The sequence below is a fragment of the Aptenodytes patagonicus genome, chromosome 10 (genome assembly GCF_965638725.1).
Source record: "Aptenodytes patagonicus chromosome 10, bAptPat1.pri.cur, whole genome shotgun sequence".
Lineage (NCBI taxonomy): Eukaryota > Metazoa > Chordata > Aves > Sphenisciformes > Spheniscidae > Aptenodytes > Aptenodytes patagonicus.
Window position 1 is genome coordinate 1,716,426 of NC_134958.1, and position 266,230 is coordinate 1,982,655.

General features: G+C 41.6%; 7 protein-coding genes across 15 annotated transcripts; 3 read left to right on the forward strand and 4 right to left on the reverse strand.

Moving 5' to 3' along the window:
- Window positions 1-1,110: 1,110 nt before the first annotated feature.
- LEO1 (LEO1 component of Paf1/RNA polymerase II complex) lies at window positions 1,111-13,347 on the reverse strand. 3 transcript variants are annotated; one of them, XM_076347766.1, is made up of 12 exons: window positions 13,258-13,347; window positions 11,300-12,025; window positions 10,932-11,036; window positions 10,085-10,179; window positions 9,264-9,409; window positions 7,758-7,842; window positions 7,313-7,407; window positions 6,905-7,039; window positions 6,162-6,297; window positions 5,674-5,860; window positions 5,296-5,393; window positions 1,111-1,383 (listed from the first exon to the last, which is right to left on the reverse strand). In XM_076347766.1, exons 1-12 carry the CDS (start codon window positions 13,313-13,315, stop codon window positions 1,315-1,317), a joined length of 1,935 nt encoding a protein of 644 aa, XP_076203881.1. In that variant the 5' UTR covers window positions 13,316-13,347; the 3' UTR covers window positions 1,111-1,314. The 3 variants fall into 3 exon arrangements, with proteins under 3 accessions (XP_076203881.1, XP_076203880.1, XP_076203879.1); XM_076347765.1 differs by having other exon boundaries at window positions 1,111-1,387; XM_076347764.1 differs by having other exon boundaries at window positions 1,111-1,387; window positions 10,932-11,039.
- Window positions 13,348-14,605: 1,258 nt separating this feature from the next.
- LOC143164805 (tropomodulin-3) lies at window positions 14,606-41,467 on the reverse strand. Of its 3 annotated transcripts, none has more exons than XR_012996144.1 (11): window positions 41,422-41,467; window positions 34,642-34,828; window positions 33,067-33,223; window positions 24,737-24,859; window positions 24,043-24,132; window positions 23,376-23,506; window positions 22,086-22,193; window positions 20,751-20,894; window positions 20,265-20,409; window positions 18,971-19,110; window positions 14,606-17,789 (listed from the first exon to the last, which is right to left on the reverse strand). XR_012996144.1 is itself a non-coding variant. In XM_076347767.1 (10 exons), exons 2-10 carry the CDS (start codon window positions 34,765-34,767, stop codon window positions 17,758-17,760), a joined length of 1,056 nt encoding a protein of 351 aa, XP_076203882.1. In that variant the 5' UTR covers window positions 34,768-34,828; window positions 41,422-41,467; the 3' UTR covers window positions 14,606-17,757. The 3 variants fall into 3 exon arrangements, 1 of the variants encoding a protein (XP_076203882.1); XR_012996145.1 differs by lacking the exon at window positions 41,422-41,467 and adding an exon at window positions 41,143-41,165; XM_076347767.1 differs by lacking the exon at window positions 18,971-19,110.
- An 8,612-nt stretch (window positions 41,468-50,079) lies between these two features.
- Window positions 50,080-87,117, forward strand: LOC143164806 (tropomodulin-2). The gene is made up of 10 exons (XM_076347768.1): window positions 50,080-50,134; window positions 60,502-60,710; window positions 62,487-62,643; window positions 74,200-74,322; window positions 76,564-76,650; window positions 79,392-79,522; window positions 80,154-80,261; window positions 80,530-80,673; window positions 81,002-81,146; window positions 83,549-87,117. Exons 2-10 carry the CDS (start codon window positions 60,585-60,587, stop codon window positions 83,581-83,583), a joined length of 1,056 nt encoding a protein of 351 aa, XP_076203883.1. The 5' UTR covers window positions 50,080-50,134; window positions 60,502-60,584; the 3' UTR covers window positions 83,584-87,117.
- A 23,824-nt stretch (window positions 87,118-110,941) lies between these two features.
- Window positions 110,942-124,697, forward strand: LYSMD2 (LysM domain containing 2). Its single transcript, XM_076347769.1, is given in 5 exon segments — window positions 110,942-110,957; window positions 110,960-111,030; window positions 111,032-111,298; window positions 116,611-116,948; window positions 123,919-124,697. Coding segments are annotated over 5 exon segments (744 nt in total). The 3' UTR covers window positions 123,971-124,697.
- A 2,899-nt stretch (window positions 124,698-127,596) lies between these two features.
- Window positions 127,597-157,225, reverse strand: SCG3 (secretogranin III). Of its 2 annotated transcripts, none has more exons than XM_076347771.1 (12): window positions 157,081-157,225; window positions 156,330-156,382; window positions 155,724-155,769; window positions 155,414-155,629; window positions 154,210-154,352; window positions 152,879-153,040; window positions 152,373-152,550; window positions 150,314-150,430; window positions 138,591-138,674; window positions 137,811-137,939; window positions 135,177-135,245; window positions 127,597-130,922 (listed from the first exon to the last, which is right to left on the reverse strand). In XM_076347771.1, exons 1-12 carry the CDS (start codon window positions 157,163-157,165, stop codon window positions 130,804-130,806), a joined length of 1,401 nt encoding a protein of 466 aa, XP_076203886.1. In that variant the 5' UTR covers window positions 157,166-157,225; the 3' UTR covers window positions 127,597-130,803. The 2 variants fall into 2 exon arrangements, with proteins under 2 accessions (XP_076203886.1, XP_076203885.1); XM_076347770.1 differs by having other exon boundaries at window positions 135,165-135,245.
- Window positions 157,226-163,053: 5,828 nt separating this feature from the next.
- On the forward strand, window positions 163,054-206,643 carry AP4E1 (adaptor related protein complex 4 subunit epsilon 1). Of its 3 annotated transcripts, none has more exons than XM_076347773.1 (21): window positions 163,054-163,217; window positions 163,671-163,742; window positions 164,600-164,723; window positions 166,976-167,049; window positions 168,471-168,592; window positions 169,450-169,609; window positions 170,151-170,317; window positions 170,934-171,007; window positions 173,095-173,217; window positions 173,307-173,416; window positions 173,701-173,840; window positions 175,276-175,388; window positions 175,528-175,646; window positions 176,371-176,673; window positions 177,432-177,546; window positions 179,613-179,748; window positions 180,908-181,163; window positions 181,953-182,528; window positions 183,996-184,180; window positions 185,019-185,176; window positions 206,280-206,643. In XM_076347773.1, exons 1-21 carry the CDS (start codon window positions 163,056-163,058, stop codon window positions 206,420-206,422), a joined length of 3,432 nt encoding a protein of 1,143 aa, XP_076203888.1. In that variant the 5' UTR covers window positions 163,054-163,055; the 3' UTR covers window positions 206,423-206,643. The 3 variants fall into 3 exon arrangements, with proteins under 3 accessions (XP_076203888.1, XP_076203887.1, XP_076203889.1); XM_076347772.1 differs by lacking the exon at window positions 206,280-206,643 and adding an exon at window positions 185,638-187,228; XM_076347774.1 differs by lacking the exons at window positions 163,054-163,217; window positions 206,280-206,643 and adding an exon at window positions 185,638-187,228 and having other exon boundaries at window positions 163,737-163,788.
- TNFAIP8L3 (TNF alpha induced protein 8 like 3) lies at window positions 190,545-240,552 on the reverse strand. Of its 2 annotated transcripts, none has more exons than XM_076347777.1 (2): window positions 240,332-240,552; window positions 190,545-193,647 (listed from the first exon to the last, which is right to left on the reverse strand). In XM_076347777.1, exons 1-2 carry the CDS (start codon window positions 240,381-240,383, stop codon window positions 193,085-193,087), a joined length of 615 nt encoding a protein of 204 aa, XP_076203892.1. In that variant the 5' UTR covers window positions 240,384-240,552; the 3' UTR covers window positions 190,545-193,084. The 2 variants fall into 2 exon arrangements, with proteins under 2 accessions (XP_076203892.1, XP_076203891.1); XM_076347776.1 differs by lacking the exon at window positions 240,332-240,552 and adding an exon at window positions 202,894-203,149.
- Between the last annotated feature and the right edge of the window lie 25,678 nt (window positions 240,553-266,230).

Sequence of the window (266,230 nt, forward strand, 5' to 3'; positions counted from 1 at the left end):
CTGTCAGCTACTTTATTTCATCTTACGCAACACAAATCCACATAATAAACTTTTCACAGCATCAGTCAATGGTTTTGATTAAAGAGGCGTTAAGCTAATTCTGTTTTCTTCCCGTTACCTCTTTCAAGTCGCACCCAAGCTCTGTAGGACTGTGTGAAGTCAGTTAAAAAAGCAACACAGACAACATCTGAATGCTCTCTCACCACCGAGAGAAACTACGTATTGTGTATTTCATCTTGGAAAGAAAGCGTGGAAAAGTTCGGATATTTCTTGTAGCTTTTCCCCACTTTACAACTGGTATTGCATCATCAAATAAGGTGTTTAGAAATAGCGTAAAAGCAGCAATGATTCCGTCCAGAACATTCTCCTTCAGTGACTTCCGAGCTAAACAAACCTATTTATAAAACTCACCAGGAACAATAGGAAATAGCACCATAAGGATTAGATGAAATTATGAGACACTACTGTTAGGATATATTTTTGCACTGTGGTTCACTTCACCTTTTAAAGGAGACTTTCATCTCTGCTTACAGAAATTGCTTAGTTTTGTTTAAATAAGTGCTTTTACTCTGACATTTACATCATGAGCATGTGCCAATTATTATTATTGTTGTTGTTATTATTATTATTAATGCTCAGGCAAGATGCGGATTTTCATTCTGGGCTTCAATGCATGAAAAATAAATGTCTTATATGATCAGTTAACTATTCTAACGGCAGGAACTTCACAGTTTACTCAAACATGCTAAGAAATATTTTCAGTCATCAAAATATACCAGCATAGTAATGTACTGTCCACAGTCAACAGGAAACAAGGAATATCTAGGAAAAAACCAGAATTGTACTGTACCACTCATATGTTCTTCCAACCCTTCCATGCAAACGGTAAGCTAAATCGCCATACCCTTGTCAGGCAAACTTATCATTTAAGCATTCTATAGAGATTAGAATGGTTTCTCCTAATGAACTCAGTAAAAATCACTGATTAATTCACTTGGATAACTAGTTACTACAATTCTCAAAACTGAAATGTACTGCGCAAGATAAGAAACGGCACTGTGATGATCCCTGGTGCAACAGTTGCTACAATAAGAGAAAAATCTTAAAAGATAAAAGGAAGTCAAAAAACTTTATTCACACCAGAAACAGACTTCAATGGAATTTTCCTTTATCAAAATAACCTCATTATGGTTACTTACATCTTTGCTGTAAGAGAACTGTACAATATATATATAAATATATATAATTAAAAAAAAAAATCAACTTTTGTGCTTCCTTAATATTAATCGTCATCTTCTTCCTCTTCATCGCTGATCACGTATTTCTTATGCTTCTTACTTGCTTTGTCATCATCCTCTGCTTTTCTCTTTCCAGAAGGTTCACCTTCCTAAAGGCAAAAAAGGACAAAAATAAACCAACACACCTCAAGCTAAAATAAAAAACTCAGAAGAAGAACAAAAAGACCAAAATTTTGCTTTCTTGTAAGAAAAGCAAAATTATTAGGTTCTAGTTTTTCCATTTTGTGCTACTGTGATGCAGGACTGCTTATGTATCGGTAAGTTCAGTCAACGTTGCTACCAGTCTCAAACCCCGACCTGAGAGGGTCCACAATACAGCTGCAGCTCCATTTACCTCAACGGACATGCAACCATCTCTGCTTCAAACTGAACTACGGCATGGAAGTAATTTGTGTCATAATCTGGATTTACGGCATGTGCAGTATCATTCTCAGCAAGTCTTACGAGCATGGGCAATTCCTAGAATTTGTAGTGACTTTTTCAACATGCAGAAGCTCTCCCTTCGGGCAGCCTGGGTAGCTTTGCTAAGTTTTCAGATTATTGACACTTGTATGCCCTAAATTACAGCTACTGAAGCAAAGAAATTCATTAAGTGGGTAGGCATTTTGTTTGTTCATTAAACAAAACAAAACAGTAAACCACTCTGGCATAAAGGAAAAAGACTGATGAGAAACCACTAGTGCTGAGGATCACCACCAGTTTACAGTCCAAGAAATAGAGTAGTTCAAGAGGCTTCAAAGCTGGTCAAAGGAACTCAAATCATTGAGTTAATTATGGTATTGCTTGCAAACGGGTAATGACTTTTATAGGCTGGATGCCCAATTGTTAGCACCTAAACATAGAGGCAACAGGTTGATTTTTATTCCATGTGCATTTACACCAGTTCAGTTTAAATCATCCTTCCAAACAGCATTCTGATTTAAAATGTTACGAAAATGTTTAATCAAACTACAAATCACTAGTTGTTAATGCAAAACTCATCAATTTTGACATGAAGAACAAGTGGTAACTCAATTATTGTTTAAAAAGAAGACTATCTTTAAAAATACCCTCAGGTCTAAGTAACCTCATCCCTTTTTCCATTTGTTGGTTTTGGGGTTTTTTTTTAAAAGCAACACATATTACCTGCATTTTAAGAAGCAGCAAAGATTGAGTTTAATGTTTAGTTAACTTTAATGAATTATTAGAGTCCCAGAACTCTAATGAATATTTTTTTATTCAAAGCGTTTTATTCTATATTAACAATATTAAGTTAGTACAGTGAGAATCTCAGTTAGGAATGAATTTTAAGCATGGAAAACAGACGTTAGTAGGGGTGGGAATCTCAATGATGGCTTCTTCCTCAGAACAAGCATTCTCTTGTAATCTAGCTAGGGTATTGTTAAATGATTCATCTTCCTGTTTAGCAGAATTACCATAATTAATGGGGATAAAGTAAAACTACTTGCCGTGTGGTGATCAAGTGTATTAATAATAGATTGATGTTTTCAGTAATGGTAACAAATTATTACCCGGACAAAGATTTGCGCTGTGTTGCTGACTGACAGCACATAAAAGCACGTCTGCGTACAAGGAAGTCCGTGTTTCACGTATGCGGATACGTATTACAAATACCGTACTTCCTACGTGGTGGCTGAAAGTAAGTAGTGGTGCATCACTGGTTTTTTGTTCGTAATACTGTAGCACCCCTCCGTGGCCCTGATGGGAATATTACCTTTAAGTCACGTAATTTTAAAATGGAGGCTATTGTTCCTCAAGCAGCAGAGAAATGCTGCTGACTAGACCTTTTCTTCCGTGAGACTGGAATTGCAAAGTCCTGACGTTGCTATGTCATAAACCAACAACTAGTAGTGTCTTACAAATAAACAATTCAATCTCCACTAACACACACTAGCAGAGCTCACAAAATTACAGTTTTGTCTACATGCCTCGCTATGGCTGTCTCCAGGATTACTGTCATATTTTCCGAAATATTAATTTTTCCTCACTGTATAATAAAAGGCCAGAATCTATGTCTTTAAAAGAAAAACTAATTTTTACTTCTGCTTCGTATTACAATGCCTGTTAGTGCAAATACTCAGCTGACAGTAGAAGAGGAGTAGTGTCACGGCAGCAAGAACATGCATTCAGAATGTAGCCAACATCCAACAGGCTGGGAAACGAGACATGCCTCCCAGGAAGCTTACAGGAAGCACAGTACAGAAATGCAAATGAGAACAAGCTTGCTCCTTCAAAAATTAAGATTTCTTACATTATAGAGGTATGTGTCATACCAAAAACTATGTCATACGTCGGTCATTTTTAAACACAACTTTGGAATTCAGGAGCTGTGATTACAGAAGTCTGACATGCATTCATTCACTAGAAGGACACATAGCAAACTACGCTGCAAAATTACTCTGTTAAGAAGAAAAGGATGTTTTATTATGGAAGCCTCTAAAATTCAAGAATAAGGTTCTAGCCACTTCAGCAGCTATTAGAGTAGCACACTAGGTATGACTGTAGGAAATCAACTGAAAGAAATCTTAGGGCAATAGTTAAAATAATTTAAACATTTAAAAATAATCTCTTAAAGGAAATGGTGATATAAAGCATTAAAAAAATATTCCATAAGCTTACACTGACCGACTCAAACTTCCTTTTTTTAAACTTCTGCATGATATTCTATGCATAAACATTTAAATAAAATATAATTTACAGTAAAACAGGACAGGGAGATTAATCAAACTAGCATGCCAGTGTAAAAACATCTCTTTCAACCTACAAGGCAGTAATAAGAACCTATGAAGCTAAGTTAATTTGTATTTATTGTTCTGCCACGTAAGTGAAGGTGACTATTGGCAGAGCTCCGGTGTGTCCAAACTACCGCTCCTAAACCACGCTTGGCTTGAGAGAAATGCAAGCACGGCTGCAACTTGGGGCTGCACTGTATTGATCAACAGCAAGATTACAGTAATACAGAGCTGGCGATGTCTAAAAGAAAGCAAACTAATGGGCTACTAAAACCAAGCAGGCCAAACACCTGACCCAACCCAAATCCCTCTTGAACAGGGCAGTGGGAAGCCTGGGAGCCAGAGTCAATTGCCCTTTGTCATGAATTCCAAAGTCCCCTCTTCTTTCAGCTTCCCAAGGTACACAGTAAATGTCCTGTGGCTCTTTGCCACGGAAGCATTTTACAATGAGGAGCAAGGGTCAGGAAAATAGACTACACAGGTATAGCTGATACAGGCCAGAGTCCATATGCTTCCTGGCTCCACTTCTACCACTGGATGGAAATAGTTGTTTTAATCTCAGGAACGGTATCTGTCAATTTTGAAAAGTGTTACACTGCAGTGCTGTATCAGAAGTGACATTACTTGAAATGAACTAAACCTCAAGACGTGATATACACAAAGATTCATTTGCTTATACCCAGCAGTGGTAAATTACAAACCAATAAAACACAATTTCAGAAGACAAAACAGCATCACTGCTGTAGCTAACAGTTAACTCGATCACGGCCTCATGTTTAGGATGATACTTGGGTGATGCATAACGTCTATTTAGCAATGGACATTTACTCTTTTTAATTGAGTTTTTTAACTCTTCTATTTAAAAAGAGCAGAATTACTATGTGAAAATGCTTCCGCTATTTCCATAATAAACAGGAGAGGACCATGTAGCTTAGGAGACAACACTGCACTAAGATTCCAATATTAAGTCTTCTCACTCATTGCATAATTTTGGTAAGTCATTTTACATAACTCTGCATAAATTTTTCCGTCTTTAAATCAGCAGTAACAACAGTGACCTCCTTTGGGAATCACTCAGGTCTATGAACTAATGCAGCGTATAAGAAATTGGTGATTAATTACCATGGAAAGCATGCCAAGTCAAATAATACATTCATCACAGCATAAGTGAAACTACAAAAGTCTCAGCTTTAAAAAATTAGATTTAGTGCAGGAAATGTTCCTGACTGAAAATGAGTAGCTTAAGAACAAAATCCTTTTCTTACCTCATCACTAGTAAGTTTCTTTGCCTTGAGTAGTCTTTGTGTTTTATCTTCATCTGAGCCCTCATCACTGTCAGAAGAGTAGATTCTAGCACGTTCCTCTACAGAGAAAAATGAAAAGACAAATATTTATCTGAAATTGGTGAGGAAGAGAAACTATTAAAAATAATTCTCTTACATTTAGTCCCACAAAAAGCTGGCAGAATCTAACCCCAGAGCAAACAAAATAAACTTATACGAACTGAATTCATGTCTCCTCATGTATCAAATGAACTGGCAAAATACCATCTTACCAGGACTCTCCTGTGAAATTAATCCATCTGAATCACACAGGCCCTACTTACGTGCTTAGTTTAAACCTTAGTTAAGGTTTATTATTACCTCTGATGCCACCTTTGTATCTGTTTTTGATAGCTGCTAGACTGATTGCATCATCTCCCTCATCCTCTTCATCATAGCGATCAGGTTCTAAATAATTTGCACTCAGACCACGCTGATGCTGCTTCTCCCGCATTCTTCGCTGCTGAGATTCTCTACGAATGGAAGCTCTTAATCTCTCCTCTTCTTTCTGTCCAAAGAAAGAAGCAATATATAAAGACTGAGGGGAAAAAAAAAAATACTGAAGAGCACCTTGTATTCTACTGTAGCTTTTGAAATAATTTCACAGCAGTGTAAAGACTGTACATAGTCTGATTTTTTTGTAATCTGTAAGGTTAAGCAAACTGCACCCATGGCTAACAACTCGTCTGTAACTCCAAAATACACTCGGTTTTTCATGAAGTCATAAAACGTTCAGAAATGTTCAGCTGTATTACAGTTGTGATTCTTTAGATTAAATCAGCAGATAGGAGAGTTCCGTGCCACAATACCTTAATCATTTCTGTGCGCTGAGACTCTGGATCGCGACCTGCCATTGGCAAAATACGAATTTTCTGGGTCTTTGAACATCTATCTGCCAGAGACAGAGTCATCTTCCTGTGAGTGGCACTGTCCGTAGAGTGTGGCCTGTGAAAAAATTGCTAGGGGTTAAATACTTCGTAAAGGAATGTATCCATTTTTAAAGGACAACGGTAAGGCCAGCATACTTAACATTTCAAAGATTCATCTGCACAGAAGTAAAAGCATCGTCCTTTTATTTATTTATTTATTCATGTGCATTGTAACGGCTACTGGAGACACCAATTCCTCTCTCAGCAAACCATCTGCAGTCCATTACCAGCCTAAATCATCATCCTCACATTTCACATCAATATCCCAAGACATAATCATCATCTCGATAGCAACTGTGCATCAGAAGAAAGGTTAATTTCAGGGAATATTAATATTCTTTCTGATTCAGATGAGGACTTGCACTTAAAAATGCAAATTAAAATATATATAAGAAAATACATGTAGCCTACATATTGCAGCGAATAGCGTATTAACCTTTCAAACTGGGACACCTAATTTAGGAAAAACCTTATCGAAATACTGACTTTGGAAAATAGCACATCCTTATTAAACAGTTAAGCTCTGAAGGTTTACGAACTAGTATCTCTAAGTTTTACATACTAGCTACCAACACTTAATTGCAAAAGTAGTATCCACATTTGATATAGAATAGCATGTTTACCTGAAGGTTAACTTTGTCTTGAAAACAGCCTGTCCTTGTAGACCTGTCCCTTGTCTGATAAACAAATGGTTGTGATCTCCCTGTAGCGGCGCCTTGTACACGTCAAAGACCTCATTGCCCAAGTGGAGAGACATGCTTAAAAGAGATTCATGTATCAGTTACTTGAGAAAGCCACTACAATCTATTTTTTGCCTCATTTAATAAATGGAGAAAGCCTTCATGTTTCCTTTTCATATACAGCCAATAATTAGATCTCAATCCGAACTAAGCAGAGCATAAAATTTTCAAAGCACTAAAATAATTTCTGCTGTGGAGAACTGACAAAGTTTGTTGACCTTCCAATTTTGCACACCACGGCACTTCACTGTAAGAACTGTATTCCTTCAGTAGCAAAAAGTCCAAGCTAACCTTCCATCCGACCATTTGACTATCCGTGCATTACTTTCTCTGATCTCATTCCCTTCCTCATCTCGTCGCATCCGCCATCGTATTGTGTTTTCTACCTGTGGGGAAAAAAAAACCCAAAACACTTTTTCTAACTCATAGTAAGGAATACTGTGGTAAAATGTGGTAAAATATACTCTATATAGGTCAAGAATTACAGTTAGAAAGGCTAGATAATTTGCTGCACGATGCAAAGAAATGACGGTGAAAGGTATTGCTTTTATAGGTGAAAAGCAGCCGTCAAGCCTTTTTTTAATTTATTACTAAAATGGACCAATTTTTCCCAGCACTGAACTGCTCCACACTTTCATAATCTGAACCGTAACTCAAAACACCATTTTGAAATACCTGAAACAGACTTTGAAGACATGCGGCTAGATAAGTTCAAAAAAGAAAATTAACATTATACCTTGAGTTTTAACCTAGTTCTACCCTCTTCATCAAGCATCTCCTCATCTTCAAATTCATCTTCGTAATACTGGGGATCAAAAGGTCTGCAATAAATTATATAATAGAGTCTTTACTCTTCTAAAAATTAATCCAGATTATTCTAGAGTTGTGCAAAATAACAGGTGCTTGAAAGGTTGAATTATACACTGCACACAACAGTAGGCACTGCAGCTGCAAGACGGCCATTTCTGCAGTACCGTAATTTACTGCATTGATTCTCCACCACGGGAGGCCTACCCAAGTGTCTCCCCTACCATCAATTACAGCCACTTTAACATTCAGACCCTCTGAATGGCTCTAGCTAAAGAAAGCAAGTCTGCCTCAGAAAATACTGTTTCCTTAGTATCAGGATGATGAGGTCAGGGTTCAGTCTGGAACAAAATATATACAATATTATACAGAGAAAATAAAAAGAAAAATTATCATCTTATAAATGTGGTGAATTAGGGATTTTCTAAGAGCACAAGCTTTGTCATTTTTTTATTTGAATCTCAAAACCAAGGAAAGGGAAAGGAAGATGAGATTGTTTTTCCCCTCTTCCCTCAAAAAACCTGAGGACAGGGGTGGGAGTGAGTGGGGGAAGGCCATTCCCTAGCCTCCTTCCTAATAGTTTCCAGGCTGCTGCAAGGGGAAGAAGTGATAAAGAGACTCTGCTACTGTGCAATTCTATTTTCAGTCCTGTCTGACCCCCAGAGATCCTCAGGACTTCTCTCACTGATTACAGCCACTACCCGGATTCTTAACAGTTCTCTCCTGAAAGAGTCTATAGCACGAAAGCCAGGAAGAATGATTTAACTAACGTATGACAAAACCAATGCTACACTGCCAGCTAACACGACTCCTATTAAACGATGCAATAAAGTTGCTTAACAAAACACTTGAAGAGACGGATTTAAGAGCAGTTTACCAGAAGTGCTGAAGGTGGGCTTTAGGGCCAAACCTATCACAAACAACTCTAATAATTTATTTTGTTTCTCCTTATCAATTCCAGAAAATTTCTTTAGCTTGGGTTAGGTAAATAGGAAAATGAGTAATCAGCCTCTTCACAGTCAAATAGCACATTTAGCACACACAAATAAAAAAGGGCTTATTCTAAAATTCAAAATGATGTTTTTATCACTCCAAAGTGCATAAAGATCCCGTGCATTTGGCTTTCACATCTCAGAGTCTGAGCCCATGTTTAAAATTCAAGTGATAGCATGTGCTTTCAATTAAATCATATTTTTGTTTTTTAAAGACAAAAAGTTATTCAATCAAGCTGAAACCCAAGCTCATAAGAAAATTACTCAGCACTTGATCAGACAACAACAATAGATACTACTATTGACTGGTAACAACCAAAAGCGTGCAACTTAATGTCAACTACTTTAAATATGGCCAACATATTTAATTGTGTTACTAAAACAAAAGCAATACAGGGAAACACTAAAAAACCTCATCAATCATGTATTTAATGTGCAATTACCTGGGCTCCACGCTAAGGAAGTTGGGCAGCTTCACAAAATACAAATCATTACCCAAGTCCGTGTTTACTTTTGGTATTTCTACCTCTATTCTAGTCTCTGGAATAGGCTCTTCTTCCTGCTGTTCTTGACTCAGTCCATTCTCATCCTAATGAAAAAAAGGCGAATAGGAGCGTAAGTGAAAAAAGTCTATCTGGCTACTGGTGCTCTAATAAGCTCTTACATTTTGCTTGAAGAAAAGTCATCCATATGCACAGCGAGAGATGGGGAAGCTTTGGGTGAAGGAGCTCGCACGTTTTCAGTGAAAGCAATCCAATTCAGCATTTTCATGTGCCACTTAAAGTGATTTCAAATACCAGTGCAAACTCAAGAGACCAAAGACAGTAAGGAGACAGCAAAGGAGCCGACATACAGTTTTCAGCTACGCACTGGAGAGTAAATGGGGGACAACTTTTCCCAGATAAAAAAATATTTTTATGTATTATCTTCAAGACCCAAAATGAAAATATTTCTCAAATAGCTGTACTAAGGTACCAAAGACAGCTATGACTTTGCATTTCCCTTGATGGCAATCAAAACTACTCAGTATATTTCTTTCAAGTACAAAAAGTGGAGCAGGAATGGGGGAAGGCAGATAAATGAATCCATCTGATATCGCAGTGTATAAAACTTCAATACTTCTTTTTGCTAGGGCAAAATTATCTGTAATGCTTACTTAATGCCGTTAGTCTTTTTTTCACTAAAATATTATCAAACTCAATCAGTGTTCTGCACTTCAGAGTGGGATGGCATGTTAATTATTTAAAAAGTCAAGTCTACTCACAATGGGCTGTCCTGGAGTTGGTGGCTTGTCTTCTCCATCACTCCCTGAGGAGATGTCATCTGCACCTCCGAACAGATCCATGACATCTGCATGCTCTTGAGCAGAAAAATTACTATTTTAAAATACATACATAAGTGCGCACACCCCCCTACATGTAAGCACACTCACAGAAAAAAAGATTAACACATCCTTCACTTTTATTACCACTTAAAATTACCTACAAAGGTTAAAAATTGCGAATGTTTATGAAGACGCGTTGTTCCCTTATCCTGAAAAACAGTTTTCCCTTGTATTTTTAAGTTAAGGATTCAAGGTATGTTTTTCTGAAAAGGCTCTATCAAATAAGAGAATCTAGCTGAAAAATGGCAACAGAAGAATCAAGAGTATAAGACCGTCCTTTACTCAAGTAAACAACTTAAATATATGTAAACAGCAACTTCATTACGCGTTTTGGAGTTTTACTTCTCAGAAGACTCAACACCTCTTTCTCAGCCAGCTAAACATCACAAAAGCCAGTACAGCTTCTCTGGGCTGCTCTGATTAGAGGCACCATTTCTTAACACCCTTCAGTAAAAATGTGCGAAACATGACATTCGCAAAAGAAAAGCTCTGTCTCTCATGAAGGAAAATGAAAAACTGATAGAGCTAACTAGAGATAATCAGCAGAAACACAGCGTGTACTTCCCCACACAGAATTCTTGCTGTGCTGTTTTGTTATTTCCATGGCACTATAGTTACACCGTATAGCAAGCGCTATCAACTTTATCAAGTTCTGTAGCAGATGAATGGCGCGCTTAAGATGAGGATTAAATGAACCAAAACCCCACAAAACAACGCCACCATTTACCTTTCTGTCCTTCTGTATCGCTGTCCACTTCTGAATCCGATGCAATCGGTTTCTTTCGCTTCATTCGCAGAACTTCATCTTCGCTATCGCTGCCCCTTGCAGACTCTACTAAGGAGCATAATTAGTCTCAGCAAATGAAAAATTTTGTTCCACGTTATTTTAAAATTCCTTTGTACTAATAAGTTGAGTCAGATGAAAAGGAATTTAAAAGTGCTGCATAAAAAAAAACATTACCAAGATGACCATAGTTGAAAGCTACGTGATTAATGCCTTTACATTGAAGTCTGAATCTTTTCAGGCCAATATAAATGAAACAATAAAGAGAGATCAAACCAGAAGCAAATTATTACCACTGCATTCGGTCCTACCAGATTTATGCTCTTGGTCCTCCTCATCGGAGTGCTGGGGCCTTTCGTCATCGTCAGAGTTCTGCATCTTCTCCTCGTCAGAATGCTGGGCCCTTTCGTCATCATCCGAGTTCTGCATCTTCTCCTCGTCTGAGACCTGCGGCCTCTCCTCATCATCGGAGTTCTGCATTTTCTCCTCGTCCGAGTTCTGGAGTCTCTCCTCATCGTCAGACATCTGCGGCCTCTCATCTTCATCAGAGTTCTGCACCTTCTCCTCATCGTCAGAGTTCTGCTGCCTCTCCTCGTCGTCAGAGTTCTGCTGCCTCTCCTCGTCGTCTGACTGATCGCTTTTGTCCTCCTTGCCCCACTTCTCATCCTCTGAATGTGCTTTTTCAGAACCATCACCCTCTGAATGATGACTGCCTTCATCCGACCCATGCCCGCGATCATCCTCTTCATCATCGTGAGCAGCTTCTGAAACGCTGTGCTGGTCCACGTCTGACTGATCGTTATCTTCATGCTCAGAATGTCCCGAAGCTTCAGATCGATTGTAGGATCTTTCCGAGTGGTTGTCACTCCCTGTGTGATGGGATGCCCCTTCATCCTCACTATCATCTCCAAATAACTCCTTATTACTCGGTTTTATTGCCTCCCTGTCATCATCCTGGTCACTGTCGCTTCCAGAAGCATTGCTACCAGAGCCAGCATTCTCCTGATCGGAATCAGATTCAGAGCCAGAATCGGAATCTGCAAAACAAACATCACCCTTTCAAGGGTTAAAATGTCCCTACAAGGATGCACGTAAGATGACGGGCATTCATTTAAAAAAAAAAAACCACCACCACCACCCCCCCAAAAACTCAGAGAGAGAACTTACAGAGAGCTGTAAGGAAGAACTATAAAAGTTACCTAGAACAATAAAATAAAATGCCTACTAATAAAGGCACAGCCAATGAAGGACACAACGAAAAATAACGGATGCCACATAAAGTTTCAAACCACCAGCTGCTGTCTAAGATTCTGAAGTTGTAGGAAGAATAAGCAATTATACAACGGTAAAGAAAATAAAATTCGAAATAGCGAGGGCTTAAAATAAGCGAATACATACACAGGGCTTATGAGATCCTACAAATCTAAAACCGTCAGCGTTTCTTTAGTCCAAGTTGGCCTGTGTACCCTGACACGTTTGTTACAACGGAGCTACTCTTGAATGCGGAGCTTGTTGGACGCAGTTTCAAGCAGGGAAAGAAAAAGGAGCATCTGCCTTGACAAATAATTGACAGAAACTGAGCCAAGCGCTTTAAAAACATACAAATGACTTAAATCGGGAGGCGTCCCAGCGTGTTTCCTTAGACGCTGACGACAGCTGAAACCTTCCCAGGTAAGACGGGGCAAAGGGGCCACACGCCCGGTTCTCGCCCTCTCAAACCCCAAGGGCTCCAAGCGCGCGCGCGGCTCGAGGTCACCCCGCTCAGAAGCGCCCTCCGCCCTTGTCCCGACCGCGAGGCTCCCGCGGCGGCGGGAGACGCTCGCCGCACGACACGCTCGCCGCACGCTGCTTCCTCCCCGCTGGGAGACCGGGGTCTTCCCTTCAGAGCGCAAAAGGGGAGCGCTGGAGGAACCAGCGCGCCCTCGCCGCAGCGAGGCGTTTTCACGCGGGGGACAGCCGCGCGGACGCGCTTTTCTTCGCTTTTTTTTTTTTTTGGCCAGAAAAGCCGGTGCGCGGCGGGGGCCCGCGGCAAGGCCCGCTGCCCGAGCGGTGCCGCCGGGAGGAGGTACGGCAACCCCTCGGCCCGCGGGTGGGCACCACCCGCCCGCCTCGCTCCATCTCCCGCGGGCCCCGCTCCCTCCCCGCCCGCCGCCCCTCCCTCCCCCCCCGCGCCTGAGGGGCTGCGGGAGGGGACGAGGCAAGGCAGGGCGGCGCGGCCCGCCCCAGGCCCGCCTGCGGGGAGGGAAGGGGGAGCGCGGCGCCCCCGCACCTTTCTGCTCAGCCTCCGAGTCGGCGTCGCTGCCGAAGAGGTCCTCCATGTCGGCCATGGCCAGAGCACGGCCCCGCCGCCGCCGCCGCGCAACGGCCGCGCGCCCACGGCCGCACCGCCGGCGCCGCTCGATGACGTGGCTACAGAGCGCCGCACGGCGCCACCGGCTACGCCCGGGAAGGAGGAGGAGGAAGAGGAGGAGGCTGCTCTTAAAGGGGCCGCGCCCCGCGATAAACGCCGGGCGGTCCCCGCGGCCCCCCCGCCCGGAACCGGGAACCGTTTATTAAGGCAGGGAGCGGCCTCGTAAGGAAACCGTGAGGGAGGGCCGGGCCGCGGGCAGGCGCGCGCGGCCTGCCAGCGCCCCGAGGCCCCGAGCAGGCTGGAAGGGGGCAGGCGGTGGGCAAACGCGAACGGAGGGTTAACGGGTGCGACCCCGCCGGGCCCTCACCCCGCCGCACACGGTGCTACCGCACGGATACTCCCAACTAAGGGGCCAGCTCCTGCTGCCCAGCACAGGTGGCCCTGCTCCACCGACGCCGGGTTTAAACGCAAGCTCTCCCTGGGTTCCGCGCTTGCAGCCAGACCTGGCTCCCGCTTCTTTGACCTCCGTGTTGAGGGGGGCCCCGTGTCTCCATCGGCGAGACAGGTGGAAGGCCCTTGCCCACCGCGGCTGAGAAGGGGATCCTCGGCCGTTTGTCGTTTTAGCCTGGAGAAAAGGAGGCTGAGGGGAGACCTCATCGCTCTCTACAACTCCCTGAAAGGAGGTTGTAGCGAGGTGGGGGTCGGTCTCTTCTCCCAAGTAACAAGCGATAGGACGAGAGGAAACGGCCTCAAGTTGCGCCAGGGGAGGTTTAGATTGGACATGAGGAAAAATGTCTTTACTGAAAGAGTGGTGAAACATTGGAACAGGCTGCGCAGGGAAGTGGTGGAGTCCCCATCCCTGGAGGTATTTAAAAGACGTGTAGATGAGGCGCTTAGGGACATGGTTTAGTGGGCATGGTGGTGTTGGGTTGACGGCTGGACTCGATGATCTTAGAGGTCTTTTCCAACCTCAATGATTCTGTGATTCTATGATTCTTTACGCCCGCCCGTTGCCAACTGTGGCTGAACTAACGCTGCACAAAGCGGCCGCGCGTCCCACCCCATTTCTTCTTTTCTTGCACGGATGGAACAGGCATGACAATAAGCTGTCACTCCGTTTATGGGCTCTTGCACACCCTCCTGCTGCCTGCTGTGTGAAAATCGAGCTCCACGGCAGCAGCCCTTGACTTCCAGAGGTGCCGTGTGGTCACTCACTTCCCTACCAGAGAAGAAAAAGCAATGGTTTGACATAAACACACGCGTCAACTTTAAGCAAGTCAGTGTACTATTTAAAAAATAAACAAACCAACCCCCAAACCCACAAGAATACAGTACTTTAATCATCCAAAACTTTTACCGGTTTACAATCTGACAGCATATAGTGCCGATGTGCTAAAACGCTCAATTCATGTTTCCTCAGTGGAAATCTAAATTGAACACTTCCTCGTTTGTAGCTTACAAACAGTATTACTCAAGCTGTAGAGAGAACAAGGCTATTTCTCTAAAATACAACAGTAAAAAGATAATTGCTTTGGAATATACGCTATGTTTCCATGCCTAGCTTGGAACCAACAGAATCAACATACATGGTCATTTGACTTCTGCATTAAGCCTGAAAAATAATCAAGAAGAACAAAGCATCACCTCTTTTGGAATGAAAGACCTTGTGTTTATGGTAGCTGGTTATCAAAGTAATACCACTTTTGCACTCAAAAATAATGAGGTCATACACAAGATGTCACTACACTTGATAGCATTACATCAGAGTGTTCACTTTGCTTGTTGAGACTGCTTACGATTCCTGGCTACAGACTGAATTCCTTCATTTATTTCAAAAAGGACACACTTTGCAGGCACAAAAGCGATTGCTGTAACTGTTCCGTGCACCATGCCAAGTGTCTTGCAACAATTTGGAAGGCCAAACCCTTCTGGTTGAAAAAACCCACTAGTTTTTTTTCATATGCCCAAGGATATCTGTCCTGAAAGTGCCAGTAAGTAGTCGAATACTTAGCTGCTGTCTACGGAGCTAAACCAATTACTATAAGGTCCACTACCATGATCTGTGACAGGACACCTGAGAGTTGCAGCTTAAAAGCCCCTGCCTTTGATTGGAATATAAATCATTAAGCAGCTAAACTTGATTTAATAAAGTAGGGAGGGGATTTAGCAGGGATTTAGGCTATCATTTCCATATTCCAGCCTTTCATTTTTCTCCTTCAAGTAGGAGGTAACTGCCTAATCTTGTTAGATAACGATAAAATAAATCATCATAGAATCACAATACATGAACAGATTCCATGACCGCGCAGCCCTTCAACAAATGGAGGAAGACATTGCAGCCTGTTTTTTGACACAAAATGATTATGGTGCCTAGCAAATAAAAAGTAAAGTACAGCTTTAGGCAACTCAGCATATGACATGCTTTGGCCATGTTTATACAGCACTGCCTGTAAAAAGACACTTAACTTGTCACTTTATGCATACCATATAAGAACTTAAATTTCAAAATCTAAAAAGTTCTTTAAAGCTTACAAAAGCCAAAACCAAAAGCAGCCCTTTTTGTTACTAGTCAGATCACTTCTAGTTGTTTCGAATCATAGTATGTATAAGCCTTTGGTTTTAACAGAATTAATCCCGACTTGCTTTTCAGAGCACACATTTATTTGTAGTTATAATAAAAGGCCGATTTTGAAATAGGAAAAAAAAGTGTTCTTCCACAAGTATAAACCAGTTATATACATCCTCACTGAAGGCACTATAGTTTAAAATTCTCTGTACAGTTGCAGTAAAATTCAAAGTCACCTCCGGAATAAAGTCTGTCTTTAAAGATCCAATACAAGATTTGCAGCAAATTACAACATGGGCACAGTGTCAGAGAGTTGCTCTGGTAGATTTTTATAGTATATACAACCTGATGCGAAAATCTCAGTCCAGTATGTTTTCTATACATAAAATGCTCATCATACTATGATCCTTTGATGAAAACAGTTGTCAGCTGAATTCTCTGTTGCTATAAATATAGCCGAGCAGTCCTTTCGAACATTTTTGTGAGTTTATGATCTCATGACAACACTGAGCAAACTAGTACAGTCCAGTCCAAACAGACCTACACCAACAAGCCTCCAGATTTTCATATTGTTTCAAAAGAAGCATACTGTGATTAGGTACAGAAGTTGAAGTGATTCTTGCTGCCTTATTAGTTTGCCTAGATATAGAACTTTAAATACTTTAATAATCACTACGCCATACAGATTTGACACTGCATACTGATTAACCTCCGCATGTCTTATGTAGTGTTTCAACGTCAAGACGTAAGTAGAACAGAAAAATCCTTTCCTAAAAGTGTTACCTCATTGCTTTATTAAAAAATGATAGATTGAGAGGAAGTACTAATAGCTTAATACAACAGCTTGAAAAAAAGGATTTTTCCATTTGCCAGCAACTTAGGACAGTGGTTTTACAGTTAAGGCTGCTTTTCCTGTACAGAATTACGCAGAATTTAACAACTGCATGTCCACTACTTCTAGAGAAATTGATACCTATGAATGTAGATAAGGATTTTTAAACAAAGAATATAAACTAAATAATGCTGATGAAAACATGAAATCAGTCTAAAAACATATCCAGTTTAGATACAGAGCAAGATACAGTTATGGGACCTTTTGAAAAAGACTTTAAGGATTTAGGTGTAATAGAAAAACTGTCATTTTGCAAGGCTCCTACTTTTTTTTTTTTTGCAAGGCTTCCACCTTTTTATTAGTCCCTCAAATCTCTTGGGAGAAGTCCTTAGCCAATTTATTTTTGTTTGGTTTAAAGGGATGTCTTTAAACTTAATCACAGTATCAAGAACTAATAAAAAACTAAAAAAGTAGAATTACAAATAAGACAGCGGTGAAAGATTTCTCTTCAGTGCATATGAACAAGGCTGAACAGCTCTACACCATGAGCCCAACTGTTGTGTGAAGAATCCCTTATCACGAACGCATTGTTTTCAAGAATATACACACCCCTCCACGTAAATAAGCACCTACAGATTTTCTAGCAAACATTTCAATTGGGTCATTATCTGCCCAGTGATCTCGAATGTCCCATTCTTTGACTACAGACAATTATACCATTGATTTGCAATTACATTTTAGTAGAAAGCACAGCCGAAGTCTTGAAATACAAAAAGTTCTTTAAAAAAAAAAAACAATCAAAAACTATGGTACAGAGACCGGTGGAGTTACTGTGTCTCAATCTGAAAAACGTGATGCATACCAGCAGATTATTAATATAGCTTTGCTTTAAAAGGAATGGGGTTTCCAGTCTTTTCCCTTCTAACCCAGGTAAATGTAGTCCAAGATTGCCAAAGCCCACGGTGATGAGCGTGCCTTGACGACCCTTGAAATCTCCACACAGTTTTGACAACAAGATCTGCTAGTTGTCTCCTTCAACCCTTCTCTTGCGAACTGTAACGAGAGAGGAGGAAAAAAAAAATGTTTTACTACTTTATCATTGTAACTACTTTTCATATTTCTACAACATCAACAGTTACTTTGCCACAAAGTTTCACATAGTACAACTTAAGGTAATTAACACTTAGTATTATCCATCATTTTAAGCTTAGGCTTTAGCAGTGCTTATTGCGTTATTCATGAACAGCTTCAAATATTTGTGAGGAGAGACTTGTGGGAAACATTGATCACTCATGTTTGGTAAGCAGATTTAGCCAGTAGTATTTTTTACATTGCAGTTTTCTAGTGGTGGAGAATTACATTTACATGGCTTCAAAAGAAACAGTACAAGAGTTTCACAGGATATCTAATAAGATTAATACACTTTGCAAAAAAAAAAGATGTTACATTCAGTAGTCTAAAACATTCCATTTATTAACAAAAATATTAAATTGTCAGAAGATGCAAGACCAACAAAAATTTGTGAATAAAATCACTAAAAGCTCACATGCTGTTTAGACTTAAGAATATGCAAGATTGACTGAATGACTGGAGTTTTGCTCAATATTTGTAGTATTTTTAATTGATATTCTCTTTTTCCCCTGTCAAATTGCGTTTTCCTTTTCTGTGCAGACATAACAAATGAGGCTAAGGGTCTCAGAAATTATATAGGACATCTCCATTTTGTTTAAAAAAAGTGGAGCAAGCATATCTATATAAGAAGAAAGTGATTCTGTTCTCAAATCCACTCCTTGGAAATTATGTAGTTTTAAAGATATTTGCAATTTGAATTGATCTTCTTTACCTTCAGATCAAAAAAACAGAGGGAAAGCTGTTTTCTTTCCCCTCCCTCTTCCTGTCTCAAGAAATGCTTTAGATAGTCTAAAGAAACAATCAGAATAGAATCACACCAGAATTTTACTCTTTACAAAGCCAATGTATTGCTCGCTTTGAGAGTAACCCACAGACTTATCTCCATTTGAATCCAAATCGTTTTCATCAGTGACAGAAGTTATGCATACCTGCTTTCATCAAATCGCAAGAACAGATGGAAGAGTTGCCAACCTTACACTTCTCCAATCATGCAGTTAAAAGCAACACGTACACAGTTTCAGACAAAGAAAAGGGAAGTAGTACAACACAGTGTAAAGAAGGGAGAAAGAAGATGTAGACTATTTTTTTTAGAAGAAACGTACAAAGACAAATGAGAGGATTTGAACATCTCAGTTTTCAGTGCTCAATACCCAACTGGGTATTCAGAGTGACCCGTCTCTGTAGCTTCAGGGCTGGAGAGATGAAAAGGTATTTGCAGAAACTTTTACTCGCATACTCCAGACTAAGAAAGCAAAGAAAAAAAAGGCAAGATATCAATAGAAACGTAGATTTCCAACGGTCAAACACTAAAATGAGAACTAGAGAAAAGAGAAAACTTGAAAGAGAGACACCTGAAGCGTTACGATGAAAAGATAAGAATAACTGGTTTAGAATCTATTTTGAGAAACAGTTACGCAGTGTCTGAGGGCCCTTCTTCTCTCTCTATGCTCTACTCTGTTACTCCTCCTCCATCGCTTTCAGAGCTGTTCTCCTCCACTTTAAACTTTACTCAGAGGGGAAGCAGATCTTTAAACCAAATTCCAATGTCCTATGTCAGTCCCTCTAATGTATTCCTGAACTACTACTACTACCAAACTGCCTGGCCCGTTTTCACACCGATGAGATGTAATCCTTACCACAAAGCATCTAAAGCCAAAAAGTTTCATTAAATGGAGTTTTAAAATGTAATTCTATTTAAATAGATGGACCACATTATGTCACTGTAGTTGAGAGCTTCAAGTATTTGACATTATTATACAAGCGATTTCCATTCACATGCTATATTATTAACCAATTTTCTGCTGGTCCATTTAGTTAGGACTCTAACAGATGAGCGCCAACAAAACTTACTGCAGCAAATAAAGATGCCACTGCTACCAGCTGCCTTTAAGCGATGCAGGGAAGGTACCTGCACATGAACGGAACCATAAGGGAAGAGACGACCCGGTGCCAGCCTCTGCACATGGCAGTACGTTCAGTTTCACTGCTCAAGCAATGCAAACGAGACTGGGTGTACTGGCATTGAAGAGGGCATCCTGCACTATTAATTTCAAGTACTGCTTTTAAAGAAACGATGAACCTTATCTGAATAAAACTGAACAATCAAAACTATTATTTTCCCTCCCTTTGCCGCAACTCACGTGGAATTTGAATGTTCTTGTTCTAGACTATGCCAAAAATCCTGAACTCATACACCTTAACACTCCGCACCAAAATAATAGGACAACATCAAGCAGCAAGAGAAGAGTAGGAGTAAAGCACAGGAGAAATCTGAAACCGATCTACTCATATTTTGCTATCCTGGTTATGTCAACAGGAAAGCAGAAAAGAGACACCTTTAAAACCTGTGCCACACACACATTCATTTAATAGCCACTCTCTACTGACGGGTCTTACCCAAATCATTATTTTTTGTGATAGCTGCAGCTGCCCTGGCTCGAGGTCCCTGTTGTGTGAAATGGTATCCAAATTTGAGGATCTTGGTGTTTTCTTCAAGCATCTTGGCAATTTCTACTTCTGCGACTGTGCCCAGCTGCTGCCTCTGTTAAAATAAAAGGTACACAAAGACAACAGCGCTTATGTGTATTCACCCTAAAAGAGATCAGAATACTTTCATCATATTAGTCAATAACACGTAGCTTCATCTAAAAGGCAGAAGGTCATAAAACACGTTTGTGCACTTTAAAGCACAAGCAAGCACAAAAGTGACTAGGAATCAACTTCAACCAGATGCTTCTGGGAATCTTAAGGACAATCATTCATGGGGTTAAGACATTTAAAAGTAAAATATTTTGGAAAGTTTATCACAAGCTGCCTTCTAAAAATATTCAGTCAACTAGGATAGACTGATTTTAATTATCATATTATCATCACCTCACTTACCTGATTATCAATTTTGATCTCTGTCAATGTTTCGTTGTCTTTCAGTGCATCGACCAGTGCCAAAATTCCAACTCCAGTGATGAAGTTTGATTCTATGTTTAAACTTTTTAATTTTGTGTTTACTCTCAGCATATCTGCAAGAGCCTTTGAATGCAAGAAAGCATCATTAAACTTTTGAATTTTGCTACAGTACATCATAGGGGACAGTGATAACCATTTCCACTAACTAGTTCAATAGGAGCAACAAGTTCACAGATGCATGGCGTAACTTTGCAAGTTTTCACTTATTATTTGAGGCTGAAGCGAGTCCTCAACCAGGCATTATCTACATTCCCTTTTTAAATAGTATTTAGTCAAGAAAAGGCCTGTCTTTCTCTTGTTACAAACTAAAAAGCTACACAGAATATAAATTGTCTGAAATTAGCATATTGGACCAATTCCATTTTGTAAGCCTTCACAGCCTACAATGAGTAATGCAAGCTGCTAAGTAAAGGCCAAAGAAAGGGCGTTAGTCAACTGAAAGGAGAATTAGATACGGTTAATTTGTAAACAGGAGATCTGACTTTCAAAATGCTTGTGGTAGGAAGAGGTAAAATTCAAAGCTCTAAGCACAGTACCAGCACGTAGTTAAAAGCACTCTTATGGAAATGGCATATACATGATAGTATTTCTGAGAAAATAAGAGAACAAGAATAGGTAACTGCTGAGGTTTACTGTCATAAAAATCATAACCTTCAAATTTTTTTGTATCCAGTCACAATGCAAAAAAACCCCAACAAAACCACACCCGAGAAAACAAGCCTTTATAGATTTTTATTACAAATGTTTCAGTTCTACTGAAAAGGAACTTTTTAATTGACCCAAAACAAAGCTTTCAAATGTTCATTTGTTCATTTAATGGAGTCTTTCAAACTAGTTTTCTTTCTAATTTGTAATTAAAACAAATGCAAAGGATTGTCCTGGCAAAACAGTTAGTGCTGTTTTCTTACCTCTTTATTAGCAAATAAATAAGGTACTGCTTTTGATTCAACATAAGAAAAACCAGGACCAGATGAGAAGTACTTAAGTTTCAATTGTGTCAGACTAGATACCTTGACTAATATTATGCTTTATATGCCAATGCTTTAAGCCAATCTTTGTCTAATGTCAACTAGTAATCATTTACCAACTTTGATACAACAAAGGTTTGTTAATGAAAACATACTCTACAGTATAACCGAATTTAATCATTTTCATCCCTAATATTTAAACAGGATTCAATTCAATCCCTTACCATTGTCTTTCCATCCTAACTTCCCTTGCACCCCACTTAAGCACATTAGAAAAAGTACTTACAACAGCAACAGGATCATTGCTTCTGGTGGCTGCAAGGCTAAAATTCTTCACATGCGTGTTGGTTTCTAAGGCTTTTGCAAATTCTTTCAGCGTTGGAATCGGTATGTTCTTGAATTAAAAATAGCATTTCACTCTCTTGAGATACGCAAGTTTAACCCGTCCCCCCAACTTCTTCCATTATCTTATTCTCTTTACAGCAAAATGTACTATAATATTAACTAAGACTGGTCTCCAGCAGTCAAAGTAAAGGCCTACATGTGTAGCAAAGCTGTATGTAAGATGCAATGGCTATTAGAGTCACCAATTCTATAAAGCAAAGTCATCTTTACTACATTGATGCCATTGCCACAATAGAAGTGTTAAAAAATACTTAGCTGACTTGACAAAATTTACATGAACTGAACATTCTGCTAACTATCAGCATCAAATAAACCTCTCACAAATATAAAAAGATTTAGAGCTTTAAACTGGTGAAACCATTAGCATTTCATTCTCTGTGTTCTATTAAGAGTAATTCCAGAATTCGCCAATTTATAGTTTGATAATTTTTACAGTGTAAAAGGAATAATTTTAGATAATTAGGGTAGCAAATTTCTTAGTTTATTATATCAGAAATTTTGTTCTGTTGCCTTTTTAGGCATTTATTTTGGCTAGCATTTCTCTATTATACAATATTCTTAAACCATGCACGTTATTTTCTTCCTTTAGTAAGGGCAACAAATAGCCCAGGCTGTTAGCAAGGCTGCAGCTAGCAGCCTGTCACTGCTGTCTGCACTGTGAGTCAGCAGTGCTACAGTTCTGTTTTCTTTCACGCAAGTATACGAAAGTTTTAGTCACGTTTAAAAACACAACTGTTACACTTATGAGCAGAAGCTGCCCTAATTGCCGCCAGCTCTTTTGTACAAGAATCAGAAGGATGTCAGGTACAAATATCACTTTGTTTGCAATAGCAGTGACTGAGAGCACATTGCCTCATCAAGGACAAAGGATTCAAAGCAGTAGCTAACTCCACCATGGTGACCTGCTGGAACTGTCGCCAACTTGGCAGCAACAGAAATCTGGGCTGGCAGTAAGAAGATCTAAGGCTTTTAAAATACACGTTTGGCAAAAGAAACCAAGATGGCTTATCAGTTTAGCTCCAGGTTTCTGAGATTACACACATTGCAACATTTAGCAGAAAGGCTGCTGTACTTAAAATAAGCTTATCATGCTCTCTTGTAGAGTTTTACAGCTTAAAGTGTCTTCTACTGAGAAAAAGCAGCATATTTACTGCAGACGTCAGGTAATTACCTTAATGTTATTTAGATTAACTTCAACAAGACGGGAATCATTATCTTTAATCCTTTGCAGTGTCTCCTCCACATTTGTGGGATTTGGCGGTTCATCAAAAACAGGCAACATTTTTTCACCTTTTACTATATCTGAAAAGGCATTTAATTGTAATCAAACAGGTCACATACACTCACAGTGAATACGTGATACACGTACTAAATATTTACTGTATTTAAAGATCATTTCATCAGTCTCTACATCTCTCCCCCACCCAAAAACCATACCATCCTCTCCTGACCATATTCTCATAAAGTTCAATTCTTTTCCAAAGGTCCTCACAGCCTTTCTGCTTTTCTTGCACACCAGCTTTTTTCAGAAAGCACACAGGAGTTGAATGACAAACACAAACATGAAACCTAAAACCCAACACACACAAATGCATGTTTATGCCTACTTTTATCCCCCCAAAAGTCAATTAACTGCAGAATAGATTTTAGTGTGTACCTAGATAGATTTTAATTCCACTCTTGCCAGAACTCAATCAGCAATGTTATAGACATGCGTATTTCCAATTCAAGACTGAATAGTCTATAAAGAATGCTAGGGCAACAGAAAACAGTTAATGCTATAGGAATTACGTGCAGTACAAAGAACTCATTTATCTAGCACTTGCGTACACACTTACTTGAGAAGCTGTCTTTGTCAATCCCATTACTGCTTCCTACTACATCACAGAACTGATTGTTTGTTATCAAGTTGGACATTCCCAGTATAGCTGTAAAAGGAGAAAAAGCAAAAAAACAATTTTACTGTTCCTGAATCATTCAGCTCAGATGCAGAGTTCCTTTAAATAATAACAACTGGTGTTTGTAAAACACCCAGTTATCAGCACAATAAGCCATTCTATCTCTTAACAATTTAAAGAAAAGTAGAAAAAAAAAATTACAGACTTTTTAGTTGGCTTTCACATCTTAAAGATTTGACCTCACCAGGTTCAAGCATCAAAGTTAAAAGTGCAGTTCAGTCACAAAATTCCTGACTGAAGCTTTAAGAATACAGGCACATAGCAACGCATACTTACACGCAAGAAAAAGCAATAGTGTACACAACAAAAATCAGCCAGTCTGAGGAATGAACTTAAAGGTTTTGAGTTTGAAAATCAGACATCTTATGCAGGCCAAAATAATCTACCTTCCTATAAATTATCACAAATCAACAAAGATGATGCGCTACAACCAAACTGGCACGTAACATGTTCTAGTTTCCATCACAACTACAACTTCACATAGTCACATTTCATATAACAAATACACTACCACGTTAATTATAGATCTTTGTCTACATACGCACCAGCCCATTCATACTTCAGAAAAACTAACCTGCAAGGTCACCTAATTCCGTGTCTGTGGCACTGGTCAAGGCTTCCTCCAGTTCTGGATCCAGAGAGAATTTTTCTTCCGTATAAGATTGTACAGGCTTTTGCTTGGGGATAAATATTTTCCCTGGAGTAAAGAAAAGTCTGATGTTACTTTGTATTGTACAGCTACTTATCTTTAAACTTTTCTGTACTTAAGGAATACGTATTACATTTAGTAAATCCTGAGAGAACACCAAGGACAACATAAAGGAATGAGGTTTCTTCTGTTTGTTCTTGAAAGTCAGAGGTGAGGAAAGAGCATAAGCAGGAATATAACATTACTTATTCCAAATTTTCAGGAGTCTGTACCATGACTCCAATCTTACTTGTTTCTCCTAAGTATTAGAAAGTAAAATATAAGCCTCCATTATACTTTTTAAACAGCCTAGAAAAAGTGCCTGTAAGGAAAATTTAGTATCGCTAGAGAACGATGACCAATATCCTCTCAAGGGAGAAAGGGACCCAGGCAGAACTGTAATCTGAACGTGTCAGAGAAATAGAATATCAAGAATCATCTGAAATCACGGATCTGAGTATTCACTGCAGTTTTACAGCATACACGGTATTTCTGATTTCAGATGTTAACTCAATTTTGAAGTAAGAAAGGGGATGCCTGAGCTGCTTGAGAAAACCACGGTTTGCGAACAGCACAAAACAAGATAATAGATATCTCTGCCAATGACACTATTTTCTAAAATGACACTTAGAAAGGTCACAGAAGATTCAATGGGAAAAGGAGCAGTAGTAATATCACATTCTGCACTAACTTTTTAGTCATTACAGATGGGTAGTGGGAAAAGTTATTTTAGGAGACATGAATGATAAATAGAGGTCTGTGTGGTTAGCATAATTCCTGCACATATCTTCAGCTGAAAAGTTAGGGTAAGAAATCAGAATATGAGAAAGCTATTCTAACAGTTATTCTGAAAACAGTTCAGATTTTAATGATTTAGAATTTGCCTTTCAGAACAAAGAAGTCTACCACTGGGTAAGAACCCAGGAGAGGTAAGGGGTGCTTCGGTTCCGGACAAATTAACGTGGTAAATAAAAGCTCCGGTACCGTATGAGAGAACAAAACTGATGCATTTGATAGAAGTAATTCACAATTAGAAAACTGCGAATCTAATCTTAACAGTTATTCAAAGTTTTTCAAACTTTCCAAGTTGCCTGAGCTACCAGCAGACAGAGCTGTGGGAAAGGGGTTCCAACTTCCTTCAGCTATTTACCGGGGTAGGAAGCGGTGTCGATAATCTTCCTATGAAGACTCAGTGCTAATTCAGGAACCCACCCTCTTCCATATTCATAGCTAAAAAACATTTACACAAATCGTACTAGCCCATCCCAATTACACGATGACAACCCACCACGCACCAGAATCAGACCAGCTGGGCAGAAGCCAGAAGCCTAGGATTTTTTTCCCTCATACTGCATACAAGTGTATCTTGTTACATGTTTGGACTAAGACTAAGTTTAGCATTTTTAAATACCTCCCAGTGACAAGAAGCTTTATAGGGGTGTTTCAGTTTTATTTCTGGGACATTCCAACAAAGCAAGATTTTGGGTTCACCACTTGTGGGAAGCAATGCCTGAAGTCAGCTCCTGCGTCCCACAGCAGACACGGGCATAACAAAATCCATCCACCTTTTCTCTCTCTCCAAATTCCCATCCTAGATTACAACAGTTTGTGGTTAATTTTCTTTTTAAAGGAACTTAATGCATTACCACTAGCACAGATTACAAAGAAGTGTATCAGGTTTTTCTCTGACAACAGTCTGATGACCAAGATCTGTTGCTAGCAACACAGTATTTTTGTTCCTGGGTTGCTATCTCTTTAGAAAGTTGTATAAATGGTCATTACCCATATTTAGAAGCAGAAAATAAATCTCCTTACATAACTGTACTGACTACAAACAGTAGCTGAAAGCAGCTGACATGCACTACCACCCATACCTCAGGTTTGATGGACAGTGCAAAAGAAACCACGTTTGTGGTGATTCAGGATTAAAAGAAAACCTTCATAAAGTGAAGGCTTAGGTAGTAAATGTTTAAGATTATGTTGACATAATTGATACCGTACATTTCTGCCCCCGTTTTATTTTACCAGCATCACCTACTGGGGAGAGAATAACTTTAAACTTAAATTGTAATTTTCAGAAGAGATACGAGAATGTTTGACGAGGTTTTCATTAACCCATGGAACACTCTGAACAGCATACACGTGATCTGCATGCAGTGCACGGCCACACTGAACAGACCTGATTTCTGCAAGATTTTCACTCCCACCTTAGATACTGTGAGCCTGTGTGTGAAATGTCTAGGGCGCTTCCACAGACATCATTCAGTGTTTTGCCTTTTGAGCAATGCGATTGTGTGGATCTTGGAATTGAAAGTTCATTCTGTAGCAAAGAAAGCCCGTGAATTAATCCTGGGATGTGCATCATGTAACATGTTAGCTAAAGGCACAGAAGACCTGAATATATAATTATTACAGAAATGATATGAACCTCTCTGAAGTCTGCCTCTTCATGTTGTATTGCTTAATCTTTGCAGTATCCTTGTTGGCTGAAATGAAGGATGTCATGTTCCTTCATGTGATCAAATCCCTGCTATTTGGAAACGTTCTGCTTGAGGGCCAAGAAAGTTATTCATCTCATGGGCTGCACAGATGTGTAGTCTTTTTTTTTTTTAAAGCTTACATTTGGGTGTAAGGGAGGAAGGGGATTGCCAAACTGTCTTGGCAGCAGGCCTTGAGTGTCAGATCATTGTCCCCAGAGACACAGGGGTCTTATCCTTTTTGAAGTAAGCTCGTTACTAGAAGTGGGGAGTGGGGAAGGACCTGCTTTCGTATGTGCTTTGTAAACCTCTGAACTCTGGGCTAGGATGAGATGAAGCCAATGAATGAGAGATTATATGCACAAGGGTGTGACCTGTTTCATAACAAAAACTGCTCCTGACCCTGTTCATGTGACTGGAGTTGGCTGCAATGAACATTTCTGGAGGGGAGTGGCTTTTAACATTTTTGCTTTAATAAAAACTGAATATATATATTTTTTTTTTAGGTTATCTTAAGAGTCAGGCATGTATGGATAAATTTAGTCTTACTCTTAGGAAGCAAATGTTTAGAACCAGAAGTTTCTAACCTATGAATTTAAGCATTATTTAAAGTAACATCAGGAAAAGCAGTTCTTTTTTGTGGGTACCATGTGATGAACCAGACAGGAGGCTGATCTAGGTCGGAATACATTTTTTTACGAAGTTGCTTTTAATTGAGATTGCTGCCTGCTGCACTGATACTGCAAGTAAGATGACATGAATGACGGCTCAGGTGCTCAAATCGCACTTTCCTTCTCTTCTCCTTCCTTGTACTCTGAAATCCTTACTTTTTTTTTTACTAGTCTGTATTACTGAGGGAAAGCAACCCAAACCTAGGTAATGAAAGGCTTTAGATCACGTGTATGCTGTTCAGAGTGTTCCATGGGTTAATGAAAACCTTGTCAAACATTCTCGTATCTCTTCTGAAAATTACAATTTAAGTTTAAAGTTATTCTCTCCCCAGTAGGTGATGCTGGTAAAATAAAACGGGGGCAGAAATGTACGGTATCAATTATGTCAACATAATCTTAAACATTTACTACCTAAGCCTTCACTTTATGAAGTTTTTCTTTTAATCCTGAATCACCACAAACGTGGTTTCTTTTGCACTGTCCATCAAACCTGAGGTATGGGTGGTAGTGCATGTCAGCTGCTTTCAGCTACTGTTTGCCGAAATTGCTGGCATTATTCTCATATATCCCGCAGCCCTATCCCCATGCTAGCAGGCAGCAAGCGGCCACAACTTGCAGATCAAAGGGAAGTCTAAAATCCACCTTGCAGTACTCTGTTTGCAGAAAAGGAATCTAACGTCACCTGAGGACAACTGAATACAAGCTCATCTCATCAGCGACTTCATGAAGAGCAAGCAACATCTGATATATTCCTTACATCTTATGCTCCTTAAAGCTTCATCAATCCAGAAATTGATACAATCCATAATTCATCACCAATTCTTACCATGTGACAGACTTAGGTTCATCAATTCACTTGTAAGCACAATTTAATACTATTTTTTTTAATTCAACTTACAAGTGACTTCCTCAATGTCTTACTGTAGAAACAGTACTGTTATTCATTATCTGATTACAGAGCACATACCAGCGAGTTAGAAAACTGTTTTACATTAAGGCTAGAGCATCACATGCTATTTTGTTCTAGTGGTCTTGTATGGAGAATGTCAATTCAACAAGTTGTTTCTCCAAAGCTCCTACAGGATATCAGCTTCATTTTACAACACGTAACACACTTCCTTTAAAGACCAGCATCCCAAATCCTGCTGCAACAGAAGCAAATGGTGATCTAGAGCAACAACTGAGCAGGGCAGCACCAAAAGAGCTCTAGCCAGGTGACTACAGTTTCAGCCTAACAATATTTTCTGGGTGATAGAACAGGGGAAAAAAAAAAAGAAACCAAACCCAAAACACCACCACCCCCCCAAAAAAAAACCCAACCAAAAAACCAAACAACATTAAAGCAGAAGTTACATGAAATGCAAATCTACACAGAACAAACATACCCCGGCAGGAATGCAGAGGGAGAGTTGGAAGAGAAAGCCATAATTAGGAGAGTGCAAAGGCTAGAAATGCAAAGCTTAGTTTACATAATAATTTGCTAAGGCCTTACACTATACAGCACAAAGTACATTACTGATGTTAGATATGTTTTTATCTCAGGTGCAATAATTCTCATCTTTTGCTGTTCCAAGAGAAGTGAGGAGCATTGGTCAGACTTGGTCAGATGCGTGGAACACACTTGAGGGCAACAGACTCCAGCGCTGAAGCCTCGCTTCACTGTTTAGATGAGAGATCCTTCTCCTTGCAGTATGCCTTGTAAAATCTTTATGACATACTTACGTACACAGACTGAGACAAAGCTAGTTTTGTGGTAATTATTACCACGTTGCTCTCATGAATCTCTTGAACAATGGTTCACTGTATGGTTCAACATTGAATTGGAACAGAATGTGACTTAAGTCATTAAACCGTGTTTAAAAACAAAGTATGTTTTTAAGGATGCTTTTAGAAACAAAATCAGGCACTGGAAAAATGCAACAGAATACAATTTAGGGATTAAGCTTCACATTTCTTTAGCACTGTTCATCTCACTACATCAGGACACTTTACATGATTTCGGATCTTCCACATTTCATAGCACAAAGCAAAAAAAGGTTCCAGAGATCTGGCAGAATCACGTCATCTATCAGTGAAAGAGATGCAACACTGTTTTAATAACGTTACCCCAAACTGGGGTACTTGGGACAACTGGAAGAAAGTATTTTCCTTTACACTGTAGTAGGGAAACAAGGTTACCAGAATCAGTAGCAAGCCAGGATGTTTAAAATTAACCCAGGGTAAGCTTCTTTGATGAACCTGCAGGCCAAATCGCCACGCAGGACACCAGTTCTACTAAAACAAGAAAAGGAAAGAGAAAGAGGAGGATAGATTTTCCTCTTCTTACTCCATGAAATGAATAATTAGACCAAGTTAGAGCAATGGGACCAGACAGGCACACAGAAATATTTTAGCAAAGCCTGACCCACAAAAATGGCACCAAGAAAATAGCTGCAAGTCCAATCCATCTCTTTCCCCCCAAAAACCTCTAGATCTGATGGTGACGATTGTCAGTTTTCTTCTGAGTGAACAGGATAATCAAGCAAGATTTTCACCTACCCCTATTCCACAATTTGTTAGCATTTCTCCATAATACATTTATCTAGCCAAAGAGAAAAATTACAAGCCAGCTCAGTCATTTGGTTTTTTAATATTAAAGAGCACATTAGGATAAGAGCTCCCTCTAGATAAAAAACATCATACACAAGTATTAAGTTTTGCTCCACTCCCTTTCCAAGTTTTACATCGAGACAAAGATCATGATTTCTTGATTTAAAAGATTAAGTTGCATAGGCTTGCCATTTTTATGTAAAATGGCCACAAACATGGCAGCAAGTCAAAGCTGAACCATAACATTTTCATGAGGGGAAAAGAAAAGGTTACCCCTCACCTACTACAAAATGAGGTTAGCCTTCTTGCCTCCTCCTGCCCATTTAACAGAGCATGAATTTCCATACTGAACATTTGTTTCCACATTTTTAGTTCTAATGAAAGTAAGCTACATTTCATTTTCATATTATTTTCTCTTCTTCTATGGTACTAAAATAAATGGTAGAAAAAGTTATTAAATAGCAACTCTTTTTTTTTTTTTTAAGAGATATGGGAAATTTTACTAACTAAACTGGTGTGACACATTGCAACATCCAGACAGACTGCTATTTAGTAATACTTTATTACATAAAGGAAATGACATTTGATCTTTCTTAACCAAGATCTGTGTTACAGCTGGGCCCTTCTGTTTTTCTACATGATTCTCACAGATTTTATCTACCCAAACAAATAGTTTTGCCGTGTGCATGTATATATAAGCTGACTTTAAAGAACCACCTATCTGAATGAAGCACTAGTACTCAGTAGAAAAAGAAGTACTAACTAGAGCAAAACCTCCATGCCCAGCCTCACATCCTGGAGGAGCGGTGAACAAGCTAACCGGGCTGCAAGGGATTCCTCAAACCGGCTACACGGCCCGAATATACTTGAACTCAATCACGTTAAACCATTAGGCTGTCTCCAACATACACTAGCAAACATGTCAGGCAACAAGCAGAACAGGGGAGGAAGAAGCAGCACTCTACACAGCCGACCACGGGATCAACAGGTACTTGCCAGCAGCGGAGGTACCATGAGGGTACTGCTGCTATAGGTACCTTTGACTGCCTTCTACATTCAATACATGGCGTTATCCTTAACTCTGTTACTCTCACAGATTCAGTCAGCAAACTCCCGTTCTCGTGTCAGCAAAGGAGCGTCACTGTTACCTCTCAAAAAAAGTGGTGTTAAACCACACAAATAAGGCAAAACACGGTGTATTAAGGAAGTAGTACATCATATACAGTGCAACACATTATAAAGTCACAATCTATTACTTCAAGGAAAAGAGAAACCAACATTGACAAGTAACAGGTATCTGGTACAGGCAGAGAAAATGCAAATACCCCCAACAAAATTTTCACCGAATACAGACCACAATTACAATCACATACACAAACTCAGTAGATGAATGAAGACTCAAGTCTGAAATAAGCAATGATTCACACCAGAGAATTAAGTAGAATTAAAAGGTTTCAAACCCTTAAGAAGAGAGGAGCCTGTTCATCTTGGGCAGTTGGAACACAACTTATAAAACAATTTACTGAAGTTAAGGGCAGATCTGCCCTGCTGCTGGGGAAGGTTCAGACAAACAAGGACTCGCAAGCAGTACACAAACACTGTGGCGACAGCTAAAAGCCTCCTCCTATGCATACGTGCCCAGCACAGGACTGGGAGTTTCTGTCCCTACCAATAGTGCTTAGTAAGGCACAACAAATTTGGGAATTCTTGTTTTGTGGGGGGAAAAAAATAAATACATCTAGTCTTACAATATTTAAGATGCACATTCTTTTTTAATTTTCTCCTGAAAAGGAAAACGCTTCCCATCGAGTCAATGAGAAGACTAGATCAAAAACAAAGATTTAAAATCCCAGGCTTTAGTAACGTGTTCACTCATTGGGTCAATGTTTCCATGGGTTTTAGACCACAAACCACTGCCAGATTTCAAAGCCTGTTGCGATGTTAACTATGTAATTATTTAATAATAACTATGCAATCTTATTAAACCTCTCAGTAAGGATACCAGAAAGACAACATGATTGCATATGCCACTTGCCTGGCCTTGTCAGCCTACAGTGTCTTTGAACATTACTATCTACCAGGACATCATTCTACTGCTATTTTTTAAATTCAACGTAGTATTACAAATGTTACTGTCTGTACTCAGCACCACAGGCCAAAAGCCACAGGCACAACGACAGCATCTGTTATTACTGACACAAATCAGGGGTAGCTCTTACTTTGAGGATACCACCCTCATCAGAACTTTGCAGTCTTTGAGTCTCACTTCCTTCCTGCGCTACATGCAAACAGCACACCAGCGCCACAAAATGCCTGAACAGGAAACATCCCGCCTCTGCACAGTAGCACTCATTTGGAAACGCCGTGAGTTAAAAAGCATTAGAGCTGCCAGTGCTTCAATAAACTTTGGTTCACAGTAGTTCTGGCTAGTCCACTTCAGAGATTTCATAACCACCTACACCGGAAAGGGTGGTGTTACCTTTCTTTTCTCTTGTAAAAGGCACATAGTCTTCCCTGTCTTTATGCTCAAGAGCCTGCTTCTCCAAATACGCAAGGAGTCGTTCCCTGTCGAAGGGACCTGAAGCCTTTTTAGCAGTCTGGTCTTTCTGTCGGAAGCCTGCAGGCAGAAGTGCATTCTGCAAAACAAAACGGAGCAAACAAGTACGGCTCAGAAGGTCTGAGTGAACACCTGTTTAGTTTCATGTCCCTCTTCCTTCCCCCTCTCCCCAAGATTCAAACCCAACACACCATCCTTTTTAGGCAATCTCTGATCCCTTGCCAACTTCCTTTTTTTGGGGGCAGGGGAGGACACAAGGTAATCTATTCTTTAGATACCAAGAATATAACTAAAAGAAGAGCACACTGCACTCTGAATAGGACTGAAGCAATTCTTTAAGTACAATAGCTCCCAGCACTAGACTTGGTAGTTACTTGGCATTTCTTTTCTAGAATGAACACTGTTTAAATGAGTACTAGTAAATAAAACTCAGCTATTTACAGTTTAGACATTCAGCAAGAAGACTGTTTCCTCCATCACTTACATCCACGTGTTTTAAGTCTCTAAGACAACTGCCTATACTATTGTCTGGCATTTAACACAGAGCATTTCTACTTTTGACCTGACTCAAGGTGGGGTGTGTTTTTGCTATCATCAACGTATTTCAGCTAAAGAAAAAGAAAACAAAACAGAAAAAAAATAGAGGATATTAGTATGGAAAGAACAGAACGTATAGGAATTCAGACTATCATAAAAGACAACCAACCACTTTTGCTAGTTCTCCTCTGTTAAAGTGTCCATAAAGCCAAAGCCAATTAAAATATCAAGAATATCTTGCAGTGCAACAAAATAGGTGATCATAATATTCTTAAGCGATCCCTGAACATTAAGATCAAACTTAATCCTGGTCCTGTTAAAGCAGGAACAGAGAATTAGGAGGTGAAAACACAAGCCTTGGACTCTGACATTAGCTGCAGTATCAGCAGAGAACATAACTCAGCTCTTTACAACAGAAAGCTAAAATATCCCTTATTCAATACCCCATGCTGACATAACCATTCAGGAGCTGAGTAATTATTTGCCTCCTCTTTGCAAAGCCAGCACGAGGACAGGAATAGATATAGGCTACCAGATACAGGACCAGGAATCTTTAGAAGAGGTTAGCACCCTCCCTCTCCCATCAAACTCCAATGGTAGAAGCAACAAAATAAAAACGGATGCAAAAAGGCTGTTTACCAGACATCATTGGAAACAGGAAGGTTAAACAGGCCTTTTTAAATAAACTTTCTTTTCAAGAACATGACTAAGAGCAATTTTTATTTATAAATAAATCCCAGAAAGTTCCTCCTGACAATCCCTTCTTCCGTTTTCCTCTACTGCAGTTGCATTCATGCTGCAAACAGGAAATAAACAGTTGAAACATTATATACATGTATGTATCTGTAAATAAGATCATTAGCAGACTAGGAAAAAGCTCTGTCCAAAAGTATATTGTTCAAGTTTCAGACTAGTTTCTGAACAAATGAAAAAATAAAACTTCTCTTGGCTAATACCTACCTCAGGGTCAAGATCATCCAAAACAGTTTCCAGTTGTTTCAGTTCTTCTTCCGAAAGCTTCCCAAGAATTTCATCCTCATCGAGATCTTTGTACTTGTCCAAGTCCTTTCGAAATGGGAGCGTCATGACTCGGGCAGTAGCAAGTTGCTCAAACACGTCAAAACCCAAGTCTTATTCTTCACCAGATCTATAAAAAAAAGTTTTAAAAAGAAATAACCATAGGTGAGGTAAATATCCCAACTACGAAGCATCTTCAACCTCCAAATACATCTCTGAAAGGAAAGCTTTTTCATCCAGTATTCATACCTATCTGTTATTCAACGACAGACAGAGTGCTTGGAAGCTGTCTACACCTTACTTCTTCGCTGACAAGAATCCCATCCTGCCATGCCCTTTTCCATCAATAACTAAGCTCTATATATTTTCAGATGAATGCCAGTACCCAGTTTTCTCGACGAGAACCCAAGGCCATAATTCCCACAGAGCAGAGCAGGCTGCGGAGTGGGAGGGAGGAGATACCAATTATACCTAGTATTTATGAGCCCAGCGTAACGCCATCGGTTTTTAGAGATACTGCAGTCAAAAGAAGAGTTAAGATGCTTTACATTTATTGTTGCTGCTGCTGTTCGAGGTCAGTAAAGGAGAGTTAATTGGTTATTACTGACTCATATCCCTGTGTGTTACCTACAGAGGGAACAAAGGAAGCTTGCCTCCGAGTTAATTATAGAACTACCATTGAAGTAACATTCTGTTCTGTCTGAGGAAAATCAAAATACCTTGATGAAAGGCTTAGGGAACACAGCTCCAAAGTAGCAGCACTCCAGTCAGTCCTACTACCAAAAAAAAAATAATAATACAGAACAGACTGCATAACTGCTCACTAAATATTATACTTAGAGGAAACTGGGGTCCTTCAAAAGATATACAGTCTATATAGTACTTCTCACAGACAAGGAGAGCACAGGGAACCTTTTTTCTAACAGTCACAATTTTTGAGCATTTGGCTTGGGAAAAAAAAAAAACCAACAGTTAGTCACGACATTGTTGAAGCAGACAAGTTAGTTTCTCTCATTTTTCTGGAAGAAGTTCTGGGATTCTCCTTTTGTTTAGCCAAATTCTTGCTTCAAGTTGAGCACCACACACAAAAAAAGTAACTTGAATGACTCTCTAAGTGAGCAAGAGTGTCCGTAATGTATTTGGGGACTAAAAGCTAGATCCATACATTCAGGCTCATTAGCCTCCCTAACCCCTTTCTCAGCTCTATAGAAATATTCAACACAGAGATCAGACATACAGCAAACGTTGTTTGTTCTCTAATAGCCCACGTTCCAGTTCAGATGCTCACACCACATATACTAACTGCATTACTTCAAACCCGCACTTACACTGTACTTCAAAAACAGATCAATTTAAAGTTATTGCCTCTTAAGTAAAAGGAAGAAAAGAGCCGTACATACATACTATACCATGGAATCCTGCTTACAGGATTCCTTCACCTCAGTTGTTTACATCAAGAAAGGTCTCCCTGGCCATCACAGTTACATACAGTGCTATTTTAATTCAGAGACACTGAACAGACAGACACGAGCACATGAAGGTTCATCCATGCCTTTCAGTCAAGTTTACCTGTAAAGTAAATCTGGTTTTAACAACTGCCTTTGCAAGAACGGTAAATTTTCAGTTCCTCCCAACATCTACACCTGAATGAGGAATATATTTACAGCTATTTTCAGGATGTCTGCTTTTAAAAAATATTACCGATATAAACACTAGAGCTTACTTGTAAACCACAGCTGACATTGATAGGACATAATTCCAAAGCTGAACTACCAACTTGGGTACAGTTCTCTCAAACGTAAGAAAAAACAGGAGGAATTCTCAATTTCATGGTAAATTACATCAAAAGAATGGTGTTTGGCTTCCTCTGAACTAAACCCAATCATGTTGGAAGGGCTTGGACCTTTTGCAAGAGGCCACAGAGCTGAGAACATCAGAGTTTAATGGCTGCAGAAAATGCAGAGGGTAGCACACCTATGTTTGTCAAAGCCGTGTTCCAAAAGTAACCGAAGGAGTGTCTCTATGGTCCAGCCTGCCACCTCCTACAGTTCTCACAGTCTCGTGGCATTTGTTTCTCCAGGTGCGTAACAGCTGAAGGACAATTAGCCGATAGCTCCAGCTGATGCCGCACAATCTGCATGCAAACTTCTCATTCCTAGAGCCTTAATGTTTTCCCCTTCCTTACAGTTTAAGCCATTACACACTATCATAAGAGAAAAACATTTCCTGCAGCCAATTACACAGCATTGTCTGTGACCAGGCCGCACCTTCTGAATCCTACATCAACACGCTGCTATTTCCCACACTTCTGCATGTCCATTTGTATTCAAATATTAAAAGGTGTAGTTTTAACAGGTAATTATAAGGAGCCGAATAGTTAGCATACTGCAGAATAATGCTCCCCTTACTCTGATGGAGAGTAGCACTGCATAACCATACATTACATTCATGTAGGCTGTATTTCCTCTTCATGAATCGCTGTAAAATGCTGTCACCCAGAATTAATTACCTTTTATTTACTGCATGGGTATGTTTTACATTGGAAAACTACTCATCCTTTATAATACATTAATGGTCAGGTCACAGCCCTTAGCCTGACTTGTTTTTATAATATGATCAAAGCAGCCATTTCAAATCCTGAGCTACAGTGTTCACACACCAAAAAAAGTAAAAAAAACCAGCAGAGCAAATAAACCCACTATTTCTGTAACTGAGTCTTCAGCAAGAGGAAGAGAATCACATGTGGCCTGGCAAATTTAAATTTAAAGAGTTTTGGACATGTTTTCTAATACCCGTCAATCAAAAGTATTATTTAAATACGAAAGCATACTTAACTTGAGACACCTTTAAAAAGTTACGATGGTAGCACCAATTAGCATGTCTGTACTACATAGAGACTGCCTGGTAACAACTTTCAGAAACATTCTCTACAAGAAAAACAGCAGCATATGACACTTGTATATAATGTGCTAAAAATCAGCATGTTTTAAAACATGGTGTCAGGAATTCTCACTGCCTAAAAAGGGCATAAAGGCCAGCTGAAGGCCTAATCTAATCAAACAAGCCCCTTCACCTCCCATTAAACACATTTGGTACTCTGCTTGCTTTCCATAACTCGCTGTAGCAGCACAGCTTAGAGAAAAACACATGCTTAACAAATTAAAAGTTTTTAGAAGAAGCAGTTATTTAGACTGGTAAATATTTGCGACACATCTTACTGCAAAATCATAGGCAAAACTGTAACCATCAATTTTGGCTTTGCAAATACTTTGCACTTTTTTGATAAGCAGAGCTAGTTTTCTTCTAACTATCCTTCTTAGCTTTACCGTGAAAACATTACATACATTAAAAGTCAAAGGGGCTAGTATTCTTTTTTCAGATATAAAACTATAAGGTAAGTTAAATTCTTCACTCTAGCAACTTTGTGGTTGCATAAGAAACATTTGGGGAAATGGAAACAAAGCCATCACTTCCAATCAAATTTCAATTTTCTGTTTATTAAGCAGAAGAGGAGTTGAAAAATCAGAAGTGAAGATATTCAGCTGGACATCACAAAGACAAAAATCTTGCCATTATTCCTTCACCTGAGAAATCAATGAACAACTAAAGAAATTAGAAGATAGCAGTAACTTTACTTTAGGCGATTTTACAGTTACCTGAATCATCCCCTGAAAGACTGTCAAGCAGCTTTCACACACATCTTAACTACAAGTTAAAATATTTTTGTTTTCTCCTATCTTAAAGTGTATTTTTAAAAAACACAAGATTCTACAAATAGCTAGCTTCCAATTTTCTGTCAAAAATGCACCCTCCAGAAGTTTCTATTATACTTAAGAGCAATTTCTTGGGACCCTAACAGGAGTAACTCTTTAGAAGTATCTCACCCACAGAAAACTACAGTCTTGTTAAAGTCCACTGTAAATGGTTTCCGTAACTTGGATTTTAAAATAGAAGTGACATCATGAAAAACAAACCAAGCCAGTTTTGGCCAGCACGTTTGCAGAGTTCACTTTAATCTCATTTTTTCCTTCAGAGCCTCCTTCCACCCAGCCTCTGGGTGAACCCGACCCAGAGCAGAGGGGTCCGGAGCAGGGGGGTCCGCAGGGCTGTCGGCATTCCTGCACCAGTCAGGGCCCCAGACCATCCCAGCTGCTTGGAGGAGCCTAATCTGAGCGTTTCCCCAGGGAAGCCCTCTGATGGCAACAATTCTATTTTCCAGTGTGCAAGATTATACAGAACTGTTCATGAAAAACGTGCTGCACTTGCAAGAGCTATCTTTCTTTACCGAAGCTAGGAGAAAAATGAGTAAATATAAATATTACCATAATCCCAGCAAGTTCCTTAGGATGCTTTTGTAACGCCTCACGATACCTCTGCTGAACAGCCCAATGCTGCTTTTCTTAGCAGAAAGCTCTCAAGAGCCCACCCGAGCCTTCCAAATCTCCAGCCTGGGGTAGGGTATACAAACCGGGTTCTCCTGCCCAGGGAACCAGCAGACATTCCCTAGCCCAAAGCTTTACGGAGCCAGCAGGTGCCAGCTCATCTTTGCCTACGCTTTTTGTCAGGGTAAGTTCTGTTTTCCAGGCAGTAAGGAATAGTTATTCTGGGCTAAAAACAAGCCCAAGGCTTCATTCTGTCCAAAAAAACAGTTTACTAAGTTTTATAGATGGCAAGCAGGGCTTCCCCAACTTCACATTTGTCCATACAGCGACCTGGGGAGTGGAGTGGGACAGACAGCTACTGCTGAGTAACTACCCGGACCACGAAGATTCTTCCATGATGAAGGAAATCAGAAAACACTTGTATTTCCAGTTCCTGCCAGCTCCTCCTCCGTACTGGAGGGCACCTGGAACCAGAGAAAGCCCACTTGGCTCTTTTATATGTCCTGCATACAACTACGCAGAGCTAGGACCCAGCTATCTTGCAGGCAGGGTACTCCGAGTGACGGCTAAGCTGCCAAGTTGGCATTGTCCCATAAAAACTTACTCCTGTGTGCCTGTTCTTGAAAACCGGTCACCCACACTGCAGGGCTGTATGGATGTACCCGTCCAGGCCGGGCAATAGCAGAGGCGACAGAGCCAAGAGCCCCGAAGCGTGCATTCAGCAAGCTGCGTGGGGCACAGAAGCAGCAGCCTTGGCAGCACAGGAGGTGGCATTTCAGCACATCTCTCTCCACGACACTTCCAGGCGCGCTCATCAAACTAGCTGCAGGGCAGCTGATATGATCACAAATAAATACAAGGCTGGGATAAGCTAAAAATCCCAGTTACCACAGGTACTGCCTGCCCAGAGATGCTCTTCCACCGCTCCAGCTGTCCATTCTCTCTCCCAACACACAGGGCAGCACCACTGCATCAGGAGTTACTGACCGGCCAGGATGAGGGGACGTTTTGACATCTTTTTTTATTCAGACAGTACCTGGATTTTCTTCAATAGAGATGTACCGCCCATAGACGTTGATACACACAGTATCTCCTCCTGGAGGAACTGCCTACAGGCGTTTTGGTCAAAAAGAAACATCAGACACAAGCTATCGAACGTTTACAGAAACATTCAGATATGTGCAGCCATTACAGAAAAGCGGTGAAACTTCCAATCCTAGAACGGGACAGCAGAAGAAATTCGCTTTATTCACATTACGTTGCTTGGGGAAAACTTCCGAGTACCAGCCCAATTCGGGTTCTCCCCTACACCACAGGCTGTCTTTCAAGCTCTGTACACCTGACACGGCAGCAAAACACTAGTCTTGCGGATACATTCAACGTACCGTAGCAAATTTAAAGCACACAGCAACCTCTCTAGAAGAGCGCATATTTCCAACACGACTTGCGCCTACCCGCAAAGAGACAGGCAGATGGCTTTCAAAGGCTTATACTGAGAGCTTAGGTGCAAAATCCTCAGGAAACACAGGAAACCGGGCGTGCAGACGCGCTCGGGAGCCGCCCGGGCCCCGGCCCGTTCCCCGTGCACGCACAGCTCGCTCGGGGCCGGCTCCCCGCCGCGGTGCAGCCCCGCCAGGCGCTCCCAGCAGCGGGAGGCCGGGCAGACCCTCCGCCAGCCACGGGTGCACCGGAAAAGCATTCTTCCGTAATTAAGTGCCATTAACGTGCATGCTTTACAGGTTGTCGAAGACGCGTACGGCAAGTGGAAAGAATTACGCTGACCGGATCTACAGGCAAAGTTTTTAAAGTTACAGTTTTCGGATTTCAGAGCGGGGCTGGGCGCTGGCTAAAAAACTGACCAGGACCCGCTACCTGAGGGCCCCCCAGCAGACGCCCACCCGGCTCCTCCCAGCCCCTGAGCCCACGAACCCCCGTAACAGCCAGCGGCGGGAAAGCCCCACCGCCGGAGAGCCCGCTTCCCGAGGCAAATACGAAAACCCCGCCCTGCGCCCTTCAGCTCCGCACCAACGAAGCCCTGACCTTCCCGCTCCGGAAAACCAACCGAGGTTTCGGGCCGCCCCCGGTGAGCCGCTGGGGTCCGGGGCGGGCGGGCGGGCGGCGACCCAGCCCCTTCTTCTTCCTCCTCCCGCCGCCGCGGCCCCTCCCGCCGGGCTCCCGCCGCGCTGTGGCAGCGGGCGGAGGGCTGCGCCCGCCGCCGCCCACCCCCCCATGCCCTCCCCGGCACCCCCGCGAGAACTGCCCGGCGCACCCCGAGCGGCCGCGGCCGCTCTCCGGCCCCCGGTCCCCGGTTCCCCGCCCGCGGCAGCCGCTCCCTACTCACCCGGGCGGCGGCAGCGACTCAGCTCTCTCAGCCGCGACCAGCAGCCCCGCGCCCCGCCCGCGCCTGCGCGCCGCCCCCGAGCATGACGGGAGCTGTAGTCCGGCCGCGGCGCACCGCGCCTGCGCCGGCGGGGCGGCCCGGCTCCCGCTGTCTCCTAAAACACCGGGCGGCCTCGGGCCCTGAGCGACCCACACGCAGCCCCGGAGGGAGCGAAGCGTGTCCCCTAGGCCGCGCTGCGCCCTTCTGCTTCCCGCCCGGCCCTGCTCCGCGGCCGCCCTGGCCAGGGGCAGCCTTCGTGGTGCGGTGCCTCGAAGCCTCCCGGCCTCGTGGCTCCTGCCCCCCAGCACCCCCGAAATTGTGTCTGGTTGAGGGAGAGCTGGCGTTTACGCACATTAACAGGGTGCCTCTGGGGAGCCACGGTGGATGTTCGACAGGGCGGGGAGGCTGGCGGGTCCCAGCTGGAGGACGGGTGAATGCAGTAAAAGAAGAGGATTTGCGCTCGGGCCGAGATGCGTCCGTGCCGGCTCCCCCCAGACAGGCGTGATGTGTGTGCCGCCGGTGGGGTCAAAGGGGCCAGGCCCTGCTGGCCCTGCCAGCCCAGGGGTGTCCCTGAAACCCCTGTGTGCCTTTACAGCTCTCTGCGTCCTTGCAGATCGCTCTGGTGGCTTCTTCCTTCTCTCCCGTGGCCTCCCCAGGCTCCTCGCCTTCACCTCTGCCTACGTTTTGTTTTCTCTGTATTCAAAACGTGCAGCTTCCTCATCCGGGCTGTGGGGCAGTGCACCAGGGAGATGAGTCCCTTGTGGTTGGGTTCAATGCCCCGTCCCTCCCTGACCCAACAAAAGGCACAATTACGGGGAAATGGTGGCTTCTCCTGCAAAGCTCTGGGCCAAGAGCACCCTCAGCGCTCCCTCCCGTTGGCATGAGGCAGGAGGAGTCCAAATGCCAACGTGTCCTGTTGTGATTTAACCGCAGCCGGCAACTTGGCACCACCCAGCCGCTTGCTCACTCTCCCCCGGTGGGATGGGGGAGAGAATCGGAAGGGTAAAAGTGAGAAAACTCGTGGGTTGAGATAAAGACAGTTTAATAGCAGTAAAGCAAAAGCCACACACACAAGCAAAGCAAAACAGGGAATTCATTCACTCCTTCCCATGGGCAGGCAGGTGTTCAGCCATCCCCAGGAAAGCAGGGCTCCATCACGCCTAACGGTGACTTGGGAAGACAAACGCCATCACTCCGAACATCCCCCCTTCCTCCTTCTTCTTCCCCCAGCTTTATGTGCTGAGCGTGACGTCATATGGTGTGGGATATCCCTTGGGTCAGTGGGGGTCAGCTGTCCCGGCCGTGTCCCCTCCCAGCTTCTCGTGCCCCCCCAGCCTGCTCGCTGGTGGGGTGGGGTGAGAGGCAGAAAAGGCCTTGACTCTGTGTCAGCACTGCTCAGCAATAACGGAAACATCCCTGGGTTATCAACACTGTCTTCAGCACAAATCCAAAACACAGCCCCGTACCAGCTGCTGGGAAGAAAATTAACTCTGTCCCAGCCAAAACACAGCACACCTGTTAAGGGCTGGCATGCGCTTAATGAGCATGAATTTTTGGATGTTTCAGCTACCCAGCCTCATGTGCTAGTAAACACTGTGTGCTAGTAAACATTAGCTATGTACAGGTTTTTTAAAGCTTTATAATGTGAAAGCAATCTGGACAAATTGTCTTGAAAACAGTAAAAGATCTTACCTGATTTAGTCTGTGCTCTATCAAATTTCAGGGTACGTGAAAGCTGGAGACGCCCAAAGACAGCAGTCTTCAGAGGTTTGGTTTTTTTACCATGGGTTTACTTTCTTCTTATCTCGATGTTGGAAACTTAGACTTTCTACACCTTAAAATAAAAAAAAACAATTAAAGTTAAGGCAGTTGTCTGGCATGTGCCATTTAATTTGAATGGCTAAGTTTCGGCAACATAAAATAATGGAAAATACGGTTTTACAACAGAAACTGTGAGTAACCTTCCTAGCAGACATTGCCATTCCCGCTTTGAGGAGAAGGCATGTGTAGCAGGAAAATAATAACCAGTAATCGTTAGTACAGCTATAGCCATTTGAACCTCAAAGCATTTTCCAGCTATCAAGGGCCCTACAATACCGCTGTGACCTAGAGAAAAATGATTCCGAGCTTACACGGTGGGTAATACTGAGACGCTGGTTTGTTCAGTCGCTGGAAACTCTTGGTAGATTTGGGAAAAGAAATGGGGTGAAATGTTGGCCCCACTGGCGTCAGTGTAAGCTCTGCCGTCTGCTTCAGTAGTGCCAAGATTTCATTTCCGTAAGATACATAGAGTGTAAGGCAACATACATCATCCATCTTATTTAATGTGGAGTTTATTTAAAATATGTAAAATTCTAGTAACTTGTGACTAATATGTTAATTGAAGATATTTTGCAAAGTCCTGGCTGTGCTGAAGTCATTAGTGAGGCTCTTATTAACTTTAATAGAGACAGAAATTAATCTGATAAATTATATTAAAATCGAAATTGTGCAAACTTAAAATGGAACAGTCCAACGTGTTGGGCTGAACCGTCTAAGAGCGCTTCGCTTCGAAGAAAGAAGCTCCCAGGGCGTGCTAAGGAGGAGGCTGGGAGCGGTCAGCGGGGGATGGAGCTGGGCTTTTGACCGCTGCGAGATTCTCCCCTGTTTGGCGCCGGAGGCAAGAGACCCACAAAGCCACGCTGAGCCCGTCTGGCACCGAGCCCGTGGGTGAATGAAGAGACGCTTCTATAACCACAAGAGCATGCAAACGCTCAGCAATAGACTCATAATCCTTCAGTCATTAGAAAGCTGGCGTTTTCCAAGCTGACAGACCAATGCGTGTATATCAGAGGGCAAACATAATGTCCTCAGAAGGATTAGTAGAGGGATTTCTCTTTCAAAGGCTGCGATATAATTTAAGACAATCATACGTGGGTGAGGGAAGTGTTGCGAATACGAAACCTCAAAGGACGCGGAAGACCTGGGCAGCAGCGGCACTTCCACTGGTGCTGAAACGATGCACGTGCAAAGCAAGAGCAGATACAGCATGAAGCACCCTCACTGCTGTTCACTGAGCCGAGCTGCGCCCGGCAGGAAAGGAACATCCAAAACCTCAGACATAATCCTAAACTGGTTAAATCATAATATATTTACTTTCTACAGTGCTGATGTGGTACAAGTGAAGAACATGGGTTCAATGGATATGGCCCGAGACAGAAATATCTTCCTGGCTGGGGAATTCACACAGGATATAGACAGGAAGGATATTGTCAGTGATATCATAGTAATATCATCAGTAAGTAGATGATAATAAAAAGTGATGCCGGGACCCTCTATCCTATATAATTTTTTTATGAGAGTGGCCAAACTTTGAATTGAAACAAATTATGAGTGAGGAAATCATATTCCTTCCAGTGGCAGCGAAGAAGGGCATGGTTCAGTCCTGGTTCTCTTGAGACACGACCCTCATGCCTTGAGAATTTTACGTTCTGACGTGAAGGGTTGAGAGGAGCTCGTTCCCGCGAGCGGGCTGGCTTACACAGCCTTTGGTAGGAGGCCACAGGGGTAGCTACCTATACGTGTTTTGGAATTTTTCCCTCTTCTTGCAGATGGCTGCCTTGCGGCCAGCCCGGGGCCAGCCTGCCGAGGCACGTCTGGAAGACAAGCTCAAGCACCGACCGTCAGACTCGCAGCATTCTAAGCCCTATCTGCAGGAGCCCACACCCTGTCTAACGCGCTCTCTGCTCAGCATCTGGGACCACGCTGCACGGGGTTTTGTTTCTCGAGTGTGCCGTTAAGACAGTTTAGACGTACCCAAAATGATCCAATTCACTGTGAACTGGCTGTGTAAAAGAAACACGTGCTAAGAGAAACATCCCCAGTGCATATCGGTCCGCTGCAGAGGGCCTTTGTCTGACCTTGGGCCTCAGGCTCTATAGGTAAAGAAGGAAATCCAACACTGAACAAGCTGTCCTGCAGATCCGTTCATGGAGAAAGAGGTGGCGCAGAAAGATCTTCACCATTAGCAGGCCCTGTAAAGAGAGGAGGACAGTATCTGTTAGCTCCTGCTCCCTTCTGAGGAGCAAACCGCTTTAAACGGAACAGTTTAAAGGCGGTGGAGAGTTGGCCTGTGCCTCCAAAGCCGCCTCCTTCTCATAGCAGCACAGACAGCAGAGCTGGGGCGGCTGGAGGAGCAACCGTACCTCAGTGGATGGAGCAGAAGTCATGTCGCCTGTACTCCGGGGTGGCAGTGGGGAAGTGTGAGCCAACCCAAGGCACGCTTTTGGACACGCTGCCTGGAGCGGAGAGCGGTGCTGCGTAGCTCTGTAAGCGGGGCGTAGAGGGTGGTGAGCTGACGGGGTCTGGTCCCAGGGTCAGCAGTGGTCTTCTTCTGTCCTTGGGCAATTCCTTCCACCTTTCAGCTTTGTGGAGTCCCAAAGCATGAGACCCGCGTTCCTGTCCCCGGTGGCATGCCCACCGAGTGGGCCCCAGACTTAAAATAACCATCTGTTCTGTGTCTCGCTTTCCACGCCTGCAAAATGGAAGTGGTGTTTCAATTTGAGGTCTACTGCTGCAAATTAGTTGGTACAGGTGAGGTTTTTATGATTACTGTTACTACCATGGCAAGTGCAGTGTCCAAATCTTAAACGCATTTCTTCAGGATTTAGTGTACTATGGATACAGAAGCGTTCACAGAAATCGAGTTTGGACGAACTAGCAGACGACTTGAAGTTGTATTACTGTAGTCTGCCTTATAAAACAGTCCAAGAAGATCTTGTTATCTGTCAAACCAATGCAATTAAAAAACCCCCAGCCTAAATATAGTTGCTGTCTGACCAGTTGAGATGCTGCTGGCCAGCGTTTTAAGGCCTGAACCACCAGGCTCTTCGGAACTGGGGCTGACTGCATACGCTGGTTCTCTCTCAAAGCCATTTCAGAAGTGTCACCACAACGCAGTAATTTTGCATGTGAACAAGAGTCAAATTTTATCTCTACCCTAGGTCCAAGATTTGCTGATCAGGCATTGAACCAAGGGTTTTTATATACAGGTCACTGAATTTGATCAACAGCTGGTCTTTAAGGGAGGAGATCAAAACATGCACAACACAGTAATCGAGTCCAGATGTTTGTCTAAGAGACATACTCCAGCTCAAGCAGGAATTAATTAAGCAAAGGCTTACAAGCTGTGTTGTAAGGAAAACAGATGAAAAGATCACCACAGCCCCTCTGCTTTTTTATTAAAAAAATACAAGAAACGATTTAAAACAACTGACCGCATTTTCATTTTGGCTACAAATAGTTCAGTGAAATAAAACTTGCTTTTGGGTGCCCCAGTCAAAGATTTTCTGGTGCAGCCTGCTGGTAGTAAGCTCAGTTTAGGCAGCGCTGGAAAAACGCCAAACCTCTACACTGCATTCACCACGCAGCGGCTCCGAACCAAAGTGTCACCGGTCAAAGGGAAGGCAGAGCCAGGAAATAACGTCGTTTTGGGATCCACAGGACTGCTCGCTCTTGAAGGTGCCCCCCCCTAGGGGGGAGCAAAATTTTTTCTCGAGTAGCTGTCCCCATGCACGTTGTATCCTTAGGCTGTTAACTCTGCCACTGTGCCTCTTTCAACAAGTCAAATACATAAATATATAAAAAGCCTAGATGGGCAAAATGTTATGCAGAGACTCCCAGCAGGGAAAAAGGACTGTTTTGGAGCCTTACCCTGCACTTCCACCCATGCTTCCAGGGTGCTGGCCTGTGAAGTCCCACACGTGGGAAATAGTCACAGCCATTTGATGTGAATGTGTCGTAGCGGGCATGGCCCATACGTGGGATGTAGCTCAGATGTGTGAGCTGTACTGAGTATTTCTGTCTTTCAATTTTGCAGTTTGGGAAGAATGAAAAATTGTTTAGAACACACTGTGTACATGAGACTGAAGTGTGATACGGTTTGCTTTGTGCGCTGTGGTTTCAGAGAGAATGTTACTCCTATACATGCGAGTATACTGTTGTGTACATCTGCATTTAATATATTTACTGCGCATATTTTTGTCTGTATGTCTCGTGAATGCAGGCGACCTGTATCTTTTCTTAGGCAAAGACCGATCATGTTTCTATTTTTTTGATTGCAAATTCTATGTATGAGGTAAAAGGAGGAAAGAAACATGAAACCGCAGCCCAAGAAGAGAAGGACCTTGACTCCAGCCAAACTCTGCACTCCCTGCAGAGGTCTTAGATCGTTACATTTCTAACAGAAACTAATGTGAAGTGAATTTGTCAGCAGACACAAGGCAACTGCAAATGGAAAAGTCAGCATGGGAAGGGTTCTTCCCATTCATATCAACTGAGAAAGTTTCAGCTTAACAAATATATTTTAAGGCGTGACAGGAAAATCTGAGTGAAAAACTTGCAGAGGCTTATCAAAAACCAAACATCCCAAAGTTAACTTTCGCTCTGTGTTGATAGCGTACGTTTCCCTTTCCCAGTATTTGTATAATTGTAATTTGAGTAACTCATCCAACCCCTGATCCTACTGACCAAGATTAAACCCCAAAAGAGGGTTTAATCCATGTTAAGAATCAAATCCACATTTCTCCATCTCATGTCCGAGTTCAGCCCTCTTTGCAGTGAAGCTTCAACCCCAACGCCAAACCAGGAGATTCGTCTTCAGCCTGAGCCACCAAGTTACAGAGCGGCAGATTTCAAAGCAATTCAATTCAGCTTCCCTGCCAGGTCTGGTATGGGTGAGAGACAAGCAAAACCACGGAGGCAAACCCTGTTTTCTCCAAACACTTCAAGGCAGAGAAAAAGAGGGGAAGATTGTGGAGCAAACGGGTCTGTTTCTTTTCCATTTCTGTTGATCTGATAACACTCTGGATGTTTGGCAAAAGCTTTGTCAACTTACGGCTGAACATCCCATTTCATACGAAGTTTGGGGCAGGGAGGCTCCAAGCAGACAGCTGCAGTTTTGGAGCGTCTTTGTGCATTCTGCACATTGTTGTGGATACAGGTGCTTTCCTGAGCAGCAGTGGCAAAATGCCGCAGGTAACCCTTCAGTCCCTGGTACTGGTCTGAGTTTTCTGCTGTAAGTCTTGCTACAGATGCCCGAGGTGTTCGGCAGGGCATGGAGTGAAGCCGAAGGCATTGTATTTCCTAGTTGCACTTTTTTTTCCATAGGAGAACTCGTCTCTGGTGCAGCGTCTGCTTCTTAACAAGGCAATGTCTTGCTTTCCTGCCAACATGTCATGAAACTTAGACATTTTAATCACATGAATAGCTTTTCTGCTGCTGGTGGCTCATCACTTAGCCCTCAGAACCACGGGCCTCAGTTCAGCTAAAAGACAGTACCCAGTGAAGGCAATCTGATAAATTAAATTATGGACATACTTGATTACAGGGGGTACGTTCAAATCGTATTACATATTACATACAATTTCAACCAACGGTTAACTTTAGTATAGAATAAAAGCACAAATATAAATTGAATCGTCAAAACTAATCAAAAGAAGAGAGGAACAGCATCAAAACGGTCTCTTCCTATATCCTCTGTTAAGATCAACATGTTCTTCCGAGAGGTTTTGACCCCGCTGTAGCACCGTAACCTCACTGCACTGTGATACAGCCAGCAGCCTCCTTGAAAAGATCCACCAAGCTTTTGGGAAGTGCCAGGGTAGTGACTTGCCATTCTCGAATGGAGAGGGGCACCCTGAGGTGCTCCTGTCCTTTAGGCCTACAGATGAGACCCACGGAGATCCCTCTGAATCCTTATGGAGATGGAGGACCAGTTACTAAAGAGTCCTTCTCCTCCAGCCTGCGTCCTGCAGCCCAGGCAGGCTGGCTTTGGGCAGAGGCCAGCACCCTCCACTCCAGAACCGGCTCCCTGGAGCGACACATCTTGGCGCAGGCTGAGGGCCGGCCAGCTTCTGCTGCGGGACCTGTTTGGCTGGTTCAGCTGCCGGGCCAGTTTGCAGAGGGTGTGTGAGAGGAGCAGGCCGTGCTCTTTAGGGTCAGCTGCCTCCAGGTGCACCCAGAACTGTCCAGCACCTCTGCCGAGGCCGCGCATCCGCATGCGGCGAGCGCGTGCTCAGCTGCTTAGAGACGTGCACAGGGCAGGGGCGACGGCTGCAGCTGGCAGAGCATCCGAGCCACAGCGTAGTCTATTTTCACAGTTTCCGTGTAGGGGGGCCACACAGGGGAGGGGTAAGGCTGAGGCTACGTCGTGCCGAGTCAAAGGCGAGGGGGAATAGACATGGTCTGGGTGTGGGTTAGGTGGGCCTTCACCTGCAGGCTTGGGGCAGAAAGAAAGGGAAAGGGGTGAGGGAGGATGGGGGGGCCGCGGGGGTGACCCGGGCAGGTGAGGGTGGGAGGGATGCTGCTGGTGGAGCCGGTGCCGGAGCGGCTGGCAGTGCTTGCTGGCGGGGGCGGGGGGGGGGGGGGGGCGCTGGCTGGGGCTGGCGGCGCTGCCGGTGCTGCCGCTGCCGGTGCCCGCGGACCCCGCGGCGGCTGCGGGCGGCCGCCGGACTACGAGTCCCAGCGTGCCCGGCAGGGCAGGGGCCGCGGTGCGCAGCCGCCGCGCCGGGCACCCACCTGCCGCCGCCGGCGCCGAGCTCGGGGCGCGGAGGGGCGCGCGGCCGCGGACGGCGCCGAGCTCGGGGCGCGGAGGGGCGCGCGGGCGGCTGGCGGCGAGGGCCGGCCCCGCGGCGGGGTAAGGCGGCGGGCCGGGGCCGGGGCCGGGGCCGGGGCGGGGGCCGGGCGGGGGCCGGGCGGGACGCCGGGGCGTCGCCCGCGGGGCCGGGGCGGGCGGCGGCTCCGCGGGGCTCCGCGCGGCTCCGCGCCCTGCGGGGCGGGGCGGGGCGGCGGCTGGCTCTGGCTCCGGCTCCGGCTCCGGCTCCGGCTCCGTCCCCGGCCCCGGCCCGGCGGCCGGGCAGGAAAGCCGCTAGAAATCATCCTCGGCGTGTGAAAACCGGCGGGGCTCGCCCGGGCGGGAGCCGACAGGTCCGGGGCTCCCGCGGGGCGCGGGGCGCCTGTCCCCGCTCTGCCTCTTTTTGTTCTTAATAGGGCGTTTTGCGAGGGAGCGCGCGTGTATTTGTTTCGATGAGCTCGCATCCTTTATGTCAGGCGTTAAATGGCAAAAAATAGATGAAGCAATTTAATAAAATACGGAAAGAAGGTATTTTTGTAAACGAAGGTGAGCCGCCTCGCCTTAGAGCTCTCAGGCCTTTTGTATGTCGGAAATACGGCAGGGCTGATGGAGGGTGGTTACGCTCCGCTGCTGTCAGAATAAACGTCGCAGTGACAGGTCCAGGAGCAGGGTGCGGATTTAGTAACATCTGGTAACGTTTCCAAGCTCTTGAGGAGCACAACGCGTCCTCAAAACCTGCACGTCGACATTAGATGTCACACGGGCTCTATTTTGCCGTCTTCCGATCACAAAATTACCGGGGTGGCCCTCTGCTAGTTCAGGGGGTTTGGCTTGGATGGAAGCTTTGGGGGAATTTCTTTTGCCAGAGCAAAAGTCCACAGTTTATCAATGAGAATCATGTAGAGAAATCTGAGGACTATAACACCGAAAAATAAAGGAAAACCGGTTAGATTCACGTGACCACCCTGAGCTTAGGCGTTAACATAAACTTATGAAAAAAATGTTGTCACATCATTAATGGTGAAACAAATTCAGAATCGTACCAATGTCAAATATCAATTTAAAAATAATTGGGCGAAGTGATAATATTTTTATACCATGAATGATACACTGTGTAGGTCTATGCTTTTGAAAACATTTAGTAGAGGAAGTCTTCAGTAAGTTATTGAGTTGCGTGTTTGTAGTAAATAGGTGTGGCCTTTCAATTTCTTACCGTATGAAAGCTTTTCTTTAACTGAGTGTTCCCAGAAATCTTCCTTGACCTTCCTCTGTTCTGCCCTCCACTTCTGGAGATCGGAACATGTCATGGGAAAGGAACACCTGGGACCAACTGGCCTCGTACTGCAGGCATCGCATCTTCTAATTCCTTGCAAGGGGTACAATTATTAGAAAAATGAACTCAAGCTCAGGGATGTATGGAGGTGTCTCACTGAGTTATACTAACGATACTACAATCTTTTCCGCGTTATTCTGCACCCATTTGCTAACTAATAGACTGTCTGCCTTTGCCGTGGTGCTGAATGCTGTGCAGCTCTTTACTGGCTTCTGCTATATAAATAGATACATATTTAAATTTTTACCACAATGTAAAAAATGAAGAAGGTTATGCGAGTCGTTTTAGTGACTTTGCCAACCTAGTTTCCATATATATCTTTTCTCCCATTCATCTAGCTCGGTTGGATTTGTCTGAACTTAGCCCGTAGCCTCTCTCATCTTGACAGTGTAAATAATTTTGTTCAAAATGGTGTGCTTTGCTCTCTCGTTGCATAACGTTTCTTCCTTCCCCAAATTGTTATTATTTCCACTATTTTACAACTTCTGGCAAGCAATGTTTATGCATGTCTGCTGTTATTAATCTGCTCTAGGGGTTTTTTTGTAGCATTCCTAAGTTATTGAATCTCGTAGTTTGATGTCTTCCTGTGATTGAGTATCCTTTTGGCCGAGGCTGTGGCAGCTGCGCGGGGTTTTGCACTGAGAGGCGCCAGGCAGCATCCTGTAGCCACGTGTATTTGCACACGGTAGGTTAATACCGGGGAGAGTGCATACGTTCTGTTCACTGACCGTAAAGTGTAGCAGTGGCTTCTGTTTAACAGCGGAGTCTGGTCGTCATTATTTGGTGCCACAGAAATCTGTAACCTGACTTTTTAAATCCTTCTTTATTAGGATTATTTCAAGGAACAGCTGGGTCTGAAGGTCCAGCTGCCGTTCTAAAATAGGGAAATCTGAGAACAGCAGCGACAAAAAGGTAGCAGGCCGTTTGCCATCTGTTGGCAGCACAGGTGGAACAGTGCTTTTGTTAATACTGTCCTTTTTTCCTATTGATGTTTCCGACGTGAAAAACAAACACTAGTGTTGTCTTTTCCAGGGCTGGTCTGATCTATTTTGTTGTAAAAATAAAAAGTCTATTTCCAGGTACAATTCCTTCTCCTATTTACTGTTTCAGCTATCAGGATGTGCACATCACGGATGGTTTCTGGCTTTGGTTTACAGCTAAAATGCAAAAAACGTAGGTAGTTACGATGTCTCTGTACATCGTAAGGAGAAAAATCAGCTTAGGAAAGGTGCAAAAAGAGGGTTTTTTAGAAGTTATCTAACAGCAATCATTATTAATGATCAGAGTTCTGCCATCAGTAGTACATGGTCTTAACCCAGCCCCTGGTCCTCTCTCTGCTGTGTTTTCACTTGGTGTATATTGTTCATTTAAAGATCCACTTAAATGAACGAGACCGTCCATGGAAGAAGGGACCCATAGCCAAAGGAAAAGCTGTCCAACGCTCGATACTTGGAAGATGGCTCAATTCCTTGTCTTGCCACAGACTTTCTGTTTGACCTCAAACAAGGCACTTCTTTCCTCTGACAGGACAGTGCAGTGGAGAGGCTCTCGTGCGGTTGACGGTGTTTAAGGCACCACAACAGTTGGTTCCATGTAAACGTGATCGATCAGTGAGGATACCAGAACCTGGCCTTTGGCTTCCTGAGGATGCCTGTTTACAAAGCTGCAGATAATTCATACCCCAATGTATGCTTTGCTTTGCATTCATCGTAGATCTTGTCTGATGACAAGAACTACAATTCTTTACACAACACAAAATCTGGGAGATTTTGAGAACTGGATGAAGACACCATCTTGTAAACGTCACAGCTATTACTGTAACGTGCACGATGTAGGAACTGATTCATCCATGTTCATCTGGGGACCACAGAGCAATGGGCTGCTGTGTCCCAAGGCTGGGAGCATGTACGCTCCGGGGCGGTGCTCACCAGGGGAGGTACAGCCTCTTGTTCCAAGGTAAATCAGCACCTGTCCACTGCAGAATCAAGCCTGCAGAGCCTGATAGTTATCGAAAGAGGTTAAAAATATCATTGGTGCCCCACAGAAAATAACGAGGCTGTTTTCTTCCAGTTGCTATCAAATGGGCACTTACACTGTCACTTGTAACACTGGTCAGCAGCATTACTGATAGTCTCAGTCAATCGTGATATTAAGTCTTATCCGAGGGACCGTCAGTCAACCACCACTGGTACAGCTCAGCAGCAGGGTGTTTCTGTTCACGTCGGGGCTGAAGCTCGCAGATGACGAATTGTGGGTGGAGTTGCCGTTTCACTGTCCGTTTTGTCTGTATAAAAAGACTCTGCTCTCCAGGATTTTCAGCCTAGCGCTTCACACCGCCCTCCATTTCAGACAGTAACTATGTTATGTTTTTATTTTAGAAAAGCTAATTAACCTTGCATGGATTTTCAAATAATCACTTAAGTTCTAAAGATGGAAGAAACCTACCTTCCAGTTCCACAAAGTTACCAGTTGCAATGAGCAGAAATAGAGGATGGTTGCTTCATTATTTTATAACTAAACCTTACCGCTCTAAAAGCAAGGGGGAGTCTCTCCCTGCAGGAGACACGACAGACGGACAGGTCTCTCCGGACTTCGCTATTTTCTATACTTGACGCATCACTGGAGCGTCAGAGCACCATACACAATCCCACCAATATCTGTAACGCTTAGGTTTGTTCTGTCATCTTCATCTTCTTCCTGTAGGTAGGAATTGAGTGATTTAAAGGTTGCTTTTTTTAAGTAAGACTGGCTTAAATCATCATTTGATCACTGTATAATTAGTCACAATTTTTGTACGGAAACAAGTCTAGTGGTTATGATCTAAAAATATGACGATACCCAGAAACAGGTTATAAATTCATCAGGCATTGTGAAGAAATCTACTTCCTCCCCAGGACTTAGCTTCATGTTTTGAATGGTTCTGAATAATACCACTAATGCTATTTTAGAAACAATCAGAAATTAGTTCTTATATAACTTTATTCTGCATCAGTGGGAGAAGCATTAATGTTTCATCTATCTTTAATCGCCAGTGAAAAACCTGTCATGTTATTTGAATCAAAGGGATTACATCCCTTTATATCTCCTATAAATAGCAGTACATTCATATGGATAATTTTGCAATATACATGATGATTATTTTCTTATAAAGGGCATGATTGAACTCCCATTGAAGTGAATTGATGTCTCGCGTTTTATTTGCATAGGAGTTGTCAGTCCCTCAGTAAAGAAGCCGACTGTAATATAAACTACGGAGTGGCATAAGCGGTACCAAGGTTCAGGAGGGCTCATCCAGTTTTGAAGTGGAGTTTCTGATCGCCGAATGATTATCCTAGAGGTTCAGGCCTAGTCTAATATTAGGACAACATAATTGTTAATTATTTACCAGTCTCCATATGGGACTAAACCAGTTGCTAGGAACAGAACATGAAATAACCCTACATTAGCCCTGGAGAAAAACAGCATTTTAAATACACGGGGATTTTTAGAGATTCTTTGCTACAGTATGACAAAAGATGGCAAACTGGGCTGGGAAGAGAAGAGGTTTGGCGACGTCATTACTCGCCCAGAGCCAGCCCTGAGCTCAGTGCCATGTGCAGCTGAGAGCGCTCCCCACCAGACCCAGAGACACCCTCTCGAAGGACCCCGTTCTGTAAACCCTTAAACGGGTTACTCGCTTTGATTCACCAAGTGATCATGCTGTGTCCTGGATGGACGGGGTTAGAAAAGGTGACTAAACCGGAGCAGTTCAGTGCTCCTTATGTCGTGAATTCTCCAGAAGTTTTTTGGGGAAAACGGACAGAAAAGTTGGGGGATTCTAGAAGACCAAATCCTTTTCTACAGATCTCTTCCATTTTCTACCTATGTGAGTTTCTTTCACTGTCTACTGTCTCTATCGACATCAGGACCTGTGGCTAATACCATTTTTATCATACACACAAAAAAATCGGTTCCATAATGCTTCGCTGTATGTTCCTGTCATACTTCTGTGCTGTGCTGGCCCTAATGCATCCTTTCTAGCTTTTCTGAGATTTCCAAACCTCCTAGTTCAAAACCAAGAAGAAATTTTGTACCACAAAACATGATCTCTGAGTATACATCTCCCATATGTTCATGGTTAGAAAGTACATATTGCTTTTTAAGCATAAAAATGAAAAAAAGGAACCTTATTTGTATGTCAAATAATGGAGTATTTCTCAATTTATTTTTTTTTTTTAAAGTTTGAGCTTTCGACAGCCCAGCCTTATTTTTCACAGCAGTTCCTGGACAGCAGAGAGGTCCCCTGCCTGGCATTGGATTAAGTGTATTGGTGGGAGCACTCCATTGCCTGGACGGCGCGGGACGATCACCCTCCCTCTACTGAGCATCTGCTTGTGTTGCACAAACACGGCTCTTAATCGTAATGGCCCCAATCCTATTTATTTGGTCCAGTATCAATTAACTTGGGATTTATTCCACCTGTTTCTTATTTTTATGTTTAGCTACTTGAGCCTGTTTAAAGAAAGGGAAGAATTTTTCCACATTTACAGATCAGTTTCTCAGCTGTTTTTCAAAACACAAATATCCACCACTGTGGATATGGAGATCGTGCATCAGGATTTCCTTTCTAAACATCAGTTGCCATGATTTGGAAAGGAAGAGAACAATTTCTCAAATCTGATTATAAAAAAGAGATCTTTTTTTCTATAAAAATGCAAAGAACTCTATTGGATTATTTCCCATTCAGCACATCTCTTTTTACGTAATAAACGCACATTGCCATGCAGCTTCATTCTTAGCTTGAACACACTATCAAAAGCCAGAAATTCACATTGTCTGTATCACAGTATTCTCACCTCTACAGGACGCCAGAGACATGATGTTTTTCTAGGCGTGTAGCCTGTGTTTTAGACAGCATGAGTGACCTGATGTGCCTTTGTAGCTGCTGGTCCATAGAAGGTTCTACAGTTCAGGTTGTTCCAACACTTCTCAAGGGATCCAAGCAAATGTGAGTGGGACCTCTCTGACATCTGACATTAATTCAGCAGAGGACTGATTCCATCTCGGAAAGAAATACCTGTATCAGCAGTAGAAAAGTACGACAGTATTATGGTATCAGCAGAAACTACAGCCGAGCTACTCTAGAAGACCCTTTCAGTAGTGTATAAGGATTATAATCAAAAAGTACTTATGGAACACAGCAAAGTATAGAGGAGTTATAGCACAGCAGGTGTTGACTACCTAGAGTAATAATGATTTTATGCAGGCTGACTAATGGCACCCTTTTTGTCTTTGAAAACATATTTTTAATCCTGATGTTGACAGGCATAGGTGAAAAAGCTGCCCCAAGTAAAACAGAAGTATGTATTTCTTTCTTTAGAAGGAATCAAAGGTAAAAATATAGCAACGGAGTCTTTGAAGCTTACTGCAAAACATCTGTGTTCCACAAAGATTTAAACGTAGCGCATGGTTAGCAGAAACGCTACCTCTTCCAGTTCAGCACTATCCTGAATCAGCACAGATCTCGCCCGTTGGGCATCGAACAGCACGCTTTGCTGTGTAACAGCGGGTATGCGAGCCCATGGTAAACTGTGGTGCTCCGTACTGAAACTAAATGGAAAAAAACAAATGGGATTTGTGCTCCTCCATTCCTTACTCTCCTTGTTCACTCTTCCCAGTAAGTTTGATGGGAAACTCCGTGGTCTTATCCATGGTCCCTCATTCCGCTTCCCTCGGTGTCCCTAATGCAGCGTAACATTCCTCAGCGTATCACCTCTGCAATTAGACTGAACATCTCCTTTCTACTGTGTGACACCTGATCTGCTTTTGTATGCTCAAAATAACAGTAGCTAGGAGCTGTTGGTTAGTGACGATTGCTTTTTTGACTGATTAAAGTTTGGAGTACGTTTGTTGCATACAGTAATCATAACAAAGGAAATCCAGTGGATATAATCTGTAAAAAGTAAACAGTATGTGCACGCTCAGAAAAGTCAAACCACAATGAGAAGCAGCACAGACAGCATATGGCCCTGTTACATACACAAAATTAACAGTATGAAATCCAATTAGGAAGGTGGAGATCATAATCATCACATTAGACAGCAATTTCCAGAGTATGTGAACTCAAGACTTCAGCATTTCCTTCCCAGACTGAATCATGCCGAATTGTTAGATTTATCTCGTTCCCATGGTTTCCGATAACGTGATTGTGGTGAAACGTCAGTAGAGAGCATAAAGCCGGAACATGAACGACAGGCGTTTCAGCGGAGCTTTCACTAGCCTGAACAGCAGGGTGCAAGCTCCAGAGAAGCTTGACTACTTACAGGGATTGTGGACAAAGAAATTCCCTAAGCAGCGTCTTTTGCTTTTGTTCAGCCACTGAAGAGTAAGATTCAGTTGTGAAAGGGGAAATATCAAGGGAATTTCTCTTGCAAATGTATGCATGCAAGAAAAGCGTGATTTCCAGCTCTTCCGTGCACCGCTAATCTAACGAGGGTTATCCAACATAGTGCTTCATGCCATGAGAGAAGTCAGACTGATACATCTTTAATATCTGGGTTTATACTTCTCTTCGGGTATCCTTGCTGCACACAGTCAAATATCTTATCTTCCTAATAATTAAAAGGAAACCGTTACAATAATGAGAACTGTCATGTGTTGAAAAGTGTGTCCTGGCGTGTCTTCCCTTTATGGCTAAGCACTTAAGTAATTCGCAAAGAAATCAAAAACGTCTGGTACGCACAAATCATACTCTGCAGTAAGTACCCATTAGCACCTGGATTCAACTTCGCAAACCTTTTCACAAAAGCCTCTACATACGTGGTCTTGCCGATATCGGTAAAACAATTCTTAGCTGTGTTCCCTGATGGGAATCCGTGCAACGCCGTACAACCGAGGGAGAGGTGCTGGTGCCAGGCATCCTGCGCAACAGAAATGCTGCACCTCAGCCAGGGAAACTGTTACGTACTCTTACCAGTTATTCTTCCAACAGTATTTAATTAACCTAACCTTGGGATTACATGTCTGTCTTTTCCAGGGATGCAATTAAACTCTAATAAAATAACCATTTAAACTGTTAAATAGAGTTTTAAAAAGCTCTAATCCCCTCAAAGAAATTTTTCAGCTCAGTTAATGACTGCTAGCTGAAATGTTAAGTTTTTAATGAGTTTATCCAAAGAAACTTAGAGAAGGTGCCTGATGCCTCAGTACAGAAATGTTGTACTGCAGCTGAATTTGTTTTTACAGTTTAAACAAATATCACTTTTAAATAAAATGCTTTCATTATTTACCAAGTAGTTTTGGTAACAAATTGTATCAATTAAACGTATGTAGAACTAGTGTTCTCTTTAAGCACCAAGTACACAAAAACATTAGCTCTTTTGGACTTTTTTTGCCAAGATGTCTCTCACACTCATCACATGTAATAGAATTTTGGTAATAGAAGAATTTTTCACAACTGCTGTAACTTTGTGAAAGGTCAGATGCTGACTAACTTCCTAAAAGAAAATCGCAATTCAAAGAACAGTTGAATTCCACCATGACATTTGGAATGGCTTGACAATGACGTCACGCTATGAAAACAGGGACAACAAACAGAGCAGTAATAAGGAAAAAAATGAGAGTGTATAGGGGAAATAATGCTTTTTCTTGGAATAGGATGTTTAAGTTTTTCAAGTCACGGCTTATCATGCCTTGCAGTATCCATAGAACTCCAGATTTTTCAAATTTGTAATTCTACTCATTGTTCTCTTCCCTTTCTATAGGTTGCTGATTTCTAGTCTTTTCGATAAATAGAAAAATTAGATATGTTTTAATATTTAGTATTTTAATAGTGAAACTCTAAGTAAATGTAACATTTTCATTTGGTTTTGAATAAAGGAAAAATAAAGATCAGGCTTGCAGCTCATGTGAAGAGCGACAGAACCCGCATGGATTTTGTTAGCTTATGAGGAGGACCTGGCCAAAGGCAATCAGAGTTTGGGTTGATACATAAGCCAGATGTAGGTGCCAGTTGGCTGGTTTCCATATCAACCATAACTTTGAAATTTGCCAGTGCAAAAACTCAGCTGTAGAACCGCACAGCTAGCTGTGTAATTCGGAGGGCTCTGGTGCTGGTGTGGGAAACTGGGCAGACTTGGGAGGGCCTGGAGCCCAATTAAAGTCCCCAGCTAATGCTGTTTCTGATCAAACATTAATTCTCTTTCACTCCATCCATTTACAGGCAGAGTCTGGCTCTAGAATTGGTTCTGGACAGGAGAAAAAGAGCAAGTAAAGACAGAGAGTCCTTTGTCATATGACAAATTGTATGACAGTGACTATTTGGGCCATGCAGATGACGCTTTCTTGTTACTTATCAGTTGGGATCATCTAACAAGGAACCACATTTAAGTTTTAAAACTTAAAGAGTTTGTGAAATACTAAGTCCATATTTTTTTCATGACCGTGTTTTGAATGCCTGCAGGTGCCCCACGCAGCAGACTAATTTACAGATAATCTTTTGAGCTGTAAGTAGCATATCCCCACTGCAAGAATTATTTTGATGATAAGTGCTATCATTTGTAGCCAAAAATCTTGAAATAAGACTACCAACCAGCGTACTTTAAAGCTGCTTAGGTAACCAGAATGTACCAAAAAAGCCAGCCAAGACGGTGCGGGTAAGCTTTCAGCCATCAGCAAAGCTGGGGTAAGATAGAAATACCTCAAGGCATAACATTTTGTTTCTTGTTTGTTGGCATTGGACTGTTTTCTGTGACTTTGCCACTTTCCTCTGCCTTTAGCCAAAAGAACAAGCAGATGCTGCTGTTTCTAAGCAAATTAAATAAACCAGATTTATCTCTATGGAAAAGGATAAGTTCCCAATGTTTTTTCTTATCTATGTCTCAAAGCTTCCCTTTGCTGCTGCACCCAGGAGGCTCTGAAGCGTACCGTACCCTTCCTTGCTATTCCTTGGCTACTGCTGCACAGGCAGCCCCAGCGCTTCCCACACCCCCTCCGCTGAGCCAGGGCATCTTGCTGCTTTGTTTTCGTTAATAAAGTGTAAATGTGACTCTCGGCACGCAGGCTCTTCAGGACTCTTATCAGCTAAATGGAGATACTCATAATGCTTTATTGTCAACAGTGAGTGAAGCCGCAAGAAGCTCAGTACTCCTGGATGGTTGAAATCTTGAAGAGCAGCATCAGTCAGGCAGTGCAGCAGGAGCCATGTCTCTGCCCTTCCGGAAAGAGCTGGAGAAATACAAGAATATCAATGAAGATGAAATACTCAGCAAACTCTCGGAGGATGAACTGAAACAGCTAGAGCATGTTCTTGATGACCTGGATCCTGAGGTTAGTAACGGGGGCCGGGGGGGTCATAGTTCAGAAGCTGTCTATTATAAATGCCACGTACAGCACCTTTTTTTATTTGTATTCTGTTACAGTAGGGGCAGTGTGCCCTAAAGGATGAGCAGCTCGGCTAGGGACATTTTGGTTTTATTCCTGCTGTGATGCGCTACTTGCTTTTGTACAAGTGTGCTCTTTCTCTATCCCTTGTCTATTTAGACACTAGCTTGCCTGCAATCTAAATCTTTAATCATGTTTGTACGCTGCAGCACGATGAGAAGCTTTTTATGGCTGCTATTTCTGAGCACAGCAATAAACAAACAAACATAATGTGTGTTTGTGAAGATCAGATCTTTTGAGCTTCTGAAATCTGTCGACCATGTCATTCGGCACAGATATTTTTAGCTGAAGAGAATATATTTAGGCATGATTAAGAGAAATAAGATTCAGCTACACAACTATCATTTTCTAGAGAGCAAGGATAATTTGGGTATTTGAAGATGCTCTCACAAAGAACTTAAAGATCTCTGGCCTGGGAACCGCTCAGTCCTACAATAACGAGGTTACAGTCACAAGCATGCTGGTTGGGAATTCTGACTGTACCTACCCCAAAGCCTTCCAAACGGGTGTAGGAGTTTGAAAACTGGCAGGTAAACTGGCAGATAAAACCTATTCACTCTGGAGACAAAATAAATTTGAAAAAACACAATAGGTTTACAGCTTCTAGTTCTTTAGCACAAATTTACCTGGAAATTAAGGGTGGGCTTTACTCTTCTCTCCCTCCACGTTGCCACTTCCCTCACTACTACCACTTCCACAGTGCATTTTCTGGTATTTTCAAGTATCTGGCATCTCAAATGGAGATACAGAACATTCAACAACAACAACAAAAAAGCCACGGTGCATTTGTAGTCAAGCTACATACATGCAGTAAATTTGTAGCACTCTGGGCACGTTTGTGCATGCACAGATAAAATGTCTGGTGACTTGAGTTCACTGGGTGCGCTCAGGATTCACTGGATATTTGCCATGTATCAGATTTACCGTGCGTGTTCTGGCCAACGATGAAGTGTTTCTGCAGCACTCTGGGGCACCTTCAACGTGTTGGCTTTACTGCACATGCCCTGCAAAGTCCACGTACCTGTATTCCTTTCTGGGATTTCCTGGGCTGAAATGTGGGAGCCTTACACGTCTTCCTATATTATGGGATGCAGCCGCAATCACATGGTCACACAGCTACGTGTTTAAAGTGGGGCTTCATCTGCTTGCTTCCTGCATACTCTAAATAGCTGAAGTCCGCATAATTCACCAATTACTTTCTGTGTGTGGCATTCATTTCTGAAGTCCAAGAGACATCTGCATTAGAATGAAAGGAATTTTTGAAAAAATGAAAAGAGAGAGAGAAAAATGGGGAGGAAAAAGAGTAAATGAAGAGAAGAAAATATATAGAAAACTTATCCTGGTCTATTTACCTGGACTGTAAACTCTGTGGTTATAATATGTGTAACACAAAGGGCTCTGATCTTGCTCAGTTCTTTAGTGCTGTGACTGTAGATATGGTTAATAAAAATATTAATAGGTGGTACAATCAAGAAGCCTGGAAGATACACTGGTTTTAGTGGTTACAGTTAGGTAATGTGCGTTACTGCTGTCACCAAAGAGCATTATGTGAAGTAACATGCAAAGACTGGTTTCATTTAAAAAACAACAACATTGAGATGAGATTTGGAACACTACATGAAATTGCCTCACCTCCTTTACATGCCTCCCTCTCTTTCACAGAACGCCTTGCTTCCAGCAGGATTTCGGCAAAAGGACCAGACCACTAAACCTGCCACGGGCCCCTTCGACAGAGAACGCCTGCTCTCGTACTTGGAGAAGCAAGCGCTTGAGCACAAAGACAGAGAAGACTTTGTACCGTTTACAGGGGAAAAGAAAGGTACCATCCGTCTTCGTGTCGGTGTTGAGTAACGGACTGTCACTGTGCAGGGTGAAGCTCAGGTGTCAGATCTAGAGCTGTCGTAGCAGGAGACGTAGTGGTGGTTTTATCCGCCGCGCAGTGGTCTGCCTTGCTACTCTGGAGTTGTAATTGCATGTTTAATCAGGGCTGTTGGTGGGTGTGGGAGCACACGAACACCAGTCCAGCAAAGGGCTCAGTCAGCAGCTCCCAGATCAGCAAATGGCTCTGTTTGCAGTCAAGGATGGACAAAGGTGGCCTCGCTAACCTTGCTGGGACTATTCCCACGTTAAGCATTAGGCCCATGCAAGGGTGCTGTAGTGGGGGAGGTGTTTAGGAGGAAACGTATTAAATGCCTTTCTAAGTAAGTATTGCCTATAATTGCTGTAAGTAATAGCTTAGGGAATACGCTTACAAAAAATAAGTATTTTTCCACTTGTTTACTAGCACATCTGGCAACGCTATTCATGCAGACAGTTCCTCTGCTTCCCCTTGTCCTACAGCTACAGGGAAAAAAGGGAAAAACAGGAAAACCTAATTCTTCTAATCATTCAAACATTGGTAGGATAACCTTAGGGCAGGAACAGTCATATTTTTAAGTGAGCAATGTTCCTTTAGCACCATTATCTCCTTTTCCTCATTTATATACGGTGGATAAAAAAGCCTACCTCAGGCCATCTCTTCATTCAAGAAGGAACTTGTTATGTCTGGGTCCATTTGTGACCGTCTGATGAATTTGCCATTATTTCAATGGGACCTGCTTAAGGGAAAGCAGATATTTCAAGAAAGTCAAGTGCAACATTTTTTACTTTATGTATCATTATCAGAGATATAAAATGTTATTTGCAGGCCGAGAGTTGTTGCTGTCATTACATTGTGTTCTCACTCTGTGAAACAGTGGTTTTAGACAAACAGGACAGTTTTCAGCTCGATCTGATTGATGCATTATTTTATCATGCATAAAGGTGTATTCTTTAACCTTCTGTTTTCCTCCGTCATATCTTGTGCTCAGTGCTATTCACAGGGTTGACGCCGAGCCCACTGAAATGCAGTGACACTGCAGTGATCCTGCCGGTGGCAGGAGTGATCAAGCACATACCGTACGGGAAAGAAGAGAGTTTATTGTATTATGGATTTATTATCAATTGTTTCCCTTTTCCAGTCTCCTACACGCTGCGGTGTTACCAGTACAAGTTACCGCTTGCAGGTCTCTGTGTATTTATGCCGACACCTTCAGTCAGGTCTCATCTTACTGATATTTACTGACTTAGGGCTAAGACTTTGCATTTTGCACTGTAGTCGTGCCCGAGATCTCCAAACATGCCTGAAATGTAAGTACACAAAAAACCAGCAGTGCATGGAATTGCATATACCCACAGGACCGGCAGTTGATCTGTACAAAACTAATCCCTGTATTGTCCGTGACAGTGTTATTGCACGCACTGGCCTGTTTATTCTATTTCAGTTTTCTTTTGATGAGGCTAAAGCAGTATTATTCCTACATTTGCTTCCAGGTGCCCTTAAAGTGCTTATGAGCACTGCTTATTAATTCTTGGTGTCTCTGCTGTGGAAATACCACTGCTTTACAAACACAAATAACCACACGTGTCACTTTTCCCTCAGCACAGAGTGAATTCAGCCATGCTAGCATTCCAAGCTATTCTTATTTTGGTTTTTGATTCACTGTAACCATTTACTTCAAAATTACAATTTTAAGAATTATCACAATTACAGGGTTATGACAGCATTTTAGGCTGAGGGAATTATTCCCTTAATTTCTCCTGTTCCTTGTACAACAGCAGTTCCTGACAAAATCTTCAGTATCGGCTTTAGCAGATTAAGTCAAATGAGAACAACCACATGTTCTGTGATTTCTGCAGTCATTTTACGATTATAATCTAAACACAAAGAAGTCTACTAATTTTTCTTTGAAGTCAAAGGCCGAATACCATGAAAATACCCTTTGTTTCTTTGTTTATATTAGAAATAACTGAATTAATCTGGTATCTGTACACCTGATGAGGTCCAGTACCTTGACAATTGGAGAGCTGGATGAACAGCACAGCGTCATTTTTGTGCTGCTTTAAGGGAACTGGCTTTGGGAAAGAATCTGTTTATTTTGAGCTTGATCCCATATTGGTACTTGCGTCTTTCTTCTGCCCCCGACTTGGCAGGAGGTGTCCTACAGAAAGACGACCAGACTTCGAGCACTGGGCTTCTCCGTCTCCTTTTCTTGTTCTCCTTCACCCTTGCTCCACACTGCAAAGAATTCATGCAGAATCTGAGCCGCATAAAACATACGATTGAAATCTCCCATCTGCCAAACGTACTGAAATCTTCCTGTGGATTGTATGGTAATTCTGCTAATTGGGTGAATCTGGTGAAACATGATGAATGTCACGTAAAGGCCATGCGTGGCTGGCTCTGGATCTTAGAATCCATGCCTGTAACTGCAGCATTACTTATTTTGGCAAATTCGATTGAAGAGACAATAACAGAATGACTGTATTAAAATATTAATGACTTGATTTTCATTTATATTTTCTGTGCAAGGAAATAAAGCAATCCTGCAAAGACATTTCCAAGCTATGATACTACATGCTAGATTTAAAGTCACTTCAATTAGAGAATGATTAGTATTCTTCCAAAGCTTAGTAATTAGTTCAGGATAAATAATTTACATTTCTAAAATGTGTCCTCAAAAGAAACTGAAGAAGAGTATCCCTTGAGGAAAAGCTTATTCTTCACCTTCTGTGCGTTGATGGTCTCTAAGGTGTATTTACAGACTGGTAAAAATTTATATGATTATATGATGCCTGTTAAATGATTTCTTTACATTATAGCAGCGCTATAGTGTAGCCATACTGTAAATAGTCCCCAATTAATTTTACACTAATTCTGCTAGTTAAAAATCCAGTTCTGAGGCAGCTCCAAAATGCTTCCAGTTGTGTGTAATTAGAAACGGGAGGTGTTGATGTCAATGTACCATTTGGCACTATTTACCTCCTGAGAATATTTGTGTGTCAGTAGGATTAGAATATGTCAAGTGTTGTTTAAGCTTTTGTCACTGTTTTATACGTCGATATTTTTCTGCCACTGGGAAAGCATTTATTTTTTTCAAATTTAGGAAGTGGGATGCTTCTACCAGATGTTGTGACATTTCTACCAGTTCCTATGTTTATCATGCAAAGCTGATGCTGACTTGAAAATTAAGCGATGAGCAGAAAAGAAGGCGGCATTTAAAATTCCTCCTCGCAGAGCAGTCTGTGATACATCATTATTGTTTATCTAGTGTCTCTGCCTCTCTTTTTTTTGTGTTAATGTTTTATTGGAGAGTTCTTGACCAAAAAGCAATACCAAACAGCTGCTGAAGGACAAAATTCAGTTGCCTGCGTTGGTGTCTATATGCTGAACACAACCATCAGGTTTTGATTGTGCTAGAAAACAGGCCAAAACAAATTCCAGAGCTGGCGGGGATATTCAGAGTGGTTAAAACAAAGGAAGTGTTAAATACGAGCTCAAGGTGGGGGGCTGGTCATGCAGGGAATTGCCTTGTTTTCGATTGTAACCGTGGTTTCGAGAGGTTGGAAATGTTTGGCAAAACCAATCAAACGTATAGCATGCGTTAGGGTTTTGGCCCTCTGCCATACTTCAGCTTGTTAACGTACTACATTAATTGCTGTACAAAAAGAAGGTTTTAAGCCTGTATGGGATAGCTCTCAAATTTCAGTGAAAACCCAAGTTTTGCGCTGAACCAGGGCCAGAACAGTCACAGCCTGACAGGTGCACCCCCAAACTGGCCACCAAGCAATTTTTTCAGACCGCTTGACCCCACAACCTCCCTAACACAAGTCAGGGGCGGGTACTTTGTTCGAATGTCCCCATGGCGAGTGTCTGCTCCCACTGTGGTATGAGAACGATCTGGTGGCTTTCAGGGACCGTTGTGCAACACAGCTGTTAAGCAGCCATTCCCACAACAGAGGGTTCGTTATTAATGAGCCATGGAGGTATAGGGAATTAGGGCTGATAACTGTAACCATAGTGATTGGCAGTTTATAAGTTTATTTTACGTATTTTTGGATTGGTTCCTACTTAGGATAGATATTCTAGAAGTCCTTACATAGAACCTGATGAACTACAGAAGTTACTTAGACTGACCCACTGCACTTAACACATATAGCTGGAACAGCCAGTTATCACACTTAGATCACTGTGAAGCCTTTTCTGTGTCATTTTCAAGTTCATGAAAGGTCCAGCAGTAAAAAGAAAAGGTGGAGAAAGTAAGGGGCAATGCAGGCACAAAATATTAGAGAGCAGTGTCAATGCTGCATGTTTTCCCTTACTGAAGGCAGTATGTACATCTGATCTCAGTTAAGATCTGAGTACTACTGTAATACAAACATAAACTATCAACAGCATTTCTGTTTCTGCTTTGTTGCAGTGGTTCTCTTAACTACATGATACTAATGAAACATAATTGAAAAAAATTCTGTTGTGAAATACCGTTAGATATGAAAAGTTGGCCATGCCATTTTTAATGGCCATAAGGATTGCTGTTTCAACCCTTCACCACTGTCCCTGTTTTCTACAGGGTCTTCCGTTCCTTGCCAAACCATTTCATTTTGGATCCGATCCAGTTCTCATCAGTGTCATGGAAAAACTCCAGTGGATTGGGCTATTATTATTTGTGGCTGGACAGGGAAGGGGAACATGCTTGTATGTGATTAAATGGTAACATTTTTAGCCAACTGATAAAAGGCAAAAGGAAGAAAATAAGGATGATTAAAGCAGAGAACTTACGGCCAAACCCCTGTTTTCAGATGCTCTGGTAGAGACCATCTATCTTGCATGTTGTGCTGTGCCAAGCAGAGTATCAATACGCAGCACTAGTAATAATGACAGTCATTTTCAGAAGGTCAAAGTATTAGAGTAGATGCTAATGAGTTCCAATTCCAGTTTCTCTAACAGTCTCTACATAAAAAAATTAGGGTTTAGTTTAGAGACACGGTATCTTTCTTGGATTGACAAAGGCAGCCTTTTCACCCCCAACGCTGAAATGGTTTGTTTAAATTTTTGCCACCTTCTTCCTGTTCTTCAAGGCTCAAATTTGGAACCGATGTTTGTCTCCTAAAGCATTGAAAGTGCTGCAGTTGCTGACAGTAATGCCTCTAGCCAGTGCCTTTCACTGCTTGCTTTTGTAAGACCCTGTTTTAATTGCTCATGACTTTGCCAAACTCACACAGTTCACACTGAAATTTCCCATGCTGAGAGTCTGCCTCGGGCTGAATTTTTGGAAAGTGTTAGCAAAAAGGCCTCAGCTGTTTCCAAGAACAAGATTAGGAGAAAACACATTGTTTTAGCCATCTGAAGTAAATTTTTCCAGCTGTTTTTTTATAAGCTGCAGTGCCTCCATGCTTTGAAAAGGGGACTTGAAATGTATGCCCTTTGCAATCCCCAGGGAAATACACTTTAATTTGGCATCTTCAAAATGTTGTACTTTCTTGTACATCCAGTTTGTTGTCGTGTTCTCCAGATATTCCCCCTGCAGTGAGTATTAGTCATGTCCTCAGAGCCTCTGCCTGCATGTGCAGACAGCACACGTGACAGCACAGCAGCGCCCGGAGAGACCTGGCGTGGCCGGCTGGAGGGTGCGTGGGCTGCACTGGATGCTCTGTGAAATTGCTCATCTGAGAGGCCACTGTCACACCAGAACCAGGGCAGGGAGACTCTCCTGCTCTGACAGTGTTCCCCTCGCTTTGTAAGGGCACTGTAAAGGAGAAAAAAAGAGTAAACAGCCAGCAGAGAGGTGGAGGGATTGGTTTTCGAGGAGCTGTATGAATCTGTTCAGGATGAAGGACTAGATGTGGCAGCTCTGGGGAAGGGAGCTGTAGTAGAAGAGAGCAGCGGTAAGGAAGACAGGGCAGAGGGAATGGAGGTGGTGGGAAGGGTCGGGATTCAAAGATGAACAGGACCAGGAGACACAGGCGATGGGGAAGGCACGGCGGGCAATGAGGAAAGGAACAGAGGAGAAGGATATGCGAGATGGGAGAAAAGAGGCCGGAGACGAACGTAACTAGTGTAGCATCTAGCTTTGCCTAAGTTTCAGGGTTCTTTGATGTCCCTGAGAACCTGAAGCCCAGCAGCGCAGCTTGACTCTCTTCCTCCTCTGCTGCCATTCCACATCAGACATGAGCTTTCTGCTACTGTTGGTGAAGCAGGTTAATCCAGGTGGTAATCCAGAGGACTGCTGTAGGACTACGGGGATCCTGACTGTTGTGATAATCCATGTGAGGGTCTGATGAAATTCTGGGCTTCCCTCTGTTTTGAAGATTATAGGTTGGCTTTTGTTTATTTTTATTTGAGAAGGTATACTTTTCAGAAGAATTCTTTAAAGGGTAGCGCTAAGGTGGCAGAATCACAGCACGCTGATCAAAGTCAAAGATGCTGCTGCAATTTAACTTTGGTTTTTGTGTGTATGCCCAATAGATTTAATAACTTTGGAAAGCTTAACTTTGCAACCTTCCTATGCCATTATCATAATTTTTAAGGCATAGAATATGCAGACACTAATCCAAGAGTAACAGTACAGCAGCAATTATGACACTGCATTTTAATTACTACTGACTTTCAGCTTCACGCTTATTTGAACCTGGCCTGTTTTCTTCTTCATAATACAAATTTATTCCTGGTAAGAACTAATTTAGCTCCATTTTCATAAAACTCCATAGAGGAGTTTAAGTAAGCTTCAAAAGAAAAGAATAGTGCAAAATGGAAAAAGTGAATCAGGTGCCTGTGATTTATGCAAGGCAGATTTCCGAGATTATTGAATTTCACTTCTAAGGTCAATGTAACATTCTGTAATTGAGAATAAACAGGCACTCGCTGTAGTCAGTGATTCATTGAAAAGTAAGAAGTAATAAGCGTAACCAGATATTTTCTTGAAAGTACAATAATCTGAACTACAGTTTATAGGAAAAGAAACTAAGTTATTGTTTTACAATTATGGCAGAAAGTGCATTTGTATTATAAAATTAAGTAACTATCCTTAGTAAAACTGATTTTAAATAAAAGGACATTTTTACAGCTAGTATAAGTGGGCTTGTTTCCCATTGCTCTGTGCTTTGTTGAGTTTTGGCTCGTACAAGGTGGGAATAAATACTAAGTATTTATACTAAATAAAAATGGTGGCAGTTTATATTTATTCACAAAAGTCTAATGACATAAGAAGGAAGGCAGAGAGCAGACATACCAGAAATGATGTTCCAAATGCTGTAAACTATAAATGAAGATGAAATCCTCAAAATGTTTTTTAGATTGGATACACTAGTAAAATCCTACCAACTATGCTATTAAAATTCCTTTTTTTCCCCTTGTATAACAATAAAGAAATAAACTTACTGTGGGAAAATACATTTGAAGTAGTTCCCTGCTCAATTAATACATTTTCCTATAGATGTGCATATGTGGTTATGTAGTTAACTATTATTGTATAAGGAGATGAAGTGAGGGATACATCCCATCTCCTTGCTTTACTTCGACATTGCTTTAATGGGGGCATTTGCATAATGCAGGAAAATCAGAGCTTGCTGAAACCAAGAGGCAAAATTACGTCTATGGTTTTAGGACTGTACCCAGTGTATTTCTTTTTTTCATAGAATTTGTCTTCCTTTTATCTCACTGCATTTCTATGTCTCTCTGTAGTCCTTTTTACTGAATCCTTCTCTGTGGTTTTCAATGGATTTTTTCCCCGAGCCTCTCTTGAGTCAAACGTGAACCATATCGTATTTCACTTTGAATAGAAGTTGTGCAGTGTGTGAAAAGGAATAGGTCTGCTCTTAGACTGAGCCAGGACAAATCTCTACTCACTGCACTCACAGTCAGAAAGTCCCCTGGGTTATAATAAGCTGCCTCAGTCGTCATCCAGGTCACCCCAGGCACTTACCCCAGTTTGACAGAAGGAAGGGGAGAATTGCATTGATTTACGCTGAAAATTTCACGTTGAAAAAAAGCACTTTGGATTCCAGACATTTGGGTTTCTATGCTTGTGTAAAAATAAAATGATATTTTAATGCTTACTATTTTTTTTACCGGAATTGAATTTTGTTTTGCAGTTAAACACAAGAATATATTATTTTTGTACACACATGTGGTTATCTTAGTGTTGTTAACACTGAAGTAGTTCAAGTATGATGTGCATAAACATAACTTTCGTCATTGTGTTTTTCACTGATAGGAAGATAAGCTATTACTATTAAGACTTAGCGCAGAACATTAGTATATTCTGGAGGCAAAATGTAACACAGCCAACATTAATTATACCACATGGAATGTTATAATAAAGTACCTTCTAAAGTGCAGTGTGAATATAAAGAGCACCAAGAGCAGCAGCCTTTCTTCATAAATCTCACTTTAAAATAATAAAATGTCACTATTCTTCCGAGGTTTCTTCCAAATAATAAATTTTAAATTTAAGCTGGACCATTGAAACAAGCAAGCCACAATCCATGTTTTATTTTGTCACTGAATTCCATGATGGCACTGTATAATGAATTTACAATGTACGGATGTGGGACTAGGAGGGACCTCCTGGATCTTTAAACTCTGTCCTTAAAATAGTGAAGGAAAACTGGTTGACAGCCATCTATAAACACAGACACACAGTTTTGCTGGTGGTGGACAGGTAACGAATTCCTAATAACGTGCTAAATGCATAAGCTCTTCTAACCTCTGTCTGCTATGCTACAGCATCTCTACACAGTGGGATAATGCAAAAGAATGTTCTTATCTAGATAGCAGAAAAAAGAGTATTTTTAAAACGCCACTGGACGCCAGCAAGGCCCACATATATTAAAAATATATATTACCATCTTTGACATGACCTTGCCCCTTTAAATATTTCATAAAACCAGTAATAGAATTTTTTTCTAAAACATTTGCCAAGAATGCTTTAAATGAAACTATCAGTGGGAGTCATATACACATTTAAAAAGATTTGGGCTGCCATCCAAGAATTACATATGCCTGAAACAAATGCTTAAAAATTGTATTCCTATATATGTGAACTGCACGGAAAAAGTATAAGCCTGTACTGGTTTCCATTACCCCTGGATTTCTTGCTACACAAGATACTTGGCCTACCCACATCCAAACTCCATAGAGAAGGACCAACTGTAACACGTATCACGTCCACATTACACAAGGCTCGCAGTCCTGTGTCCCTTTATAATGTTATGTGTGAAAGTATAGACTTCCGTCAGTATTTATTAACAGTCGGGCTGGGGTTTGGGTCTGTGAAGAATCACTTACTGCCTGATGGAGGCGTTTCATGCAAGCCATGGCTCTGGAGTATAGCTGTTAGGGGACAGTATTATCAGTCAGGATAAAGATAATAGGATTCCCTCAAGATCTCAGACGACCTACTGATTACTTGAAACTCATGTGGAATCACCAGTGATCTGAAAGGAAAATACTATACGGACAGTACTCCTCACTATTGATTGTTTACTCGGATATTCTGATTAATTTTGGCCTTTGAGCTTCCAACATAGTCATGAATTTTTTTCCTTATGTGTTATCCTTACCACTCAAGCTGACATCAAGTTAAGTCTTGGTCAGTGGTGTCTGGAAGCTGCCACGCAACACTTCAGATTAGGTGGTAGTACAGAGGGAGTCTGAAATCCTAGCACCTGTGCTGTTATGAAATCTGGGGAGCGTGACTAATCTATCTTCACAGAATATTTCTCACCCCAGATTTCCACTCGACTTTTGTTTGATGCTGCTGGGATGGCTATCTCTGATTCATATCACCCAGTGCATGGTGAAAGTGAAAATGATTCTTACCTTTGGCCCACAAAGGCTTTTATCTTCTCGAAGCCTCTTCTTAAAAAATTACTCACTTAAAATATCGCGTGAAAAATGAATCATAATATGATACTACTTTGTCTTTCTACTTAATCTTCTGTCCAGTTTTGTACTCAGAAATTATTTAGCCTTGGTATAAATATCTCTAAGGTTAATAATTCGAATCCTGCGTCAGTACACCTTGCCAGAATTTCAGAAATTTCCATTAAAGTTTTTTTCTGAACTCATTCAGTTACCTCAGTCATGGAAGCTGACAGTATAGAAATTGCTGTAGACAAACTTGTATGAAAGAGATGAATGAATTGGGTATTATCTACATGAAAATGATACTTTGGACCATAATGGGGAAAAATTAAGCCAGAAAAGGATGACAGTGTTGAAAAACCAGAGGCAAAGCGTCTGTAATTCAACACTAAATATCAGAACTGCATCGATTAATGGTAACAAAATAATACCACTAATACAGTTAAAATTAAACTATTTTAGAGACATTTCAGAAAGCCACAGGATATGCTTCAAGCATTACATCTAGAGTGTACGAAGCTGCACAAAAAGACAATTTAAAGTTGACAGTGGGCCAAAGGCACCTGCATCCAAGGGTCATCACAGCTTCATTACAATGGGATTAACTAAAGCCTGCTTGAGAAGTAGTTGTTAGGGACAAGGTGAGGGGAACTACTCCGCAGTGGACAGCAGAATTATCGGAGCAATGCACCGTCTGTTGCACGTGGCATCATCTAATGTATTACCGACTGTATGGGTTTGGTACAGGAAAGTGTTGAGTGGGAGAAAAGCCCCAGCAGCGCTGGTGACTGAAGTGCAGCCCTAGCTCTGATTTAAAGGGCCTCGCTCCAAGCGTTTGCAGTTACATCACCACACTACTGAGGTTAACTGTAATAGCAGGGTAAAGGAGTAGTCTGACTTCTTGTGTTGTTTCTGGATTTATCCTACAGTTTTCTCATTTCAGCAGAAGGGCTGATGATCTCAGTCTTGGGGGAATATCGCATGGAAACACACACCTGCTAACCCCAGTGTAACAGCAGTATACAAAGAGAGACAAATAGGTCAGGAGTTTTTCTTGGGGAACACGTGGTTCAGTTCAGTTCAGTTCAGACTTTTCAGGCCTGTACGGATGATCAGGTTAAGGCTATTTCTGTGAATGATCATCAGGAGACACAGAGGGGAAATACTCACGGAGAGGCTGGGAATTAAACTGAGTCACCGGAAGAGAACAGGTTTCCTGAGCTTTCAGGCTCTTGTATGGAATTTGGTAAACTGAAAGGTTCTTGCAGTAAGATGGTTTTAACCACTTCTGGTGCCTCATTTAAATATAAGGATGAAATTTCTGCAAGCTTTTTGCGTAGACCTGATTCTGCCTATTTAAGGCCACAGGAACTTCAGAAAAATCCCAGCTGTGACTGCTCCTGGGGATTTATTTTAGGAAATTTGCTTCCACATTAACAATCACCAACACAGAGCAGAAGTCTGCACTTTTTACTTCTAGACTCTTATTAAGATCCTGGTGTGGAGGATAGCATCAAGTAAGAAAGAGGTAAACATGCACTTGGATAATATTTCCAAGCAGTTCCACTGTCACAGACCTATTCCCCCACTGCCAGGAAGCAGAGGATTTGTTCTAATAATTCATTACTCACTCTGGCTTTTTTCTTCTCTTAGGGAAAATATTTATCCCTAAAGAAAAGCCCATAGAAACCCGTACAGAAGAGAAAGTGACCCTGGATCCGGAACTAGAAGAAGCCCTGGCCAGCGCTTCAGATACGGAGCTCTATGACCTCGCAGGTTAGATAATACATAGGTATGATCCCCCTACACATCCAGTTCTTCTCTGCCTAGACCTGCCACCAGGAGTGTCTCATGATCATCTCTCAAGTACCTGCTGTTTCACTATACAGACAGGTGGCCAACCCGTGGGCCACACATTGCCCATGAGGACTTCAAGCGTGACTCGATAATTGCCGCATTTTAAACTTCTCTCATCTACTTATAATTGACGTGGCAGGCAAGGGGAGAAGATGAACCAGCTAACATGATTTGGGGAAAGGAAGGGTAGACGGTAGACTGCAGGCTGGGGTGTTTGCATTGTAGTGGAGACCATTGATCTTACTGCATCCGCATTGTTTGTAGCCTATTATTGCTACCTCCTCTCATCTCTGACATCCCAAATGGCAGGATGAACTTGTTAGAGGATGCAGTGGATAAAGATCCTGCATCCATGAGGAAATTTGGAATCTAACCCCTTGAATCAGAAAATTGGTTGCCAGCTGATGACCTGGGTATCTTCACCACTTTTAATTCTTTTCCTTTAATCCAGAGTATAACCTCATGTTCTAGATTGTGCACAAAGGAGATAATTTTGAAGTGTATCCACTTGCATAAGTAACATCTGAACCTGCAGTATAACAAAGGCCAACCTGTAGTTCCTGGGCCGCCTGTGACTTCCAAGCAGTTTGTGTCATGGGTGTGTCATATGTTTATGCTAGTAGAAGATCACCATCTGAATGCCTAATTTGGGAAGAAGCACACCAGCCAGGGCTGGCGAGATTAAAGTCAACGGGTCATCCTATAACCCTGCTCAACCTAGTGTTGAGACCTCCCTATGGAACCATTGACATCTCCTGCCTTGTCCACCCAGTTCAGAGTGGATCCTATCCTTCCCTGGGCTTTCTGAGGTCCAGGGTCTACCTTTTTGGGCCTAGTCTATACAAAAATTTTGGTGGGAGAATTGCAACTGTAATGACAAGTTTTTTGTTTTCCTTAGGAAAATGTAAATGAAATATCTCAGCATATTAGATTAATCTGAATCTGGGTTAGATCAACTTTAAACTCAACACTCTTGTAGCTACTATATTGTCCTATTGAAGGATGTGATCTTGCCATTATCTTCTGTAATTCTTGGCTACACCACCCATTTCTGGATGCATTAGTCTTGGCTCTGACCGAAATGTGGTGTATCACAGGAATCACAGGATTATAATGCAGCTGGCACTTCTCAGGAAGTCTGAAATTCCAAGTTTTGCTCAGCTCTGGTCAGTATCCAGCCATTCATGACAGAATTTGTAGGTATCGAAGTCTAGTGAAAAACAGCGAGTAGCACACCGACTGCCCAGAGTTCTGAGAATAGTCTGTAACAGCAGCTGAAGAGTCATTTGCTTACAGAACAGAGTCTTTTCCATAAGAAAAAACTGATGATAAAAGTAAAAATCTACATCAAGTTAGTAACTTTTAATTAATGCATGATCCTATAGAATAAAGACCAATTAGATAATTTATGGGAGAAGTATCAGCAAACACAGCACAATTTATTCTCTGACACTATGGAAGTTCATTTGCACAAAAGGTAACTTTGCAGCTTCTTTTATGGAGTTTTGGTTTCTCTTGTCATTTCTCTCATAATAGTTCATATCCTCACTATTTATTTTAAAGTCCCAGAATACATTAATTGTTTTTTCCAAGCACGTTAGCATCCATATGAAACCCCGGTGTGAATGCCAATTCATTAAGCTAACCACATGTACAGTCAAATTCTTCTCAGATATGCCAAACAATACAACAAAGAGCAATAAGGGGCTCAGGCTGTATATTAGGGGAAAAAAAAATGATTAGGAGTGTAGCACTGAAACAAGTTACCCAAAGAGATTGTGGGATTTCCATCCCTGGCTGTTTTCAGGATCCAGCTAGACAAAGCCATGGCTGACCTGGTTAATGTTGGCAACACTCCTGCTTGAAGGGGGAGGCTGCACAAGATGACCTTCCAGTGGTTCCTTCCAGCTGGCATTTCTGTGAGATGCATACTACATTGATTCAGTTGATCAAAAACTTTTATTAAAAATGTCTGTATCTATCTCCAGTATTTAGACCCCTAAAGACTCTCCCTACAAGCAAGCATGACTCAAGAGAGTTAACATTTTATAAAGGAGGTTTTGTTTGGGGAACTAAACTAGAATTTGTAGCAGACATTTTTCTGCAGTCTTTGTTCTGCCATTAACATTGTATCCTGTTGCTGGCATTTACACATTTTAGCTGTTCTTGGAGTGCACAACATGGTCAACAACCCAAAATTTGATGAAGGAGGAGCCCGCAGTAAGGATGGAAAAGGAACCGTGAGAAGTAAGCAAGCAGATTTCTCTTGTGGGCTATAAGCCATCTTTAGGGACTTGTACACCTATAGGTTGGGTGTATTGGTCTAATTTAGTGTAACGTAACTGGGCCTTACTTTGTTTGATCTAATTAATCATGAGGGGGAGCTCTTCAAAGTAAATACAATCTTAACATTCATTATCTATAATGACAACAGTACTATGCAAATAAATCATTCCTAAGGAGCTTTGTTTTCCTAGAGAGCAATATCTGGCTCTGCAGAGGTGCTTGAAAGGATGCTAGTATTTAAGAAGCCAAGACATACGTATTTTTGTTCCGCTTCAGTTTAGGCAGCGGAGAGAAAACAGTGAGCTGTAGCTAAGAGGTGGCCACAGCGCAGGCCAGGCCATCTCGCCCCGAGTACCTACGTTTATGCAACTGAAGAACGACTTGTAACCACGGGGTTCGAACGTGGCAGAATCCCTGGCAGAGTCACATCTGTGACCAGAGTCACATCAAGCTGCGTTCACAGGGAGGCAAAGACCGCATGGATGTGCTCCCGCCCCGGCTACTCTCTCTGATCTACTACCTCCACGTCAGTCCTGTGGCAGCGTGTTTAAACGTTGTCTGTTAGGTACACGGGTGCTCCTTAGGTACACGGGAAGTGTAATCGTTCAGGAAATCCCCCAGCAGAAACAGCTGTAGTTACTAAAAACAAATCCAGAAATGTTTGCGCTAAATAAACAGACCTTTGGTGAATCAGATCTTAGCTCAGCAACCAACAGGAGGCTGGATGGGGGGAGAAATGGGTACATCTGAATTCCAAATTTTTCTTGAGAGCTGCCAAGCCTCCATCCAGAGCTCATCACCTCCAAGCTCGGGGACATCAAGTGGGTTTATATCTGGGATATAAACTTTGCTTTTTAAGACAAAATTGTGGAATGCCCTTTTCTAGAGAAGCAGTACTCAAAAAATGTTTTCTTCTTGTAGGGCCATGAGAACAGCAGCTATCTTTACCAAGGACTTCCATTTCCATCCTTCTTTACTAAAGGGGAGGTGGGAAAGTAGACAGGACACCATGTCACTTCATTTTTCTCAGGATTAAGACTGCTCTGCAAGCCTCCCCAGTGGGGCCCTGTGCAAGCTGCCATCTATCTCATAAGAGGCAACTGCATGCATTACTAATCCACATAGATTTCAGATTATTTTTGTTGTACTGAGTCAAAATGTCAGCTATGTGAGTCAGCTAAACTATGCTCCAATCACAGACTTAAGGACCAGAAAATCACCGTCACATCACTTTATTCCTTGGTCCAAAAGCAATACCTTTCCTTAGCCAAGTGAAATGCTTCAGTAAAAGAGGGAGACATCTCAAAAGTTGCCCATCAATGTGGCAAAACAGCACCATTATTAAAGAAACAAGAGAAAACTCGTGGGAAGCAACAAGAAGTAGAAAGTGAAAAATACGGCTAACTCTAGGCTGAGTATACTGTGATGTCTAACCTGAGGACAGGGTGCAAGTCTCTCCCCAGCTCCCAGCTTGGCAGGGTGTTGCCACAAGTGCAAAAAAATGCTTTGCTGGTTTTTTTTTACTTTCCATCCTTGCCTTCCAGATAGATAGGGTGAATTCTCTATGTGCGTTTTACCAGTAGTTTTCCATTTCCTACTCCCTAGGAAGGCTGGAGTGTTATTCAGGCATATGTGAGGTCAGTCAGGGAATTAGTAAAAAAAAAAAGTTCAGGGTGAAAGGGAGCAGAGTGACAACCAGCTCAAGGTTTGTGTATGACTTCATCTCTAGTAAGAGTATGAGTTCTAAAAAGTATTTTTCTTTTGGCCCATGATACGGCATGTACTTTACCCATTGCACTGAACAGAAATGCGCAGTACATTGAGACTTGGGCACAAGTCTTCAAAGTAACTCGCTGTCTGCAACATAAAATAAAAGGGTTTAAACATACTTGTGGTCAGTAACATATTCCTTCCTTGCCTCTAGTGGCTTGGGTGGTCAGGGCTTATAAATTAATCTCCACAACTGTATGCGTGGGAATTAGAAATACTAACTGTGTTCTAAGCTATGATTTTTATGCATCTCTAAGAATATTTATAGCTCATAGCTGCCAACATTAAAAACTGTGTCTCTGTGGAGCATGAATACTCAAAGACTTCATAAATCTTGGTGCTGGCAGACGGACTTGCTTTTCATGCTTTGATAGCTTTATTATTTAGAAAGTGCAGATGTTGCAATTTTACAAGAGCTAATTGAATTTATAGTAAGGCTGATAGCATCAGCCTAGAGAAGGAAACTGAGGGGCCTCCTGATCACGTTCCTTTATGTTCGCAAAGTCTATACATAGGTGCAGGGACATTTTCTCACTAACATGATGGACAAGTTCTGAACACACCTTCCTTTACAGGTGTTAGACAAAGAACAAGGCAGCCTTTGCAGCATATTGCATCCTATACAAGTCTTTAAAGCTGCTTTGGCTCAAATTAATTGTACTGGGACTTCTGTACAGAAAAGAGGAATTTGCCTGTGAGGATACTGCCCAGCCGCTGTGAACGCAGCCTCCAGTGACATGCTTCTGGATGCACAGAAGGTGCAAAGGGCATGGCAGGGATAACGGGGCTAATTCTCCTATTTCCAAGTTTTGTGGTTCATATAAACACTTTTTTGAATGCTACAGTACAAACCTAAATGGGAATTGAGAAGCCAGACTGTTCTGATGATGCCTGTTCCTCACATCAACATTTCATGAGATCTTGTGTTGCAGATGTGGTGAAAGGTGAAAAGGTCAAGCCCATCTTCGAGGAGCCACCTAATCCGACCAATGTGGAAGGAAGTTTACAAAGGATAAAAGCAAATGACCCTAGTCTCATAGAAATTAATCTCAACAACATAAAGGTAGATGCTGTAGTTTCATTTATGTCATCATAGGAGGGTTTATTAAAATATTTCCAAAGCCCTTGCCTTTTATCTTCAAATTTTGTCTGTCTCTACTGTTCAGGAAAAGCAGGACACACAGGAAAGGGGTGTGGAGGGAACTGTTGTAGAGGCTCCAAGGTCGTCAATGCCTGATAGTGAATCAGATGCCAATTAAAAGTCCAAGGGGACACTCCCTCTGGCTGCCTTTCTTTAGCAGATTGTAAAGCGAGATGTCTCATGGGCACTATATAATCATCACCGACCAAATTCAATTAGCCCACACATGCAATTGGAGGAGGAGCTGGCATGTGGAGACTGAACAGCCAGCAGCAAAATAGGAAACTAGCTCAGAGATCGGCCACGTGCTTGCGTTGGCCTGACCCAATTAAAGGCAGTGCTGACATCGCATCCTAGCGCAGGCCTCCACGCGTCTCTGAAGGCCGCTATAAGCAGAGGACGCTTTCTCCATTCTGAGATACTCTTAAAAGCATCGGGGATATTTAAATTGCGTAGACTGTGGCTATTAATCAATCAGTTAGATAATAATTAAAATCAGTGTCTGGCAATGTGACTGGCTTTCCTAATTACTGGATTTATCTTCTTAATGTAGAATATTCCTATTCCAACACTGAAAGAATTTGCAAAAGCTTTGGAAAGCAACACGCATGTGAAGACATTCAGCCTTGCAGCTACTCGAAGCAATGACCCTGTAGCTATTGTAAGTTTAAACACTGCTTGGAAAAAAAACACAACAATTTTTAAGTAGGTCTGTGTCTGCTTTAGGATGCATTCTTCATTTTCCCTCACAGAATTTCCCTGTGACTATGCAAAGTAGAAGTGTAATCTCTTCTGATCCACCTCTATGTTCTTCTAAGCCTATTTACGTTTTATTTCTGTGTAGGTACTAAGGTATGTTTTGCAGATTCCCTGTTATTCTCTGAAACTCTCAAGACATTATCTCATATTCCCTTTTTTTGACCCCTCAGGCATTTGCAGATATGTTGAAAGTGAACAAAACACTGAAGAGTCTGAATGTAGAATCCAACTTCATCACTGGGACGGGTATTTTGGCACTGATTGATGCACTGAAAGAGAATGAATCCCTGACAGAGATTAAAATTGACAACCAGGTAAAGAGAGAGCATTGAGTGAGTCCACTTTTGTTTCCCTTCTATACGGATTCCCAGAGGGTTCTCATAGAGGGCTCTGGCAAAGTCAAGGCAGCCTCTCTGGCTCAGTCATTCTGCAGCTCATGTCCCAGGCGCATGCAACCAAACAGTGGAAAACTTCTAAATAAAACTGGTCAAAGCCAAATATAAAACCCAGAGCAAAATCTCCAGGGACGGGATTCTCTTTGTAGTTTGCAGCACAGTACTGAAATGTAACCACTTATTTCTCTCTCATATGAAAACAAATATTTTCTTTTCTTCTGGGGACATTTCACCACATCACCAACAGAGGCAGCAGCTGGGGACAGCTGTAGAGATGGAGATTGCCAAGATGCTAGAGGAGAACTCCAAGATTCTCAAGTTTGGATACCAGTTCACAAAGCAAGGTCCAAGAACCAGGGTAGCAGCAGCTATCACTAAAAACAACGATCTGGGTAAGATGCTACTACATCTACTCATCATTTGTTTATGTGAGCCAAGCCCTGACCTTCCTAGGCACAACTCTTCCTGTCTAGACATGAGATTGAATTTTAACTCTACAACATTCAATCTGCTGTATGTGAGGGGTGATGCACAGCTCCACGGACTCTAGAGTAGACAACAGCAAAGATCTTACTGTGATTAGAATCATAGAATCATAGAATCACAGAATCATTGAGGTTGGAAAAGACCTCTAAGATCATCGAGTCCAACCGTCGACCCAACACCACCATGCCCACTAAACCATGTCCCTAAGCGCCTCATCTACACGTCTTTTAAATACCTCCAGGGATGGGGACTCCACCACTTCCCTGGGCAGCCTGTTCCAATGTTTAACCACTCTTTCAGTAAAGAAATTTTTCCTCACGTCCAATCTAAACCTCCCCTGGCGCAACTTGAGGCCATTTCCTCTTGTCCTATCGAGCCACTATTCTTCTCCTTCTCCCACTCCTTCTGGGAAGGGGAGTTACTTCAGCCTTTTCCGTGGACCACCCTGGATTTCCAGCTGCCCTGTCAGCTGTTCTGGCCAGTAAGAAAAGAGCCAAACCCATCCTGTTTGTTCAGTGAACACAGAAGTCCTCATTTCTTTGCCCTGCCCATGACAGACCAAGCCTGCCCAACCAAGGGAACAAAAAAGACTTTCCTGCCTGCGTGACCAAGTACAGGCAAAGACAACAAAGCTTTGCAAGTTTTACCAGAGTGTGATATGCTCTACCCTGTGTGCTCAACACACAGAATAAGAAGGAGATGGCTAGGCAGGAGTAGTTTACAGTGGGGGGGGGGGGGGAGATTAACTATGTGTTTTTAATCAATTCTACTTCAAAGTGGGGTGTCAAACCATGATGCCTTTGCTGGCTTCAGCTTGGGTTTCTCTCTGTGAGAACTAAGATGAAAGTTGAGCTAGAACCTATTTCTTTCACACGTACTTTTATTTTTTTGCAGTTTTAATTTTTAGCAGTACTTAAGCATTCCAATGTTATACTATTGGTCCTGAAACCGTTAGTGTCCTGGAATGGTATTTGAAACATCCCACCAGCAAAGAGAGAAAGACCTTTTTTTCCACTATTTAACCAGTTGCCATTAGACATATGTCCTGTACCTAATCTTGTTTTTCCCGCTTTTTTATTGTATAGTTTTGCTCAAGATTTAGTAGGACAGAACAGCTAAAAGAATTCAATAAAATAAGTGAAGCAACAAAACACTGAAAGGAGACACAAATGACTGATGTTACACTGTAGGCTTTGGAATAATGCAGTCTATTTGCCAGGAAAGCACTATGAAATAAACCTCCTGATAGTAAAGTGATGGGATGTTTGTAGTAATATATTGTTGTTATTGAATTTCTGTAGTGAAAAGCGTTCATTCATCCAGTTTTACTGCTATTGTTCTGTACGTCAGCAGTTCAATATCAGAAGCAGGACATGACAGTTTGATGTAACACCAAATTTTGTGTCACATGAACAGGAGAACCTCACTAATCTTATCTGGCAAAGTCAGAGAAAACTCAATATGTTTTTATTAGGGTATGGAGTAGCAAATGCTGCCCAACTAGACCTGCTCTATACCAGCTGTAATGTATCCTAAGTAAGTGCTGTAAAAATTCACATGGGGCTGCTTGTCAGAATAATCCTGCCCATAACACAAAGCTCATCACTCTCTGCTTTGCTAAATGGCAACTTCAACCTACTTGGTTTCTAGTGAGAATCCAGACTTAATTAACTTACTATCAGATGGTTGATGCAATCAGAGCATGTGAAGTTTAAACAGATAATTTAAGGTCCAATATGATGTTTTCCTTGTTGCCAATACTCACTGATATCAGTACTGAAGAGTACTTCAAATTATTTTCTAAAAGGATATGATTATTGCTTACCTATAGTATACACTTGTGCAATTACAAAAGTTATTAATTTTTGATGCCTAATGCTTAAATAATGCCATGCAGATTAGAGCAGACCAGTATCAACTTAGCTGGAACACAGTGACTTTTAAAAGAACAATAAAACTGTAACAAAAATCTAAATGGAGCCATTGGGAGGAAGCACTGGAAATGGTGATTTCTTCATCATCTAAAACCTTTAGCTCAAAGTCTGATTTTTATAGAAAATGTATTGATATGAACACTTGGTGAAATTCTGCAGTCTGTGATATAGAAAAGTGCAGTTTAGATACAATTGTTTTGTTTAGCATTAAGATCTGTTAATTACAGCATTTATGGACATCATCCTGCTGGGTATTTCTTAGAAGCTCCTTCCTTCCTATTCATGTTCCTGGGAAGGGAGTGTGTCAGTGAGAAAAGTCCTTGGGCTCTCAGGAAAGCAATTATGACTGCTCTTTTCTTGTTTTATTGGTCTAGTTCGTAAAAAGCGGGTGGAAGGAGAGCGGCAGTAGCCACGCCATGGAGGATGCAAGGCAAGATTGGAGGCCACCAACAACTGCAATCTCACTGGTCAGAAGGGAAGGCACTGGAAAACCATTACAATGGGAGTTGCTCATTTCTGTTAATGTCTCCTTTTAACCTTGAAAACACAGCCTGTTCATTTTTAACTTTCGTGGTTAATTTAATTTTTATGAGAAAGATTCATAGTTGGTTTGATTTTAATGAAAAAAGTGTTTTGCAATATCTGAAGCCAACACGCAGAATCTTAACTGTGTTACTGAGCATAACATGTAGTGACTCTGACCCTTATTTTAGACACTTTTTGATACGTTAAAAAATGATCTTGTGTATGGATAAGGGATTCTCTGCTAAAAATAGAAATTTTAGGGCCAAGTTCTGCAATGCCTTATGTTTGTGAATAATCCTTACTTGTATGTGTATAGTCCTGCCGAAAGGAATCCTGCAATGGGATGCTCCCAGGTGTAGAGGTAGTAATGCCAGTACAGGTTTGCAGGATCACACCCTTGAGCCTCTCTCCTGCAGCGGGATGTGGGCAGCTGGAACCACATTGGAACAGCACCCTTCTACCTTCTTGGGTCTCCACCTGTCCAGGTCCAAGTGCAGGATCACGCCTAGACGTATAAACAATGTCAAAGCCTACTTGTTTACATAAGCTTAGGTTAGCTGGATCATTCCGCAATGTTACACTGATACTTGCTATCCTTACTCCACATTGTAAAGTAATATTAGCGCTGCCAATCCTATAGACTTCGAATGTTTTGGTTTTTTTCCTAGGCCAACAGGTTTTTATTTGCTACTAGAATGCACAGTTTACAGCTATTAATCTTAATCTAAACAAGTATTCTGAGCAATATTTGTTTTGCTTTGAGCCATGCGTTTGACTTTTTTTAGTTCTGGTATTTATGTACATTTGTTAGTATTACAGAACTGTTCTCAGGACCTTTTAGATGAAGATTAATTAAATAGTTAATCCAGGAGAGCAGCTGTGCTACCAGGAAAAAACATTAAAAGGGTAGTTGTGACAGCTACATAACCTACATTTATAGGCTCCAGTTCAGGTTTGTCCCTGTATCACAAGGCACTTAGGTATTCGCATCAGTGCTTAGCTGAATAAGGGCAGATTTAAGCATATGCACAAATGCTTTGCTAAGTCAGGGCCTTAACTCAGATGCGGGATGTAATCTTAAACCAGTGGAAAACACTCGTGAAGCAGCAGCTGACCCCAGTGCTCAACAGCATCAAAATTTTAGTAAGAATTCAGTCTGATGTTTCATTTTGTGTGTTTTACAATCTAAAACTATTCTCTACCACTGTTTTATCACTGCCAACAGTTGTCTCTGGCTAACAGCCAGAGGTTCATTTTGGTTACATGTACGCATGCTGTAAGAGCTAAGGGAGACTTGGGTTAGGTGTGTCACACGTATCAATGCTTTCAGAAAGCTGCAGAAACACACCTGGGGCTAGTGCTGCTACCTGGGAAACACTAGCCTCTCCTCCGAGAGCTCTTTGGGGACAACAGGGATGAAGCACTGCTTCCTTCGCCCGGGTGACGGGACAATGCTGGAGGTCACGGTCACTGCAGCGTACTCCTGACCCGGGGGGGGGGGAGAGCTGTGAGCCACTGTGCAGCTGGGCATCCCGGGATTAGAAACCGGGGGAGCCCCAGGAGCAGTCGGTACATGTCTGACATACTTCCCTGAGTGATGTTTTCATGACCAGAGCTGGGGTGCAAGCTAACAGGATGAACCCTCCCTCCGTGCCTTTTGTAATGGAAATGAGTAGGTCCAAGGCAATGCTCTTCCTGTTGGATACTGGTCTTCATACTGGGATCCAAACTGAATAACGTACACTTAAATCCCACTAATAGTTTGCTAAAGTGGTCTGCTGAGCTGGGATGTAAAGTGCAGTATCCACAGTTTACCTCCCTGGAGAGCTCCCAGTCTTTACAGTTTCCAGCTCCCCTTCTCTTCCTCAGAATATGGCTGAAACCTTTGCTTTGCAAGTGAAAAAACATAACACACGGGGGAGTCTTGCTGAGATTTTCCCTGGATCCATGCAGGATTTGCTGTGAAAAACTTTGATATCCCATTGAAAAAAAAAGACAAGTTCTGTAACACAGTCATAACTCTGCATGGGCTTAAATAAACAGTCCTTAAAAAGCATGCGGATTACCAGGGGAATACTGGGCTTTGCAGCATCAAGTCTCACGGGTAGGAAGAGTCCTGATCCCCAAAACCAAAAGATTATGGTTACTGACAAACTTCAGCGATTAGAAACACGCTTCCCCTATTTTCTTCTTCTTTTCCTTTGATCCAACCAAGGGAATCCCAACTATCAATCAATTTTTTTAATGTGTTTTGAAGATTTTTTTTTTTAATGGTTATTTTTTTTTTTAAAGGGTGGTACATATATGTGTTTAAGGGAAACAAGTGCAATCCATTTCTAGTCTTAATTGCCATTTAAAGTGTTGGTATTTGCATGCAGCAGTTTTACAAGGATGGATTGGTCTGACTGCTTCCTGATGTCTGCAGCATGTCATCCTGTATAGCTTTGCTCAGAGCCACACAAGTGGTGATATAATCAGGTGGCTCCATCCATGTCAGCTACAGTTTGCATCATGGACCAAGGTACCTGGCTGGGGAAGGCCCTGTGGGCTCTCTGTCCCTTCATCTGCCATGCTCTTTGCACAGGCATGTTTCCTCTGAAGGGAGGATTCCTCAGGCACTCGAGAGTATCATCTCAAACACCAGCCCCACCATGCACTAGCAGACAGTGCCTGGAGCTGTGCACCCCATGGCAGGGGACCTGGGAGGTCTGGCTCCTTCCAGCACGCGTGAGGAGAACTCCTAATCCCTGGCCATTTTCTCCAGGCAGCTGCTGCCAGCCCCTGCCGGGGGCTCGGTGACCAGGGACTTCTCTGTCCTGCCTCTTCTGTGTGCTCCACACAAGGGCCTGGTTGTCACCTGGCCTTGAGCATCACAAATCAAGCGTTGCAACGATATGAAGATCTGTTCAATACAACAACAACACACGATGGTGATGCTTGAAGGCAGATTTTCATATTAATATAGGATTATTTAGCTGGTTAAAAATCTCTGCAACTAACATGAAAGGGGTCAGGATGTGACTAGTTATTTTACATAAGCAACATCTGGCATACTCAATGCTGAATGGGGAACAGGGACAGAAGAGTCCTTTTTTCTTAAGCAAACATTCAGGAGTAACTTTGTCTATTTTTGCACATTGCTTCTTGTGTTGACAGCTTCGGTTTGGTTTGTATTTTTTATACAGTTTTTTCATGAAAAGCTCAACTTTGTGTGTGTCCTAACATATATGTGAACCATAGCGTGCACTAAGGAACGTATGTGTACACGTATAACTCTAGATGAAGATGTTATCTCTGGAACAAAAGTAATTGCATGCGCACAGTGTGGTGCATATTACTCAAGAGGAAGAGAATTACCACGCTATGTAACAGTGACTCCCCAGCATTGTGGTTTTTCTAAATAAATCTTCATAAAGGATTTGGCTTTTGCAATTTCTCATGGGTTTGTGCCTTGAATCAAGCCTCCCTTGGTGCTCTGAGATCAGATTAAGTGGCTTTCTCCACTGTGGCTCTTGCAGCTTTCACTCGTCTGGATTATCTGCCAGGTTTCTCCTTCTCTTCCCCCATTACATGCACTGGGCTGAAGCTTTGTGAATGATGGTCGGGTGCTCAGAACCAGGATTGGGAGCAGAGAAACCTGGATTCTCCTCCCAGGTTTAACACACCTCCCAGATTTAAAGCAAGTTCATCATACCTGCCCACGCCTCGGCTTGCACACTCTAACATCAACCTAATACTTTCCTGTCTCCCAACTCTGTGAACGCTTGTGAAACTGAGCTTCTCAGAGGAAGATGCAGCAAGAGATGCACTTTTCTCTAAAGGAAATAAATGGAAAATTAAAACCTCCCATTTTCAGAATGTGTCACTATCTGAGATACTTTGGATCAGATTTCTGTGATGCATCTAGACAACTAAAGCTGCACATGAAAACCCATGATATTTTCAGGAGAGACTAGGTACCAGCTCTCAGCAGCTGCAATGCAAGTTCAGATACATAAAACACTGGTTCCTGTCCTTAGACAGCTACATACCCTAAGAATCTGGCCCAGGTGCCCAACCTGCTTTTGGGAACTTAGATGCTTTTGAAAATTATGCCCTGTAACACAAGACTAGATTGTATTACTAGCGTTCTTTTATATTTTTTTAAATACATGCCATAGCTCTAAAAATAAGTACACAGTGAAAAATAAAGACAACTGAAAAGCAGGACCCCTGTTCTACAATACTTAATATTTTCTTTAGCTCTGGTTTCAATTTTTACAGCTCTGAAATTATGTGACAAAGCAATAATAGATCTCTGCAGGCCGCTGATCTTTTTTGAAGTAAAAAATGAGTGCAATTTATAAAAGACTGCTGCCATTAGAGCTGCAAAGACTGGATTTCATGTTTTCCTCATCACTAACTCAGGGAAGATAGAGATTTCACTGTTTTGCAAAATTTAGAATCCAATTCAACTGTGTGCAGTTATGTGCATAAAATCCCTATTGTCTGATCAGGATCTTGCATCCAAAACATAGCAGAAGCACTGTATCAAATTACCCCTCCTCAGCTAGCTTCTACTCAGAAAGCCTGCAAAATGGGCTTTCTATGAGCATCAGGTAGAGACACATGTACTCCCCGCCCTCTCATCTCCGCACAGTGCCTCAGCAATTTTCCATATGGCGCCTCATTAGAATTTGACGCTGAGAACATATACTGATTTCTTCCAGGCTATACACAGCTCTAAGCTTCAAGGGAATCAAGTGCGTTGTAGAGCACCTAAAGGCATAGACTGCGTTAATGAAATGGTTAAGCTGACCCTTAGAGCCTACGCTGTACATTAAAACACTGTGCAAAATACACATAACTACACATGCGTAAGGACAGTTAAAAAAGAAACCTCAGAACATCTCTCCACAGACAACGTGCTCTCTGCAATCCCAGGGAAGTTCACAGTTTACCCACAGAGAAACAAAACATCTTCCCTACCCATTTAAAGACTGCCTTTACTTATGTCAATACTTTAACTCCGAAATCTCACAGTCTCTTTCTACTTTTCCTCTCTTGCATGCCAAAAAATGGATGAGACTCTTCAAGAAAATGAGGAAATCTCAGTGAAAGAAGAGGAGGTATCTGTGTCCCAGTATGTGGTTCTGCTGGGATGTGCAGAGCCTAACATCAGAGGGAGTGTTCACGGGAACTATGCAGCACAATTCCCAGATCCTCAGTTGTAAGGGAATCAGAGAATACAGCTGCAGAGAAGCTCATGAGGTCATACACTTCATTTCCTATCTCCAAGATAGGATTTTATTTGTACATACTTCATAGCTTTTGCAAAAAAACTGGTTTTCGTCCTGCATCCCTTTCATTCCAGGGGTTGCGTGAAGTCCCTTGGGATTTTGACTATAAATGCAATATATGCCAAGCAACACAGATAGAGTATCCCACCTTCTCACTCTGAACCTTTATTTTAGGAATCAGCTTCATCCCTTGCACCCGTTTCTTTTCAGAATGAAAATTTCGTGTACGAACAGTTGAAAAATAACTCATTTACAAAAAGAGGATCAATACCATTCTTACAGTCTCTGAGCATGCATCTTCATATCTTTCCTATTCCAATCTGTTCAATCCTCTCTCAAGCCTGAGCAACAGCAGTGCAAACCCCAGGTGCTTCATTTTCTACAAGGAATGCCGGGTCAGTCTCCCCACGAATGTGATACGGAGCAACAGCCTGAACTGCAACAAGCTGCATTTACCACTGGCCATCCATCTCCTGCTGCTGCCATGCAGAAGGCCCCTGCTTGTGTTCTTCTGATGCAAAAGTAAAATCTTCTCAATTTTGACTGGTACAGAGACTCTAGGGAGTTTTAATACAGTATCAAAGAGGTGCAAGCTGACCAAATCTTCTGTCATATTGCAGTAGCTCTGATCTGTCTGTCTTTCTCTAGCCACAGCCAGGAGCTCTGCACTCTGTGCCCAATGTCAAGCTGCTGCCAAACCTGCAGAAGGCTGGCATCCAAACGCAGCTCGTGGAGAGCACTGACTGCTGGAGAGAGAAACCACAGGGTGAGTACTCTGCTGGGTGTGAGGATATTGGACAGCAACCACTAAACCATGCAGCTCTCAAATCAACTTTTTAGCTATTTTAATAAAGGACAGCACTTGCACATTAAAACCAACAACCACCAAGGAATCTCTGTCATTCTAATCTGTTTCAGCTACAGCAAATGTTCGTCTATGTCTGAATGAGGCATAATGGTCAATGGCATTTGAGGTTTCCTTTTTGAGGAAGAGGAGGAAGGGAAAAAACCGAGCAGAATTGTGTTCAGCTGGTTGCCAGCCACAGCAAAGTGCTTTAAATATTCATGCTTTTCTTGTCCATTCCAGTAAAGCAGATGAGCACAAACAAAAGCAGCAGGAGGGGCCTCCCTTAATGAGGGTCTGTTTGTTTCTTATAGCAAGCTGCCTGACTTTATTGAGTCTGACATTAGGTAGACTCGTTCAATCAGCAAGGGAGGAAAAAACAAGGCTGTCAGATAAAGCAACTGCAGGTATGGTTTCTCTCTCCATCTTTTCTGATAATGACTGCATTGATAATGTATTGAACAGAATCTGGAAGCACCATTTCGTACTTGCAAATTGTTTGTTTCCCAGCTGTCACCACAGGTGCAGGTCACCTAAAAGCTGCCTGGACTCTCAATCTATGTTGGTGAACACTACATATAAAGAGCTCCCCAAACCTGAGAATCTTGCATTAATTCTGCCACTTGTCCATGAAAAGGTTGTACACTCATCATCTGTCTAAGTCAGCATTAAGAGCTTTCAGATGATGGTAGAGAATGAGGTCCCTGTGTACAAGTGTCTGGTGAACTGGGCTGTTGGCATTCTTGGTTAGTTTGTACTCCAGCAGCGTTGGCACACTGCACACACTGGTCTTCATCATCCACATTAACTAGGTTGCTTAGAGGTCGAATCTGTTTTCTTGTCATTATAACAGTTCACTTAACTCTGCGTTCAGGAGCAGAAAAAATAAAGACATCAGCAGGAGCTGCTAGCCAGGCTTCCCCCGCAGCCTCCCCCCGCGGCTGCCTGGCCCCGCTAGGCGGCACAGTCACTCTGTTCCATTCCTGTGTTTCTTCCTGCATGCTTTTAGGCTGCTTGGGACGGGGAGAAAGTGTTATTAAATGTGTCAAGCTCACTAGAAAATAAGGCTATCCCCTCAAAATAATCTCCTTTAAATTTTGGTCTTCAGAACTGATTGCTCTGTGGCACCTGATTAAAGCTCCAGTTAAACTCTCCCCGCCTTTACACTCCAAATGTGCTGGTTGATCCAGGTTAACTACTGTGACATCTGCTTAAATGCACCGCAGGGAAGTTTATGGCATCTCTTCTGAGCCTGGAATAAGGTCAAGAGCACTTCTTATGAAGCTGGACCTGGTTACCTCACATCTAAGTTGCTCCCCTTACCGTGTTTTTTTGCAGAGCACTGATCTCATATGCATTTGTGGAAAAAAACCAGAGTGCCTGACAGAAGGGGAATGGAAGTTTGATGGTCATAAGCAGACAGAAGTGCTCAGCAGCTGTGCTGAGCCAGCAGGGACATAAGCAGTTATGCCACCTGCCAAGAGCTGGAGTCTCTTCCAACATTAGAGATTCATAGAGTTCGAAAGATCATTTCCACGATGAGAAAGACTGAAGGTTTAAACAAAGATATGTGATGACATTTAAATAAAAATGCATTTGCTTCCATTTGGTATACATTTTTCATTAAAATGAGACAGTTGTACTTAATATCTTCTAGTTATTTCCTATTCTATTTTTGTACTAATGAGAAAATCCAATTAAAAATATGACTTCTCTTCAGTCTTCTGAAGCTTTCAAACTGACTCCATAATTAAATGAACAAGTCAGAACAAGTTACTTTTAATATTTGTACAATGGAAAACACACTGTTTCCAAGGAGAAGGGGCAGGATCCTGCACGCCCTGAAGTCAGCCGGGACTCAAACCTGCACGCAGCCACTGCTGAGAAGAGCAGCAATCCCCAGAGACACTGGCTGAAGTGTCTGCTGGTCCTGTGAAGGACTCACTGGGCTGTCTTGCTAGCTTGGAGTCGGAATGACTCACTGCAAGAACATCCAAGGAGGAGATCTGGGTGCTGAGGAGGAGACTTGCAAAAGGTTTTGCTTACTGTTTTTCCACCGATGCACACAGACGTTGTAGCGTCCAGCTATGCCACTCATATCAGCGTCGGATAAGTTATTGCAAAGGCCACGTGTGTACTTAATCACCCCGGTGGTACAGGTCATGGCTTTGCCCATGAGTTACTGTCAGCTCCTGCTGCTTTGAAACTGCTTGTTGCTTTATAATAATGATCCTATTGGGTCTCATTTTTCCATAAGAGGGACTATGGGGCCACCTAGTCTGGCCTCTTGTGTATCTGATATCCTTAAATTGCATGCCAGTACCCAGCCTATAATTTAATCAGGTCAAATACTTGCATCATTTAGAACAAAAGAAAAAAGTTGACACTAGAACTGTGTTCCAGAGAATAAGTGATGCAATGGCGGGAATGAATGAGGTATGATATATGCAGATATTTCCATGTGCTGAAAGTAAAATCCGCCTGCTACAGAGGAAGTGAAAAGCCTAAGGTCTCTGTCAGCTCAGCTGGGGTGGAGGGATATCAGCTCAGAGCTGGTGATTAAGTTTACCTCTGGACACATGAGCAGTTTGGCACACAAGATCTGCCAGAGATACTAAAAAAGCATTGGCACCAGCCTTCTGGATCCTTTTCCGGATGTTCACATCGAGCCCAATCGTTCGCTCTGCTTGGAACTTAACAAAGGAGACCTCAGCAGGCTAATTTACTTGAAAATGTTTAAACCAGTGCCAAGCTAATCAGCCCTCTGGATGACCCTTTGAATCTCCTCCCCTGAATAAAGCTGCTCTGAACTTAAAGAGAAATTTACCCCCAAAAGGATTTAGATACCACAAAGGGTACACACAGTTAAACTCTGTCGTGGTTTAACCTTGTGGTTTAACTCTATCCCAGCCGAAACCAGGACAAACTCTCATCCCAGCTCTGAGGAATCTGGCACTGCACAACCGGAGTTTAACGTCATCACCATTGAAGTTAGCAAGCACCTTTTAACTGCTTTCACTTAGACCATGCCCAGCACCTGTGGTAATCGTCAGTGTGCTGATGGTGCCTGAGCAGACTGCATCTACCTTGTAGGAGTTTAGAATAAACACTGCTGCTAGGCCGAGCTATATTTGGAAATCCTCTCTTATCTGCTGCACAGGGCACAAACAGTATTCCTACACTGTGAAGGAAAGCCCAAGCAAGCAGCAAATTACTGCTCATCCTTCCCTGCTCATTGTCACAAAATAGGGTTTAGTTCACTGGGTTTTAACAGGGAACGCACATGTACTGTGTTGGAAACGCCACAGCCATTAATTAACATCAAATTATTGCCAAGGCAAATGACGACATTACCCTCAGCAAGTTTTACAAGCAGCAGCAATGAGAAAGCGAGCTTTGAAACAAGTGCTGGCATTCAGTGGGGTGCCCTGCATGGCACAGCTCTCCCACTGTGGCTTTGGGTAGGTTAGTACTGGCGGCTGGTTTGCCAGGGACACACAGTACGGAAGGTTTGCCTCCAGTAACAGAGAAGTCACAGGATGACAAACAAGTTAGTTATGGGTAACTGAAGAGGGAGGGGAGGCAGGAAGAGATTTGGGCTGAATGTGTGGGCCTCACTGTAAATGCACTGAGATTTTCGCAAAGCTGAGGAATACATGAAGCACATAAAAAATAAATACTTTTGGGGTGATGCATCTTTATACATTTCTCTAAACTGGGCATTAATGGCTACCTCTCAGGTTACTGATCCTCAGAACATCCCCTCCAATGTCAACTTTACACTTACTTAGAAAACAAGCCCTTTTTAATACCTCCTTTAGAAGGGGTGGCTATCAATTGCACTCCCCCTTTGACTGGTACAGGTGACATTTCGATTTTTGGACCATCTTCAAGTCATTAATAAATCATAGTTTGCTGCATTTTGCCAAACAGGTTCGGTGCAAACATTTAAAATTACTCAAACAGCAAGTACTGTACACATCCTTCACACACTACAGAGGTGGAAACTGAGGCACAGATACATTCAATACTTTTTTCCCATTCACCAAACAAAATGTTAAAAATAGAAGTCCCCTTGATGTTTCCTGTAGCAGCTCCTACAGAGCCTAATGTACTACCCTGCCAAAGAAGATTTATCTACAAGTCATGCATTCATTTTCCAGTGGAGCTCACTGGGGCTGCAGTAATAGTTCTCCTTCCCCTCTGATCTCTGCTGTGAGTCACTGAAGCCTTTGCTCACTGTCTGGGTAGGAGTGAGAGCAGCGTCACCCTCTCTGCACGCACGCAGCAGCTGGGCACCCGGGCACAGCAGAGGAGAGCAGGAGGCAGGAGGAGCGTGACTCAGGCTGGAGCATCCAGGGGCAGTGCTGTCACGGCAACTGTGCTTTAACCATTCCATTACTCAGACTAGGCAGCTTTTAATCAATGGCTTGAGTCTCACTCCTTCCTTTCTCCCACAGTCAGAATATTTACTGCACTCCCCAGGCAAGCCACTGAAAGACTTCAAACAGACAGCAAACAGCAGGTACTACAGCCGGTCCAAATAGCATATGGGAAAAAGCCCTGAGCTTCAAGGAGCGCTGATGAAGCGGGGCTGGGTACAGCTGCTGGTGTGACCACTGCCTCAAGGAAGGGCAGTGCCAAGGTGATGGACACCAAGTAGATCTGCCTAGAGCCAGTGTGCTCATCACTAAAAGACCTGAGATTCACTGCCAGCATCTGTCAGCCTGTAACATTCATAAAGTCCCTTCAGCATCAGAGCAAGGAAGAGAGACGCTTGGAATCAGAAGCTCCCAAGCATGCCCTCGGTTGCATTGTTGACCGTGAGAGGAAGAGGTCAGGCTTTGTCCACTCTCCTCCCAGTGGGATGACTGAGACCTACCACGAATAAGTTTACATCTTCTGGTAGATGGATGGTAGGCCACTAACCTTCAGGAATCCAAAGATCATAGGCTAGAAATCACTATAGTACAGAGTTCAAAACTGAACACACAGTTGGAAATGTTGGGGTTTTTTGCTGTTTCAGTATTAGGTGAAAGTCTATACAAGCAATCATTCAGGAAAAAGAGATGCAAAATCATATACAACAAGCAAGGCTAACCCTCTACATGAGTCATTTTTTAATTAAGAAAAATCAACTTGGGACCAGGTATACAACAGGTAATGTAAAGATCCACTTTTAATGATAAGGAACTGAAATTCACAGCCTGGAGTAACAGAGCAGCCTGTAAGTTCTATAGACTAAATAAATAAGTGTGAAAGGAAGACAAGAAAATGCTCAGAAAAAAAATAAAATTAAAACATGAAGCAATTTGCTTTTTCAGATGTGAAAACCTGCATTCTCACAGGCCTGATTTAAGCATTTTTAAACTCATCGCTAAATCATTGCATAGCCAGAATAGCACATACCCATCGTAAGTATTCAGAACTGTTCAGCTGTACCCTGTTCTTCCAGTAGAGCTGAATGGAGTGACACCGCCATTCCCTGAGTACGTGGCCTTTGCACAGTTACCATTACAGGTTTTTAGGATTGGCTCCTCAGTGATGACTATTTCTAACAGTTGAAAGATGGATTCATCTGTTCTTAATCACAAGGTCATTACATATACCACAACTATATGCATGTGGTCACTGATGCTCATCCCACCTTCAGATATATCACCAAAAGAAGTCTCTAGTCATATTACAGAGCCCAGATCTCCTCACTAACTCTTTGCACTACCTGTCCAGGCAATACCTGCTGCTCCCAACCATTTTTATGCTGCTAGGGAAAGGGCTGCAGATCTGCTAGCAGCAGTAAATGGCACTGCATTGAGAATCTCCATTTTCTCTTTAACTAAAAGCACTCAAGTTGATCTCTGCTTTACCCATATAAAATAGCTTTAAAAATAAATGGTACTGCTAATACATACAAGGTATGCAATAGGAAGCAGGAGAATGAGACCAGCATTGTCCCCCTAATTGCCTGATGTCCACAGCAAGAAAGGATCTGCAGTGTGGGGGATACAACCACAGCTCTATTCTTTCAAGACTTCACAATTTGACTTCAAGGTTCAAAGCCTGAAGTGCTTTTCCCTTAATGTAGAGAGCACAAAAGACTTCTCCAGATAAAGCCAAGCCTTTAGCTAAAAGCTCTGGCTTGTGAAGAGCTCCCTATTTTAATCTGAGCCCTGAGGGATGTAAATCAGCATCTGGACTTCCCCCTGTACCCCACTCCTCAGATGCCATTGACTCTGTCTCCCAGAAAACACTCACTCAAGGTTCAGGGCTCCTGCTGAACTTTCCTTACTAAGGCCAAATGACTGAACTGCCCAGAAGAAATTCCTGAGGATAGTCTAAAGAGCTGAGGACTTATTTTGGCTCAGGGAGGAGCAGAGACGCATTCTTTCTCCAGAACATCACTTTCTCTTGAAGTTACAGAGTTACAGAGAAAAACCTGTCTGGATGCAGATGAAAAACATGACTAACAAAATGTTCTCTCCAATGAGAGGACATTTTCTTGTCCTGCACTTCATACCTGAGACACAGTGTGCTTTGATGTTAACAAGGTAGAACTAACCTATTTACAGGTATTGTTGCCAGGATGACACAGGGAAGATCAAACTTATTTTTCAGAATGACCAGTCCAGTTGTAATAAAGAACATCGAGCTTTTGTTGTTTTGATCTCATCTCATTTACATATGTAAGTTGGGAGAAGAATCATGATTTTAATTTGAACCCTGGTCAGACTGACTTGAAAGATTTGTTGTATGTCACACCATGGACCAATCAGAATTCATGCTCTTGTTAGGAGACAAAATATAAAAATAGGTAGAAACTGATGCCATTCATGGGGATAGACTGGCCTGAGTGTCCTGAAATTCAGCGTAAGCAGTAACTGCCATCCAGCTACAAGGAGCAACTAAGCTGCTCTGTGTAATGGCACAGCTGAAACAATAGCAGCCTCATCCCCAAACCAGATGTAACCACCCAAAACAAAGCCACATGCAGGGAAGGCTGAGGGAGACAGAGCTCACTATAAGGAAATGCTGCTACTCTGCCAAGATCTGGGTTTATGAGAAGGGCTAGAGAGACAACACAGAAGACCGACATGGATATACTAATGTAACAGCTGACCTTAAAATGAAACTTTACGGACTGTCACTGAAGCTAAGGTAGATTTTGTGCACAGATGATAAGTTGGCAATAGAGATCATCAGCAGAAATCCTTGCAAGCAAAAACATTTGCTAAGACAATTCCTGATTAGTGCGTGTAGTTAGAAAAGTGACTGTATTACCGATATGGCATGATGTTGTCCACTGCAGAGAAATATGTTTTAGTGTAATCACTTTCGGAAAAATAAATTCAAATCCTAGTCTAATCCTCATAGGCTTCACCTTTGAAATGTCAGCTCTGAATACACATTCTACTTGATTTACTCGTTTGCCAGATTTAACATTCAACAACAGAAGCCTGCCTGTTTACAGAGCCAGGTCAGGAGTTGGTGATAAAGAACTACAGGATGCTACAAAATGGACCTAGGGATATAGTCCAAGTGAGGATGAGTAATGGTACCATATACTTCTTCAGATGTGCATCAAAACCAACCATCATTAAGAGGTTTGGACTGTTAAGATTTGCAATGCTGTTAGGTTTTAAGTTATTCAAGGACAGAAAGAGTTATGATTCATAAAGAGGCTTTTAAGAAGATGAATCTAAGCCCTGCACTGGGACAGCTCAGGTAAGTGCTCTCACTGTAGCTTAGATAATCACTCAGGTAAATTAAAAGCTACAAAATTAGCTCTAAAGAGTGCATGTGCATTTGTAACAGCTATTTATATTTTACAGAGCCTAGCAGCCTCAGCTGAATGGGAGGCCCCAGTGTGCCATGCAGAACCCAAATATCTAGCAAAAGCATAGTTACCATTGCAAAGAGATTAGAAACTAAACCAGCAGTTTTATTATATCTGGTTTAGAGTTCAAAATTACAAATGCATGTCTGGCTCCGTTTCACCTAATGCACAGAAGCCCAGCTGCATTTACCTTCATGTATTCTGCTCTCTCCGGTGACCTCAAGCCCAGGTACCTCTTAAAGCACCTGCAGTCAGACAGGACCAGCCCAGGCATGACTGACTGCCCAGGGACCTCACTCAGCCTTTGCAGCAGAGCAAGGACCCCTCACCTCCTGGTCCTCACCCACTGCTCTCCACAGAAACCCTTCTTTGTTTGCAGGTGCCTTCCCCACAGAAACCCCATACAGGTGACCAGTACCATCACAGCCACCGAACTACAAGTCATAAGCAGCTGCAGTCCTGCTGGGGAGAAAGATCTGCCTGAAAGAACTTGGGTTTCTTGTTTCCACTTTCAGATTTAATGTAAACACCAAACCAAAACATCAAGTCCTTTTAATCAAGGAAAAAAGGAAAAGAAATTTACAAGTTTATAAACAAAAGCTGAAAACTGCTGGTTTCTTCAGGACACTGAGGCACTGGAGAACATCATGTGCGTTCATGATGTAGATTATACAAAGAATTAAAAAATCAGTAACTGGAAAGTAGCATTTCTTTAATTCAATCATTATTTTTTGGACAGAAACATTTAAACTATTTCCAAAAGGTCCACTACTGAAAGTGCTTTCCGACTCCTACTTTGAAGCAAGCCTAATAGCTGCAAACACCATAGATTTGAAAGGTCACTGCATAATCCAATCTCAGTGATTAACATTTTCCTTTGTAGTTACGACTATACTAAAATAATAATCCCAATTCACAGGACGATTAAACACTTCTATTAATTTTACTTCAGTAAAACAGGCTGAAGAATCTTTGTATAACCAAGATAGCTGAAGCGCAGTTCACACCTTTTCCTTCAAGGAAGTTAATTTTGCCAGTTAAAACAAAAAGCCTAGTTCTTGTTCAAACCCAGCTTCTTCCTTTTCAAAGCTGTGAAGTAAGGTTCCAATTTTAGTACCTAATTCAGAGCCAGCATCTCAGACCTACTGCTGAACATTATCCTTCTGCCTGCTAATTTTAAGGCACTCATTATTGCCCTAGGAGGCATATAATTGTTTACTATAAGAGTTCCCATGCTGTTTGAGCCATTTGTACAAATATTCGCCGAGATGAGTAAGTGCACTTGGTAGGAGGTGAAAACCCCTGCAACTTCAGAAAAATTATGCCCTTAGAGCCACTTGATATCCACAGTCATATCTTCGTGAGAAACATGATTTTAACAGACTTCTCTTGATTTTTCTTAGATTTCATGTATTTCTCAGCACTAACTTGGACTGATTACATGAACAGACCTCTCCCTCAACCAGAAGAGCAATTAATATGTAATATTCTGCTTTAAAAAAGTTTGTTCGTTCTTGCATATTTTGTACTCAATTTACATTTTGTACTAATCAGTCATATGAGTGAGCAGAAATATACTGAGAGTATGAAATGCTACTTTTAATGAAGGAAAATTAATCCCGACAAACAATTAAAACAGTAATTAATGAAAGCAGATGGCAACTAGGTCACAACACTTAAGAGATTAATATATTCAGTACTTCTTGTTTCTCAATTCATGCATTAAATACCGGCGGTCAGCTTGCCAAGTTTAATCTATACGACTAAATACATGGAAGTGGGGTGAGGAGAAAAAAGGTCTTAGTTGGCTCTTTTTGCAGAGTCACATTATCTCACATCATGCTGCAGAAGAGGCAACAAAAGGGTCTGAATGCCCATCCCACAATGCCATCCTAATCCCTCAGGATCCATGCAAGATGAGGACCAAATCATGACAATAACCGTTTGTTTGGGTTTTTTTTTCCTTACACAAAGTCGTTGGAGAGGCACAGACACAGCTTTACAGAGGCTCTGGCTCCAGAGGGCTGCTCTGCCTCTACTCCCGACATCTGCTTGAAGCCTTTGAGCTTTTGTTCCCAGCTATGGAGCTGCAGAGTTAAGCTTCGTGTTTTGTACGTGCGAGGTCACGACACAGCTCCTGACCACTCTGCTATTCTGATGGATTCCTTTACCCCTTGCTCCACCTCCTTCACCTTCCCTTTCCTTTTTTATGTGGCATGCTCTTCTAGAAGCAAGATACCAAACAATACATATAGTGAACAAAGGCATCGCTTAGTGGTGCTATGTTCGTGATCAAGCTGCATTTTTTGATGGAAAAAAGCATCCTGGCAGCCGTAAACAGTGTAACAAACAGGTAGGCCTCAAGGGTTTTACATAATTTTACAAGAAAGTCAACCTTGATACTAAATGCTAATTAATTCCATGATTACTTCCAAATGAAACAAACCTGCCAGGGATGCTCACCAGTAAACAGCAGAAGCCTGATTCTGAGAAACTGAAGATACCTTTTCAGGCTCTTCATGTGACATGGATTTAGGAAATGATTCAGAGCAGCTTGAAAGAACTGCTGAACAGGAAAGAAGATGTGAGGCAAGTTCCAGCAAACTCGCATGACTAAGAACAGCACAGGTGTTTGCATAAAATGTTTGGGGTCTTTCAGGTAATTCCTCCCATCAGCTCACTTGCCATCTTGAAAATACTTGTTCAGCTGCTGTGAATGACAGGACACTCACGGGACAAGGTAGGTCTCACACACTGCTCTGTTCAGGTGAATTAGCTGATGGCAGCAGTTTGTTCTGCAGTTCTTCCACTCCATCAGGTTGGATGGCCAGCAGTGGAGTTCATCTCAGGAAAATGAAAATCCCTGGTGCCAAAGAATAAAGTGACAGATTGGAACAGTCTATTTTAGAAAAGAGCTGCCACATCTAGTTAGTATCATACACAGATTCGCTGCACACTAACAAATGGATGCTGGACTGAGCTTGGAAACTAAAGGCAAAAGTATATTGAGGATTTCAGCCAGGAAAGGGAAGGACAAACGCTTTTCTGCATTGAACTGCAGGGAGCAAGCATTCCTATTTTACTCATGTTCTCCATTTTTCTCCCTTCATTTCCTTTCAAGTTATCTTTTTAAGGACACAAGACACTAGCATAGACGATGCTATACATGATCAAATTTGAAACTCAAGGGAAGCAAAGATTATTTGATGTAAGCAGCAAGCAAATCAACGGGTCCCTATTCCACTTCAGGTTTCACCATCTCACATAATCTTCTGCCACCATACTGCAATTAAACTCTGTAGAAAAGAGTAATCACTATAGAAAGCTTTCATACAAAAATCCCCAAGTCACCCCACCCACCAAGCAAAACATTTTATTTTCTTTGATCTCATTTGTTTTACAGGAGAACCAGGCGATTTAAATATGAATCCTAACAACGAAACTACTAATTGTCTGTTTCTTTCCAATGGATCATATTAATCTATTGTTCCTATTTATTACTCTATCCCACTGTATATTTTACTGCTCATGTTTGCGCCCATTGTTTCAGTGTAAAAAACCCAATTTGATATACTCATGGGTGTTTGGGTATAAATCCAGCATTGTTATACTGTAAGGTTATCATGGCATTATATAGATTACCTGCCCACCAAAACACATTTGTGAGCAGATATAACTGAAAGCTGTAGGGTGACAGCATGCTATTACAGCTTCTGACAGAAACAAGCTGGGATTCTTTTCATTGTCACATAGTGACAGCAAATTATTTTCCTTAAATTTTTTTGTTTCATACATTGGCTTTCCATTTTGATACATTTAATTCATTCACATTTATTGTAAATTGTTAATGTACCAAAATTAAATGCATCAAATTAAGTAATGGATTAAAGGTATCAAAATGTATTCACATTTATTATAAATAAATGTGAAATCTAATGTAACTAGTACAGTCTAGCTGAAAGAGAGAATCTGCCTCCTCTCATTGCAGCTCTGGCCAGCTAAGTACTTTCAGTTGCAAGTCCAGTGAAAATTAACTGCTTCCAGGAACCACCACTGTCCAAACATCTTTACCCCGTCACAGAAAAACACTCTTCTACAAAGTTACAGTTTCTACGTTAAAACCATGAACTATAGTCCAGAAACAGTGCAACGGATGGAGTTACTGGAAGAAGCATTCATATAAATGAAGTTTAGAGGGCTTGTGGTCAGAGTAGCAACTCAAATCATTACATTTCCTTCGGAATTACAGTTCTCCATTTTCTTGTAAAAGCCAAGGACGCTGTTGCTGCCAGGCAGTTCAAGCTGCTGTGCTGTAACGTTGCTTGGGAACTTCTCAGCAGTTACTGCACAGAGCAAGCTGACCAGCTGGCTTCAGCTGAACGCCGACTCCGGAGCCTCGCTGCGCTGGGGGGCTACCTGGGCGCCAAGAACATTTGCCCCCCAAAGGCGCACACAGAGCACCGGCCAGGCTGGAGTAACAACTCAGAGATCGCCAGTCGGGATCAATCAGCTGGTCGCCACTCGAGGGCAGCATTTCAGTAAAAAAAAAAAATAGGGAACAAAAATGAAGGACACCAAACTGCCGGAGCGTTTCAGCTCACCATGAAGATTTTGTTTGCAGGTTGATCTCACAGCTTTCTGTAGCTATATAAACAGGGTGGCAATATAAGCAGAGTACTGAAGTGTAAGCAATGAAGCAGTAAGAGGTCAATACCAGACAAGTAAGTGCAGAGACTGTATGGCCACTTCAGTTTGCATATGTCTTGGACACCAGAAGGAAAGGCAGATGCACCCACACCCTAGTCTCCCACCCTCCTCCCCAGTGGAAACAATTTACCTGAGGCGGGGGGGAGAAAGTTAGTTTTCACTCAGATCAGCCAACTGTCTTCTACCAGATCACAGAAAGTTGTTGTACAATTGAGACTTTAAAAGCTAAGGAACAGCACCCAGAAACTGTCAGGATACAAAACAATGACCCACTTGGTCCATCATCACCTTCTCACTTCTGATAATGCCATTATAATACTTCTAAGGCAAACTCCTCAGTGCCCAAAGCGAGACGCCTGTAATAAAAAGCACGAATGCTCCTGGTTTAGTGCCCTATTTACATCAGCTAAAAACAGTCACAGGCCGAAAACACACTCCAGTTTTGGACACTGAATGACAACATGAGCTACAAGGCCAATTAGACCAAATTAAAATATTCCCACAGGAAGAAAATATACACTAGTAAACATCCTGGAAGGCAAAGAGAGCTCTTGGAATAGAAACTTGCTACGCAGCTTCAATGCACCCTTGTCACTGTTTTGTCTTCTTATCCAAAGAGTAGGTTTCCTTCTTACCAGTCTCAGAGGAGCATCACAAGGGCCACCTTCAGGCCCAGGGAAGCTGTATCTGAGGCATCCTCTGCACTCAATGAAGACAGGTAATTTCAGAAGTGACTCACAGCAAAAACCTAATTTGAGTTGCTCTTTCCAAGCCAAGAGTTAAACTTTGTTTTTCCTTGAAGGAAAATATTCACCAACAGAACCCCCTCCCCCTTATTTTCAACTGCTGCTCTTTCTAAGCTCTTTTTCCTCCAGGCACATGTATACCCTGCAAGCATACATCACAAGAGCAAGTATCTGTATGTTTCTCCTGGCTCTTCTTTCAAGCAGGCAGGAGGCTGTTGGGATATCTGCAGGCAGCTGAAGATTTACATCTTAAATTTCAAAGTTACACCCTTAATCACCTAAGTGACTCCATAGATTGAAGCAAACTGGAGTCTAGAGGACAGACCGAGTCTACTGGCAGTTCAGATTCTGTCTTAGACTACTTCAACTCCATAGCTGAAGCCAGATCCAACCTGAAGAAGGACAAAGGGCAACAAAAAGATGGAAATGTAGGATGAGGATGGACAGTTCAGAGAAATAGGGTCAATGAGCAGGCATAAGGAAGAAAAAGTATAGTTTAGTAGGTAGCACACGGAGATGAAAAGCTTGATATTCTGATTCGGATTTTTGCATGTCTGCTGACTTCATTCATGTTCTTGGGGAATTTCTGGACAGCTTCTTTGGATTCCCTGATGAAACAGTTTGAGGTACTCTTTGATAAAGGACAGACCTCTTTCAAATCACTTGCTGATTGCTGTTGTACTGAACCCTAAGATTGAGGGAAGGGTTAAAAGGGCTGTTTGATTTTTTTTTCTTTTTAAGTCTTCCTGAGCTAAAACAAATCTAAAAGCACGTATAAAATAAACAAGTTGCTCTTGACCTGTTAGAGCAGGTTATACAAAACTGCTGGTAAAAATAAGCCTTAAAAAAGGAATTGTAATAACATATACAAGTAAAGCAGTCTTTTCCTCTGTGGTTCTTCACTTAATTAAGAAAGTTCCCCTTGGCTCTAGACAGAGCTGTGACTGGAACTACTTTGGCAAAGCAAGGTGCATAATGATACTTTAAAGAAAAAACACCCACTGACAAATGAATATTGAGGTGTTTGGGTTTTTTTTAATATCTGTATGAATAAACCATTTCTAGTGGTGAATCACCTGTTTACAGATTTTCCGGTAAACTATTCTCCAACCGAAAACGTTGAGAGTGAAAAAGCCACTCACAGAGAAGTAGTGGGGTGAAGACAAGACACTTCCTTACTACCATCCCTCTGGCTATTTTGCACAGCTCTCCCACATGACAGAGCTGTCTTTCTTATGCTCATTGTTGGGTTTACACATCAGTGGAGGTGCCATTAACTATCATATTACATCCAGATTTATTGTATTCGTTGCTTTTTAATTAAAAGAGGCTAAAGCAGGGGTTAATTGCACTGAATTTGAATTCAGCAGGGAAAGGAAGACATGATTGTTAACTTGGCACCAGAAGGCTCAGCAGTGATGGCAGAGTGGGATAATGGTGAGGATCCTGCATTTAGAGGCCTTAGCTGGGGTGCCGGTGCGTGTGAACAGAGGAAGCTCATGGGGAGCAGCAGTTAGCATGGACAGGTGAGGCAGTGTGAACAGAAACATACAGAAGCTAAATTACAAACGTTTAAATTCAGAAGTATTCTGCAATGACTAATATTCTAATGCAATACGCAAGAACTGATTTTGACGTTAATTTCACTTTGTAAATGGAAATCAAATATGGTGTCATGAGGTCCAATGATACACAGTCAGCTGTCCAGGAGTCACTCAAAAAGTTATCTGCTCTTCACACAATTCTACCTCCATGTTTTCAACACTATTTTTGGTGTCCCTCTCTGCACTCCTCCCTTTCCAAAATGAGCATGATGTGCTGCCATTGTCTTGCAGCAGGGTTTACATGGACAACAACAGATAAGCAACACAAGGCAACACCACCTGCAAATCTATAAGCCATCCTGGGAGGTAAAAGGTACGTTGCCAATATCTCCTGTCACTAACAACACTGACTACACAGTGTAAAAAGGGACCATGCTATTGACACATTATGAAGTTAGTCAACATGTATCCATCTGCTACACATAATTGGAGGTTGCATACATCATCAGCAAGGCATGAATTTAAGGAAGGCTATAGCCTGACATTTTAGTTGTAAATCGGATACATGTAACCCAAAAGTCATTGAAGGACAGCAGATACTGTCCCAGGGCGCCTGCCTAACAATTGCTTCTTAGTGTAGGGCAGCATTTTATGTAGTTTATGATGCTAATGGATATATATGCTGCTGCTCCAACTGTTTCTTCCTTCTGTACTGTTGACTTCACTGCCCAGTAACTTATTAACCAGACAGAGCTGTAAACAGTTTGATTTCAAGGATTTTATGACTTAAAAGGAAAAGTTAACAAACAATAACAAGGCTAAAAAAAGACCTAAGCAAAAAGAGAGCCTGAAGGCCAGAGGCTGTCCCTGAAGAGCCACTGGACAGCTTGTCCCACACTCCTCCAAAGCAGCGTCAGCAGCAACTCCCTGCCTGCCAAGTCCCCTGTGCTGTGCTGGGTACTGCCTGCTGGCCCCATGACCCAAGGTCTAATACAGCCATGGATGGTCCCCTCTCAGATGCAGATGTGAAAACATGGTGATTCCATCTTGCATGTTCAGCCCACCTATTTTCAGTGGAAAGAACTACGAATTGCCCAAGAACTGCCTGCCCTTTCAGCATGCAAAGGTAGAAAACAAGTATCAGTCAAAAGACGTAGTTAGGAAGAAGAGGCTGACTGGCATCATCGTTCTCCAGCAGCTCACACCGAAAGCCACACAGTTGGAGGAAACAGAACACATCTGTGACAGCACAAGCCAGCCCTCGCCATGGGACCCAAACCACTTGCATCCTTTCCTGTGCAAGATTGCTCCTACCAGCATGGGACTTGCAACGCTCACATAACTAAGCAGCAGGTGATGTATAAGTAAAGCTAGAGGCAATGAAGAATGGATAATCATGCACTACAATGCAGCTTACAATGCAGCTTACAAAGATACTCACCCTCTGCAAATGGTAGGGCAGGGGAATAAACAAAACTTCACTGGCACTTGATACAAAGCCAAAAAAGCTCTGAGAATGCAAACCCACAGCACATGATATTGCAACACTGTCTTGTAACCTTATTACAGACACCCATAGTAACCCCTGCTAAGAGCATTAAATATGAATAATGGCTCACAGCTGCTACTGCTTCGTAACTTGCTTATTTTGATGAGGAATATGTGCACAGCTTAAGTAATGTGCATCAGTTCAGACAAACCTACTTTCCTTTTGAAATTCATGCAGGGCCCTCTCTCCTTGCTGCAATTAATTGCAGAACCCAAGGCTATTATTCTTAAAAGGCAGGATTTTTCTCTGATCTTTGTCCTACGTTACTTTTTTTTCTTATCAGAAGTTGCAACATGAGCAGAGGTGGACGGCATAGCTTGATACAGCACTCATTACCAGGGGGCAGCCTTCTTTCTGTCTATTCTGTCCTAATTACTGTGAATCTGCCCACACATATAGCCCACAAGGATAGTTTTGTTTATTGTTCCTGAAATTAAAACATCCCTGTCCTACATCAGTACAACTATTATAAATGGTAATGTCCCTGGCTTGCATCATAAACATCAAAGTTAGGAAATGCTCGCTGTTTCATTCAACCCTTGACTAAGCAAATTTGGGTTTCTTTACTGACAAAGTAGCTGGTGAATATCTGATCATTAACAGAATGATTATCTAGCTAGAAGGCATTCTCTTCTCTGCTTACTTTGCCATTAAATCATATGGGCCGCCTTAATTAGACTCAGTTGATACTGATCTCTATTTTAGAAGATTGCTGACTTTAGTCTGTTGACCTATATAATATTTAAAATAAATCAAGACCACTGTGCACTTACTGATCTAGATATGGATGATTTTCAGTGATAAAATGGCAGCTAAGTATCCAATACTAACTGGAAGTCAACGGACTGCATAGACTTAAATACTGTTGGTTATTCAGAAAATTAATCATGAAGCTCTACTGAAAAGGAAACTCTTATCCTTGGAACAAATTCAGAAAGACAGAAGAGGCAGTGAGAGTTCCTAAACTGAATGATTCATTAGAGTTACCTTTACCTATTGCTTCATGAGTAAATATTGTAATATTAGCTCCCATACATCTTTTCTGTCCTTAGCCAGTTCCTGTACAAGGGTTTTATGTAAGAATGCAAAGCTAGCGTTATCTAGGTCTGAACATGTCCCTGAGAAAAAAAAATGCAGAAAGGGGTTTCCCCTTCTTCAGACTCCGCTCTAAGGAGCCCTTAGGTCAGGCAGGCACTCCACAATGCTTAGTTGAGGTCTCTGAAATTAAAGCTTTCATTTTTAAAAGTATGTTTCTAGCCGCTATAGTTGCAGCAATAACCTCCCAAACACGAAACGAGTAATAGATGTAATGATGTCTGCAGCCAGCCTTGGAACAGTGACTCAGACGAGCGAACTTCTCTGTTCCGTGTAAGTCTGATGAGAGTGTCAAGTCCAATCCCCAGTTACGTGACCTCAATGCTAGCATTACCTAAAGAATTACTGATTTTAATGCAAGAAACAGGTTTGGGCAAGTACAGCTCCTTGGAACTGGAAGCAACTGTGGGGAAAGAAATCCCAGAAGCAGTAACAGGGAAACAGGAAGGACAGAAGAGAACAGGGAGGAAAGAAGTGGAGTCAGTAGCGCCAAGAGACTCCCTTGCTGAAGAGAGAACGTCATGATCAGGCAGAAAACCAATAAATTAAAACTAATTGCCATATAGCCCCTGCCCATCAGGAAATACCCATGTATGTCAACAAGCTGCGGATTCAGAGATCAGGAGGGAGAACACTGCTATGGGGAAGTGAGAATCCCAAAGCTATAGCAGGGACTCTTTCTAATGTGGCAAGTTTGACGTCCCTACATTGAACACTCGCACCTTTAGGGGTGGGTGACCAGCGCAAACCGTTCCTTCCTGCAGCCCGCCAGAGGAGCTTGTCAGCTTGTCTGGAGTCAGACATGGGGCAACCCAACAAGCAGGCAGTGCAGGCACCATGCCAATTTGCACTGCAGTGCCGACTCAAGCCCCGGTTGGTAGGACGTTGTGAAGCAAGTGAGCTCCAACTTCTACCAAGGTCAGACAGGGGTCTGACAACTAACAACCTCTCAGAGCCTCTCATCTTAAACTTAAATCCAAGAAGCCCTAGGCAAGCTAGTATTTCCCTTAGCTTTCACAAGGCCATAGACCACTCCATGAAGATACTTCAGTAGCGTGGACACCACATTCTCCCTCCTAACACAATTTTCTTCCTGAAAAATGAAGTCTCATTAGCAAGACACTTCTAGTTTCTTCTGTAACTCATTTTGAATGCATAATAAAAATACAGGTAAAAATGGGTTACCTAATTTAAGCACTGGCTCAAATTTTTAACTCAATTTTTGGTTTAGAGGGTATTCACTTTTTGTAGAGAAAAGGCAGACAGCTAATCAGGTCAGGTACCTTGGCAACATCCCAGATCCAAATGTTCCTCTGGCTATAATACGGATTTTGGGGTAAGAAACAAACATCTCCACAAATTGCTGATGCAAAGAAAAGACAGTCCAGCAACTCCAGAAGAAAAAACTCATACATATCCTTGAAAAGATTGATTATTAAAGCAAAGCTTTCAACATTAAAATATCTGTGGTACCTTTATACTAATGCAAGGGACGCTGCTGCTGTTCTCAGAGTTGTGACAGCCGATTTAAAGTGTATTGCACACACTTCGCATATAAATAGAGTTTAAGATAGCGTTAGAAGGAATAATACTGTCTAATATTAGTGCTGCCAAACTACTGTCAAACACATTTTCAAACTAATTGATACTGCATGTTCAGCTCATCATATCAGTAACGTTCAACAACGCTTCCATTTTGTTGAACTGCAGCTCCCCTTCACTAAAAGCCACTTTAGCTGAAGTAACTAGTCTGAGTAATTCCAGCTCTAGGCAGGCATCCAGATGTCTGCAATGTCCATTGATCAGCCTTAAGAGGCTGAAGCTGAGCCATGACTCCACACTGCACGCACAGTAGACATTTTTAATAAATGCTGACCTGCAGTTCAGCTCTTTTGCTGGGTGGGTCACGGCTGAATTGCTGATGCAGCCCAGCAGATCGAGGAGTTTCACAAGGAATTCAAAGCGCAGAGATGTCACAGTTTGATGCTATCTTTCTACAGCTGGTATAACCTCAGTTGGACATCCCCAGGGGAGCCTCCAACTTCCCAAATATACTGTAGAACTACAGAATAATTAAAGTGAACCTTTTCTTGCCATCAATTTATATAATCTCTTGTACTGTTCTGATCTATCTGCTCATTGCCTCCAGTTCCTCTGTTGGGACACTCTAGGATTGTCACATTGACTTCTCTCATGTGATGATGGGGTGCTGATGTGTCATTCCTTATCAGCAACTCGTGCATCTTGCAGGGCACCTTTTACATTTTCCTAACCTATGTCTGGAAACTTGTAGCCAAATTAACAACCTTTGTCGCATCTGCCTTGATTTGTGTACTGTATTCCTTGGAGACACTCCATGATCCTCCCACTGAACATAACTAACCTAAAAACCACAACTAGGTATTATGTCAGGTGATGCATTTTGTTTTTCCAAATAATTATGCGACTATGGGCTGAGGAATGCCAAGGTTACCACATAAACCAATTAAGATCTCTTGCATGTCTTGCTTAAGTTTCAGCCAGAGGTCTATCTTTCTACACCTTCTCAGAAAAAAAATAGAATTATACCAAACTAGGTGTTCATTACACGTACACCACCTCCCAGAATCGCAGCGTGGTTGAGGTTGGAAGTGACTTCTGAAGGGCATCTTGTCCAAGACCCCTGCTCAGGCACAGCCACCTAGAGCAGGCTGCCCCGGACACTTCGTGGTGCTTTGGTACACGTTCTGCCTGTACAGGATGCACACGTGTGCACCGTATATATCTAACAGTTTTTGTTACAAAGCCCCAGTTAAGTGATAATGGTTCAGCTTTCAAAGAAAGCCTATACACAGGTTTCTTGGTAAGCACTCACCTAAAACACTCTGTTATGACATTCATTTTAAAGTAGCATGGATATTCTAAACCCTAAGTTATTAGTCGTGACATCTACTAGTTTTTCCTCAAAGGAATTTCCCACTTACTTACTGTTATTCCAATAAATCTGGCATAATTGCTACACTTTTATGTTTGTGCACTTTTTTCTTTTAAACTCTCTGCTTCTCGGTCTCGGTGACAAAGCGTGCATCGCCAAGGCTCCCAGCTGACAAACGGGCTGATGTCTCAACAGCCACCAGTACTCCGTGCTTGCTCCTTTCTAACTGGTGAGAGAAATCACAAGTCTCTACTGGAGCGATACAGATTTCCGGACCCGGCACGAAGAAACGTATCCCTTTCTCTTGGCAAGTGACCAGTAAAGCCCCACGGACAGGCGAGACTCGGGTGTTTAGGGTCTCCCCCCGGCTCTGTCCTCTCAACCCCGCCGCGAGGGCCTCGGGGCGCCAGGCGCACGGTCGAGGCGGGGGTGGTTTGGGGGAAGCAGAGGCCCACGGCCTGCAGGTAGGCCACCTCACAGAGCGAGGGGCGCGGGGAGAGAGAACACCTTCGCTTGGTAACTTTTTCTGGGAGAAGGTGGACTCTTTATCAGCCCGAGCAGCAGCCACACGCCTTCAAAGCCCGCTCGGGCCCGCCGGCGCCGCTTCGCTCCCGGCGCCCCTCCAGGCGCGCAGGCTCGCTGCATTGCGCAGCCGCGGCGGCAGGCCGCCAGCGGGCATGCGCGCTGCCCCCCCCGCGCATGCGGCCTCTCCCGCTGCCGGCGGCGGCGCATGCGCGGCGGGCCCGCCCCAGCCGAGCCGCAGCCGTTGCCGTTGCCGCCGCCGTTGCCGGACGGGCGGTGCCTGAGGGGGCGGGGGCGGGTGCGCCATGCCCGGGAGGGCGGCTGCGGAGCCGGCGCGGAGCCGCGGTCGCTGAGGCGCGGCGGGAGCATGGCCGAGTCGCTGCGGGAGGAGCCGCCGGGCGGGCCGGAGTCGGAGGCCGAGCTGTCGCAGCGGCTGGCCCGCACCAAGGCCCGCTCGTACGGCAGCACGGCGAGCGTGGCGGCGCCGCTGGCCGAGCGCTACGTGGAGCACCGGCTCAGCGCCGGGGACACGCTGCAGGGCATCGCCCTCAAGTACGGCGTCACGGTAAGGCGAGCGCCGCCGGGGCGGCCTGCCGGCCCGGGGAGCCAGAAGGGCGGCGGGGCGAGCCGGGGAGGGGCTCGGCCCCGGGGGCGGCGGGGCCGATAGCGGCCGTTGGCTCCCTAACGGCGGCGCGCGGTTGTTAGGCCCGGAAGGTCAGGGAGCCGAAAGGGGAAGATGCGCTGGACGTGGAAAAACAGCGGAGAGATGACGGGATGAAGCTGTCCCGTAGGGCATTGCCCACCCGTAGTGGGCAGGAGATTCGGTTCGTACCGCGGATACGGCGCTGGCTTTAGTTTCAGTATTTAAAATGCCGACATCTGAATCTTAGGACCTGCTTGGAGGGGTCGGCGGCCCGTTCTGGTGGTAAGTGGCTGAAGCTCGCGCTGCCCGGGACAGGGCACAGGCCCTTCTCCAGCACGGGCTGACAAGCGCTGGGGCTGCGGAACCGGCCGGTGGCCTCTTCGAAGGGAGATGCGCTTCCTCCCGCAGAGTAAACCTGTGCTCACGTGACAGTTCACCACTACGCTCGCTTCAGATTTAAAAAAAAACCCGTGTAATTAAACTTACCTTGAAAAGAATAATTATTTTGAGGTTGACACATAGGCTCTGACAAGAAGAAAGAATTTCTTCCAGTAGTTTCAGGGCTAAAAATTCTTCCGTTGTCACCTAGAGGTGATTTACAGCTGATTTGAAAGTGTTGCTGCTTTTCTGCTCTCTTCCTATAGAGAAGAAAGCTTACTTCTGTGGAAGACGTTGAAAGGGTTGTGCCAGCCCAAGATATGCAGAGTCCAACAGGGTCTACCAGCAGGCCCTAACACGCTGCCATTTCCCAGAGGGCAGAGCTCACCTACCCTGCCTTCGTTCCAGCTTATTTGGGGCCCCCTGAGCTACCAACTGACGTATCTATGTGCAGCTTCGGTAGTCCCAACATGCGACATTGCTTGGGGCCAAGCAGCTGATGAGCATAGCTAACAGCGTGGTATTAGCACACAGTCAATGTCGCTTTCACACCAGCTGCAAAGAGCACCTTCCAGTTGGGCTCTTTCTGGAAGAGGTACAATGCAGTCCCAAATTGATAGGTTCTGACTGGAATGGGTTTCCTTTCCTTCTCTGGTTCTGAAAGATCTGCTAAAGCCTTCCAGCAACTTCAACAGCATTCAGCCTTTGTTATGAAAAGGGTTAAAAGTCTGTTTCTCTTCCCTTAAGAAAGATTAAGCCACTTTTTACCAAATCTTGTTGACAACAGGACTAATGGCATTTTGGATTTACATTGGTCCACATTAAAACAAAGTTTTGCTCAATGTGGGTGCAAAGCAAAGTGACCTAGCTGCTCACTGGGTTGGGTTGATTTTTTTTTTATTTATTTTTGACAGCGTTTTCCATAATGGATAAAGTCTCTGGCCAAAATGATTTAGCTATGTTCTTCATTCAGAAGTGTATTTGCTCACTGCAATAAGTGAAAAAATATAAACAGGTTACTAAAATAGTAGTTTTCTAGAGAAAAGGCATTTCTATGCACTTTACAACTTCCTTTCAGCTAAAGTGAAGTTGTGGATCAGACCTGTACAGTCTGAAAAAATAGGTTTAACTTATGAACCATAAACTTTGTTCATAGCATGAGTTTAATAAGCTTTTGCTGTGCTAATGATGCATTTAAAATATAAATGCTGGGTTTTTTTAAACATCTCATCTGTTATTTGATTTAATGTTGCTAGTATTCTGCTTAAGAAACCAGAGCTGCATCATTATAGACTTCGATTGAGAAAGGTTAAACTGACATGAAATGTCCCTGAGAGCAACGACAAGTTAGCTGAAATCAGCCATTGTGTTTCTGCTTTAATGGGTTTCAGCCCAGGATAGGAATGTATGCAAACATGTTTGCTTTTAGCAAAATGAAGAATCTTACGTCTTCACGCAATGACAAGGACTGACTTCCTCTGAAGAGTCATTACGTTTGCTTCCTGCATCCTGTATACTTGGCTGGCAGTGAGAGCTGCTGTAGTGGGAACATCAGAATTATCTATGGCGGCCATTGCCTCCAGTATTACTGTTTTTTAGAAGTTTCCCCTTGTGGTTTTCCTCACTGGGAGTTACTTTGCAGCAAGAGGCATCCTGTCCAGTGCCTGCCTTGGCATGACATAGCATAGGCAGTTTAAGATGGATGAAAATGTTGGGGGGAGGGGAGAGAGAGAGATATCAATGTGCTTTGTTTGGCCTCATCCTCTGCCCTTCGCCCCTCTCCCCCAGATACCGTCTATTAATCTTGTATGGCTTGTGTTCATTAGATCTTCCTTTGAACACCATTGGGTAAATTAACACCGGCAATTAATCTTTAGTATCATATTTATGGTTCAGTTGGAGCGCTGTTTTCCATCATACAAAGGTATCCCTTTTGAGGGGAGAAGGAAGAGGACTGTTTGTTTCATTGTCAGTAGAAGCAGTTGTGATGGGTTAGTTCAGCACCGGTTTATGCATTAGTGCAGCTTCAGTTAAAGTATTAAGAGCAAAGGCTTTAGCACGTGCTTTCACTATTATAGGTCCGTAGCTAACAGAAATTAGTTCATTTTTCGTAGCACTAAGAAAACTAGTGTTAAATCCTGTTCTCCATATACCTATGAACGTATGGAGTCATACTGAGTTGTAGGAGCAGTATATATTACACATATCAAGTAACCTGCTCAAGGCTGAGGGATGTTCTTTTTAGAACCAAGTATTTCCCATATCGTTGTTACTCAGTGCAGAGGTGCACAGTCTTCCAAATGCCACAAGATGTTATTTAAATGGTATTTTAGGAAGAAATAACCAGAGGTAGAGTTACAGTGAAGTAAGAGAGAGAACAGCAGTACGGTGCATTATTTATCAGCTATTGAAGCATCACCTTCCAACTCCCCTGTAGTAGAGATCTCAGTTTTCAGCTTGTGTGTTGTATTTTTAGAGAAAAGCTCCAGCTAGCATTTTAAACATTTTTTTGATACCCATCAACACAAGACAACTTTTAGATATTTTTACAATTGACATTTAAACTAGCATCTGATGGCCGTTATAGGTCTCATTACTAAGTCAAGTGAAGCTTCCTTTATGCCCTTCAGATGGTACTCAGCTTGGGAGAGAACTTAGAGATACACCGCATACTGTGTAACTAAAAATAGTTTCCAGGCTTCAGGAACTGGAAGAGTAATGAGCTTCTCTTGCTTGAAGTAGTGGCTTACTATCTGACACTGGATATTAGTTATTCAGCTTTTGAAAGTGATTATTAAATCTAATCATTCCATCACTTAGCCATCTGCAGCAACAGGTTGGGGTTGTCTTTAAGTAGAGAATACCATTTTTGTATATTTAATGGATAGAAATAACTTACTGCCGACTTTACTGCACCGTTTTCACTACTCTCACTCTCCCAGACACCTAGCCTTTCTAGAGAGAATCTCCTATTTATTTTTACGGAGAAAGATTTCATCAGGCTTCCAGGACCCAAGCAAATGCATCCATACATGACACCAGATCTATAATGGCATTGCAGCAGATACTCTTACCACACAGTTCAGGTCTACATTGCGTGCAGGAGTTTGTTCCACTTCTGCAAGTGGCCACAGTCTCACATCTACACAGAGAAGACAGACTAACATCTCTGTGGTTTTCCCTTGGTTTTAGACAGCTTCCCCTGCTAGTATGTTCAGTGTGAGAAATGCACAGGCATGTTAACCCAGTTATTATCTGTTAACAATGGTCTTTTCTTTTGCAATTGGGAAGGACTCCAAATAGCGTCAGAGCAAAGTTTAAAGAGTTTAAGACTGGCAAGCATAAGATGGTAGAGCAATTTTTTCATCATCTGAGTGCTGAACTGAAGATACTTCAGACTTTGAAGTAGTGAGTGGCTAGTGCTTAGAGTGTCTAGCTTTTTCTGGGTGATTATACTAGCAGTAAGACTCCTATTATTACAAGACTTAAAGTTTTTATTCTTACTCAGTTTAGCTCTATTTAGTTTAATAGAAATCAGTAACACTTTTAATGCAGGCAAGAGGTGTTTTCAGTTCTCTTTATACTTGTTTTCAAGCAGGTTTTATTTAGAGTGCATTTATCATTGCAGTACTGTAGTGATTAGGAATTTCTGCTTATTGCAGTCACCAGGGGACCAGAATGGTCATTTTTCTTTCTTTCACTTAGGACTTTTCCTAATGAAATCATGAGTTCAAGTTATAACTAAAGCTTACAGTCACATAATCATGAATACTGATTTCTGTGCCTTTTTAAACTTGCAATTGAGAGATAGGAAGATAGTTTAACTGTTACTGACTTGGAAGGGAAATTTTGATGAATAAGAACTTAAACAACATTCGTAGTAGTAGGGAGATAGTATAAACATTTACTGGGAGCTTTTCTTCACCTGTAAAGCAATGGAATTTATGATAGCTTCTCAGGTTAAGTATAGAACAAGTGGGGCTTTATGCATTAGTATGCTGAGAAAGATGGAGTAGTCTTCTTGCTTCTGTCATGAGATCATCTGTACTGATGAGTAGGTTGTAAGAAGTACTTTGGGTAAAAGTTGCATAAAAAGTATTTAACAGTTATGTGGTAGCTGTTACCCTGCATTATTACATACATGAGGTTACTGTTGATCAAGCTGTAAGTTCAGTTTACTGGACAAATGCAGCCACTAGTCTATGCAGCTGCATTACAGAGTGTTTAAGAGTCCCCCATTCTTTTCACTGCCTGACTTCTCACTGAAAATCAGGACTTCATCTGAAGTCTGAATTTTACATCAGCTAGGGGGGAAAATACTATGTATGAGGCATATACTGCTCTTCAAAGACTTTTGGTGCTCACTGTTCATAACTAGCATGTCCTAGAATGCTCAAGGTAACTTTATCACCCCTCTTTGTATTACGCATGCTTTTTACCAGAGAGTTCACCTACAGCAGCTGCTAGCAGTTCTGAGCCTTACTCTAATATAAATCCAAATTAGCAGCACTTTTGCGATAGGATATTTATTCTTTGGCAAGTTGTTCATGTGAGCCTGTAGAGAGATTGGAAGACTGTTCAAGAAAAGCCTCTTTAGGTAGTGCAAGACTTTAGAAAGACCAATATTTTGGAGTCAAGTCTGCATAAAAGGAAGAAGCTCGGGTGTTGAGTTAACAAGGCTAAGACAGAACATACACTCTGAAATCAGTTTGAATGCAAAAAAATCCTTACCTGAAGTCATTGCAGCTGCAAAGGAGGTATAGATTTATTGTAACTAAAGATTACTGTACTACTTAAAGTTAGTACTTTATACTTTGCCAAAACCTAATAACTTACATTTTTCTTATCTTTTTCAGATGGAACAAATAAAGAGGGCAAATAAACTGTTCACTAATGACTGTATATTTCTGAGGAAAACCCTGAATATTCCTGTTATATCAGAGAAACCATTACTGTTCAATGGACTTAATTCACTGGAGTCTCCCGAGAATGAAACTGTTGACAGCTCCCCTTCTTGTGATGAAGGACTAGTGACAGTTCAGGAAGAAAGCAGTTCTTCTCCCAGTCCTCAAGAGCCTGACAATCAGCCCACTGCACCAGAAGAACTATCTGCCAGAGATTTCCTACAGAGATTGGACTTGCAGATTAAGTTATCCAAACAAGCAGCCAGAAAACTAAAAGATGACAATGTCAGGTAAATGCCTTTTTTAGTATTAAGCGTCTTAATCTCATCCTGAAGGCTTTTTAGTCTAAGCCTAACCCTCTTTGTGTGGTATCTCAGACAGCAGCTGTAGTTTTAATTTGTCAACAGTAAGTCTATGCTATTATCATGCACCAGATACATTCAGAGCACACCGTTAGCAGATGCCTTGATACGGCAGTGATAAAGGGTGCCTCACAATACGTTGTTTGTAGAATAGCAGTAATATTCCATGAAAGCTAGAAGGCCAGTATTCTCCAAGATGTCTTGCTATGTAAGTGGGCAACTATTTAAGCAAACCCATAGTTTTCAGTAGAGTACTAAGCCAAGGCCTATGAGGAAGCTGACTGTGTACAGCAAGGCATGATTGTGTTTTTCTTCTGTCCCAAATTGCCTCATAATTGTGTAAATATTCTCCATGTTGCAGTTTCAGTTAAGCTATCTAATCTCCTTTCCCTATGCAGTCCCTCCCGTTGTGGATCCACCTACGTAGACTTCTGTCTTTTCTTCAGATTTCTTCTGCAGCCAGGAGCTCCCACACACTTTACTCCTAGAAAAAGCAGTACCTTTTGACCTCTGCCACAGTGATTATCCCCTCACATATGTAGGCATCCCATGGAGAGTACAGAAAGACTTAGAGCAAGAATGGACTTCAGTAGTGTTTGTTTTCCCATGTCCTCGGGACGAAGCTTCCTCAGCTTGTTCACAAGCAGTCTCTTGGGCTGGTTGTCTGGCCTGTTTATTCTCTGCAGAAATTGCCTCAGTGGGTGATGCCGAGGTGGCCTTTCTCATGACAACAAAAGGTATGGCTGCAGGGGACTGGTATCGCTTCTCTTACCAGAGAGCTGGAGAGAGGTTATGCCTGCAGATACATACTTTGCTTTGGCAAATTTGTTTAATGCAAAACTTCTTCCATCATCCTGGCTCACTTCACATACTCTGATTTTGGGTGCAAGCAATATACTTTCCATGTTAAGAAATCCAAATCTATTGAGCATGAGTCCCATCATTTCTTCAATAAGTTAAGGGATTGTTTCAGCAACTTAAAATCTTTGTTCAATAGACAAAAATTTGAGGGGGAGCAGTATATTGCATTTAGCAATTGGACAAGCCTCATTTGGAGAGATAGCCCATAAGACAGCTTAAGGTAATTCATTACCTATTGCACTCCACATACAACTCTCCGTTGCCAGAAGGACACTGGTTCAGAGTTACAGTCTCAGGGAAGGCCGGAACGCTTTCACATCTTGTTAACACACTTGTCCATTATTTTCTTTTGAATTGATTACATGAAAGAGAAAAAACAGCTGTTGGAACTCAGATCCTTCTCTCTTCAAACTCATTCACTTGCATTGTTATATTTGAAACCACGTAGCATCTATCAAAATGTGCCGCTGCTGACTCTCAGATCATTAGACATATGTATCTAAGACAGATTAGAGTAGGTGTTGACCCAGCAGTTAAGCTGGGTGACAGGAAACCACAGTCCCTGCAAGAGGAAGACAATTATTTTAACATCCTTTCAACAAAATAACATGCTAATTTACAGAAGGAAATTCACTTAGACCTTGCTGCACTGTGAGCAGAGCCAGTACAGTGAGAGTGACACTGCACAAATAGTACACTGCTACTACTAATATCCATTTCCTATATTGCTTAAGTTACAACTTGGGAAATGAGGGCCTGGTACCAAATTTCCTCACAAGGAATAATGGATACAGGAGGATGAGTAACTTTCCCACCTCCTGTTCAGATTTAGAGGGTAATTTTGTTAATTATGCATGGAGCACAGATTTTTATTGGTCATGATGCTACAGAAAGCATGAAGTACAGAGCTGCAGGCTATCTGCTGAGCAGGATGTTATCTAAAGCTTCTGAAGAGAAAAGCTTCCTATATGTCTGATAAAGTCTTCATAATGTCACCTTCCACCCCACCACCTCTGGCTTTCAGCCATGGCTCACGAAAGCCGTCCTTGCCTTATCTTCTCCAACTGTGTTCACCCCTTTACAGCCTGAGAGGAAGTGCCAGAGGACCAAAGTGAATGTTTACTCCTTGCAGAGAGCAGGAGTAGAGGGAGACTGTTGCCGAAAGCCCTGGAGATACTTCTCAGCTACGTACCATCAATGGTATTTCTGGGCCCGCACTGGAAGGTGGCAACATTCCTTACTCAGCTCCAGCAGCTCCCCAGGAGGCACCTGTTCTCCCTCCTGCCTATACCTTTCTTGTCCCTTGCTTGGAGCAGGAGGCCCTGAAAATTGGACAGCCATCATGATAGTAAACCAGCCTCATGAATATGCAAATTTTCAATTTTAGAGTGAAAGCTATTTATGAAATTAAGAGCGCTGTTTCCAGCTACTCTGGCCTTCTGTATTCAGATTGCCTTGTCAAGGCCTGTTTAGAGTGACATGCACCAGCACTGCAGTTTACTTAAGTGCCTGTTTGAGAGTAAGAAAGGAGCACCTAGAGTTACATCTACTACCACCAAAAGGGACATTGGAACTAAGAAAACTGCAAGCAGAAGCAGACTATCAGTTCCAGAACTTGAAGAGTCATAACTTCTCACCATACCCGTGAGCCTGATTTGACAGATGGAGAGAATCACGACATCTCTTAAGTTGCTCTTTACTTTGGTCTCCCTTAAAGTTGCCAAGAATGCGTGCATATACATGCACTGATTCTGATCAAACTGTACAGGCAGTTTCATAGTCAGAAACTGCCTTGTGCTACAAAGACAGCTTAAGGTGAATTACAGTGTTTAATTGTAACTCTTGAAGTCACCCCTTTAAGTGCTCTCAAAGGAATAAAGTATATTAATCTCTAAAGCCAGCTTCTTCCCAGCTAAAGCCTCTTGTTGTTAGGTAGAAAAATTGAGCACATAGGTGCAGATTTAGACTAGTTATTAAACTTTAATAGCCATGCAAGTAGATGAGCATTAGATTATAGAATGTGATCCACTCGGTTTGTGCCGGCTGCCTTTCACTATTAGAGTTTATGTAAGCATATGGCTAGATCTGCATGTAATACTACTTTTACTAGAGAGTTTCACTGAGGAAGACATCATTGGTTAATGAGTCCCCCAGTCAGGCATATTTACCCAGGATGCAGCTCTAGGTGAGCAGCTTAAGGCAATAAGACCTGTTTTTCTTTTTGAGCAATATTTTTATAATAGGCCAAAAGGAACGCGAAAGTATTAGTATAGTTGTTTGCAGCATATGTCGCTAACTCACATTTTTGCATGTTAGGGAAGAATACCCAGTATTAGTTTTATCCACACATGGAAGAAAAGCAACTTGTAATAGTTTGAGAAAATACAGTAGTGCTTCATCTTGCCCAAAATGCTGTTATGCACGTTTCAGGATGCCGAAATGGAAATTAAGTTTAGTGATGCTTTTTGTATCAGACAGTTGAACACCAGAGGTCTAATGCAAGGTCTTTATAGAGTCCTTAATATTTTAGGGTGGTACTGTGGGAAGGTAGGCTAGAACACTAGGGCCATACACTGTGCTTCTGGGACAGGTCACATCTTTCTGCATTTGCCTTTTAGTGACTCACTTTGAAAACCTTGTAATTGAATAGAGCCACTCTAATCATTGTTGCTTATACGAGCCAATATAATTAACTGGTGTGCAGCACTGGAACAGAACCATAGAATCATTTAGGTTGGAAAAGGCCTTTAAGATCATCAGTTTACCAACCGTAAACCTAACACTGCCAAGTCCACCACTAAGCCATATATTGTCATCTGCTCAGTTGCCTCGACCTGAACCTAGGACAGAGTAGGGTGTTGAAGCATTTGAAACTGATAACTAATTGAGTTAATTTGCCCAATAATTGCTCACCATCATTGGCTGTCAGCTAAGAAAACAGATACCTCAATAAAGGAGGCTGCCTGTGGAGAATCCTGTTTTCAGACTTCCAAAAGCTATTAACTCAGACTGCTGCCTGGTTTAATTGTGGATTCTAGAAGCATCCAAGCATCGGATTCGCGTTTACTTGTTCACACTCAGGTGTGCTTGGTCTTACAGAAGTGGTTATTAGCATTTTTTATTGAGGCCTGATGCATATGATAGCTTGCAGTAGATGTCTTTCAGCTCCTGTAACCTGCTGGGCAAAGTGGCAACAGCAAACGGGAAGAGACAGCACTACGAAGCATTGTAATGCTGTGCTGTTCCTTTCCCTTTGCCGGAAGGAGAATGTTGCACTGACTTACCACTTTGCTATTTTAAGCATCTTGAAAGTGAAGAAAATTGTTTGGTCATTAAACATACACGCACTGTCGTGTTGCTTGTGGGCCACGGGCTGGAGCTACTACTGTGTAATTTTGTTTTGTATAAACCTTGGCTTGTTTTTAAGCCATCAGAACAGACTTGTACTTGCTACGTACACTTCTGAAGATCTACATTAGTAACATTTCCTGGCCGTTACCTTGGTTTGGAGTAATGTGTTGTAGACCTTATCACATAGCCTAGTACCGCAGCCTGGGACAGAAGGTTTAGGAGCTGTTCTTGCCAGCCCTTACTGCCAGCTACAGCATGCCTCAGCCGTGGTCAGAAATTTGTTTTGCACATTACAGGCAGTCACTGCTTTGCTTAGGTTCAAGCGTAATGACCTACTACGTGGCTCTTACGTCCCTGCCACGAACAGAAACCCCTCAAAGCTGGCTGTGACTCAAGTGCCAGTCTTCTGCCCTCTGCTGACAACTGCCACGTAAGAGCCCATAGCCCAAATGCGTATTTCGCAAGGGAATTGGAGACGAACAGCTTAGACTAGCTGTTTTGTTACTTTGATGTCCGAAGATCTGCTGATACAACATCACTATTGCAACTCTTCCATTTTCCATATTCACCCCTACTATCCACCATAATCAACCGCAGCTAATTTCAGTCTGGTGGTTGGCTGTTGCCATGTCATGATGGATGTCATTCCTATATTAAGGCTTTCAAGAAAAAAGAGTGAAAGGCCAATTCTGACAGCCTCTGATTAGAAGGAAGGTCTTTTTGCTGTAACTCTGCCGCGTTTTATTCTCCTAAAAGGGGAAACATAACAAAACTAAGAAGTACAAAGTAGTTTTCAGAGTACAGCATAGAAAGTAAGCTTCTCCCCTACCGGACAGTCTAAGCTCTGAAAACAGAAGTTCTCCTCCATCCTCACAAACTAGCAGGAGATTGCTATTTGCAGCTGTGTTCTGGGCATATGTGGCTAGAAACCCATTGCCCCAGAAGGGCATATATCAGAGCTTCAGAATATACTTTTTGAAATACTTAGCTTCAGCCAAGTAGTTATGGTTGAATTTTACAGTCCTGCAGTCCAATCTTACAAGCTTGGTATGTTGATAGGTTTCAATTCTGAAAAAAGTTTTAAAATGTATTGTCTTGAGACTATAGATCAAAAGTGCTCTAGTGCTTATTCAACTAAACGTGAATTGTTTGCTCCCTTACTTTACTGTCATGCCAGGTATTAGGAACAGCATCTGCAAATTATAGTATTCTGTGGCAGTTTTGCAATGCAGGATTGATGATCTAAGGAAAGACACTACTTAAATATGCACAGATCATCCGTATCTTAAGAATCATGCTTGGCACTGGGTCTGTAGCATCACTAATGTAAATAGATGTAGTACTTGTAAGAAAGGCTAAAAGCTGTTTTCAGTACTACTGTAACCACACGTCCCTGCAATAACTACCAGTTTCATCCAAAACCTGTTTTTTTGAGGTTTCATTTTTTTGACAAGATTGTTTCAAGGCAAAAGCAATATCACGTCTTTGGCTTAAGGAGATAATTTTGCTGGACTACCCAAGAACAGGGAAGGGCTGGGAAAATGAGTGCAAGTTACTCAGCTGCTTGGTTAGTTTGTAGGGTTCTTTCCTCTGATTCTGTTCTGGGGGGGTTACATGAAATTTAAATTATAGATAAATAATCATGTTTAGAAGTTAGCAGGGAAAAGTCTGCATGATTGGGGTTTGGAATAGTATTGAAATACATAGTTTTTACCTTATACCACTATTAGACTATTGGAATAACTGTACCTTTGTATGGAGGCACATACAGTATTAAAAATAACTGGAAATCCTTTGAAGCTCAGAGTGTAGCAACTGTTAAGTCTCTGTTCTCACCAAAACACTAACATTGGAAGCAGCTTTAAGAATAAGCTCTCAGGAACATAATTTTGAAGCTGCAGTAGTAGAAAACAATGATCTTTGGAGAACTTAGCATGCTTGAATTAGTACTGGATGCTTGAATTAGTACTGGATGCTGCACTGCAACAGGTTTACGTAACCCCTTTTTTTATAAAGGCAATATTGTCAAGCAAAGAGTAGGCAGACTGATTTTTCCGGAGGATTTTTTAATAGCAACACTACTTCAGTTTATCCAGTCATTGCAATAACAACAGCACTTGTGGGCAGCCATTTTCTCCTAAGAAAATCCAAGTGATCAGTCTCAATGCTGATTGATGCACCCGAAGTACACCTCAAGGAGTATCCTTGCAGCGTCAAGACACAGATCCAGCTACAGCTATGATGGACTGCTCCTGTTCTCGCCTCATTTGGTCCATCTGCACCCCCTGCCTTTTCAAAAGGCTGAAACAAACCTACGACTAAGCTTGCTTTTTTAAAAGAAGGAGTTGAAAGCAACGGTCCTGGAACTCCAGCATGCCTTCCACTTGTTTGTCCTTTGCAGTATTTCTTATTGATTTGGCACTGTAGTGTCAGGAATAGTTCATTAAACTCGAAATACGTTCTGATGTTGTTGAACTTACACAGCGTTCTGTTCTTGAAACCACATAACGAGAACTCCAGAGATGTATAATGAACAGTAACGTACTGCAGGTAGTATTCCTGTTAGGCAATGCCAGTCTTAGCTATTTTGATCCATTAGGAAAACTTTATCAGCATTTGCATTGCAGTTTTACTGTTGAGACATGGCGTGTGCCTGATCTGATGATTATGATCATTTTCTTTTTAGAGAGGAGGAGAATGAGGAAGGTCCCTATGCAGCTTCTTCATATCACCAGTAGAAGACAGATGTGATGGCCTGAAAACTTTCCGTGAAATCAGTTCTTAAAGAACTAAATGGTCAATAATTCAAAAAACCAAGTCTTTTGGACTCATCGTCTCGATGTACTTAAAACAAGTCATGAATGGGTAATTGCACTGAAATTATGACCTCTTCTGCCTTCCGTAGGCTAATGTCCTTATGCTATATCAACAAAGGGTTTAAGCCTTCCAAAACTAGCAATGGCCTTTAATACCCCTTCTGTGCAAACTGTAGCATGGTAGCAACAATATATCCTTGAGGTCACCTTTATGCAGGATGTTGATCTTTAGTAAAGATTTTGTAAATACTTGTTAAAGTGAAATTTGTTTTAAGTATTTAAAAATATTACATAAGTTTGCTTGTAAATGACAAACTGTGAAAATAATAGAAATTTACTTATTCTGCAAACACAGGTGAGTTTGCTGTGGAAGTTTTGTCTACTTCAGGGCTGTGGAACTTGCCCCGGGCTCTGTGTGCGTGTCTGTGCGTGGTTATGATGTATTCCTAGAAAGGGGAATTCGACTTGTTTTGGTTAGTTAAAGCCTTTATGGTTAAACAACTGTTTGCAAACTGGATTTCTGCTAATAAAAACGAAGAGTTACAGCAAGAGATTTTTCTTTGTGAGATACGACATTGGAATATCAGATGTGTGTTCTTGTGTGCAGTTATATTTTGTGTGGTTTTAATTTAATAAATACAAAAATACCGATGTGTCTGTTCATAATGAAGTCAGCTCGGTTCTAGTCTGGTTTTTGCGAAGAATGCTTTGTCTAGTTACATGAGCTATTAAATGCTAATTTCAGGGCAAATAATGTCCTTTACCTTTACCATCTAGCTCACTCTCCTCAATGAGACCTGTAAGAACTATTTGATCTAGTTGTGCGGTCAAGGAAACAGTATTAGGATTGATAAGAGCCACGCTGGTAAGCCTTCGCTGTTCTGAGAAGAGATGCCAGTACTCAAGCCTGCACGTGGAGCCCACCTGAAGCTCGGGAAGGCCGAGTGCAGCCTGCATTCCCTCTTTGCCCTGAAGTTCACGTATTAGCAAATTCTTGTTAAGCATCCTACAATTTTTCCTCAAGTGTTCAATAAGATGCTTTTTCCTATGTATCAGCTCATTTATAGAGTTTATTGCTCCCGCAAAGCAAAAACTTTCTGCAGTTTGTTAAGATGGAAGCAATATAGAAAGTTACACTAATTTACTAAAACTAGAAATAAAAATTCAAAGCTAGACAGGAATTGGTATTTCCCTAGAGCTTGCAGGAACTCAGACCAGGCAGGCTCTTTCAAATCATCTCTAGCTCTGGTCCTAAAGAGGAGGTCTGCGGTGGCACACAAATTAACAATAACAGGGAAAACTTAGAGTGAACAGAAGGAAGCATTGATTTTTCTTGACGAGGCCGGTGAATTGGTTTTAGGTCTTGCATCTTTCTTAAATTGGGATTTGTATCTATTCCTTACAGGATAGTTAATTTCAGTAGGACATTACCAGAGCCAGAATAAACTACGCTGCCAAAGGTGACCCTAGCTTCAAGCCCAGTTATATTTTATAATACTACAGAAAAATTTAATCCTTTTCTACCGAAGACCTGCTATTGTAATACCCTCACCTATCCAGCACACGCAGGACCAGGGTGCTTTGCTGAGCAGGCGAGCAGCGCAGCTTTCCTTGCACAGCGGGCACACCTCCTGGCAGCCACACGACGCTGACCAAGCTGCTGGCAGAGCCGCATTTCACTCCATCCTTCCCAAGAGCGCTGCCGTGCCTGTGGGCTGGAGGACCTTCAGGACAAGCAACGGAAGATGGGTGACACCGTTTACATCTACTTTTCCTGACTGAGAAAGCCGTACAGAAGTGCAAGGGAAGAAGCAGCTGTGCCAGCCTGGAGACGTGGTTGGGCAGAGACCTACCGCCGCACGCCCTTCCCCTCAGACACGGGCAGATTTCAGCCCAGCCCCACAGCTCGGGCCAGCAGCACCCCGATCGACCCACAGCATCTCTGGAAACCCCACCGCACCAGTGCTCAACGTGGCATCCGTTGCAAAACCGTGAGTGTAACCCTGCAGAGACACCTAACCCATCTGTTCCACACAAGCGTCTTCCCACGGGGAGGGTTCCAACGTGGCCGTTAACCGCAACGCAGGCTGCCTGCAAGAGGCCCTGCCTTGCTGGCCGCGGCCCCAGAGCAGGTCTCCACTCCTTGCCTGCTACGCAGACGCTCGTCACAGCGCCCCAAGGGCACACTCCGCAGCACCAGGGCAGAGGGGGCCTTCGCTTTTGCTTCCACTCCATCTTCCCTGGCTCTCCCAGCCCTATTCACCAAAACCTGCAGCAACCACTCTCCCCCGGCCCTGGGGGGAGGCTGCTCTTTACGGCCGCAGGGCCTCCCAGGCGGCCCTGGGGGCTGGCGAGCCCCCGGGCACAGCTCGGCCCTGGCAGAGCCCCTGGGGGCGGCTGGGTCTCCTCAGCGGGGCGGCAGCTGCGGGCAACCTGGCTTTTGCCTGAGCTCCGATTAAAGGGGGTTCTCTGTCCCGGCAGCCTATTGCAACGTGGGCGAACAGTTACGTTTCGTTCTGTTTAATTCATGCCTGTTCCTGGTTTTCGGGTAGACAGATGCGGTGTTTCGTAATCCCTGGGGCAAATACAGGGACCGAACACCCATTTTTTTAGGTACAGGTGAAATATTTTTAGAAACCGCTTTAGCGTGCCTCTGCAAGTTTCTCGCACCCCTTCGTTGGCGTGAGGTCCTGTGACCCTGCGCCGCTGCTGCGCGGCTGGGCTGCACCCCTGAGCGGGGCGGCTGGCCGCACATGCCTCCCAGCAGCCGCCCGATGTACCCCGGGTCTGCTCAACCCCGAGGAAAACTGCGCACATGAGAGAAAATGGTGCCTGGAAATAGTCTATCTGTAACATACACGGAGTAATTAAAGACGGAGTTTTCCTACTCTGTAAAAAAGGGGTTTTTGGGACTCTGAAATAACTAATGTTTTCATATCTTCATCCACATTGTCGTATTATTACTCAGTAAAATGACAGTTTTTCCTGTGTATTTTATATATTGTTTATACATTATCCTGTATATTTTGCTTCTCGCTCTGCCTTTAGCCTTCCTACACTTGTAACTTCACTCTTTGTTTATATATTTATACTGGTCCTACAAGGTGTGGTTTAGGGTTGGAGTGGGGCAATTTCAGGCAGAAGTGAAACTGCAGGTAAAATTCCATGTTTTGCAGCTATTCTGTGGTGGGAAACCTGCACGTCTGTAGTTTTGTTTTTACATGCTACTTCAGTCAAAGCTTGAAAAGTCAAAACCGGGGCAGGACTTGGGCTAGGATCTTGCTATATGAAATGCAGGACGCAGCCGATAGGAAGTTTTCATTTGGGACTCATTCCAACGCGCCTGGAGGCTGCTAAACCCCTGTGAATCCAGCTCACGCAGCCAGCAGGTGCTGTAGTTGCGTCCGACGTTCTCAGAGGGGCATCCCCCTTCCTGCAGCCATCGCGGTGAACTCCTGTTGCTCCGCGGGGCAGGACGTCCTCAAAAAGCTGGGCAGTGGATAGAAAAGAGGCGTTGCCTTTAACACACAAAAGCAGCCTGGTACTACTGTAGCTTGTAGTAAAGTGTTTAATAAAGTACAGTATCAGAAACAAGAGCCTAATAGAAAAGCTGAAAAGGTGAATACCGTATCGATTGTACTTGTTACATTTTCAGGGGTCATTTAGGGAGTGAAGGGTTTCCGAAGGGTCCAGCAGAGATAGATACAAACAACATAGAAACCGATTATTGTCAGTTTAGAAGCAGAGATGCGGAGGTGTTGAAAATACCTTTGTCGCCGGGAAAAAGGAAAGCACTGACAGGATATGCTTTACGAAGTATGTACTAAACACGCTAGCAGCGGATGTCCAGTGCTAATGTGCCCCAAGTGCTCCCTTCAAAATAAGGACTGATCTGTGGTGCAGGCTGACGCTCACGTCACTCGGTTTGATTTTATTTAGTGTACGTAACAGCCTTTTAGAAATGCAGGGTGATTCATCCGGCTGGCTGTGTTTTTACTCTCTAGTTCTGAAGGGGACGATGTTCATTTGACGGACCAGCAATGGAACCAGTATTTGAAGCCTTCAGATGACAAGTTTAATGGGCTTGGGCAGGGTGGGAGGTGAACCTAGTTTGGCGAAAGCAGCTGAGATTGCTCATCTGCCCGTCAGAGGGCTTGCTCTGTTCTCGGCTAGCCCTCAGGTTGGTCTAATCGCTCTACGTATGTACCCCAAGTGATGCACAGCAGCAGGGTAAGCACGAACAGGTCCAAGAACATGCGTACTCTGAACTAGAATCGGGTCATACCCATTGTTTGGACTTTTTTTTTCTAAATGATGTCATCTATGCTTTGTTGAAGTTATAAACTTTGCAAAACTGAGAGGTTAAAAAATATTGTACTAGCCTTTTTGTGGACACAAACTGTTCATAATCACGGGTCGCTAGATGATGACAGCTCTCCATGAGTATCAGACTCCTGCACAGACTCCCGAGAGGCCAAAGTAAGAACCTAACTTCCAGTGAAAAGTAAAAATATTATTGTACTACTCATTATGTTGACGGGAGAAGAAAGTTTGCTTTTTTTTTTGAAGTAGCCCTTGGGGAAGGAAAGTTTGTCCTTTCATTTTGTAAGTGCAGATCCTAGATCGCTACCACTTCCCCAGCTGTAGAGCTCTATGGTTCGTTACCGCTCTCCTGGTTTCTTTCATAAATCCAAAAGCACACTCTTCCAGTGCGACATTCACATAAGAAAGTACGTCACAAGCCGTTGCAGAAAACAACCGAGATCTACAGGGACAAGAAGAAACTCTGTTCTTTGGGAACATTAGCAAATCATCATCATAAAAAAGCTAAGGGGGTTTAGATGAGAACAAACACACTGATTCAAAGTAACAGGAATTCTTTTTTTCCTAATTGCTTTCTGCAGCCTTTCTAAGGGACCATTTTTCAAACGGGAAGGTTACATTGACTACATTTCTGGATACGGTTTTTATCTTAAAATAAATACCAGCACTAGTGACTGGTACTGCAATGCAACGATCCCTATCAGGATGTCTACGAGCAGGCTGCAACACACTTTTTGTCTGCTAGAAAGCATTCGTTGGCTTATGTACCATCAGTTTTCAAATAGATACGCTGTTACACCTCATTGCTATCACAGCCATTTAATATTTGTTACCAGTAATGTTCTGTTGATAATTTATGTTTTGCAGGGGTTCCAAAGTTGACTTCAGTTGGCTGAGAAACATTGCTTCTCCTCCTCCTCATCTCCCAGCTGGGCTGAGAAAATAAGGAAGGAAACGATCTGCCCGTTTAACGTTTACAGAACGTTGTGCTGCGCAGGCAGCGCTGCAAGTCAGCATCTGCCTTCGCTGGCCGGCAGATGCCAACCTCTGCATCAGCTAACATTTTTTGACCCTATCAATCTCAGAAGTATCACGAGTTTTTTAAAAAACATCAGAGCAGGGATAACCTCAATTATCGATGAAGAACCTGTAGGTAAAGAGAACAGGGCTTTCCTGGAGTTCATTTAGACAAACGACTGCCGCCGGGGCTAAGTCTCAGGACTTACATCTTCTGGAACTTGGTTTAAAATTTACTTTTCTAAAAACTTCTTTACCTTATCTTGCTTCATGAGTTCTTGATACATAAAATTATCCATTCACTTAAATAAAAAAGATCTCATAAACCATTCTTTGAAAACTGTCAGTTGAGGAAGAAGGAGGGCAACATTTTTGTTTTCTTTTTTCATTCCCTAGGAGGTACCAAATTCTTGGCTAATGATAGCATATATATGCCCAAAAAATAGTTTTCCAAAACAATACTGCTCAACACTGATCAGAAGTCAGTAAACACACCACAGCCTTGATACTTGGAGATGCTGATATGCTAGGCTGTTTAAGTCTCTCTGAAAAGCAGGACCCATGTTCCTAAAACCATCTCTCCTCGCAAACTCCCCTTCCCATGCAAAATGACTTGAGTTGCTTTCCTTTTTTTTTTTCTTTAAAGAAAGTAATGGCTATTTACACGTTATCAGGCTACTCACATCAGGAATTCAACTAGTGATGCATGCACAATCATCGAATGGTGCACCAAAGAGAGTGTTTACACATGCTGAATGAAGCAACGATGGGGAGGATACAGCTCTGTAATATGAAAGGCAGCTGTAGTGCCAAAGACGGATCAGTTAGCTCAGGACGCTGTAGTCCAGGTTACAGAATACTACGTAAAGGAATAAAAAAGGGTCAAGAAAAAGAAAAAGGCATTAGGATTTAAAAACAAGATTTCTGGATATAAATTCATATTATGATTAATGAAAACTTTAATAGGTAAATTATTTTCAAATATTTTATTTAGAGAACTATGAACTATTTTCTAATAATGCCCTTTACATAGTTGCATCTATAGAAAGCTAGTGGAGTGAGAGCAAAAAGATGTAGCATTAAAAGAACTTTCCATCAGAAATGACTGGTTTATCTACAGAAGGAAACCGAATACAAATAATAAATGGAAGAGAACATTACATCAATATTTACCCTGTCAAATAGAGATTCAGTGTCAGAATTTGGCGTTCGGGGTTGATTTGCGAGTGTAGGAACACACAGTATGCAGTCGGTGTACGGAGCACTACAGCTCTTCATTTCTGCCTAGAAAGTTGTCAGTACAACGTAAACAGAGCATTTCTAATGATACCCTCAAAATAACAGATCATAAGTCATTGAGCCAGGAGTGGGGGAAGCTATACGAGTTTTCTACACGTTTGGCAGCCACGAGCTTTTTACAGGCTGCCATATATGCGTTTAATTACATCAGCCTCTTCCTTGTCCAGGATGCCCTTGTCCACATAAGCATCAGCTTGCTGATCAATGAAATCCCTCAGCTTTGACAGATCGTAGTCTGAAAAATAAGAATTCATTTGCACAATGAGTCATTGCCATTGTACCGCTTCACCTAAGAAACAATGTCATTGTGAAGTTTATCCAACAAACGCAATTTACCCAACATGAAGGGAAGTCACTACAAGTGCAACCTGCGAAAACGATTTAAAAAATCCCAAACACCCGCGCAAAGTCTTTTTACATGTCACGGTGCTTTTACTATTCAAGAGGAAGAATCATCTCTTGCTGCTGATTGCCTGCTGGCAAACGCTAAAGTAAGAATATTTTCCGGTCCAGAGAGTTGATGGTCCAGTCTGCGTGCAAAAGCTGTTGTTAAAACCCTATTATTTTCACAACTGTCACGGATTCAAAAGAAAATATTGAATTGACTGTTTCCTACTGAAATCCCAGTAAAATTCCCACTTACTCCAAACACCTGTAGTGAAAATTCAAGAAAGCACCTTCCTGAAAATAAATTGAAATAATACAATTATTTACCTTGATACAGGACGTAATATTCTGACATGAAAAATACGGCAGTGAGTAGTCTTTCTGACAGCGTTAGTGTCAAAGTAGTCTTTGACAATCTTTGTACGTCAATCTGCGGTACAGTGCTGAAAGACACGTTCTCCTTCTCCCACGGACGGCTGCATCTGAGCAGCGTGATTCACACCACATACATGAAACAGACTTTTCCTATGCTGGAAAACATCACTGTTTTCCATGAAAAGAATTCTACTTTCAGGTAACATAAAGAGGTAACCTGTTGTGTAGTCGTAACTCTGGCAACAGATCCAGTGTATTCACACACAAACACAATACACGTTTCGGTGATGTAATTTACTGCATAAAATGTAAAGCTGAATTTGTTAGAATCACAAGTTAGTAGTCTGGAAAACGTCAGCGTCTTAAGGGTTCCTACTGAGTTAAAGGAATTAATATCTTTCACAAAAACAGACGCATCCTGAATTTTTCAGTATAAATTACTTATCCCACAGACAGAACCTTCAGAATATATTAATACTGATTTTGTAATGTACTCCAATGATTATCACCATACAGCAACAAGTGGAAGGACCTTCTCTCAAACTGTACATTCTTAACAAAAGAGACAATAATGACTTTCGTCTTTTTATGGTTGAGTGACCAAAATTGGATAGAAATAGAAAGACATTAAGAAGCAAATTAATGCTTGCAATCATTTTTGTAACAGTATAAGGCCATTTCAAGTGAGTAATACAGAAAACTGACGTTCAAAACTCCCCACTCCTCTCCATATCTGAGTTAATAGGAATTTTTCTATTTCCTGTACTGAGTCCGGGATTTCACGTCTGGTCTGTTACCAGCATTACTTAAGAGAATGTAACCTGCTTGTCTCTCCATCCTAGCTGAGTAATAGGGACAAACAGTACCTAGCAATTTAATAATAAGGTTGTGAGATTTCATTCATGTCGAGAGAATGAGAGTCTCCAGTGAAAAATACCACGGAATGGAAATGAATGGCACAACAAACACCAAAATAATATAATATCCACATTATTCACATTAAAATTCCTGAGCTTATTTTTCTTCTAGAATAGTATTTACAACCCTAAGATCATTACGTGGAGATGTGAAGGTTTAATTACTAAACATTCTGAATGAGTTTACAGCCATTAAGATACTATCCAATTCTGGCTAATTTGTATATCTCATGGCAATTTAATTTGATTTTTTTCCTAGAAATTGATAACTGTTAATTTCTAATACTTACTTACAACCTATTAATTTGGGCAAGTAATTAGAAAAATCAGCTTTGGCTTATATTCACCGCGCCAGCTGCAGCATTACATTGAGCTGTGAAACTGCTACAGTAAATGAAGTGAGGTCTTAGTTGCATATTCAAATCAAGCCATTTGCCATTGCAATTAATTATAGAATTTACTTCCATTCCTAAATGGCCACTGGTAGTGTTACGAAACTATAAACTACCTAAGTATTTTGTGAAAAATCTGAACAGGCTATTTGCGTGTATTAGTTGAACGACTCAGGGTTATGTTCTCTGGAGACTAAACGCAATAGAATACCCGGCAGCCGACATCTACTGCTGGGAGCGACACGGGAGAGGAGCTGGTCTTAAAGAGCGTTGGTTTCAAAGATCAAGCCAGGTCTGGGAGAGACTCGGGATAGGCCCACAGAGCCTATATATTGTGTGTATGCAAAACAAACTTCGGACACAAAAGCCAATCAGGCCAAAATCTAGGCTTTTGACATGTTTCTCTTTAAATCACCCAGACCGCTCAAGTTTTCTTGCCTCTTTAATAGGCAATTGATATTTTTAAACTGGGAGAATGCAATTAACATTTCCAGGGTCATTAGTCACTGAATGAATAATAATTTCTACTGAAATTCATACAAAGTTAACGATCTACAAACATTTGCCTGAAGAAAACCTAAACCTCTTCAAGTATATTCGGTGAGTAAACCACTCCATGAATAGGGGTGGAAAAGACTGGCCATTTTAATACACAAATTACTTTGTGAATCACTTTTCTGCTAGCTCCCGGGTGCTGGCTGGAAGTGGAGAAAGGACTGATGAGCACATCACTATCGCCTAATCTTGTACTGAAGAAACACAGCGCAATGCATTCACGGTTAGATAAGCTTACCCCGACTGCACTTGCTTTAACATCATCCCAGGAGACCTGAATTAGCATTTTACAAAAATAAAAAGTATGGAAAGGCACGATAAAGATAATGTATCAGAAGAGCAAGAACACTATTCTAATTTTGTCGTAACTTACACTCACTTCAAGGCCCATTTCCATTGCCAGAGGACAATAAAGATATTTTAGTGCAAATGAGAATTCATCTACACAGAAAGCGTACATCTTAATGCATCCACGGGCAGATAAAATGCTATTGATCTGCAGTCACAGCCATTTTCAGACTGCAGTAGTGCGGAGGAAAGGTTCCTATGAGGAGGAGCAAGGGGCTGCCCAGTCAGTATGTGTGAGACAGAGAAATAATCACACATGACTGTGGTCTAATTGCTATAACACTGATAAACAGAAAAAATTATTAGAATTGGCAGGAAAACTCCTGAGCAAATATGTATGTCTGTTGCTAGCTGCCATCGCTGCCAGTGTGCGGAAACGATTTTAAGAGGGGAAAAAATGAAAAAAAAAAAGTCCTTCCTATTACGGAGTTTCTATATAGGAAAATGAATGTGTTGGGCTGTAGGCATGCACTCATCTCTGAAATGTAATTCATATACACTTCAACTCACAGAGAGGGTGGCTAGATTACCCAGGGCTAATCTCATCTCAGATCCCCCCTCTGCTTGGCTGGTGCAAGAAGGAACCTTCTCGCCAGGCGCCAGTCATACCCCAGGGATGGATCTCTCGGCTAGGAACCTTCACTTACAGAGCGGATGACGGCAGGAGACCCAGCAATGGCAGAGAGAAGGGCTAGGAGGCTGGTTTTATGTAAGATCTCGAGGGCAAACATGATATGGATAAATAAAGATCCGTGAAAAATAAGCTAGAAATCCTGCTGCTGTTAGCTCCCTCCCTCCAGCTCTCAGACAGCCCTGCCTCCGAGGACGAGTCAAACGGTGGGGCAGCTGGTGAGCATACCCTGTGCAGCTGCTTCAGTCGCTGCTCCCCTTCTACACAGCTTTGCGTGAGAGCTACAAGTCATTAGAGTTGATTTGGGCTGTAATCCAATATATCACAGTGCTAGTGACATAAGTTTGTATCTTAACTATTTATGGTTATGAAACAAAACTCACTGCTATTTGTGATGGCACACACAGTGCTAGCCAGATGCACGGAGCTTTTCTAGACACTTCCAGACATTCAAAATACATTTACCTCACGTATAAAATCATAATTAAAAGGTATGTTGAACTAAGAAATGAAGCACTAGACAAAACTGACATACTGTTACCTGGTGACGCGCAGACCACCGTGACTATCTGGACAGCACATGACTAACTTCTACCTGGTTAGTCACTGTGTGTTTTGTGGCCAACGGCTGTGTGAGCCAGTTTACGTGCATTTGCCTTAGTTTACTATTTTCATTCATTGATTTAACTTTTACATGACCTGTATTATTTAACTCTAACATCACTAATTATCACTATAATCTAGACAAGCACAGTTTCGCATTACTATTACTTAACTTATAACTTAATGCTAAGTTATACCACACAATTTAAATTACATGCTTTGTAATATATGTGGTGCCCACCCCAATGTCAAGGCTTTTTACTTCATACCTTCTTTGTTACCTTGTTTGTTGTGGTTTTTTAGCCATTCTATGTTCTTCCTGATTGCTTCCAAATATGCCTCAGCTTTCCCTAGAGGAAAGGATGAGGGAGAAATCAGGCACGCACTTACATCAATGATTGATGCAGCTTGCTTAACTGAGTGAAGTTGGTCATAGCGAAGGCAGATTAAAACTATTCTTAGTTTCTGTTTAAAAGCTGAGTCCTGTCAACTTTAGTCAGGCAAAATTCCCACAGATGGCTAGCAGGTTTTGTCTGTGCAAGATTAGTCATCCACAAACTTAGGACCATGGCTTTTTTGATCTGTATACGTAACTTTTGATGGTATCTGCAGATACTGCATACGTGGATTAAAGGCAACCTGTAGCTTTTTGATCATAATAATTGTTCAGCAAAGATGAAGCTGTTAAGACAGCAAGGAATGCTTTAAATAAGACTGAGAGCTTTGAGTATCTCATATACAAAGTGTGGGAAAACCCCTCCATTCAGTAGTACTAACAGCATACAGCAAATCTAAGATCGTGATATTTTGGAAATACAAGCTGAAATACAGCTACTTACATTTACTGAGAAAAAGGATGTATTAAAACCACCACGATAACCCTTTGTAATAGCTGAAATTTTAAAGTGATGGCTGGTTTTGGACCAGAAAGCACACGGGACAGAATTAGTTCAAAGATTACCTAATAAGGCCCCTAAGGAAATATTGCAGCTAATGGATTTTGAATTCTTAACTTGGCTGGAGCTTTATTGATGTAATGTTCTTACATTTGTCAGGAAAAAAACCCCTAGTGTGATTAGCATGTAGAAGGCTACTACTGCCAACTATGCATGTCTGGTCCCATTAGTAAGTGGATACTGTAATTTTTGAGCTGAGAGTGCAGAGTTAGCTTTATAGTAAGCTACTCTGTGAAAGAGCAAAGGGCATTGCATGATGAGACAAAGGACTAAATACTGATCCAATTTAAATTTCTAAAAAGCTATTGGGCTGAACATTTTTCTGAAGGTAAAGGAAAATAACCTGAACCAAACTGAACAGACAGATCTTCAATAGACAAGCAAAATATGTTATTTATCACTTCCCACAGGTATTGAGACAGTTTTTCTTTACTGTGAAATTAGACGGCCATCTTGAGCTATTTTCCTCTTCTATGCTCAAATAACCACTGCTGGAAAAAATGCCACCTTCTATCCGTGAGTGGCTGATAGTTTACACGCCTGCGCTGCCCACAGGACTGAAGCAGGTGACCAATGAATTACAATCTACCGTAGCCTCGATTACTGCAATTCCTTACCAAGCATTTTGCAGGGAAAACACATGCATCCAAAAAAAGTACGAGCATAAAACAGCATCAGTGCAAAATAGATTATAAGCAATTTTTTTAAACCAACCGACTACAGAACATAGGTGCTTATGCTGAATCCTTAGCAGTAAGAACCCACTGAAAGGTTTCTGCCCCAACAAACATCCTCCTTCAAAAGTTCAGCATCCATACCTGACAAATCTCCTGCCTATACATCACTTCCTAAGAAAGTCCATCAAGTCTTGTCAATAAACTGCTGATGAAGAAGGAGGTTTTTGTGTGCAGGAGGGAGAACTTACTCTGGAGATGCAGCTAGACTATGGAACTCGCTCTACCAAAAGATGTGGCTGAGCCTGAAGCACTATATTGTAACCGTCACTTGCCAAACTAATTTCTCCAACTTTCCTTTCCCTCAGTAAGTTCTTCACCCACACACAGACCTAGAATGAACCCACTCTTGTCTTATAAGTTTACACACCAGCCACTTCTAAGATTTACTTCTAGTACAAGCTGAGAGAGGCAAAAAGTTGTATTTAAATATCTGAGGGCTGTGCTGGACACCCCAGAAATGCTTGGTTATACAAGATTAGTTAAAAGTATAGCGGCGCTTGTCTTTGGTCTTTGGGACGCAGGCTCTGAAGTGCAGTGTAAGGAGGCACAGTGTCCTCTGCAGATTTGTTTTGAGATGTACCAGCTGATTTGCACCCCGTGGACAGAGCGACTTCAGCCAGTACAGGCTAATGTGGCACAGCACGTGGCATTATGTGTCGTGCTGAGGCAGCTAGGACAATAAAGCTACTACTGTGCTAAGTTTGCTTGTTGAGACACTAACTTACTGTAATAGGTTTTCCAAGTTGTGTAAAACAGATTAATTGCTGATGACCCTTAACCTCTGGCAGTGAGTAATGCAAATTGTTTCACTTTGCGGAACTTTTCAGTACCTTTCAGTACCAGCTTGTTCTAACGCAAACTAGAGAAATCAATGGGCTCACTCAGAATATCGAATATCCTGATGATCTGATTTCACTGAAAAGCCACAGATGCAAAGAAGCAAAATGTCTCTGCACTACTGTATCAAAACGCATTTCATGTTGCTCTCAAAAGGGGCTATGAATTCTGTGAAAGATTATGGCCTTACTCAGCAAGGGATGTAGTTTCATATATTTAAAAGTAAGCGAGTACATTTCCGAATCAAGCTGTTGCGTGCTGACTCCCAGTAACTATAAACTGAAGATATTTATGCTAACACAATGGAAAAACAATACCAAAGATAGGAAAAGATTCCAATCACTTGGAGCGTACATATGTAGCAAAAGCAATGGCTATTTTGTACCTCTGGGCTCTTCACTGTTCCCTGCTGCATTTTGTTCTTCATTTTTTGTAGAATCCTTTGAGATTTCGTATTCCTTTTCCATTCTAGCTGCTTCTTCCTTCGTACTGTCTGCTTCTTCACTACTCTTGTCTAAAGAAATAACAATAAGAGCAATTTCGTATCAAATGTACCAAAAGCACTTCTAAATCACATCAATACGATCTTCAGGAAGTAAAACATTTTGACTGATGATTGAGGAAGAACCTCACTGGAGTCTGGCTCAAAGTGGTTTCTAAAGGTCATCTCCACCCCAGACCTCTGGAAACAGGAATGCCCGTTTCTGCTCTTACAAACAGTAGCTGAATACAGGTGACTAAAATGCAATAATATGTAGTTCATAAAGGCACATTCCTTTGTGCAGAGAAAAATGATAGGAAATTTGCATTCACTAGATCCAAAGTTGACAAAGAATGATTTTTTATTATTATTTAAGTCTTAAAAAGCACTGATACAGCTTGCTTTGGTATATGTGTAATGTCTGGACTCTACTGAAGAAAATGACAGTGAATATACTTCTCAAAGATTGGACAATTAAGTAAAAATTCCTCTCGTTGTGTGTCTAGACATCCAAGCCGTGGCTACTGGTCCCCGAGGGACTGCATCTTTAACTAGCAGTCTGGCTTCTAAAGCAATTAGCATGCTTTTAACTGAATAGGTTAAAAAATATGTTATTCCAGAAATATTGGAATTGGAGATTTCTGTTTATTCCAGAAATATTGGAGAAAATTGTAGAATAGGTACCTGCTGGTAGCTTTGTTCTGGTTTTAGTGGAAGGGTTCTCAAGCTTCTTCTTTGTCTGCTCAGCTATCATTGCATCTAAGTTTTCTAGAAATCGAGGCAAAACAAAACCAAACCCCAGTTATTCTTCAACAGATATGATGCAGAATCTATACTATATTCTCCGCAACACCAGTTTGAATGGTAAGTAGAAATCTAAAAGAACAGCCTTCATCCTTGCCTCTGAAGAATTAATGCAGAGCCACCACTTAAAGAACAAACACATAGCTATATGGAACTTTGATTAATCTTATTAAAAAAAAATGAACAACTAAATCATGACGACAGGTGTACCAAACAGAGCCAATATTCATAAAGACAGTAAATGTGTGCATATATATTCTAATTATTTAAGTTACATAAGTCACAAAATATAGATAGCCATCTGTAGCAATTTATTCTGATGAAAGCAATGAAAGGGTTTAATTAACTTCACAAAGCATACAAGACTATGAAATATGTGCTTCATCCTGGTGGGAAAATATTATCCCAAACTGCTTATCTGTCTGGATTTTATATGGTTTCACCGGAAAAGAAGTCTAATAAAAGGTTTTAAATTATATTTAGATGAAGTAAATATGTAAATTGAACTGCTTAAACCAAATATTTTTTAAAGTTGCTGAGGTCAAGCATTTACCTGAAAACCCAGTAGACAGCCGTGGCCATATATACAGCTCTAGAAGTCTAGAAAATGTTTTTCTATGCAAATTTCAGGGCTGAACTCGTCTAATTTGAAAGTAAAAGCACCTTTTCATCAAGATGGACGTTTCAGATATAAAGTGTATGCTTATGTGGGAAAAAACCCAACACTTAATAGATATTCACAAATACAGATCATCATACAATGCGCCGTATTTCCTCAGTCATATTATGGACATGGCGTAGAATTTTCTTTCCCTTTATCAGCTTTTTTTAAAGGTTCAGTTAAACATGGACCCAAAATTTGATACATGTCAGCTAGTTGGTGGGGTATTTTTGAGAGATTTCGTTTTGAATTGTCAATATTCCCTTTATATAAACAGCTAAAATATTCAGTATGAGATGTGGTAACTGTGGCAGAATAGGTATTACAGGGCTAGCAAATATTTTAGATCATATCTTCTGTGTAAGGCCAACATTTTACTCATCAGCTGGGAGCATCTTTTTCCATCAGAAAGATACTCAGCACTGAAACCTAAAGATCAGTGTTTTAGCAAGCACATTTCTCTTCATGGCAGATCACCATAAGCAATTCTGCCTGCCATCTGATGCGAAATCACGTAATCCTGTCTGCCTGAGTCCTCTATATTTTGTTATTTGCGTAAAATTAAAATGTAAGCAGTTTTTGTTGGCACCCTGCCTGATTGCACCCTGTCAATTCTACATCACATTAGGGTTTTTTTGTGAAAACTATTTTCATTTGGTACATATCCTTTTAATGTGATTTCTGACCTTGCCGTATGCCCTAAACTAAACAGGTCTGGGCTGGGTTACAAGCTGGATCAGACATACTGAAGAAGAAAAAAACAAGCTAGAATTATAGTGGTGGTATTGAAGCCTCACTAATCACTTGATCCAAAGCTTATTGAAAGGACCGTAAACATCCCTTTCAGCTGAGCTTAAGATACTATTTTTTATCCTGAATCAGTACCATACTAGTATTCCAGCAGGAATATACGATTTCTCTGTTGCAAGAGGCACAGTTTTTAGGATAAGATTATACAGCTAAGAACTTAAAAGCCTTTGTAAATTCAAATTAATATTCTCCTTCACTAATTCATGCAAATGCAAGAATGTCGCTGATTTTAGACCTTAATCCAGCAAAATCTATTAAATTAGGCTTAATTTTAAGTGTAAACATAGTATTTTAAAATAAATGGGAGTATTTAAATGTTTAAAATGCCACACATATGTAAGTGCATTGATTCATAAGTGCCTTTCATGTTCTGTCTTAAAAGTGTCTGCATTTTGGCACTGCTGCACTAAGCTTGTATTAGCAGAAAACAAGACTCCACAAGACCGATTTGTAACCCGCTTAGACATCTTTAGATTTAAATGTCTGCATACTGATAATATTTCCAAATGTTTTTGTTATGTTGACAGACTGCAGTGTTTAAAAGTTGTACACGTATCCACAGGCAGCACGTGCTACTGAAGGCAATAGGATTTATACTCCCCCATTATTCAGTTACTTCTAGAAATCCCATCAGGAATTCCACAGTTTCTCTGAGTCTTTCTATTTGGCTAACAATTTCATTTGAGTTCAATATATGAGCAATAAACAATATTTATTACTACTTTGTCAAGTACAGTCACATGCTAATATGCATTGTTTTCCAGCCATATGCATTGAACAGCTACATGTGTATATGAAGTATAACATGGCGATGTTGACCACTAATGATCCAAGCTTTGCCACTAAAGCCAGACTGAGTATGGTAACAACTATATTCCATTTTCAAAGCTTTATTTTGTCAGTAAAGATATGGACGTGTCTATGTGACAGGCCTTTTAATAAGGACTAAATTTTACAGGAGAAATATTGAAGCTATCTTGCTAGCTGGATGGCACGTCGACACGAATCTCAAGATTTCATAAGCAGGTGTATTTTCTGCGTGACAGAGAGGAGTTAACTACGTAAGCCTGTTCGTGTTTATGGGGATTATCTGGCGTACCTACATATGTATCATAAAGAGAACATTACCAGAGAATCCCAGTTCTTTTTGAACAGGATTTATTGTCCTTTTTTCCTCTTCAGAACTAACGTCTTTAACAGCTGGTATTATTTCAAAACATGTTTGTACTTGTCATATGTGGCTAAGCCAGGGCTGAACAATGTTTGCTCTGAGTTACACTGATGGAGTGAGTCATCTTCTCAACTGAGATGTGCCTGGCCAGCAGCTAAGCAACTGCATGTCGTATTTGGAGGTCTAACAAGAATTGATTACTTTTCCGGTATCGTTTCCCTAGCAACGTGATCTTTTCAGAGGAAGAGTTCAGAAAGGTACTGACCTTTCCACAGAGCCGGCCACTTATTTGAAATGGCACTAATTAAAACAACAGAACAATAACTACTGAGCTAATGGAAGTGACCTACGTCGGTAAAATAGGTCACTCTGGCGGCCGGCTTTCCGCGGAGCAGTATAATCTCATCACTCAAATCAGACACCAGGAGTCAGACGATCTGCTTTCTGCCTTGCCTCACTTTCTAACTCGCTCTTTGATCTGGGATGACTCACTGAAGCATTCATGCTGCAGGAGGGCTCCTATTTTGAGTAGGCATTCCGAGACGTCCGAGGCCCAGTTTCTGCAGGCGCTACACAGCGACAGATGCTATTAATTGCATCTGAAAATGCAAATTCCCAGGACTTTCGAAACTCTGAAGTCCTTTGAGTTGGGCATTCAAAAATCTGAATTGCATAAAAGCAGAATGCTTATCTTTACTCTGGGAGAATGCACTGCGGTAACACCCTTTAAATCCATGGAAAAAGCCACTATGTGAAAAAATACTACAAATTAAATTACTTTGTTCTTATTAGAGAGGCGGAAACTAACGTACCCATCCGAGTATTTAACGGAATTGGTAATGGAAACCTGAAACGGACCCTTCTCTATAGATAGACAGATTCATGGTGTTTTCCGGATGCTTGCACAGTTTCCAGCAAAGGGTTTTTCATCTGCATAATTGTCTTGCACCTGGGAGGCAGTTTCACGTTCTATCCTCATCAAATTGACTGAAGTGAGATTTCATGTCATTAAACTTCCGCAGAAAGACCTGCTTTGCTGTTCTGTTTTCATACAGCATAGAAAGGCTGTGTTTGTTTATTAAAGGAGAAAAAGGGATCATCATGGTACCTGAAATCAATCTTAACGAAAGCTACAAAATGAGTTTACTTAATGAGTTCATACCCTACGGCAGCTTCAGCCGGAAAGCTTTATGCTGATGACTGCTGGTGTGAGATGCACATATTTCGGGTATTAAAAAAGCACAGTTCTCCCAGGGCTCTTCCGCCTCCTGCAGCAGATGATCCTTAAGAGCTTGCAAGGCCTTTTTCCATCTGTGACAAAACTCAGGACGCCTCAGCATTTGCTTGTGACTATTCTGTGGGGAATAGCGTACCTGATTAATTCCTTGGCCAAATCCACCTTTTAGCTTACATGAGTGCAGGTCCAAGAACTGTCAATACCCAGTGGATTTTCACCAATGTAGCCAATAGCAGAGTTTGACCTTTAGTTAGCTCCTATATGTAGCATGCATATGTCACATAAACTGCTTAAACTGTGATGAACAAGAGAAATCCCTCCATTGTGGAGTTACAGATGGGTGTCTCAGCCTTGCAAATCTCCTGTTCCTTTCCAACTCCCTGCCTTACATGTCAAGATATGGCATTTTCTTTTCGAAAATTCCTGTTTGACTGATTTGTCATGATGGTGTGTCTGAAGCCTAACGCTGCCATGAGGAGTGATATGTCAGGTGACAAAGCCCAGAGAGTGGCATCACTTGGAAATGGATTACAGGCAAGATGGTCAGAGTGATTTGAAATAAAACAGCAGCAGTATCGCTTGGCAATCAGATTAAAAGCAACTCAAAAAGTAAAACACAATTAAACAGAGGTGTTTTGACATGAACAAAGCTCTGACCAAGTCTCCTTTAGTGTCCTTATTAAATTCCCTACCTCACGGACTATTTCTCGATTTATCCTTTCAATATTCTACAGGCATTTCCTTTGCATTACTCCAGGTCTCCTAGAGCTGTGTGGTGCAGTCCTTTCCCATCCTGAGGCTGCTACACGGCCTGTGCATGCATTTTAAGTATTTTGATAGCATGCACTTGATAAGCATGACGGTTTGGGACTGAAGCAGCACACAGCCGCCTCTACTGCAGGAGTGGGATGGAGCTTAGTTTTGAAAGTTCAGTGACACCCTCTTTACCCCGCACCCACATCATCATCTCAAACCATAACTTACGGTCTCAGTGCTCAGCTGTCAACAGAGAGATACTGAATTCAGAAAGTAAGTTTTTTTATGCAGCTATTAAATACAGTGAGAAAAAAATCAAAGCATTGCCCTCCTTCCTTTAGAAACACAAACCACTTGGTAGGATGCAAAACCTAGATTTTCAGGAACTAAGCAATATACTCGTCAAAAGAGACACTATGAGGAGATGGAGATTTCTTACAAAGTATCTAGTTGGGAAAGCATAGAGGAGGCAGCGAAGGGAAATGGAAGAAGAGGCAATATATTTGCAAGAAATGGCTGCAAATTTAAAGGGCGGATAGTGATAAGCAAAGGAATGAACCGTAATATATTCGTTTTGATTCTTGTACACATGATTTGATAGTCATGTAATGTAGTGGGAAAAAGAATTAGTAATACTAAAACTACTGGATCTCTCCCAAAAAGATATCTGAGAAAATTTAGATCCTACGGATACTGGAAATACCGTGCTCTCACACATACTGTCACCCTCAGGTGATGCCCATTTTACTGTAGTGTGTAGTGGTTCTGTTTTTTAAGAACTGTGAGGTTAGCTGTCACAGACTTTTCACACCATAGCTACCCATTTTTTTTTCTATGCAGTGAGAGTCTGAATGGGGGAAAATAGGAGGTAAGATCTAAGCAGTGGGGGCAAAAAAACATTCATGTGTTTGTGCAAATGCAGAAGTAGCATGGGACAGGCATGGATGAGGCATGGGATGAGGCTACAGAAAGAAAAGCTATAAAGTTGCAGTGGGGTCTGCGATCAACACACGTCCTAGATTCCAGTCTTGTCTGGGAGCTTTGCACACTCTCTTTTTGTCTTACCTCCATGCAAAGTCATCTTGGGTTTAACTATTCATATATACTTTACACCGTCCCTGCTGCTCCTCAGTATTCGGCCCACTGCCCCCATCTGAGGTACCCCTGATTTCTGCTTTTCAGATATGTGAGAGTCCTTGATCTTCCTAAGAACAGTACAGTATACCGGCATCTGTGTCACCTTAGTTCATCAGATACAAAATAAATAGCAGAGAAAAGAGAGCTGCCTGAAATTAAATAACTCCCACTGGCAGCTGTATGCATTGGTCATATGATAAAGTAATACTGGGCAAGGAAAATCACCAAAGGGAAATTCAGATAGGGAAAATTGTTTAAAGATTTTAATGCTTATGAAGAAAACCTACCGTAGCAACAAAGAGCCCTTCGAAGAAAAGGACATTACAAAAGAAAAAGAAGGTATTATGCATGAACAGTTCCCTGAATGAAATACTGTCATTGCCCTTCATCTCCCAGGTCAAAACGAAGGAAAGAACAAAAAGTCCACATGACACTGTCCATTTATCACTTGCAGCCTCTGGCACCGGTTTAGCCACACCTTCCCTCACCCCTTTCGAATCACACAGTCTGCATGAGGGAGCATCTGCTTCTGGAGACAGTGAGTAGGGGAAAGATGATGCCAGTCTGTGCTGTGATCTGCTCTTTGCCTCACGCTCTTGGCTTTGTGCCTGTTCTCGCCTAACTAAACAAATATCAGGATCAGACCTTTGGCCTGCAGCATCTGTGCTGATGAGAACTTCAGAGATTAGTCACAGTATTCAAACAAGTTCTCCTCTCCCGAGAAAAGGCCAGATTGTGTCTACTATGCATTGGCCTACGCCGGGGAAATTGCAGAGCTCTGCCCTCATCAGAAGTGGAGCTGTTGAGGGTACCAAGCGTGAATGCGAGAGGCAGAACAGCTCTTCCACATTCCTTAGCCCAGAGAGGCAGGGGCATGTTCAAAATCAACATAGGGGACTTTCCGCCTCTTCTATTTCCCCTGGATTTTTTTCATGCAGCCTCAGTCTGGCCAGAAGAGAATATTATAGTAAAACAATATCCCAACAGTAACTTTAGAAAAGGACCAAACTAATGAGCGCACTATACCTCGGCAATAGCTCACCAACGAACCATCCACCTCCCTATTGCTAGTGTGTCTTGCAGTTTGGTCTTCTTTCCAATTGTCCATGGAGACCAAATGATGAGGGGGTAGAAGAGGTAAACAGAGACATCTGTTCATGCCCATTTCTAACCAACACAATCTCCTACTCAGTCACGGGGGAGAGTGTGGATTCTGACAGTGAGTCAGAGCCAAAGGGAGGCGGTGTGAGAGGTGGCTTTGGTTTGGTCTATGGAAGGAGGCAGCTGTGACTCAAACACTGCATACTGATGAAGCTGGAGCAATTTCTCTATTTTCCCTCCTAATTAAAGGGGGGTTTGCTCCCCAACCAGTCTGCTGTGGGCCATGTGTTGTGCACTGCGGCTCCAGTAAGCTAAACGCTCTACTGCAAGGAGGTGAAAAGTGGGATCTCCCTCAGAAAGAGCAAAGCTACAGAGTGCTTAAACTTAATTTTCTTTCCACTCCTTTGCCTCTTTCTCTTCTCCAACGTTGTTCAGTTGTAGAAGATACAGAAGCCCTGATTTAGAAACTGAAAACAAAACGACCAACCACAATCATAAGATGTGATAAAATATGCATTATATGCAGGATCACGGTGAAGCTTCTCTATATCTGTGAGATAGAGAAGTACTGATGGCAAAAGTTTGTCCTACATGTACTAGCCAATAAATGAGAACTCCACACAAGAATACCACGTGCACATTTCTAATTTACATTTCTAGTTCATTGGATAACCCAACTTTCTTTTGGTTGGGGTGGCAATGGATAAATTTGCTACAAATCTACTCTTGTAAGCAGGAGAATATAATCAATGTACTGTGTAAAAAGAATTCATGCACACACACTGGTGCCTCTTCAGAATTTGCCTATCATTTCTGCAAGCTCTATTTTTGTTATGGTCCACTAGGCTCTGATCACAAGTATTTCCTAGAATGGTTCTAAAAATCACTCATTATTTTGGTCTTTATTAGTGGGAGATGATTTACAAATGTATCCGAACAAACTGGCAGAAACCATTTGTTCCTGCTTCTAAGCTGACAACAACATTATTAAAATAAATGTATTACAAAACTATAGTTTACATAATTACTATAAATAGAGCTTTTACCAGGATGGTAGTGGACTGATATGCTTTCAATTTAAAATTAGCCAGATAGCCTGGCGTACACAGGAAAAGTCACTCAGCACACAAAAAAATTCCTCTTCTTTGTGTGGTGTAGATGAAGCTTTTCCTTAATATTTATCTGGTCTGTGATAGATGGCTCTGATAGAAAAGCTATCAGAGTGAATCTCCACCATGACACTACTCAACAGACAGAAGGAAAATGAAGGAAAGTATGATATTCTTCACAAACGAATATTCAAACAGTACAAGTATCTATGCAATGCGTTCCTTATTCTGCTCTGCTGAAATCAAAGTGAGTTTTGCTATTGGCTCAAACAGCACTTGTTCCCTTGAAGCACTCAGCACCAAGGATATAGTCCTTTCAGTTCTGCACGGAAAATTCAGTATCAGCTATTTATGCAACAGAAACAGTATGAATGCCATGAATAATGAAATATTTTATGCTGAATCAGTCATAACTTCTCTGAAAGCTTCTTGCTGCTTTCCACTGGTCATTATGTGGAGAGATTCCAACTCTTTCATTCCACTCTGTCACTGCACCCTTGCCAAGAGCAATCATTAATTCAATAACTGTCCTAAGCCCTTCCCAATGCTCAACCTGTTCAGTGATAACAGCCTGTGCCTCTGGCAGGTTGGGGCAAGGAGGGAGAGTTCAGCCGTTTGGGCAGCATTTGCTGGGTGCTGACAACCAACCCATAGGTGGGTAGGTTGATACCACAGCTGGATCTAAGTCACAAGCCACCTGCGTAACTGTGCTCCTGTGTCATATGATTAATTACCTTACGCTTTCTGTACCAACAAGGTTTGTCCATTCTTTTAATTGCAAAAAAATGATTTTAAAACAGCTTTCAGTCTTCAGAGGGCAGACAGGCTTTCAAGAATCTGAAAGCCTTTGAACAGGCTAGAAACATATCACGAGGCTTTCACTCCACAGAAGAATTTGCTCCCAGCACATCAAAATACAGCATTCATAGTTAAGAAAGTAAAGAGTGATAGAAGATAGTGGCATTTTGGCACCAGCAGGGCAATTATCAAATAGGATGCATTTCAGCTGAACGCACATTTTCTATCTGTTAGTTACAGCCTCTCTTTAATGCTTCCAGAGCTATACTTTTCTGAATACATACTGTAAAAGGTAGGCAGTACTTCTTCTCCTCTTTCATATATATGAATACATTGTTTTTGGCTTTCTGAGTTCTGTGTTACGGATTATATTTAGCATATGGAAAGCTTTTAAATACGTATTGCATAATATTGAATATGTGTATTAAAACATGAACTTCCTCTTCCTTGCATTTGTATGTGTGTGCATGTGTGTTTTTCTTGCACCACACTGCAGCTAGATCCTTTGTAACTTAAAGCTAAACCTAATAACATCATTCACTGCAGCAGCAAGATACTTTCCCCTAGAGTAGGATACAATGATGATGACATAATGCTGAGGTTTCCAAATCCCAAACCAGCTGTTACTGGTATATGCTTTCAAATTCACTGTCTCTGCATCCATGTGAGAGGCACAAAAGCTTGTGACTTGATTCAGTAAATGATTTATTATTTTGAATGTATAATTCAGGGACATAGCTTATGCATGGCTTCAGCCACAGAGCAGGGAAAAGTAATTTAGGCAGTTTCCTACTGTAATAGAACAGAGAAAAGATATAATCCATCTGCACAGACCCAGTAGGTATTTTCCACCAACTAGCATGGGATCTGCTCACTGATTTTGGACTGAGGGAACAACTAAAAGCTGCCAATTTTTTAAATTGTTTCTTCTCTCTGACAGATGTTCATACTAATTCCTTTCTCTGCTATAAATAAACACAGCTGGGCATCAATCCCCTAACCCAAACTGCACCAAGAAACAGTACCTATTCAAGTACTACTGGGTATATTATGTTGTAACTTCTGGTTGAATAAGGATGGCAATAAAACTGCTGCCACGCTATGGATACTGCAAGAAGCTAAGATTCTCCTGTGCTTGCTGTTCTTGAATATTTGAGAATATTAGCTCAAAAAATGAAGGTCAGCTTTAAAGTCATTTCTCAACAGCAAGTCTAAAAAAAGACCACAGAAGCAACTTGAGACCTATGAGAAAGCTTTTTCCACTACAGTAAGTTGTTTTGATGGAGTACAAAATCCATCTCTGCATAAATCACTCATTTGCAAGGCAGAGTCTGGATACATCAGTTGATAGTCTTACTTTAAATCCAGACTAAATCAGACCTCTGAAACTCTTAACCTAATCCCTGCCCTCTGTACTATGTCATCATGGCAATTTGTTTCCAAGGTTACAGTATTTATTTACTCCAAGTAAAGCCAATGTGAACAACTGCCCTGAATTTTAGCAGGAAAAATGCATCCTTAGTGTAATTCCATTATCTGAGTGGTCTTGCGTCAGGGATGAATTTAGCCTATTAAGTTTTGGCACAACACTATCAGTGAGGGCAGTATCTGCTCAAGCCATATTATCTTCATTTGCAGAATGACACTGAAACCACTGTGCTCGTAATCAGCCATTTCTTTATGCGCATCTTTCTTTAAATGTACAGGCAGCCGGAGAAATAAAGAGCTGAACCGTAGCAGAAGTTGTCCAAATATTCCAAAATTCAAGGACTTCTCACAGAAAATAAAGGGATAATCTTGGTCAGAGATATAATGAATTCTTTAGAGAGGAGGTGCAATCATGCACTGAATGTGAATCATGATCCACTGGATTTTTTGTAGCCAAGTAATTGATAATCAATCCGTACAGTTACAGTTGCATCAATCAATCATGTATCTGCAATGGTCCATATCAAACAAGCCAGCAGAAGTCATGAAAGATCATTGCCAGTCCTATCTCTGTGACAGGCTGATTTATTAAGCTGAGAAATTGCCCTGATGTAAACAAAAACTTTTCAGGTTAACCCAGACCAGGACGACTTCAGAAAAATGAAAGGGTTGTGCAGAGCTTATGCAGATAAGCCCTTCTTCTGTAGCTCTGCTTGTTTAATTAGAAAGGCTATCAACAGTTAATATAAAAGAGTTTGTAAAAGCCGGGAGAGGTGTGTGAGAAAACAAAACAAAGCAAAAAACCAAAACCAGGCTGTTCCAAAATCCCTCTTCAGGAAATTATAACAATTTTACAAAATCTGCACAGCCACAGACTCTAAAATGGATCCAGGAAAGAGTGCTTCAAAAACTACTCCTGTGCCAAGATGTAACGCTTTCCATAGACGGAAGGAGTTTTGCGTGGTAGAAGACCATAGCATTAGGTCCCGTCTACTCTAGCTACTTACAGATGACAGATTAAAGGTGCTGAAGTGCTGGGCTCTTTTTGGAAAATGCAGGTACCTGATCCACCTCAATATAACTGAGCAAAACAGTAATCTTCCCCTGACATAAAGCCATTGAAATCAAATGCGCTTCACAGGTGTGAAAGTGGAATAATCCTCTAAACACGTATCTGATAAAAACCCTTTCCTTCATTAGAAATATTAAAGCAGCATGGAATTCAACATTGCTATAATGAATGATTGATCATTTAGAAGTGCAGCTTTAACATTTTGAACGAACAAGTCTGAAACAGGACTCATAAGAGCAAGGAAGATGAGAATATGATTATCACGGTTGGTAGAGTAAGAACATAGCATTAATAGCACTGTTGCATAAAGTATGTACTCTCACCCAGATAGGAAACTCCTTCTTCTGGTGTGATTGTTCCATATTTTACCATCATCTTCACAAAATCAATCAGGGTTTTCATGATAGTTATCAAGGTCTCTTTCTCTTTTGCCTCCGTCTCTGCATGAGGGGATAAAGCAAAACTAGTCAAAGACTTCAGGCAGCTCGGAAAAGCTCAGTTCCGCAAACTGCACCAACTTCATGCATAAAAAATGACCTACTCACTAAAAAGAAAATGCTGTGCTGGATTAGCAAAGAGAACTCCTATATATGTTTCCCTTTAAACTGCTCCTGCAAAGTACAGCTGAATATACTTTAAAACTTCAGGGTTTGGTTCTTCTTGATAGCTTTTTGTCTTGAAGGGCTATGTTATGGAAGGCAAATGGTATTAATTCCATTTTACAGATAAGAACACTAAAGACACTGAGATGAAGTGACTTGACAGAGTTCAAATTGCTGGTCAGAGGGCAGATATAGGCAGATTTTTCTACAGTCTCTGTCTTTTTCTTTTATTTGTCTGTGAACTACTTAGTAGACCAGTCTGGCTCTGTATGAGGAAGATAGCTCAGAGATCCTTTCTCCTACAAGATCCATGGGTTCAATGACAAAAATATAAAGTGTCTCAAATGAGATTGCTACCGTGCACACAACCATGACTCAGGTACTGGGAAAACATAATATGACATGGTTGGGAGGATCCTGACTCCAGAATAGGATACGAACAATGATTTTTCATCATAAAAATCCATCTTTCTTGCCCATGCGTATCTCTGACTATCTTCATGATCACTGCTTCTTAGCTTTCTTTTTCCACTGTGTCTATCTGCTGAACAATATTACTATTTCTGCATTAGCAGCATGAAACTCCCCCATCACACAGCTACACAAGCTCTTCCCGCACCCCAGGTTGTCACTGAAGGACCCAAGAGAGCCAGGGGCACTGTCAGACAGGGACAGTCAGAAGCATACTCCCAGCCTTGGCAGAGGGCCAGCCCCTTTGGAGAGCTGCTGAACAGGATTTTTATTGCTGCCTGCAATTTAACACACATCTGTAGGATGCAATTGAATCCCCTCTCCTCCAGCCTGATACAAGCCGGCAGGTGAACAGCATAAAGAGGGAGACAAAGCAGAGATGTGCAGCCAGTGGGACTTCATTCTATCTGCTTGATAACCTGTTAAACCCAACATGCCTTTCTGCTTTGTGAGTAGAAAAAAGGCAAAGAACTAGCATGCAAAACTACCACAGGAAAATGAAAAGAACAGAAAGAAGAATACGAAGTTTGTCGATTGGACTTGAGCAAAAATATGCCCTCAGGTTTTTCATGCTAGCTCTCCACTCAGGTGTTTATGGGGACAGTTTGAAGCAAGATTAAGGCTCCTGCAGGACAAGGAATCTACAGAATAAATTGTTGCTGACTGTGCTGGAGAGAGCAGAAGATATGCTGGCTGCAGAGAGTGAGAGTGGGTGTGTGGTAGAGTGTGCTGACAAAGGGGCTGTGGCGAGATGCCACAATCTTGCCTGCAATAACTGGAAGGCAATGATGTCTAGCACCGGAATAGGAAGAGATGTGGAGAGCTTTCATTGCAATAAACAGCAAACCTGTGGTTTGTGAAAAGGCTGGGAGGCTCAGACTCATTTACTGGTACCATCACTGTGAGGATTCTACTGTGGCTTACTCGTATCTCTGTTGGCTTAGAAGACACGGATGTTACTGGAAAGATCTCTGGAGAAAAGAATTCTGGAGAATTTGCCAGTTTTTCATCATGCCCTTATGGGAATGAAAAGAATTCAGGACTCCTGAATCCTACAGCACAAGGTGGGAAGGGCTACCTAGGTCACACAGTTTGCAGTTCTGAGTGCTGCTCCTCCCAATGTTTTGCCATACTCACCGATCAAATTAGTTTTTGCTATGCATCTTAGAGAACATTTTTAAAGCACATGGTCTCTTGCAACTAGGGAAGCTGTGGGGATGGGAAGGGAAAGGAGTAGGAAAAAACAGAGAGAATCTTAATTTTCTAATTTTTTTTCCTAAATGTTCCTGTAAACACATGATGAGCTCACCTGAGTTAAGACTTTTTAATAGTGCGTAAAAGTTTGGAAAATATTGGAGGTCTTCGAAATTATCTTCAGAAGGCAGCTCATTTCTTCTTTCCAAGATATTAGATGATGACCACGTGTTATCCAGTGTATCATCAATCTCTCCATTAATGAAACTATCCTGATCAGCTTTGCTTGGTGTCTCCACAAAAGACATAAAAAAATAATATCTATAAGCATATTGCTTTTGGTGATAAAGTTAATAGAGCAATAAATAGCATCATAATCTTATGTCAACATTTTCCTAATTACGAGGTGAAGACTGTACTATTTTCCCAAAGTTATTTCAATTTGGCATCTGGCTTAAACCTCAAAGTAACCCATGATTCGTTTTTCTATCTATCTGGTGGAATTTCTTTAAGAACACCTTTAGTTTCCAGATTGAACCAATTATTCCCTAAAGCAAAGCAGTGTGTTGGTCTACTTGTACCGTTTGGCAAGTGAGTCAAAATGATTAGCTAAGAAATTACCACTCTTTCCTGTTGCTTTTCTTTTGTATCACTGTCTGCTCTGCTGGGAGGGTAATCAAAATCTTCAGACTCCTTCTCACGATCCTTTGCTTCATTTGCAATTAGCTGTTGTAAAACCTCTGCCACTTCATCTTCCAGGGTATAGGCCTGACTCTCCGTGATCTGTTAAAATATTTGTGCAGAGTACTTATGGAATACGGTGTTTTTCCTAGATTAAACGTCAATACGAAACCTGAGCTTTGTAAATAGGTTGCTTCAAATATGTTTGCTTCAAAGCCTAGCACAGCCAAATTAGGTGTAATACCTTCACTGATGTGTGTGTGTGTATACATATAGACGTATATACATGTCTACATTTAGATAAATGTATATATACACACATACAAACACACATCAAATATGTGTGTACACATAAAAACCACCCACCCACACATATAGCCTCCAACAGGAAAACAAACCCGTATAGGGCTTAACACGATGGAGTCCAGCTTGAAAGATGGAGCTGCAAGTGCGGTATACCTATACGTGTATATTTGTGTGTGTGTCTATGTTCTCCAACGTACCTATGTACAATTGAATAACTGCAACAGAACACAGTAATACAGAAAGGGAAAAAGCAAACAGCTTTCTATGGCATCATCAAAATGTTTTCTCTTTGCTTTGTAACAGCTGTCACTTGAACGAGAACTCTACCATGCAGCTGTCCCGCAGCTCCCTTTGTAATCAGTGGGATTCAGCATGCAATAGCTAATTGCAAAATCTAGTGCAGAAAAGATAAGGTTAGTATTTTAAAATATAAGGATCTCATATTGCAATGGCTAAAACCATTGAGACATCCAGAGGTCAGAGACAAACCCAGCCTTGCTAAAAATCAGTAACAATGAGAAATGTATCCTCAAGTAACCAGCATCATTATATGTCCGCTGATGACAATAATTACGAGGTGGATAGGAACGAGCTCAGACCTTTCCCCATAAACATCCAAAAGGAATTGATAATACAAAAGAACTCAGTGAGAATCAGAAGAGAAATTAAAGGAAAAATGAGGGCAGACAAGGGAGGAGCACAGTCAGTGAATGTTTTCTCAACATCAGAAACATTCGGCAGTTTGGCCTATTTTGTTGCAAAGCCATCACAGGAACAACAACGTTACTGCAGAACTAAACCAACGTGCCCAAATGAGTCGAGAAGCTTGCCCAGAGCCTGCACCCCATTCATTTTCGCTCAAGTCAGCATTATTAGCTGGACACAGTGTTCATCCAAATTGTTTTTTAAAGGAGCATCAAACCAACCCACAAAACAGCTAAATGAACTATTAACAAGATACTTACTAGCCCCAGACTTAGAAGCTTTGAAACGATCTTGTCAAACACTCCTCTATCATTTTCCTCATAAATTCTTGCAGCAATTTTTTGAACGATGTCTTCAGCAGTCAAAGGAGTGCCATCTAATTGATGGAGGCCATCTGGATCATCTAAAAGGATTACAGTTTATCTGTGTGCTGACTGTCCTAACTCATTTGGATTAGACATCTTGTAAAAAATATCTGCCCACATCTTTTTCTCTCCAGAACAAAGCTGCACTTTTTAGACACATTAGGAATATACTGTGATACACACTTTGGAATCCATTACATCAGTCCCAGTGAAAAGTTCTTCGTGTCCATTTTCCACATCTGCAATATGTCTTCCTGACTGCCTCTTTTCAAAGAGCAGAGATGAATGTCAGAAGCATACTCTCCTCTTTATAGAAAAATTTGTAAGAACGAGAGAACACTGCTCACGTACCCGCTTACACACATCTTCCTGGTATCTACTTTCATTGTATGGCCACTTAGATCAAAACAGATCACGACAAACAGCATACTATCTTCTTGTTTGGATTTCAGCAAACGAAGTTTTAATTATGTAATCATTACTTATGGCAAATAATATCATCATGACCAATGGGAAAGTGAATATGATGAGTAAGCTTTGGTCTGTGATCAGCACACTTTGATATAATTAAAAATATCCTGAGCTAAATGCTGCTCACAGCTCTCAGAGGACTCACTTAAACTACAAGTCAATTAACTACTCCTGTAGTAAAGGCAAGTATTCTTTGGCCTTCGGTAACTTCTTTTAGCTTTGTGATGAGGAGAATTATCTAACATGGCACATAACATCTGAAACAAATGTATTTGTTTTAGCTCTATATAAAAGTGCTGCTTCCTTTCAAACCAGAATAAATATATTTTCATTTAAAAATATGTCCCATTTTCCTTCCATCAAATCTAAATTGCTAAAAAACATAACACAAATTACACAGTTGGGTTTTCCTCCACGGAAGAAGACTGTGAAAATCAACAGCAGTTCTTTTGTACTGTGTTTCAAAACCTAATTGCAATACGGCAAGCTCCTACAACTGGAAGTAATTGAAACTGCACTCCAGTAACAAATAGAGCTCATGTTCAGCGGCGAGTACAACATTCATGATTGCAATCAGTTTGCAAGAGAAGTCTAACCTAAAAGTCACTGAAAGATGATTATAGAATACCTTGGAATTTATAATCCAGTCCACTTTTAGTGGAGTCATAGTCATCCACGAGCCTGCGGTTCTTGGTGGAGTCTGCATCATCAATGGCCAGTTGCTGTTCATACAAAGAGCTTCTAATTGACTCCCTCTCCTTTTCATTCCTCTCTCTTTCTGCTACTGCTTTTAGCAGGTTCAGGTCATCAACAAGGGAATAATTCCTGAACTCTGGCTTATTTTCTGGAAAATATATCAACGCACACATGACATAAAATCTTATACCTCTTTGAATACCATTATGAATATCTCTATAAAACCAGGAAAGATGTTTTACCTGTAGGAACTATTTTCCTATTCTTGTCTGCCTCAGCTTCAGCAATCTGAGACACAAAAATAAAACAAACAAACAAACAAAACAACAAACAGGCAGAAGGAATAAGTATACTAAAATGTGGGATCTCTTAATTTATCAATATCAGCAGAAGCCTTAATGCCCGATCTTCACTCTTAGTGAGGAGTTTGCCTTAATAAGTAGAACTTGATTAAGCGCTTGGCACTTTTTGTCAGCACCACCGCACCCTCTTATCAGAATCAGACATCACGAGAAGCTGCAATAGACTTTCCATTTTAAGATAAATGCCAGTTACATTTTCCTTCTTCAATCCAAGCGCCCGCCATATTCCCGTAGGATGTCGATACAAAGGGGTTACACACCTGTGAGCTGTTGGAGCTAAAGACCTGCTTTTGGAATGCTAGTTCTTAAAAATTATTGAAACTCTATTTTGTACCCAACCCCATCAGTATTTACTGTAGTGACAAATCTGCTTTTAACTCATTCGTTAAGCCATTAGGATATTCATGGATCTGGTACCTGAAGGCTCAAAACATTATGAGAATACCAAACCCAAAAAACATTGTAAATATTTTTTATTTCACTTACCTGTTCCTCCAAAGGTCTTTCCACACTTAATTGTCTGTTGTGTATAGCTTTATCTAGAATAAACACACACACAGATATATATACTCAGTTATACGGTGCATGCGACTACAAAGAGGCAGCACATTTTTTCTTAATTTATAGTTTTCTCCCATAAAACATGGTGTCTTAAATATGATGCCAACTGCTAGTTCTTGTAAAAAAATTCAGTGCTCCTAGAAGAATGAGAATACAATAAAAAAGTCAAACATTTAAACAAAGCATGCTTGTTTGGGGCAGAGGGAGAGGTTCTGCAAAAGATGTAATAGAAATACAGATGTAGACTCAGTAACCCCTTTCTGATGAGAAAACTCATGAACAAATTAGGGGGAAAAATGCCCTAAGAGATTGACTAAAATAGCAGTAATCGGATTGGCACAACCAAGAGATTAAAAATCTCTTCCATCCAGAATACCAGGGGAGACAGGGAGCGAGAGAGAGAGACTTGTGCAGAAAGTGCTGCAGAATGGATGAAAACATCGCTTGGGAAAGACTGAAAACATTCGGAGCTTTTCCCTCTACCAGCACCTCTCTCTCCACTTCAATATCAGACGGCAACTTCAGCGATCCAGCGCCTTGCGCCGGGAATGTTGTTTCTGTAGGATCGAATTGCTTTTAGCCAAGTGGAAGGAAAGTTTTTACTTTCCTCTCTCTATACCCCGCAAAACTTTCCCCACCACCTCCACGGAGGAAACGTCTCGGCGAAGGCGCTTACCTTTGCCCGCGGGTTTCGGGAAGCCATGCACCCGGCTCGCCAGCAGCGACAGCACCTGCACCACGACCGCCAGCCGGAGAAACATCCCGCTGCTGCCCAGCCCCCTCGGAGGGCGAGCCTGGCCCGGGGACGGGGCCGCCGCCCGCGGGGGTTCCCGCCCGCCCTGCCCCGCGCCGCGCCGCGCCGCCCCTGCGCGCCCCCGGCCCCGCCGCCCGGCGGGCGCTGTCCGGCGCCGCGGTGCTGAAGCCGCAGAGCGGAGCCGGCCGCGGCGCTCGGGAAAGTCGCTGCCGGGCGGGCTCGGCACCCCCCCCCCCGTCCCCGCGCCCGCAGAAATGGTCGAGGCCGTCCCCGCCGCCGGCCCCGGGCAGGGGGGAGGAGACGGGGGAGGGCCGCGGCCGGCGGAGCATGCGCGCCCCGCTCCGCTCCCGCGGCCCCGGCAGCCGCAGCCCCTTCCCTCCTCCTCCTCCCGGGGGAGAGGGGCCGCCGGCTCCGCGGCGCTGCCGCCTCGGAGAGCGGGGCCGGGGGTGTGTGTGTGGGGTGTTGTGGCAGCCGCCGGGGGTGCACGGGTGAGGGTCGGCGCGGGGCGGCCTTCCCCCCCCCCCCCGCCCCTCGCAGGGGGTTGAACAGCGCGGCTTGACTGCAAGGCGAGCTCCGGGAAGAGGCCACGGGGAAACCCGGCCTGCCCGGCCGCCCCGCAGGCACATCCACGGGGAAGGCTTTGGTTTGAAGCCAGCTCGGAAGGGCTGGGTTGCACAGGCTTTCCGAGCCGTGGAAGTGGCATTCGGCCCCGCAGAGGAGGCCTACGAAGCGCTCGCATCTATTTCAGCCCTCTCCACGGGGCTGAATTACACGGTAAAGGCGTAGTCATCAACGATTCCTTCCGCTACGGGGAGAGGACATCAAAAGTTTAATTGTAGCACATCTTGCTCTTTAAAACTTAGAATTAAAAGAAGCAGTAGCACAAGTGTCAATGAGCATGTAAGCTAATTCTGAATATTTCCATAAATCAAAATTTAGCCCGTGCAGACACAGAGCAGCAACAAATCCCCAGGGATCGGAGGAAGACATTTTCACCGTCTTACGGCAGAACAAAGGATCGCAGCGGCAGCTCTTTTCAGAACTATAGGGTCTGCTTCCAAAATGGGAGACAAATCACAGCGGGTTTTCTTCAGAAAAGACCTCATCATTTTGCAGCCATAAACACATACATGCAGGGGTCAGCTGAAAACACTTTAAGATTAGAAATCTCGGTACTTGCTAACTGCTATTAAATGGCTAAAAACTCTACTGGAAGAGACGAAGGGGACCAGTGCTTTTACAGCTGAGAACCAGGAACACAGTGGAACTGTTCAATCCCTTATCAATGTACAATATTATTATAGTATAAGCTGGGAAGAACATAAAAAAAGTAGAAGAATGATAATTAATTGGACCACAAGCACTAAAAAACCCTGCAATTTCTTTTTTTTCCCTGTTAGCAACCACTGTATTTAATGCTCAAGCCTTTGCATATAATTTAGGCAAAATAGCGATAAAATCCAATGCTCTAGTTTACATCAGACTCACTTCTATAAATTAATCTGCCTGTGATCCACAGGTCCAGAGCAATGAGAATAACTTTCAGAAATGCACCGATAACCCCAGAATCCTTACCTATAGTCGGGCTCCTATTCTTGGAGCTGTGCCAGAGTTAGGAATGATAGGACATTTGGGGTAAAACCTTTCAAAGCACAGTTGTGTGTAAGAACAAAACAGCCTTATTTACACATTGCCTGGTAACCTGCAAGGAAAATCATTATAGCAAACAGAACCTTCCCTCACTTCAGAAGCACAGGAGACAAGCAGCTTCCACAAGAAAGTGTGGAGTAGCCTCTTCCCCCGACACCTTTAGCATATATATACACACACACCAAGAGGAATCCCAAAACTACGGAATATTACTGATACAGAAAAACAAAAAGATCAATTCTTACTTCAATGTGGCTTGATATTCTATCCCGGTTTTGTATTAATTCAACAGTTCATTGCCTATCTAAATATTCTCAACGTTCAAAAACCATGTACTTTCTCTCCATTTACCCTTCCCAATATTTACTTCTATACCACTTGAACGTTTCCTGCAACACATTGTAAACACGCATCCATTTATAGGACTCTACGCATTTAGTCATTCGGACACAACTCACCATACGATACAAAGGCAGTAAATGCATTTTAAACATGCTGAAATCAAGATAGCTGTAAAGCAGTGAGATTGGAAAAGGAACTCTAATTGGTGACGATAGTGCAAAGAAGTTGCTGGTTTAAAAATACACCTATTTATGTGATATGTCTACATATGGCTTTTTGTGTATGATGATACGTGTTCAAATGTGTTTATTTTACATGATAGGCTTCTGTTTATGTGATAAATGCTTCTATTTATGTGAAATCTTTTCTACACCATTTCCCAATTCCATACGGTTTGTTATTTCCTTAGTGCTAAATCGCCTTCCGCTTTGGCAAGCCTCTAACAAGAAATGATGCAGAAGGACTCTGTAGGGGCTGGGACTGATAGTGGGGAGAGAAAAGAATTCAAAACCTGCCGCCATCGAAAGAGAGTATGCCTGCAGTAGCCACTCTAGTTCTTGAAATTGTAGGCAAAAAGAACATGCCGGGAAAGCCAAGCCTAAAACTTCAGACACAAACCATTTCCCCGTTCATGAGGGCTTCACGGAGAGGCGATGCGCTCACAGCCGCGTGCTGTAACTGCCAAGCACAGAGCACACCTGCAATGCCGTGCTCGGGTGTTGCACATTTGGCCCAGTACTCCTTGCTAGCGCGCTGGTGAGCCTGTACGACACATGTGAAAGACAATACACAATCTCTGCTAATTACGACATAATGTGTTTAGTCATCATAGGAAAATGACTGGGTAAAAGTGCCGCCTTTGTTTCTCACTACATCTCTGTTTTCATTTGGCATCATTTACATCATCTACTACTACAAGCTCCTCTTCCCAGCGCAGAGACAATACGACGAAGAGCATAAGCTCTTCTATTTGGATCCTATTTTGGCTCATCCACAATCAACCCATTTTCTATTCTAGAACTATTTATTTCCAGTGATGATTCATGAGCCAGAAAGAATACCACTTGCCTGTCAGATGCCAAGGAGAACTTACAGGAATGGCAAGTAGAATGTTTTTTATTGTGGTGAGTGCAGTTGATACGGAGCCTAGAGCAATAACTGAAATGCAGCCTTTTGGTGCTATTTTTACAGTTGTTTTATAACCACACTTCAAAGTTTTTCATCTAGCTGACGAAAACAGAAGGCAGATGAAAGCAGAAAAAAAACAAACCCAACAACCCACCTGGCCAAGTTTATGCCTAGATGGTAGACATTCCTTACTTTTGTGGATCTGCTTTTTCTACTTTATCTCGTATTATGCTAAATGATATACTAAATATTCTAGTGCTTAAAAGGAAAAAAACGTGGGAGGAGTTACTGGTGATCTTTATGCAAGGCATTAGATACATCTACAATCATCTGACAAAAAGTCACGTATTTTGCACATGTGTGCACTATGAATAGTCCTTTCCATTTCAATGCAGTCAACAGTATGAGAAATTAATCACGCACAAGCCTGAGGGTTTGTACTGTACAAGTCATTTTACATACAGCATTTATTTGTACACCACCTAAGGCGAAGAGAAGGACTTAAGACCCTAGAATCAATACAAATAAAAGAAAAAAGTGAAAGCTACTGAGATTTGGGCATTTATTCAAGTTCCATCAGCTTTACCAGCAGCTTTTCCTATGCTTATTGAACTTACATTTTTGGTCTGCAAAGCTTACAAGCTTTTCTAGCTTCTACAACACAATATGATGCCTTTACATGAGGAATTCTTAACTGAGATATTCTTAACCAATTCATTTCATAAAATGAACTTTAAAAAATACCAGTACAAATCTTTCAACTTAGCTTCAAGGAAACGCCAACTTTTAAATAATTTTGAAGCTACTGACCTCAGTTTGTTCCTATTTGGCTTTTTTTCTGATAATAAATCAATTTGTAGCTTCGAACTTCAGCATGATTTTCTGACCAGACATATGTTGGAGATGGAGGGGTACTTTTTCCGTGGAAACACATACCTCAGAAGGGATTACGTCAGTTTCTTCCCCACCCTTTCTAGGAAAAAAAAAAAAATCACCTTTGAACTGAAATACAAACCAGAAAATGTCAAGTGATTTTGTTTCAGAAAAATATGTGTAACTGCAAAAGGCATACGTGGGTTTCTAAAATGGAATTAAGCATCCAAAACTACTTAGATACAGTACTATTTTAGTCTGCTGTCTTTAGTGAGACGATCGACTCACATATTTAAGTGGCACTATGCTTTTTCCTTGTTCACAGGAAAAACAGTGAGAGAAAAACAGTCCCGTTAAAAAATACAGTACAGACTATCTGAATGTATCCTCTTGCAATTGCCTGAAGATTCATTACGCAAGTTTGGAAAGGCATATCCTAACAGATCAGGTAAACATGACCGGGTTACATGCACTTTTTCCCTTGTAGCGTGAAGTATCTAAGGCAGTTACCCGGCACCCTCCTTTCACGCGTTCATTTCATTGCTTTGCGGGCGAATGCCCAGTTCCATCCCAGCCACACAGTCCTGCGGCAGCCATGTACGGACCAGAAGGCACCTCACGGTGCCTCAGAGCACAGCCGGGATATGGCCTGCGTCTGACAAAGCAGGAGCTTTTTCTAGTAATTGAAATCACTTCTCTGGGTACCAAATGACCAAAACTAACAAGGCTTCTGTTCATTTAGCATCTGCAACTGCTCCTGCTCAGCTACGGTGTCATAAAACTAACCTTAATTTGAAAGGCACGGTACTACAAAATGGCAAAAATGGCTAGACCCAAAGAGTCAGAAAAAACTGCACTCTTGAACCTTATAAATTCACACCTTACTTTTCACGGGTAAGAAACCCTTTGTTTCATTGGCAAGAGCCATGAACGCAGAGGCAGTTCCCGGGAGCTGCGCGGTGAAAACCCTCCCGAGAGGCCAAACCCCCGCTGCCGGGGGGCGGGAATCGCCTCAGGAACAGCTCCCCCGGGAGCCCCTCGGCCAAGGCCCGTCTCCAGGTGTTCCCACTCACGCTTTAAGGATCGTGTTTCTCCTAAGCGTCTACAAACTATGGCACGGCTCTCCTGCGAAACCCACCTTTAAGTGTCTTTGTTTTGTGATGCGGATAAAAAAAGAGCTCCCGCGGGCGGGGGCGGGGGGCGCTTCGGCCGCTCCCGCAGCCCTCGCCCGGGCACCGCTCCCTCAGGGGGGCACCTGCTCTTGTCTCGATGCGATCTGTGACCGCCTAGACCGCGGGCAGCCACCGCTGGAGGCCGGGCAGGGGTTGCCGTCGACACCCCCCCCCCCCCCCCCCGGGCTGAGCCGCTCTAAACGCTTGTGTTTCAGCCCCACCTTCCGGCCCGGCCGCCAGCGGCGAGCGGGCGGCGCAGCCGGCGCCCTCTCAGCCGCGGCAGGGCCCGCCGCCCGCTTTGGGAGGAGGGCAGCGGCGGGCCGGCAAGGCCGGGGACCGAGGGAGCGCCTCTCGCACAGCCGCGGCCGCTCCCGAGGCTCCTGCCCGCCCCTCACGGCGCGGCGCCATCGCGGAGGACCACCCCCCCCGCGCCCGCCTCCCTCGGGGCTCGGGCCGGCAGCGGGCGGGGCGGGGCGGGGCGGGGCGGGGCGGGGCCCCGCCCCTCACGGGGGGCCGGCCCCAGGCCCGCGAGCCCTTCCCGCTCCGCCCCGTCCCGCCCCCAGCGGGCGGTGCAGCGCCCCCTGCCGCCGGGCGGGCGCGCCCCGGAGCCGGGGCGGTCCCGGAAGTGCGCGGCGGGGACGGCGGCCCGGTCGGGCCCTTCCGTTCCGTACCGTTCCGTTCCGTTCCGTTCCGGGCGGCGGCGGCGGGGAGCGGGCCGCGGCGGGAGCCGCCATGAGCGACGTGGTGGAGCGGACGCTGAGCGTGCTGCCCGGGCTGCTGGGGCAGCACGAGCCGGGCGCCGGGCCGGGGGGCGCCGGCGGCCCCGGCAGGGTTTCGGCCACCTCCCGGCTCGGGAGCCTCATCCGGAGCATCACGGCGCTCACCTCCAAGCATGTACGGGCTGCGAGCGGCGCCCCGGGGCGGGTCGGGCCGGGCCGGGCCTCCTGCTCCTCCCGCCGCGTCGAAGCGGGCGGGGGGCCGGGCCTTACTCCTCTCCCTTCCCGCCCCCCGGCCTCCCTGAGGTGCCGTGGGCCCCGTGCGCGGTGGCGGGGCGCCGGCCTCTTCCCCTCGGCCCCGGGGCTGTGTCCTGTTGAGCTCCGGAACCCGATAAGCCTCGTTGCGGGGCAGGGGTGGCCGCCGTACGCTGCTCTGAGCGGGGCGCGGGGCGGGAGGACGCGGCCGCAGAGCTCGAACCGGGCAGGCCGGCGTTGCTGCCGCCAAGGAGGCAGGCGCTGGCCTTGAGAAGGCGGCGGTACTGTTCAATTAACGCTTCTCCTTTGGCTTTTGCTTCGTCTCTGGCCTCCAAAACTTATGCGAGATCAAAATAAGAAGTTTAATCTTTTCTAGGAAGAAGAAAAACTAATCCAGCAGGAACTAACCAGTTTGAAAGCAACAGTTTCTGCCCCCACCACAACACTTGTGAGTTCCGTTAGTGCTTACGGGCTGTGGGAACAGCAGACCAAAGGTGAAGAAAAACAGTGTTCTCACTCTTTTTGCCAGGCGGCGTGTGCCTGCGTGTGCAGGTTGTCTGCGTTATAGATATTTAATTGTCAGCATCAAAAGGTACCGATGCCTGTGGCTTTGCGGCATGGTTAAAATAGTGAGGACGCTGCGGTTCTGTTTGTGAACAAACGGTAACGATACGGCGCCCAGAGTCTGCCGTTCTGTAGTTTCTGAAATAATGCCGGAGAAAAAGCTGGGTGATGAACTGCTTCCATCAAACAACGTTCTTTGCAGGCTGACATTGTTCCTACAGCTTACTTGTGCTATATAAGAAGCTGTGCTTTGTTGTATGCTCATGCCCGAGTTACAGGAGTTGATATATTCTGGTTTGAGTGAGTTAATGCGTATCTCAGTCCCATGAGTGAGAATTTTTGAAGGGAAAAATAAAGTTTTACCTCGCACGTAGTGAAAACCCATCCTAGGTCAGTGTAGTGATTGGTAAAAAATGATTTGCATTAGCAGTGTGGTCATCTAACACTTAATCCGTATTTTTTGTGTTAGTCATAATTACTCTAGTGTTGATCACGTGCATGCTAATCAAGATAACATCTTTAAGTGTAGCATATGGGGAGTTCTGCTCTTACGGTCAAAAATTAATAATGATTTGCAGAAGAGGTTCATAGCAAAGGAAAAATTGTGAATACCCTGATTTTAGAAAACAAATGTGAATGCACAGATGTTTCTATGGGATAAAGTCCTCTTCATTAGAGCAGTGAAGAAGAGCATAAAACATGGCTGACTTAATTCTCAGTAATTTATTTTTGGTATTTCAGAGACTGATGAAAGAATGTATGGTGAGACTCATCTATTGTGAAATGCTGGGGTACGAGTCTTCCTTTGGATATATCCATGCAATCAAGCTTGCACAGCAGGGAAATCTTTTGGAGAAAAGAGTTGGTATGTGCACGGAGCTGTAGCCTTAATAATATTCTCAAACTATTTTTAAAGTTTCTTAGGATCTATAATTCATGTAAAAATACAACTTACTTAAAACGTTCTTCTATTTTCTTGGTCTTGTTTCATAGTCTCTCACTCCTCTTTGAAAATAACTAAATCCCTAATTTGTGAGCTGCTCTGCATCTGCTTGTAGAACGGAAGGCAGGGGAAATCAATTTATTTTAAATCATCAGTTGTTCTTTCATTGTTTTGAATTGCGGCACCAATAAACAAGTGATTTATGAGAAATTTTGTTAAAGAACACATCAAACAGAATGAGTTTCTGACAGGATTTGGTCTCTTTTTCAAGTACTGTAGTACAAGAGTAGACAAAGATGTTAACGTCAGACAATTTCCGCAAGCATTGTATTGGTTTCCCAGTGTTTAACTTAGAGATAGTTGTTTAGAATTTTCATAAAGGGCTTATTGCTGTTAGCAAAGTGGCCCTGAAATATTTTCTGTTTTGGTACTTGTAGGATTTTTTTTTTTTCTTTTTAGTTTAGAAACAGTTGTAGGAAACGGGCAAATAGGGAGGTCCTTATAGCATAGGTGCAGAAGTTCCTGAGGACATCTGAAAGGCTAGTTCAGATTTCTTTGAAATTTCATGCCGTTGTGATTTCCTTGCCTGCCAGTGTGGCTATTAACCTGTTTCCAGTAGATTTAGTTTGAAATAGCTGTCAGCCTGTCTCGTCTGGAGGATTTCCTTGCAGTTGCCGATTCAGCTGCCTAGTGAAGACATTTCTTCTTGTTTGCAGAGAAAATGGTTTAACTCCAAGCAATACTATGTCTGCACACACAGAAGGAAGGCAATGTCTTGCGGGATATGCTTGTTTGATATCCTTTGTTTGAATTTCATCTGGATCACCCACTCAAGTATTGGAGTTTCTGAGAGAATGCGTTACAAGTGATGATTTAAAGTTGCTTTATCCCTGAGTAATGAAAGCCAGCGCGCAGATGCTCTGGCAGGGATTAAGAAATTCTGTCTTCACCAAACCTGGGAGGGTAGGTGGTAAGCTGTTTTGAAGAAAACTTTGTGACCTCTGTAAGTGTCAAGAACCAATGAGTCTTGTTATTAATTGGTTTGACACCTTCCCATACTAGGGCTCTCTTTGAGAAGGCTTTGGTGAAGCAGCATTTTTTTTTTTTTTTAAATGTAGGTGGCTTAAAGTTCTCTGGACACAAAGCACCCTTAAGCTTTGATCTGCTAAAAGGATGTTATCAAGAGTGTGTGTGTGGATTTTGGTTTTCGTGGTGTTGTTCTGCAGTTATACGTGATCTATGAGGATGACCTTGTCTGTTCTCAGTGCAATATACGGAAGTCTGTATTAAGGAAGTGTTGTCAGTTGATCCGGTCAAGATGGGTTACTCTTTTACCCAACGTGAGCCTCAGTGAATGAGAGCGAACTACCTTTTTGCAGGTGTGCTAAGCTGATCAAGTCCATAGTTTCACGAGCAGATGGGTCAATCTGATAGCCCAGACAATACAGTTATTTGTATCAAAGTTGCTCGTTTTGATCCCTAAGCCCTGAATGAACCAAGACCTTTTTTAAGAGCCATCTCTGCAATACAAATATTGTCATGAGTTGTGGCACGCCCTCCCCACCCCCCACTTTAGGTCCCTTAGTTTAAAAGGAAGAGGGGTCTTGAAGAAAAAGGTTTCTGGCAGGTTTCTTTTCTGGGGTTCTGGAGTTGTTTCTTCCTTGTTAAGAAATAACAAGGGAGTTTTTTGGCATAGGATGGTGAATTTACTTCTGTATTCCAAGTTGAAGATAAAATTTCTTTGAAATGGAACTTTATTTTTTGTAAGAAAGAGAAACAAATATAAGGAAGTGCATTTGTTGTGTAGTCTAGAAGGAATATACTTTTGTCTGTGCAGAGAAGATACTCGTTTTTCAGGAAGTGTTTTTTCGTGGTGTTCTTGGCTGTTTTTTAGCTATAACAGTATTGTAATGTCTCTTATTTCTCACAGCTTATGAATTCTTAGCTGTTATTTGTTGAGCTTTACTGCAACTTAAATATAACTGGTTTGCCTGGAAATAAAAAAGTCTTGATATTTAAAACACAAGCAACTGTCATCCAACAGTGGGGTTTTTTTGTTGGGTTTTTTTAATTGTTTGAATTAACTCTTCTTGTATTACCGACAGTCTTTAAGTTTTCTATCTTGAAGTTGCTTATTGCTTGAGAGTAGTAATTGAGGCTGCTTTCTTTTATAGGTTACTTGGCAGTTTCTTTATTTCTCCATGAAAATCATGAACTGCTACTTCTACTTGTGAACACAGTTGTGAAGGTACAGTGTTTTTGGAGGTCTGGAGGTAAACTAAACTTGGACCAATTCTTCCCGTTTTGTGTCACACAACATCTAAGCTATGTACTCATTAATTCTGTCTTGCTCTCTTAAAGTTGCTGTTTCTTTGGTTAGCAATGAAAATTTGAAATGTCTTTCCCTGGCTTTTTAATTTAATCTTGGCATTCCTGCTGTTGAAGCTATGATTTTAATTTTTTTCAAAGGAGATAGACCATAAAAATTCCTTTATAAAATGTACCAATTCTGTACATTCTCAACTCCAGGAGGAGCCATGCATGCATATTTCAGTGTAAACTTTTGCTTTTAGCTGACGGCAAGTATCTGTTGGCTGCTTTGAGTTTTTTTGATAATTTTGATTGATAGAAAATGGAAATACGCTTTGGAGTGACACTGAAAATCTGTTACCTAGTAATATTTCATAGGTGTCATCTTCTGTATTACTGCCTCTTACATGGAGCAATTGTGACTTATAACAACTCTTTCTGCGTAATGATTATTTTTATATTACAGTAGGTCGAAGTCACGTAGACTGAAAGTGAATGCTCATTTTGCTGTTGTGATTGAAGACTGTTTTATAACCTTAAAAAATCTGACTTGAAAGTAGTAAGGATGTGGAAAAAATGAGAGTCCACAAAGAACTAAACCAAAATGAGCAGTAAAACCTATCTAGGACAAATGGCCAGAGCAAATAATGATGTGAGCTGGAAACCTTACACGTTTCATTTGTTTTGAAAAATAATTCTAGTCTTGTATTTCATGAATTCATCCATCCTTTTTTGATTTAAGGTTACAGTGAGCTATAGCTGCTATTCTTAATTGCATTTGGGACAGATGGTGAATTTTCATTCTTTCTTTTGTAGAACGTTACATGTAATTTGCATTCTCTTCTTAGGGAGTAGGTAATGTCTTATTTTAGTGCACAAATATGTAGTTGGCAGTATTATTGAGCTTGCTCTTTTTTTCTTTTTTTTTTTTTTAAATTCTTTGGGCTAGATCAAAGGCACTAGAGAGAATACTGTCGAATTCTGTGAGAAGTGCCTCATCCTGCTGATCCAACTGGGCACTCAGCATAGATTTGCAATCATCAAACTATTTCAGTAAACAAACATTGATCGTAGTTCTATGTGTTAATCTTGCATACGTTTAAAATATGAATGTAGTTCTATAACACGAATGTGAGGAGCTGCGCGTTCCTTCTTCCTGTATAAGAGAAGAAAAGAACTCGATTAGCTCAGTGAGATCTGACACTTGTCAAACATGAGCAGACAAGAGGATGGCTGGCAGCAGGATGCTTGCTGTAGGTGGGCTAGATCCAGCCTGCTTGTGAAAGATTTGGGGTATGTCTGTGCAGAATTTAAAAGTCTAAATGAAAAATGACTGTCTTATTTCAATGGTTGTGACAGGACTTACAGAGCACTAATCTAGTAGAGGTGTGCATGGCATTAACCATCGTCAGCCAGATCTTTCCACGGGAGATGATTCCAGCTGTTCTTCCCCTAATAGAAGACAAGCTCCAGCATTCTAAGTACGTATTCATTTACAGAATTTCAAGTGGCCTTGTACGGTTGAAGGGCTTAATTTTGTGGGTAGTTTTAGTAAACTGGTGTTTTTTTCTGAGTTGGTCCTTCTAATCATTACCTTCAGAAATTGTTCCTCTCCTAGTTTTTCTCTTGGATTCTTGTCTCATTTATTTGCAGTCTTGACTGAGTATTGGGTAGGAATTAATCTTTTTCATAACCAGTTTTGATAGGTAAATGTAATTGAATTTATCTGCTGGAGTCCTTTTAACAAATACGTGGATGAAGAAGTGTGTGTAGAGTAAGTGGAGAAACAGATTGGGATCCTTGGAAGTACTTCACTGATACTTTTTTTTCTTTAATAAAGCTCTTTATAGAAACTTTGTGGGTAAAAGTGTATCTGCAGATATCAATACCCTTGAATTGCTTGATTCTTAATTTATAATATCCCATACCCAGAGGATAACATTGTAAGTGTTGTGTTGATTAGAAAGGGAACTGTGGAATGAACTAACTCAGTAACTTCTAGAGAGGTATTTTTTGGAGCTGCACGTGACTACAGCGGATTAGCAGTGTCCGATTTCATTGTTTATTTGGTGGCCATTCTTTTGAATTGTCAATCTGATATCAAGCCCTGCTATTCTTTTAAGTCACTTCCTCACTTAGATGGTATTTGCGAAGTCATTTGTTATCAAATATGTAAAACATGGGTTCTCATCTCTCTCCGAATCATGATGTTGTGATGGCTGGCCACATAATTTTACAATGCTGGAGAAATAACAAGTGCAAGTTGTTTTGTTAAGTCAAGTACTTAAAATACACAAGCAGCTTCATCTTGTTTTGTGTAAATCTCATTTCTCTTCAGGGAAATTATCCGAAGAAAAGCTGTTCAAGCTTTATATAAATTCTATCTCATTGCTCCTAACCAAGTTCAGCATATTCATGATAAGTTCCGGAAAGCCTTATGTGACAGGGATGCTGGAGTCATGGCTGCTTCTTTGCATATTTATCTTCAAATGATTAAGGTAGGCAAAGAATTAGAAGCACAACTGAACTTAGGAGCTATTTGTATATTTTTTTTAATTTTAAATACACCATGTACTGTACAGAAGTTTTGCAGAAGAAACTTACTTGTAATCGTCAGAAGAGTTAATTTATGTGATCATGGATATCTGTGTTATGTTTGTTTGTGCTAGCTCTCCATTTAGGTTGACAGATCCACTTCATGCACGATCCGAATGCTCAGCATTATTGGCATCCTTAGCTAGAGGATCTAACTTCTACAGTGTGTTAAAGGGTTTGCTGAAATTTGCTTGTGAATTTTTTTTTTTTTTTTTTTTTACTGTTGCCTTCAAGTTACATTCGCTCCCTCTGCAAACGTGTGAGAAAATAGCATAGGTTTAAAGTGAAGAGCTTACAAGTGTTGGGGGCGTGAGAGTAGAAGTTTGATTTAAAGAAATGAAACCATCAGTGTAGGTATTTTGATCTTACTCAATTTGTGGATTGTTTTTACTTTTGAGGTGCTGTATCAAAATATTTGAGTTGTATTTCTCTTTCATTATGTAGGAAAACTCATCTGGATACAAGGACTTGACTGGGAGTTTTGTAACAATCCTAAAGCAGGTAGTGGGAGGAAAGCTCCCTATTGACTTCAACTATCACAGTGTGCCAGCACCATGGTTACAAATTCAGCTTTTAAGAATATTGGGGCTGTTAGGAAAAGATGATCCAAGGTAACCAGACCTTTCTCTGTAATTTAATATTTTGAAGGTACAAAGAATACAGTCATGACCTGTACCGCATAGACAGCTTTCTGGTTTTTTTTTTATAAGAGGATTTCAGTGTTGAACTTCTTATATATATGTTATTAACCAATATGGTGAGCAGGTACTTTTTAAACTGCAAAATCAGTTTCTTAGCTTCTGGATTGGCTAAACAATTGATTATTGTGGAATATGCTTGAAATATATTTTTGCTGGGACGTCTGTTACTGGGTTACCAAACAACTGTGTGAAAGTCCAGAGTAAAGATGGTTTAAAAAGTGGTGTCATTTTGTGAGGACCTAGTTGTCTGTGATCCTTTTCCTGTTTTATTTTTTTTATACAAGCAGTGAAGGAAGTGGTTTTTATTCTTGTGATATGGTAAATGTTTCTTTTGAAAGCTGCAAACATCTTGTTAGGTGCCATTTAGAAACATGTTATAGGGCTCTTCCATGTTAAAGCGAATCCATGGATATGAATAATTTATGTTACAGGTTTCAATACTAGTGTTTGAGCTGTTTGGCAAAATAAGACTACATGCTTGTTAGTGCTGCAAATAATTTTAAATATTTTTTTTCTTGTTAAACAGGACAAGCGAATTGATGTATGATGTTCTAGATGAATCTTTAAGAAGAGCAGAGATAAATCATAATATTACATATGGTGGGTGAGGTTATTTTATGTCATTGTCAGTATTTGGAAAGATTGAAAATGTGAGTAGTTGATCATGCTAAAATACATATGCAATACTTCTGAAAAATCTAATTCTATTCTTAATATACAACTGTATTCTTAAGTGTCCAACTAGTAAACGGTAGAACAAGTGATACATTGCTGTACAGCGCAGTTTTTTATCATTGAAGTAAAACATTTTTATTTACTGGGAATTCATCTTGACTGAAAAGCCTCTATCCTATGGTTGCATTGTCCTTGGCCTTAAATACAGAAAGTCAGTTTCTTCATGAAAGCTCTTATTGACCATTGCTGAAGTAGAAATAAATGATAAAAGAAAAATCCTAGTGATACAGCCCTGTTTATTAGAAATGCTTAGATCTTCTTTTCACTGCCCTGAGAAAGGCAACAAAAAGTGTGCAAGAGTGACAGCATCAGTTCTTACAGCTGTGTAGGGCTTTTCCTCTAGCCACAGTTAATAAAAATTGCACCCCGAGAGTTCAGTGATAGCGGTGCCTGTGAAAAGATGTTTTTGGCACACACCTCAATGTAAAATTTCTAGAACATGGTAGAAGACTGTGTAAATTATCTTCTCAGCAGAGAAAGCTGTATTTGTTGTTAGAACAAAGCAGAAGGAATAATTGCACTGTTAAGTTTTTCTAATAAAAAGCTGAGCAATTTATTTGGATTTTTCTTTGCCTTCCCCTCCCCAGGTCTTAATACCTCCCCAGAAACCCAGATCTGATGTTCTAGAACCCTACATTAAGAGCTGTTTCACTATTAAAATAACTAAACCCCCCATTACTTTATTGTTAAAGTAAAGCCCCATAGATGTGGCCAAAGTACCTGTGCTAATGGAATGGAAAGAAAATTGAGACTTTTTTTAAAACAACGCTGAGGAAGGGGAAAAAAAAAAGAACATGGCCCAAAGCTCTAGATGTCTAATGCCTACTTGATGCATATTTTGTAAAGCATTGTGTAAGCTTCACTTCCACTACAAAGGGAAGCTTTGGGGAACTATTCTTTTTTAGTCAATAATACATGAGGAAGCATCTGTCAGACATTTAGTGTATTCAGTTTATTGCTTCTATTCTTTTAGGCAAGAACATACAAGATACTGGGAGGTGTGTTGCCTTATAATACAGACAATTTGCACTTGCAGTTGCTAAGAGTTAAACAGTAAATTTGTTTTAAGCACTTACGGGGCCAAAGCGGGCAGTTTATTATGATTTATACAAGGACATAGAATGTAGGTATGTAGTTTTTGTTCACATACGATAAGCTTTTTATAAAACTTTAGTTGATGATCCCAGATAAAAGAAAAATGTAATTGAGTGATTACTCTTTCTTACACAAAGTCCTTGGTTATTGCATGTTTCTTGCTTCTTGTAGGCAAGTTGTTAATATGCTAGTCTTCCTCAGATTTAGTTTTGTAATGCTTAAGAAGAGTAGGTGGTTGTCTACTGGACAATTTAGTTAGAGACTGAGTTACAAGAACAACTGAAAATTACATCATGATTTTAAATGCCAGTTAACTTGGGGAGAGTAACTTGGTCTGAATCTTTGCCCAAATTGCTGCCACAAAGGATTAATTACTTCTTGTGTGTTGTTCAGTTTACTTCTAGCTTTTTCTCAAACAACTATGCAAAGTTGTTTTTCTTTTTAATAAGGATGTTCTTGGGATGATTTTGGCTGTCGGTAGTAGCTAAGACATCATATGAATTATTGAAAAATATTTTGTCTCAAATCCTTTATAGTTGCCCATTGGCCTTCTAAAGACCGTCCCAGTCCAGTCCCTTGAGCAACTATAGGAGACTTCAAGGTTGGAAGAACTTTAAGGACAGAAAGCTGTATGCACAATGGCAAAGGCTAATAAAAAAATACGTATATACTAAAGGAGATAATCTTTCATCTTGTTTTTACTTACGTCAGTAGGTACGCTGCAGTTAGATTCAGTGGGGGTGGGACAACAATGCAAGTCCTTGATAGAGCCAATGAGCTTGTTTGCTTGTTAAAAATTTTTGCATTATAGAAGTATTTAATACACACTAATTGCATGTCCTTTCCCTCCCCCGCAGCCATCTTGTTTGAATGTGTCCAAACAATTTATACAATTCATCCCAAATCTGAACTACTTGAAAAGGCTGCCAAGTGCATCGGAAAATTTGTTTTGTCACCCAAAATTAATTTGAAATACTTAGGTAAGGATACCTGATTTCATTAAGATGTTTCTAATTTGATCATAGTAGTATACATTCTCTTATATCATGTCTAATCACTTCTATTCTAGGTTTAAAGGCTCTGACCTATGTTATCCAGCAGGATCCTAAGCTGGCACTTCAGCACCAGATGACAATAATTGAATGTCTGGACCATCCAGATCCCATTATTAAAAGGGAGGTCAGTGAATTTTTAAACATCAAAAATTAAGTTAGTTTTTGAGATGGGTGATAGGTTTTCTAAAATGAGTAGTGTGAAAGGCATATTATATCTCAGTTATTGTGAGAACAGTTATGAACAATATTAATGTGACAAGCTGTGTAGATAAGCAGTGTATTGCATTTAAGACTTGCCAAGTGAAGACAGTTGCTCAATTTGGCATCATGCTAAAGTGTTTCTGTTTGCCTGTTTCCTTTTTTGAGTCATCAGAGCCAATTAAATGTATCTTTTGCTTTCTCTTTCAGACTTTAGAGCTTCTCTACAGAATTACAAATGGACAGAATGTAATTGTCATCGTTCAGAAGATGCTTGACTACTTAAAAGAAAGCAAGGAAGAATATGCTATCATCAACTTAGTTGGCAAAATAGCAGAACTAGCTGAGAAATATCCTTTTATTTTTCTGAACTAGCTGAGAAATATCCTTTTATTTTTCTGAAGCTTTGGAGTCAGAGCTCAGGCAAATGTAGCATTTGTACCTTTCAAAGCATCTTTCGTGATCTTTTGAAGTAGGAAGTGTTATAGCTGTGCTTTCTACTCTTTCAAATGCAAAAGAAAATGCATGCAAAAATGACCACAGTTTTTCTTGTATTTCACTGAGAGAAAGTAATGGCACTTGAAATATTTTATTTTGGCTTTGGAGTTTAGCATTAAAATCTTGTATTTTTAAATTAAAACTTTGAAGTCTTACACCACTGCATGGAGAGAGATGCCTCAGTGATACAACTGAGTGCTGTTCTGTAGTTGTGGGAATGATCTTCCTATTGGAGAACTCTTCATTGGTGTATGGATTTTAAGAATAACACATTTTCATAGAAATAAAGAAAAGATTATTTAACTATGCCAAGAAGATGAAAGTGATGATTAGGTGTTTGGCATATGGTGGGCATTGCTGTTTAGACTTGGCACTGCCTGATTTTCTGTATGTATTCTTGTCTGATAATTTGAGTTGTAAGCTCTTTCTAACAGACAGTACAGAGTATACAGGTATTTGTACAGAGTGTACAAATACCATCCTATTTGTACACTGCTTGGTACAGAGAGTAGTGTAAAAAAGTCATGCAGTATGCAAAAATAAGACAATAATATTAATGTTTCTATACTGTTGAAAATTTCCATTCAGTAAGTGCATTTTCAGGATTTATTTGAGGGAAGGCAGAAGCTAACTTCCGAAGTTAGCAAAGGTTGGTCAAATTTTAAATATATAAAAAACACCAATGTTGCCTTCTGTGGGGTACTTCAAAACGTTTATTGTTTTTCACTGAATCAACAGCAAAATACTGCTGAAAAGAACAGCTAGGCTATCATTGATCAAGTGATACTGGGTAAATGAACTCAAAAGATTATGCTGGAAAGTTAGCATGGAACAAGTGTGAACTTAAAATACAGTAGGACAGGTTTCCAGAGCTAAATCCTTGTGTGAACATGTAACTGTTCCTACTCTGTGAAGTCTACTTAAACTCTTACTTTTCACTCTAACATTTATTCATGCACAACTTAAGATGTACCAATTGGCAAGCCAGCAAATTGCACATAATGGATAGCTGTTAAGTTCATGCGTGGGCTTTTTCAACAGGGCAGTAATTTAAGACTTCTCTACCTGACCGCCAGTTTTCATGAAGTTTACAGGAAACACTTGTAAAAGATAGAGGAATATTTCCTTTTCGGTTACATTGAGCTGATACTTGACCATCAGGCCCCCAACTTACTGGGGAGAGCAAGATGGGTAGCTTATTTGTGGAAAACTTGTTTACTTAGAAAATGCACTAAAAAAGAAAGAAAAAGTTATGCCTTAGCACTTCATTCCTTAACATCTGGACACGTATGCCCCTGACAATGAGTGGTTCATCCAAACAATGAATGCCGTGTTTTCAGTTGGAGGTGATGTTGTGCACCCTGATATCCCAAACAACTTTCTGAGGCTGTTGGCTGAAGGTGAGTAACTCCCCGAATGCTCTGAAGAATTAGACAGGTTCCTCAATCATCTGGCTTTTTTGCTTAAAATGCACTTTGAAATATTTGATGGGAGGTGTTATTTGCATTTCAGGCAAAGTATGTATTGTTTTCTGTCTAGGATTTGATGATGGAAAAGAAGATGATCAGCTACGGATGTATGCAGTGCAGTCTTATTTAGCATTACTTGAAGAGGAAGATGCATTGTATCCACAGAAATTCTTTCAAGTTATGAGCTGGGTAAGGTAGACACATGGTCAACATTGAATACACAGATAGGAGGAAACTGTCAAAGGTGGTGATGTTCTTAGTAAATATTTTTTAACTGTTTTATTTTTAGTCATGAATATTCTGTTTTTACTTGAAGTCAAAATAATATGCTGAAATCTATTTTTAGTGACCTCTTTTGGTGCCCAAGGACTACTTAGCTTGTTAGAGTTTGTGGGAAAGCTGACTTGCTCCCTTTAAGGCAGGTGACTATTGGAATGGCTTAGCAGCCACATGAAGCATGCTGAGAGCCTTTCTGTCTTCATCAGGATTAGGCCAGATGTGGTTGTGAAATGCATTTTTAGCCTTGCAGGTGGCTGGCCAAGTGCTGTGTTAGTATTGTCTGGCACCTGGGTAAGCTTCAGCTTCCACCCAAGGAAGAGGCTGCAGTATGAGCAAATCATGTTTTGTAAGGACCTAATTGCTATGTTTAGCTTTCTTTCCAAGACAGCTCTTTTTTTTTTTTTTAAGAAGCTAAAAGTTGGAGTCTGCGGTGGTAAACACAAAGATAATTTCAAGCCTTTGACATTTAAAACACAAAATGGTAAAGAAATAATTTAGAATGTGTTTAAATAATAGTTTCTTGAATGTGAGGTAGATTTTATTGTGTTGTTATTTAGTACTACATTCTAATTTCAAAACTGAAAGCACTGCTCTGTGTGACTAAATGCATATTTTGTCTGTTCTTTGTGAGTAGGTGTTGGGGGAATATTCCAGCCTTGTTACAGATGTTGATCCAGAAGTTATTTTGACAAAGCTACACAGCCTGCTGAAGAAGACTTTTGTTACTTCTGAAACTAAAGTGTGGATAATGGCTGCAGTCACCAAGATAGCATCACGTACCTCCTGTTCGAAAACAGTTGACAAACTAATCCAAGAATTCAGCAGCTCTCTAGACACCTACATGAGACAATATGCCTTTGAATTGAAGCATCTGTGTGAAGACAAAGCCCTGATGAAAAACTTGCTTCCATTTGATGCTAGTTGCAACGACATGGTGGTAAGACAGCTGCAATGTGTGTTCATGAACCTCTTTGTAGTTTGGGGGGGTTGAATATTTTGGTAAAAAGTGTTTTCAAAATGAATTATATTTGACAGTTCTGACTGCCAGTCTTCAGTCTGCTTAAAGTGAGTTTTAGGAAACATACTTTTTCAGGCATATGTGATGAATTGTAATGTTCTACACTGAAAGATAAAGAACCATGGTGTTTAGGTAGTAAGCTGGAGTAGCATTTAACAAAATTATGATTTCATACGCTGATTTTTTGTTGGTTTTTTTTTTTTTTTCAGGACAAGTTAGGCCTGCTTTAGTGATATGGTACAAATCAAATAATTCAAACAAGTTGTCTCCTATTTAGAAACTACTGATCTTGACATTGAAATGTCCATAATAAATGATGGAAAATATATTGATATTGCTGAGGTTTTTGGGGGCGGGGGGGGGTGAATTCAGTATTTTCATATAACGGTAGGATCAGCCATTTTGGGAAAACTCCACTCTGCTTTTTTTTTCTTTTTTTCTTGTTTAGACTAAAAAATCAATAGCGGAGGAGTTAAGTTACAAATCTCTAGCTCAAAGTCTGTTTCAACATACTTGCTTAACAATTTCTGTTAATACAGCAGCTTTACTGGTAGATATGGGAGATGTGAGACAGAAGATCCTGACTTGCTGATAAAACACAATATCCTTCTGGTAACATCAGGCTCATGTATAGAAAATATTTTCATTGCTTTCTCACTTCTCTCAATTCTGTGTAGGTAGATGCTTCCTTATCTTTTCTGGATGGGTTTGTGGCTGAGGGGCTTGGTCGTGGTGCAGCACCGTATAAGCCTCATCACCAGAGACAAGAGGAGAAACTTTCTCAGGAAAAAGGTGACTGTTAGTTTACTGCTTTTATTAAATAGCTGGTAAATATTAACAAACAATCTAAGTGTACAGTTAATATTATTTCTTAAAGTAATGTTATCTTAATACATCTCTTGTCTGTCGACTTAGCTAGGTTCAACTTAGATTTTAGTTCCACATCTGTCTAGCTGGTATATGTAACTGTTCATTTATCATAGGTTGCTGTTCTGGAGATGAGAACGTTTCTCTGCTGGTCTATGGGATTTGAAATTTATGGGGATTATTAAAGTGAAAGCAAAGGATTCCTAACTTTACTATACTGAGCATGTAACCTTGACTGTGGAATTATAGTTTGCAATAATAACCATTGTCAATTTATTTTATGACACAGATCTTACATTTCTTATCTAGTGCAGGTACAGATAAAACAGCAGTATGTGCTTTTATTTATTTAAAAACACCCCAAAACTTTACCTATAGTGCATTTTTTTTTATTTTTACTTTTTTCCCATGGAAATACTCGTTTACTTTATTATAGCCAGTCACGTAACAATTTCTTTTAGACACTTCTGAATGATTCACTTTGAGGTTGGAAAGCTTTTCTAAAACATTCCTCGGCTTTACTTTACTGTTGAGGAATTAGAAAAATTAGTCTCATACGCTGCATTATCTACAATTAAATTATTATTTTTAAAAGAAGATTTTGACTGTGCAGGTTAATGCATACAATAAGTAATATTGTCCATTTGCTTGCATGTGTAGCTTGGCAGAATTTAACACTTTTCTGAGATAACTATAAATTGAGAGTATTACCTCTACAGCCTCTACTTTAAGCCTGCTAGAAAATTCAAAATTTTGGTGGAGGAATGTTGAACAAGGTCAAATATGTTGAAACTGAATATTCTATACTGTTTTTTCCATGCATGTAAAGCCCGATGAGGGATACAGTCTACTGTATGTCAGACTGAGCTCATAATAGTGCTTCATACTGAGGTGTTGAGAACGAAATTGGTGGGTTTTACTGCTGAAGAGCATCTGTTTAGCACTCTGGTGTTTGCAGTGTTCTTAAAATTTTGCAGGGAAGCCATTGTAGGAACTGGATTATGAACTGCTGTTTTTTTCTCGGTAGTCACAAGTACCAATTAGCATCTTCCACTGGTTCATAAATATTCTAGGAGGTAAGATATAGGTGAGGTGGAATATTCAGAAATATTCTAGAAGGGGAGTCCACTGAGTTTCTTGAAATTCTTTGTTTATAGATAACTAAATTTATGGGTTGGTAGAGTTTGAATATCTTTATGTGGATGCTGTTTATCACAAAGCCCCTTGGATCTCTGTTCCTTCTTGCTTCTTTATGGGACAGGACGCTTCCTTAGCACTGCCTTCTCCTTTATCAGGAGACTTCTCTCATCCCAGATGCCCAACAGCTTTGCCCTGCTGCTTCACTTTGCTGGGAAGAAGAAACTGTAAGGCTGGGGTGGAGATGAGGGAAAGGGACTGTACCCCTTGATAGTTCCAGGGCTGCAAGGAGAGTCTGCGGTGTGCTTCGTACGTAACAATGACTGTTTATGTTATAGTCCAAAACAATTTTTAGAAGCTGTTCAAACTACATTTTGATTTGTAAAGCATAGCTAAGGTGGCTGGTTCTGAATCCTGATTTGCAAGTCTTTAGTGAAAATGACTTACCACCCAAGGTGTCAAGTGTGTTTGCAAAGCAGGCAGTGATATACGGACATAATACTGTGGACTCAAAATGTTACTTAGGCTCATGAACAAATGGAAAAGCTCACTTATTTAGATCCAATGCAGTACTTCTGTCTACAAATAATTACTAAGCATCGGCAGATGTTTTAGTGATAGGCTGTCAAGTCCCTATTTCTGTTTAATTTCGGTATTTAAAACCAAATACCAAATGAATACGTTTTGGATAAATCCTCTGTGTGTCTAAAAAACTTATTTGAGAACAGAAACATCCATTTTTAATGAGGATAGGATCCTGAGAAGTGCAGCAGTATAGCATATCTATTTTCAAAAGATAGATTTCTTTCTTACCTTTTTATGCCTCATTGTAATTTTAAGATTCTGTCTTGCAGCTCTGAATTTTGAACCTTATGGATTGTCATTTGCTTCAAGTGTGTCCTCATCTGGCATCACCGGCAGACAGTCCCCCACTGGATTATCTTTTGGTTCCGATACGTCTGGTAATAGTGCTGAGACAGGGCATAAAGAGTGAGTTAATTTGTGTTTGAAACGAAGTACATTTAAGCTTCTGTTCTTGTTGGTATCATGTGTCTTTGCGTCTTCATTACATGGAACTAAAAAGAGTACAGTTGAACTTGGAAACCTCCATCATGTAAGAAGAAATTCAGATGGCATCTTCTTTGAAGTAACTAGAAAAAAAAGCTAATGCAGTCAGACTGTTTTTTCCACTTTCTTCACAAATTACAAATTAAGTGATAGTTAATGCAGTAAAATTGGGATGGGATTACCTGATGATTACATGATTAAGTATTTTTTTTCCTCTGGCTTCTTTCTTTTTCTTACAGACTACACTTACTTTTTATGGGCTTACAATAATGTGCCTTTTAAGGAAACTCTTTTAGATAAAAGTGAGGCTAAGATTTGCAGTGTAAGATACTCCTTAAGTTTTAGAACACTACAAATAAATTCCATATCCATAGTTTCATACAAATTAATAACTTCATTTATACTCTGGCAAATTGCTATGCAGGAAACCTTGGAAGCTTTTTCAGATTCTTTAACCAATTTGTGTAAGAAAATTTGAGTGAGGCTTTTAGGTGTAGGACTTGCAGCATTTAGCCTGTGTCTGTTGAATTAACTTCTGCTACAGTTCAGGGTGTCTGAGAACATGAACGCTTTTCATAAGAAATAAAAATACTTTCCAGGTCTCTTCAGTCTTTTACATTAACTTCAGTTATTTTTAAGGAATCAGCAATAGAACTATTTAAATATACTTAGAAATTCCCAGAATCTTTCTCCTGGGGAGAAAGAAAGATACCACGTTGCTTGTATTCACTTTTTAAAAATTATTCAAATACCTTATAAATGTAATCTGAAACTCTGGATGGAGCTGGCAAACACAGTCTGCTACTGGCTGCAGGTGTCTAATACTGACTTAGCATAGGTCTATACTTAGGACTATATAGCCTAGTCCAAGTTTGCATTTGCGGAGTGTTTTAAAAGTAATGAATGACATTGCTACCATAGAACTTCATGCAGATGCAAAAGTGTTCATTTATATTCCACTGCTCGCTGTGTATATCAAAGTACCACAGTTGTGAATGGTGTTTAAAGTAGAGTGTTGGCACGTTTTTGTGAACGTGGTGTTCATACGGTTGATCCTGCTTTGTTTTGTTTGCCTTTTTAGGACAAATACTCTGAAACTTGAGGGAGTATGCAAGCTATGGGGAAAAGAAGGCTATCTTCCAAAGAAAGAAAACAAAGTAGGGAAAGAAAATGAGCCACAAACTGTTTCTTGTGGCCGCTTGTTAGCAGGACAGGTGGGTGATCCTCCTGCATCACGGTCTGATCAAGTTGCCAGCCTCTCTGAGGAAGACAAAGAGAAGCAGCAGTTAGCATCAACTTTGTTTATTGGGCTAGGATCAAATGCTGGTGTCAGTCTGGTAAGTGGTTCTTTTGAGACTTACCAGTTTAAAGTTTATATATTGCCTTATTTACAGTTACAGATATTTATATGCAAATAGAGACCAAATTAATGTTGTGGTAAAACGAGGCAAAAACCCCCAAGTTGTTGAAAAACTATTGAAAATTACATTTGTAATCTGACAATTTGTGAAGAACCTGGAACAGGTTGCATATTGCTTGATGAAGTGACCTCTGGAGCCGATCTGATTCAGTAACTAGGACTTCCTCTGTTTACATGTTGCGCTTCAAGTTTTAGTCTCAGTTTTCCCTAACAACTGTTCCTTGACCCAACTTTGCAGAGCTGTTGGCATTCATTTGGCAGTAAGGCTAGAGTTTGATGCCCTATGTCAAGACCATTTTTTATTTATATATGGTAATATGCGGAATATCAAAGAATTCACCATTAGGTAATCCTTTTAAGACTGGCATTATCATATTAGCCAGCTCAAATCTTGGCATTTATCACTGGTTTAACCAAAAAATGTTTACCTGTGCTTGTTTTTTAGTAGGAGCTTTTAGTTTATGTTTTAGAGAACCTAGAGTCATTCTTGCATTATAGGCTAATCCAATACCCTGCAAGAAATACAACAAAAGCCTGTTACTGGATCCATTAAAATGTTTGGAATCTTTTTGTATTTGTCATCTGAATTGGTTCCTTGGTCGTTATTTGTCCTTGCTCACTCTGTTTCATACTGTTCCAACAGTAACACGGTTGCTAGAAACTTCCCCACCCATTTTTTTATTTTTTTTCTCTTTTTCCTTTTCAGATGGGGAAAGTGGACACAGCTACTCAGAAATTCAAAAGAAAATCAAAGATAGATGAGACTCAGAATAGTGAGGAGGTGTCAGACTTCCAACATAGCGCTGCTTCAGATTTTGGTCCCTTACTTGATACAGCACCTATTAACATAGAAGACTGTGAGGGAAAGATAAACACAAGGTTAAGGAAGGCCTCCATGTGTTCTTCAGATATTGTAGAAGATAATTTAGCATTTGAAACACCTCAGTCCCTAAAAAAATCTGGGCTGGGTGTCAGACTTTCGGATAGTAGGCTGTCACAGTCGTCTTTGTTTGCTGATAGTAATATTGAAATTTTTCAGCCTTCTCCAAGTGCTCAGTGTGGAAGAGCCAGTAAAACACCGTTGGTCCCTTCCTTACCAGAAGAGCTAGAAGAGCTCGCTCACTCTGAAGTAGTGGAACTTTGTCAGAGTGATGCCTTATCTCTGTATTTATGTAAGGTGTGGACAGATAATTCTTTGTTGCTCACCGTTTTTGTTTCAAATAAAACCACTTCTGCACTTAATGCTGTGAACTTAGCGTTTGAAGCAGCAGAACATTTTCAGGTAAGAAACTTTTGTTTCCATGATATTTCAAATTCACTTGGAACTTCTTGCTTTTTGCTTGCATTTAAGTGTGCAATATTTGGTTTAATGTAATAGCCATGCCTTTTTCCCAAAGCCTTTCCTTAAAACCTGTGGTATGGCTATTACACACATCCTAAAGGGTAATGAAATAAACCTCAATACTAAACTTAGTGTCATTAGGTATAAAAGTTAGCATCTCACTTTTTTAATTCACCTTGATTTTGTTTCCTACTGCTTGCCTCCATATAACAAATATGATTGATTTTTCAGTTCTGAATTCAGCTTCTTCTGGTGTTTAAGACTGAATGCAAACCTAACCAGTCACACTCAGAATGGTATGACTTGAGTAGCCAAAGAAATCACTCTAACTTTTTTGTCTGGGTGTGACTGTCGGGCTTGTGCATTCATTTGTATTTATCTGATACGCAGACATGATGCAGGTTCTTCCTTCACATAAAATTTGTGTAAGCTTGCTTGAAGTTTTGGGTTTGGCTTTTTTTTCCCGAAGAATCAGTCATATTTCATTCTTGTTCTCATGCATTCAGTTGATGTTGGAGAGGAGTTGGTCAGTTTAGTTTTTGACATTGGCTACGTCTGGGATTTAACTATGGTTGTAAAAGCGTGTGAGAGTCTCGATTGAAACTTCACTTAAATAATTGGAAAGCTGTTTAGGAATTGCCTGTCGGCATGACTATCCACAGATTTTGCTGAAAGAAGCAGAGAATTTTGAAACCTTGGAGACACTCAGGAAATGGTAACTGGATAAAGAATTAAGCAGAATGTTTCTTTTAGAATTGACTTAATGAAGGAACTGCTAATTGGTTATGAAGTCTCCTTCCTTCCTTCCTACCTACCTACCTACCTATTACTGGCTTGAATCAAACCTGTGATGGCATTGATAGAAAGCAGACCTCTCATGTCTAGTTTTTCCTTGAAATCCACTTAAGTTCCCACGCAGACCACTACCACAGATAGAATCTGTGTTACTAGTTTGTTTGGAGAGGCCAGGGACTGCTGAGTAATCTTGAAATTATTCTTCTTAGGGATGATTTCTCAACTCCTTGCTTTTAGCATATAGCTTGGGGTATGTTGCAGTGTTGCTTGCTCTTGTATATTAGTTTATTTTGGGACTGAACTACAGAATTCACGTTCTCGGTCATCAGTTCTTGGTCTGTCCGAACAATCGTTCGGGTGTGGGGGAAGCCAATTGGCAGAAGGAGATCAATTTCTCCAGTGTTTTAGTTCTCTCAGAACTTTTGTAGATGTTAATGATTGATTTATCCTCAATGAGAGCTGAGAAATGGCAGTTCTGTTCACTTGCCAAATAGTCCAAGAAAAATCAATTGAAATAAAAGGCACTTACACAATTCTATAGCTGTATCTTAGCCCCTTACACAACTTGACAGCATGACTTATATTCTCTATTCCTTTTAAAAAATTATATAGATTTTGGAGAGTCCCACCTACCAGTTTCCTGTAATTGAAGCTCAAAGTGTGGGAAGTTGCCAGAAATGTGTGTGGATGGACAAAATCTGTACGCAGGGAATTCTTTCTGGCTCCGTTAATTACCAGTCAGAGATGGAAACCCGCCTTGAATTTTCAATAACTTTATCATTATTGGACTTCATCAGGTAAATAAAATACGCTGCAGTTTTTAAAAATGCGTGTACTCAAATAAGTATTTGACAAGGGCAGGATGATTTGGGTATTGATTATGAAAATATCAGGCTTCATCTTGAGCAGCTAATTTTAATCTAATTGCGATGACCGTTAAAGATAGCAAATGGTTATTTATACACTTACAAAAAAGGGGCAAAGTTCCAGGAAGAAGTACAAATTCAGTGAGAACATTGACAGTAGCTGCAGGTTAGAATAGTCTTGGACTACAGAATGCGTTTTTGAGGAGGCTAAACAGAACTGAGTGAACAGAAGGGCGTGCTGCTTTAAAATATGGCATAATATAAACACGTCAAACTGAAGTAAGTGATTTGAGTACGGAGACCCATATATTATATGAAAAGACTGATGACTTTTGCGGGGAAGAAGAAAGCTCATTCTGTTCGTTTTTGAACACTGCATTTATTTTAGGAGTAGAAAAAGCAAGTGTTCTTTTTCCAGTAGACTTTCCTGTTTTATAGTGAAACCCACCTAGTTTTCCATAATAAAGTCTGCCTCTCATTGAACTTGTTTCATCTCTTTCAATGGGCAAATATCTCTAAGCCATACACTTTGGTCTTCCGTTTACATAGAATAATGTATTTTTTTAAAACTTAGAAATCTAAAGCAAGGAATAGAAACTTTTTTAAAATGTTAAGCTGGGAAAGAGGAGGGGTTTGTTTAAACTAATCTGATCTGCTTATTGCGTGCTCTGTTGTCCAGTTGCTTCCAGATACGATTTTTTGGGAGACCAAATATATTCTGAATAATGTATCTTATCTTGCTAAGATGTGTGGTGAACTTTATTTTTAGGCCAGTGGAAATGACTACAGAAGACTTTGGGAAGCTGTGGTTGTCCCTTTCCAATGATGTGAAACAGAATATAAAAATGTCGTCTTCTCAAGATTCCTTTTCAGCAGCTCTGAATACACTGCAACAGAAGCTGAAACTCCATATAGTTGATGTTATAGGTGAGTGAAAGTAAGGATGCTTACAACCGATAATTTGTCCCAGGAAAATAAGTGCACTGATAAGTGCAGGTATCTTACAGTTTAAGGCAGGGAATGTTTAGGAGCATAGCAAGCCCAGGAGCGTTGTCCTGTGGACTTTATTTGCCTTACTCAGGGGTCTGTGTGAAGATTGGTGTAAAGGTACAAGCGTACAGCAAACAGTAAATTTTACAAGGGAGCAAACTTGCACTGTGAAGAGTTTTGGACAGGACAAAAGATGGGAATGAAGCTATGTGACAAATACGAAGCTGGGATTACATGCAGGAGGCATGATTTTTGGTGACGTGTTAGAGGAGACGGGGTAAGAGGAGAAGAGAACAGCAGAAATGGGGTTTGAGAGAAAGATACGTTTTTTGTGAACTATACTATAGCTATTGTTACTTGTTACTTCATTTTTTTTCTGTGGCCTCTGTTGTTTTAAGGTAATGAGGGAATACTGGCATGCCAGCTACTTCCATCTGTGCCCTGTCTGCTGCACTGTCGTACTCACTCAGGGATGCTGGCTTTGTGGTTCAGATCGCCTTGTTCCGCTCTTCCAGATGGTTTGCTTTATCAGTGTCAAAAGGTGATGGAGGAATCCTAACAACAATAGTGCCTGCCTTAATCTATGTGGTGTGTGAAAAGCAAATCAAAGATTTATACAGTTGCACAGATAATTACCAAAGCTAAATTAAGATACTGCTTCTCAAAGTATTAAAAGTTTTCTTCCAGCTGGCATGTGTCACGTGGACTTGTGGGGGAAGAATGATGACCTAAATTACGCCTGCAGAAACATGCTCAGGACTGTACAGTGACTAACCAAGTAATCCATTAAAGTATTGTTACCTGTTTAAGTGAAATGTATATTTCTTAATTTTGTTGTAAATGACCGAAAGTATTTATTTTTATTATGCAGCTTTTATAGATGCCAACAATTATTCCTCACAGAAACTACTTAAATATGATTTTAAAGAAAACATATCTCCATTACGAGGTCAGACGTGATCAGTTATCAGCATCATCTAATTTTATTTTGATAATTTTTCTAAAGCTATTTTTAAGCACTGCTGGCACCAAGGCCGGTATTGGTGGTTGTATAAAGTAACTTATGTAGCAACAAACGCGTGTTTTGAAAATAGGTAAAAGATTTTAGTGAGCAACACACTTCCCATGACGTCTAAATAGGTTTTTGACAGGAGGCAGGCATGTGAAATTGTGTGGAAGCACCTCATGGGCGATGATCTAAGGCCCTTCAGGTTGGTTCCTGTCTGCAGTCCTTCCTGCCTCATGTTTCAGTCACGTTCCCTTTCCTTGGGGGTCTGTGACAGTCGCTGAATATTTGTGCATGTCGAAAGATTAAGTTTCATGTGGATCAAGTCTGAGATGACTGAGCTGGGGCTACTTGGCTGTGGACATGTTGACTAGTTGGTAGGTGGCTAGCAGACATGTTCATTGCTCTCCAGTCAATCCTATAAATTTAATCAGGCCAAAATCTCTGTCCATGGAAACTTACATGGAGGAAATTTTCGTCTATTTTTACTTCTAATTATAGCCTCAGTATGACTCTTCAAACCTTTGACTTGCACAGATGTGGCTGTATTGTGTGCGCGTGGCTAGGACCTGCAGTAAGGCATGAGAGATGTAAATCAGAGCAGCCTATGTGATAAATGCGGCTGTCTAGGTTGTCTCCTTTTCTTCCCGAAATAACCTCGCGGTCTTGAAAATCCAGCAATCTTTATTTAGATGCTAAATGAAAACTTCAATACTGTTTGGTACTATTTATAACTGGTCATGGTTTTTATTTAAAAACATCAAAGATTGTACACATGGTTCAGACATGGTATAAACGGATTCTACAGCGGAATTCTCTCCTTTGTGTGTTTGATATTAACAAGGAAATTCTTTGTTAAATTTCAGTGTTGTTGATTCTCACCTGATAAGAACTGGTTGTAAAGGAAAATAAAATACTCATTACTTTGCTCGTGTTTTGGTAAATGTTCATGAAATCATTATAAGAATGTTAATGTGCTGATAGTTTCTTTTTTTTGTTTGTGTTTTTTTTTCTAAGTCAAGCCCCTTCTGTTACCACAAGTACAATCATTTAAGCAAAGCTCCTTTCTTGCTGCTGTTTCAGTACCCTCTTACTGAGGAATTTAAAGTGCACTGAGCCTGTAAATATACTTAGTGTTCCGCATACTTTAATGTTTACTTGGCACTTCAAGACAGTTTATATAAATAAAAACTGATTTATAGTGGAATAATTTCCAGCAAACTATTTCCCTGCTGGCAGATCAGACTTGTGTTATGCAATTGGACTTTTGTAATCATATGAACTAGAACAGAAGTATCTGTTTCTGGCCTATGCATTTAAACCATTTCAGCAATGACATGCTGAGTGTCCTAGTGTCTAAAAAGAACCGCAGAAGACAATAATGCCTTCTGTCGTTCACGTGATGTTCGTTACAACCTTTTCACCGTATGAATTGTGTATGTTAAGCTGCCAATACGCAGATTCAAAGAGCTTTATGGTAACATCACGTAAAGGGGGTTGCAGGGAATTGTACCTGTGTCAGTCTTTATTTTTAGATTGCCCAGCAAATGTTTCTTAATCTATCACCATCTTTGCATTTCTTGTAGTTTAATAACATTCAGTTTCATTAAAAAACAAAAATTAGCTTGATACTCATTAAATATTCTTTGCTACCACATGTAGCAGTGTTTCTGCATATTAAGAACCGGGTTCTATTTTAATTGTTTCTCTTTGCATCTGAACAAGGGTGAAGACTGTAACATTGCACAAGTCTTGAATCCATTGGTGATTTAGATGGCCTGTGTCTCAGCTGGAGGTATAAAAAGAGTGAAAGAGTACACTTTAGGTCTTTTGAACAGCATTCTGTGTGCCAGCTCACGTTATCCGATACTCTTTTTGGAATACTGCCAGATTGTGGGATTTGTTTTTAGGCATCACAGGAGACTTTGGGGTCTCTTGTTGTTCATCGTTGACAGCAATAGCATTTTTTTTAAGTCCGGTGCTAACATAACACACCATTTGCTCTAGTATTGAGGAGGAGTTGGGAGTTTGGAAAGTTTGACACAATTGCTGAATTGAAGGTGGCTGGAGCCCTGATCTAAACCGAGAGGCTGTTCTGCATGGCCTGGCTGTCGGTGTGTAACAAGAGTGCATGCTGCACTGCAGTTCTGGCTGATGTAGGGAGCTTAGGCCCTTGAGAACCTCAGCAATTCAGTGCTGGGAATCCCTCTGGTCTTGATCCATCATCCAGTTGTCTCTAAAATGAAATATAGCTGCATAAGTAATTATACAAAGGAATATTCTTTCATCTAGTTCTGTACTGAAAATCCTTCAGTGAATATCTTCATCTTCTGTGGTGTTCCCGTTTACTTTTATTTGTGACTCTACTAGATCTTGAAGGATTAACCTGTTTTCAGGGAAAGGGAAGCAAGGTGCATAGAAGTAGGCTAGAAGGAAGAGAGGGCATAATCCAGTTAGCACGAAGAAGTTTACTTTCAAGAGGCAGCCAGAGGCCAGTCAGAGTATACACCGACCTGTCCGAACTGGTAGGTTAACAGCGTTTCGGACCAAAACCCTAGGTACCAGGAGACGCCACTGTGTCACTGCTCTGTGCCACGGGCCACTTGGAGTTCTGGACATTTTGGAGTCAACAGACAAGTGGTTGTATTGGATCCACAGTTCGACTGTTTTGTCAGGTTCTCTCCCCTTACCCCAAGTATTTTCAGGTATTTTTAATGAAACAAATACTTCGGTAGGAAAATTTGGTGGAGGTGCAACATGGCAGTATGGTGCAGTGTGTTTTCCTAAACATAGATCAAATCTCCCATTGTCTTATATTACTTTCTGCTAGGTATTCCCAACCCCTTCTCATCCTGTAAGGACCCGAGAGAATAAATTTGGGTAATGGATGGCACTATCTCGAGGTCTTCCTGTACTTGCAAGTAGCTCATAAATGACATTGCCTGATGGTTTCTCAGTATTGGAAAGGTAGTTACCTCCTATAGAGTCCCACTAGTAGTTTTGCAGCATAAAGAGCTGTATTACCTTTTCTGTGTGGGTAAGGCTGTGCATAGTCCTTTTCTGGCAGGGAGGTACGTATCATAGCACGTAAAAATGGACGTAGACCTGCTTAAGTCATCCAGTTAAGACTTGCTTTTGCATTTCTGTTGCTGCGATGAGAGTTAATTGTGCTTTACCTCTTGGTTCTCTTCAGGGTCAGCTGTTTATATGCCTTTCTGTGAGAATGTTTCTCTAACACAAGTAAGATGACATGTTCAGTGCGATGCACTGTTCTGTGGTACCTGTACAGTCTCATTAGGATGCCAGAAGTGGTCATTCCCTTGAGAGTTTCTTGAACATTAACATTTTTCTCTTTAACTTTATTACGTAAAGTTGGCAGTGAGGAAACAAAGAATATTGTGTCCTGCCATGATATGATTCATAAAATTAACCTGACAGCAATGTTTTACCAGCAGTGTGGCTCGAAACACCACTTACAAAGATTGCTTTAAACTTTTTATTTAAAGGTAGTTGGCAGCTTTTTCTTTGTGCCAATCTTTAATTGCTTCCAGTATAATTGCCGTGTGAGTTGTTTGCAAATCCGGAGCTCTTTCAGCCAAAACAGTTTGCCTTTTCTGGGAATAAGGATAGGAGAATATATGCTTGCTGTTGTTTAAAACGTTCTGGTAGGTTCTAGCGTCTCCACGTTTAGGGCAGGGATTTGAAATCTGTCAGGGCTGTGTCTTCTGTCTAACTGAAATCCCGTTTAGCTAAACTGAGCTAAATACATGATGGGAAACTTGCAAGAAGGTGCTTGGTAGAGAGCTAGATCTTGGCGTGCTACATCTGCTCTGGCCGTGGCACAGGCTGCCTGTGTATCCTGTAGGCACCGCTCGGGCTGAGCCTGGGGCGAGGCTGGTACCTGAAGGGAAGGAGCCTGTGCCATTTCCCCCACAGGGTTTGCGAGGGAGTTTCTGAGCCTGGTGACTGAGCCGCGCTACGAAACAGACTGAGCCAGCATCATTTGTTAGCTCAGGTGCTTGAGAACTTTGTGGAAAAACAGAAGTTTCCTTTGCTGGCCATGCGCGTTTGTCTTGCGTGCGCGTGATGGAACAGAAATGTGGAGTTCCGGTTTTCTTTTAAACCCTTAAACTGTCCCTCTGCCTACCTCCTACCTTCTCAAAATCTGGTCATCGGAGAGCATTAGGGTCGCAAAAGTGGAAGGTGACAAAACTTAGATTACAGGAATTCCCTCTTCTTATCGCTTAACTTGAGTTTACATTGGATGGCAGAATAAATAAACCAAAAGGAAACAAAAAGGGCAGTAATCACACATTTTTAATCCACAAATATGATAATACATCATATACTTAAGGTGACCTGAACATTGCCTGTATTTTAGCAATGCTACTACATATCAAGCTACAAGTACAAAAGTAAACAATGAATATACAGGATATGCAAGTATGAGAAATACTCGAAAACATTCTCTTTCCTTAAGGCTACTCAGATTTATAAATAAAACAACAGCTGTTCAGCTGGTTTGTCTAAAATACCAGAATCTGAATATTGATATTTGCAACACACAAAAAGAAGGTCACAGATCCAGGATATCCCTTTCCTTTGGACATCTTCAATGTTGAATAATCTCTTTTTTTTTTTTTTTCTGGCTTTAAAAAAAGAACTTAAATTTGTTTGCCACAAGTGAAACAAACACGCAAAATCTGACATGTGTGCACTGGGACAGGAATGTTGGATACGATAAATACTGTTCAAAAGCATCAGTTGACAAGTACGTGCTTGGAAAAAATGCAGCTAATTGTGCATGTAAATATGGCTCCGCAAATGCTGAACTTGCAACCCCAAATGTGGGTATTTCATTACTGTGCTGTGTTGCAAAGGAATTGTCCACCTTCATTGCTACTAAATATACTTTTTATGGTTAAAGGAAATACGCGAGGAAAACTGCATCATTACGAACTGCTCTGGTAATGTGCTGCCATTTTTACTGTGCTCCAAAATGAGTTCTCCTGGGAACAGATAAAAATCCATCTAGCACAACCCTAGTGAGTACGTGAGCTGGGTATGTGTATTCTCAACTGTATAAAGGCGTGACAGTCAAAATTGTTGTTGCAAGAGACACAATATAGTTATTCTGGGGTGAGGAAAGACAGAAGAAGAAGATTTTGAACAGTTTTCTTTACCACCATAGTATTTAAGAATTTAAATGCGAAACATACATTTTTCTTACCCTAAAGTAATGGGTGATCAACACTGGCAGTTTTCCTCAGAGAGGAATGGCTTTCAAATACATTTTCATGTCTCTGTCAATTTTCAAGTACATGCATCTCTCTATTATAATATATGTGATACGGAAGGTGTTACCTCCAGGTAACGGGATTGTCTGCTCTCTGTGTCAACTAAAAGGAGATGGTACATGACACGGAAGTGTCGGCACAGAGGTGAGTCTGGAGGATAAGATGTAGAGGGCACGGAGAGGAGAGCTTTCCGAACGTACTTCCTTTGCTTAGGGTCAGCCGGCACCTTCTACCCAGCTGCAAGATTCTGCACGTGGCAAGCTGGTGTATCTGCTCTGCTCCCGTTCTCCCTTAATCCTAACATACTGGTTTCTGTACGGTTTCTTCTTTGCAAAATGTTTTCAGTTTGAAGACACTATGTATTTTTGTTTAAAAAGGAAAAAAAAAAAAGTCACTGAAAACATTCTGAACAAGTCAGTCAGTCATGAAGCTCACCGGAGTCGCTAAGACCGTTCTCTTAAGACTACTGTGGATATACTACACTTAGATGGCACTGCAAGCGTAGCGGATGGGCTTCCTTTGTATCACACCTCTGTAGGCACAAATTAACATCATGGACACATTAACCCGAGGGTTTTGTCTAGGCTGAGTATTTTGAGGATAGGGGATGTAAACGTCGCTTTGTAGCTCCATCGGTGTCTTAGTCGTGCTCCTCTTCACAAGTGCAATTTCAAAATCTTCACAAAGAATATTTTGTTCCGGCAGGCAAAACAGTAAGGGCACAAAAAGCAGCACAACCTTCAGCCTGAACTCATCTGGTGTTACCAAATACGCAAACCCTGAGAGTGGGGAAACCGATGTCCTACTGTATCTAGTTTTCTGGTTACCTTTGAGCTCGAACCACTGAGCTGCTTTTCAAAATTAAAATGACACCTTCTTTATACCTGTTATTAGCAGGTATAAACCAGAACTCATTAATGAAAATATTGCTTCGTAGAGCAGCTCTTTAAATTTTCTCCCACTTCTACTCAGTTTGTATTATTTGTTATTCCCCTGTTAGACTTTAGTACTTCGTAGAATCAGAGATGCCTTCTCATATTGATTCCTGACCCTTTTGAAAGGAGCGAGCTTAATCCACTACAGCCCTACTTTCTGTCTAAGCTTTTTCGGTTAGCGTGGGAATAATAAAAACATACGCACCACGGGCAGCCTGGGGGTAAATTCCATGCGTTGCTCGCTTGCCTTCACCTGTCTATTTTTACATAGCCATGCGTTTGAGTTTACTTTCTTTTCACACGTTCAGCCTTGAACACAAAGCTCGTGAGATCGGGGTGTATAGCAATCTGTTTCTGAACAATCTATATCAGCAGCCTTGTTCGCTCCTTGGAAAAGACTGAATTATCTGAACAAAACATTAAAATTGATAGCTTTCTGATTTAGGTTTTCCACTTCATCACGAGCCTGGTGAGCACCTTCTGGCCCCTGCTGGAGACTGTAGTAAGAGACCGGTAGGAAGGAAGCTCGCTTGCTCACCATGGCTCATGAAGGGTGGCCGGTTCTAGAGAGAAGTTTTTGGTTGGTTTCTTGGTTTTGAGGGTAGTTTCAAAGGACCTTCTCATCAAGTAGTTTGTTGATGCCATCGCAGATCTTTTTGAGGTATGGCCGACAATCCCCATCCAGACTGTACAGGGCAGTTAGAAATTCCACATCCGCAAAGTGATTGAAGACGTGGTTGATGCGCCCGTGGGATCTCGGTGTCAGGTGTCGATCTACTAGTTCATGCACAAGGTCTTTACATTCATTCAGAAGTTCTGCAAGAACGTTTCTGTCGAAAGTGTACTCTACCTCGTAGAAACTGACAATTGTCATGGCAGTTTGGTTCAGCTTCTTCCTGAACTTGTCTACGATTTCCAGCTCTTCTTGGTTGAACTGATTATTTCGATAGAGGATCCCGATTTTTATTGCCACTTTAATCAGGTCTTTCATAATTTTATGGGCTTCCTTTTTGTTTCTTGTGTGTTCCTTTGTTACTTTGTACAGCTCATCGAAGATTTCGCTGCTTGTGTCATCGATCAGCATGTTAGCCATGGTTTTGGTTGCCATTTTACTCAGGATCTTTTTCTGGGCTTGCAGCGCGAGATTCTTGGAACTGAAACAATCTGGACCTGTTTCGGGATAGCAGAGAAGAGGGAAAATGTTAATTTTATTTGGTGAATAATTTTCACAATCAGTTAAGAAAAGTAGTACCGATGTGCTTAACTGCGACATTACGTGTATCACTGATCGTAACATACAGTCGTGGTTGCGATAACGGGAACGCTTCCAACACTGTAATTCCGGGGATCCTTGGGGGTCTCAGACATCCACGTTTCAGGTCTTGCCGTTACTGAGGTTTTTTGCTTACAGATCAAGAACAGAACATTCTGGCAGGGGATATCTATGCTGGTTCTCCACTAGTCTTTTAATTTTGAAGTTCAATATTAAAGCTTTCTTGGCAGAGAGATCCGTGGAGATGATGTGGTCGAAATAATACATAAGCTATCAGGGACCAGCAAAAGGAGATACTGACAAATAAATACATGAACCTGAAAGAATGGTACTTTTGGTCGTTGGGAGGCACTGTTGTTCCACGGTTAGACCAAGCAGCATCTCAGATAAGGGCTAATAAGGCAGATTCATAAGCGTGGATTTATTTTGCTTTAATCTCTAGTAACGATGCCTTTCCCGTTTGTTACCCATTTGCAAAATTATAGAATGTGATTTTTGTAAAACGTTGGTGCTTCAGTGCACGCGGTTCCTGCCAGATGAAAATACCCGAGCTATTTGCTCTACGTTTATCAAATAAGTGTCTTGGATTTTTTATCTTTTACCCATCTGTGCAAGTTGCACTCAGCACAGCACCTGAGCATGTGGCTACTCCTGCTGGACTTTATCCGATGAGCTTCTATAATTGTTGGTAGAGATTGATGTGACCTTCCTCTGTTTTTCACATTAATGTTGGTTTTTAACTGGCCCTACGCGGACAAAGTAAAGGAAGCCGAAAGGTTTCATATGAAATAATCATGCAGTTTAACACTAGGCTAGTGAAGTCTCTGTTGGCTCAAAGGGCGTTTTATTGTTGTAGCAAAACGGTGATGAGTGCGTGCGTACTCAGGCTTACAGCCGGTGAGGTGAGGGCCGAGCGCCGGCAGAGTGGCCTCTGGTATGAGACGCCTTCCTCGCCTTCCCCTCACCTCTCCTCTCGGTATTTGCTCACGCAGAGGAGATGCCCCCCGTGCGTGGTCCCTGCCAGCTGGGGACCTCGCTCTGCTCGCTGGGAGACCAGAGCCTTGGCTGGTGCAAGGGGGACGGAGGTAACCGTGTCCTTCACCAGCTGCTGGGGAGTCAAACCGCTAAGAGATTAAAAATAGTAAAAATCAAAGCTTCCAGTGCTGATGTGAGTTTGGAGCCCGAGTGGGTCTTGGGCTGGTCGGGTGAGCTCTGGAGGCCCTTTCCAGCCTTCAGCACACGAATGCGCAGCCGAGACGACCACGCCGTCGCCCCGCTGCGCAGCCGTCGTCTGTCGGTGTTAGTGGTGCAGTCTGATCCGCGGCCTCGCTCACGCTGCCGCGGGTTCACCGCAGCCTCTCCTTCCTCCCTGTGCTCCCTACATCCTCGCGTGAGGCAAAAGGGGTGCTGAGTGCTGAATAAATAACACTGAATTTATACAGTCTTCTGTTTAAATCCTATTTTTCAAGTTAGCTAGAATATTAAAGTTGTCATCTTTCTTTGTGTGCTACAGCTGTACTACTGAGCAATATGAAAGAGTAACATTTAATTTCGACTGAACCACCACCTGGAAAAAATAATTCAATGTGCATAAAAGAATTGCTTGTCATTTGGAGAGAAAATTGTGGGGCTGAGTTGCTGACTGGAGGAAATAGAAAAACTGTGATTCAATCTAGAAATGATAAAACCAGGATGAAAGCATTCTTTCACTTAGCAGTACGTGGGTATATAAATAGTATCCGTGATGAATAATTATGTGCATTTGACACAGTAAAATGGAAGATTAATATTAGCGTCTGTTTCTGTAGTAAGTGTTTGCTATTAATCAAGTGGACACAGTTGTTCAGTATCTGTTTTGATCAATAACTGAAAACAATTGCAGCAGATTTTTAGAATATTAATTTTACTAACGTTCACGACACTTTAGCCTCCGTGTCATTTTCACCAGAGGAGAGCCCAGCTGGCTCCCGCCGTGCTCAGCTCCGCTGCAGGGAGAGCTTTGCAGAGCCGTTGCAATTGTCTAGCTCGAAGCAAAGCCTGCAGTCGTGGCGTGCGGAAAGGCGGCTAGCCAAGTACCGCGTCCCCCAGCGCACGCCCCGCGTCTTTGCGACGCCAGCGCATCTGTGGGAGAGCCAGGACCAGCGCAACCACCAGCACCTTCTCAAACACGCGTGCACGCGGCTGCCCTCCCATCCACGTGATTTCCGAGAGACAAAATTCGACGCGAAATTAGCACGTAAAAGCCTCTAATAAACTTATCAGAAGTGAGGTTTGTCTGGCGCAAAAAAAAGTGGTTCCGGGGTATGTTCCTGTATTCAAAGTCCTGGCTCTCATCCACAAAACTGAACAGAAGGCGATCTTCAAAGTTGGGTTTCTTCCCCCGTGACACCCCTGGGTTTGGTACCTCAAATGATGGTAACACGGCTCCTAGTGAAAGGTGCAAGCTATGAAATGGGCAGCGCAGCCAGAGAGCGTCAGGCTGAGTTTAACTGAATGTTAAGGCTGGAGCGTTTTTCCATGGCGAGTCCCAAGTGTGGGATCTGCTATTTAACAGCATGAGACTGAGCTCCTTCTCAGCTTTCTAAAAATAAAATAAAATAAAGAAATCTGGTATTACATTGGAGCCGGTAAACTTCTCTCTAGAAGCTGTATGCCCCTTTCCTCTCTGATTTCCTTTACCAGGCCCTATTGCTATATCCTCCCCCTCCTCTTGTATCTCTTGCTCTCTCCTCTGCTCAAACCAGGACCCCAGTCTCATGCCTCCTATCCCTGCTGTGGCCCCCTTCACCACTTCGCGCTCCCGTCTCTCCAGCCTGTCTCACCGTGGCATCTCTAGCCCCTAAGCCGTGCCAGCCACGAGTGCTCAGAGCCCTCAGAAACCAGGCAGATCCAAATACTTTGTGCACGCTCCTTTCCCCCGCCTCCTTCCATGATTTGTGCTGCTCTGTGTATTGTAAAATCTGTGGTAGCCGGTAATTAGTTTCACCACCGTGATGGCCGTGCGGTCTCTCCCAGTCAACTGTACCAAGCGGACAAGGTCCCAGTGGGGAAGGGCAGCGCTTGGTGGGGACACAGGACAAGCTTGTCCATCTGTAGCATGCTGTGGTGCTCTTTGGTAAATACAGAAGCTGCAGCCCGCTGCCACAGTCCCTCCACGTCAGGAAGCCGCTGAGAAGCTCAGGGCGGAGGAGGAGGAGGAGTGGTGCATCCCAGCTGCCAACCTGGCCGCCGGGATCGGCGCTCTGCAGAGCCTCAGCCCGTGGTCTCCACCTGCCCGAGCGCCGGCTGCTGGGGTCAGACGACGTGTGTGCGATGAGGACGAGGTAGACAACAGTCATCAGCCCATTTGTGCAGCCTAGACAACGGCGTGGGGGCTGTTCGCGCAGGGCTGTGCTCGACTTGCTTAAATTCAGGGCGTGCACAGTTTTACAGCAGTGTATCCTGGAAGGCGCGCGAGAGACTGGATTGATCGTTTGGATTCCTGCCTCCAAAATCACGTAGTGCTCAGACACCAAGGTGACGCCTTGCCTTTCAAAGTGGTTAGCCACATGATTAAATTCAGGCTTTCATGGGGACTGCGGGTTTGCTGTGGCAGTCTTTTCTTACTGCAGCACATTGCTCATTACACAAAATACAACATCTTCGCCTCCTACATACAGCAATTCTATTTTCTGCTTTCTTTCATACAGCAAAACAAATCAGCAACAACATTACAGATGCTATTAGCTTTCAGGAACATTACAGCAAAGCTAAAAAAGAAAAACCAACCTCGGAGCATGCTGCTTTGCTGGGTAATGGTTAGCTTCCGTAATAGAAGGTCTGACATCTTAGTTTTCACTAAAGTAAGGGCCAGTTCTGCCTTCAGGTCTGCTCTCTCCCCCTCCCTCTCTGTCATCTAGAGAGTTGTGTATGATAAAAGCTATTCAAAAAGCCCCATGCGACGGGATTAATCCCACAGCAATCTTCCATCCTTCAAAAAGTGCAACTCTTTGGACCTGTATTTCCACAGCTGTGATACCCGAAGAGGGAACGGTGCGCGCCCAGCTGCAGGCGGGATGAAGGGGAGAGGCTCCCCGCGCCGGGGCGGCCCCGCCGTCGGGGTGCCGCACTGCTCCCCGCCAGCGACGGCCCAGCTTCTGGCACACGGTGCTGAACGCGACAGAGATGTCTCACATCCACTAAACTTAGTAACAGGGTTGCTTAATAACAGAGCTGCTTAATAACAGAAGTGTGGAAGAAGTTTGGCAACTTGGATGTAAGAGTTTCGTATTTTAAGAGTTTTTGACACTAAAATGCAAGAGTATCTGTAATATTCTCGAAATATTTTTATTCCAGATGGCTGTACCAAGTACAAAATGATTAGAACTAAATGCTCAGCAATACTATTTTCATGTAAATATCCATTCAGCCACTCTGTACAGAACACACGGCAGAAGCAGTGAACCAGAACATGCTCCCACTATGCCCAGGAGAGAGCATGGGCGATGTTTTCTGAAAGCAATTACGCGGACGTGGAAACAAAGCCCCCGAGCACACGAATCCATTTCCCTCCCAGTTGGCCACTTCTTTGCCAAAGCCTTAATAAAGTTTTGCAGCCAGCATATTTTCTCCCCTGGCAAACGGCTGAAAGGCACGTTGAAGTGAGCTCTGGAGGGAGTGCTGCTTCACAGGTAAAAACGGACAGAGCAGGAGTTGATCTGCGGAGTTTCCGTGGAGTTTGCCCAGTGCATTTTTAATTGCATTAGCAGGCTTGCTTGGAGAGGAGGGATACAAAGCAATTCCTTTGGTTTTGTCACACCTGTGGAGTTACGTCCCACAGCGGGAGTTGTCACTGTAGGGCCTGCTGCCGCTTGTACCAGTTAATCAGTTACCTCAACCATTGACTTCACCTGGTCTAAGGTGAATCGCACCTGGAGCTGCGTGCCTTTTCTCCCAGCAGTTGGTGGTGGGCTGTGTTTTGGAGCCGCTGCCAAGCAGTGCGGGGAGAGGGGGGCACTGCATTAGCTTGAGAGCATCCTGGAGAGGTGAGCTGAGCCGTTGTAAGTTAACGGACTGAGCTAAAAAACACGAAGAGGCTGCAGGAGCCCACTGCAGTCCTGCAGCCTGGCAGGAACGGGAGGTGATGGGAATCAGAAAAGGTCCCTGCATCTGTGCTCCAGCTGTACTGTAAGTAAGCAAAGAGCTGAATCTTCACTGAACAAGAGGGAAATACGTAGGAAAGTAAAGATGATGAAGAGGCTGAAATATTTTTAATACTCCTGAATCCTCAATTTTCAAATGCAGCGCAGCCTCTGCAGCAACAGACAGGCTTTAAGGCGTCAGCAATGCTGCTGGAAATGTGGGCATCCCTCCAGCTGCTCAGGCTTGTGGGAGACGGGACTAAGCCAAGGGACAGGCACACTCTCAGAGTCTGCTACAGCATGGGATAGCTGGGTTGTGAAAACTGTTGGAGGAATGTGCTGTTTTAATGATTTGTGTGACCTAGTTTGAATGCATCTGTGTATTTTAACCTAGTGGCATACCTGCCCCCGAGCCTGGAGAGTCTGGGAATGCCAACGAGAAGGAATGAGGCAGCTCTTGCGGAGAGTTAAATGAGCAGTGGGTGTCTGAATGGTTAATCCAGTGTTGCTGCTGGTGTTGATAATTTACTGGGCTGGCAGCTTGTTTCATGATAACCTGCAGTTACCTGTAATGTCTCTTTTTCTTGACATAAATAGTTAAGAAAGCATAAATAACGTTTGAGGAAAGTAAGAGCACGGGATTTTATTAAGCTGTTATGTAAAGCTATAAGGACGAGAAAAAGCTAGTGCAGATTTGGAAAGGAGAATGTAGAAAAACAAACAAAAATATCTAGTTGCTTGATTTGCAGCATTCAGGCAAAATGTTTAGCGGTAACGAGCTGCAAACGTGTGTGTTTTATTTATCCTTTAAGTATCACTTACATGCTATAAGATTGATTAGAAAAGTGAACTGCAGAACGCAGGATTTCAAAATAGCTCTAAAAGCAGACAGGGAAAAAGCTCACTAAAAGCACTTCTCCCGTAGTATTTTAGTACTGAGCAGCCAGGCAGCTGGCTGTAAGTGCGCGTATTACTCTTGGACAGCTACAGGATCACTGCAGAAGAAACATTCAGTGTTTCCAGTAACTTTAAGCCAAGAAATCCAATAGACCAGATGGAATATATCAGCTTTCAGGGAGGGCCAATTTAAACATGTGTAAGCACCAGGGACCCAGCGCTTAAACTTTTAACACTTCTAAATTGTTACTATGAACATAAAAGGGTTGCTCATATCCGTAGTGGAACAGGAGATTACAGACTGATAATTACATGATCCTAGGAGAATGTACCGGTATCCAAACGTCTGAAGGCAAAACTTGGACACGCTGGAAATGGCAGTAACAGCCCTGTACAGAGGGAACATGACTGAATGGAAAAAAGAAAAAGACCATTTTTCCTGTTAGTGCTTTATACGAGCAGCAATCATGCTGCAAAAAAGGACTGTCTGGGAATCTAGGGACTGGAGATTCCTAATGATAGTCTTATTTCAGCAGCTGGCTTGTATTTGGCACTGACTTTACTAATAATATATTGTTGCCACATACTGGAGCGTGCCTTTCAATACCTGGCAGAGATGGTGGTAGGCTGGGGAGCCCCTTCTGTAAAGAGAAGAGGAGCAATGCAGAACAAGCGGTTGTCCTTGTCTCGGTAATGCCTCCAGAGATGATATCCAGGGGGAGAGGAGCTCAGCTGCGGTTTCCATCAGCTCTGCCGGAGTTGCCAAGAAAGGGGCTGGCTGAGCTGTGCTCCTGCTACCCCCAGTAGCTGGCTGGGAATTGAACTACACCGCTGTATTCTTCTCCCGTGCCTAAAAGCAGTAGCTGGCAAGCGGTGTCTGGACAACAGCACTGGCCCGTGGTGTGGAAACCTTCACGAGAGCTCCCTTGATTACATGGCACAGCTGTCACGGTGCTGTGCTTTCGTACGGCTGCTATTTGACATTACAAATGAGACATTATACTCCGTCATATCCTGAAAACTCGCATCCAGCTTGTGAGAGAGGAAACCACTCCCTGACAAAACGGCTCAGTGAGGGCCGTCTCCATGCACCGTGTCCCTGCGCCACAAACCGAACGGAGGTACCAGACAGCAACTGCTGTGCTAACGACCCAGCCCTCGGGCCAGGCCTGCAAGCACGAGCTTGGCACACGAAGCAGCAAAGTCACCTCTCTGAAAGTGGCTACCAAAGCTCTTACTTTTTTTAATCTGATAACATATATCGGAACCAAAACCTAAACCGGGCTGAAGCACAGGGAACGGTATCTTTGGGGAGTGACTTTCAAGTGTTCCGTTTAAACTTTGCACCTCCCATTTTGTAGCATGCAGGGAAGCTCTGCCGAGGCAGCAAACGCATCTGGTCAACTTTTGGCAATCGGTGGCGAGTGTAAACAGTGCAGAGCTTGCTTACACAGCACCCCGAGGTACACACAGGGAGTACAAACAAGGCTTTGCTCTTATCTGGAAGTGCTCAGGTGTTACAGAAATGAGTACGTTTGTCTGCCAGGAGTGATAGTAAAATACTGTAGTGTTTGGGTTTTTAAAGCTTTACTAGACAACTAAAAGAGGTTTTGATAAACTGACCGCTGTATTTTATAAACAGGCTTAAAAGTCTTTCAACGTCAGCTCATTACATTACATTGATAGCAAGTGCAAAATACATTGAAAAGACTGAACATCCCTACCCCAGAAAATGCTGGTTTAACTCTGGTTGGCACTGCAAGACAAAACACTTGCACACTGACAGCAAAGGCTTGACAAGGGAGGTATTTGCAATAGATCGAGCCATAATTGACCAAGACGTTGCCTGGGCCGATCTTTAGGGAATGGGAATGCAGGAGGATTGGTTACTACCTGTTGCAATGACCTATTGATCCTGTTCCTGTATTTTGAGACAGATATTTGTGATTATGTTAGGGGTTTTTTTTCTTTAAATGCTAGCTTTGGTCCAAAAAAGTCCTTTAGAGTGGAGAAGCATGCTGACATATCCAAAACACTACAGCAGGATCTTAGGTAAGCATGAATAGCTCACAAAACCCAGCAGATAGCGCTTTGGTGGCAATAGGGGACATCTTGAATTGGTTAGGATTTTTTGGCCTTCAAGCTGTCAGTGATTTCCCCCCTGCCCTCCCCATATATGCTATATAGCAAATCCTGGGCAGAAACTGTTGAAGAGTTTAACTTCGGTCTCTGAAACATCTTGTGTTTAATCTCCTTTGTCTTCTCCACAATTTCCACATTTCTTACACCTTCCTTTTAAAGACAATGCATTTAAAAATAAGGTATCATGGTGACTATATAGCAAAAATGTCTAATTAGACGAATTATTATTATCTGTATAGGAAAATCATGCTTGTTTTAATGTCTGGCCATGTAATCTTCACAACGGGACAGTAACGAGTTCTTTGATATGTGCTAAGAACTGTTTATTGCTTGGATGGGACAGTCTCTGGGGGAGCATCAGGCATATAATAAATGATAAACCAATTATCTTGTTAAGGAAAATAACCTCATAGGCTTCTTTAAAAGGACTCAACCATCACATTCTTCCAACAAAAGTAACAATTATCTAGAAAATAAAGGATTTTCTTGCCAACGTATTATTTGCCACTAAGACTCTTATAAGCCATGAGAAACCTTTCAAGATCTTGCAGCTACCCTGTTTTTATCCAGATGCTATTATTGTAGCAACTTCTCTTTGCAGATGATCTGTAGAACTTGCTTGCGGTGTTACTTTATGATCAGTTTCCAGACTGGTGGATTCTGGTTTGAGCAAAAGCTTGATGAGGGGAAAAAAAACCCCAAACCGTAAGCACTGAAAATCCAGCCTGTGTTATCGAAGCACGGGGGATACAGCTACGCGTCCTGGAAGCCAGCAGCTAGAACTGCCTCACTTAAAGCTGCTGAGGCTTTCTGTTTTCAGTACGTACAATCTTTCTTGCTCCAGGAATGTCGTAACAACTTAGTCTCTCCCTTTGCCTCTTTAAAACAAACAACCCCCGAGCCACACACAGAGAAAACAGAGCCAGGACAGACAGCGTACAACTATATGGCAGGTGCTTTCCACATCTGTGCTTTAGTACTCACTTGCAGCGGCCCAGAAGCAACCCTCCTGGTTCATCCTCTGGCTGTGCTTTCCTGGTGCAGACGGGGGATTTGGTGCCTGGGAGCAGCTATGCCCTTTTTCTGATGTCTGACTGTTTGAACGCTCTGACCCTCGCAACGGATCCTGGGGGAGCTGAGCGCAACGAATGACTTTGGATTCTTGGTCAGGACGCGTGAGCTTTTCTGTGTATTCTTTCATACCCTCCTCCGGTAGGGCGAGGAAAGAGAAGGGCTGTGGAGGTATCTGCGCTTTTCTGGGCTTGGTGCTTGGTAATTACCACAGTCATCACGCCCGGTTAACAGGAGGTGCAGATTTCCTTGTGCTTCTGTAGCTCAAATGCTTTCTATTCCTTCCACAGAAGTCTCTTTAGCATGCGGGAGCCAATCGTTCCCAGTAGGAACATAATAATACGCTGTTAGTAAAGCAGGGCCTGGCAATATCAGCCCTAAATATTAAACAAGGCCTCCGTGCAATATGCGTGCTTTAAACAGATAAAGTGCAGCTAAGAAACAGGCTGTTGGGTACTGGTTCACCGATTTCTTCTCCCCCCCCCCCCCCCATTTCTCATCCCCTCAGGAAGAAAATTCAGAGGGTTTATTTTTGTGCCTTGAAGTTGCTTGTTGTTGCACTATGCTGCTTTCTCCAGAGATATAATGTCCTTGCCTTTTACATAGAGTAATTCTATTTTTGACTTTAATATATTAATAATGGCATGAAAAATAACCACGTCTATGCTCTAGGGATGTACAAAATTCCATGAGAAAGCAAGCAATTGGGACCCCAAGGATAGCTGGTCCGAAGATGCTGTGAAACTCTGAGATGGCATTTCTCTGCAGCTTAATATGAGGCTGAAAGAAAATGGGGGAACAAGTATTTCTGCTAAACCAGGTCAAGGTGAATAAACTTTCAAAAAACACACAATAGGCTGCAGCTGCGGAAGGTGTCGAGCTGCTGCTGACCAAGTGGGCTCCCCAGCTGCGCTGGGCTGAGCTCTGCCAGGTCCAGAGGGAGAGGATGGGGGTTGGCAGCTCCGGCACCGCATCCCTGCAGAACTACCCCGGTATCTCTGCAGAGCATACGGATCTCTTCACCATCCTCCAGCACGCCGTTCAGATACACCCAAGATAGCCCACCTTGTCCCACAGAGGGGGAGTGCCTGGAAGCAAAATTGCAATTCACTCTTGTTTTGTGTTTTTGTTTTGTTTTTTAAAAACAAAAAAGCCACTGACAATACTACTTAGCCTTCTTTGCTTGAAACGCTTTGAGGACACTGACACAGTGCGAGTGCCGGATGGGTAGGGGTGACTGAACAGTGTCTGTGTAAATGAGAAGAGGCCGAGGGAAGTGGGGGGGTAGAGGGGAAAGGCAGGCTGTTTAAGCTTGGAATTGATTTAAGTTAATGGCATCTGCGTATCTGGGAAATGAGGGAGATATGTTTGTATGAACACCATGTGCTGCTGTTTTACTACCTTGGTATTTGCTTGCTTGACCACTAGGTTTTGAATTAAGAAGGTGATGGACAGGAGGGAAATAAAACAATGGCAGAGATCAGGTACATCTGGAAAAACAAACTGTGGGTTCCTAGATAAAATACCAGAGGAGCTGTTAATTTTCCCAATTAATTCCAACCATGTTTCCAAACTCTGTTTAAACTAGAGAAGAAAGTCAAACACGGGGAAGATGAAGAGGACAGTAGTGGCAAGAAGTGTCTGATAGCGGTTAACTCTCCCAAGTCAGGAGCAGGCACTCTAGACTGATCACAACATATTTAAAACTATTAAGAAAAGAAAGTTTAATTAACCTTATGCATAGGCTACTTATTGCCTCATTTTTATTCTTTGCTTGTTATGTTCTTTGGGGGAGTCAACTAATTAAAAGAAAAAAATATTTTGAAGATGCTGCTTAGTGCTTACAATTCAGCTACTAGTCACAGGGCTGTGGGAGATGAGGGCTTACAGGTTGTAACACGTTTGGACCTGCTGTTTGGCAGTCAACAAATAGGGACGGCTATGGCTATAATACAGCTGAACAGTAGGACCATGATGTGACTATCACTAAAGAAAACAAAGGATGCCGAACCTGCTGCAATGTGAGGGCTTGATAGGGGCATAAGGGAGTATAAAGTGCGGCTTATCCTGTGACTGATTAATGTTGTTAAAAAACCAACCAACCAAAACAACAAACAAACAATCCCCCCCAACAACAAACCAAAAACCAAACAAGCAAAAAAAAAAAAAAACCCAGACCAAAACTCTTGATAGAAGAGACTCTGCAGGTGGGTAAGTCAATTACTAAAGAAATATCCTTCTAAACCCTTACCTGGAGTCATGCCTAGTTATAATATTTTGTATGTCACAGCATCATTTACTTCCAAGGTATGTGGGTGCTACCTATGTCTGTGTATTTATAACAGTTTTAATTTCCTACATGAATGCGAAGGCCTAGATTTGTAAAGGCATCTAATGTATCACTAAGTGCAGTCCAAAATTTTAATTCCTAGTCTGAGAACATTTGGGAGGGAGAAAAGGGCTACAAAAAAATCTGGAAGAGTTACTGCAACTTGTGAAGTCTTTTGGTGTAAAGAAAATACTCCCAATTAATTCACCACTCGCCATACTGGTGACCCTCCTTCTGCCTCCTGGCTGCAGAGCACCCCTGGCTCTCTTTGCCCGCTGTCCTTCTGCCCCAGTGCGCGGTGCCTCGGCACGTAGCCTCGCACTGCGTCCTGCTCTGCGCCCCGCTGCAGGCTGGAGAGAGCATCAGCTTTTCTGACCCAGGTTTTAAACTATTACACTTGGCTTACCATAATAGGTTACAGGACACAGGTCCAGGCTCTGCCCCCGCAAACATGGCAGTGAGAATGGCATTTGAAGCAGACAGTTTTGTTTCGCCCAGCTCCAAATAGCTGATGCTTTGTGCTGCAGCTTTACAACAGGGGCGCGATACCAGATGGGAAAGTTGCTTGTGCAAGTCCATAAAAGACCTGAGGGCATTCCTCCCTTTCTGAGTAAGAGCTGCTGATAGTATCAGTGTCTGAATGGTGTCTGCTCTGGTTTCTTTCAACTCATTTGAAGTAATTTTTTTTCCCCCACTAAAAGTTTAAAGATGTCTTTAGAGACTTCTAACAGACAATCCCAGTATGGCCTCGCTGAAACAAAATCTGTCTGCTGCTTGATTACAACCATCAGAATTGATATTGTAGAATCCATCTTCAATGAGTTAGTTGGATGGTATAGTTATAAATGAACCAATGCTGTTACAAGTTTAAAAAAAAAAGTTTTTAAATGTCATCTGCTATCCTGGCTGACAGCCAAATGAGTGAATTCCTTTTCCTTGAAGTTTAGGGTTTTTTTCTCTTCTTCAACAGAGAACAGATTAAGCACGTGCTATACCGAAACAGCTGTCCACGCAGAAACACTGGCACTCTGCATACCTTTACAAGAAAAATCTAAACTGAACGCGTCAATACTGTTGATCCAGGGTGAAATCAATGTCTTGTTTTCAGTCTGAAAGTGCTAGAAAAGTATTTCTTAACAACAGGAAAGCTGAAACTGAAAAGGCAAAAGACATGAATACTTAAAAAGAAAAAGAGAGTCTGCTTATGCCTGTTAACTGTTATTCCCAAAAGAGGACAACAAAACTAGAAGAGTCTCCATTTACTTATTGTTTTAAACAATGCTCTACTGTTTGCCTGGTTATTTAAAAAAAATAAATAAATCACAGTTGCAGAATATTAGGCTGTGTGGAATCCTTGACTTTCTTTTTTCTTCTTTTCTTTTTTTTTTTTCCCCCCCTTTTCTTCCCCCCCCGCCTCTAGAGAAGGATTAGCTGCTGGGGTGATGGCCAACCCAGATTCTAAATGGAAAACTCCTGACCAAAGGAAAAATTAATGCTGGTCAATGCAGCTGGGATTCATCACGCTCTCCATCTCTTACAAGTTTTTGTGCATCTGATTGGGGATTTAATGGTAGGAAGAAAGCACGTGTTGCCTCATGCCTCAGATATGATCTATAACCCTGTTTTCCTTTAAGATGAAGCCTGATCTGGACTTTAATATATCCTTTGGGTGATCTGCTCTGCACTGCTCATCTGCAGTGTTAGGTCAAGCATCCGATCAAGATGCACAAAACACTAAGAATGGAATATGTGATGGCTTCCATCCGTGTGGAAAAAAAGACACGGACTAGTATGTATCCATCCATCCCACATGAACTAGACCACCTGCTGTGTTCTCCAGACTTGTTCTCGGTAATCCTGTCGTAAAGAATGACCACTGTTTATCCAGCATTTTCTTTAATAAAAAGGAATAATTTTTAAACCATAAAAACCTTAGTATAGCCTAATGAAAATATAAGCTGAGTCTTACAGTAAGAGCAAAAGATTATTTCCCATGGAAGGAAACAGAACTCAGTAAGGTGGATTTGCAGGTCAATTCTGTTCCTCCTTGGTTCAAGATCTGCATGAATAATATCTGCCAAAAGTTACGGTGTCTTGCTGTCTTACACTAATGAAAGAAAAAATCCTGAGGTTATGCTGGAAAAAAGGGAGGAGAAACTAGACTACAAATGATTGTTTCCTTGTTATGGGTTTAAACTAAAGTGCTAAGCATGGTGTCAATACTTTTGCAGCGATGTAACTGACCCAAGCAGCATAAATAATATCTGACAGTCAAAGCTCCTGTAGAGGATAAATGCTAATGTAGATAATCTGGGTTCGTACTTTTATCTTGTTCATTGTGTGTATACATATTGCAAAACATATCATGCCAGGAGGAATATTCTGATAACAGGGATGCTTTCTCTGTCATCAGGGAGTCTCTAATAACAGTTTAACAGCAGTAGCTGTAACCACCCATGGTGTAGAAGTTCACTCTAAGTGCAACTCTTTATTTCAGGAAAGCAGAAATGGAAAAGATGCTGGAAAAGTACTGAAATGGTCAAGACAGTTCTTAAGAGGCCTGTTTCATTATTCTGAGGCATGTGAGCAACAGCAATGTATTGTGGTTTATATATATATGTATGTATCCCCATTATATGATACTGCAGCTATATGGAGTCAGGACTGAATTTGCAGAGGAAAAATAAAAAATCACTGCCTTTATGTTACTTAAAGAAAACCCTGCAAGGACAAGCCTCAACGATAAACATCCAGCTGAATATCCAGAACAATGCAGAAATGTTACCTCCGAATACAGCAGCCACAACAGTCTCTAGAGAGCAACTCCACATGAACTGAATCAGGCCCAGCCTGGTATGTAGAGAAAGAAATGTAGCACAGCCCACGTGCTGTTATTATCTCGCTGTTTCAGATGCCAGCAAAACTGCTGCCTTTATATCTGGTTAATGGTAATAGAACAACAGACAATTCCACAGCTCTGCTAAAATATAAAAATTGTGCCTAGGAACAAAAATTCATTCCACCAAAACAACTGCTACTTCTGGAGGTAATTTGGTCAATTTTGCCGTTTCTTAATCTCGGGCATGAATTTTTAGAGTGTCTGTGGTATGTGCTGAAGAAACGGAGCCACCGGCATGCTACTTTTCCTTCCGGAGCCATTCTACGCGTAGGCAGCTTCTCGAGGCTGATCAAGAAAGTTTCCAAAGGTGAGTTTAGACCCATCTGGTCTCTGCTGGATTTGACATGGTATTCAAAGAGCGAACACCCTGTGGAGCTTCCTCAGAGAGTCTAGCAGTCGCGTGAGGGGAAATACCGCTTAGTTTCCTCTTACTGCTTTTTAGGACTTGGTAAGTCCTTCTTTCCTAGAGACCCAATCTCGCATTTCTTAGCCCTGCTCTAAGGCTCTGCTGGGTTCAGTGCTCTTTCTGCCTGAAGAAGCGTGACGAAACCTACGTCTTGCTCAGCTCTCACCAGTCCCGTAGGAACAAAGTGGATTCTGGCAAATCTCATGTTCCCAATCCAACTCTTTCTGCAATGAAGAAAAATGTTAATTCCTTTCTTGAAGAGGGACTTGAACAGTTCTGGCCTGTACTGCTGTGTACGGGCAACCCACCAGAGGGGACTTCGTCAGGTAAGGATGGGCCAGACCACTGGGGCCCCAATTCTGGTAACTGGTCTGATTCCCTTTAGCAGGAGGGTCTGGCAATCCCTGTCGCGTGCTCATCTAGAGAAATAAGACTACTATGCTCACGCGTTTTGTAGGGTTCAGCTTTTCCTGAAACAACGTCTGTCTGTAGTTCCTGCTCCGTGCTCCTGCAGTTGCCGCGGCGTAACCCAGGGACGTTCACATCTAATTACACAAACAACGAGCAGAAAGCACTCCCTGCCACAGACAGCCTTCAATCAAACGATACATTTGTATGCTTTTAAATGCAGACTGGAGCCTTAAAAAGGAATGACTGTATGCCTGTCATTCATCACTATTACTTCATAATAATCAAAATAATCTCAAGTTTCCTATGGGTTTGCACTACAAAGCCTAGAAAACAATAATCCAGTGTTTGTGCTCTGAATATAGGTATTGGTATATTACTCATAGGGAATAAACTGTTAGCAGGAACATTTAAATAAACTCTATCATGAAGTTGAATGATACTCTAAAATAAATAATTTAATTTTTACTATCAGTCATTTTTAATTTAATGAAACTTCCCAGGATGACTTAAGCCAAAAGAAAGTTAGTTTGCAGTCCTTCCCCATAGAGACACAGCACATTACATATTCAACATGAAAGGTCTGGAAGAGGAGCCCTTTGGTTTATTCTTATTTAATTTTAATTAAAGCTAATTTGAGCTGCTAGTGTTATGCTGTTAAGCCCTACACTACAATATATTTGAATTTTCCCTTGCAAATAACTGAGCAGAAATTTAACTCAGCTGACCTCACCTTCGTGGAGCCATTTTTGCTGCCAAACTCAAGAGCTTGCATGTCTTTTTTTTTTTTCTTCCCCTCTTCTCCCCCCCCCCCCCAAGTCTATTCAAACAGTTTCTTTTGCAGCAATCTGTTCTCTTCCTCCGGGCCCGACGGTGTTGCTGAGGACCCCTTGGCGTAGTGCTATCTGTTCAGGCCTGCCTTTGCCTCTGGGGTGAACTTGCTCACCTGCATTTCTTCTGCTTCTGGCAGCACTGGGCCCTCCCTAGCTACAGGTCTCTCAAGATTTGTTGTAGGAGCGATGCTACCAGCATCTCCCCATCAGTCACCTGTCTGTCTGTCCTTTCTTCAAGTCTAAAGCCTGAAGATGATTTACCACTCGCTGCTTTTCAATATTCTCTCCCCAAATGTTAAATACTCTCGTGCTTACAGAGAAAACACATGCAGAAGCTTTCCGCCCTGCTTTACCCTTCCAGCATGCTTAACAACCATCCCTCCAATGCAAAATACGCTCATGATAAAATCGCATTTTCTTATGGCAAATGGGCACCCCAGTGAGCCTCTCAGACTAGCTTCCCACTATGTGAACTCTCATTAAGTGCAGCCCGGTGGTGCTAGCGTAATGTTGCATCAGTTGACACTTATTTGACTTTAATATACACAGAAATCGCTTGTGGAAAGCTTTTATCAAAGAAATAAAACTCCAAATGCCAGAGCCCTGTCTTTTATATAGTGAGAGACTGCATAGAAATCCAAGCAGTGTGTTACAGCTTGTAAGATTTCTGACAAATAGAGACAGTGGATAAAGAAAAGAAAAAAATAAGTCAGCTGTCATTGCCTACGTTTTGGTCCCATGTTCATGCTCAGAGTTGACTGATGCTTTTTCTTCCTGGAACTCACATAGAAGATACATCCCAAGACCGTAACTGAAGAGAGATTTTTATCTAGTGACTTTTGGTTAACTGAGAATATTAAAATGCTATAACCAAGTCTATAAATGTGATGATATGCCACAAGAATTTATTCAGGGCAGCACTGATTTTTCTTAATCTACATAGTTGTAATAAATATACTGCTTTGTAAACTGGTCAAATGGAAGCTGATAAATCTCATTAACATTGTGATGGGTATGGTCTGTAAAATTCTACAGATGCTTGACAATTCTCCAGCTATCTGCTTTATTCCAGAATAAAAACCAGACCAACACCATAAAAGCAACGTGGCATATTTCAATATTTAAAAATCATACACCTGAATGTCTGAATTGGGATATGCCTATAATGACTTCTTCTAGTGTCATTTACTTACTTACTTATTTTACATTTACATATAAAAGATCTCTATTTTTAAAAAGCAAATATTACCCAATACCTATGTATTGACAGAAGAATCAATGAAACTATATGCATTTGGAGGCAGCTCTCTCCTTTGTCTTCTTTCTAAAGAGAACTTCGCAAAAATTGGAATAAATGGCCAAGATGATGCGGTAAGAAAAAGTTAGATATCTGCTCAGATAAACTACAGAAAACAAAATGTTCGAAGAAAATATTCACTCTTATTTTCTTTACAAAGGTAAAAAAAATGCTACCTTGTGGAGAAGCATTTGCTGTATGAGGATCTGCCTCTGCAGTACCTGTAGATCCTAAGGCTCCATACGAACAAGGAGATTTAGGACACAATTCTACCTCCTTTTGCATAGATCAGAATTCTTTTGCTATATTCAGTGTTTCATGAAAGAAAGCGTTTACTGAGATCAGTGACAATGGCCTAAACGGGCCATGTAAAATTATGATGTATATGATGACAGACGTTTTTCCAAAGACACTTCCCTACTTTCCACGGTGTACTCAGGTTTGCCTCCAACCATTTCTCGTCCAAGGCTGACCTAGTATCCAGCAGGTGCTCTTCCCTAATTCTTTTAGAGGGGACTTGCTATTTAAAGGGGATGTGTTCCAATCAACCATATTTTTTTGAGATTCCCTGCATCATCTTTCTCAGACTATATTGTCTCTGTACAGGCTATCTGGTGTAACCGTCCTGATTTCCCACAGCTACCAGAGGATAACCACGCATCGCGCAGTGGCTACTGCCTGAATTAATGTCCCAAATACAAAAAGTATGTCTTCGTCATACTCAGGCTCTCATCCTCCAGACTGGGGACTGGATCAGTAAAATGCAGAGAAGGACTATTTTCTGATTTCTTTTAGTTATGTTTACTTTTCACTATGACAACTCCTCAAGCAGAGAACAAGCTGAAATCTTACTGTGTCTGTTCTTGCCTCATTCCTCCTTTTTTTTCATAAAATAATTATGCAATTCATCTGGATTATGGGAATATAAATTGCTTGTGTCAATGGCTAGATTTAGGAGTGACTTTTAATAGCGTTATCTTTGCTTTAGCTTCAGAAGTAAAGAGACCAAAGGCACAGGTCACCAAAGCGGTAAATGAAAAAACAGCTTCAGAGAAATGGAGAAATGTGTGCAGTGGATGATTAAAAAACCCCAAAGTTTTGAAATATTATAGGCTAATTCTACCAAGCTCTCATGATTTATAAGATCTCTGGAACTCTTAGTTCTGTGTTATTTTTTGGCTGTCATTCTTATCACATATGCTAGTTAATGTGTCTTGGTTAAATAAAGGCAACTATAATCACACTCTGTTCTTCAAGTCCTGCTTGTGTAATCTTTCCCCCTTTCTCTGTTATGCAAGAAAAATGGACTTTCCTCTTCAAATAAAAACCCGTGCCAGAACCAGCTTAGACCTCTGATAATGCCTAGTATGGTCTAAATGATAAGTGTATATTTCTATGAAATTTAGTGTTCTCCTGGGCGTGAATTTTGATTTTATTTTCCCAGTTGACTGTAGGACTACCTAGGTATTCATTTGACCCGGAAAATCTACAACACATCTCTGCTTGGCTGAGGAAAGATTAGATGGAGAGTGTTGAACAACACATAATGCATTGGCTTGCTCTTTGTTGTTTAATAGGCAGTTTGTATTGCATTAATAGCAGCACCTCCTGTTTCATCCATCCCCTTTGCAAAACGTACCTGGGTTGTTTTCTTTAGTGGCAAAGGTGCAAGCTAAATGGGCTTTTCCTTCCTCCCTCATTTCTACAAAATAATGTACTTTCAGATATCTTGTTTTATAGTAATCGTTCAGCAGCCACACAAACACCCCCCCGCTCTCCTCCCTGCTTCAGGATGGGTTTATCTCTGTGCTGCTCAGTACGCTAGCAGCAACGATGGGAACGGTGGAAACCGTTCATCAAACACAGGACTACAATTACGACACTGCGGCTTCGACTTGTCTTGCCATAGGAGTGAGTTGCGCTGTCACTCTAGGGGCCAAGGAAAATTAACATGGCTAGGGACTGCTTTGGGTAATAACTTGTTTAGCAGGTAAGTGCAGGGCAGGATTATGTCCTTTAAGCACCGCTTTCTTGGCTTCCTCAGATAAGATGCAACGCTTGCACAAAATCTAACAAACGGGGCATTCTCTGCGCTTTTGTACCTCGGGAGCGCTGACACAGCAAAGGAGCCATTTGTTTCACTGGTACGTAATCTGTACAGAAACGCTAGCATGGGAAACAGACTCCTAGATGCAACCCTTGGGATAACACAGAAGTAAAATACCGAATTCAGAAGGGTCATCGCTTCCCTTTCACAACTACATTCTTCTTTCTCATGCAATGTAGAGTGTGGTATTTTCCAGCAAAAGTGTTTTGTATTTATTGCAATTCCCAAAGTGTCAGTTAGTTCTAATTGCTGCCTTTTGCTGTGTTTTTGGACTTGCAGCTTAAGATGGCCACTGTTGGCTTAATGTTTCAGACTTAATGTTTACTTGGGGAGGGGAAAATGCTTAGCTAAATTTTATGGTAGCAGACACATTTACATGGAGCCTTTAAATAATTCAGTGGAAGAAATTTCCTCTGATTCCTTGCAGAATTTGCAACATTACATTGCGGCACACTGTTAATAAACGAGTTCCAGAGAGTAAAGCTGTTTGGTTTGCTTTCCCTAATTGAGATGTACAGAAAGGAACTGAATGATCTAAGTGGTAAGTGGAGCAAAGCAATGCTTCTGAAGTCCTAACTAACTGTGAGAGGTTAGTAACACCAGCAAAGCCACCTCCACATAAAAATATAAAATCCTTGTCCTTTAAACAGGTACAATAATGAACCTATTCTACTCGGTTAGTCCTGACTAACCCACTGAAGTGGGAAGAAAATGAATGAAAAGCCGTTTCTTTCTCCATTGCCAGAGAACAGCTCTCAAAACAGCGCTTTTCAGGGGTACCCTGATTAGAATGGCTGGCGGCTCAGGGGAATCCCAGTTGCCAGCCTTGGCACCTCGCTGATTTTCAGCACTATTTGTTACTTTTTTTAAACCCAAAGCAAGTTGAAACTAATCAAAACACGCTTCTTTAGCAGCCAGCGATTTCACAGCCAAGCCCTGCTTAAACTTATTCATGGAAATAGCTTTGCCATTTTATGGGGTATGTTCTGAGTAAAATGAACAGACCTCAGCGTGAAATTGCATTTAAGAAATCCTGATTTTTTTTTCCCCTTCCTCTCACATATCTTTCCAAATGTGTCCTAAATTTTTGCCTGTGCTAAGGTAACCTTGTTCACGCAATCTAATGTTTAATAGCCATGTTGAATAATATCCCAAAGATGAGTCAGAGCGTTGCTGAAATTTGCACTTAAGTCATAGAAAAAGATAACCCCTGAATCGAGAAGAATTTGTGGTCTTTCCTATATCTCCTGCCCCAAGGTACAGATCCAGCCTCTGAAACTATTTGCTCTTCTTTAAAATAAGAAGCTAAATCCTCTGGTGTACACTGGCATAGTTCCACCCGCACTGATAGACCGGTACAATTCCATACCAAGGGAGGGAGCACTCCCCTCATCAGGTTTATTTTTAATAGGTTGACTGAAGAACAATAATCACTCTGGACCTAAAGAGACTTAAGACTGGACAAATATTATGGCTGTATGTACTTATGCAATTGAGAACAGGGAAATTCATGAATTATGGGCTATCCCTAGCATTAATATAAGCTGGAAATGTTCTTATTAAGCTATTTTGATGGAAAATGTTGACTGGTTGAAATATTGTTGGAAATGCATGTATTTTTTTATAAATTTCCATATGATTTCCTGTCAATCTCCTAGGCTGTCAGACAGCCCTTTCCTCCTGTGTCTGCCGTTTGCATTAGCTTTGCTGCATAGATTTTGGCTGAAAAAGTGAGTTGTTCCTGTTGTGCAATAGGGAATCTCCGCTCCTCTTCAGACTAACAGAGCTGATATTGACCTTGGTCTTGTAGACTCAGCGTCCTTTTGGAAAAAAACCCAAACAAAAACAAAATTAAAAAAAAACCACCAAAAACCTGTGTGTATATATATGCATAAATATGTATATACACACATATATTTTTAAATTTTCTCAGGACATTTTTCATTCTTAATGACAACACAGCATCACTAGATTTTGCTAATCTTTCAGCAGTGTGAAGACTGCATTTTAATCAGGTCTAATCTTGCATACGCTCATGTAGATTTCCCTAATGATACTGTAATTTCATCTCCATGACACCATAGGACTGACAGTAATAATTGCTTCAGCATTTGTTATTACCTACTGTCCAAAGCCTTTGTCATTTCATAGGACACCAAATGCATCTATTGGGATACGCTACTTCTAAAATATACAACGGAAAAATTGTTGTTGTCATAAAATGTTCTAAATGTATGAAGCACAAAGGGAACAGCCCTATTTCTCACAAGCTCTGCAGGATTAAATCACATACTTTGGGAGAACTGTTGCTTATTAAGAAATTATTTATGAGTTGAATTATATCACTTCTAAATATATAAAGAGTTGGGATGGCTTCCAACAATTACTAAAGAAGCCAGCCAAGTGATGCTTTCCAATTAAATCAGGCTGACTTTTTTTTTTTAACTTCTCAGTGTCCTGTGTTCTTTCTTCTCTTTTTCCATGATTCAAGTAGATAATGTATTAACCTCGTACGTGTGAAGGCTCGCACGTCTCCTCTTTGGTACCCTTTCATGTGGTGGTGATCAGTAGGAGTCTCTCTGTAGGTACTCACTACATGAAAGATTTCTTTCTTGTCCATAGAACTGCTGCTGGTGATGCTTAAGTTCTTGCTTTTATTTAGGACCAGTTGTTATACAGAGCTTCAAAGTATTGTTCATTCTTTGATAATGACCATGTTAAAAAACCTGCAGAAAACAGTGCAGCACAGAAAAGATTGACTTCCATGGTAGTGCCTACGCTGTTCAAGTTATGCAAGGAGATAGATGTAACTCCATGACCTAATTTATTAGCAAGGGAATAAAGACAGATTAATTAAAAACAAAAATGCCAAACAAGAAAATCGACTAAACCATAAAGCATTCCCTTTCCCACTTGTATTGGATGAAACTCAGATGTTTACAGAGAGGTTATGCACCACTGCTCACGTGCTGTATAGCACTTGTACCAGCTCTCTATAGAGTAAAAAATTTCACAACTCTCCACAGAGGTTTGACTTTATTTCCTAGGTGAACCATACAGAAAGAACAGTCTAGCACTCAGCCTAGATAAGTAAGACTTGGGTGGACATACCCAGACTAGAGCAGCCCATGAACTTTTTCCAAGATGCCAGTGAAAAAGGTAATTAAGAAAACCTCATCAATTATCTATAAGCTTAAATTTACTATATAAGTGTACTCAACTGAAGAAAAGTTAAGTAATCTGCAAAATGAAACAAAATATTGAAAAATCACTGCAGTAGACTATTGGGTGAGTGTTTATTCCTTGGCAGATCAGCTTTCCCATAGCTGGCTATAGTCACCGCTGCTGCAGAGTTCACTTTGTTCAATGCTAAAGGAGTATGTCTGCTCCAGAGTACATAGGGCCTGCCTTTATTGCTGGGGTTGGAAGTTTGCCACTCAAAAACTAATCAGAATTATTTATTTTTTCCAGCACTTTGGAGTAGATGGCAAGCTCATTTGGGCATCTGACATATTTATTTAGCTATGTTACTGGTTCATCTAGTTACTGATGATCGTTTACAAGATTTAAATAAAGGTTTCTCCTCCATTAGTGCTGGAAAATGAAATCAGATTGTTACTTGGAAAAAATTATTTAAAATGATGGAAATTATTCTTGTACAAGACAGACAGAAATAGCCCAACACAAGTGTATTCCGCAGTTGCCAGTTGAAACAGCAGCCTATTTTGTGCTATGCCTTTCACTGATTCATTTCTAGGGTTGTTCTCTAAAAAGAATCTACAGTTAGTGGGTCTGAACTGCTGCTTTCTGTCAAGTGGAAACCGAGTGGCTATTCCACAGCCTTTTCCCAAAAGCTCCTTTTGAAAGCTGAGACACTGGAGCACAGAGATCTGCCAGAGCGCGCCACTGGGAATGCAGGAATGCAGTCCTCGCCTAGTGTCTGTATGTCCTGCCAGCTCCTCCCTTTCTGCTACGACAATTCATATGCTGTAATAGCGGCTATTGCGGTTCATGCCATACGTAGGAGTTTTAGCCAGAGGATCACGAAGCCAAATCCATTTGTCACACGTCCGCATCTCCACCAGCCTTTACGAGAACTTCCCTGAAACAATGTTCAACAGTACTTGGACTTGCAGGCAGAGCGCAGCTTGACACAAACTGCTTTCCTTCCTCCAGAGTGGAATTACCCTGTCATGCTGCCTCATGTGACCATATATTAAGGGGTTGGCACTTACAGAACTGTCTACTGTTTTCAATAAAGGCTTCTTTAGGTTGGTTTCAGGACCTCAAGTTTTCTGGACACAGAACTACCATCTAAATTGATGCTTTTAGGACATTGCAACCATCTGCGTGGGAGACAATACATCGGTAGTTCTTGCTGAGACTGACAGAATTAAGGTAGTGAATGACGTGCCTTGGGTAGGGGGAGGACAGTTTCTGACTGTCTGCAGAATACCTCTGCTTTTCCTTTACATTGTATATGGGCAGCCAGAACCCTGGCTACTCCCGGTCAATGCAGTTCTTACTCGAAAAGTAAGAGGCATTAGCCAAAGAGCACTCAGAAGACAGTGGATGAGTCTGTGATTATTATAGTTGAGCTACTCTAACTCATGGTTAGTTTTATTCACAGATGAATCTCATAAAAGATAATTTAAAGCCACTGTACTAGGCTCAGGTAGGGCTGTCAGTCCCTCGGGTAACATTCCTTACAATCAAACGATGCATTAGACTTGGAAATCAGCAATAAAACTCACCATCTCATTGAATTATACCACACCTCACTACATTTTCACAATGACATTCAAAGGGTAATGGCACACTAAAATACATATTTATGTACTTTAAACACATGCCCTTAAACAGATTTTTGTGGAACATCCACCATGCTTTTTAAAACTGCATTCTCACAAGCCAGCAAGCTTCTGTAAAACTCTTACCAACCACGATCAACCATGGATAATCTTTTCTGGCTAGCATTGAAGATTTTTCTTGATACTACATTATCTGGGGGTAATGGAACACATAAAGAATCCCTGCAACACTCTTCAAATTGCTGAAGGCCAACATAAGCCCTTAGCAGTATATGGACCTTAGTTCCTTACTGAAGTGTATCTTACGGAGACCATATGAATTTCACAGTCAGAGCTGGGATGGACAGAGGAAGGAGTGGGAGAAGGGAAAGCCTTATCCCCCTTTCACCCCCAGTTCCGCTCAATTCATTCATTTTATTATGTGCTTGGGGCTGTACGATGTATCCTCCTCCCCCAGGTCAGGGCCACATCCATCCCTGCTGATCGTACGCTTTAACCTTCTTCTGCCCCTTTGACAACAGCTAGTTGTTCAGCTCTCTTCCAAAATAGCACTTAGCTGCTCCAAAAATTACCATAGCTTCTCTTTTGGGTCACAGCCAATGTGGCCTCTGTCAAACTGTTTATTTACAATACATCTTAAAAGCCCTCTGACATCCCAATCAGTAGTAAAATGAAATAATTATTGATTTCTTACAAGATGTATCAATCTTTATACCATTATGGAGAGGAAGGAAAATAGAGGCTTGAGAAATAATCAGAGTAATAATCAAATCAAACTTTTGAATCTCAGTCTGGAAATAGCAACACACACAAACATACACACGTATATTTAACAAATAAGGATTTTAAACATGTCTACATTTTTATAATTTGGAAGCTCTCAAAGCATACTGAACAAAAGTGTCTTTCAGTTTTTGGTTGCAGAGTATATCCTGCTTAATAAACCATCACCACATAGCATGTTGGCTCTTATAAATAACCACTAAAATGAAGGCTGTCTAGCAGAGCGCAGATCTAGCCGGTTATGAATGTTAACGCTTAGGACCTAGACAGTCCATGAGAGTCTCTGCTCAGTGAGAACGGAGAAGTCCATTGCATTTGTGTTAGAAAGGTCTTTCTGTAACATCCCTATTTGGAAAAGAAAAAGGAAAAGACACCGAAGCAACTTTTTCTTTTCCTTTCCAAGCAGAAGTTATGAAAATCCTCTCCATATAAAATTGTACAGAGCAAAAAGAAAAAAAAAAGGCTTTCACAGCAATCAGTTTCTGAGGTATTTAAAATTCCCTTACTTGACTTAGTTAAAAAGTAGTATTACTGCTACCACAAATTTTCTAGGAAGATAATGACAGATCTGTCCTGAGCTTCAAACAGCAGGCACTTGTTCATTGTTCTTTCATAATGAAATACCCAATTTTCACTCATGTTTGGAAATCAAATGACAAAATCGTTTGACTACAGCTACGTACAACAAAGGCACTAATTAGAAAATTCCCTGGCAAATGACAAAGCCAAGACTTATTTCTGTTCAAGACCATGATGTTTAAACTTACTCAGCTAAATAAGAAATGCAGAAGACAAGGATAATCAGATGTATTTGTGTAACCTAAACATTTTTATTCCCAAATTATTTGTACCAGACTCTATTTTTATTTCCATATAAAAAGTATACCTTCAAATTTTCTAAAAAATACCCCAGCAGCATCCTTTACTTCCCACCTTCTCCAAAGCTGTAAACCTCTTCCTGCTGTATATGCTATCCATGTCAGAGAACAAATTCCAATTTTCTTTTCATTTATCCAATCACGTCATCTTTGTCGTTGTACCCACCAGATTTCACACACAAGCTGAGAATTTTCATTAAGGTCTGGAAAAGGACAGATTTTGGGACACAGCTAATCATGATTCCTTTATTCTACCCAAGTATTATAAAACATTCCAGGAAATGTAAACTTTCCAAAGCTTTTTGCGATTTGAACATTTTGATTTAGAACAAATCCTCAGTTCTTCATTTGTATTGGTTTGTGCATTTAAACATAAACTTTCTCTCTGTCTTGTCATGCTAGGAATCCCACTTCACACATGGGCTAATTAACTACAATTTAGGATGGAGTAGGAATGATTACTCTACTGTAATGCTGCTGTTTCTTAGCAACCGTGAAAGATAAGATGAAGGATGTGAAAAGGAGACCCAAATAACATAATTTCCAGATTGAGAACTTCCACCTAGACTAACCTGCCAGTGGGATAGTAAATTAATTTTAAATTTCCATTTGCCTATTTCAGTGCTATGTCCCTTGCAGGCTCTAACTGTGATTTTCACAGTCCAAGATGGCACTTAAGCATTTAATTTCCACAGACCTGATAATACCTACTAGCTACTCCAAAAAACTCATAAAATTTCATTAGAAAAATATTTTCCTGCTTCCTTCCCGCATAATGACTGATGTCTAGCACTAACTCCTCACTTGATGGGAGTTTTACCAAAGTTAACACTGCAAGGTTAGGCCTTGCTTCAGTGTTAAACAATAAACAAAGTTTATTAACAGCAAAACTGGTAATTATGTTTTTCCCCATAATGCTAATAAAGTATTCTGAGCATTTAAATTGCTTTACTGTACTCTGAAGATACTTACTTCATATATTAACCAATTTTACACTGCAAGACAAACAATGCTGTCACTGATTTTCAAAAATATTAATAGAATTTAAAAAACAGACAGCTGAAAGCCCAATTAAAAATCAAATTCCCTTAATACTTTCAGAATCTTTTTATGCCTTGCTATGTAGTCCTACTCTGCAATTTTTACTTGCATGTGACATTGTCAGTACTGCAGGTTTAATTTTTACTCTGGAAGGGGTGGAAGACTGGTCTCTGCGATCCTATTTATATTTTGCTTTTTGAGCATGGGAATGTCTGAAATAGAAAACCACACAGCAGACTTCAAAGTACCAAAGCGAGGATAAAAATGAATTAATGGCTCAAAATAACATGAACCATGTAGTCGGATTTTGGTCTATGCATCCGAGACACACAGAATGTGCAGTCATGGGAGATACGCATGGTAACGCTGCTGCTTCTCACAGCCTCTGGAGCTGGGAAAGCCCCAGCTGGAAGGGACGGAGGTCTGTGGAACTATTGATAGTCTCATGGCTAACCTGAGGGTCACAACCCCTACCAGGATGCAAAAGCCCCATGTCTTCACCTCCAGTGTGTAAGACAGAGCTGCAGCCTGTCATGGGAAATGCATCTGGCACAGAATGAGGGAAGAACAGTGGTGCCAGGATGCAACATGGTACTTGGCCAGCCTTTCTGCGGTGAGACCTTCCTAGGAGAGAGTCCAGGCCAAAGTGCCTTGCTGCTGCCTCACCCATAGCACAAGGTGCTCCTCATCAGCAAATCAAGGGTTTCACTGACCAGCTGCACCTCGTGCTTGAAAAGGAAAAGAGGTGGGAGGAGGGGGTGTTATCTGCCGCAGGGGAGTGTGGAGGAGATGGCGGTGGTGGAAGGCTGGAACACAGGATGCACAACTTGTGAGGTGGGTGTGCAGCTCCTTGGTACCGCTGGCATGTCTTCTAACTTGGGAGGTCTTGGGGTTGTTACTTGTTGGAGGCTGTGAGAAATTTTTGTGCTGGTATTGTAATGTACTTTGTTCTTCTTGTTTGGGCATTCGCTGTTGTGAGAGGTTGTGTACTGGGCTGGAAGGAGCCTTGGTCTGACTTGGTGATCGTTCTGTGCAGCCTACAATAGTATGCTGGGGCCTGCATGGAAAACCTCTGCAAAAGACAGTAGCTTTCTCAGGGTGCTACAGAGCACGTATAGGGTTTTTGTGGTCCTTCTGCATTGCTCTGGCAGCAAGCACAGGTAGACCCAGGGTTTGTCTGGGTGATCACTACAGTTTTGTTTCGTTATCTCAGGGAACTGAGAATGGATCCAACCGCTTGTGTATGTGGATTTTTTTTTTTTTCTTCCCCCTGAAAGAAGCCAATCTAAACATATAAAAATGTGAAGCTGTAATTCTTTAGTCATAAACTTACAGTGGTGTCTGGCAGGGCATTCTGCAAAGTCCTGCATGAACCAAGGAGTCACCTCTGAAGGCACTGTGTGGTAATACATCCACCAGTCTGTCTGATTATGTATTTAAAGGACTTCTGTTTACTCTGTGACTTTGATATTAAGGTTAGTTTGGCAGTGTCTGAATTTTTGCTTGTTTAGGTTGTGTGGTTTACCATTTTGTTTGTTTGTTGTTTAAAGCAGAGATATTCTTTAGTAGTCTGAAAGAAAGAGAGGAAACTGTTGGATTAACCAGCGTCAGCAAGTACGTGCTCCATGCTTAAACGGTGTTCACAGAGTGTTTTCTTGCAGTATAAGCTCCAATGGTCCCTGGGAATACCATTTTACTATACTTTAACTGCTTTCTGTTGAGGTATTTTATCTATGAGGTAGATGAATGTTTAACTCCTTTAATATTCAAATGAATATCATCAAGGCTTGATTAGTTTATTTCTGGCAGCAGAGTAGCTGAGCATTACTACAGAAAGCAATTGGCATAGTCTTGTTCATGCATTGTATTTCACTATTTTGCTCTGATGTGCTTTCCTTGCATAGCCCAGAGTGACTTTGTAGCACCCTCCTTGAGAGGAAAAATGACTTTTCCCACGTCTCCCCTATATGATAAAACTTAAGAAAACCTTTGTGTTCACAAGTTCCAAACTTGCCGCTCCTAAAGGCTGGCTTGCAGGTAAATGGAAGGCAAGACCGTACTTGCTTTGGAGTCCTATCTCCATAGGGCAGCCTGCATCTCTTTCTCCTTCTGTAGTCTGGAGCTGAAGAGAGCCTGTTTTCTTAGCCTTGCCGTATTTTGAGTTCATAAAAACTGAACGAAAGATTTGGTGTTCCTGGCTGTAGACTCAGAAGAGCAACTCAAGACCTGGTCCTCACAGTGTTCAGTTGAGTGACCACCTGGAAGGCATCTTACCTCCCTTACTTTGTATGGAAACCAAAGTCTGTGGGAGGAAGGCTGAAGTGTCTTAAGTCTTTCCCTTATGGGTAAGGGTGAGGCTGGAATTCACAACAGGACCCTGGAATACTCCATCTGTTAAGATGTAACCGAAAACCTACCAAACTGTTTTTCACCCATTCTTGTAAGTGAAAAAGTCTTCCCCCCCCGCCTTCAGTCTGCTTAGATTTTTCCAGGGGAAAGTTATAGCACTTTGAAGAAAGGGGTAAGGCTAACTGTAATTCATAGGTTCTAACATTTTTTTCTTTTTTCTGGTTAAAAATCAGATTCCTAAGATAGATGGTCTGTTTAGTCTATCTTAGGTCACTTCAGGAACAGTTCTACTTTTCTAAGACTTTTTTTTTCCTGCTATATATGGCTTTGTTATAACAAGATTAAAATAAAAAACCCAGATGTTCAATATATAAAACTACATTGTCAGGTTTGCCAGAAAGTGTATCTGCTCCTCAGCAACTGCACTTGGTATTAACTTGCCTCCTGGCCTCACTGCACCGTTAAGCTGTAAAACAACATGTCATCAGTCTGTAGGCTGGGAGTAGATGGTGTACCTTTAAGCGAGAGAAATCCACCTTCCTCTTTTCCAGGTGTAACTTACACCCACGAAGTGTTTCTAGTGGGCATTAGGCAAGTTGCATCTACAACTATCTACAGGAGATAGTTTTATTTTAGTATTATTTAGGGGGGGCAGTTTGCTATTAGGTGTCAATAATGGCTAGTGGCCATATGTAAATACAAGAGGTTATTGACAGACCTCCAGGTATAGTTTGCTGATGACTTAGACTGGCTTTTTTTCTGCTTTCAAAGCCAGCTGGCACAGAAGGTGGCTGCACCTGGCTTCTGGAGGAACATCAGCTTCTGGAGAGGTGAGGGGAGTCCGTGGTCTATAGGGCAGTGCCTGCTGTAGTGATTAAGGGTCAGTAACACCTGAGGTGGTGCTGGGAGGGGTTAACCTGAATTGAGCCTGGGGAGATGAGAATGGATTGTGAATGTGATCTGATCACACAAGATACACGCAAGTGGTGCACCCTGATCTCATGGTTTAATGCAATCTATGGTTTTTCAGCTTGCTGCAGAGAAGGAGGGATAAGAATAATCAAGTGGTTTTCTTTAATTTTTCCAGCTGTGTCTTTTTGAGCCTCTGCAACTGAGCTGTCTGCATTTACATTTGGGAAATCAATGTTTGTGTTAAATCACCTGCAACTTGGTGATGAGGTAACTGATCAATGAACAAGGCTCAGAAGCTCTAAAGTTGCAGCCAGCAAGGGTTGTTTGGCTAATATTAGCATTGGTGGGCTATCTACACAACCTGCACAGATATTAACTGAAGTAATGATGCTCTCCAGAAAGATTGGAGCTTGTATCTAAAAGATTATCAGTGTTGAAAATGAGATGGAGTTAAAGACGGATTTTTGGCAAAGGTTATTCTGTCTGCTCACATGGAAAGCAAAGTCAGGATAACAATTTGGTGTGGTGTAGAAAATCGTTGTTTACATTGCTGAACTAAGCTTTGAATTGCTGTGTATTGTTTCAGTATCATAGAAACATGAGGTTGAAGGAACAAACTTTTTATCAATCATCTAATCCATTCTTTTAGCTGAGATAAGACTAGCAGAAGAGATAAATGTCTAATCTGTTCCTATAAACCAACATCCCTTCATAGCTTAATGCAGTAGCTTACAGTTACAAATATTCTCCTAATGTCAGACTAAATCTCCCTGGCTGCAAATACGCTGAGTGCTTCTTGTGCTGTCTCCAGCAGACATTGATCCCTGTGTGCATTAACTAACTTTAGCAAACTTCCAGTATGTGTGTGTGGGGAAAACATTGTCCTGTAGTGATTTCATTTCTAGATTAAATAAACTGAACTTGAGAAGTGAGAGAAGGAAAACAACATTATCCACTACAGCTGTTTACTAGTAAATCTTCAACCTGTGTTTCTACAGGCAAGATGACTGTCGGAGCTCTATTAATGAAAGGCTATGCCTCAGGTGGACCTAATTTTGGAGTTTGTTACGTTTCAGGACAGGTTTCATCTGGCTTTCTAGAATTGGAGGTTTAGTGCCAGGTTACCGGATCTTGTTACAGATGGTTTTAAAGCACAAATTCACGCCCCAGAAAGCCAGCTTCCTGCAGAAAAGTCTTAACAGACAGGATCGGAAAATGTCCATGTTCCTTGGCCTGCACACAAGTGAGCTTGGCAGCAAGCAACCTCTTGAGAAGATTATGGTGTAGGTGGGTTACGTATGCAAAGTCCATACAAACTGTTTTATGTGGAAGAACTGAAACTCAGGTTAAGAAGAAAACAGAGTGACTTTACGTGCTGTGGGGAATACTTTTCACTCTGTGACTTACAGTGGGTTTTTTAGGGAGTCTGTGGTCTTACAGTGGTGTGTGTATCACAGTCATGGAAGAAAGCCTGCGTCCTATCGCTTGATCAGGATCTCTTTTTGTGCTTGATCCCACACTGTATTTTGAAAGACTTGTATTGGAAAATATGCCAGCAGTCACGAGCACATTAATTCTGCCAAACTCATCTTGTTCCGGTAAATTCTCTTTGGGTGAAAAGCTTTCCTCATTTCAGTAAGAGGTTCATGTATTAAAGGGAAAAGCAAAACAAAGCAACACCTGATAGTTTCAAATTGTGCGTTCTATTTTTATTCCAAACATGCTTTCAGTGTCAGAGAGCTTGACAGTTGGAATCAGAGGCAAATGGAAAGATGGGGGAAAAACATGAGTGTTCTCTCTTTAGTTGAATTTCTAAAAAATATGAATTTTCTACTTCTGTTTGTAATATTCCTTTCTTGTCTTATCATATGCAGTAGCACTGCTTATTGAAAAATAATTGCAGTCATCTGTTTAATATGACAAAAAGTCAAGCGTGGTTAAGAGAAATCAGTTCTCAAAACTGCAGCCTTTTATGAAAGACTTCTGAAATACCATATTGAATGCATATGTATCTTTCATATTTAAGATGTGTTAACTGCGGAGGTGCACCTTCTTTCTCAGGGATGGATGTTCTCTCATAGTACACCTATAAAAGTACCTGCGGTGACCATGCAGTCCGTTGATCTTAGTATTTATTAGCTTTTAAGAAAACATCTTGGGGTTCTTACTGCACAAACTCATAATGAAAAACACTCCTGACCTAAAAATAGTAAAGGTAAACAGACCAAGCGGCCCAGGAATGGGAGGAGAATTAGACACAACTGAAGTACTTGCTTAAGGCTGTGATTAAGACCCTGCTGTCAGTCCAATACTTCAACCATCAGATTTTGAAAGGATATCATATGGGAGGTTGCACAAAGAAATTAGACCGGTATCTTTACAATGTCCTTAAATTTCAAATCCTATTTGCTTTGAAATTCAGGAAGGTGTTACTTACCAGAAATCTAAAGTGGCAAAGTTTGTTTTAAAAGATATACAAATGACAGATACCTTTTACAATGTATTAAATTGGTGGACAAACTGTTAATATGGAAGTCCAGGCTTAATATGAATATAGTATTACTAGTACACACACCTACTGGGATGTTACATGAAGAAAAGAATCCTGCCACTGTTTGGTTTTGTGGTTTGTTTGTTTTTTTTAAAGATGGAAAAACTGAAAAGAGGAAAAAAAAAAACTGGAAAACTTTACTCGGATATTTTCTTTCCATCTTTTTCCAAGTGAGCATGTGGAAACATGGTGAAGCTTCTTAAATACTGCCATTTTCTGTTACTTTGCACATGTCTCTCCCTGTGTACTCTGTTAGAACAGCTCTGAATTACATAAACCCCAAACCAGCGTTCCATCTGTTGAAATCTGGGCATATCCTAGGAGTATCCTCCCTATACCCTTTAACTGTAGCCATCTAGCATTTCCTCTGTGATGTCTGCTCTACCTGAGTAACTGTGCTATTGCAGAATCCGTCAACCTGCTTTCACTGGCTCGGGTAGTACTGTCCCGAGATTAAATTTTATTTGCTATTTCACTGCAAATTGTTTGTTTTAGGCAAGCTAGTCTCTGTTTCCCCCTTACCATCATGAAAGGGGTGTGTGTATATATAAGCCCAAGTGAAAGTAACTTCAAATACCAATTTTATGTGTGTCTGCCTATATAAATGTGGGGTTTTTGGTTGCTTTTTTTTTGGTGGATCTGCTGAAAACAAAACAGAAAAACCCCAACAAGAGAACGTGCTCCAACTCCTGGCACAATCCAGGTGTGCTACCCTCAAGGCCTGAGAAAGAGTTGCAAAAGGTCAAGAGGCAGATTTTTTCCCAGCGTAGCAGCAGCATTGTGTGCAGCTCTCCATAGGGAGGCAGCTTCCCAGCCACCGTGCTCCCCAGGGGCAACTATGGGGAGGCAGAGATTGATTTATCCCCAGTAGCAGTCTGCAACTTTGATGGCACAAAAATCCCCATGACATTCTTTTCTTCCCCAGAGCTGTTATTCCACACTGTACCTCTCGAGTTGCAGAGCCTACACCTTCTATGACTTATTCAGGTCTTGACATTTGTTAAAAATATTTAAAACTTAGCTTTAAAGTCTTAGCTACTGATGTGTGTACACCTCCCATTCGCGGTAACAGGGTGTGATCATTACTAGAGTGAAAACTGTGAACCAACAGGATAATGACTTCCATTCTGCAGAACACTGTTCTTTGTACTTACTAAGCTCTTTCTGATGTTCTGTGTACTCCTATGAAGGAAACTGCTTTTATATTGTTTGTTGTATTTCTGCCTCTCTAGGGATGATGTCAAAAAACCTACTGAAGCCTATGACTTGAAAGTATTTAGCTTTTCTTCTATATATAGCATTTCCTTCCTTAAGGAAAATTATTTTTTTCCACTTTACATATGTATAAAAAAGCTTAGTTATATTCAATCATATGCTGTTTGTATAAAAAAAAAAAGTTTTCAGCCCCAAAAAATGTTAGACCAAGGCAAGTTTCAAACTAAATGAATTCAAGTAGATAGCTGTAAAACTTTCAGCAACAAAATTGCTGTGAAAGTTTTATGAGTTTTATCATGTCGTGTATTTTTATCACTATCATGGTAAAGAAGTCACATTGTTTTAAAAGTAAGCGAAGTACTTATTTAAAGATTTGTTTTCAATCTCCTTAATAAAGCATGATCTGTAGAGCAGACAGAATTTGTATTTTAGTCATTGATGAAGTGACTAAGCATAGGCATCAACTGTCCCTAAATTATAATCCCTATTAAGAAGCGTAACTACTGCTTTAATGTCTGTAAAAGTGAGGAAAGAAATGAAGTATTTCAGAATTAGTTGTTTAACATAATGGCACACATGCATCTGAATTTCCATCAAATGTGGCTATGAGGAAAAAGAACTCTACAAATATAGAAAAGCTGTTTCAGTAATGAGTATATAATTAAAAAATCGCACAGTCTGTAGTTGCCTGCATTGGTTGTTTGGTATGTCTAATCATACTTTATTTCAGTGCACGGCCAGAGGTATTTCATATGCACCTTTCTTTCCTTGTCATTGACTGCAGTAACTTCAAGGAAATTAAATACTGTTCTATGAAAATATAGAAAACACTGAATAATGGTTCCCCCCACCATCACCCTAAATTCTCGTCCTACACATCACTTGTCTCTGTCTTAATACTTCTCCACTGTTGCTAAGGCAGTGTTTTCCTAGAGAAGTTCTAAAAGGTAAACACACAGAGCTCTAAGCAGTGCAAGAGCAAGTGTTAGTCATCTTCCGTACATGGATGGGCAAGTGTAGACATAGCTCTTGGGAATTTGAAAGCTGCACAGACATCTTGGCTGCAAAATCATGTAATGTGAGCATGTCACTCCTGCTGTGCCGCACCATGCAAGTGGGGAAGGGCTGCACCAGGGCAGAGCTGTGCATTCTCTGTCTCCCTGTCTGCTGGGCAGGACTGTGTGTCCTCTTGTGTTCTGGCAGATTACACACAAGACCGAGGACAAATGAGGTGGGTCTGGCATTTAGGGTTAGCGATCCAGAGAGTTGCTGTGGTGGAAAATGAGGACCCTGTTTCTAGCCACCCTGGTGATGGAAGATGAAACCTAGGTGTCAGGGTGGCTGCTGGCCCTGCAAAGGGCAGGCTCAGCTCTGACTTGAGTTTGATACAGCTCAGCCAGGTCAGTGGTGGAGTGGAAAGGTGGATGCAGGTGCTGTATTGGTGTTCTGGTGAACCTGCACCATCTTGGCAATTCCCCTGCTTCAAGTCCTTTCTCTAAAGCCTCTCTTGACGTATTTCTGTGCTCTCCTCCTTGTCTCATTGGCAGAAGGACATTGAAAGAGGCATTCTTGTCCTAAGTGAAGAAAAGTTTAGTTTCTAGAAGCATATCTCACCTTCACTGCCTCTTCACAGCTGTGAAGGTGAAAGCTTCTTTCTTTCTAGAGGCAACCTCTCTGAATCCTCTTGCAATATCTTTTCATTAAAAATTATTAGAACTTTTAAGAAAATATATTGGTAAATGTGGGTGGGGGAGATCTGCATGCCATGGTTCATCACAATACTCTGCAAAAGGGCTAGGCTCTACTTTCCTTTACTCCTTGTAGTTAAGCTATGTCACTAGAAAGCAGTGTCCTCCTCTGACCTTATTTGATCAGTGGCAGACATAGGCTGCTGTGTCTGGGGAGAAACGCAGTTCTCCCCTGGACCTGCTATTGAAGCCAGATGATTTGATCTTACGGGTATGAGGATATACTGTTTCTCCAAGTAGGTGTTTGTTCAGGAATCCACTCTGGAAACAGGGAGGCTCTTGTTATCTGTGGAGACGCTGTTGTGTTCTCACTTTCTGGCAAATATTGCATCTACCTGTTTCAGTATTTCAAAATCAAATTAACCTTCCTGTTATCAACATGCCTTGCTAATCAAGATGACACCAATCTTGTCTGCAAGCCCACTGTCTGTATTGTTTGTTTGCCAGAGGAGGCAGGTTAGCTCCTCTGGCAAGGCAAATCTGTTTCTAATACCTCTAATTATAAAGACAAGACAGAACCTTACTCCCATTAGATTTCCCTTTCATGAAATATAACCTGACAGGATTTACTCCCTTTCATAGTGACAGAAATCGTAAACCCAAGAATATTTGAGAAGAAATGAGTTAAGGAAGAAGAATCAGTTCAATACTGGACGAATTGAGACTTGCAAAAGAGTAGCATGTTGGCTGAGGCACATTTTCCGAGGGGAAATGAGATCAGTTATGTGCTAGAAAGATGTGGGTATCTGGAGGAGGAACACAAACAAATTATTAGTGTAAAAGGTGAGGATGGGTGGAAAGAGAAAGAACTGAAAAAGATTCTAGAGGTTAGAAGATGGAGAATATAGCCAAAATCTTGGCATCCGCATTCCAGCGAGGGACTTAGCCTCTTTGACAGCATGTGGCAGTCAAAGGGAGGGTGCAAGGGGCTTTTGACCTTCCTTGCCTCCTGCGTGCCACAGTATGCTGTGTGTGCCGGGCCTTTTTTCAAAGCATGAGGCATTTCTGCATGTCCTCCCAGGGTGCAGTTCCACTCACCGTTCTTGATGTAGTCAAAACAGCCATTTTTACAAGCACAAGCTGTTGCATGTAGCAACATAACATTGAAAGTGGCTATTTTTTGTCTCTTGATAACTATGCTTTTCAACACCTAGCGCTGAGTAAAATCAGCACCGCTTTCTCTTGACCTTGTTGAAGTGAATGATACCAACTAGTTAAAAAGAACCCTAGTTCACAGTTAGGAAATCAGCCTCAAAACTACATGAGATACTGTTGTCTGGAGGATAAACAGATACCAGCTGATTAACAGCTAAGTATTGGGACTGCTCTAAGCCCTCAGGCGTCTGATTTAATCAAAATTTTAAAGTTAAATAGTGGAATTATGGAGAACACTGGTATTCATCTGTCCTTAAGATGATTTATTCTTGGCTTTCCATCAATTCTGTATGATTTCTGTAAGGGGAAGCGCCTTGTGGAGAAATGCCAGTGGTGACTGTTTTGGATGAATGTACTGGTCTGTTTTTTTGTTGGTTGGTTTTCTTTTTTTTTTTTTTAGTTTTTGTTGTTCTTGTGTGTGTTGGTGTGTTGTTTTTTTTTTTTGGGGGGGGGCAGGCAGGAGTGCAGGCAAGGGTGAAATCTCAGCTGTATCTGCCCCAAGGATACAAAGTGTTATGACATTCCTTCTTATGCAGGATGATACCAACCTTTAAGAACTGGCATGGAAATAGACTCTTAAAAACAAATACAGGTAAGAGAGACCCCATAGTTGAGGTCAGGCTAGATTTATACGATAGAAGCTCGTTTCTGATAGACATGAGGCTTAATCACTGAACAAAAACTTCCTCTTAGTTATATGGAGCCTGGTATATTTAAAGGGCACCAGTTAGTCCAAGTTGGTAAGAATGGGGCATACTGGCACGCTACAAAGCTTGTGGAAGTGGTCTTTGCATATACTTAGGCTTGAACTTTTTATCCCATTCCTAAATCTGTAATCCGAGGCAACATTTTTTCTTCACTGATTCTTTATCATTTTCTAAGAAATCCGGTAGCTGTGTGTCATAATGACTGTACTGATTATTTTTGCATCTACTACTAAACATTAGCCTCCCACAAAATTGCATCTACTACTAAACATGGCGGAAAAGGACCTGGGGGTGCTGGTTGACAGCTGGCTGACCATGAGCCGGCAGTGTGCCCAGGCGGCCAAGAAGGCCAATGGCATCCTGGCCTGTATCAGCAATAGTGTGGCCAGCAGGAGTAGGGAAGTGATCGTGCCCCTGTACTCGGCACTGGTGAGGCCGCACCTCGAATACTGTGTTCAGTTTTGGGCCCCTCACTACAAGAAGGACGTCGAGGTGCTGGAGCGTGTCCAGAGAAGGGCAACGAGGCTGGTGAGGGGTCTGGAGAACAAGTCTTATGAGGAGCGGCTGAGGGAACTGGGGTTGTTCAGCCTGGAGAAAAGGAGGCTGAGGGGAGACCTCATCGCTCTCTACAACTCCCTGAAAGGAGGTTGTAGCGAGGTGGGTGTTGGTCTCTTCTCCCAAGTAACAAGCGATAGGACGAGAGGAAATGGCCTCAAGTTGTGCCAGGGGAGGTTTAGATTGGATGTGAAGAAAAATTTCTTTACTGAAAGAGTGGTGAAACATTGGACCAGGCTGCCCGGGGAAGTGGTTGAGTCCCCATCCCTGGAAGTATTTAAAAGACGTGTAGATGAGGCGCTTAGGGACATGGTTTAGTGGGCATGGTGGTGTTGGGTCGATGGTTGGACTCGATGATCTTAGAGGTCTTTTCCAACCTCAATGATTCTATGATTTCTCCTAACAGGGGAGATCATTAGTGAAATAACGTATCAGAACAGTGAGGCGCCAGCTATAACTTGCTTTGAAGTGAACATGAAGGTTGCTCTTGATACCTTTAACCTACTTCCCTCTGACTTCTGGGAGTGAAGGGGAAACGATGCACAAATACACGAAGCTAAAATTAAATGCAAGTAAACAAAAACCACAGATGTTCACCTGGCATAACACTATATGGCACAGAGGTTTTGTTGGAAAAATAATCTGAAAGATGGTTATCTTAATTAAAAACAAACAAAAAAACCCCTCAAAAACCTCACTTTGAAAAGTCCAAGAAACTTGTATTTGTTTGATCTGCAACTGTCAGTGATTGGACCATGTAAACTATGTGCTCTAAAAGTAAACAGACAACTATTTGGAAAGGAAACAGTAACACAGTAATAGTGTTAATACATTTCTTCAAAGAGAGACACAATTTAGTTTTTCCTGTAACACAAGCTGCTTGGATAAAAAAAGTTAATGCCAGAAATGAGATGCTCATTGGTGGTAGTGAGGTATTCTGCTCACTTTTATTATTTGTGTTTCAGAAGATTACCTTTCATATTAAACTAGCACCAGTGAGAAGACCAAAGGGAATGTCTTCATGGTGAAGTTTGTTTCATATCATAGATGGGAGTAATCTCCCTGCTCTATTTTCTGTTGTTACATCAACAGATGTTAGCCAAAACCTGTATCTGTACAGAGAGACTGGTCACTCTGTTCCTCTGTAGGAAGGCTAGACAGAACCAACTGATAAAACTTGACTTAAAACAGAATCTCTACCAAGGAGGGATTAGTGACCACTGGAAAGGACAGTAAAGGGACTTTTGCTCTTTCTCAGCCTTTTTCATTAAAGATGGCTGCCTTTAAAGAGCAGAAAAATCAGCCAGTGTCTGAGCTCAGCTTGGCTTTTCAAGAACTTTGAGTCTTGGGTATAAAGTCATAATTATTGCAACAAGTTAGTCTCGGCTTCCCATGAGTCTCCTTCATCTAGACTTGTCAGCCTGTAAGATGCCCTCCCATAATCTAATTGGCAGAGAGATTTCTGCAGACCAACAGCAAATAACACACTTGGGCAAGGCTCCAAACCCAGGTCTTGGCCCAAGGCAGCTGCCCTGAGCGAGGTCCACAAGCAGCCCAACAGCCTGGACAGCTGTGAGCAGTGCACCAGAAGTCGCGGTAATAGTGAAGAATATCTGCACGCTGCTCTGACCACGGGGTCTATGTCTGCAAATAAACTGGGACAGAACCTGTTGTACATGCATCGTACTACCATCTGGATGCAAGCTGAATTCTTTCCCACACTCCAAATGTTGTTTAATTCATACTGGCCACTGTTATCCTCCGTCTCATGCCAGGACATTTTGTGGGAGGCTATCTGGCATGGGCTGAAACAGTGCCAGGAAGTACATTAATAGATAAACAGTTTAAAGGATTGTGTACCACTGCTTGGGCCCATAGCCAGGTCCTGCTTAGTTTACTAGAAAAGATAGTGAGTGCTCTGAGAAAGTTATAGGGTTCTCCTACTTTCCTGGGACCTGGGAGGGCCTGTCACCCCGAGGCTGATGGTGTGGGTAAAATGCAAATACAAAAGGCTCCTTCTCAGGCAGGCCAGGTCCTCCAGAACTCTTTCACATCTATCTGGCCTACAGTTTTCCTTTTTACCTGGGATTTATAGCTTTGTTCTTCTGTTACCAAAAAAATCGGGTGACCTACTACTCCTACCATGACTTCTTAGTCTTTGGTGTAGATGAGAAGAAAGGATAAAAGATTTACTTCAGACGGGAAGTGTGAGGTTTTTGAGGAGATGCACTCATTGCCTTGTACAGGTCATCCACTATTGCCAAAATATCACATCAAATGGAACCCGCTCTCATCCCAGGCCTTTGGCAAGGCAGATGGGAATGGTCAATGACTGCTGTGTGGCAGGTTATTGCTTCATGTTCCTATCTGTGAACCTCATTTGGCATCATAAATTCCTGTACCAAGGCTTCTCCATATCCACATAGTAGAAAAAGCAGAGGCTTTCTGTTTGCTGACTGCTAGCAGCATCATAATTTCAGGTGGGAACCGCTCAGTTTGGGGCTATGGAGAGCCCCTTACAACCATCATTCACGTAAGTGTAAAATCAACCTCCCTGCCTGAGAAACAGGCTATCTCTGACCTGGAGAAGTTGTGGCTGGCCTCTGCCTGCTATTTGTGTGTCTGGGTGGCACTAGCATACCCTGTCCTGAAAGTGAGTAGTTCTGATCAAGCATATCAAATATTTATGCGCTAAAATAACTTAACACAACATCCTTCATGTGCCTGCTGTCCCTATCTGGGAGTCAGATTCTTCTTCACCCATGATGACAAGTCCTTTTGAGGCCACGTGTTTTCAAATGCCATCCTCAAAAGTAGGAAGAAACTATCAAAGCTACTGAAAAGACTTGTTACCTCATACATTATCAGCTACTGCTGCGTAGCAGTCTCATCCACAGATGTTGCTATTGCACAACCAGGTGAGCTTGGGCTTCAATCCAGTGCTTCATGAAGCTTGTATTTCCACTTGATTTTAAAAAACAGAAGCTTGAACAAGTTGACCTGTTCAACTAAACTGCCTATTCTGCTTGTCCAAGTTGCCTACTCCACTTGACAAAAGTGGGATTATTTACAGTCTTTACTATCATCACAGCATGATTGGATTTTTTTGCTTTTCCAAGTTTTTACTTTTTTCTTTTTTTTTAGTTGGACAAGGCTCCCAATCTGACAGTCACTGTGCCCAAGAGGGGTCTGTATGTAAATCAGCAGCCCAGGTGTTTCCTGGAGGGAACAGTAAAGAGATCAAAAAAAATTCGCCCAACCAGGCTCTTGGCTCACGTGCCTGCCCCAGCTGCTGCTCTTACAGGCAGTTGCTGCCTGCTCATCCTGAAGTGTCTCTTGCCTGCTCTGTCTTGGCCGAGAAACTTGGACACATGCTTCCCTCAGCTTGCAGTGTGATCTAGAAAGCCCTGTAACAGAGTTTGGAGCATGGGTTCCCATGACGTGCTAGTTCATGTCTGTTGTCTGTCCATCTTTTTTTCAACTAGCTTTTGTTTTTCCTTTGTTTCCCAGCAGAAGGGAAGGGAGAGCCCTTTATTAGACAGGTGCTAGAAAGCACTTCATTACAGAAGCATCCAGTAGAGTCTGCATCTTCCACTCAAAATAGGTTTTTTTGGTTTTTTCTAACTTCCTTACTTACAACATGCCATTATCTGCCACTTCTGCTGGCTTGTCTAAAGTCCAATAAATATTATTGCATATCTGACTTGGATCTTTTTATGTAGAATCAAAACAAGGCTTTGTTAAATCAAAACCCTCTTTGTTCACACACACAAGTATTCCCTGGGGCGAAGTATACCTTTTGTCGTGATAAACCAGTGTGATACTGCAAAAAGAGTTATAAAATGCCCACTTGCACTTCATACCACATAAGCATGTTACTGATGCCTCAAATAATTAAGTGCTAAATATCTTACAGTACACTTTCTAATTCATTTTATATTTACAAGAATATATTAGCTCCTGAATGGCATTTAGCTCTGTAAAACTGATTAAAATATGTAACAGGCTTAAAAGATTAATATCACAAAAGTACAGGCAGTTGACATAGCGTGATAAATAACTTGCAGAAAAAATTATTTGCTAAGCATTGCAAATCAAATAATATTACAGCTCCAGAAAAACTATTCATGTTTGTTGGGGCTGTTTTACAACAGTAAATGATGTTTAAACCTGTTGTTGTTTTTACTAAGTATATATTTATTGTCTGAGGTAGAGTTCAGATAACTTATCAAATATTTTTAAATGCGTTAATATTTTTGTGCCAGGAGTTGAAGGGTAAGATTTTAGCCCTATTGAAGACAGTAAGACTCCCGCTGCCTTTATGGATGCAAGCCTAGTGATAAGGTTGTTTTCATTTTGTTATCCCTGGCATCGTACAAAGTTGTAGGCTCCACAGTGTTAATGTTTCACAAAAAAAAAAATCCTGTCACCAGTTTAGAGCTCTACTTGGAGTGCAAGCTGCTCTCTTTCCAAGGCCAAATGTCTTTTGACTTCAGTGGGAGGAAAGCCAGAGAAGGGACCAGCAACAGTTTACTCTCCAGAATGTTAAACGTCATAAAAATAATCTGTATTGTTTCAAAGACCATACAGGCAATTTAGCCTCCAGTTATCATATGTTAATAGTATAACATAACAGTTCCATTAAAATAAACATGGAAATCTATGTTCTGACTTAGTAGCTTGTAGAAAGGCTTAGAATCAGTACTGCATAAAAGCTATATGGCCAAATTCCTGCCTGTTTCAGCCAGAGAACCTAGGACAAGGCATGCCAAATAAAGGTCTGCCACTGCCTTTCTCTTACATGCAGGATCTCCAAATCCACTGCAAAACCATCGCTGTTGGTGATGACCTGGATTTTTGTGAAATCTTACTCTGAAAGATGGCACAAGGATCATACTTTCATGCGGTAGGCTGCCTAGGAAAGAGCTGGGAAAAAGTAGTCCATTGCTCTACTGAAGAGGGTTTTTTTTAAAAAACTTCTCAATAGGTGGACGTTAAAAAATGAGAACAATGTTCTATTTTAAGATTACCTGTTTAGTTCTCAAAAGCTTATCTACAGGACAGGAAAAGAAATGTGACTAGTCATATGTACAGTAAAACTCAAGAAATTTCACTGAGGGAAGTGCTAGTAAGTGTGTAACTTTTCTTTTGCATTACAAGATAACAATTTTCTCAGAATCGTGAAGACCTATTTGATGCTCCTGATAGGGGTCAGTCTCATGAGTAACTCTTGAAAAAACAAAAGACCTTTTTGACTATACAGACAACTCAAACGCAAAGCAGTAATGGATGGGTGTGAGGAGACTTGTGGAAGCCAAGGCCGTGGAGCTGGATGTTCTTGTGTGCAGAGGTGTGGTGCTTTTTGTTGGTTTGTTTTAGAGTATAGCTAACATCTTGCACTACTCACATATAAGGAGCTTTTTGTTTGCACCAAAGAAATATGAAGATGCTATCATGACAACATGTTCAGAATAAATACGGAAAAAAAATACTTCTGCCTCCTTGGAGACTCAGCGTTAAGTGGGCTATTAAAGGAAACGCGGCTGCTGGGATCTCAGAGTAAGGCTCCAGCTGGCTCTTGGAAGCCAAGCGTGTGTGGCAGATGGTGGGGGTGTGCAAGGTAGCCTCCTGTCCTGTGCACACCCGTGTGAGTCCCAGGAATGGCAGGGGTGCTGTTCCACCAGCACAGAGCAAAAGGCTGAACAAGTATTGCATGAGTAGCACAAACCCTTAAATGGGATATGTTTTTAAACATCTGTATTGCTATAGCGTCATGGAGCCCTGGTGATAAAGTTAACTGTATCAAGCTGGGCTTGAACAATCGGACAACCTAAGAAGCGGGCAATGGCTACAAGGAGTTTTAACTGTGTAAGCTGAAGTCGTTGCTTTACAAATTTGGAAGTGTGAAGGCCGGTAATGAAGAGAGTAAGCTAAACATCCAAGTTGGTGTCACTTTTGGTACAAAAATCCTAGCTGTTCTAAAAATCAGTGGCCAAAACCGAACCATTACTAGGACTTAATCCCAAATACTTCTCTGAGGCACTCCGCTGGCCCTATAAACTGCAGGCAGAATGCCCCTGGTCACTGGGATCTGTGGGGTGCGGCACCTCCCTGAACAAGGTGGTGACTGAATCCCACACTATAACCCCTCAGCTTCTGTGCCTGCAACAGTGACTGACAGCGTGACTGCTGAACACCCACGTACAGAGAGATACTGCACTGTACATATGGCAGAGTACAGAAAAAGGACCAAATGAAATCTAGCAAAAATGTATTTTTCAGAAGAGGATGGGGGATACAAACAGCAAGTAATTCTTCAGTGCAGAAAAAATGATTGCAACTGGTTAAGACAAAAACACCAAGTTTTTGCTCCATTCCAATTTTATTCTACTGCATAGGCATCTGCCATGTATGGTCAAAATACCAGATTTTTCTTCTCTTAGTACAAAGAAGGAATAGAAAAGAAGAGAGGAGACTGATGAACATTAACTCTTGGCAGCTAGCAAGTGATGACATAAAAAGTACTTATGGCCATCTCTAAGCATACTTAAAAAGAAAATCCTATGCAGAACAGGAGTAAGTTTTTGGCAGGAACTAATTACATTACTTTGTCTATAAATGTAATGTTTGTAACTTGCGCTTTGTGCACTGCTTTGAATATTTAGATGAAAAAGTATAGCTGTTGGTGGTCTTTGTTAGTAAGTTCAGCCCAATGGAGCTTTATGAATATAAGGAGCTCTATGACCTGTTGCTAGTCTTATTTCATTCTCAAGATCTCAAGTAAGAAAATACAAAGCAAGATATCAGGAGTAAATACCCCTAATATTTAAAACTGACTTGGATTTAAGACTATGCTATAAAATCCTGTTCTGCTGGGAGACTAGACAAGATAACACCCATTTATCTTATGACTTCCTACCATTGTTTGTCACTGCTGTATTAATAGGACAGTTAATATTTCACAAAATATCTGGCATTTTTTTTCCTCTGTTGTAGTTATAATATTGTTTGGTGTTGAAACCTTTCTTTTTGGGGGTGGGAGGAGGTGCCAGCTGGGATAAAGGACATGTCTAAACTGGACAGATCATGGTGAAAAGGTTTTTCTCAAAAGAAGATCTCGTAACGTAACACGGTAACTTACCATTTGGATTTATTATGATCACTAGGACAACTTCAGGCATCATTCCAATTGCGCTTACTTGTGTCTGATGCCAGTTAAATGGCTTCAGAGAAGGTGCCTGCCGCTTCCACCATGGGAAGCTGGAGGTCAAACAGGTCCCTTCTGCACCTAGCGTCAGTAATCGCCCAGCGTCTGTCGCTTGCCAGCCGTGTGTGTGATACCGCTGCAGCCTGCCCTGCTGACGGCAGGGTAACACCACGGACTGGAGAAGAGTTGGAGACCCAGAGAGGTGCGTGGGGAAGGGGGGTTGGCCTTGAGCTGATAGCAGTTCTCTGCGGACCAGCACGGGGACGCATGCTGTGCTGGTAGAGCAAACCTACCTCTATGTATGCTGGATTTCACACAAGTTTATCGTCCCCATTTACTGTTCGTGCAGGACAGCCTTTGACTATGGCACATCAGCGATGGTTTGTTTCGCGTAGGATGCAGGAATGTGGAGATTTGGAAGTGGCAGGAGAGATCTTTTTTTTTTTTTCTTCTGTCTCATCCAAGAACTATGCGGGCTGCAGCAGTCAGCAGCATTTTTATGTTTTTTGGTGACAAGTTAGGACTTGAAAACAAAAGCCTAGCAGCCCGAGGGCCCTGCGCGCCAGCCGCTGAGGGGGAGTCTCCCTTTCTGCACACGGGCTAAGTGCTGTGGTCCTGGAGCGACAGTAAAATCGCCCTAACCAAACCCAAAAAACTTTGCAGCCTCTGGATATGAAGCACAATGCATCAGATTCACGCCAACGCTGCTAATTCAACCGGCTGTCACGTCATGGTTGAACGCAACTCTTCAGGGCAGCTCTCTTCCCCTGCCCCGGGCTGGCCGGGGCAGAGCAGAGCCCGGGGCCGGGCCGCACCCCTCCCGCTCCCGCGGGCTGCCTCTGCCCGAGCAGCCGCCGGAGGAGCCGGTTACCGCTCGCACCGCCCGCGGGGCGGAGGGGCAAGGGGAGGCTTCTCGCCTCTGCCGGTGCCTGCCCTCCCGCGAGGCCGCGTTACCTCAGGGTTCGCGCGGGGCGGCAGGGACCCGCTCGCCAGCCGCGGGACGGCGGCGATCTCTCCTCAGCGCCCAGCCTCGCAGCCCTGCCCTGCAGCCGCCTCAGAGGCAGCGAGGGGGAGACCCCTTCCCTCCCGCAGTCGCCCCCAGCCCTGTCGCTCGCGGGGCTCGGCGGCACCGGTCCGTCCGGCAGCGGGCCCCCCCTTACCTGCGGGTGAGACCAGCTCGCCTTCGCTGAGCTCCCCGGAGTCCGAGTCCATGCTGCAGGTACCGGCGGGGGAAGAGGGACCGAGGGGCGGCTCGGGGCGGGCGGCGTGCGGCCGGCCGCCTCTGGCAGGAGGAGCGCCCGGAGACGGGAGCGAGCGGCGAGCGGAGCCTGCTGCTGCCTCCTCCTCTCCTCCCAGCCCGGGCGCTGGGTCCGCGCCACCACATGCAGCCACCTCGCTTAGTGCCATTGGCTGCAAAGGAGGAGCGGAGACGGGCGGGCTCCGGCGAGGGGAGGAGGCAGCGGGGGCGCGGCGGAGGAACGGTTTCTTCCCCGAGCCTGTTACACAAGTTCGTCTCGCAGCCGGCTGCGTCTCCCCGGCCCCCCCCCCCGGTTCGGCCGCGGCCTCCGGCTGGAAGCCGCTGCGGGGAAATGGCTCCGCGGGGCTGCCCGGGGTGGCAGCCGGGACCGGCTGCGGCCTCCCCGCTCCGCGGAGGGCGCGAGGTCGCTCCTGAGGCAGAGCTTAAGAGCACAAAAAGGGCCGAAATGACAGTTCTTTCCCTTGGCTGCCATTGCGTCTCCCGTTTATCTTGTCTTTTCCTCCTTCTCTTTTCTTGTGGGCATCTCCCCGACCTTCAGTCGTTGCCTCGTCTCTCTTCACTAGTTTAAAGATCCATTTCCTCAAAAATTAGTCATTAGAACAGTGGAGGCCGGCGGGGAAGTGTCAGTTCTTACTGGATGTTGGTGCTCAGAAGAATATTGAAGGAGTGAATTTTGCTGCTGCCTGTTTGCATGTTATTTGCGGGCTCAGGGAGACAGTGCACTTTTTGGTAAATGGAGGCTACGTCAGAAGATTGTTTTGAACTCCGAGAACTTTATAGCTTGAACTCTGCAGGTTTTGCCTGTGTCCTACAGGCTACTACAGTCCTGAGCCATCCCTTATTTCAGATGGTTGAGGCCACTTGTTCAGCTCTGAGGTTAGGTAGATCTTTCTTTCCCTTTGCTTTTACTCCTTTCTACTTTTTCTTGCTGTTATAGGCCAAAGGTCACTTGAATTCTAGCACAAAAATCCCAGGAAAGTAGTAGCAGGAGTACTTTTCTAACTGAGAACCAAATGTCATCCTAAAACAGACCTCATCTGACCCGTAGATACGTCACATCCTAAAAGCCAGCTAGTGCCTATGGACACTTACCTGCAGGCTACTGCAATCTCCAGCCAGAGGTTTTTGCCGGTAGCTGTAGACCACGGATACCTGCTTCTTTTACTCTGTAACTCTCTGCCCCCAAAACCATGCGGATCCTCGTTGCTGGAGAAAGCAATGCCTGGACACTGATTTGAAGCTGCGTATATGAAGTTACCTATTGTCATCAGGCTATGCCCAACACTCTTGACAAATGTGAAGACCTTCTCTGTTAGCGTATACTGTGACAACAAAAAAAAAAATTAAAAAAAAAAGGAGGGGAAAAAAAAAAGGTTCTTTCTAAACTGAAAGGGCCCTGTCAAATTCTTTTCAGTGATGGCTTATCCTGTCTAATGCTGAGCATAAGAACTAGAACTACAGTAGTAAAAATGAAGCCAGAGTTTGCCTTACATTCTAGGGTGAATCCTAACATGCTCCCCTGCCTTCAAATCAGGTTGAGCCTGAGGACATAGAAGACCTCAAGCTTTCTGGCCCTGGAATACACACATTGATGTGTTGAATTTAGACACAAAAATCTTCAACCTCTGGAGTGAAAAGTTGTTAAGTAACTTGGGCCGTTGCTGTCATACCTGGGCCTATAGCGTTAAGACACTTTTGTTTTTTTTATTCCATGAAAACAAGTTCTGACTTTTTGTTTGTAATTGCTTTCATTAAATTTAAAATGACATTCTAAATACTGATGATTATAACCCCATAAATTAGTACCATATAAGGAAAAACATCTAAATTTAGGTGATTCTAGGATTCTATTGTGGGGAGCCAATGCAAAATCTGAATGCAGAAGATGTGGAGAATCTACAAGCATGATATAAACAACATAGCAACACAAAAATGCTGAGATTAAGTCACAAAAGATAATCCCAGATACCACACCAAGAACAGAATCTGAGAGCTGGAAAGAGTTTAGTCTCTCTCTCTTTTTGTTGTTGTTGTTGTTTGCTTTTTACCAGTGTAACTGCAACCTAAAAGCCCTCCCCAATAAGAGTGTAATAGTTTAAGTCTAATAGAGTAAGTTTGTGTTTGAGTGCAATTAATTCATTTTCTGGACTGTCATTAATTGCCTGAAACTCGACCGGTAATTTCTAACCTGGACAAATTCTGACTTTGTAATGACAATCTCTGTAATCAGGTAATTCAGAAAACAAAACGTGTTTTTTGTGGGGGCATGTGTACAGTGGAGCCCTTCATGCTCCCCCAGCGGCAGAGGGGGCTGCCCGGTACAGCGTATTCCGGGTCACGTAATGACCTGATACAATGCAGCCGCGCGCCCTCCGAGGTATTCTCGGCGCTGGCCTTACCCTGTTTTCTGTGGGGGCTTTTTTTCTGACTGCATAGCCTATGCTATAATTGCAATGAAATGTTAAACTCTGGATAGTCACACTTCTCTGCCACTGATCGTAGTTCAGCTGGCAAAAGGACAGATTACTTTTCATGATCTTCTGAAAGACAAAAGTCTTGGCATGGAATAGTTAAAATGGAAACCGAATCCTACTTATTTTAATTCTTGTCAGTTTTTTTATCCTTGTATAACCACACTAATAAATATTATGATGCAAATGGTATAACTTAATCAATATTGTATTGCGTCAGACTTGATATATATGTTGGGCATTCTCATTACTATGCTGTAATTACTTTCTATTCCGCAGTAAATGCTGTTTCAAGATTACTTTCCCTCTTTATTGCTGCTAACTGTAAAGCAGTTATTAAAGTTTTCAGCTGTAACAGTGAGCATATTGTTTCATTTCAAAACATATGGTTAGAATTCAGGTTTTCCTTCTTAACGTTCTCTGCCCAGCAGAGTCCAGCACTTGGTTTAACATGTGACCTGGAAAATTCCATATGCTTAGAGCTCTGAACTTCATAGTTTCCACTCATTACGATACTGGTGCAGAGAAAAGCACAAAAGGTTTATTAACAGCAATATACGTACTAGCTAGATGCATGTTAAATGAAACTCCACATGGAGGAAGTTGACATTTCATTACTTATTTTTTGCATTTAGTACAAATTAGTGCAATTACATATTCATTGTTATAAGCTAAAGCTCTGTGACTGTAGCTCTGCAACTGTTTCTTTTATTACTAGGGTAGACCTAAAGATTGTTGGGATATTTAGAAACTGGAACGTTTTTTCTCAAGGCTCAGTTAATACATTTGCCTGCAAATCTCTACGAATGTGACTTACCGGGGGAGCTGGTAACACAGCTGGTGGGAACTGCCCCATGTGTCGCATGTATTCCCAGTTAGATGGTGCTGTCTGTAGTGCCTACATCGCTGGATGGCTCCTCCATTCACATTTCAGCTGCATCTGGTCTTGATCTTCATTCCATATGGAACTTATCTGAAATCCTCCTCTGCCTACTCGTTGTATCTGAGTGCTGGAGATCTGCCTGTGAGAGCTTTTAGGATTCACGATTTTTACTGTTCTATCTGAAAATCACGCTTGCGTGTTCACACAAATACAATTTTATCGTATTCTAAATACTTAAGTAGCCCAGCTATCGTAGCATCTACGTCTAGTATATTTATCCTTACAGGACTATTGTGAAATAAAGATAATAGTATTTCTCTCTTTCAGAGAGAGGGAAATGAGGTGCTGAGAAGCTGTGATTTAAAGTCAAACGTCGAGCACAGACTTTCACCTGTATCTCTCGAGCCGTACCTGAACTGTTAGGTTATCCATTTCTGCTAAAGAAAAGATTGGCAAGCTGCCTCTGTGCTTTGCTGCTCAAGCTTTCCTCCTTTAAAGTGAGCCTTAAAACCTATCCCAGGAAGCCACTTCTCTTTCCTTTCCATTATTAAATCTAACAGAACCCCCTCTGCACTACCATCTTTGTGTTTGACTTGTCTGGTTTAGACTGGAAAGACACGCGGGTAGGATTACATCTTCTTTTTGTTACTAAATGTAAAAATGTAAGATCATATTTTTTTTCTCACAAATAATTTCTTAACCTTATTTAAATAAGGTCTACCCTAGGATGTACTGTTCGTAATATTGCTGCCTAATGTTTTGCTTCACATTTATGATATTATATCTTTCATATCCAAGCGCCATTGCTACTGAATGTATTAAACAGACAAGCATCTCCCACAGGCTGATATGCTCATGGAACGTACTGTAGCGGATTTTAGATTTCCCCCCCCCCCAATTTCTTTGTGGTGTCAGTGTATGTGTGTATATTTTATGAAGAAAACTATCTGCACCATTATTGGCAAAGTGTGAATGACAGAGAATCTAGTGATCCTTGGTACTGGTTAACAACTTTGTTGTGCCAGGAACTTAGATTCTTACTGATGTCTGGAAGCTAGTCAGCATGCATATACATATATATGTTTTACATGCATTTTTAATAGATTTTAGTTGCAATAATGCATCTATTGGTGGTCTGCAAACACTCTTCATACTTGATTTAGAATTCAAATAATGAACAAGATATCTGCATTACTTTAATTCTTATTCATGTGCCAGTAGATATTCAAAGATCTAGATTTTTGTAACATCTGATTTAGGCAGTGCATGTACATCCTATGTTGGGAGGATAAATATGGAAGAGTGCAGCATTTTCTGCTCCCCCCCTTTTTTTTTTAATGTTACTGTAGGAGATGTAGGGCATCGTTCTGAATACCTACCGTCAGTTCTGAATACCTACTGTAGTATGGACGTACTTTTAGCTATTGGACTTGCTGAACTATGTTCTGCCTTTGTCTGATGTTGACTCTTCTTAAAGAAGAGCTGAGGAAGCAGTCACAGACTGAGACTGCAGCCTGGTACTGGTGCTAACCTGTGCTGTGATGTTTTGGAATATCAGATTTAAAGCTAGGACTGAAATTCAGCTTCAGTTGCCTCAGTGCCTTGTAAGATGCTCTTAGGAGATTTTTAATCCCAAATGAAATAAAGTAAAATGGAAAAATATTGTTCTCCTGTGCAACTTACATCATGCTGAACTTCATTACTCTTGGTAGGTTATCACAAAGGATAATTTTGTCAGAAATTGATATTTTCAGCTGCTTAAATAGGCTGGGACTTAAGGTTGATTAGCACAGGAAAAGTTTAATAACAGTAAGTAATTGGTCTGATCCAAATTCTGACTGCTCATGCTAAGAAAGGAAGAAGGCACAATAAATAACTTTTCCCTTGAGCTGATGCAATGCTGAACAAGGGTGGCAGCTTTTAAAGAAGGTGCAGTTAAATTGTGAGGCAAGCTTGCTAACATCTGTGCTCACAGACACAGGAAAAGAGCACAGCCAGAGTAGTGCCCACTTTTTGTGTGTTGGGTTTTTTTTGCTGGGGTTTTGTCTTTTTTCCCTAAAGCAGTGACTTGTCCCGTTTCCTCTTACCTTATAGAAACAAGAGTCCTATGAGAACTGAGCTGTCCTAATAAATGTTCATGTTTGTTTTTTGGCCATGAGGATGTTGTTACTTTTCTGTTCACTTAGAGTAGGATTTTTCTTGTAGTATAAGGTTTTCTATATTAAACTGTAATTCGAATTGCCTGGGCATGTCATGGTTTTGTACTGCTTTAGTGATATCTGTTTTTATTTTTTTTTAAAGATACTTTACCATTCTTTTGTGGGATGATGATTTGTCCTGTGCTTAAAAGGATGCCTATCTTGCAAGTTATGTATGCAATTTGCTGTAGATTGTCAAACTCATGCATTCATAACCTTGTGTTCTAAGCAATTAAAGAAATGAAAGCTACCTTCCCAAATTGAAAACGCACCTGTAATTCTCTTGGTGGGAAAACTTCTTTTGAGGAAATTCTGTGTGGAAATTCTATTGGTTGGAACATGACCCTCACTTGTTTTTATGAGCAGGGAGTTAGGCATTACTATTTTAAAGCCCTGATGAATTAGGTGCTTATTTTACTTGCAATTTTAAATTTCATTACAGGTGGGATACTAATAATATTAAAGGATAGGACTGATGAGGCAAAACATGTACTGTTTCTGCTTTCTCTGTCTGGGGTTGGGAAAATAAACTTTAAAGAATTTTTCTTGAGGAAATCACTGTAAAATACAGGATAAAGCAGGGGACTGTCTTTTGTTTTGTCCCCATTCTGATGCTGTCTAGAGAAAGCTAGGGGACAGCTGGCGATCAAAACCATTTTCCTGTCTGCCACTGTCTTTGGGAATTATTTTTAATTCTTGTGGTGGTCACTGAAGTTATTTTAAAATATGTCACGTTCCTTACTTTCCGTGTGTTGTTGAGTCATGCTCTTCATTACGAGGGTTGATTATCTGATGGCTATATTTGAGCCTTTAACCATGTCTAAGATGCAAGTAAAATAGAGTTAAACCAACAAATGCTGCTTGTTACTGAGCTGTGTTTCAGCAAGCTTTGAAACAGTTTTCTGCTTCTAGCCTGGAAGACAGGTCATCCTTGTTTTCATCCCTGATTTCAAATTACGTGTAGGAGGAGGATTCCACAACTTCATGATACTCTGAGAAAGCAGAGAAGATTTTGTTGCTAGGAAACTATGGATGACCTATACTGTACTGTCTTTTCAGAATGTTTTATAGTTAGCATCAGTTATTTCATTAACTTTTCTAGCCCTGTTCTTTATGCAAACATCCACATTTTTTCCTATAGTCACGATGTTCGTTACGCACTTATGTATACTACAAAATACATTTGTTCTGTGGTTATTTCTATATTGCTTTATTCTTCAACGCACAAAAAACAACCCACCAAACGTTTCAGATTATGTTGTGTTTTGAAGGCTAATATTTATTTACATGATAATGTTGCCTAGACATCCTGAAGTATTAGAATATGGTAGATTATGCTTTCCCACAAAAGACACATGCTGAGATCCACAGAGTTGCACATCTTATGTAGAAACTTAACATTTTTCAAATTGGATATTATCAGGAAAATTCTTAAAGCATACAGTGTTTTGTAGCTGGCTGGTCTGGTTGCTCCTTTACACTGGATGCTGTGACTTCCATTTTACAGCCATATGACGTAGCTGCACGTTAGAAAGGTGACTGAATCAATGCTGTGGATTTCAGTCCAGGAGTGATGCACCTGTGACTGAAATAGTGATGCAACAGCTGAGATAAGTCTTGGTATAGAACTTCTGCTAAAAAGCATAGCACCCTTTGGACACATTCCCTTTGGGAATCCTAATCTCTGAGAGGCAATCATAGACACAGAAAACAATTTTTTGCGGAGCAATTCACTAATATCCAGAGACTTCGCTCAAATGACAGAATGTTAATAGACTCGTTTGTGGTTTCTGTAGAGCTTGATGTGATTTTTAGAACAGTATGGAAACATCATCTTCGTCTAACAGTGTGTGGGCATTATTTCATGTCCATTTCTAAGAGCATGGCGAAAGGCACTCTGCTACCCACCTATCTATAAATAACTAAATGTCATCAACCCAGACATAAAATTGCATTTTATGGGTAGTCTTAGGAACATGCAACATAAGCAATTAGATTACATGTAGTCCTACAACATTCCCAGTAAAGAGAATGAAATTACTTAGAAACTTGCTGTCCAGACCACTTTCAGGTGAATTATTTCTCTAGCGCACATTGAGGGACTCAGAGTACCTGTAAATACAATATGTGAACGACTTGAATTCAGCTTGGAGAATACAAATTTGTCTGTAGATAGGTAGATCTAGAGCCTTTACTTTTGTACGACTAAATTTTTGGATCGTAGATCTTGGGTCCTCTTTGCAGCTAAGGTAGCTAGAAGGGCTAGAGAACATGTACAAAGGCCTCTTTTAATACTGCTGGAATTTTGAAGGAAACAGAAAATGTAAAGGACACTGATAACTTTCCATAGTCCTTCAGCGAGCTTTGCAGACTACTTGCCATTGGCAACCACTAAGGGAAACTTATCCCAGTACAAGATGTGGCCTTCAAGCCAGGATTTTTTGAAATAAAGCCCCTCCTGCAATCTTGATGGCTGTGTGTCTTTAGGCAGAATCCTTTGTTCAGCTGGCAACTCCCATTTTTCCTGAAAAGAACAATTTACAGAAAAGCTTGGATAAGAATCTTACTAGTTCCATCTTCCCCCTCTGTCACCCCCCTTCTTCAGGGAAAACCACTGTAGATAAACAACCACTTCACTGAGCATTAGAAGTGGTGCAGTCATTCTCAATGTTCTGCAGGAGTGGGGAGGAAGACACTATCTAGTTGAGAAGAATTTTAGGGTTTGGGATTGGGAAAAAAGAGAACACAAGCAAGTTGCAGTCGTAACGTACTTTTTAGCACCTTCCTGTTGGATGTAGAGAAACACAGGTTCGCAGCCCTCATTTGCCTGATTGAAAAGGAAGACTTGAACCTATCTATTCATCTTACATCATATGAAGTATCTATGAGTTGTTCTGATTCATTGCATGTATATATAGTTATTGAAAGTGAATAGTTCTAGCAAGAGTGATTCAAACTGGGCTACAGATGTAAATCAGTTGTTCTCCTGATAAATAGTACTGAGACTATCTTCCTTTAATGTTGCTGAGGTAAGCACTGTTGGACCTGTCTGCCTAATGATGTCTACTCAACGATTTTATGTAAATTCTACCTATTTCAGGCATATACAGGGGAAGAGTAATGTTGAGAAGCAAAAAAAAATGTAGCAGGTAAAGAATACCAAAGGGCTAAGAAGGAAAACCGCTTATTAACACACCCGGTATTGTGTGATTTGGAATAAAAACACTTAGGTGCGGTGCTTTTTGTGACTAGTGCTGAATGCCTTAGTGGTGGTATGCTGATATAGAAGTACCTGTGGCTGGCAAGCCAAGGAGCAGATCTACTTCTGCCCTTGACAGCACAGATTTCAGAATTATGAGGAAAAATGTTGGAAGGTAGAACAGGAGTATTGCGTTAATGTGTCTTTGTTTTTAGCTTTGTCAAGAAAACGAGCTCAGGCTGTCTGTCTCTGCCTGAATAACTTTTAATACAACTAGCCAGTTTCAAAAAGTCAGAAGAGGAAAGCATGCCTCAAAAATGATTGTTTCTACAAGCTGTGAAAATTGGGTCTCCCTCCTTCACTCACCAGCAACCAAACTGGTGTCCCTGCGAAAGGAAAAGCAGGGAAAACTCATCTGTTGTTTGTTTGGCAGCAACTGGCTGGACAGTTGTCATGGATTAACACAGATTTAGTCAGTGTATCACGTGCTGTCACTTTGTTGGTAGGTCTTTTGAAAGGTAAATTGCAACTTACTGTGGTGTGGGGAAGAAAATAGGAGTGACTTAAGTGCTGAAGGACCCACATCTACAGGAAAGAAGGTATGTTAATTTCTGTGCGTGTGGAACAGCACATCTGAAGGTGGAATTACAGTTGTACTAGTGCAGAAAATCACTGTGGTGACTCACTACGATCCATCCCCTTTTTTATTCTGACCAGGAGGCAGTTGGTTGAAAAAAAAAAAATATACCAGAAGAAATCCGTAATGCTGAAAATTGTAATGAGATAAAATAGTAATATGCTTCAATGGTTAAACTGGAGTGTCAGGAGATCAAAAGAGTACAAAGTGCAGACAGTCTAAAAATCGTGGTGAGTATGACTAAAATGTCTGATCTTTGAGGTTATTGATTTTTGTTGGTTTATATTAGAAAGTCAAGTTATAAACTGGTTCAAGATGTTCGTTCTGGGCTCCTCAACTCTGTAGAAGGGCCTGTTGTCAGCTGGTATATGAAATTAATGATGTGAGGATCAGGAGAAAGGAAGATGGTCAGATTTTTCAAGGCAACATAGTATTAATTCAGCTGAAGCTTGAACTAGTGCAGATATCATAGAGGATGAAAACATTACATGAATAGGCATATTCTGTGGCGTATTTACCTAATGACAATTGATGGTATACTTTCAAGCCTTGCTGCGTAAGATTTAAAAAGCCAAGCAGAAACTACTTGGGATTTTTTGAGGATTTTTTTTTTATATCTTGTAAAAAATAGTAGTGTTCATAAACTGTAGTTTCTCACTAGTAGTGAGAAATGATGATAAGGTTATTTCTTAAAGAAAAATGAATTCTGAAAGTGTAGAAGACACTGAAAGACAAATGTAAAGTTTGTGCTGTAAAGTGGATTGAATATGAAAAAAATACACATTTTTATCAAACTGTAAAGCAAACCTTTCACCATACAGTGAATCATTTTATGGGTGAAATTGTGGTATCCAAAGTCAATGGAAATTTTGAGAGTTCAGTAGGGCCTCCATTTCATTTCAGGGGTGTAAAAGTGACACAAAGATGACTTCATGTTGTCCAAGTAGGATGACCGAAGTCCTTTTCCTCACACTTCATGCGTTATTCTGTGGGAGCACTGGGAGAGATGATCTCTTAGTGTTCATGAATCTGATCAGCTGAGATAAGAAGGAATGGTCTGCTGGGTCACATTATCGTGTCATCATCTAGGTCAGTGGTGGTGAAGCGGTAGGGAAGGTCTCAAAACTAGACTTGCTGGGAATTTGCTTGATATCAAGGCTCCTTCAAGTATAGAACTTTATTGTGAAGCCCTCAGTCCACTCTTGCATTGGCTCCTTCTTTGCAGTTATCAGCTGCATCTGGTTTACGAATGCTGGAGGAGCAGGCAGATTGAGTTGCCTGCCTGTGGAATTTACTGGACTACACTCCCAGTGCATTTTGCACAACGGTGTAGCTGGGAGGGCAGGACACTGGGTCAATCTTAAGTCATCTGCACGTGTCCACGGCAGAGCACATCCTAGGGAATGGTATTTGGTTAAAACTCGATGAATTCTCACAGCTTCAGTAGGTGAGACTGCTCTTGGGAGGCAGGTATTAGACTAGGACAAGTACTGTAAGACTAGTATTTGCTTATGAAAGTAGAGGAATAACATCAGCTGTATTGACCACATACTTGGACAGAGAAATCTTGACTGCTGAATCTTTCTTGGGGAATTGTCTTCTCCTACTGATGCCTGTGTGGGATAGGGAAAGAAGAGAAATGTTTGTTTCTCTGCTGCTACAAGTGTTTGTATGAGAGAAGTGAAGAGGTCATAATTGCTGTTTCTACTACTTTGAGAAAAAGAAATCCTAATGTCCTTCCTGAAGGGAGGGAAAAATACCCTGAATTTCTGGCTTTCATCACTGCTCTGTGCCAAAGACGTAGAATAGAGAGTGGGACTTCAGGACAGAGCTGCAGCAGGGAAACTTAACACTGATATGCTTGAAGTCTCAAATTGCTTTCATTGCATGATGGACTCCCTTTACTCTTCCACTGCTTTATTTGTGAAAGATGTACAAAGAAAAGGACCTGGAAAAAACAAGATTATACAATGCATAATACAGTGGTGCTGCATTTAACCAGTGTAATGTTTATGGCTGCCAATCAGTCTGAACAGGCTGTAATAGGAACAGTACTTGGGATCACAGGATAATTCAGGTTGGAAGGCCTCTCAGGAGGTTAACCAGTCAAACCTCCTGCTCAAAGCAGAACTCTGCCAAAGGTTTGTCTTTGTTAAGGACAGAGGATATAACATTTGTCAGTGGGGCACGTTCTCTCTTGGTTTGTTATGCACCTGTAAAATAAATAAATAAAAATTAAAAAATTAGACCAGAAATTGTAGGCAGGGGAGAATCGGATCCATTATCTGCAAGGCAATTTAGAGTCAAAGATGACAACCCAGCCATTACTATAACAACTGTTTCTACCAAGCATCTTGTCAGATTAAAATTACGTCTAGTGGATTTGAAAAGAATGCTAAGTAAAGATCCAGTCACAGGAGGGGCCGAGCGTTTCCCATTTTCAGGCAAGCAGGTAGAAGTGGAGGCTCAGCACCTCACAGGAACCACTGAGCACCACGAAGGGATTTGACTCTGACAGGGGAACAGAGTGCTGATGTGAAGGATGCTGGTGTGGCATGATTTGATCAGCAGCATGTGGAGCAAAACCTGAAGAAGAGACAGCACTATGTGTTTCAGAATGTGAGAACCCAAGCCCTCTTTCTCTGTGCATGGCTAAGAAGCCCAGTTTGTTACAGAGAACAAAAGTAAACCAACAGATTTTGGATAGTATCCATGGGTTGGTTATATATCAACAATTTCAGCTCTGTATCGACAGTTACAATGAGCAGCAAGCTGAGTCACTGCAGAGATTCATCCTGGATATCACAAGCCTAAGGGCAGACCAACTGTTGCAGCAGGTGTTACAATGAAAGAATCTGAAGAATGACAGAAAGCCATCACAAGCTATACAAACTGAAATGCTGCAGGAGGACATCAGGGTACTAAAGCAAGCGTGCTATTTCATTAGATAAAGAAATGAGATGAGGTTCCCACCATTTTGAAGGACAATGAACTGTGATAAACCATATAAACCATAATTTAACAAGAAACCATGCACAACAAACACCAATCCTCTTGATGAGACCACGTGTCCCTAAACAGAGTGTTCAGAGCTGTCTTAAAGTCAACCAGGTACCATGAAGTTCTAACAGTGTACTGAGAATTTCAAGAGAAGGATCTAAAGTAGTTAGTAGTTGATGTCATTCTGGAGGTAAAAATATCTTATCTGGGGTAAAACTGGGCCTGGCTATTCATGTTTTTACTGAAGGACAGTATTCTTTGTTCTAATGAGTGCTCATTAGAACTCTTACACTCCTAGAAATGTTTAACACTGTGAAGGAGGCATGGAGCCTGTAGTGTTGCTGTCACCTCCTCACAGCGGCGTACGGTAGGAAGAAAGACTGGCTCAAATATTCACAGTTGAGGCACCATTGCAATCAAATTTTGGTGTGAACTACTGGAACTGTTAGGAGAGGTGATCCTTAGTTAACTGATTATGTAACTTTTAAAAATTTTTCCAAGTTAAGGATAGATTTAAGAGGTAGAGATGAAAATAAATATAAGTACAAGGGTATATACAATTAGCAGTACAGAGCATATGGTATCACACTGAACACTAGCCAAACCTACTTTGGGATAACAGGTTCAGTTTCAGAAATGGACTTTAAACAGAAGTGAGATGTTCTTGATATTGAAAAATACTATATGAAAAGGCAACCTTACAAAGCATGGGACAAAGTGTATGTGGGCTGGATTTAATCAGTCCATTTGTTGTATCCCTCTCACATGCTATGATAAAATGAATCCTGAAATACCTTGTGTAATGACTCATCTGATATTAAGATGTGTCAGTGTTCATAAACAATGCTGTTCATCTTCTGTGTGTGTGTACATGTGTAAGAGGTGTAGGTGGAAGCTGAAGTTCTAGTTGTGATGACTCAGCCTTTATTCACTCTTTCTCTTATTTCTGATTTATGAAGAAATTCTCTTCTTTCCTGTGCACTTAGCTAGGTGAAGTTCCAGGGTTCAGTGAGGAATGTAATATGTTTGTTTCCTGGCACAATCCTGAGATTTTTGTGTCTCAGATATTTGACTTAAAAAGTCAACCTCCTGTCACAGGCAGTGATTTGGTTTTTTTGGCCCTCGTTTCTTCACTCCCTTTTTTGGTACTCTGCTCAAGTTAATGGGGAGGTTTTACCCACCCTCTTCTCTGTCAGATTTTACATGCTATTATTAAAGTGCTTTTGTAGGTAAAGCTTATTAAGAGAAATATGCCTTTTATGAATTTCATATTCTCAAAGTAAGTATTCTCATTTATCTTGCCAGACTATTTGATAAGACAGTGACCAATTAGGAATGCAGAATCTTTATGCAAAAATTATGGGGAAAAGAACAAATGGTTTTGACAGTGATTTAGGTCTTGATTGGTAAATAGGTGAAATAGTCTATTCAACTTTCCAGCGTGTTTTTTTTTTTTCTTATTAGGCTTTGTATCGTTATAGATTATACAAATTACAGAATCTAAAATTTATCAGCTGATAAAATCTTGAATAAAGCATGAGAAAGGTGACTTGTCTTGTAATAGGACTAAGCTCAGACTGAGGGTTCCCCACTTAAATTTTGTATTGGTGACTTGCAAGCCGCATGCACTGAGTGTCGCCAGCAGATGGAGGGCTGTACTAGCTGCTTAAAACTGTACTTGCCTGCCTACCCGTGGCAGACACGTTACAAACTGGCTGGAAGCTGTCGCAGTTTTGATGCTTCGTATTTCTAACAAAGTAAGAACCTATGTTTTAAAAGATGGGCCCTATTATAATCATTTGAACTCTCTTTTCTTCACAATGATGCGAGTTTTAAACCTTTGTGGACAGTGATGGCACTTAGAAACCAGGTGATCGTTGCAAAGCCAGGACATACATAAATATATATATATATATATGCACACACGCGGGAGTGGGGGGACGATGACTGCATTTTTTTTTAACATCATGAAAACTCGGAGGTCCATAATAGAAATGTACCTGCCAGTCTTGATATGCTGCAACGGTACGTGGGCTTTTGTTTCCTTTTTTTGGTAAATGTTGACCAGTGTAATTCACCACACTAAATGAGGTTTCCTTATATAGCGTACCAGGATATGGCTTGGTAACAGAGCTGAGCTGACCTCATGTCACTTGGAAAGGGCAGGCCTGCTTCTCCTCTCCTCTCTCTTTCTCTAAATGCTGGCTCTCTGCTTTTGCCCTTAGTGTCATGATGCTGTCCAGCTTACCTGCTGTCTCCTCCCAAGAGCCAGTAAAGAGAGTTAAACTGGCAGAAAAAATAGCTTGCCAAAATAAAAGTGAATAGGTTTCTACCGATTTAGTTCCTTGAAAAATTTAATGTGAAATCACACAACTGTCAGTGAGAAAGGGGCAGGCATTTGTGATCAGGGTAAGGAAAAGGAAAGCAGGACCTCCTGTTTTAGTTTTCTATATGCATAAAAGGTGCAATCAGTATAGCTCAAAATTAATGATTGTTTATGAGGTTGCAGGAGCAATATAAGTACATAAATATACACCAATAGTTGCAGTTCTCCCATAACGAAGGGTAACTGTTGACTGCAGACGTTGTTCTGGGACTTCTCAAGAACATTGTTACACCTGGTCAAATGGACACAATACTTGTTGATATGGTAATCCGTTCTTTTAAGATATGCTCAACCTGGGACTTTCTCTTAATCTTTGTTTTGTTACCTGCTTACTCCTTGAATGGCTAAAGAAACTTCAGTACAAAAACTTAGGGAAACTGTGTCGGCCTGAGCAGTGATAATGGCAGAGAGGCAAGAGGCAGTTGTGCCAAGTGGTGTTGGTATGTGAATCGACCAAGGCTGCCATTTTCTTTGCCAATTTCCACTTTGTCCTGACCCCTTGCACTTCAGAGAATAGGGGCAGCAGCAACAGAAGCAAGCTGTGTGTGATCCCCCCCGAGGTTTTCCCCTTCTCTCCTCCACAGTGGGTCTGCTGGACCATCTTCCTCTGTTTCTTTTTAGCTGGTCAGCCACCCCAGCATGACTTTTCCCTGGCTGCCTACCATCTGCCTGTAGACTCTCTTCTCCTTTTGTTCCTCTTTCAGTGCCTCACAGGATTGAGCTTTTAAAGTCTGCAGTGAAATGCTAAACATGCACATTTCCTACTGATGTTTAGGACAAATGATTGCTCGGAATCAGTTAAGAGAGTTAGCATCTAGAGACAAGGTATCATGACTTGTAAAAAGGACACACCCGCAATGGTAGCTCAGTTTGAGCCATCTTTTTCATAGCCTTGTAACAATGTCCTAATGAATATTTATCATTATTTGTGAGACCCTATTTTCAGCCGTCGTGTATTATAGTAACAGCTGACAAAATGTTCATTTTGGTTTGTAATGAAATTGTCTCTGTTTTAGCTGTTTATTATGATGGGGATGTCACTCCCATACCATTGTGTCTGCCATTGTAACACAGCTGGATTATTGGTAGGCTAGTAAGTTTAAAGGCATATCGGATTAGTTTGTTTCTTGTCCGGAAGAGGGTCTCTGAGTGGAAATGTTAACTCTTTGCACTGTGCGTTTATCTCGTAGCAGAGGTGAACAAAGTCCAGTCAGGTTTGACAGTTTTTTTTTGTAGCATAAGAGAACTCTTCCAAAACTTTGCAAGCTTTGGCTTTTACTAGCAGTCACTAAAATAAAACTCCTTCAATAAGAAGCAATACAAAAGTGTTCACTGATAAAGTAAATTCAATTGAATTAGACTTTTATCAACTTTAAATCAGGTGGAATAGACTATAATGTAAGTATTGCAGTAAGGAACGCTTGTTAGGTATGTGCCACAAGTGTATGTGGTTTGGCAAAGTGTAATTAAGTAGTGCTTTATTTTGAACGATAACCAAGCCCTTGGCTGATGTGTCAGACTTTGTACTTCACCTTTCCCGTATCCTTGCTACACTGGACTGATCAACGCAGAGATGTTTGTGATGGAGAGGATTAGCACTCATTCTGTACATACATGGTCCAAAGTTCTCAGTTGTCTCGTACTCTTCTTCTTTTAGCCCCAACCAGTGTATTAATTGAGTGAACTTATAGGGCCTGGAATACATTCCCCAGTTCTATACTCATTAAAAAATGTATTTGAATCAAAAAAAAGCTTTAAACTTCTTTTGCTCCTGACATTTTAAAGTAAATTTCTATGTTTTCTTTCAATCATATCAGACTTTAAAAACCAAAAAAATTAAACTAATTTTGGGTAAGTCTCTCCTACATCAAAATAAGTGTCCTCAGAGAGTGTTCATTAGTAATAGGTATTGTACTTTAAAGCCATACCCTCTTTAAGCCAACATACCGCATTGGCTTTGCTGCCACATTTTTATCATATCTGACATAATACTATAAAAGTATGGGTTTTTTTCTCTTTTGGGGAACTGCTGATGGTGGCTTGAGGCTTTACAACACATAAAACAAGGTCTGACTCCTCTGCCAAAGAGATGGCAACTCGGTGGAATATTGGCCAATTCTGCACTCAGTTTTCTGAAGGGAAAAAAAAGAAACAACCCAACTTTTAAATGTAATGATGTCTTTTTCTCCTGCAGTTATTAATTCTTTTGGCCTGAATATAAGACAAGGCTTTATCAGAAAGTAAAATCTGAAATAATATTGCTTGCCTTATTCCTCAGAGTAGCACTCAGAGATGGCAAATGTTTTGTTGCCTGGTACCAAATTTGTTTTAAAAAGCACCACTACTCATTGTTTTTGGTGCCAGCCCAAAGTTCTTTTGGTGCCTAAGTTGGAATGAGCAACAATAGTTTGGCACAACCGCTTGAAGCATTTATCAAGTTTCCTTTAAAAACCACGATGGCTATTTTGGTAAAGACAGCAGCGGGAGCTTCTGGTGGAGCTGCTCCTGGAGTTCAGGACTTGTTTGAAATATTGGTCTGGCAGAAAGGTGGGAAGATTGTGACCTGCTGTAGGTCCAAAAAGCAGTTAAGAGCCTTCTAGCCCTCTCACTAACCACTGTTGAAGTTAAGAGCCAAAGAAGAACTTGTAAACAGTGGTGGCATAGTGTGGGAGAAGTAAGCTGTAGGGCAGCAGTGGGGGTGAGGGGTGAGTGGGGTGGTTGGGCAACTTTAACTGGAGCCTTAAGATCGCTCCTGTCGGGAGACCTGATGAGGGGTGACTCTCTGATGTAGCAGGTCACTTGACTTGGGCATCATGTGTACACGTAGCACTGTGCTCTGCCTGCCCCTCTGCAAGGATCCCAATTGTTCAGCAGGTGACAAAAATAGGGTAACCAGCTCAATCTGACACTAGAGATTGGGGCACTGTAGCAGTGGTGTATGAGGAGCAACCAGGGGGTTATTGAGCTGTAGCATGAGCAGCCACAGAAGTGAGTAACACAGCATGAGAGAGTCATCAAGGATGATTGTGGGAATGTGCATGGTGGTGTAGTGGGGAGAAAGAGATCAGGTTTGGAGCTAGAAAGAGGCTGAGGAAAGCAGGCTGGAGAGCAGGTTCCCTACTGCGTGGGACAGCATGGCACATTTCATGGGTTTAATGTAGAGTTTGTTCATTTGTTTCAGTTCTAAAACATGGAATCGCATTTGTATTCATTACTTCCTTATTAGGCCAACACAGTAATTCAGATCCTGATTTCTATAACATGGACAACACAGGCTTATGTATGTGTTTTCATGTACGTTCTTTCTTTCACTGCATAAGCAAGTTGACACAGAAGATATGTATCTAAGGAATCCAAAGAAAGATGTTTTGGAAGCTAGGACCTTTATTTTCTTTCCTGCCCTGGTCCATTGACCTGATGGCTCTAGTGACATATTGGTAATAAACTCTGAATCTATTTAATCTGACACACAGCCTTGGGTTTCAGCTACCAATGCAGTTCTCCTAGATCTCATCAGTGAAAGATACTTGCAATCTTACACTGACATTTAAGAATCAGGTCAAAATGTTTTGTCATTGTTTTCCCTGACTTAAGTGTTAGTCTGGAAACCTTTTTACACTGTCACTTTTTTAAACTATGAAACAAAAGAGCATGGAAATGCTTATTAGAGTAGAGACTTCAATCTAAGCTTCTGCCAATAAAGAACAGCTTTAAATAAGCCAATCTTACTTTTGGGATTACTGTCTCCCTTTTCTCAAATGGTGCTGTTGTTCTGAGGATGCTCAGTTTAGGAAAATGACATTTTCAGATAAAAAGATACTTTATTAGAAATTAACAACCAGCTCTAACTTAATGCTGTATGATGGATTAAACCATAGGGTTGTCTTTGCAGTGTTAATTTTGAAGCTTCAGACAAAAGCTGGTTTGGGTTCAGTCTCAATTATATAAACTGAGATTCATTGAAATTTGAGTGGAAAAGGAATCCAGATGATTGATTTCACCTTTGGCCAATCTCCCTTTCACTAAAAAATGAGAACAAATAGGGCTGATTTTGCTGTAGGAAAGTGTACTGCAGTTGGGTTTTGGCTCTTAAAAAAGAACCTGGAATGATTTGGAGCTGGATGCTATTTGTTGTTTGCAAATTTCAAGGACTTAGCAGGGAGAAAGTATGTTTTATTTGTTCTGTACGGCACAGACCATTAAGTACCTAAGTTTGTCACTGCAGTGTATATAGCACTACATCTGGTTTCTTCTTACATCCTCAATTTAGAAATAGAAATTCAGCTGTTACCATAATGAAAGGAGAGCGCTGTGGTGGCATTTTAGTTTTTAAAAAGCACATTCTAGAATACTTAAGTTAAAGCAGGAACATTCTTTCAAAATGATTGTCTGTGTTCCTGTAAGAGTATGTAGAAAGTGTTAATAATATAACACAGCACACAAGAACAGATGTCCCATGGCAAAGTTTAAATAAAATTGGAAGAAATTAACACCCAGTTTGCTAATGCGCAGCAATGGAAACTTTGTTCTACATATGGGGGCTCAAGCTTGGATGCCTACATCCCTTCCCCTTCATTATTGAACAAAGAGGAAAATAGGAACACAATAAAAATAGAAACTGATAAAAAAAGCTCAATCAATGTGTTCATTTTTATCCTGTAGCAGAGTTTCATTTGCTGATCTGTTTTCTTTGCATAATTGCCAATGAATTGAGCTCACCTTTAATCTCTGAAGCACAACTCTTAATTGCGTAAGTGCAATATATAAAGGCATGCAACGTAATCCCAGTTCCAGAACATTGTTACTTCGATCTTTCCCTGAGCCATTATCTCATTAAATTTTTATCTCTATGAAATTGTTGGAAGTCAACAAAACTTGGAAAATTAGGAAGTTTAGGTAAATGATTTTGGGTTTGGCCTGTCCAGTTTCAAGTAGAGATGAGGAAGAATCAGTATCAGATTGAATACAGTCCGCTGTATCCAGCTCCTGAAAAATTGTGAGTACACATGGTAGCTTTGTAAATTTACAGGTTTTTGCCTTCCTCACAGTTCAGAAATAAATTTCTATACATATTTAGTATCCAAATCTCTTCTTCCTTTTTTGATATTGAACTATCTCAGGTCAGCAATATCACAGCACAGTGCTTAAGAGGAGATGCCACAAATAGCCTTTTTTTGTGTCGATCTTTGCTAACTGGTTGGGGGTTTTGTTTTTGTTTTTACACTATGTTATTCTGAAGAGACAATGAGCTAATGACCACTTACAGGTGAGCGCTGCCTTTGAAATGCAGGAAAACTCTCTAACGCAAATGTTATTCTTTCATGTGAATGAACCAAATACATATTGCTAAATTACTCCCAACTGAGCAATTATTTTGCTGCCCAGTAAGGATTGACAGCCAAAATTATTATTTTTGGCTTCTTCATCAAAGTGATTGTTGAATATCAGTCTTTTTTAGGACTTGCAGAGTCAAGGAAGTGTGATTAATTTTGCTTATCAGAATAAACTTATTTACCTATAACAGTCCAAGATATCAGAATTTTACAGCTTTGAGCCCCACTTTATGGATTGTCTAACTATACATTAGTCTGAGAAGCTGCTATTTCTACTATGTTTGGTAGGTGGGAAAATGCTGGGGTAACTGTGTTGTGATGACTGACCAGCAAAGAAATTCTTTTAAGTAGATTATTCAGAATGCAATTTAAAGCTTTTTCTTCCCTTTTTTAAAAATTGATTTTTAGAAAGATTTCATTCTTTTAACAAGGTTTATTGGAGTGTTACCCTTAGTCTTTCAAAAATTATGATTCCTTTTGTGAGTGCCAAGCATTAGCTATTGTTCTTTCTCATCCAGAAAACAACGGATCAATTTAATCAATCAATTTAATCCTATGCCTCTGCTCCTCCATTTCTAGTAAAACTTAATTAACAAAAGATGCAATACTCCTTTTGTAGCAGTTGCATTAATTAGACTTTCTCCTGGATATAATAATTCTGAGCACTTCAGTGCTTTCAGTTTGGTAATTCATTACATTCAAGCAGAGATTGTAGAGCTATGTTAGCATCCTTATATATATTTTTACCTTGTCACAAAGAAGTTTCAAATTTTACACTTTCAGCACTTTTGAACATCTACCTGAAAAAAAAAAAGGATTCTTAGAAAGTTTGACCTGTTGAGTTTTTGGACTGTCTGGTCTTCATTTATCCAGAGCCTATCTGAAAATTTCCATTTGTGTGTCGGGTGGTAAGAAATAGATTCCAGTCCCTCCTTTCATTATGTCCGAGTGTTGGGGAAGCACTGTTGAATAGGGCTTGGGAAAGGACAGATTCAGGCTACCTGAAAGACAGGTATTGCAGCACTGACCTCTGTGTCTTTCTATCCCCATGTCATTTATTCCTGCAGTCTTTGGGGGACAGTGGTACTTTGGCCATCAGGAAGTAATATCTGTGATATCGCTGTCTTCTGTACCTTCTTCCATATGTCTAAAATATTTTTTTTTTGGCTCCAAGATGACTGCAAGAACTTAACTGCAATTATTGTAATGCCATGCCCAAACCACCAAGTCCTGCTGGGAAGCGGGTTCCTTGTGGACCTAAACTGCACGATTCCCTCCCAGTTCAGAACCATGGACAAAGCACGCTCACACCTGCCTTCCAAATGCCTTGTGGCTATTAATGTAAAGAATAGGCGGTTACGTTTAAAGGTTTTCACCCAGTAATTTAGTGAAGTGAACCCCAAGTCTAGAACAACGCCCTACCATATTTATACTAATGTTTTAAGTCCTATTCATTATTAATTTGTACTGATTTTATAGATTAATATATAAGAAGAGGATTTGAATGTGAATGTGTATTAGTCAAGGACCTGGACAAGGAAAATCCTTCTCTTTTGATTTTAGGAGAACTCCTACTGAAATATTAGTCTGCTCAGTGTATTGTATGCAAATGTCATTTGCACCAAATACAGCTGCAATATTTTGCCATTTGTGGAGCATTGGAAATACAGCAGACAACTAAGTATGTATTGATCCACTGTCTAACCATTAGAGACAACCTTAATATAAGCGTAAAATTCGATACCACTTCAATGAGCCTTTGATTTCACTGAAACTGCACTGGACTAATGGTTCAATTCCTCATGATCAGTAAAACTTGATGAGTTTACTAAAGTATGTTTTAGTGTTTGTCACTTATGAAAAACATGCAGTGTGTTGTATTTGATGACAGGAGGTTTATATTCCCCATTACAGAAACTCTCTGACTTTAGGGCAAAATACTTCTATATTATGACAGAAATACATTGACACAGGTGGCAAAGAGAGAGAGAAGCTATTGATGGCTATGTACTTGTTTCAGCAAGATTTTCTGTAGTCTAATCAATCAGCTTTACGTATTTTACTGATCTTGTCTCCTGGATTGTGTAGAATTTTACATCTAGTTTGAGTGAACCACACCTGAGAATTATGTGAAATATCACTTATTACTGGCTTCTGTGATGGGACAAGCGTCTGAGCTTTGATGTGAGACAAAAGACTTTTGAACTGTCAAACAGCAGCTTTGATGAAAAGCAAGGGGAAGGAGTAGAGTCTGTGAAAACTTCTCATCAAGAGACGGGCTAGGACCGGGCAGTAAGGAAAGAAGGGATTTTTTTTTTCTCTTTTTGAGATATTGTTCCAATAGGACTCATAAGGGATGTCTCTAATAATTTTGATAAAAGAACCTTTCACAACTTGCTGTGGTGATATAATGGCTCTGAGTGCCATCTGACTTTGAGATCTGTACAATATGTCCTATATAATACCTAGTTTTAAGAACTACGGTGTCTGAAATGTCTGAGTAGCAAAAGGGAGAACTTTGATAAGAGGGGAGAGAGAACACTCCACAAGATGTCCTAGTACTGTTGAAAGCCAGCCATTGTCTGCCTGCTGCTAGCTGACTTGAACAAAGCAAAGTAATACGTTATGTCTCGGCTATAGACCCTCAGGTTTCTGTGTGTCAACAGTGTGTGTTAAATAGGAAAAGATCCTGATTTCTGAGACTGTGTAGGTAGGGAAGACAGAGAGGTGCACACTTTTATGAAGAAAGGCAAGGACATCCTTTTAAGACTTTTTGGTAGTAAAAAATGTAAGTTACTACTGATTGATTCTTCAGCTGTCCGCTGTGATGGAACCAGTCTCATTTGATTAAGATAGTATTTCTGTTCTGGTTTTTATCACTGACAAGCACGGTTAAGCTGTTAAAAAAAATTTATAATGAAACCATACTATTTCCAAAGCACATTATTAAAGCTTTATTGATTTGACATTGGGATGGCTTGTGACAAGGGCCTGTGTGTCCTAGTGATCCAGAGAGCAGTGCCTGACCATGTTATAACTCTTAGTAAGGGCTGCCTTAGACAAGCCAACATCTAGAGAGGAGACGAAAACTAGGCTGCTGGTTGTCAAAACTAACAGCTGAGCAACAGCAGAGCAACCCATTCCTGGAACGAACTACGCTACGATGTCTACTCCTGCAAGCAACATGGTAGTCAATAGCGGCACCTTGTTCAGGCTTTTTAAGCAGCATTTGGCAGTGCAGGAAATGTCTGCAATCTGATATGATGTTTTTCCATTGTTCCTTCACCCTGTCACTCATCGGTTTTCTTCTTTTTATAAAACATACAGAGCTTGAGCTAAAGTGTACAAAAGGAAAAGCTGCTTGTGCCTTCGGTGGGCTTCATGCAACCCCTGTTGTGAACAGTATTTGCTTATTAAGAACAAGGATTGTTAGAGATAGAATTTATGATCTCTGGTTGTTCTAGTAAAGATATTTTCTAGCAAGCTTTTGCTTTTATTCAGGGATATGTTTCACATAACATTTTTCTGTTTTCAGCTGAAGAGGGTAACTAGTGCTCCTGTCTCTTTGCTGTGAACATACTGTGCTCATGCAGGTGTGGAGATGAAACATTAATTCATATGAGAATTATATGAAGTGGTCACTTTTTCCATGGAAATATTTTCCATTTCGTTTTTGTAAAATATAAGAGCAACTTTTTCTTTTTTTTTTTTTTTCCCCTCAATGGCAAACATTTTGGAAAGCAGGAACATGACATGCTGCTCTGCTACCAGATGGCTTTCAGTTGTCATGCTTGGTGTGTTCTGTGCATCATAACAGCGAAAGACAAGAAAACATTGATATCTGCTGATGTTACTACACCTGATCTCTAGTTTGGAAAGTTTCTCAAAAGCTTTAATGGCTTTAGAATCTCCTGTGGGTTTATGCTAGACCATAGTAGTAGAACTATCGATATAAGTCTGGGTTCTATAAAGATGAGGATAAGAGTATCCTTTTCTAATGTTGTTTTGAAGCAACTGTTGCTACTGATCAGCCTGAAATCAGGATGCAGAGTGGCTGAAAGACAGTAATGAAAAAAGGTGATTCCGAATATTAGCCAAAAAAAAAAAAGTTAAGTGTATTTATCCTGTAATGGCATTACCAGGCTGACCAGCTAAAGTAAAATAAACACAATATGTCATGTACTTCACAGTACAACACATTCATGCTGGGGGGAAATGAGCTTTGATGCAGAAAATCTTGCTGTGGTATATTGTTGCTTCCCTATTCCACCAAAAAAAAAACAAACCACAAAAAAAAAACAAAACTCGGGACCATATGGGAGTCTAATAAAACAGAGTGTCGAGAGTCCTCTCACATCCATTCCAGATGGTTTAGACTTTCCTTGGAACTGAATGTCTCATGTAAAATTAGCTCCCTGTTTATTCTCAGTTAATAACAGTTGCAAAGGTGAAGAGAAGATTAATCTAGCAGAAAAGACATGAAAACAGCAAGATGTCTTTCTTGTAAAATAGTTAATATTGAAAGATACAATTCCGGTGTATGAGCAGATAAGCAAATAAGCAGTTTGATTTACTACATGTATTCAAACATATGATGGCACGCAAAGAAAAGGAACCTTTCCTAGTAAAGAAAGTTTCCTTTCAAAAGGAGGGGGGGAAAAAAATATTCCTGACTAGAAGGAAAAATCCTAACTGGATTGGGGAACTTGGTGTGGTTTCCTGTATTTTTTCCAGTTCTTGATCTCAAATAAACCTTTGTCTTTCACTCTGAGACCTTTTATGAGCAGAGTTTGATAATCATGTGGATTTTTTTTGTCATAACTGTTAATAACTGAGATTTAGGATGAAATCATTGAACTTAACGTAGCAGGCAATACTAGATATTATGTACCAATAAAGAAATGCAGATTCAGCTAATTCCATCCATTCAGCTAATTCCATTCCATCCTTACAGGCTAAAAAGGGATCCTACATGTGTTTTTCTGTGTGCAGTGCCTGGGGTAAATATTGTGGTCTAAAGTTACTTTTTTTTTTTCTTTTAAAATGTGTGACTTTTTTTCCTTCAAAATCCATTTCAACACACAATTCAAAGTATGTTCTACTGGTGGTTAGATCTATGGGTTTGAGTTTGCATAACTGCTTTTACAATGATAAATCTTGCCTTATCCGGCTAGTTGAACTTTTGCTGCACAGATTAAAAAAAAACCAAACCCAACAAAACCACACAACAACAACAACAACAAAAAACCCTAACAAAAGTTCTTAATTTCAGGCTGTCATTCTCTTTATCCTCTTCAAAAACTAGAGATTTTGTTTCCTCTGACAGAGCAGTAACTGGAACTGAATGAGGGACAGCATGCAATGTTTTGCATTGCTCCAATGCGGTAATCGGTCTTGCTCTCTCTGTTTTCTCTCTCTTCCCTCTCACAAATATTAGGCATCAAAACATTTGTTTCATATGAAGTTTTAATGTTACCTGTTTTGAGTTCTCTGTATCCATCTGGCTTGTACTTCAATTACATTTTTAAGGAAGAGTGAAAACCTGGCTTTTTGAAGTTTTTTTGTCTTTATGTATTTATTTAAACGCTGCTGGCAACCTTACTTATTTACACAACTCTAGATATCAAGTGAAAATTCCAAAGTTTGAAAGCTGCTGATGAATAAAAGACATGATCAATTATGGCTAAATATTGG

Bases quoted from the DNA above. Each gene is read 5' to 3' on its own strand.
- AP4E1 (XM_076347772.1), top strand. From the start codon at position 163,056: ATGAGCGACGTGGTGGAGCGGACGCTGAGCGTGCTGCCCGGGCTGCTG. The intron at 170,318-170,933 runs GTAACCAGACCT...CTTGTTAAACAG, and splicing joins TTAGGAAAAGATGATCCAAG to GACAAGCGAATTGATGTATG. The intron at 173,841-175,275 runs ATATCCTTTTAT...ACATCTGGACAC, and splicing joins ATAGCAGAACTAGCTGAGAA to GTATGCCCCTGACAATGAGT.
- LOC143164806 (XM_076347768.1), top strand. From the start codon at position 60,585: ATGTCTCTGCCCTTCCGGAAAGAGCTGGAGAAATACAAGAATATCAAT. The intron at 62,644-74,199 runs GTACCATCCGTC...TTCTTCTCTTAG, and splicing joins GTTTACAGGGGAAAAGAAAG to GGAAAATATTTATCCCTAAA. The intron at 80,674-81,001 runs GTAAAGAGAGAG...CATCACCAACAG, and splicing joins AGATTAAAATTGACAACCAG to AGGCAGCAGCTGGGGACAGC.
- LOC143164805 (XM_076347767.1), bottom strand. From the start codon at position 34,767: ATGACGCTCCCATTTCGAAAGGACTTGGACAAGTACAAAGATCTCGAT. The intron at 24,860-33,066 runs GTAACACCACCC...TCTTTACTCCAG, and splicing joins TTTTACAAGAGAAAAGAAAG to GGAAAATATTTATCCCCAAG. The intron at 22,194-23,375 runs GTAATTACCTGA...TTTTAATTCAAG, and splicing joins TTAATCTAAATAACATTAAG to AACATACCGATTCCAACGCT.
- SCG3 (XM_076347770.1), bottom strand. From the start codon at position 157,165: ATGTTTCTCCGGCTGGCGGTCGTGGTGCAGGTGCTGTCGCTGCTGGCG. The intron at 154,353-155,413 runs GTATTCTATAAT...TAATCCTTTTAG, and splicing joins ACTGGATTATAAATTCCAAG to ATGATCCAGATGGCCTCCAT. The intron at 130,923-135,164 runs GTATGAAGTAAA...CTTATTTTTCAG, and splicing joins CAAACAAGGTAACAAAGAAG to ACTACGATCTGTCAAAGCTG.
- LEO1 (XM_076347764.1), bottom strand. From the start codon at position 13,315: ATGGCCGACATGGAGGACCTCTTCGGCAGCGACGCCGACTCGGAGGCT. The intron at 12,026-13,257 runs GTGCGGGGGCGC...TTTGTTTTGCAG, and splicing joins CTCGGAGGCTGAGCAGAAAG to ATTCCGATTCTGGCTCTGAA. The intron at 5,394-5,673 runs GTAATAATAAAC...TTTTCTCTGTAG, and splicing joins ATACAAAGGTGGCATCAGAG to AGGAACGTGCTAGAATCTAC.
- TNFAIP8L3 (XM_076347776.1), bottom strand. From the start codon at position 203,110: ATGAAAGAATACACAGAAAAGCTCACGCGTCCTGACCAAGAATCCAAA. The intron at 193,648-202,893 runs GTGAGTACTAAA...ATCCCGAAACAG, and splicing joins TTGCTTCTGGGCCGCTGCAA to GTCCAGATTGTTTCAGTTCC.